This window comes from Ochlerotatus camptorhynchus, unplaced genomic scaffold, assembly GCF_037179485.1.
Source record: "Ochlerotatus camptorhynchus isolate MF236.1 unplaced genomic scaffold, CSIRO-AGI_Acam_v1.1 ptg000070l, whole genome shotgun sequence".
Lineage (NCBI taxonomy): Eukaryota > Metazoa > Arthropoda > Insecta > Diptera > Culicidae > Ochlerotatus > Ochlerotatus camptorhynchus.
The window spans coordinates 2,054,745-2,327,880 of record NW_027040560.1 but is presented as its reverse complement, the minus strand read 5'-3'; the positions used below and the strand labels follow the sequence as shown (position 1 = coordinate 2,327,880).

Below are 273,136 nucleotides of genomic sequence, written 5' to 3'. Positions count from 1 at the left end.
TTTCCATAAACAGAATTCCTAAAACTTTTGTGAATAGCATAAATCAGTACCTCTTAAGCATGACGAACTAAAGCGGGCGGAACTTGTTATTCCCCCTTATTCTGCGCCGCGAGTGAGGTGAGGTGACTCGCTGTCACTAGTGAGGTGACACAAGTCACCACGAGTGAGGTGACTCTCCATTTGATTTGTACGGAGAGTCACCTCACTCGCGGTGACTTGAGTCACCTCACCTCACTCGCGGCGCAGAATAAAGAGGATTATTTTTCAGTGAATGTTATTTACATTCACTGAAAAACAATGGAGGGTTCTGTTCGCTCTGATTCATTTTGCATAAGAGGTACAGATTTGGGCTATTTACAAAAGTTAACCTACACAAGCTTTATACATAATTTTACGGAATTCCGTTGATGGAAAAAAGTAAGAGGCAAATGAATGTAAATGAATGCACGAAATGAATGTAAACGATTTGTCTTGACTGTCTGCAGATAATTTCTGGACTCTGGAGAAATTTTCAGGAGTCTCCAAGAAAGAATCACATAGGTACTTATTTTAGATTATTCCTGACAAGAACTCTGTGAAGTGAAATGATTGTAAAGTAAATGCTTGAGAACATCCCAAAAAAATCTTGTTAAGAGTTTTGAGCGAATGTTCTAAGTATTTACAACATTGATAAACTTTGAAGCCTTCTAACGCAGAACCAAATTCAAGATTCAAGAAAAATACTACACTGAAACAAGGACCATAGTTAGGAATACTATTTTGCAGAAAACACTTATTATCAATATAACCACGCTTATTACCCAACTAACAATTTTAGCTGCAACTCAGCTTATACAGGCAAAAATTAGCTGCATAAGGCAAATTTTGGCAGTATAAGCTAATCTGCAGCTAAAATTGTTTGTTGGGTTACTGTTAAATCTACTATGAATTCAGTTTAGTTTACCATGAATGTTAACAAATTTACTATGATTCTAGCAAAACTACTATGCTTGCTCAAAATGCATAGTAATTTTAATAGAAATAATAATAAAATTAAATGAAATTGTTTTCTGCAAAAATCTATTGGTGAGGGTATTTAATTTAAACCAGCAATATAGTATTTTTGCCAATGGATTTTGTTTCAGAGTACTGTCTTAGTAGGGTAAGTGACCCAATAGTGGAGGTGTTATAACGTGTTATAGTAAGTAATCGATCAAAAATGCATGTTACTCCATTTATCCTGAGAATCTGCATTAATTATGGTACCGCATCTATAGGAGCGTTAACTCAATGACCCATTCAACCAGTTATCCCTTCGGCAATTAGACCTGTGCGCCGGTCATTTAATCGGTAGTGGCGGCGCCGTAGAAGCTGTTTTAGCCTCTGCGTTGACTTTGTTTTGTGGCGTCGGCGGCGTGCATCTGCGAATCAGTTTGGTCGTCGTAAAAATATCGCATTTTCAACTTGAATTCAAGTCAAATACAGGGTGCGTGACGAATTTTTGCAGTAAATGGCATATTTGAGAAAAAATACACCAGTTAGTTATTCTAGCAATGAATTTTGTGCGATTCATTTTCTTTCGCAACATATGGAAGTTGTAAGTAAATTTATTCAAAAAAATTACCTTCCCTTTCGACGACTGTAGTTAGACGCTTCCGGAAACTGCAGTATGCACGTTTTAAAATGTTTCGATCCATAGATGTCATCACTGCCTTGATTTTAGCTTTTAGCGACTTAAGTGTGGTGTGAGGGGTTCTATTGGTATCCCGTTGGACGACGCCCTATACAAAATAATCCAACGGATTGATATCGGGACTGCTTGGGGGCCAAATTTCTTCCTCCCAAATTTACGAAATATTTTCCGTAAGCCATCTTTACGTTTACTCAACATTGTTTGTTTAAATCTTACACCTAACAGTATAAGCTATCCAGTGCTGCCAAATATATCTAAATCATGATGCACAAGCATGAGAAATTACTATTTGAAATTTACTGCAAAAATTCGTCACGCACCCTGTACAAGTAAGGTAACACAAATGAAACTCAAATATTTTATTGGTGTTTATGAAATGTTATAGACAACATCATTTGACATTTGCTACCGAATATACTATCGTATCTTTTCGGAACTATAATATCTAAGATTGTTTAGATGAATGGATGAATGCTCGATCTTTGTAAGCGAGTAAACAATATGATCAACATTGATCTTAGTTTTGAATTTCTTTGTTATTTGATATTTCCCGGGTAATTTGGAACCCAGGGATGGCCAAACTGGCCCTGAACACTCGACATAACCAACTGCCATCGGTTGTTTTGTTATTCGAGCCTCATGTTATTTGCGGTGTTGCTAGATGTGTTATACCATTGACAGACATACAAAGTTGTGCCATAGAGGTAACTCTAAGTTGTATCAACTCGCTAGATTTAACGTTTCTCGGTGCGGTGGTTATCAACAATACAACCTGTTAGAACTCTGCATTGAACAAATTCAAGAAAATTGCATCGCTTAGCTGCAGCAATGCAAAGAGAAAATCGATGAAGAGAATCGATCATCGCGTATACGCCCTTATGCATGCTAACTGTCGATTTATTCAATGCAGCAACAATCAGGTTGTATTGGTTATCAAACGCAACAGCAAACGCACCGAGAAACGTTAAATCTAGCGAGTTGAGCTTATACCACAGACAGACATACAAATTAGTACCATTGTACTTGTTTAATCTAGTACCTAAAAAAGTACAATTTGTGGTACTAGCTTAAAGCAGTACAACCATAGAGGTAACTCTAAGACCACTGGGTCCCGAAGAATATCATTATTATTTTTGGCTCACTCAGTACCAGAACAACGGTCCCAAGCAGTCCCAAGCTATTTCACTCACCCCTGCATGTCCTGCATGAATCCACACACCCCTGATGTTATCTGTCAAACTTTCATAGCGAATCAAAACAAACATAGTGTAGTAATAGAATTTCAACTAGAATAGGGTACTTTAATCGTTTGCTTGGGACCAATAGGCTACTAAAGTGGTGAGCCAATTTAAAATCGTTAGTTTCGTATTGATTGTTGGTACAACGGTAGTACAACAGTGAACTTTGTATGTCTGTACAAGGTATTAACTAGCAAACGCTAGAGGTTAGCAAACGCACCGAGAAACGTTAATTCTAGCGAGTTTTAAAAAAAGAGAAAATCGATGAAGAGAATCGACCATCTCGGTTACGCTCTTATGTATGTTCACTGTCGAACTGATTGATTACAGTTTGAGACTCGAAAAGTCTACTGAATATTCTGAGGGAGGGATCGTTTGTGCTTACTGGGCAGAAAACGATGGGTTTAATCCCAAGCTCTCCGTCATGACTCTTAAAATGCATGATCACCAAATAATCACTAAACAAAATGAATATTTTCTTTCAATAGTACACGGCGAATGAGAACGACCCAAATTTGATTTTAGTTCACTCATAATCGCCAAAAGTGCAGGAACTCAGCGATGAGTAAAATTTGTCTCATGGTTTCCTGTGGAAAACCTAAAAAATCTGCCGGAAAATGAGAATTGACCAATATTTTATTCAGTCTCGGAGAAGTACCAATAGACTGAGTAAATCCAATCTTTACTTTTCTCAAATTTGGGAATTTTTCCCTGGAAAATACAGGAAAACCCTGGGAAAACATGAGGCAACTTTACTCATCGCTGAGTTCCTGCACTTTTCGCGATTATGAGTGAACTAAACTCAAATTTGGGTCGTTCTCATTCGCCGTGTAGAGTGCGCCATGCGAGTTCGAGAGGAAATCAAGCTGAACATTGCATTAGGTCCTAAGTAACATTGACGGATTCTCTTCGTCGACTTTCTCGTTGTATCCCCACGGCCATGTAAACACATTCCCAGGTATTTTCAGCACACAGATCGATAAAAGAAGCTTTTATCTAGCATCTAATATGACAAACACAGCAAGAAACGGTTATGTGCTCATGTTATTAAGGAAAGAGAAAGTCGACGAAGAGAATAGATCAATGTTACTTAGGACCTAATGCAATGTTCAGCTTGAAATGTCAACCAAACCGTTTGTTTACATCAGAATAAGGGTTTTTCACAGTGCAAATTCGACAGTGAGCATGCATAAGGGCGTATACGCGAAGATCGATTCTCTTCATCGTTTTTCTCTTTGCATTGCTACAGCTTAGCCTCGAGCTTAGCGAAACAATTTTGTAGAATTTGTTCAATGTAGAGTTGTAATAGCAACAATCAATACAAAACTAACGATTTTAAATTGGCTCACCACTTTAGTAGCCTATTGGTCCCAAGCAAACGATTAACGTACCCTATTCTAGTCGAAATTCTAGTACTACGCAATGTTTGTTTTGATTCGCTATGAAAGTTTGACAGATAAAATGAGGGGTTATTGGTTTTTCCTATGTTTCGAGGGGTGATTCGACAAGCTTGGGACCGAAGATAGTACCAGAGGTGAGCCAAAAAGTTGAGCACGTTTCTTCGGGACCTACTTGTCTTAGAGTTACCTCTATGGTAATAGGTTGTATTGGCTTTCAAAAGCAACAACAAACGCACCGACAAACGTTAAATCTAGCGAGTTATTAAGAAAAGAGAAAATCGATGAAGAGAATTGATCATCGCGTATACGCCCTTATGAATGCTCACTGTCGATTTAAAGCATTTCTCGATGAACATTTCAAATGGTCCTATCTGCTTTGATCGATTCTCTTCATCGACTTTCTCTTTCGTCAATAACTCAGCTGCAAAACCTTTCCCTGTTGTATTTGACGTTTTGGACACTAGATAAGAACCTCCTTTATCAAACTATGTGGTAGAATTAGCGCGAAATCTGTTTGCATAGCAGTGGTTATGAAAAGAGAAAGTCGATGAAGAGAATCGATCAAAGCAGATAGGACCATTTGAAATGTTCATCGAGATTTTTCATTGAACATCTTGCCACTTTCCATCAGTAATTGTCTTATTTTACGATTTTCCACAGATCTGAACTGATTTGTACTAACTATTTACGCACAAGAAATCGGGAAGATCATAACCACTAAGGAATTATTCTAATTTTCCATTTTTCTCAACAAAAATATTCCTGAACACCAGCAGGATCCTTGCCAAAACGATACAGAACATAATTTTTCAACTGTAGATCAAGTTTTGGAGCATCTCAGATGAATCAATTTATCAGGAATAGTGAAAAATTGTTCCGCTTCCAATGTCTCACGACAGAAATTTCTGCTCACAACACTCTTTTTGAAGTTCTCTTATTCACCACCAGAGGCTGAATCGATCACTTAGTTTGTATTAAAAATGCGTAGAGAGATGAAATGAGCAACACGTAAACAATATATCAAGAGCAAATTTTCATTACGTCGAATGTAACAAAGGTAAACAAAGTCGAGCTATCAGTGTCAATCGATTCTCCTGCTATTACACTATATGTTGTCCGAATATAGGATCAAATCACATTTTTAAATTTATTTGCCAGTCAAATTGCTTTTTGACGTAATCACCTTCCGATCAAAATAGTTTTCGATGTTACTCAAGTCACCCAATTTCCACAGACAAACAGACATAACACATTTAATATTTCTCAATGTAAAACATCGTCGCTAAAACATTACCGCCATCTGTTGAGTACACTGTGGTGGGTAGTACGCTGAAGAGATGGCGGTAGTGCGTAAACGTCAAACGCAAGGGAATTGACTATGCGCGCCACAGGTGGAGGTACTACCAACTGCCATACTTTTAAATTGACCATTAAATGCTTGTTCGATGATCAACTTGCGAGTGTTATGTCTGTTTGTCTGTGCAATTTCTATGGAGATGCCGTTTGACTTAAGTAACAGCGCTGAGAAATCCGTGAAAAGTGTACGTTCGTTGTTTCGTTTTCTCATTATTAAAGTGAATAAATCGAACTGTTTGTTGCTAAGATGATTTCGGTAGTCCTAAAATGATGAATGGGCTGCACGTAAGGAGACGTAATTGATAATTCTCCCGAATATCCTGGTAAATACACTTTGACTTAAGTAACAATAGGGGCCACCAAACGACGTATAATAACTTTTGACTCAAAAACCAGTATTTTTTAGCATGAAAGCTAGCGATTTGCATTTGTATGATTAAAACCCTGCTAAATATGTTAAACATTGCTATCACTATGAGATTATATGTGTTTACTTTGAAATAGGAATAACTTTTCGGTCATCAAAACAAAACTTTATTTTTCTCGGATTGGTGCGAATGTTACTTACGACATAATGAAAATTTGCTCTTGATATATAGGGTTAACTACCCCATTTCCGTCCTATTAAGCACAACCCGCACTTATTCTTTCTTAATCTAGCGCAGTTTAGCACCAAACGGAATGTTATTATTACTGATGGCTTCCAAATTTATTTACCTTTTCGTATGTACCTTAAGATTTGATAAAGAGAAACCAATCGTTGAGATATTGCCAAAAGTCTAACACTACTTCTTGACGCCAAACTCGGCCTAACGCATTGAAACGCCAATGAATTCACTTCGGCCTATCGGATGAAGATAAAAATAGATTCGGTCAGAGCGCTTCTTTTGTTTTTGGGAATTATCGGTGCAAACCTTCATATCACGCGTTCTCATTGACTTTGTTCCGTAGCTTATGAACTAAAGTATCGTACCAAACGCATAATTGACTTGTTAACTCTGAAATCGTGGATTTATTTGAAGTTTTCTGCTCGATAGACCCAAAATGGGCGATTAGGCCGAAGTAGTTCTCTACCCTACTACTGGCAAACAGACGTAGCTCTTCAATCTGGATCATCGTTCACGCATGTAACGATTGATTTGAATATTATCATGTGCGCGAACTGCGAAAAGCTCGAGAGATGTCGTAGCTAATATTCTATTTTTTTAGTTACGTCTGTTTGTGTATATACTTTTGGGATTCTGTGACACTACCCCGAATGTCACTACCCCGAACGCCATAACCCCGAACGCCATTACCCCGAATGCCACTACCCCGAATGTCCTACTACCCCGAATGGCCATTACCCCGAATGCCCTACTACCCCGAATGGCCATTACCCCGAAATTAAGACAAATGAAAGAACAGCAAGGGGTCAAAAGAAGGGTACATTTTTAGAAGGAAATTTCGTTTTGGAATTTATACTGAATACAAATGATAATTTTTTATTGGAATTTTGAAGCTTGCAAGCGAGCAAGCTTGTTTTACGCGAGAAGCCCGAGAGATGTCGTTACTGAGGCCCTATGTTTTGAGATACTATGTTTTCAAGAAAAACTTTTTCAAAGTGTTATGTCTGTTGTCTGTTGTTGTCTGATTAGTTTCACTTTACTAAATTGATGATACACTACGTTTACTTTTATGGAACTATGAATTTATCAATTCTAAACCATTTTAAAGCTCTTTAGAAAATGACAACCTTCAAGTTTTCGAGCACTTCGTTCACCATTTAAAAAGTCAAAGGGACTAATATGCAATCCAATTCAATATGCAATACCAGTCGGAAACTGTTAAACCTTATCAAAGAATTGTTCGACCTGAGTCTAGACCAGAGTTGAAGAATTTCTCGTTATGGATTGAAAAATCGGTGCATGGAACGTTGAACCACAAACGAAGTGACAGACGGAGCGGCTCGAAAACTTTGGTGACTAACCTGCTATTGCAATTTTTCAGTGTACCACATGGCAACACCACTACTACTGGATTGTACCACATGGCAATACTACTACTGGATTGAACTAGCATTTTCACCAAATGTACTAGAATGTTTTGGTTCTATCTCTTTCACTCTACTCAAAACTGAAATGCATTAAAAAATGATAAAATGATACGCACTCTTTGCACACTGTCAAAGAATCATTGTACACAAAATCAACTTTGTTCAAATCAAAACAAAAAAAACTAACCCATCTGGTGGATGATGGCACAAGCTTCCAAGAAAATTCTATTACAGTGAACCACATTATTTTAATGGATTTCTTCGCCAGTTAGTCGTCTGTCACTTCGTTTGTGGTTGAACTATCGATTACAAATTTATAACATTATTCCACACGTTATTATCCCAAATGGTCATTACCCCGAATCCCTTGCCAAAAGCTATTGATTACATATTTTCCTTATATATTAAAAGAAGGGAATATTCCCTTCCCTTCTTTATCATACATCCAAAGAATAAATTATTTTCTTTTTATATATTCAAAGAAAGGAATATTCCCTTCTTTATCGTTCATCCAATAATTAATTATTTCCTTTTGTTATATTTTCAAAGAAGGGAATATTCCCTTCTTTATCATATATTTAACGAATTGATTATTTTCTCTTTTATATATTAAAAGAAGGGAATATTCCCTTCTTTATCGTATATCCAAAGAATTAATTATTTCCTATTGTTATATTTTCAAATATGGGAAACCCCCTTGAGCCATTAAGGGGCTGTTCATTAACTACGTAGACAGTTTTTTTGGGATTCTTGACCCCCCCCTTCCCCTGCGTAGACAATTTTCCATACAAAATTTTTAAAATTTGTATGGACCGTGCACAATTGCTCAAATTTTTGGCTCATCTCTGGTACTCTCTTCGGTCCCAAGCTAATCGATGCACCCCTCGAAATATAGGAAAATCCACTAACCCCTAATTTTATCTGTCAAACTTTCATAGCGAATCAAAACAAACATTGTGTAGTACTAGAATTTTGATAAGAATGGGGTACGTTAAGCGTTTGCTTGGGACCAATAGGCTAGTCAAGTAGTGAGCCAATTTAAAATCGTTAGTTTCGTATTGATTGTTGATGAAAGTTTGACAGCTAAAATGAGGGGTTCGTGGATTTTCCTATGTTTCGAGGGGTGAATCGATTAGCTTAGGACCGAAGATAGTACCAGAGCTGAGCCTTGGGACAGTTAAGAATCTCCTTCCAACAACTTGATCAGTCAATTGGTTAGAAAACGAGCCATCCAATAGGAAGATGCCCCAATAAATGGGAAGAAGAGCCCGCGCTTTATCCACGAAATGTTAGCAACAGGGAGTTGACATTTTCACTCTCCCGATCCAAATCGCTTCCCTTCCCAGCATTTATTGGTTGATGTAGTTTTAAATTAATATTTTTACTAGCTGAGTGTTACCGGCCTTGCTCGGGATTCAATATTAGCTTGAGTTTATGCGCCAATTGAAAAAATGCTATATTGTACGTTGCACCTCCCCCCCTCCGTTATCTAAGGGGCTACCCCCTATGACCTCCACATGCCAAATTTGGTTCCATTTGCTTGATTAGTTCTCGAGTTATGCTTACAGAAGGGGAGGGGTTTCGAACCATCATAAGAACCTTTCCCTGCCCAAAAACCCCTGCATACAAATTTTCATTAGTTTCCGAGTCTATAAGCACCGACAAACCGACATGAATGACCATAGCAAAAACAATAATATTTCTGACCAAAGCACACTACTGACATCTTGCTCCGTGTTCGCGGGAAATATTTTGCTAAGCCATGCACCCACATGCAAAAGTTTTGAATTGGTTCGTGTCTGATCTACTCTGGACAAATTATTTTTATCTAGATCAAAAAATCCTATGGTTTTGACAGTTCGGATCACTGAACATTTAGATTGGTAGTTTACGATTTTCGGGCATAAGTCAGAATTAAGTGTCATGTCGGTTTGTCGGTGCTATAAGGGTCAGACAGACAGACAGAAATTCATTTAAATATACATATATATATGCAAATGCTATAATTTTTGGGAAAGTATATACGATTTTGTATGGGATTGTTATTCTATAACTTGATAATTCTATAACTCGATGGTCCCTTCAATATCGAGTTGTAGAGAGTTCACTGTAGATACATTTTTTAGAAAGCAACTTTTGTCATTTTTCTAGATTATAAACTTTGAACAAACTCTTTCTGAACTATGTATGAACTCAATGGAGATTTACGTAGATCCGCACTAAAACAATAGTATAGAAATTCTACAGATTTTTGGCAGCCAGATACACATTGAAGAGATTTTTTGGGATAAAATACAAATTGAAATTTGAAAAAATGTGGCAAGACTGCTTCTAAGTTACTTTCAAGATTCCCCTAAATAAAATTATGATTATCTCTAGAATCCCTAATAAAAATTACCATAAACGAATGATAGCCCAAATAATTGAACTATTCCACAAATTGTTAGGATGATATCCCGAACACGCCAGCAATTTAACCATAATATTTTTATCATGGATTCCCTTGAGATTTTTTGTTCATAACAGTCTTCGTATTTATCTGCATACTATTTTAGGATCGCACTCGAGGCAACCCTACAATTATCCTTAGTATTATCAATAATTCTCTTTAAAAGTTACCCTTTGAAAATTTACTCTTGGAATATTCATTCCTACACTGAGGAAATATTTCGTTCGAATTTCATACGAAATGCTTATGGATTTTAACCAAAAGAATTTGCTTTGAATTTTATACGATAGCATTATGAACGCACGCCTTCGTTATCGTTTATGATTTTCGCTATATATTGATATGAGTTTCATAAAGCTGTCGTATGAAAATAGTACGTTATGATTATGAAAACTATATTTCATTCATATGGATTTTGAATGAGTGGAATACGGAATACAATCGTATCAACTATGAAATCGTGAATATTTATGCTCCTTCAGATTTTGTTTTAATATTCATGTGAAATTAATTTAATTTAGTAGTAAAACAAACAATTAAGTAATTGGATTTGCATTGCTTATTTGATTTAACCTGCAGCTAAAATAAATCAATTGAAAAAATATATTAGTTTATATTAGCACGAGACAATGCCTGAAATATTTTTTGCTTGGTCCACGTTATTAAGGCTGCCGTATTTACACCACACTCTATAGTTTTAGTCGAAATTCATTGATTAAAGGAAGTGTGAAGAATATGCTAATTTGTACCGGGAACATCCTTTTACACTGAATTTAGCGTTTTTTACCTCTGAATACAGGCAAAGCTTCCACCGGACTTTGAGATCCGATAACAATCGCTGTTCGTACGCCATATGGTTTTGCTTTGAACAAACGTCATACGATCGTTTCATACGAACGACATATGGTTTTTTTCACACAAGGTAAACTAAGTCTCGTATGAACTTCAAACGCGTTTCGTATGAAAATCATAATTGAGACGTGCAATTTGTATAAGCCTGCTATGGAAAACATACCTGTCGTATGAAATAATTTTCACAGTTCAAAATGCTCGTTCATACGAAACGTATTATAAAAATCTTAATTTCTAGTTTTCTCAGTGTAGAATTCTCTGAAATCCAAATAGAATTATCATAGAATTCTCATCAGGAATTTTTCAGGAATAGTGGCTTTTAACATTTCAAAAGGTTCTTTTTTCCATGAGTTTCGGACAAAACATTATAAGAAATTTAGGTTTTTAACATTTATTAAAATTTTGACTTGAGCAAAAACAATAATATTTCTGACCAAAGCACACTACTGACATCTTGCTCCGTGTTCGCGGGAAATATTTTGCTAAGCCATGCACCCACATGCAAAAGTTTTGAATTGGTTCGTGTCTGATCTACTCTGGACAAATTATTTTTATCTAGATCAAAAAATCCTATGGTTTTGACAGTTCGGATCACTGAACATTTAGATTGGTAGTTTACGATTTTCGGGCATAAGTCAGAATTAAGTGTCATGTCGGTTTGTCGGTGTTGAAATTACTAAAAACTTTTTTTTGTAAATTTTTCCTAGAAAAACATTATTTTTGCTCTACAACTTTGTCTCAGACGTCATTTCGATCAGAAAGGCCGTTTCCGTGCTTAAATTTTTTGAAAAATTTCAAATATGCCATTTTGTAAAATATGATCAGCACGGAAAACAAGATCGACGGAAAAAACAAACCAAAGGAAAAAAAATAAAATTGTAAAATATGCCAAATGTAAATCATCATTGTCCACAACAAACAATTACGCAAAGTTTCATCCAAATCGGAGAACGACGATTCAAAAATTCATTTTTTTTTTGCTATTCTGCCTGAGAACTGATCAAAGACCTCTTTTTCCGAATGGTGATGGTTTCGGAAATGTCGATCTTTTGTCTTAATGTTATTCTAACAAAGACACCGTAAAGAGTAGTTAGACAGTGAGCGTAAGACTGATGCAAAATTTTAAATTTTTGCTCCACAGTGCTCTAACGGTTTCAAATCAGGTCCTGATAAGTCTCTCAAAATTTAAACTCATTTGGTAAGGGTAGAAGACAATGATTAAGAAGTTTGGTTTTCCCATAGTAATTCCCATATAAACTTGAAATGGTTTGTGTCAAGTCAGTTTCTTACTAAAGTAGTTCAAATTTTTGGAGGCTAAGCAGGACCCAATTTGGAACCGTTTAAGCACTGTGGAGTTAAAATTCAAATTTTGCATCAGTCTAGTGAGCGTTCATAAAGGTCTAATTGCAATTATCGAGTCTCTTCGCCGAATTTCTCTTTTGTTAATAACTCGCTTGGATTAACACTTTTCGGTGCGTTTTCTGTTGCTTTTGACAGCCAATACAACCGCTTACAGCACTACATTGAACAAATTCCAGAAAGTATGTAGTTGTTTCACTGTAGCAATTTAAAGAGAAAATCTATGAAAAGAATCGATCATTGCAAAGTAGGCCCTTATGAACGCTCACTGTCGAGTTAATTTCTGCAAGCACTAAATGTTCCTCCCTGATTGGTATCGATCGTACCCAAGCAACCACGAGCGGAGATACTGCAAATCAAGAGCCACATGTGAAAAGGGCATACAAGCTTTTTGTAATGTAGCAAAAAGAGAAAAAGAGAGACTAGCAGCTCCCATGACACAAAATTTTAATTAAAAAATGTAGGTATTGTAAACAACCAAATATTGCTAATTTTAAGTTAACCACGTACGTTCTAGTCACAATGCACAATTTATTTAACAATACATTCAAATGAACCTAACTATCCATGTGCCACATACTTTACACAACGCCGTCGATTCCCTCCACAAGCAAAACTACAGAATAAATATCAAATGAGTGTTAGTTTCTTTTGTGAATTTGAGCCATGATTGATAAATAAATATAACTACTAAACAACCAACCAACATTCGTTGTTTCCAATCATCCACACTCCGGTCAAACATTCAAACAAATGACACATGCTTTCAAATTGAATATTTACTCGCAGGAAAAAACAAACGCAGAAAGTCCGCTCAATTCACATCCACATCCACGTCCGGTCGAACTGGCCCTCGTAAACGTGAACCGTACGTCCTGCTGCTGCCAGAAGGAAAAATCGTCGGTGTCCGCACCGGAAGGACGGACAGTTTGGACAAGTACAACAATCCGTACAGCACCGTTTTCAACATCGAACACATCCTGCTCGATCGGGACCTGTACGAAAACAGGAACGGAACGCAGATTCTCCGCTACCTGAAGGAGGGCTCCAAGCTGACCGATTCGGAAAACAACGAAATGGTGCGAATCTGTTGCGAACATTTGCAACGCTGCGATGGGTGAGTGTTGCTTGTGGGGAAATATTATCGGTACAGTTGAAATAACCCACTAGCGACAGTCGATTTTACTCTCGTTCTGTACGTTAAACAGCACACTACCACTACTTCCGACGGTGTTCAGCGTACAGAATGTGGGTTATTCCGGGTTTCAACTGTACCGATAATACTCTAGATCGAATCACTTTGCTCACTAAATTACCGCTCCCCACAGCTCAATGTACCCGGACACGTCCAAAAAGGAAATTCTGGCAAAGTCAATTATAACGACGTTCCCGCAGCTGACCAGCGAGCATCATCCGGCGGAACCGCATGCCATCTACTTCCATCGCAAGCTAGAGCATGTGGGTGATGATCGACACTCGGGTAAGATTACTCATCGTTTCGATACGATTATCCGGAAGGCTAATGGCAAGCATCGATACAAGAAACCGAGTCACATTATTATGGGATGAAGAAGATGAATGTGGCTTCTAATTTAAAATACATATTGATTTTTTTGTATTTTCATTCAAAAGAGTTAGTTCATAATATCTGATTGTAGTAATCTTTGAATAAACGGTTATTAGTGTGAGAATGTTTGATATATACATAAATCCAAATCTTCAAATCAACATTAAGAAATAGCCAAGATTGGCCGAAGTCCGAAAGCATTTGGTTTGTTTTTAGATGTTGGGTAGCTTATATGTATGTACAGGATTCCCAAAGCAAACACTTTAAAATGCTAAAATTTTAATGGCTATTAGTGATGTTTTTGTTAGTTCAGGTTGTTTTCTAAAAATCAATCGAGCAAATAAATAGCACATTTTCCTTTCCTTCCCTTGATTGCTCAGATGATTCATACCTTATTTAGGCAATGAAATAGGCCTGTTTAGAGAATTCCCTCCTTGGTGGGGTTGGTTTGTTTGCAATCGGAAAAAAAGACAACTACAACTAACCTACAACTACTATATAGGTACAAATTGCTTATCAAAGCATGTTCTGATATATTACATTTATGTGCAAATTTAGTCTTAATTTCGTTTATTCTGGAATCTATTTTGGCAATGCCTGCCTGTTCGTGTAAATTTGTTATTCTAGTGTCGAAAGGACGATCGAGGATCATCCTAAGCACTCTGTTTTGTGTCACCTGGACTTTGTTTCTGTGATTTTGAGCGCTTGACTCCCACACCGGTGCAGCGTACAAAATTGCAGGTGCTATGATTTAATTGTAGACAGCCAGTTTGTTAACCCTAGAGAGGTGAGATCTGCGAGAAATCAGCGGATACAAACACCTAACTAAGCTTGAACACTTAACTAATGTCTTTTCTATATGCTAGCGGAACAGGAGCTTTTCATCGAATACCATTCCAAGGTACGTAACTTCAGCAGACCACTCAACCCTTTGCCATCCATGACTACTGTGCAAGAAGGTGTCGGTATCAGTTTGGGTGATTGCCTATGCAGGAACATGATAGTTTGGGTTTTGGAGGCATTGATTTTGATTTTCCAAGTTTTTGCATAGTCAGCAAAGGTGTCAAGGCATCGTTGTAATTTGTTTGTAATTTTGCGAGGCATTCTGCCCTTGACTGATATCGCGATATCGCGGAAGAACACGCAACCGTCTCCGAGGGGAGGAATGTCAGAAGTATACAAGCTGTAGAGCAAGAGGCCCAACAAGCTGCCTTGCGGAATGCCTGCCGGGATGGAAAATTTGTCTGAAAGACAACCATTCAACGATACCTTGAACGACCTTTGCTGAATGTAGTTACGGGTAATTTTGACCGAATACAACGGTAAATTGTAGTTACAAAGCTTGTATATAAGTCCGTCATGCCAGACATTGTCAAACGCTATTTCGACGTCTAGCAAGGCCATGGCTGTGGACTTGGATACAGCCTTGTTACTTCGGATGTTGTTCATCACTCGTACTAGCTGATGAGTGGTGGAGTGCCCCTTCCTAAACCCAAACTGTTCCGGTAGGAGAATATTGTTTTCCTCCACAAACTTGAGCAATCTATTGAGAATGAGTTTCTCGAATAATTTGCTCAGTGCTGAGAGGAGGCTGTTCTATCGTAATTCCTCCGGAGGCACGGCACAAGGGGATTAATCTACATTTTGGACGCATTGCGTCACCTGATTTTTTAGTGGACTTTGGATAGTATGATTGCCTATCGCATTTGCTTTCTCTTGTGGGGTAATGAGCCGATTGTCATCATTTCCGACTCTGAGAGATGGAACGAATTTGGGGTGAGTTTTAAGCACCTTGGCTACCGTTCAGGAAGCAATCTGCCTGTCCAGATCGACCATTGCACGTTTTTAAACAAGATCACCAGTCCTCTGCAACTGGTCTCTACACACATTTCTCAAGCGAATCGGTAATTGGGTGTGGGAATTAATACCCCTCACAGGAACTTGTCGCCGGCGCCGGTGGTGTAGTGGTAAGCGTGACTGCTTTCTCACCCCAACGGGTCTATGGGTTCAATCCCAGCCGAGGTCGGTGGGATTTTTCTGAGGCATAACAATCTCTGGTCACGTCTTCTTTCGGAAGGGAAGTAAAGCCGTTGGTCCCGGCCCATGTGTGTTTGAATGGGTGCGATATCCTACGCAGGTGTGGAAGCTGCTTTCCTGCACATTCAATTGCCGTTCATGGATAGCAATCGATGTCCGTCGGTGATTGGCACTAGATTACGGAACAGAGACCGACGTTAAATAAAGGAAAGAAGAACAGGAACTTGTCGAACACACGTCTCGTCAGCCACGGATGTGGCCTGGTGGAGTCCTTTCAGAGCCCGGTCGATGTCCTCTACGGTGTCAAGCGGTGGATTTTCAAGTGTTAGGAGGCCCAAGTCGATACTATGCTTGCGGAGGAACTCAGCATGCTCGAGCCTTTTTGCCTCGCTTTTTGCTAGGGGCAAGCAATAACATTTAACTCCAACGCAGGCAACGACTGTAATTAAATTAATTCCATACTGCTTTAACAGGGTGTCTACTACCTGGAAAAACCTGGAAAACCGGGAATTTACAGGGAATTTTATTTTTTCTGGAAAAACCTGGAATATTCAGGGAATTTTGGTTCCATTCAGGGAATTTTCCAATTATCATTTCATTCGTAATTCAAAAGAAGTTTTTCGTTCAGTTTCTCGAAACGTTTCTTAAGGACACTGAACTTGACAAGCATCTGACAGATAAGACAACATGTGCGAACGAGACAAGCTCATTCAGAGAGTCTTGTCACGCTCGCTCTTCGCTGATTTGTATGTGGAGGATCAAAATGGTCGTAAAAAGGAAACAGCCGAAAAAGAGAGACTGGCAACCGTCAAAAGAAAGCATACGAAGCATGTATTGTATAAGAATAAGCATGCCAGACAGCAGGTCTGAGAGCCTACATAGATTTTTTTTGAGCTTCAAAGAGGGTCGGAGATCTACTGAGAAATTTGTTGAGCTTTAGGGTAGTTCGTAGATCTTGAGAACAGAACTACAAACAAATTAAAAGTAATTAACAGGAATTCATAAAAACAAAATCACGAGAGAGGTTGTAGATCTTCAGATAAATGTTCAAAGAAATTTTCAAAACTTCAAGCAAGCAAAAATAATTTCAAATCAATTTGTAAAACTATAAGCGAAATTTTGCAAATCTTCAGAGAAATCCGCATAACTTCAGACAACTCCAAGAATCTACAGTGAAATATAAAGTATTTCACAGCAGTTTGGAGATCCTCGAAACATTATTCAACATCAGAAAAGTTCGTAGATCTTCAGAACAAAGCTACAGAACTTTGAAAAAAATTACAGGACTTCTGAAAAAATCACCACAAGAATCTCAGAAATGTTAATGGATCTTCAGTAAAAATTGCAGAACTTCAGGGAAGTTCGGCGATTTAAAAAAAAATTTTACACGATTTCAGGAAAATTTGTAGATTTTAAGAGAGACATTTAAAACTTCAAAGAAGCTCAAATATTTTCAGATAAATTTTGACAACTTTAGTTAATCTTCAAGGAAATTTTCAAATCTTCAGGGTAACCCGAGAGGAATTTACAAAACATCAGAGAAGTTTGCAGATCTACTGAGAAATTTATTGAGCCTCAAGTTTTTTTTTTGTAGTTCTTGGGAATAGAGCTACGGAGCTTAAGACAACTTTACAGAACTTTAAAGATATTTGCAGGAATTTGACAGAAAGTTTCACAGTTTCACACAAATGTGAGATCTTCAGAAAAATTCGTTAAATGTCAGAAAAGCACCTCAATTCAAAAACAAATCGCAGCGAAGTACAAAAGTACAATATTTTTGCAGAACTCCATGGAAGTCGGAAATAGATAGATCTAAAGAACTGCAGAGAAGTCCGTAGACCTTAAGAGAAGTCCGTAGACCTTAAAAGAAGTCTGTAGAACGTCAGAAAGTTCGTACGTTTTTAGAAAAATTTGCAAAACTTCAGCAAAACTCACAGATCTTCGGGAAAGTTCGCCGATCTTTAGATCAAGAATCCACAAAGAAATTTAAAAACATTTAGAAAAGTTCGGAGATCTACTGTGAAATTTATCAAACTGCAGGGCAGTTCGTAGATCTTTAGAGCAGAAATACAGTACTTCAGAAAACTTTACAGAATTTGTAATACATTTTAGGAACTTCAGAAAAGTTCAGAGGGTAGATCGTAAATCTACTCAAAAATTAGCAGATGTTTAAATAAATTTTCAGAATTTTACTGCGGCTCTTGGATTTTGAAAGACATTTACAGAACTTCAGGTAAGTTCGCTGATCTTTAGAGATATTCGCACAGCTTCAGAAAAATTAGATAAACTTCAAAATACTTCCTAAAACTTCCAAAAATTTCTAGATAATCTTTTAGTTCTTTAGAAAATTGTATAGATGTTCAGAGATATTTTCAGATATTCATTGAATCATGAAAATTGCAGAACTTTCGAGAAGTTTGTAGATTATTAGAAATTTTGTGAACATCAGAGATAATTGTTGAACTTCAAGGATCTTAAATCTTCAGGGATTCAGGAACTTTGTAGATTTTTAGGAAAAGTTGCAGAACTTCTGAAGAACACACAGAACTTCAAAGAGATCTGTAGAACTACCGAGACATTTGCAGATTGTCAGGAAAGATTGTTGATCTTTAAAGAAATTTTACCGGAGAACAGAAACAAAACTTCAGGGACGTCAGAAGGTTTGAAGACCTTGCAGAATTGAATTGTTAACAGAAACACAAGGAATCATGTATATCTAGTGAGAACTTTTCCCACTAGCTTGTCCAAAGTTGGTATCGACACCCTGGCGAAGTTTTGAAATCCATTTTCATCTTCATATCGCAACTCTTGATGGACAAGATGAGCCAGATCCCTGCCGGTACTCCTCCTGAGCAACCATTTCCTACTCCACAAAGTTCACCTTCTCTTTCTCATTTTATTTAAAATAATAAAAGCAAATACGTATGTCGAAACTAGAGCAATTTTCCGGTAATTAACCACTTCATTCGAGCAGTTAAAATGACGTTTACTACCACTCGAACTTTGAAATAAATCATTATTTTGAGATTTTTTCTTCTAGAACCGCGAGAAAAGTAGCCAAAATTTGTGCGTTTCATAAAAAAAAAATAGAAATTAGTTGGTCCAGTTTTGTGAAATCGCTGGTAGAAAGTCAAGCCAAAACTGCTTGACAAAGTGGTCAATTCATGATGGAAGTATTTACTTTTGATTCCTGATACAGTTTTGTTTTGAAATCTAAATTGACAGTTCTTTCGACATGTGCCAGCAGTGTGAACACCAGCAAACAGGGGGGTTCGACAAAGTGTATCGGAAGTAAATTCGAGCAGATTTTTCATTATGGTGGCGGTCAAAATCAGACCAAGAAATCAGATAGTCTAAACGGACCTTAAGAGATTTTAGACATGTGAAACCATGATTTATTCTGTATTGTAATATTGATTTACGTAATGCATGCTTCTGTATGAATAACTAATGTGATTGCAAAAACCAAATACAATATTACACCCATGGATATAATTTCTTTTCGCAAATTATGTGTAGGATAAATGCAGCAATAGTGAAGGTACTTTAGTGCAATGTGTTCCTATGGTGGTTCCTAACGTACCTCCATTGGTGCATTTAATAAACATAAATTGTACAAATTAATATTAAACAACCTATGTGCATCTGTTCTGCTGTAATTTTCAATAACTTTTTTGCTGTGCCGACTTATAAGTAGCAACGCCCAAGTTTAAACAATCGAAAATAACATAAATCAATAAGTACATAAAAGGGATTCCAGATGGATAAATAGATAAAATAATAATATGTATAATTTGTATGCACCTGGAATTTTTTTCATCCGACCTGGAAAAACCTGGAAAACTCAGGGAATTTGATTCCTTGGATTGAGTAGAAACCCTGTTTAATAACATTAATTACACAATGTAGAACATTAACTACTTTTTAACTCCATTAATTACAGTTAAAATTTCGTAATTAAAGTACATTAATTACATTTTCAATACTTTTAATTACATTAATCACGGATATATAATTTTAATTACCATCAGTACTACAAAACGCATTAATTACTTTTGATTGCATTTTAACTTCAACGCACTGGTTCTTTGTATTGCGTGCCCCTCGCCTTTTTGCTCTTACAAAGCAAGCGTTACATGTGACGACAGTTATCCGTTTAGACGGTTTAGACGCCATACTGAATAATAAACTTACCGAGCACTTGGATCTGTTCGGGCTTGCTGCGGTATTGACGTAGAGCGCTGGTCATGTCGACGAAAATCTTCATCAGCTTCATCAGTTTTGTGCTGATGGTTGTCTCCAGAATTCAGGGGGAACTTTGTCCAGCAGAAGCAGCAGACGTTTCTTGACGAGGGCACCCGTGGATTTGCTTGAACGTGTTGCGTAGCACGAAGAGGCGGTTTGGGGCACTGTTTGTCGGACCCTTGATGAGCGCCACCACAGTTGGTGCATTTGAACATATGACGTTCGATAGAATTATTTACATAATCGGTTTGAATGATTTGCGGTATAGAGTTCTCCAGATGCACAAAAGTGTGCGTAAGACCTTTTTAAGTAGTTGTGATATCGCGATACCTTTTTGGTTCTTCTTCTTCTTCATTTTTATATATGGATGTTGGATTTTAGCGTTCGTGAGATTGTGCTTGGAGATCTCTATAGAGATATATGGGGCTGAACAATAGAGCTAATAAACTATAGAGGAAGAATAGCGCTGCCGTCGCTGTCGAAACATCTTTTCCTTACATCTAATAGGTACACAACTGTGAAAGCGAGAAAAAAAAACTATGCAGTTTGACAGTTCTGTACCCGGTATTGTATTATTCAACATCAGAACAAAAGGAACACCAGCGCTATTCTTCCTCTATAGTATTTATATTAACTCTATTGGCTGAACCAATCCCGCATAAACGCGAACCATCCCATGACCTTACCGAAAATGGTTAAAAATTGTTTATAATCCCTGCTAAACTTTCGAGATGAAAGCACAAACGAAGTGAAAGACGACTAACTGGCGAAGAAATCAATTAAAATAATGTGGCTCGCTGGAAATGAATTTTCTTAGAAGCTTGTGCCATCATCCACCAGATGGAATAGTATTTTTGTTTTGGTTTTGCACAAAGCTAATTTTGTGTACAATGATTCTTTGACAGTGTACAAAGAGTGTATCATTTTGTCATTTTTTTATGCATTCCAGTTTTGAGTAGAGTGAAAGAGATAGAACCAAAACATTCTAGTACATTTGGTGAAAATGCTAGTTCAATCCAGTAGTAGCATAGAGGTAACTTGGTAGTAATGTTGTCATTTGGTACAATCATAGAGGTAACTCTAAGACTAGAAGGTCCCAAATTAACGTGCTCAACTTTTTGGCTCAGCTCTGGTACTCTCTTTGGTCCCAAGCTAATCGATTCACCCCTCGAAACATAGGAAAAACCAATAGCCCCTCATTTTATCTGTCAAACTTTCATAGCGAATCAAAACAAACATTGTGTAGTACTAGAATTTCGACTAGAATGGGATACGTTAATCGTTTGCTTGGGACCAATAGGCTAGTCAAGTAGTGAGCCAATTTAAAATCGTTACTTGTAACTTGAGTTTCTAGAAATCATCGAGAGAAGTTATTGTTTACAAAAGCTGCTACGCCCTAATTCCAACTCTATCTAGAGTTGATACCCTTTTTAAAATATTTCTAATTCAGAGAAAAATTAGTATTTGCCGACAGATTATCAGCTTTAATAGCATGCTGTGACTGTCAGTTGCGTCGAATTATTTTTCCTAAACGGCAATATTGAATAAGATTTTCATTTTGGATTATTAATCAATTTATCATTAGTACACCTCTTACTTCGAAAAGCCTTGCAAAAGATGACACAAGTTTAAAAAAAATAACGCTCGTAACGATTTCTCACGCTCACTTTCGTTCGGTGAGAAGAATTTTTCTTCATCTTCCACAACCCCAGCCCTGCCCATCCAAAAGTCAGTCTTTCATCGAGCTTCACAAAAGAGAGAGTGCAGAAAGTGTCCATCCATAATAATTAAATTTACTTTCATGAGAATACGCGTTTGTTAACCTGCTGAATTTGTATTTTATTTTGCGATCCAGCTTCAGATGCAGTGATTTTCCTGTGCCGCGATACAATATAGTAAGTGCTTTGTTCTTGTTCGCTATTCGAGGGAACCTCGGATCATCCTTTGTGAAAACACCAACGAATTCAGTGCTCCACCTCCCATTTTTCCCTCTTGATTGGAAACTTCCTCATACGAGAGAAGCCCGAAGCTGAAGACAATATCCAATTTTCGCCATCACAAAGATTATTAATAGTCACTGCAAATGCGACATAACTCATGTGTCTATCGTAGATTTATCCTGGTTCATTGCGAGTGACGGAACCAGAGGATCTAAGTGGCTTTGTAAAGGGGCGTCGTGATAGTGCACAGTGCCACAAGCAGAGGAAAAGAGAGTGCTTTCTGGAAGTTCTGTGTGTGACAGCAGCCAGTAGAGCTCGACGGATTGAGGAAAAAGAAGGAGAATACGACTAGCAATAAGACACCCGGAATAGTCACTAGCGATGATGGCTGAGTCAGACAACACGGCGGAAGCGACGAGACGGCTCAACGTAAAGAAACAAACGCTGGACGATGCGTATGCGATTCCGGCCAATTTCCTCGAAATTGACGTGGTAAACCCATTGACGACACTGACCGCCGGGAAGAAGCGCTACACCGATTACGAGGTCCGAATGAGGGTGAGTGTTAATCTTTTCTTTTTTTTTTTGTACTCATCAAAATGTGCATATGTACGTACATGTATATGGGGGGAAGTTTCGAGGGAAGTGATATGATATAGACTTTTCTTGATTTGGGTGCTGTGGCTGTGTTTGTGGCATCGGTGAATGTTTTGGTTTCCTTATGATAAGAATTAGGTACCCTACATACTGGGGTTTGCAGCTGGCATCAGCGCTGCCAGCATGCTCCGCTCTTGATACACGTTTAGTAAACAACCATGTTGATTTTCCGTGCTACACGCATGTCTCGCTTGTTTAGGGAATCTGGAAATAACATAATGACTCATGTGAAATTTAGGAGCAGTTCTAACCTACTAACTCGCTGTTCGAATCGCATGAAAAAGACCACCGAGGAAGGTATTGAAAAATTGCATTCATTTATCACGATATTGACAGTAATATTATGCAGCTTTCATCGCTATCACGAGTTTAAAATAATAAAAAATAATAAATCTTATCTAAGTATAAAGGGAATTAATCATTACAATTGAGGATTGCACGGCTGATTTCCATAATAATATTCTTATGTTTCGCACTGGCATTCTCTTAAAAACAGGTGCCCCATAGGTAAACATGGTTTCGGACGATACATTTGAAGACCCTCAGTTTGTTTTTCAATTGGAGCTTAGATCGACGGTTGATTAAGGCGTCTTAGTGGAATACCTGTATAAAGAGAGAGAGAGAGAGAAAGAATATTAATTTCCATTTAATTCCACTACCTTATTTGCTTATCCTTGACAGATACGCGTATTTCGTCTACAATGTGCAGACTTCTTCAGTGTCTTGTAGTCGAGTATTAGTACAAGACACTGAAGACGTGATACGCGTATCTGTCAAGGATAAGCAAATAAGGTAGTGGAACTAAATGGAAATTACTAATCCTTCCCTCTCTGTTGATGTATTTGTCGTACTTCAGTTTTGTGTTCAGCACAACACCAAGGTGCTTGACGTTGTCCACCCAAGGAGTTGTTTGACCATTTGTCATAATTTCTAGGCTAGGAAGATTCCGCAAAGCGCGCTTCTTGGAGAAGAAGATTCTAAGTTTTGTCTGTGTTGATTTGCATCATCCATTTTTCTGGTATTCCTCCAATGAATTCTGAGCACGCTGCAATTTATCGGTTACTATCTCAGGATCAGCGCCAGAGGCCAAGAATGCCGTGTCATCAGTGAAAAATGCGTAATAGACTCCATCGACCATGATGATGTCAGCAGTGAATACGTTGTACAGAGGAGTTGGGCTCAAAACTGAGTCTTGAGGGAGACCAAAGGGAATCCTATAGGTGTTAGAGCTACCAGCCGTGGACAGAGACTGCAAAGGAACGGTCCGAAAGGAAGGACTGAATAATTTTCGTCAGATACAAGAGACAGTTCGATGAATAAAGCTTGTAAACTACGGCCGCTTGCCATACTGTGTCGTAGGCTTTCTGTACATCAAGCAGAACCATCCCCGTTGATTTTCCCTTGGAAAATCCCTGCTTGACCGCCTGAGAAATTCGGACAAGTTCGGAGTGTCCTTTTTGAACCCGAATTGTAAATGCGGTATAACGCTACTGATTTCCAGGTGTCGGTTTAGTCTGACAAGAATAATGCCCTCCAGGATTTTGCTCAGACTGCTCAGTAGGCTGATTGGGATGTAGTTGGAAGGGGAAGTAACGCCCTTGTTAGCCGATGCATGCTTCCACTTCGAGGAGAAATAACTTAGCATGAGACACGCGTTCAGGATTTTTGTCAGTAAGACAATTTCTTTTCTGGGCGGATGTCACTTCTGATGCGGCTAAGGTCCACTCTTTTACTAGATCCAGGATAGTAAACCGCAGTTATGTTAAGTGGAACAGCACCTTCATATAACTTTACTCTGAGAGCTTCGATCACCTTTGTTGAGACGTCGGATTCGGAGCTGGAAATTCATTTTTTGATGAGAATTGCTACACCCCCACCCGACCTGCCTCCATACTTCGTCTGTCTGCACGAACTATTTTATAATTTTGATCATAGAGAGAATCGTTACTGCGTAACCACTCACCACGACGTCAATATCGTGGCTCTCCAAAAATAGGAGAAACTCCACTTGCTTGTTTTTTTTTTTTGCAATTCACTATCTTAATAGACGCTCTATTTTCCATTGTAGATGCACTTATGGCTACGTATGCCAATGACGAGAAGGATCGCGGTTCGAGGGAACGGATTACGAATATTATAAACGCGTTGGTTAACTTTCGATAAATGATTTTATTCTCCCGATTACACATGCGACATTCACATAAATTGCGCACTAACTAAAACCTCCTTCTCTAGATCAGTTTCCTCTTGTCAAGTGGCAGTGTTGCCACAGAGTCCCCTTCCAGTTACGCCAGGAATCGGACCCTGTGACCCGATGGCGTAACTTTTATTTTGCTGGAATCTTCACTGTCGTTTTCCAATCCCGAATTGTAAATATATGCAGGCTTGATACGGTCCAACGAGATCCTTTTCTTGTTCCCTTTGATGATCACCAGCATAGATTTGTCGCTTCGCTCAATGACCTCAAATGGGCCATCATACGGATGCTGCAGTGGGCGTTTGACTGTGTCCACTCGAACAAAAACATGTTTGCAGGTTTTCAAGTCGTCGGGTACGAAGACGTGCTGTCTGGCATGGTTGTTGGCCTTGATGGGCCCAATCTGTTGAATCATATCTCGCAACGATTTCACAAACTCGGTACGATCAATATCCCTGGAAGAGGCATCGTAAAATTCTCCAGGAATTCGAAGTTGTTGTCCGTAAATCATCTCTGCAATCGAACAGTTGATGTCGTCTCGTACGGCTGTTCGTAATCCAAGGAGGATTAACGGCAATCTATCACACCAGTGCTTAGGGTCTACACACATGATGGCTGCTTTAAGGGTTCGATGGAACCTTTCGACTAACCCGTTAGCTTGAGGGTGATAAGCTGTCGTTCGTAAGCGCTTTATTCCGAATAGTCGAGTCAATTCCAAAAATAGCTCCGATTCAAATTGCCGGCCTTGGTCGGTGCTAATAATCTCCGGTACACCAAAACGGGAAACCCAAACATTACAAAAAGCTTTTGCAACGGTTTCAGCTAGCATGTCTGGCAAAAGAAACTGCTTCTGGCCAGCGACTGTAGCGATCCACCATTGTCAACAGGTATCTGTTTCCTCCAGAACTGGGTAATGGACCGACAAGGTCAATGTGTACGTGTTTGAAGCGGCTGTTAGGAAGATTGAAATCCTTCAATGGTGTTACTGTATGCCGCTGAATCTTCGATCGTTGACAGTCAGTGCAAGACCTAACAAATTGGCCTACGTCTCGATTGATGGATGGCCAAACGAATCTTTCTGATACCATCCTTCTTGTACTTCGAACACCCGGATGCGATAGGCCGTGAATAATTTGCATAACATGCTCTCTATGTTGCTTTGGTACGAACGGTCTAACTCGATTGTTCGCTACATCGCAGTAGACGGGTAAATCCGAATGAACAGACTGCTTTAACTCGAGCTTCAGTGACGTTTGCTTTCTATTCAAAAGTTGCTTCAGCTCTTCGTCATCGTTTTGAGAAGCGGCAATTGCTGCAAAGTTTATTCCTGATGGTATTACTACTGCGTGTACTCTGGAAAGTGCGTCTGCTGCAAAGTTGTTTACGCCACTAATATGCCGGATGTCTTTGGTGAAACTGGATATGTACTCCAGGTAACGTTCCTCATGTGGCAGATGGTTCGACTTGGAGTTCAAAGCGTACGTCAAGGGGCGATGATCCGTGTAGATGATGAAGTTCCTACCCTCTACGAGATACCGGAAGTATTTCACGGCAAGTTTCATCGCCGTCAGCTCGCGACCAAATACAGAGTACTTCTTTTGCGAGGGCGAAAATTTTTGAGAAAAGAATCCAAGCGGCCTCCATGCACCATTTACGAGCTGCTGCAGAACTGCCCCTGTTGCGATATCCGATGCGTCGACCATCAAACCCAGCGTCTTCGAGGAATCTGGATACTGTAACAAAGCTGCGTTTGCCAAGCTGGTTTTACATTTGATAAAAGCTTGTTCGGCCGAAGAAGTCCAATTTAGTTTTCGGGTGTCATTTTTCCGATTCCCAGGTATCAATTCTTGCAAGTGTTTTTGCATTTCAGCTGCTCGGGATATGAAGCGCTTATATCCGTTCACCAAAGCCAGGAAGCGGCGTAGTTCCTTAACGGTCTCAGGCAACTTGTATTCGACTACGGCTTTAACACGTTCTGGTCCAGGTTTAATTCCTTCTTCACACACACGATAGCCGAGGAAATCCACTTCCTTTAGAGCGAATCTACACTTGGTTAAGTTGAGCACCAGTCCGTTCTGTTGAAGGCGTTCGAAAACCACCCGTATGTGATCACGGTGCTCCTCTTCCGAAATCGATGCAATACATATGTCGTCCACAAATACCACAACAAAGTCAAGATCCCCGAAAATGCGATTCATAAACCGTTGGAACGTTTGGCTCGCATTACATAGTCCAAACTGCATTCTCGTAAACTCGAACAATCCAAAAGGCGTTATTACAGCGGTTTTTGGAATATCAGAATCCTCTACCGGTACGTGATAATAAGCTCGCACCATGTCCAACGTCGTGAATATACGCTTTCCTAGAAAGTTGTTGAGAAGATCGTGAATGTGTGGAACGGGATAGCGGTCCGGAATTGTAACCCGATTTAGGCTTCGATAGTCTCCCACAAAGCGCCACTCACCGTTCTTCTTGGGAACACAATGTAGCGGGCTGGCCCAGCTGCTTTTGGACGGTCGACAAATGCCCAGTTCCATCATGGTTTCGAACTCCTTCTTAGCGGCCTTGAGCCTGTCGGGTGCCATTCGACGAGTTTTACAGGCGACAGGTGGACCTTTTGTTTGGGTTACGTCATGATGCACTGCTGTTCGCATCGTCGGAGGCATCGTGATTTCTCGAAATTCTGCAAGGAGATCATGGAACGGGTGATAATGATCAACGGTTGTAACGCTATGCACAACCACATCTGTAAACCCACCGATAGAGTGCAGTTTCGTACTTCCATCAATCAGTCGGTGATTTCCTAGGTCCACAACAACACCGAAATTCGCCAGGAAGTCGGCTCCTATGATTGCTGTTGTAACATCCGCAAGCAGGAAATTCCAAGAAAATCTGCGTCGCAATCCGAGATCCGTTGTGATGAATCGACTACCGTAGGTGCAGATTTGCGATCCGTTTGCTGCATGAAGTTGAAATGGCGATGGTCCGTTCAATTTGTCTTTCCGAGATGCTGGTATTATGGATACGTCGGATCCGGTGTCCACCAAGAACCGCATATGCGACGTCCGATCGTATATAAGAAGCCGACGACTTCGCTGACCTCCGCCCACCTCGTACGTTTCGGGTGGGCGGCTTATTAGTTTTTTTTTGTTGCTGGTACTTACATGGGCTGCGGCACCGTTCAGCACGTCCACCATACTTGCGGTGATACCAGCAAATGGAGCTTTCACCTTCATTCCGGCGACGAGATACAGAACGAGATCGAGTTCTTTCTGGTCCAGATTTCAGGCGACGTATTTCAGCTGTTAACGCAGCGATTTGATCCACAAGGTTTTCCTGGGAATACAAGTCTACAGATGCTGGAACTGGATCCGTTTTCACTGCAGCGACGTGTGGAACAAGGTCGATCATTTTGTCGCCCATTTCGGCGAGCTTTGACAAACTACCGTCATTGATGCTTAGAACAGTCCGGATGTTGGCAGGCAGCCTTTGGAGGAAAAGCATTTTCAGAAACTCGTTATCGACGTTCAGTCCAGATGACAGTTCCTGCATCTTGGCGAGCAGGTGGGTGGGCCGCAAATCACCCAGATCGCAAGTCCCCAGCAACTTTTCCAATTTGGACTGAGGTGTTAGCTCGAATCGTGAAATCAGACGTGTTTTGATCGCATTGTATTTTCCTTCTGCTGGTGGTTCCTTCACGAGATCCGCGACGTGACAGATCACCGATTGATCAATCTTGGCGACGATGTGATGGAATTTCGTCACATCTTGCGTTACACCACCCAAAGCAAACTGTGCCTCGGCTTGTGCGAACCACATGGTTGGGTCCGATTTCCAGAAATCGGGCAGCTTCACAGCTACGGCCGCTGCTGCGGCTGGCTCTGGGTTCGCCATTTTGATTTCTTTTCGCGTCGTAAATCGTAAATTTTTTCCCGAAAAACAACCGTCGGCGGTCACCAAATATGGCTACGTATGCCAATGACGAGAAGGATCGCGGTTCGAGGGAACGGATTACGAATATTATAAACGCGTTGGTTAACTTTCGATAAATGATTTTATTCTCCCGATTACACATGCGACATTCACATAAATTGCGCACTAACTAAAACCTCTTTCTCTAGATCAGTTTCCTCTTGTCCAGTGGCAGTGTTGCCACACACTTAACGGTAAGTTCGGACAAAGCGAGAAATTGCATTGCCTCTGACTGGCACTGAGACAGTCTAGAGAAAATTTCACGGCCTAAGTTCATGAACTCCTCTACGGAGAATAGATCACCGTTTTTGGTTGCATCTGCATACGACAGATAGTCAAGTGTTGTTGTTGGTGTTTTGTTAGGCGTAGGCGGCGTAGATGGTTTAGATTGCTGACGTTTCTTTTTGAGCTCCAATGATTCCAGGTACTACATTTCTAGGTCGTCAGTTTGCGGTATGATTTTGACTACAGTTCGCGCAACGGTTCATCTTGCTCGGAAGCTGGCATTTCTCCGTCCGATGCAGTTCATCACACTTCAAGCATTTCGCTTGCAAATTACAGTCTGGCATGCCGTGCATCGGATTTCTTCCTGGTGTATAACCACCACTGGACGATAATATTGAAGAGCGAGCAAACCTTCCTCAATTCTTGCAGTTTCACACTTCCCTTCGGGAATTGGAGCAAGCACAGGGCACTGTCTTTACTTTTAGATGCCACCATAAGTCTGACTTCAGACGGCGTAACCGAATTAGTGTTGAGTTCTATCTTCACTTCTTCGACACTGAACGCTGGTAGTCCAGCCAACACAAATTATACTGTGTTTATTTGTTTATTTGGTTCTACATCAACAGACTGGGTTTAGTCCTAATGATGGATTAAGCAATACTAGGAAATGCAATATAGTCAAGAAGTAACAAGCTACAAAGACCGTGAAGTCCAACTTAATTCCTAATTCTTAAAAATATATCACAAAATCTCTGACGCAGCGTCTCGCGTGCCAAGTGAAAATCAAATAAGGAAGCAACACGATTGAAAATCATTTGTAGTCCATTGATAGCACCATACGAACTATATAGTTTGTACGACGAAAAGATATCCTCAGCATTGCGTTGTTACGGAGTGCTCGTGGTTGAACGTTAACGTCGATTTGTTGTAGAATAGAAGGACAATCGATTCTGCCCTGTAGAATGTCTGCCACAAACAGGACCCTTGTCGTATCTCTTCGACTCCACAAAGGATCCAGGTGAATTAACTGGCACCGACTTTCGTAGCTTGGAAGGCGATGAGGATCCCTCCAAGCCAATCGTCGAAGGGCAAACCAGATGAATCGTCGTTGAATAGCTTCTACTCTTTGTACACTGTTTTGGTAATTGGGATTCCATACATGGCAGCAGTATTCTAACACCGACCGGACGAGGGAGCAGTAAAGCGACTTCAAACAGTAGATGTCCGTGAAACTTTTAGCTATCCTGAAAATGAAGCCGAGCGTTCTGGATGCCTTGTCGATCACGTACGAGATATGCTGGCTGTATGTGAGTTGACAATCTAAGATGACTCCCAGATCCTTAACGTAATTCACACGATGTACGTCAACGCCTTCTAGGATACAACTGAATGTAATTTGTTTTTTTTTTTTCTTCCGTGAGAACGTGATTACTGAACATTTTGTTGGATTTACAACCATGCGGTTCAGTTGGCACCAATTAGCAAAAGCATTGAGTTGGAGTTGGAGAAAGTGGCAGTCAGCGATGGCTCGGATTTTGAGATAGATTTTCATGTCGTCTGCGAACGACAGTCGTGGACCGTCTAGGACGAAATTGACGTCGTTGAAATACACAAGAAATATCAACGGGTCGAGGTGGCTACCTTGCGGAATACCCGAAGTGGCAGGGAACGAAGGAGATCGGCAGTCGTCGATTGCAACTTCCAACTGACGATCAGATAGATAGGATGCGAACCATCGTAGGAGACTGCCGTTTATACCGAGGCTATCCAGTTTGGCGATCGCTATATGATGGTTCAACTTGTCGAAGGCGGTTGATATGTCAGTGTAGATGACATCTGTTTGCATATGGTCTGTCATACTCTCCGTAATGTATACGAGGTGAGACCCATAAGGTTGGAAGTAGTCGACCGCCCTGCCATGAAACCATGCTGGTCTTCGCTCAAGTGCTGCTTGAAGTGAGAGTTGCTAGACTTCAGTTGCGAAGCCGCCCTAGTTATCATAGCGAGGTTGATGTTGATAGCTGCCAAAGATTGACAAGACATTGGAACATTACTGGCTGCTAGAGAAACGTGCTGGTCATGTAGGTTCTCATCCGAGAATACACTCGCAAATTTGGTTGAGAACAGACAGCAAATGTCCTGAGAGGATGAAGCTTCTTCGCCATTCAGTACCATAGTCGATGGAAGGCCAGACTCCTTTCGTTGCTCATTCACATAATTCCAAAATGTTTTCGGGTGAGATCGAAGCTTCCGTTGAACATCTCGTTGATAACGTCGATAACAATGGCGACTGGTTCGTTGATACGCATGATTGATCCTCGCATAATGGTCCTTGAGTTGTAGGGTGCGGCTCTTTTGGAAGACTTTAACATATGGAGTTCACTTGTTTGCCAAGGATGATGTGATTACCTTGTTTAGGAACTTTTTTCAGAACGTGTCGCTCAATGACGTAAGCCAAAATATGCGAGAGCTTTTGGGCAGTTGCATTGACATCGGCAGGGACGAGTATCCTGTGCCAGTCCAAATTCAAAAGAAGTTCCCCGATACTGTCGTAGTCAGCATTTCGGAAATCGTATTAGACCTCTGGGGGGGGTGGGGGGGGGGGTGGAATGACCTCAGGAATTTGGTTGCCTTCAAGTGCAATAACTAAAGGAGGATGGTGTGGAACAGTCTTTATCAACGGAGAAACAGCCATAGACTAATGCGGAGCAGTATCCTGAGCGGTGACGAAGCAAAGGTCTAAGCTACGATTGTTCTCATTAACCACGTGGTTGATTTGCTTCAGAGTGGCGATACTGTAATGATCCAAAAGGCTTCCAGCTCCAGTGTGAAATGTAGAACGGTCGTAGTCCGGATACAGGAATCCACCGTAAGATGATCGCCAAGAAATTGCCGGTAGAATGAAGTCGCCAATGATTATCATCTCGTCAGCAGCTGTAGCGATCTCCATTATAGCTCGAATAGACTGACTGTGGGATTCAATTAGCGTAGAGTCGCGAGTTCGATCCAGTATGAAAAATGCAACGTTATTTTCTTTAAGCACTTGCACTGTCGACCACTTATAAATAAAAAATACTAAGTATCCCGAAAATAGTGTGATATTGCGTTCATTTCTAATGAAAAACTAATGAAAACACGTCTACTCGGTAGCTAGTGCAGGAACAGAATTAAAGATTATTAAAATTAAATTCCATAAGTTACTATTCGAACATCCTCTCCTTAACAGGGATTTTTTTTTAAACCTAAGAGCTTCATTGCTTCACAAAATGTCGAAGCAGGAACAGACTTCGTAAGAACATCCGCCTTCTGTTGAACTGATCCAACGTGACTAAGTTGAATCGTCTTCAACTGAGGTTGTTCCCTTACGAAACGGTATCGTAAATCGATGTGCTGCTGTGCAAATAGCTCTCAACGCAGGGCTGGTAGCGATCAATGCTGTCTAAAATAGTGATTTTAGTGACCATGTTGAAGAAATAAGTGACCAAATAGTGATTTATAATTATAAAAAAGTGACTAAAAAGTGACCTAAGGGATTAGTCATTTTGATAGCTGACCAAATAAATGCTTGATGTTTTAGACTTATTCAATTAGATTCTCATAAACTACTTAAATATGTACGATAGGAACCTTTAAAGCGAAAGATTCAATAGAAAGTTTATAACTAAACCTCCAAGCTTCTACTACGTGGGAAAACATGAAAAGCCGGGAATTCTCAGGGAATTTTATTTCTCCTGAAAATACCTGGAAATATCAGGGAATCTTATCATTTCTCAGGAAATTTTATAATTTTCTGACTAAGAAGGCATTTTAAAATTAAAAAAACTTTTAGTATTCCTAGTTATTTTCATTCACACATTAAACTTTATAGATCCAGAAAAGATTAATCTTCAGTAAAAAATACATAAATTTATAAATTCTGAACTGAAAAACTATAATACTTCAAGAAATTTTCAAGAATCTGGAATCAAATTCTTAACATAGTTTTGAGGCTCATGGAATTTTATTATAATTTCTCAGGACCTCATTCCACGGGAGTTCTGGGAAAAAATCTATGAGAAAAATATCAACTGCAATCTGCTTTCATGGAACGTCTAAGGAATTTTATGATAGTAAACTCCATGCGAAATTTCATGGGAAATCTCCGTTGAATATGGAATGGATTAATCTGAGGTGTTCATAACTACTTGAAAGCTCCCAAAATATTCCTAGTTCTTTTGTAGTTTGAGAAACTAACCTGTTGCTCGCAATACTTCTCATCATTTCTTTTAACTTCTCTAAACTTGTTCGGACTTCCTAAAGTTTCCACAATTTTCCTAACGATCACTAATCTTCTCTAAAGTGTTAACAATTCACTGAGTTTCCCGAAACGTTTTTTAAAATTTATGCAATTTCCCTGCTCTGGAATATCTCTGCTCTGAGGATATTCGTTCTTCCTGGAAGTTTTTTTTTTGTTTAGGGCTTTATTAGCGAGATCAATATCTTTCTCGAAATTCTCGAAACTTCTCTAAAGTGTTTGCAGTTCTTATGAAGCTTGTTGTACCACCATGAATTTAATTGACCTGTTCTAAATAATTTTAAGCTTGCGTGAACTTCTGAATTTATGTGAAAACCCCAATAATTTTCTTAAAATCTCTAAAGTTCTCTGAAAATCTGGGAACTTCTTGAAATTTCCCGCTTATTTAGTGAAATTAATGGAACTGAACTCCCCTGAAATTCCCTTTGTTTTTGGACCTAAACTTATTTGAGATGCTCCCGAAATGTCCATAAAAGTTCCTGAAGTTTTCGAATCTTCCCAAGTTCCATAGACTTTTATGAAGTTCTCGAAATGTTTCTCCCGAGTAGCACACTTTCATCACAATAAGTTACAGCAACTTGTTTATGACTGAAATAAGTCGTATATAAGTTTCTACAATTGATTTGTGACAAGCGTGCTACTAGGGCTGAAGATTTCTGCACTTCTGTGAAGTTTTTGAAGTTATTTTGAAATTTCAGGAACTTCTTTAGGCTTTCGCAGTGAAATAATTAACATAGTTCTATTATTTTCACAGAAGTTATCAAGATTTGTCTGAAATTCAAATTATCGAAACTAGTTTATAATTTCTTTAATAGTCTAGAGTTTCCTGATGTTTTTTAAACTGCCCAAAATATTGCTCAATTTCCTTAAAATTCTCTAGACTGCCATGCCGTAGTATTGTTTTTAAAGAACCTACCATTTTACTGGAATTGATTTAATTACCTTTAAGTTCTACAATTTTCCTTAAGTTTAATAAAGTTTATCAACGCTCACGGAACTTTGCCGTAAATAACTTATTTTCCCTGGAAGAAGTTTTGTATGCTTACCTTTATTTATCTAAATTAATCAAATGTTCCGGTGAATTTTCTGATTTATATATATTTATAATTAACTAAAGCTTCTTAAGTTTCCGGATCATTCATATAGAATTATTGCGTTCCAGAATTTTTCTCTGAGCAAACCGAGCTTTCTGAAAATTCCGGTTTCTGCAATTTACTTGAAATTTTTAGAACTGCCCATTAATTCTCTTATCCATCTTGATGTTCTCGGAGCTTCCCTAAAATTATCAACTCTAATCTCGGTTCTACTTTAAAATAAATGGAATTATAGTAAACACCTTTAAACTTCCCTGGGATTCTCTGGATTTCTGTGAAGTTCTTGAAATATTTCTGAAGTTTTTATAAATTTTCTGAAATTCTCTGTACTGAATCTTTCGGAACATCTTATGGGTTTTCGATTTGATTCCAGCACCTCATGAAATTATACTGAATTTGTCTAAACTCACGCTTGTAGATTTTTAAACTAATTCAATAATGGAATTCCCCAAAGATCTCTAGATCTAGCTTTTCTGAGATCAATAGAACTTCATTAAAGTTTCCACATTTTTGATAGAACGAAACGTCAATACACTAAAAATGTTGTGATCTTAGAGTTACAAAAATGAAGTAAGTGTTTCACTTCAAAATGTTTCTTTAAATCTGATTTTTATGCTTTAAAAACGTTTGCGTTAAAAACATATTTTAACGCATTTCATAAATAGCATTCTTATTATAAACCTGGAAATTATCCGCTAAAATTATGGAAAGACCTGTAAAACTCAGGGAACTTTATTTAGCCAAATGAGTTGACACCCTGTAGATAGAGAAGAACGATTAAACTTGAAAAAAATCTCTATACAAGGTTCTTGATTGTTAGAAAGAACCGGAACAGCAAAGTTTAAAAGTAGAATGGATTTTATTTAACGACTAGCTTGAGTGGAGTCTTGAACAGGAATGAATAGTTTTTCACCGTTGTTTATTTAAGAAAACTTAGGTTGCTAGGGGTGACGTTCGGTCTCCAAGGAGGTGATCAGCACACTGCGTTACCGATTTACTCCAACACCCCCCCTGAATCGGTCAGTCCTATGAGGGTCCTCAGTTCGCGGAAACGTCCAGGTTCCAGGGGCTTGGTGAACGTGTCCGCTATTTGGTTTGCTGTATCAATTGCTTCGATTTGAAGTCTTCCTTGTGCCACATGGTCGCGCAAAAAATGGTGCTTTACATCGATGTGCTTGACACGCTTGCTTTCGGTGTTTGTGGCCATTGCAATGCACCCACGGTTGTCTTCGTACACCTTGAATGCCGTGTCCGGTCGAACTTGCTTCAGGTCTTCAAGGATTCCGTGCAGCCACAGCCCTTCGGAGGCCGCGGCACTTAAAGCTGCATACTCGGCTTCACACGACGACAGTGCAACGGTTTGTTGCTTGCGGCTTGCCCAAGACACGGTGTTCCCAAAGACCTTAAAGACGAAGCCACTAACGGATTTCCTATCCTCAGCATCCGATGCCCAGTCAGCGTCTGCGTACCCGACAAGTGCCTCGGCGTCGTCGTTTTGCTTGTACTGGAGCTTCAAGTTCTTCGTTCCCTTCACGTAACGGACCACTCTCTTCAGGGCTTGCCAGTGGGCCTCATCAGGTTGAACTTGGAAGCGCCCTAGGTATCCAACAGCGTAGCATATGTCCGGTCGAACACACAGCATCGTATACATCAGGCTGCCCAGCAATTGACGGTATGGATGCGACACAGGATTCGCAGCTTGTGGTGGCAGGAAACAGCCTTTCTCCATTGGGGTTTTGACATGGTTACAGTCTTGCATGCCGAACTTCGTCAGCACACGGTCCACAGCAGCTTCTTGCGCCAGGTACATGCATCCGGTGGCGTGGTCGTATCGGATCTTCATTCCAAGGAAATGATTAACCACGCCGCAATCCGTCATCTGGAGCTTCTTGGAAAGAGCACGCTTGATCTCCTTCACCAGGTCCAGTCGATCGCCAGCAATGAGCAAATCGTCCACGTAGATGATTATGTATACCCCCCCTCGATCGTCGATCCTGGTATATAGACAGTAATCATGCCGGGAACGGGTAAAGCCGAAATCCAGTAGAAGGTCGTTTAGCTTGTTGTTCCAACAGCGGGGGCTTTGCTTGAGTCCGTACAGCGATCGATCCAGCTTGCAAACGAAGTTCGGCGGTGCTGCAACTCCTTCGGGTATGGCCATGTAGACGTCTTCTTCAAGCTCACCGTAGAGGAATGCGGTCTTCACATCGAGTTGGTGAACGTGCATCCTTCGGTGGGTTGCTACAGCAAGAACGGTTCGTATCGTGGCTAACTTTGCTACGGGGGAATATGTTTCGTTGTAGTCGACTCCGGGCTTCTGTTGGAATCCCTTCGCCACCAAGCGCGCCTTGTAACGGATCGGTTCGCCATGCTCGTCCGGCTTGATTCGGAAGACCCATTTCGATTTGAGCGGAACCACACCAGCAGGGCATCTCACCAATCGCCAAGCATGGTTGTCCGCTAGCGACTGCAGTTCCTCACGGACCGCTTGCTGCCAAAGAGCTTCGTCGGCTCGTCCAGCGATCTCCTTGTACGCCTCCGGGACATCGAAGATCGAACGCTCGGCCTCATCTCGTCCAACGGAACCGTCAAATAGTACATCGGAAACGTTATGGGGAACATCGGGGAGTCTGCGCTCCCGTTCGCTGCGCCTCGGGGTTTCCATTTCGAGGTTTGAACCACGGTCTAGTTGCGAAGGGAGCGCTCCGGTTTCTTCAACACCGTCGTCTTCAACCTCGCCTTCTTCATCATCAGTCAGGATGTCGTCATGTTGAGCCACCAGCGGCTCATCGGGTTGAACGGACTGTTCAGGGGTTTGCACGTCTTCCTCATCTTGATCCTCGAACTCGTACGGAGCAACAACCAAAGGAGTTTCGTCACGGATCTGGGTGGCAAACGGAAAACTGTTTTCATCGAACTTGACATCTCTGGCTAGGAATAACTGCTTCTTCTCTTTGTTCCACAGGCGGTAGGCGTTCGGCGCATAGCCGATCATCACAGCAGGCTTGCTTTTCGGATCCAGTTTCTTCCTCTGTGCCGTGGACACCCAAGCAAATGCTTTACAGCCGAACACACGTAGTTTACTAACGTCCGGCTTGTGACCAGTCCACATTTCCGCAGGAGTCTTCCAATCAGATACCGCGGTGGTTGGACTTCTGTTCGTCAGGTATACCGCCGCTAGAACCGCTTCATTCCACAGATTCTTCGGAGTTTGGGCTTCAATCAGCATCGCACGCACCTTTTCGACGATTGTCCGATTGAACCGTTCGGACACTCCATTCTGCTGTGGTGTGTACGCTGCGGTTGGCTCGACTTGGATCCCCTTGGAAACGTACCAATCACGCTGGTCATTGGAGCAATACTCGCGCCCTTGGTCGACAGTCAGCTTCGAAATCGAATGTCCCAGAGCAGCACTCGCCATGGCCTCGTACTCTCGAAACTTCTGGAACACCTCGGACTTCTTCTTGATGGGATATACTACTGCAAAGTGCGTGTAATCATCAATAAAGGTGACGAAGTACCGAGAATCATCCCAAGCCGCTGGTGTAATTGGACCGCACACATCGGAGTGCACTCGTTCTAGAGGTCTTGTAGCACGGACTCTAGTACCCGTGAATGGTTCTCGGCACTGCTTTCCGAGAACACAAACATCACAAAAATCCAATTTATCTGGTTTCTCGGGAATACCTGTTACCATGCCATGCTTCGCGAGTGTCTGCAAACTCTTGCTCCCCAAATGAGCCAGTCGACGATGCCACAGGTTACCAGTCACAGCTCCACACATGTTGGCCGCCACCGTATCGACACGGAGATCGAGCTCGTAAAAATCGCCCCGCATGGGACATCTCGCAATCAGGTCACGACCTTGCTTCATGATCGCTTCCTTTTTCGTGAATGTGACATCAAGATCCGCTTTTGCCATCTTCTTCACAGATAGCAAGTTCGCTCGAAGATCTGGTACGAAGAGGACGTTCTTCAAGCTGATATAGTTACCTTCCTTGTTGACGCCGTTGATCGTGCCACTGTGCCGGGAAATCAGGGATTGATCATCCTTCGCCACGTTTATGACGCCAGGGTGCTTCAGCTTCGTGAGGTCGGCGAAACAGTGCTTCACATTCACAAGGTGGTCCGAGGCTCCGGAATCCAGCTTAAAGGAAACTGCTCCCTCGTCCTTTGTTTGGGAGCATCTCCCGGTCATAAAAGCCACCGCCTTACCTCCAGCAGCAGCGTTAGCTTCAGCGCGCCCATCTGTCTTCAACTTCACACGACAGTCCTTGGCCTTGTGCCCCTTCTTCTGGCAACGGTTACACTTTCCGGTGAACTTACCAGGCTTCTGCTTCGATCCTTGGAATGCTGCAGGTTTCTCTTGGCAGGAATCCGCTGCCCGGTCGGTTTTCTTGAGCTCCTCGGCAAGAAGGCGCTCGCGAACAACATTCAGTTTTAGGTTTTCCTCACCTAGATTTTCCAGTGCCGTAACCAACGGATCGAACGACTCGGGAAGGGTAGCAAACAGCTGGGACACAATATCGTTCTCTTCAAGCTTCGCTCCGGCCAGCTTCAGTTGTCGGATCAGCTCTTCGAAGGTTTTCAGGTGATCTTTCACAGACGAACCTTCCATCATTCGTAGCTTCGCAAGTTGCTTCCTGACGAATGTCTGCGACGAGACGGACTTCTTGGCGTAGGCGGATTCAAGGCTCATCCACATCTCCTTGGACGTCTCCTTGTCCCGCACCAAATGCAGCAAATCGTCATGAACAAATGACGTCAGCAGGAACGCCGCCTTACCGTCATCTTCCTGGAACTTCGTGAGCTCGGCCGCTTCCATCGGAGGTTCCTTCTTGATGATATCCAACAGCTTTACGGACTTCAAATACTTCTCCACTCGAAATTGCCAATTGTCGAAACCGGTGCCCGAGAACTGCGGGATCCCGTGGACCAAATCCTTGCGTGAGTCGCCCATAACCTCTTGATTGTTAGAAAGAACCGGAACAGCAAAGTTTAAAAGTAGAATGGATTTTATTTAACGACTAGCTTGAGTGGAGTCTTGAACAGGAATGAATAGTTTTTCACCGTTGTTTATTTAAGAAAACTTAGGTTGCTAGGGGTGACGTTCGGTCTCCAAGGAGGTGGTCAGCACACTGCGTTACCGATTTACTCCAACAAAGGTCTTCAACTTCGAATTGTATAAAAATAGAACAAAACGTAGGCCTATCCAGAAGAATGATCAATCTTAAAATAAAAATCACGTTAAAAAAAGTTAAAAAAAGTGCCTTATTACAAGAAAAAGTGACTTTAGTGACTTGGCCTTAAAAAAAGAGACTTTTTAGTGACTGGCTTGAAAAAAGTGACCAAGTCACTAAAAAGTGACTCGCTACCAGCCCTGTCTCAACGGAACCAACGTTACCACAACGCTTCTTGTGTTGCAGCGGAAAGGGCCATACACTTCGCTACTGTCGTAGAAAGTGCAAAAGTCGAATGCCCTACGATATCGATCCACCAGCATATTGAAAAACATAGCCAGTAATTGAATTGGTGAATCCCTCGAAAGCGCATCACCTTGTGTCCTGTAGCTGTAGACCACTGACCGATTTCGTTCTTTATTTTTTATCTAGTTCGTTTATGTGAGAGGCTGACTCGCGTTAGTTTTATGGAGCCGATAATTCATTGTTCATTATTTGTGACAACATTCACTTATTTCTATGTCTAGTAAAAGTTGTGTGTGTATGTGTGTATTAAATCTAACCCCCACTGGCCGGCAGTGCTATTATGGAAGAACTACAACTCTCTACAATGTCGTATTTATGGTCATTGTAGACAGCTTTAGTCCGGGAGTTAGAAGGTGATAGCTCTATTGCAGATCCAGCAACCCATTTCAGAATGTCTGGAGAGTCACGCCCATTCCGAGGTTACTTTCACTTACAATAAGCCCCGCATATATGTATTACCTCTATCACTTCCAGTTTCGAAATATTCTTTTGAATCCTGGCACGTATTTTGTTCATGTTTTTTTAATTATAAAAAGTATTTGGACTGGTCTCACCATGTTAATTTGATTCTGCAAATTCATGGGTTCCGTAGTTTTGTTTTTCTCTACGCTTTGCATCTCATTTCGTGATTCAGCTTTGTCGTAATACTTACTTCAACGAACACAAATTGTCTTGCATTGCCATGGTCATCTGGGAGGAGGTTCGCGCCTAGTGCTTTTCGCAGGAACCTTTCGCGGCCACCAGCTACCACCCGTCCAGTCTTGGGCGTATCCAGCGAGGTATCTTTCATATTGCTCACAATCTCCGACATCGACAGCGGAAAACTTGCTGATTCATGGCAACGTCGGCCACCGAATCACCACCAAAACTCGCGACGAACACTTTATCAACTCGTTCCCAGGCTAATTCACCAACCGGAACGGGTTCATACTCGCCCACGGTGACGAATCTCTCATAGAACAGAACTACACGTCGAAAATGTGGCATCCTAACTCGGAGAACCGGGCTCCCGGGAGGCATCTTTCGACACCGAACAATGAAACTTAACCTGCGTCGTAGATTTTGGGGTTAGATTCAAGGTCAACCGAGTAACTCAAGGCAAACAGAGGCAAAACACGATATATCACTAAATGATAACTTTACGAACATTTGAAACTAAATTTCAGCACACAAATTAACAAATTTAAAGCAAAAAATATTTGATCCGCCGACGAAAAATACGCAGCAAAAGAAAAACACGTCAGCTTTCAAGTGCGGCCTACTGCGATCATCTTCTATGTCTAGTAGAGAAGTTGGGCCCAAAACTCGTGGTTTACCCGAGGTTAGAGGGGTATTTTGTCGAAAGAAAGGATCAGAGGAGGAGCTTCGGAGTGGGGTTTCGTTGCCTCATCAGAGCGTTGTCGCCAGTATCAACGGTAGTGCGGTTCTAGATTCGTCTGGAATTTGACCATAGCCCAGTGGGCGACGATGAGACTCATCAAGACGGGCGGACAAGACAAACAAAAACTAATTAAATAAAGAGAAACAAAAGACAAAGGAATCAAATTCAGATACTAGACATTTGTAGAAACACATAAATCGACTGCATATAGCAGAGATCGTGGGTTCCCAACACGTCTCTGATAGGGATTTAGGGTTGTCTTTCATGGGCCTCGAGGGTATTGAAAAGTCGCTCTCTGGCGGAGTATAAACAATCGCTGTAGGTAACCTGAATGACACGACGAGAACGAGATGGTCAGCATCTAGACCGATCAGTGGCACGAACGGCAAAGAAGCAAAAGTGCCCGGTAATGCGGAATCATTTGCCAAGCGTCTATTTCGGTTCGGAAAAGTGTTAACTTGAGTAAACCCGCGAAATGTTGGTACCGAAAGTTCAGAATCGCAATCATACTCGCCTGGAGTGGCAGGCCGGAAGCCCCCGATTTTGGTTGTTGTTTAGCTTGGCAGCAACTTTTCGGCTTCGCGCCTCCATATGTTGCTGTGATACGAAAAGTGAGAAAACTAAAATGACAGTGATCTTGCTCACTGAGCAATGTGAGTTACTCAAGATTCCTTAAAAGTAACTCTGAAAGTGTTCATGATTAGGAGCTGTCTTGCCCCTTGGAATATTAAGTTTTTAGATTTGAACCGGGAAAAAAGCGGGAATTTCAAAATTCAAATTCACTGGTCACCCTGATTATTCCAAACGAGATAGACCCGTTTTAAGCTCCGGAGGACTTCAGGGAAGTTCAAATAAACTTCTGAGAAGTTCCGTTATGCACATAAAGTATATGGAGTCATTGAGAGATTGTATTTTGCATTTCTAATTGGACTCATCAAAAGTGAGGAATCGCTAATAAAAGTGCGCTTTTACGTTGTATCGTCGTGGCGTCTGCTGTGCATTTATTCCTTATGAACCCAAAGAATAAGTGCGCCGTAGACACCAAAACGATTTAACGCATTCTTTGTCGTTTAATGTAAAGCCCTACAGTTAGTTTAATGTGGAAAAATGGCCCACCCTGGTCTATGGGCTTCAATTCGCTTTATAAAAATATTCCTATTATAGAGGGATGATTAAAGCCAATCCAAAACACTAACAATCCAACAGAACACGAAAATACCATCAAAAAACATCTCAAGAACACACGAAATGCCATCTTGCCCCACAAATCCCTTTTTCTCTTCCAAGTTTCTTTATTTATTTATGTACAAAGTTTACCAAACTTTGTTTTTTTTTTGCTATTACCCAAGTGACATATTCATTGTAAGAAATATTTATTGACGTATACTTTATTCTTCAATTTTCAGACTAATCTGCCTGTGTTCAAAGTGAAGGAATCCAGCGTCCGAAGACGGTACAGTGACTTTGAATGGTTACGAAACGAACTTGAGCGTGATAGCAAGGTAAGAAAGTTCTCTGACTCATATATGTAATATTGCACAATCATATAGGCCTTCCTTCGTCATTGTCCCTTCTGTTATGAATTGTTTCACTTCTTAGCAGTTCTAACGTAACGTAAAGCTTATTAGTGCGGTCGCGTGGCAATCGATACGGCTTATTGCTCAGTGGTCGGTCATAACTAAACATATACCTATTCTCCACTTTTCTCGCCACGTCCACACAGATTGTTGTGCCTCCGCTACCGGGAAAGGCATGGAAGCGTCAGATGCCGTTCCGTGGCGATGACGGGATCTTCGACGAGAACTTCATCGAAGAGCGACGAAAGGGGTTGGAGCAGTTTGTGAACAAAATTGCCGGCCACCCATTAGCCCAGAACGAACGTTGTTTGCACATGTTCCTCCAGGAACCGACCATCGACAAGAACTACGTTCCGGGCAAGATTAGAAATACGTAAATTTGTTGATACATAAATGGGATGATGATTTGTTGATAGGAAAATTCGGACGAAAGCGAAGCAAAACGGAAAACAATATTCATGATCTTATTATTTAGGAGAGAACAGAGAAATTCAGGTTTCTTGCCGCGTTCAGCGGGAAGAGAGCACCCAAAACTGATTGTGCTAATACATAGATCCTTTTTCATTGTTGGTAGGAAAACAAATCATTCATCGAATTGCAGAACAAAACAACAGCAAGCAAATACCTATAATTTCAAGTGTTATTTAAGTCAAACAAAAAAAACATTAATCAGCAACACGCCTAAAACACCTATTTCCGATTATCAGTGTAACGCCCATGAATCACCCCTCGCCGTGCGCGTGCTGGTGTTACATATTTACGTACTCAGTGTTATTTTTAGCAACGAAGCAACAAGTCGTGAGACAAGGCTGGCTCTTCTTTATCGACATCGGTTTGATTTTCATTTTCTCGAACAAAACAAAAGGAAACTATCGCGGCACTCTTCCAGTAAGGTCATTTCGACAATTGTTGTCCAACCAAATTACAAACTTTTCCTTTCTTTTTTTTTCAAAACTACCTAGTGCTAAGCAACAAATTTGGAATTGATAAATTTGTATCGTTTTGATTTGTACAAACGTAATCACTTTATTGGCATGGAAAGCTCAATCATCAATCTTGACAACAATTGTAATTGTACTAATGTTTAATTATCTCTGATTATATATATATTTGAGCAAAATTGCATGAATGAAGGTAAATGAATAATATTAATTAATATCGGGGGTTCAGTTTTTCTAGCGTAGTCGGAGTATCACATCCTATAAGCGAATTGTTTTGTTTGTTCTGTCACTAACATAATTTCTCTACAAATCTCTTCCCAGCATCTACTCGGATTCAAGTGGTCGATCGCCGTCAGGCTAGGCTGTTCCATCAGGGCCATCACTACCACAAGAGTGGTCCCGTCCGGAAGGAAACCACCTACTATCGGTGTTCGCTGATGCGCCGTTTCAAGTGCAAAGCTTCTCTGACGATGAACGGCAGCACTGGGTCGATACGGGTCGGTTCGCAGCACCAGCATAATCACCCACCAACAGCAGCGGATTACCAAGAAGGGGGCCGATCCGTTGACCCGTTCCGTAAGAAGAAAATGCTGTACCAAGGATTTTGTTTTTATCGGAACGGCGCCTCCGAGCGCCGTCTTTATTGGCGATGCGCGAATGTGAACACACTTGGGTGTAACATGCGGTTGCATACCGACCGACAGGGCCAGATGGTGGAGATCAAGCATCGACATTTACCCCTTTGCGAAGCACTGATGCACAGGGACGGAGAAGAGGATTTCGGATGAATCACACACACACGCACACACGTGCGATCAGAAAATTGTATATTGGCTTGACGTAACTTAACACTAGTGCATAATTTATGCTTAGAAAACTTTGAACTTCACTATTGTTGTTTTGCAACTTAATTTGAGCTTAAGAACTAAATATTCGATAGCACACTGGATGCGAATACGAGGTACGACGAACCGAGGAACATTGCTAATGCCTCCCCCTGCCCTTTTTAGGTTGCGGTGCGACCTCTTCCTCATCTTCGTCTAAAAGTATATAGATTAAAAATAAAAAAAACGGTTGTCGTGTTTGCACAGTTGATTAATTCTAAATCGAGTAAAGTGGGAAAATATGGCAGCATAAGTATTGCAACATTCTAACTAGCAATTAAAAGCTTACTTAACCAACTAAATACATATTAAAACGAAGAAAAAGAAGACCTTCCAACGGACGAACAATAACAACAAAGTGCCATCGAGTGCGAATGATGTTTCACGCGGGCTTTGCGGTAGCTAAACGACGCACCAGTTCGCTTCCAGTTTTCACTCGATCCTTATGGGGTCGTTCGTTTAGAAAAGCAAAGGGGCGTGAAACTTTGTGCATTGAGAAAATCCACTGAATGTTACAATAGTAATCTAGGTAGTAAGTTAGCAGAAAGTATGGATCAGATGGTGAGTGTGTGGGTGTGTGTACATCCTAATTGAGCGCTTGAATGCGTTTCGTTTTACGCATAGGCATGGTCTCGGTGTCTGGAAAGACAACGGAATAATTATACAAAAGAAAGAACATAATATTAGCAACATAAAATAATAAAAAAAACATAACTCTTTTGTGAAGGCGATGTGATGTTAGGAAGATGAGTTAATTTGCGGGCCATGTGAGTGGATGTGTGGAAACGTTACAGAAGATACAAAGCCATCTGAATTATAAGATTAGAAATAATATCAAGCTGAACAATCCATTAGGTCCTAAGTAACATTGATCGATTGTCTACATCGAACCGTTTCTCGTCGTGTTTGTCGTATTAGAAGGTAGATAATAGCTTCTTCCATCGATCTGTGTGTTGAACATAGCTGGGAATGTCCTAATACGGCCGTGAGAGGATGCAAAGAGAAAGTCGAAGAAGAGAGTCGTTCAATCTTACTTAGGACCAGTGCTGCAAAAGTATCAATATCAATACCAACAAAATGCTGATTTTCACAAGCCGCCTGATGCCACTATCAATTAATATCGTATTGAGCTGCTAAACGGGTACTGATATTTTGCAAACTCATCGGTACTACTAAAATCGCCATACAAAATGATAAATATATTGTAATAAAAGTAAGATTTTCAACTGTTGTGATATTCATATGGATAGCTATGTCAAAGCCTGATATCAGTATCGGAAGTAAAATTCAGTGCTGGTGCAACATCTAATATCAATTGACATTGTTTACAGCACGCAGCACTGCTTAGGACCTAATGCATTGGCAATCGAGGCAGCTTAGAAACAAATCCATACCACAAACGAAAGTGTTTTATATTTTCGAATGTTATCGGATACAGTTGTCACCGGAGATCAAAAAAATATAGATAACTCAATGGCACGAAATTTACATTTATTCAGTTAGTAGCTACAATAAACATCCATGAGCAATAAACAAAGCTATAAAATTATACAGTATTTTCTAATTATCTTCCGAAAGCAAGCATAAAAAAATTAAAACAGTCATGCACCTTCTAAAATCTTCGACGCTACGTCAAAAGTTGGGTTTAGAGACAGAAAAAAAAAACGAATGATTGTGCACCAAAACAATCTACACCTACTCACACCACTTAAAGCAAACAATTACCTGAACTATCACTCTCGATAACCTTGGTGATTTTCTTGTTTTGTTTCGCCCGGGCCACTGCCCGTGCACTGGCAGCCGGTGGCAGATTTTCCTCCTCGCTGTCCGAATCACTTTCCGACGACGATGGTTTCTGCCGACCGCGGCCGCCGCCGCGTCTCGATGCTGCTGCCCTGCCTTTCGCCGCGGACTTTGGTGCGGTCTTACTGCCGGTGGCTTTTCCCCGGGCTCCTCCGCGACTGCCTCCGGCCACCAGCTGGGTATCCTTGGGAGATCCGGATTCATCACCGGCAGTGTCGCTGGCCATGCCGATAGCACCCTCCTCGCGGATGGCTAGGCATTCATCCAGTCGATTTTCGAATTCGGCAACTGCCGCCTGGGATGGGCGAGGGAGAGAAAGAAAAAAGGTTAAAAAATAATCTTGGCAGCGGTGGGATTCGAACCCACGCCTCCGAGGAGACTGGTGCCTTAAACCAGCGCCTTAGACCGCTCGGCCACGCTACCTTGCTAGGGGGCGGGGCTTGCAGTCCTTTCAGCCTGCTTCGATTTTCAGGGTTGTAGTCATGTGGCATGTGAAGATCATTGAAGCTACGAATTGGGACCGATTTATCTACCGCGGAGTTGACAATGTTTGATTGCTTCAATTTTGCCTGGCAACGTGATCACACTACCTGGACTGTCGAGAGTCAATGAGGCCTATTCTGCGCCGTGAGTAGGTGACAAAAGTCACCGCGATTGCACGGAGAGTCACCTCACTCGCGGTGCAGAATAAGGCGGAATGTTTTAGCAGTTCAAGACTAACAATTAAATGGCCTCAACTCCATTTTGAGCCAACCTAAACCTACATTCGCAAACCTAACACACAATCGGGTAGAGGAGAATTTCCCCTACCTGTTCATTTTGTTGGTTTGTGTTGGCGAACTTTGGTACGCGAGAAAATGGCCTTACAATGTTTGTTTACCAAATGGAGTTGAGTTATTTTCGTTGCAGATGTTATCGACGGTTATTGATTAACAACTCTGCTCATGACTGCTTTTCAACAATTATTCTTTTCATCAAGTTATTAAAGTTTGGGTTATTAATATATACGCTAGCCACTTTAGACATCGCCAAGGCATACAATCGGACATGGACGCCTGACATCCTTGTCCAACTTGCGGAATGGGGTCTGTCCGGCCACATTATCCATTGTCTGAAGAATTTTCTCCAACATCGTACTTTTCAAGTATGTATTGGCAACCATAGATCCAGAGGTTTCCCGGAGGAGATTGGCATCTGGCGTCCCACAAGATTCTGTGATCACGCTGTTTTTAATACGGATGAACGGAGCTTTCAACAATCTTCCCAAGGAAATATACATTTTGTGTATGCAGACGACATCGTCTTGGTAGTGGTAGGCACCACCGCAGAAAATTAAAAGCAGCCACAAACGCTGTCATACGCTGGACTAAATCCGTTGGATTCCACCTTTCGGTGGAGAAATGTGCTTTTACTCACATCTGTCCGATGAACCACCATGTACTCAGCTCTCCAATCAGCATTGATGAAAGAATCGTGCTCTTCAAGAGGTCTATCCGCATCCTCGGCCTACGATTCGATAGGCATCTAAACTTTGACGACCACTTTAATGAGGTGAAAAAGAGCTGCCAAACGAGGATTGATTTACTCCCTAAAATACACTTAATGAACAACCGTGCTATTCGTATACGTGTAGTAAAAGCTGAAGTTGATTCCAAACTGAGCTACGGTTTAGAATTGACTTGCCTGGCTGCTGATAGGTTAATTTCCAAACTGGCTCCAGTGTATTATCAGGCCATTAGGGTCACATCAGGGGCATGAAGTAGTTCGCCTTGTCGTGGTGTACCCTGGAAACGTTAATTATCGAATCCAAGGGAGAGATATTGCGGCTAAACGAACTACAGCAGAGTAAGGACGCTGGAGCCCCATCCAGCTCGTCCCAGGAGGTCGATAAGCCCTGCACAAACCCTCGTTGTGCAAAGGCAGGAGTGACACCGAGTTCTTAGAGTGTAGACGACTCTCACCAAGTCGCAGCACACGCAGCTGGTAAGCGGACACATCTGCCCTGTCCTGCCGTGGACAGTTGGCTGGCTATCACGTCTGCTCTAGAACTCAGGCGAACAATTAACAGCGAACAATAAGAGGAAGGCCCTGCACAGCTGCTCACTGTGCAGTAGCGAGTGTCACGTCTGTGACACACCACTAGTGTGATGCGCCATAGCGTAACCATCCCCATGACGTAATGCTTTCGGGCGGTTCCGGGGAGGGCAAGGGCCAAGAGCACAGGGTAAGGTTTAGTGGGTCGGGAGCGCTACTTCTCCCATCCCCACACCCTGAGTTATCTTCTCAGGTGTCTGGGAGCAGATTCCCTCCTGTATATAAAAAAAAGGTCACATCAGGTTTCCTCCCATCCACCCCCAGGTTGGCAGCCTGCGTGGAGAGTGGAAGGCTGCCTTTTGAAAAGTACATAGTTGCATCTGTTTGCAAGAAAGCGATTGGCTTTGCAGAAAAAACTACAGGGACAAGTGACGGAGTGTCCCTCCTCATGGAGGCAAACGATCTCCTGAATAATACCGCCAACCTGGAGCTCCCCCCTGTAGCCAGGGTCTACTGGTGTGGAGCCAGAGGTTGGAACTCACCCGGTCTGTCCATCGATCCGGCGATAAAGAACAGCTTCCGGGCGGGAACCAACTCCCCTGCACTAGTGAGAACAGTAGCCGAATTACATCGAACAAAATACAACAATCAGCAAGTACGATACATCGACGGATACCGAAGCGGCGGTAGAGTTGGTATTGGAATTTTCGATCCGGAGCTGTGCACCTTTTACCGACTACCCGACCCTTGCACCGTTTTCACTGCTGAAGCAGCCGTCATTCTCGTAGCTGCCACCCTATCCTCCAACAAACCGATCGTCATATTCTCCGATTCTGCCAGTGTTTTAGCAGCACTTCAGTCTGAAACAGCTAAACACCCCTGGATCCAGGGTATCCAGCAGTTCGCTCCTAAGGAAACAACCTTTGTCTGGGTCCTCGGACACAGTCCAACTTTTACACCAGAAAGGTCCCGGCCCAGGACATAAAGCGGTGGATCGCTATATGGAACTGCTGGACTAACGAATGGATGCGATCTCGAGACTTATTTATCCGGAAGGTAAGAGCGGATACCGGGAAATGGGAGGATCCACCTGAACACCGACTCTCCAAGTCATTATATCCCGGTTGAGATCCGGCCATACCTAAGTTTTCCACAACATGGGAGGCGGAGGCGGACTCAGACGACAGTGCGATATGTGCAATGTTCCACTTACAGTGGAGCATTTCTTATGCGAATGACCCCAGTACCATGGGCCCCGTTCCCTGTACGGGATCTCAGACAGCATCAGGGATACCCTGAGGGATGACCCATCCAGCATCGCTGCACTTTTCTGCTTCCTTCAGGAGGCAGGTCTGATTAATCAAGTTTTATCAAGCAACGACAACGGACAATCCGGACCAATATATGGACTCATGGACGGATGAACGAAGATATCGAACCAAGCAAAGCACGTACCTACAAAGACACGGAAATGGACGAATGACGGCACTAAAATTAAACACAGCGACTACAAAGGAACAGGACACGGAACTTGACCACATGACCACGATTATTCAAAAAGACAGTAACATCGGTAGCATTAAAGAAAAATTCCCTACTCTGAAATATTAAAACTCTGTTATTATGGGGACTCCCTTCTGGAGCCATTTAGCACATTGTATTGATAATTATTCTTGTTTTGACTTATGTTACCATTATAATCATTGAGTCTTGGAATGTGAACGGGATCATCTGGAGATTTCCAAAAAAATTTGTTATAACTGCTTTGGTTTTAACTGCTCACGTGGTATCTACGTGAACTACTAATTGGTCATGCCATTATTATTGAAAATCTCCACGATATGGAACGACACCGTCACCTCCCTTTAAAACTTGGAGATCAAGGGCCTTATTAGGGAAGTCGAAACGAAACGTTTTTCGTATGAACGCTTGTAAAGTCGTTTCGATTTGGTTCTATAATGTGGCCCCAGTTAACAGGTAGAAAGTGGGTTGCATCAGGGCTTCTGTCTGTCCTTTTTTTCATGCGCAGTCAACATAACCATTCATTCAATTTCATGTAGTCTTTTGTGTGCGGTACTTCGTATACCATCCGTTGCTCCACGCTACTTTTCGCATTCATACTTCCAAATGCACAGCTTTACGAATAGGTAGAAAAATCAGTTCTTGCTCCCTCTCGTAAAAAATCCTCTCTCGTTTAGTCACTCTGCTTCGTTTTGATTTTTTTTCACATTTTCATTTCGGTCAAGTTCCCTTTGTCGTTTGCTGTAGTGAATGACTGCAAAAAAAATCAGTTCTACGGCAGTCACCTCTAGCGCAGATAGTGTTATATGTTATATTTGCAAACTTAGCAGTGTTGTTTTTAATAAGAAACTGGTTGAAATTGGAAAGAAAAATCGCAGGCAAGAGGAAGTTTCGTGATTAGGCGAAGGATTTCGTAGTGCAAAATTACGTGGGTGTGTGGTGTAGGTTGAGTGGTGATGAAAGTTGTAAATATTTCCAGAAGAATTTTGATGCGGGAAATTTTGTGCGTAATTTTCGCAGTACACATTTTGCGTTGGCCAAGGAAAGGGTTTTTTTTAAGGAAGGTGAGGAAGTGGAAGCAAAATCGAAGAAAATGAAATAACGTCCGTGGCTATTGTCGATTCATTGAGGAATATGCCTTTGTCTTCGATTGACTGGCCCGAAATGCGTGCGATTCTTGACACGCTAGCTAGTGCGTTAGGTACCAGTTTTTCATCGGGGAAAACCAAGAAATACATTAACATCGATGCTGAGAAAATTCAGAAAAACATTCCACATGAGATGAGAGGACAATTAATTTCACTGAAGATCGACTCTGCATCGCGACATGGTCGTCATATTTTGGGGATTAACGTGCAATTTGAGAATGAAGACCAAACCGTCATAAGAACCCTTGGTAAGATATATATTTTTGTTCAACCGTAGTGCCTCAACAAATTGGATGGTGTTGTGCTACACAGAAAAAAATTCTGAATTTTAACTGTCGTGTAAAATTTTCCTTCGTTTAATTTTGAGCTATACTTGGCATAAACAGCGAAATCGATTACAAGCTTGCATACAATATTGCTAATTTATGCGATATTGCGTTTAAATTTACACGAAATATCGCGTAGATTTATGCCAAATCTAGCGTTAATTTTATGTGCGCTATATCTCGCAGAAATTTACATGAATTTTTCGAACGGTGTAGTGGTCACCACTATTTCATCGCTGTTTTTCAATTGATTGAAGGAAAGCGCAGAAAAAGCGGTGAGCAGATAGTATCACTCTTAATTTATTCATCATTTAAATCTAAGGTGCGGTTCCATTGCAGCATACCTCACTTCACTTCGGCAAACCCCCAAAAATCAGTCTTCCGACAGCGCCATACACACAGCTTTTTAATTAAACTTCTGAGCAAATCATTTCTTACATTTATATATTTTGGATATCGCTGTTTGTCTTCATTATTTTTGACGAGTATAACGGAAACTTTTACAATATTCCGAAGTAGTGCTTCACTCTACAACCTTGTTTCTAAGAGCATTCGTTCTTAAGCTATGTACTCTTATAGCAAGTGATGTTCTGAAAACCTCGAAAAGTTGAACTGAAATTCGCTGAGATAAACTCTAATTTTTCCTTCCATCTAATAATAATAAACTCTACCCAAGGGCAACATTTTATTGAATTTCGATACTCTGATACCCTTTAGCCCACTCGCAAAGAAAATAAACGTAACATTTCCCTAACCACCCTTTATTAGGACAAACCTGTAAGATAATAAAGAAATGACCCCAGTTCGAATGCTTTACCGTTTTTTCCCTCAAATTCGATACATTTTTTACGCTAGAGATTGCTAGGTTGCTAAAACAACAGGCTGAAAATGTTCATAAATTATCTTTAGCATATCCATGACTTACCTCTATACAAGGGTGTTTAAAAATATAGATTTTGCTCTACCCTGCTCAATCGATTATAATTTCTGACTATTCTCCAGAAATTTGAACCCATTTGGTTGCGATCTTATACTTCTCTTTGATTTTTATAAGGAAATTATTACGAGAAAATTTGAGAAAGTTCTTTCAAAAAGTGGTCTCCAAATTTTACATAAGAAAAGATAGTATGCATACCCGTATATCATTTTGGAAAAAGGCTAAAACGAAGAAAATAAAACAAAATATTTTTTTTCCCTTGTAATTGCCATTTAAACCTCGAAAGGCTATTGTGGTATGAAATAACAAGCAAATTACAACTCAAACGCAAAAGAATAATCTGGACGGACCTACTTTGGCGGAGGTGGAGCAAAATCTGAAAAATCATTGCAGGGGTTTCTTTCCAAACACTTCTATGGCCACTAGAGGCCCTACGGGAACCAACTCCGGGACAATCCATCGGATGATCACAAAATTATGATAAACAGTCTCCTGCTGTAAATTCATGAATTTTGATACCCATATTGTAGGGGTTTCTTCCAAAACTCTTCCATGGCCACTAGAGGCCCTACGGGAACCTGCGCCGGAATGGCCGTTCCGGGGAGAAACCTTAAACTGGTCCTCAAGTAAGCTGAAATTGTTTCTTGAAGGAGATTCTACTTTGATATCGATTCCTTCAATATTCTAGCGAGAGGCAAGAAAATGCTTAGTTATGGAACATTATACAAGAAATCCGGATTTCTGGGAACCAGACTATTCCGAATGGACATTGTTGGCAATGTCCAGAAAGAAGACAAGTTTCTGAATCCTATGGTGCCAAAAGATTCAAAATCGATCAAATTTGGCCGTAGTAGCAAGTATTTCAATTTGTGGAAGTACCTTGTCGAGCTCCTAAAGGTGTTTTTTTTTGTCGATCACATAACGGTTAATTACTTGGCTACAAAACCGTTGCTGATAATACCTTCTTTTATCAAACTGTGATTTGAAAATAGCTGGAAATTAATATTTATGGCCATGCAAAGATAAAATCGACAAAGAGAATCTGTCAATGTTACAAAGGATCTGATTCATTGTTCGGCTCGGTAGGAAGAAAGAAGTCGATTTCATTTTTGTACGTAAAAAGTATTAACCAGAGACTTTAAATATTAAAAATTAGATCGATTGGTTTGAAAACAGCCGAGTTATAGCGGTGAATATAACATATTTCCTACCGCGTTTATCGGGAGACTCGTACAGCATAGCTCACCATTGGAAAAGAGAAATGAAAACAAAATACGCAGAGTACTCCCGGTCATTCTGCAGCTTCAACTTTCAACATGCACGATAAGCGGGAGAATGAATGAATTGAAAAATCGGCTTCCACCGAGTTGCTGCGGCAAACACCACACAAGCAATCGACAAAAGGCAGAACGACTGCGCCATTTTGCCAGTCAAACCGCCGTGCTTGCTTCGCACATTGAATGCAGAAAACGTACGCGATCACGCAGTCACAGTCGATATGCGATCCCCTTTCAAGCTTGCATCACTCAGAGATGAACACCGTAGCAAAGATCTATTTTTTTTTATAAACGTGGTATAAATTGTAGCTTTCCTAGTGTTTCTGAATTCTCCTGGGTCATGAAGCCTTTATTCAACATAATAAATAATTAACTTGAAGGTCTTAAATAATCACGCTGAAAGAGATATCATGATGATTGAAAATGGCAATGCAATAAGGGGTAGGTCACTGTGCCGATTGGTCATAGAGCAAGCTGCGATTTTTTGTAAAATACGAATATTATGGTATATTTGGCAACCCGGTATTTCTGACAGCTTGAATATTTTGGTTTACAATCGAAAGAATAACATCGGTGTATTTATAACCAAGAAGGAATGCTGGCGAGATGGATCGTGAACACACAGAACGGCCCCGAAAATGTCGAATATCGTGCTCGATAAGGATTCCTTCTACCGACGTGGGATCTAGCAAAAGCATACAACCGTGCTTGGACACCCCGGGTCATCCAGCAGTTAGGTGATTGGGGGCTGGCTGGCCACATCCTACATTTCATTAGAAATTTTCTCTGCGGCCGGACTTTCCAGATCATAATCGGGAACCACATTTTCCATCTTGCTGGAAATTTGCGCACATGTTTCCCGTCGACAAAAAAGGAAGGAAACGAGTTATCCACAGAACTATCGAGGAATTACATCGTTAAGTGCCGTTTCGAAGCTATTCGAGCTAGTGATTATGTAACCGTTGCTGTCCCATTGCAAGCAGTATTTGAGTGCTGATCAACATGGGTTTACACTGTCGGCCGCTCTACAACTACCAATCTGCTGTGTCTCACATCGTATATAACCGAAAGCATGTCGGATCGGGTTCAAATGGACGTTATTTATTCAGACCTATCCGCAGCATTCGACAAGCTTAACCATGCTATTGCGATTGCTAAACTCGGCAGGCTCGGTGTATGCGGTAATCTTCTGAGTTGGTTTCGATCATATCTTACCGGTCGGCAACTAAAAGTTGCCATAGGAGATTGCAGATCAGCTAGCTTCTTCGCCACATCAGGTATACCTCAGGGAAGCCACATGGGACCGTTAATTTTTATACTGTACTTCAACGACGTGCATCTGGTCATCGAAGCTCCTCGGTTATCATATGCAGATGACCTCAAAATCTTCAACGTCAACTGAATGTATTCGCTAGTTGGTGCATGTTAAACAGAATGGTAGTGAACCCAGCCAAATGCTCCGCTATTACGTTCTCACGAAAACAACAACCGATAATATTAAGCTATGACCTGCTTGGCTCGACAATCGAACGCGTGAATCAGGTGAAAGACTTGGGTGTGATCTTGGATTCGCAGCTTTCATTCAAGCAACACATTGCATATGTTGTTGATAAGGCGCCAAGAACTTTAGGGTTCATTTTTAGGATAGCTAAAAACTTCACTGATATCTACTGTCTAAAATCTCTCTATTGTTCGCTTGTTCGATCGACGCTTGAGTATTGTTCAGCGGTTTGGAACCCAAACTACAACAACGGTGCCGAGAGAATTGGGTTCTTTAAGGGTATTGAGGTAAATGCATATTCGTAATCTGCATTAAAAATGGAACCCAAACCCAAAATTTCATTAATTTTGGTACACTGGATCTATTTTAAATAAGTACGATTACATTTGCAAAAATCACCTTATTAGCGCCCCTCGGTGTCACTTTGTATGGGAGCGAGCTGTCAGTTCGTTAATTTAGTGTCAAACAGTGAAGTTATTATTTTGCTTTAAATCTTGTTTTAAAAATCGAGATTCAAGTGTGTGGGTTCGAAAAAAATATCGCTGTGCTCCGAATACGAAGCTCTTTCAGATGATGTATAAAAAACGATACATTTTTCAAAATTAAAGAACCCAATTGAATCTGTTCAACGTCGCTTTCTTCGTTTTGCGTTGCGTAGATTGCCTTGGAACGATCCGTTTCGATTACCCAGTTACGAAAGCCTTTGTCAACTTATCGACCTAGAACTTCTCCGGACTAGAAGAGACACAAGCAGAGCCCTAACCGTGGCCGATATCCTGCAAGGAAGGACAGATTGCCAGGCTATCCTGAGGCAAATTGACCTGAATGTTCAACCCCGATCGCTTCGTAATAACCTTATGCTAAGACTACCTCTACGTCGCACAAATTATGGAGCATACGGTGCGATTGCGGACTGCAGAGAACATTCAACAGAGTTACATCTGTTTTCGACTTTCATCTCTCCCGTGATGCGCTTCGTCGAAAGTTTTCTTCCGTTTTTTTTATGTTATGACCATGCTTGAATGTATTAACAACAACAATAAACCACCACTCCTCAATTCGAGCGGAAGAGACAGGAGTCCCACAGGGTTCCGTCATTGCGGTCACTATTTTCCTGGTCGCAATAAACGGGATCTTTGAGGCTCCTTTTCCAAAGGAGATTTATATTTTCGTTTATGCAGACGACGTAACTCTCTTGGCAATTGGCCGTACCCTCAAAGCCCTTCATAGGAAACTTCAGGCAGCGGCATCGGCCACACAAAGATGGGCGTCCCAGGTGGGATTCGTGCTCTCAGCTGACAAAAGCGTAGTCTCTCACATCTGCCGATCCTCACACCGTCCATTAAAATCAGCCATTAAGTGTGATGGTACCACAATACCTTTCCGGAAGACGGTCACAATACTTGGGGTGCTCTTATTTTGATTTTGAGTTAGTTAACAGCTAGTGAGTGTTTAATTATCGAGTTTAAGGTTAACAAGAGACAGTGAGTGCATGTAGTGTTAAAGTAAAGGAAAATAAATTTATTTTTTATAATTAATCGAGTGTAACTCTCATATTTGGCTTCGCTCCTCATTTTAACCATGTACGGAACAGCTACCGCACAATACTTAGCTTGTTGCGGACACTTTCCAACCCTCATCGTAGTAACAACAGGAACATTATGCTTAGGGTAGCAAAAGCCATCATCAATAGTAAAATCTTCTACGGAATTGAGATTTTCTGTACGGCTAGTGACCTTTTCATTGCGCGACTAGGTCCCACTTATAATCAAGCCATCCGTATTGCAGCTGGGCTCCTACCGTCCACTCGGTGTCCTGCCTTTCCTGTTCCAAGTTGCCGAGACCCTGGTAAGCAGAACAATAAGCTATTTGGAGAAGACTCCTGGAAACGAAGAAGTCTGTCTCCTCAGAGAGGGGAACAGAGCTCTAAGGAACCTGGCCCATCAGGAGCTCCCCCCAAGTGTAGAGACTACATTGGACCGGAACCAGAGGATGGGCAGAACCAAGCCTTCCCGTTGACCTCTCGGTTGCTAGACGATTCCAGGCTGGTACCAACTCGCGAGAAATGCACGCATACGTGACTGAACTGCTTCGTACGAAATACTCCGACCACCACCACAGATATACGGATGGCTCTAAGACCTTGGGAGGAGTCGGCCTTGGAATTGCAGATCCCGCTGCTAGTCTTTTCTTTCGACTTCTGGACCAGTGCTCTATCGATCCCCGGGCATTGCGACATCCGGGGGAATCGTGAAGCAGACCATCTTGCGGCTATGGGCCGATCTGGAAGGCTCGCTTCGAAAACCGTTCCAGGACCTGATATCAAGACTTGGATGAAGATCGAAATGCTTGGGCCCACGAATGGGTCAGCAAAAGGGAACCGTTCCTCCGTAAAATCAAAGGGGAAACCACCAAGTGGCAAGATTCCCCAAACCGTCATGACCAATATTGATTCTTTCTCGTCTCCGCTCAGGACATACTCGGACGACCCACAATATGGGAAGTGCGACTTCGTTCCGAAAACACTGTGATATTTGCAACACAACGATGACGGTAGAGTACCTCTTAGTGAATTGCCCAGTGAATTAGGGATCTTTATGGGATCCCGACGAACATTAGAAACGCCTTAGCCAATGACCCGTCAACCGAAGCAGCTGTTATATGTTTTATCAAGGACGCGCCAACATGTATAAGAACATCTGACCTAACTCACTGACAAGAACCAACCATAACCGACCCACTGCATCGAACCAGGACCAACATCTATAACGGACTCTGAATACACCACCATAACAATTAGCCAACCAAATGCACCAAACCAGGAACATACTAACTACGACAGCCAACTCTGAGCTTGAGCTTGAGCTTGATTGACCGCCCACGGTTACTACTCTGTTACTGCCAGATCAGCTGTAATTACACAGAGAACCAATAGACGATGATTGGGACTAGCAATCATCCTCAATGTGTAAAAACTGGTGATCTTAAATTAGGCAATACCAGCGCCGGCCGCGCCCGAACACAGGTCAAGAATGGAATGGGAAGGATTGTGTTGACATGACACTCACTTTGATGGAAGCCGAGAACACCTCTGCACTTCCACGAGGAATTACTGGGAGGGTTGGGTTTGCAGCAGGGTTCGTTTTGGTAAACGATAAGCTGAATTGATGTCCTAACGATTATATAACGCGAAGGAGCTTGGGACTAAACCCACGGTCTTCTGCTCAGTAAGCAAAAACGTTTGCCACTAGGCAGACGAGCACCTTTTTAATCGCCGAGTTGCTGTTACTACCATGTAGTCATATTAACAAATAAAACGATTGACGAATCTTGAATGTGGATGGGCCTGAGATTAGACTCATGATGTTCTGCTCAGTAAGCAAAAACGGTTGCTCTAAGGCCACCGAGCCCCTCATATCACATAATACCGTTGCTCAAATTTGTGTATCCATTCAAACCCGGAACCAACGACAACAACGAGTTTCGCAAAATACACGATACACAAGCGATTTTACCTTAAAACTCTTTGATATGTAAGGACCTGGGACCGCGTTTTTCTGCTCAGTAAGCAGGCCACTGTAACCGACGATCTTTCAAATCCGAAAACTAAAAACTACTTAGGCCTTCATTAAGTTCCACTTTCACGCGACGTTCAATGACAGGGTCCTATCCAGGATTACATCTGAAAAATCCAAATCTGGCCAACGAACACCTAAACCTGTTCTAATCCAACTGAAATGACTAACGAATGGAAGACTTTGACTATCCAGTCATGCAATAGTCTAATTCCGTGCCTTATGGCAACTTGATGATTCTATTGCGCTCATCTTTTGGCACCACCCAGGGGAGACTTGGTCCTGTACCCAATGTTTAACTTATCTCCATTCCACCCAGCTACTCGCAATTTCTTGTGATATAGTGGGCGGAATATTATTATATGAGACAATTCAATGCAGACGTCTTTCCAAATTTTGGCAGATCGACAGGTAATCGGTGAGTTACCACGATAGTTGCTATTCAACAACTCGACAACGTCCTATCGTCAACGCCTGCTATGAGAATTTCCCATTGCAGACGCCAACGAAATGACGTCATCGAGCTATCGATAAACTACCCTGGTTATCGCCTGGTACCTTATAGCACGATGCTAGAAAGCGGACTGTCCACTCCTCTTCTCTTCTGGACTGTCCACTCCTCTTAATTAGTGGGTCCCTTCTGGGTCCCCACCGCTATTTCAAACTCTGTAACTAGGGGGGACCCCTTCTGGATTCCTCGATATTCGTCAAGAGATGAACCAGCCTCTGGCCGAAAGTCTCGCTAATAAAGTTAACCCAACCTAATCTACCGACGTATAAAATGCCTACTGAAAGTTTTCCATGATGATTCGCTGCAGAAGGTGGATTGCATTCTGACGGCGGTCGGCGTAGACAAGGAAACCATTTACAGCAAATCCACCTCGCTGCAGACCGGGCTACTGGGATACGAGCTGACCGATACGATTACGGTGCTGTGCAAAAAGTCCATCTTTTTCCTGACCAGCAAGAAGAAGATCGACTTCTTGAAGCAGATCGAGAAGGTCGGTGAGGAGGGCATTCCGTCGGTGAAGCTGTTGGTTCGGGACAGGGCTGGCAAATATCATTTTTAATGAAAGATCTCACGTGATATTTACAGAAATACTTGTGTCACTATCATCGAATGAGAAAACGATGATAGAGATTTTCTTAAAAATCTCATCGAATTTTTGTCATGACAGAACGTGAGAGTGTTGTGATCAACGTAATTACTAGTTCATTTATTGCTATTACAGTTACTTGTACCAATTAAATCTTAATAATTTATTCACTCTACCGATTACATACGGTTGCTTGCTTAAATTAATCTAAATCAGTTAGAAATGTTGATGTCAAAACCGCATAAGAATTATTCTCATGGGTGCTTGATCATTGGAAAATGACAAGAAAGCTAATGATAGGTAGTTTCGTCTCGTAATGGTGAGAGGACCTGTTTTCTCATTGTCACATGACGGCTGTGATATTTACCAGCTCCGGTTCGGGATAAGAACGACAAAGACAAGGCCAATTTTGAAAAGCTACTGGAGCTGATCAAGGGATTCAAGGATGACAATTTCCCGGGTGAAATCTTTGAATCGTGGCGAGCCTTCGTCAAGGACAAGACCTTCGACACGGTGGACATCAGCGTCCCAATTCCCAATCAGGTACATCATGTGCTCCAAGGAGGACTCCAAGATTATCACCATCGAGAAGGCCTGCCTGGTGACGGTAGACGTATTCAACAAGTACCTCAAGGATCACATCATGGAGATAAGAAAGTAAAACTCTTGACTTCTAAGCAGGACCCTGTGCTTCTGAAAAGACTCTGTTTTATAAATCTCGTGAATATCATTGACAACAACGAAAGCTTGTATGGAAATGTTCTATCAGGGGTTCTAGCACAATCATTATTTTTTCGTATTTTCAGTGCAAATAACGTTCAAAAATTAACTCACTCGACCATTGAAGCCTAAAAAATGTAAGGGAAAATGTACTCTCGATAAGATTTCGTTTGGTGGGTGTTTCTGTGATACTGATTTTTTTTTTATAATAATGCTATCCTACCAGAGACACCGTGCGTATGAATATCTATAAAGTCGCTTAAATAAAAAAAAATCTAATTTAGTTAAATACAAAATCCTGAATATCGTTTAAAAGTCTAAGTTTGTTTATTTTCAACAATGTTTGAAGAAGTTCTGTAAAGTTCTCTGAACTTATACAAAACTCTTTGAAGTTCTATGAAGTTCGAAGAGCTTTTACAACTTCTATAAAATGGGTTGCACTTCTAAAAAGTTTACACAGCTCAATGAATGTCTACGAAGTTTTCGAAAGTTCTACGATATTTCTTGAACATCTATGAAGTTTCTTGAAATTCTGCAGCATTTCTTTTATTTTCAAGAAGTTCTCTCAACGCTTACGAATGGCTCTTGACTTCTAAGCAGGGCCCTGTGCTTCTGGAAAGACTATGTTTTATAAATCTCGTGAATATCATTGACGATTTTTTTCTAAATGCACCTAGGGCTGAATAACTCACGCCGCTTTATGTCGAGGGGGCGACTCTAACTACTATGCAGGAAAAACGGTGTTATGCTGTGGTTAGCTGCGCGCACGCTGAGTAGATAGAAAGAAGATTGATGACGGTTTTGAAGATTTCTTGCAAAAAGATGATGTGCGATGCAAGTAGATGCAAGAAATGAAAGAAATTTTTTTCGCTAGTGTGAGATTTGGTGATCATCTAGACTTAAGACTCGCCCCTCGCTTTTGTTGACGTCATCATAACTTCACCTTGCTAATCATTTACCTTTGTTCCATCCCTTTGCCATGACTGGCAGCCCTGATGTCAGTCTCAAAACATGAGAAAAGAGAACCACAACCTGTAAAACTTGAGTCTAATAAAACCAAACGGGTCCTTATTTTAGGAAGTTAATTTGACTGTTTTTAAGTTGTAATTCCCCGGAATTTCCCCACCAATCTTACGTTAGCCATTAGGTTATGGGCCCAGTCACGGCTGGTGGTGGAAATTAGTGCGGTTCGCGAGTAAAATCGGAACGTTTTCGTCGAAAGTTTGCCGGCGCTGAAAATCGGTCGGAAGTTCGCGTGTGTCGTCGCGAAAACAAAATGGCGGAGAAGGTTGCGATCGAGAAGCTGGGGGATCATAACTGGCCCCTGTGGAAATTCAAGATCAACCTGATTCTCGGCGAAAAGAGCCTGTCCGATATTGTGAAAGGCGAGAAACCGGCCGAACCGACGAATGATTGGATTTCCAAAGACGGAGTTGCGCAGTCCATCATCGGACTAGCTTTGGAAGATACGCAACTATGCCACGTCATGGGGAAAGCCACCGCGAAAGAGATGTGGGATGCCCTACAAGCACACCACGAAAGGAAGTCTATGTGTGGAAAAGTTTTCTTGATGCGGAAGTTGATTTCGCTTCGGATGCCGGAGCGGGGCAGTATGACCGACCATCTTTCGGAGATAACCCTACTTCACAATCGTCTCGCTGGGATAGGAGAAACGATGACAGACCACTGGCTGGTGTCGATCATTCTCTCGAGCCTTCCAGAATCGTATAATTCCCTCATCATGTCGCTCGAGTCTCGTCCGGAAGAAGAACTTTCGTTGGATTTCGTACGAGGGCGACTCTTGGACGAGTGGAGGAGACGGTGCGGCGGTGAAACTCATAGCAGCAGCAGTGCAGAACAGCATCATCGTGCCTTGCAGACTGGCACAAAACCAAAACAAAAGTGCCATTACTGCGGCAAGGAGGGGCACTTCAAGCGAGATTGCCGCAAGTGGATCCAGGATCAGCAGCGAAAAGGCGACGGCCGCGATGGTGCCGGCCGTGGTTCGGGCAGCTCGAAGCAGAAAGTAAACAAAGTGCAAGAAGAAAATGAAGAAGTGTGTTTCAGTGTTCGGTCGAAGAAAGAAGATGAACATTGGTACCTAGATTCGGGGTGCACCTCCCATATGACTGGTGACGTTTCGAAGCTGATGTCAGTGAACGGTTCGCGGAAGCAAACAATTTGTTTGGCTGATGGGAACAAAGTACAATCAAAAGGCGTCGGTGACTGTCGTGTGGACGCGTGTGATGGTAGTGGTGACCCCGTGAATCTAAAACTGAAAAACGTTCTGCTCGTGCCGGATTTGAAGAACAATTTGCTTTCGGTGAGCAAAATCGCTGACGAGGGATACGATGTAACGTTCAGCGAAAGTGAGTGCCGTATCATGAAGAACGGAAGTGTTATCGTTGTCGGTGTCCGTGATCGAAATTTGTATCACTTGAACCGTGAAAATGAACAATCGTTGTTGGCGGAGACGAATCATCGGGCTGGATGTCAGCACATCTGGCATCGCCGGCTGGGGCATCGGCACCCGGAGGATGTAACCAAGATTGTTCGAGATGGACTCGGTACTGGACTGGACATGACCGACTGTGGAATCCGTTCGGTATGCGGCACCTGCTGCGAAGGTAAGCTTTCTCGTTTACCTTTCCCTAAATCAGACACGAAGCCGAAAGCGGTTCTTGATTTAATACATTCCGACTTGTGTGGTCAAATGGAAGTCGTCACTCCGAGCGGAAATCGCTATGTTTTGACGTTGATTGACGACTTCAGTAGATATTGCGTAATTTACCTTCTAGAGCGCAAATCGCAAGCCGAAGAGAAGATCCGAGAATTTGTCCAGTTGGCACAAACACAGTTCGGGAAAACGCCCAAAATCCTTCGGACCGATGGCGGCGGAGAGTATTCAAGCGAATCGTTCAAATCGTTTTTGCGGAAGGAGGGCATTTTGCTGCAGCAGACCGCGCCGTACAGCCCGCAGCAAAACGGCAAAGCTGAGCGAATGAACCGGTCGTTGATCGAAATGACCCGTTGTCTGCTACGTGACGCTGACATGGACAAGAGGTATTGGGGTGAGGCCATTAACACCGCCAACTACCTACTCAACCGGCTTCCTTGTTCCGCTACTGGTAAAACGCCGTTCGAGCTCTGGAGCGGAAAGCTGCCAGATTACAAACATTTGCGTATTTTCGGATCTGCTGCCTATGTCCACGTACCGAAAGAAAAGAGGAAGAAGCTTGACCAGAAGAGTATCCGGATGATTTTTGTTGGTTATGCGGACGGAAGAAAGGCGTACCGGTTCCTTGATCCGGACACGAATGCTGTGACAATAAGCAGAGATGCAAAGTTCGTCGAGGAGTTCTCGAAGGAGGAAGATATTCGTGAAGTTGTTCCAGTCTCGGTTGCAGTATCGCGACATCCGGAAACCAGTTCGGCGAAAGAAGGCTCCGGTGCATTTCCGGCGAAGAATTTGGTGGAGATAGATCGGTCTCCGATTCCGACGGTGGAGGACGAGGTTCCTGATGATGAATCAGTATCTACTATGGAAGATGAAGCGGATTCTTCTGACACCGAAGGGAACTTTGATACGGCGGATGAAACGGAGGAATCAGATTTCGAAGGCTTTCGGGACGAGGAGTTCCAGCGACGTTCGCAGCGAAGCACCAAGGGGAAAGCACCAGTTCGCCTGATCGAAGAAATTAACGCAGTGCGCATTCAGGAGGAGAACGAACCGAAGACCTATAAGGATGCGGTATCGTGTGCGCAGAAGGATCAATGGAGGACGGCGATGGAAGAAGAATTAGCATCGCATCGTGATTTGAAGACTTGGGAGATCGTCAAGCTACCGGAGGGGAAGAAAGTGGTTGGCAGCCGCTGGGTTTATAAAATCAAACGGAATGCCAGCGGTGAGCCGGTGAAGTATAAAGCACGATTAGTCGCGCAGGGGTGCAGTCAAAAACCAGGAGTCGACTTTGAGGAGGTTTATGCACCGGTCGTGACTCAAGCCACTTTCCGGACGCTACTGGCGGTGGCGAGCTACAAGAAGATGGTTCTGAAGCATGTAGATATAAAGACTGCCTACCTCAACGGGAGTCTCGGCGAAGAGGTCTACATGAGGCAGCCCCCGGGGTTTGCTGAACCGGGCAAAGAAGGATTCGTTTGTCGTCTGCTCAAAAGCATATATGGGCTGCGACAATCCGCACGCTGTTGGAACCAGCGAATGAACGAAGTCTTGAATGACATGGGGTTCACGGCTAGCTCGGCAGATCCATGCTTGTATGTTCGTGACGTCGAAGGTAAAAGTGTCTACATCGATGATGTTGTCATCGGATGCGACGATGAAGGGGAGATAGATCTAGTTCACGAAGAGATCAGCGAGCACTTTGAGACGACCGGATTAGGAGAGTTGAAGTACTTCCTCGGCCTGGAGATCGACCGTGTTGCCGGAAATTACGGAGTGTGTCTGTCGGGATACATTCAGCGCGTTGCTGAACAGTTCGGCTTGGGTGATGCCAAATCTTCTCGTACACCTATGGATGAAGCTTATGCTCGGGGCGACTTGGACAGTCAGCTACTCCCGGACAACGTGAACTACAGAAGTTTGGTGGGCGCCTTACTGTACATCTCCGTGAATGCGCGACCTGATATAGCTGTTGCTACTTCGATCCTTGCTCGGAAAGTTTCCCAACCGACGGAGGCCGACTGGACGGCCGCGAAACGTGTCGTCAGATATCTGCGTGGAACCCTTAACTGGAAATTGCAATTCACTGAATCTGCACCAACGCTGATGGGTTACTCCGACGCAGATTGGTCTGGGGACCACAAAACCAGGAAGTCAACATCTGGATTCGTATTCACCGTGGGCGGCACTGTGGTAGCCTGGAGAAGCAAGCAGCAGAGCATCGTGGCACTCTCATCAATGGAATCGGAATATGTCGCGCTTAGCGAAGCAACGCAGGAGGTGTTGTGGCTACAAAGACTACTTGCGGATCTAGGATTCGAGCAGAAGGAGCCAACGGTGTTGCACGAAGACAATCAATCGTGCATCGCCTTTGTACGATCGGAGCGGGTCGGTAAACGCTCAAAGCACATCGAGACGAAGGAGATGTTCGTGCGCAATCTTTGTGAGAAAGGAGAGATAACATTGCAATACCTTTGTTCGGAGGAGATGATCGCCGACGCTTTAACGAAGCCGCTGGGAACGATTAGAAACCGGAAGCTGTCGACGAAAATGGGATTGACCGAAGATGAATTTCGTGGAACGTCGGGTAAAGATTAAGGAGGAGTGTTGACGTCATCATAACTTCACCTTGCTAATCATTTACCTTTGTTCCATCCCTTTGCCATGACTGGCAGCCCTGATGTCAGTCTCAAAACATGAGAAAAGAGAACCACAACCTGTAAAACTTGAGTCTAATAAAACCAAACGGGTCCTTATTTTAGGAAGTTAATTTGACTGTTTTTAAGTTGTAATTCCCCGGAATTTCCCCACCAATCTTACGTTAGCCATTAGCTTTATGTCACTGTAAACCGGTATAGGGGAAAGAGGGGCAGAGTGAAAAGATGAGGCATAGTGAGTTTCCTGTACTTTGACTTTGGATTTCTAGTTGTTCGGAACAATTATGCTATTGAACCTACTACCAATTAATTTGTTTTGAGCGATTGGAAGTTTAAGCTGGTGCACGGGATGCTTATAATGCCCTGTTTACTATGCCCCCTCTTACCCCAAATAGTGAGAATTTGTTGTGATATATTTCTCTTTAAGACTCCCTATCCTTATGGAATGTGATGAGTACATCGTTCGCCAGCATCAGTTTTGCGAAAATACCGCACGGGTCGCGGTAGAAAGCGAAAAAAATCGACATATGGCCTACACCCTGTGTGTGTGTCATCCTCTATCCCTCACCCAGCCGGGGGCGTTGGACAAGTAGAACTGCGAATAATTTGATCAAATCTCATGCTCCGTAATGGTGCCCTTTATGTTGTGAAGACTAGTACTTCAAAAAGGGTAACTTTTGAGGCAAGACAGGGTGTCCTCAACAAGTTAAGGGAACATGATGCACTAGATGTCCACAACAGGTACAGCAAAACATCACATAGACGCCCTTATTCACACTAACTACTCAGGGGTAGAAGGTCAAGAAGAGCCACCGCCGCCAACTAAAGCTTGAACCGGGTACCTGGGACTCCCACGATATACCCGCGGCAAAGGTCAGCAGACGATGCCCTGTGCGTATTTCATGGCCAACAATTGAAACGGCCTCAACTCCTTTTTGTAAACAAACCATGTAAGGCCATTTTCTCGCGAACCGAAACCTGCATTCGTAAACCTAAAACACAATCTGGTAGAGGAGAATTCTCGCTACCTGTTCATTCGGTTGGTTTGCGTTGATGGACTTCGGTTCGCTACAAAATGGCCTTACAAGGTTTATTTACAAAATGAAGTTAAGGCCTTTTCAATTGTTGGTCTTGATTTAGTATGTAATATGTTTTATTTGGATACACAAAATGTTTGAAGCCATGCGTCATCTAAACCATAATTTGCATCACCACAAATACACTTGTCAACAATCTTCAACTGGAACGTACTGACCAAATCACTTCACCCGGTAGCGCATTCCCGATGCTTTCACGCATATTTTTCTCTCCACTCCAACCACACAACAACCAAACCTATCACTTTTCTTTTTCAAGACACTCCGTGCACAAAGCAATGCACATCGCAAAACCCTAACAATAGATCAGCGCCGTGCTCATCACCGCGTAAATAAACAGAAATTAAAATTTTCACTCCTCGACATATGGCCTACATCCTACTCAAAAATGACTCCAGATAAGTAATCTTCAAAAATCTTGGAACAGGTCTGCGGCTAAAAAATCCTGGCAGCGGTGGGATTCGAACCCACGCCTCCGAGGAGACTGGTGCCTTAAACCAGCGCCTTAGACCGCTCGGCCACGCTACCCTACATCTTCTTCTTGTGTTCAAAGCCGTACACAATCAAATCAACAGAATAATGAAAGCTCTCTTCATAGTGTCAATACATAACGCTTCTTTCTCACTCACACATTTCTCCGATCGGCACTTAACGTTATTTTTTTTCAGCTTGTGTAACGCACACATTTTCTCATGCACGTGAGAATCACGAATGATGAATGAGTCGGTTTTATTCTCAACCACAGTGTTGACAGTATTCCATATTTTATCTTGACTGGTTATTTTTATTTACCAGAGGCGTCATTAGGGAAATCGATCGATCCGAATTTTATGCACGCAAAATAAATGGCATGAACATCAAATGTGATTGTGAATTTATTATATCCTCTATACATACATGTTTCATATGAAAAATGTAATGGCAGTCCTTACAACGAGCTGTACGAACTCCGGATGAAACCTTCACAACACGGAGAAAAAATACTACCCAAAATTTGAGTTCTTTTTACTTAATTTTGCGTTGAGCCTCTCACTTGAACTCGTTATTGTTGTCAAAAAAGGGACGAAATATTCGACCCAATGATATAGTTCAGTCAAATGAGTTACTTTTGAGTAAATTGCATACTCTCACATTTACGTGAATTAAACTTAATTTAGTGTAGAATGTACTTAAGTAAGTATTTTTTGTTTGCTAGTGTTAAATGGAAACTACTATATGCGATTTACTCAAATTTGAATTATTGAGCTGAACCCGGGATTTGAGTTAAAGTACTTAATTTTGGGTAGTTTTTCGTCTCCGTGAAGATTATTTTCTACTCCCAGTAGTCCCAGTGTAGTGCAATGAGGAAACAAAATTTTGGAATGATTTTTTGATGATACCTCTTATCTTTTACTGGTTTTTACCGTTTTTTTTATATATGACCGAAAAACTAACGACCAGTAATAGAAAAGTTATGAAAATTATCGTTTTCAAGTTTGTTTTATAATTTTCTTCAATACTCAAAAACGGTAAGAGATACCACTCTGAAATTTGCACCAGTGAATGATATTATCCCGGAGTCAGATGAAAGACTCCAGGAATATATCGCTCTTTTGGGACTTTTTCATTACTTTTTAAAATACGTTAAATCCAATTGTGCTATTAATCTTCCTATCATAATTAGTAATTTCCGTACCGCAGAGTTCATATCAATTTCCTTCCGTACAGAGTCCGTCCGTCGTCGCCATAGCTATCCCTCCGGTTGTTCAATACTTAACTACAATCCCACTTACCTTCAGTTCCGGTTTCGCCGACTTGCTGGTGTTGCTGATGATGGTTTTGAACGACGCATGGATCTCATCGTACTGCACCTTGTCCTTGAAGCATCCGACGTTCTCCGACAGTTTCTTGATGGTCTTCTCGTTGTACGACAGCAGTGACAGGCAGAATGCAATGTCCCGCCACTGGCGCTGTTCGCTCGTTACCCGGAACCGCAGGCACAGCTTCTCGACCAATGATTCGATCTGTTTGTCCTTGTTGATAAGCCCGATTATGTACTGCATGATGATTTGGTACTTGGATTCTTCCAAATCGAGCGCCGGGTCGCTCAGCCGGGAAATGATATCCGGCAGGACGTTGTACAGAATGTTGGATTTGTTGGCAATTTCCTTGAAGAACTGCTCGGTGATGGTTCGGATTTCTTTCTCCACATCGACGATGCACATGGCCAGATCGGAGATTTGACCCTTGACGCGGATCATTTCGTGCAGGATGAGATTAGAGAGCATTTTGACGGCATTCAGGCGCAGTTCGACGTTCTTCTCGTGAAGCGTTGCGTACATGTGGCTGGTCCAGGGTTCGATCACATTCGGAAAGCGGAAGGTCAGATCGGACAGACCGATGACGATGTTGCATTTAATTTGGTTGTTTTTCGTGTGTTGAAGGATGTTCATCAGGAAGGGCATATTGTTTTCGCAAAAGGTGGACGAAACGGACATAAGGCGAATCAGGGTGAGGGTGCTGGATTTCTGCAGGAAATCGTCTTTGTGACGGTTCGGGTGCTTACAAATCTCTATTATTGTCGGTATGAATCGGGCCAGCATCGAATCCTTGTTATAGAGCATTTCCGTTTCGCAAATGTAGGTGATCTCTTCGGCGACGGTGTCCTCGGCCGTGGCACCACTCAGAAGTTCTTCCTCTTCGGGTTGTTCCTGCTCTTTGCCAGTCGTCCCGGAGAGACGTTTCAGTGCATTACTGGCCGATACATTCATCATGGCCTTTCGTTTGGGAGTCGTCTTGCTGACGGCTGCGTTCTTCTTTTTACGATTTCTGATCTCTTCCTTCAGCTCCTGCCGGTACTTTAGGTTACTGTAGACGTCGATGTCTAGGTAGATCATTTCCCGCATAGCAACATAGCCGATCATGAGGATGAAACGAGCAATCAGGAACGTTGGAAATGTGATAACGTTTTTGTGACCGCTCTGTGAACCCTGCGACTGACGATTAACTTCCTCCTGAGTGGCTCCAGGGATTTGCGATTGCAAGTCTTGAGAGAGGTGAAGGTTTTCCCGTTCACTAGGAAATTCATTTGCAATAACATGTAGCTTCTCGTAGATGGTGACCAGGATGTCCTGACTAATTATGTCCGGAGTGCTTACCATTTTGTAGATGAAATCAAACGTCTTGTTGCCGATGCTGTCGAAATTGGCAATTTTACTGTTGAAAAATAGTTTCACGAAAATGTCCGTCACTTTTCCCACTATCGACGAATCGGCTTCGTACCGTTTGTAGTATTTTAAACCGTCTTTCGGTTTTGCAACCGAGTTCATCAACAGCGATAAGGTGGCTGTGAAGATTCGGGGATCCTTTCGTCCCCGCTGCTCAAACCCAATGCTTTCAATCAGCGCCTGATTCGCCGTTACGACCGAGGGCTTTCCAGCCGATGCCATGATGAGCAATTGAAGTGCTTGCCGAGATTCGGAATCCGTTACATTTTCCAACTTTTTCGTGTAGATTTCAAACATGACCTGAATCATCTGAGCGTCCACATCCCCACTCTCGACCCATTCATTGACCAGCACTTCCATGGCCGTGTAGTGACCCATGGACAGCTTGACCATGAACTGGCACAAATTCTGCACCACCTTGACGTTCTTTGCTCTTCCCTCCAAGTCTACCTCCAGCAGCACTCTTTTGTAAGCGGCCGTCACGCTGTTGCGCTTGTCTGCATCCGAAGACCACACCAAGTACAACATTTGCTGCATGCCACACTCGGTTCCCTTAATTCCAAACAGATAGGCGGACGTAAAAAAGTCAATCGCTTCGTAGACATCCGTTTGGGATTTTGACATCAACATTTCCTGTAGCTTCGGCACCGCGTCGGAAACGATTTCCGAGAATCGAATAGAATCTTTCAGAAAATTTACTTCATTTTCGATTTTCTGAAACTCTTCGTTCAAGTTCGGACCGTGACGATTGTTGATGTAATAGTTCTTCAATACCGCCAGAAAGTAGATGCACTGCTGCTCCACGGTGAGTGTCTTTCTGGTTTCGGTGTTCCCAATGGCATAGTCCACCTTGCAAGCCAAGTGTACCAGCTCCTTGTACCTTTGGCCCTCTACGATGTCTCCAATGTCCTTGACCAGCGATTCGACATCGGCGTCGGTTCCGGTTAACTGTGTTGCTTCATCCGAAGAATTCTGCCGCGAGAGTTCTTCGGAGAATATTGGATACATCTGCACGGTTAGATCTTCCCAGTCTTCCTCGGTTTTCTTCAGGGCCGTATCCTGTTCGACCATCTTGTCGCGGATCTCCTGAAGTTTCTTATCAGCCTCTTCGTACTGGGTGCGTAGCTCGGCTAGCGATAGCTACGGATAAAGATGTTAATTAACCACGTGATCTGACGGGGGGAAACGAAATCTTTGACCTACCTTAGCAGAGAACGGATTATGCTCCAGGAATGCTTTAATCAGTGCGATGGCATTTTTCCGGACCAGCAGTGCCTTATCCTCCAACCGTTCGACGGCCCTCTCCAGAATTTGATGCCGCCAGCTCAACGGAACGGCATTGTTACGCTCAATGTGATGCCAAACTTGCAGCACCTTGGATCTTACGTGTGCCGCAACATCCATCATGTGGTTGAACAGATCCTGCAAGAATTCGTCTCGAGTTTCTTTCAACTCATCCGTAAGATCCTCTGATGTCAGTTCGGACACGATGGCTTCTCCCATGATCTGCAGGACACAATTCCGGACTACGTACGCATCCAGACCCAGCAACTCATCGCTCAGCATCGATAGATGCGGAATGATCAATTTTGGCGCCAGAGTTCCCAATTCCAGCAAAAACTGACTGAAATGACGAGCTGCTTGGGCATCCGCAACATCGGCCCCTAGTCTCTCAATCAACTCTTTAATCAGCACGGGATAGATGGTTGCTATTCCAAATTCCTCGTACAGCAGCATCACTCCTGAAGCGATCGGAGCAATAGAGGCTTCACACTGCTCCAGAATTTGCATCGTCCGCACAGGGAAGGACAAAGCATGATTGTACCGTTTGATCGCGGTGCCCAAAATCTGAAATACACTGTCCACCAGCTCACGATTCTTCACGTAAGACTGCTCCAACGTCCGATAACAAATGTCACAGACGACACTATCATTTGGAAAACAAAACGAAATTAGTGAGTACTTTAATCCATTACAAAACAATCCGACTTACTCAACAAACGATTCCTCGCACACCGGTGGATCCCACAGACGCTCCAGCGGGAGTTGAAACAAATTGTACAACTGAACCACGCATCGATACCGCTTTCTGTCCCAGTCCAGCGTTTCCAACTCTTCGTTGTCCTTCTTCTTCGCGCCTCCCTTCTTAAACAGTCCCATTCCTTCCCGTGCCGTGCTCACATGGGCATCGACCACTTTCACCAGTCCACCCATCAAATAGATTAACATTTTAACCGCATTCAACGCCGGCAATCGCTCTTCCCTCGGCAGATCTGCTGTCCCCAGATCATCGGCCAGCTTCTTGCCCAGCCGATCCACTGCAATGTACAGCAAATCGAACGCCCGCAGCAGACTCGTCCCCGAAAGCTGTTGTGCATTGTCGATCACCGAGAAGAACGTATCGAAGTGATCAAACACACTGAAGGGATCATTCATGGCCGACCGGGCATTCTTCAGAGCGTCCGGAATCTCCCGCGAGTCGAGAACGCGTCCAACGCAGTAGTTGTTTTTATCCGAGTTTAGCAGCTCCGAATGCCGCCGCGGTATCACAAACTGCCATTCCATTCTTTCGATTCCACTTGAACACTGAAAACTTCAACACGATTTCACTCCCGGATACATCCGCGACCGGTGCCGAAGGAAAAAATATATCAAATTTTACGTAAATTAGCGGAAAATTGATGAAATAAACAGACAAAACCGGAAAACTTGAGAAACGAAACAAAAAAACAGCCGTTTTTTGGCTTGGGCACGAAAGACGTTACTCGGCGTTACGAATTCGCAATCACCGAATGAGCGTTCGTGAGCGGAAGTGTTGCCAGCTTTGGGGAATAATAGTTGCAAATAAAAATAGGGTTATCAGTCGGTGTTCGATTTGGTAAATAATTATTTTCGTAATTATTGTCGGTCAAGTTGGACACCGGGAAACCACCGATAAGAGCAACCGTACCAGTCGTTGCCATTTGCGGCACTATTTTACTTACGCACAGCGTTTCCATTTTGGCACACACTCCACACCGGTCGTTGCTATCAGAGTCATAATTTAAGTTACCGTTTTCCACACCGGCAAAACAAACTTTTGGCGTTTATTCAAAATAGCAACCGTACGGTTGCTCTAAACCGACATGACACTTAAACTTAACTCTGATCGAGAATCCATAACGGCGGATTCAAATGTGCAAACCAATGCAAACCATAGAAATGTTTTTTCTAGATACAAATAATTTGTCCGAAATAGATTAGACACGAACTAACTCATAAATTGTGTACGCGTGTTTGTGGCTAGGATAAAAAATTTCCACGAACACGGCGGTAGATGTCAGTTTTGTGCTTTGATCAGAAACTTCTTTGTATTGCGCGTTTCACACCAAATTAAACTAATAAGCGCGTTTTCACTTATTAAAAAGTGTGATAAAACTGCAAGTTTACACACTTAAATATTTTCGCCGAGATTCCAACAGCCGAGTAATTCTGCAATTTATTTTACTGAGATTCAGTAAAACAATTGCCGAGACTCAGCTAACAAATAATATTTTGCTGAGATGTCAGCTAACAACCAGATATTTTTCAGAGATATCAGCAAAAGTAAATGCCGAGGTAATCGGATTTTGTAGGTTTTACCGAGCTAGATTAAGTGTGTACGTCTAATCGTATTGGTGTCTTCGGTGCACTTATTCCTTCTCTGCCTTCCACTTGCGAGGCTATTCAATCTCTCGGCACAGCAATGTGAGTTCCCCTGCCGCTTATCTGTTGCCAGTGCACAAAAAAGGAGATAAACGGAATGTCATAAATTATCGTGGAATCACCTCCCTGTGTGCCTGCTCAAAACTGTTCAAGATTATCATAAATGGTGCTCTGTTCGCACGCTGCAAAAAATATATCGATACAGAACAACACGGTTTCTACCCGAAGCGCTCCGTGTCCACGAACCTGGTGCAGTTCTCTTCTAACTGTCTGCGATGCATGGATTCAGGATGGCAAGTCGATACTGCGTATATGGATCTAAAAGCTGCATTTGACACGGTGGACCATAATATCTTGCTGGCCAAGCTGGAGATACTTGGCATCTCGTCAACTGCTGTGGATTGGTTCAGATCTTACTTGGTGAATCGCTATGTACATGTCAAGATTGGCGCGTCGGAATCGGATGTTTTCTCAAACAACTCGGGAGTCCCGCAAGGCAGTAACCTAGGACCGCTACTATTTTCGATCTTTTTAAACGACGTCGCTTTGCTGATACCATCAGGATGCCGCGTTTTCTATGCAGACGATACGAAAATCTACAAAATTATCAAAAGCCTGTCAGACTGCTGGGATCTCCAAAATATGTTAGGTATTTTTGCTGACTGGTGCTCAAGAAATTTGATGAGTGTTGGTTGTTGTGTCCACGGTATGGGACAAAAAAGAGAGAGTGAGTCAACTTGACTCAGACTGTGTTCCATTTGGTGAATTTTCACTTGAATTTGACAGATGGAAAATTTTCAAATAAACCTACCAGACTTAATTCTGACAGACTAGGAATCAATTTTGACAAACACCTTCTAGAAGAGCAACAACTAAGGCTCTGAACCATTTGGTGGATTATTTTAACTTTTGGTTAAAATTTGACAGATGGAAAGTTATCGATTAACCCTGCTATCCGAGCGTGGTTACTTCTGACAGATAAGAAGTTAAATTTTGACAACCTTGGCTAAGTTCTTCTCGAAAACCGATCGATCGACAGCACAGGGATTTTCGAACATAGAAAATAACTTTCAAAATTTCACTTTTAACCACGAGTTAAATTTAAATTGGCAAATGGTTCACAGCCTAAGAGAAGAGGTGACAATACAGGGGCAAAAATGAACCACTTTGAATGTTAAATGTGAACCATTTCGTGATTGGCTGATTTGATGTCCTTAAGATAGAGATAGACATAGATAAAGATAGCGATAGAAATTATAGTCAATTGTCACCTCTTCCTCTTAGAGCAACAACAAAGGGATTTTCGAACATTATAATTTATTTTCGAAGCGTCAAATTTAAGTGAAAATTCACCAATAAATGCATAAATGCGAACCATTACTTGACCTTACCAAAAATGGTATAAAATTGTTTATAATCCATTCTAAACTTTATCTGAAATGGTTATGGAACTTTACGTGAAAGTTTGTGTGATAAAATTTTAACCTTATGTATTATGGTTTTTTGGAAGTGAACCTTACAAATAATGGGTTGTTAAGAACCATCACCATTCAAAATTCTTGTTTTCTCCATATATTTTCGGAAAAGGAATTATATAAGAACCAGGGGGTAAGCAGGGGTAAGGCACTCTGGCACATTGTGCTAACACCAGGCCAGGGCGGCAATCAATTTGTGGGGCCGTGAACCTAAATAGAATTGACAATCAGTAACTGTTCCGTTGCGGATGTCTTGGTTTTTTGCACGACATCTTTACATTTTTTAGCAACTGTTCCTCCTGATTAGCTATGGGCAATCCGCTCCCGAGCTGTTCTATAGACCCGATTCTCTCAAGTGAGCTGATGAGCCGCGGTTCATTTTTTAGGAACCGCGGCTCATCAGCTCACTGATATCCCAAGTCTAAACCATTCAATCCATCACTCATAGCGGAGATTTTCAGAAAAGGACTGCGTAAACCAAGACGCGCGCACAATATTTTTCCTGCGTCCCAGATCATGAATTTCTTTGTTAGTCTTAATTTACTTGGAACTCTTCACAGGATATCTTCGCCTTTTTTTAGTTCAATTTGAATCATCCTAGAATTCCATCATAATTCTTTTCTATATTCCCTTAAAATATTCTTGAAAATATCTAAACTTTTCCAGTAACATTCTAAGAGTTCTTAGCATTACCTCTTGTAATCTCTTATAAATCACTCTCTAATTCCACAACTCCCTCAAACTGGCAAGAATTGGCTCAATTTTGTGTCCATTTTTCTCTAAGAAATTCTTAAAATCAAGAGCAAATTTTCATTATGTCGTAAGTAACATTCGCACCGATCCGAGAAAAATAAAGTTTTGTTTTGATGACCGAAAAGTTATTCCTATTTCCAATTAAACACATATAATCTCATAGTGATAGCAATGTTTAACATATTAAGCCGGGTTTTAATCATACAAATGCAAATCGCTAGCTTTCATGCTAAAAAATACTGGTTTTTGAGTCAAAATATATTATACGTCGTTTGGTGGCCCCTATTGTTACTTAAGTCAAAGTGTATTTACCAGGATATTCGGGAGAATTATCAATTACGTCTCCTTACGTGCAGCCCATTCATCATTTTAGGACCACCGAAATCATCTAAGCAACAAACAGTTCTATTTATTCACTTTAATACTGAGAAATCGAAACGACGAACGTACACTTTTCACTGGTTTCTCTGTGCTGTTACTTAAGGCAAACGGCATCTCCATAGAAATCGGGTGACTTAAGTAACATCGAAAACTATTTTGATCGGAAGGTGATTACGTCAAAAAGCAATTCGACTGGTAAATAATTTTAAAAATGGGATGTGATCCTATATTCAGACAGTATATTAGTGTAATAGCAGGAGCATCGATTGACACTGATAGCTCGACTTTGTTTACCTTTGTTACATTCGACGTAATGAAAATTTGCTCTTGAAATATTCTTAACAAATGCCTTTGTACACTCTTCAGAATGACCGTCACACTCTTCTCAGACTTAACCGATAATTCCCTTTGAACTGCTTTGTAGGTAAGGTCAGAATTGTTTTGAAATCCTTTTCAGTATTACCTAAGTACTCAAGTATTTTGCCAAAATGGTTTTGAAAGTCTCTCAGAAATTGCGCTTAAAATTTTATTAAAATTAATCTCCATAGAAACATTGGACAAAATTCCTTTGAAATTATTCTCACGATTGGTATTAACATACTCCTTAAGTTTCATCATAAGAATTTTCTATGATTTCTCTTCCAGATTATATTTCCTTTATTGACAAAATCTCCATTCAATTGTCATCAGAGTTAACAAGACAATTGACACCGTCTTCAACCAGAGGTTGCACAGACTGAATATTTAACACTAGACAACGAACACCACACCCATTAGACCAGTAGGGAAATTTTCAGGAAACCAAAATTTGCACCGGCTGGAGCGGGAATCGAACCCTCACTTCATAGCACTCACAATACGCCTAAATGATGGGTGACGCCGCACGACCCCGAAGCCCACAAAGATGGATGTAATTCTACTCAGAAGTAGCTTGAAATTCTCCTTTGATTTCACAAAGAATTCGCCTCACACTTAACTGTGAACTATTTTCAGAATTACCTTAAAATTCCAATAATGTCCAACGTTGATGGCCTTTAATAATTAAAGTAGCAAGTTTCGCATTTTTATTTTTTTTATTAGAGTTTAAATCAATTGCAGTGATATTTTAAAAGCAAAATGTTTAAAAAATCTGGGAAAATCTGGAACATATTTAAAAAATCTGGAAATATACGTGGTCTGTCTGTGACGACTAAAAATCTGGAAAATCCAGATAAATCTGGAATACTGGCAACGCTGTTCCTACCAGCATATGTGCTCTCACCTCTTCTCCCATCATTCTCTGGGAGAGCGGAAGATTCGCACAAAAGCAAATAACCGAAAATCGAAATGCAGCTCTACAGCTTATCAGCTCAGCTCCGGATCCGAATCATTGACTCGAATGATCGACTGGGAGCTGTGTAGGATGACAACTCTCGGACCCGTCCAGCTCTTCGGATCTTTTTTACTCTTTCTCGATTCTTCACGATTCATCTCCGGATCCGGTTCTGAGCTGATAATCTGGAGCTGAAGCCAAGAATAGTGAGAGCAATTTTTCTGAAGAATTAAAATCAGAAATACGCGATGCTTGATCAGTTGTTGCGTTAGTGGCGTTTTCCATTGAAAAGTAGAGCAATGTTGTAAGGTACGGGTTTATTGATTTTATGCAGTTTTAAGCACTAAAACCACTAATTAATTTTCCGGTTTTGAGTGTGTGTCATAATTTCTATAATTTCAATGTGAGCTGAAGAGTTGTTCAAAATAATCGACTCCCTTTAGTGAGCTGGATTGGTTTGATCCACTCAGCCAGATGAGCTGTTTTGCTCACCTCTACTCCTGAAACTGCTGCTTTCGTGGATCCTAACCGGGTTCGTATTAACTTTTCTTCGGATGGGAGGTTTTCAAATCAAACCAAGAATGTTTCTCTTTCCCGGCAGGATGGTACGACAGTTTTCTTCTTTTTTTTTTTCAAAACAAAATAACAATCGAATGTAAACATTATTTGCAGTGGTGCCGGAAGATTAAAACATTTGCTTATCATGGGCGTTTGAAGTGTGTTTCTGTGGGTGTTAGCACAATGTGGCAGAGTGCCTTACCCCCTGCCCCCTGCTCAAAATGCTTGTCATCTGGGAGCCGAGTCAAACTGTCAAACGGGAGCCAAACATTCAAAAGAGCTCAAAAGTCACGTAGGTAGTTACTGTTTGAACCACAAGTAAAATTGTTGCCACATACTGAAAACAAATTAAAAATTATAATTATGAAACTTACGAAACATCAACCTTAGTAGGCGGATAATGTAAATCATCGAGCGTGATGCTCGAAAAACTGTTTTTATTTGATATTAATAATGCCAAAACTGGGTTGCTGAAACAAGAATGTAATCAAACTTTATAAGAGTCATGCGAGCTTTGTGGGCAGGTGCACTACCATCACCATGTATACGTTATTTCTGGAGCCGAGGAGGAGGAGCCAAGAGTTCATTTGACAGCATGTATATACAATTTTGTGAGCTGTTTCAGCAAAAAAATTGAAACTTCGGAAGATTTTCAAGATGTTTTCTAGCTCACTTGAAAAATAAAATCGGCTGAGTTCGCAGTACTCAGATGAATATGAGAAAAGTAAAGATTGGGTTCACTCAGTCTATTGGTACTACTCCTAGACTGAATAAACTTTTTGTCAATTCCCTCATGTTCCGGCAGATGTTTGAGATTTTCAACAGGAAACCATGAGGCAAATTTACTCACCGCTGAGCTCCTGCATTTTTGGAGATTATGAGTGAACTAAACTCAAATTTGAGTTCAGTTTACTCATAAATCGCAAAAAGTGCAGTATTTTTTCCCTTAATTTGTTTTCCGCCCGGAAAAAAATAACCATACAATTACCATAAAATAAAATACAATTACATCCAAATCTATTGCCAACACTCGATCTTAATGTGCGTATATTGGACAAGAAATTTTAACATATTGTATTACATTAGATGTACAATACGTCCCATATAGTATGAATTTTCAACAATAGAAAAACAATAAAATGAATGGTAAATGGCTTGAGTTTGTTCGGGAAAAAGTGATTTTTTGTACGGTTAAGATACATAATAACCCCCTTGTTCTATTGTTCTATTTCCCCATTTACCATAGATTATATTGTGCAAACAATAAATTCTATGGTTATGTTATAGTTGTGGACGATAAAATTTATTTTAAGTACAATAAATTCTATTGTATTGTTACAATACATTTCATTGTATCTATATCGTTCTTTTTTTTACGGGCGTCGATCTTGGTTTCGTGTTGAGCACCATTCTCGATGAGCATTTCAAATGGTCCTATCTGCTTTGATCGATTCTCTTCATCGACTTTCTCTTTTCATAACCACTGATATGCAAACAGATTTCGCGCTAATTCTACCACATAGTTTGATAAAGGAGGTTCTTATATAGCGTCCAAAATGTCAAATACAACAGGGAAAGATTTTGCAGCTGAGTTATTAACGAAAGAGAAAGTCGATGAAGAGAATCGATCAAAGCAGATAGGACCATTTGAAATGTTCATCGAGCATTGCTACCGACGCCAGGGAGGCAGCTCCCACACCTGGACCCTACCTATCGACCCATCAACTCATGAACTGGGGACCAACGGCTTTACTTCCCTTCCGAAGAAAGGCGTGATCAGAGATGTTATGCCTCAGAACATCCCGGCGGCGCCAACTGGGTGGGATTGAACCAAGGCCTGCTGGGGTGAGAGGTAATCACCCTTAACACTACACCACCGGTGCTGCTCTCAGCGATGAGTAAATTTGCCTCATGTTTTCCAGGTTAATCCAGGAAAAAAATACCCCAACATAAGAAAAGTAAAGATTCGATTGCTGGTACCGAGATTGGTACTACTCCTAGACTGAGTAAAATTTTGCGTCAATTTTTCTCATTATCCGACAGATTTTTGAGGTTTTCCACAGGAAAACATGAGGCAAATTTACTCATCGCCGAGTTCCTGTACTTTTTGCGATTATGAGTAAGCTGAACTCAAATTTGGGTTGGTCTCATTGGCCGTGTAGCATCTCTGACCACGACCACCACCCAACTGACCTTGATTTTCCATTCTCCTCCCCACCTCGCACGTCATTTCGCATCAAACAATTTTTTGTTTGTTATGTTTTGATTGCGCCAGTCAGCACCAACTGCACCAAATTTCATTCATCTCACTGGCTTTGGCGACGAGTGGTCTGCTCTGGCATGCTGCTGAAGGAAAACGTAAAACAATCATTTAATCTGAAGTGAAAAATGGGATCAAGTCCATAAAGAATTCTTGTCCACTGAGGATGTGTTTAAAGCTGGGTCGTGCCCCCAAGATGAGTTCTACGGAGGACGAGGACGAAGAAGACCGTCAAGCTACGACGGACGATGAATTGAACGAAAATCTACGCAGTGACAAATTGCCTATCGTGTATCGACCGGAATATGGGGTGAGATTCTGTGGGCTGCAGAGACTACACCCGTTCGACGCTGCCAAGGGGGGTAATATCTATCGACTGCTGAAGGCAGGTAATCTGATTGGCAGCGATGCTGACGTCCACAAACCCCGGGAGATCAGCATCGATGAACTGTTGGATGTTCACACCAAACGGTATATTGAAAGTTTGAAGGTAATGTGTGGGATTTTTGCTGGGGGAAAATAATGATTTGGTTCCATTTCAGTGGAGTGTCAATGTGGCCAAAATAGCGGAGATTCCACCGTTGGTGTTTGTGCCAAATTATTTCGTTCAACGGAACTATCTACGTCCGATGCGATACCAAACGTTCGGGTCGATATTGGCGGCTAAGTGTGCCCTGGCTGGTTCTTCCGGGACGGGATGGGCCATTAATCTGGGCGGTGGATTCCACCACTGTAGCGCTGATAGTGGCGGTGGTTTTTGTCCCTACGCCGACATTACATTGACCGTCAGAATGTTGCAGGCAAGCGGCAGAGGAATCGAGCGGATTATGATTGTCGACTTGGATGCACACCAGGGCAATGGCTATGCTAGGGACTTGATGAACGACAGTGGAGTGTTTATAATGGACATGTACAACTACCGGATTTACCCGAGAGATCATGAAGCTAAGCTGGCCATCAAGAGAGCCGTGGAACTCAAGCCGCACGTTGGAGACAAAGAATACCTGGAGAAGTTGAGGAGCAATCTGACTCGGTCGTTCGATGAATTCCGACCAAATTTCCTCATCTACAATGCAGGGACTGACGTGCTGAAGGGAGATCCGCTGGGAATTTTGGACATCACTTCCGAGGGAGTGATCGAACGGGATGAGATCGTTTTTGAAATGGCACGCGAGAGGGCAGTTCCACTGGTGATGCTTCTCAGTGGAGGCTATCTTAGAAGTTCGGCCCGGGTAATTGCCGATTCGATTCTCAATTTGAACGCCAAAGGACTGCTGCCGGTGGTTAAGTAATCAAGTGCAGCGACACGGGGAGAGAGATTTAACAAGAGTGAGTTAAATGGAATATATATTCTAGTCTGAAGGGAACGATATGTGATGTGCTTGTTGTCCTCGCTGGACAGCTTTTAAATGTGTGGGTGGGCACACTTTCCAGATTTGTACTTTCCTAAATGTACCGACAACTATTAATGTACCTATCTATAGTAAATCCTGTTAAGTACTTGGTAGCTTTGCTTCATATTCATTGGTGATTAATAAAAAGGATGTGACTTTCACTGCTACGTAGGACTGATGCGTTTTCATCAATATTTTTCGTATATTTTCCCTGCTAACATTTCATACTAACCTTATCAATTACTGGCAGCGGCCGGTTGTTTTTCGTCTTCTCCATCGGATTCTTCGGCTGCTTCTTCCTCAGCGGCTTTACTGCCCTTCTTGGCAGCAGCTTTGCCCTCCGCCGGTACATACAGGAACGGATCAATCTTGAGCGCTTCTCCCGACGGAGGACTTTTCAGCAGTACCCTGGTAATGAATTGTCCCTCCCGCTTGGGTCTCATCGCGTTCACATCCTTCAGCAATGTAGCCAAGTTCTCTTCCAGTTTTTTCGGATCCATCTGCAGCGAACCAACGCAGGCAACGATCTGACCGAAATCCTTTTGATTTTCATCCTTCTCAGCCGAGTACTGAATTCCATGCAAGTACTTTTTGACCATTTCTGCCAGCTCGTCTCCCAACGTTCCGTGTCGCGGGTTGGGGAACTTGTTCTTCTTGAGTAGTCCTCGGATCACAACCAAATCCGGGAGGATGTTTGGGTGAGCGAGAACGAAGGGATACTCGGCTATCTGGAGATCACCGTTCTGGATTTCCTTGATCAACTCAACACCTCCAACAAGGGTAGCTCCTGCATCGGTCGCTTCCTTCAGATTCTGCTGACCCTTGGCAAAGACGATAATGTTTCGGTTTTCACCATGCTCGAACTTGTGCGGAATTGCAACCATCCGTTGGAAGTTCTCGACAAAGCGTGTGATTTTCTCCCCCTGCATGTTGAGCTCAACGTGAGCGTGCAGAGGCGCATTTGGTAGATTGATCATAGTCGGGTGATGGGTTTCCCGGTGGCACTGGATTGCCTCCTCCACCGTGTACACCCTCCATTTGTAGTACTTACTGACCCAGCAGTTATCGGTGGGATCCTGCTTCCAGCTGTCGTCAATGTGCTTGTTGGTTTGATTCAGATTGAGCCTGCAAGCAAGAGTGGTGAAGAATGATATAGAGCAGTTGGTAGAATTGTAAGTTCAGTCCTTGCTACTTACTTCCCCTTGTTTCTCATGTCGTGCCGAATGAATCCGACTTTTTCCACCACTTTCTTGACTTTGGCCTTGCGTGCCTTCTCACGGGTGCCCTTTCGGGCGGCCAAATCGACGACGGAAGTTTGCAGCAGCCGCGCGTTTCCCAGCAGCACGGAAGGCATCCCTAGCCGCGTCAGCATCACGTTACTGAGGGTGAACATTTTGCTTGTTTCCAATAGCGGAACCGAGCCGGGAAAAATGCAATTTTCTTCACTGTTTAGGTAACAATAATTCGGATGCCGCAAGCATGCGAATCGGATTTTTTTTTATGTTTTGACGTCGAGAAATGTCACTCGACGTCAAGTGGGATTCAGCTGGGTTAACACTTTTTCCTTCGCTGAAGCCAAAAACGGATAGCTTTTCTTTCAGTGTCCCACATCGTCTCGCTCGAATCCAAAACATTTCAAAATCATCTGAGTCTCTTCGAAGATTGCTGGAGGTGCGCGAATATCGGAGCTCCATTTTCGACTACATTTAATAATTTTGATCATTTCTGGCTCATCAAATTACAGCACGATTGTTCTGCAAAAGAAATGCTTCCGAATTGACTGGTGGAAAAAGGGTGTGAGCTACAATATGGACGGTGAAATGCAGATCGAGGAGCTGGAAAGCGACATCCGAACGTTGCGAAAGCAGCTCAAAGCGAAGGTTCAACAGCTGAAGACCTTGAAAAAACATTTTCAGAAAGTAAGTAGCCAATCACATACAGATGCAAGCGGGCACCACCACCAGCTGGAAACGGTTGTCTGAGGCCTGCGGTAGTGAGTTGCAAAATCAGTTTCGCAAGCGCATTCAACTCTCTGTGGCGCTGTCGTCTGTGGTGTGCGCGGGCCAAGGTCAAATGGAGATGTGTTCTGTAATCCTAAATCGAGGTGTCGAAATCGCAAATGCCTGCTCAGTTTCTGTAACAGCTGATGGTAAAAATACAGAACATTGCATAGAGGTACTACATGGTGACCAACAAATCCCGATTAGCAATTTCAAGGTTTTTTCCCTGGATTTTAACCCTCATAAAACCCATCGCTTGGTAAAACTTCCTAATGCATTGGGGTAATTTTTGACCTGGAAACACTGTGTAAATTTAAAAATGCATTAGGAAGGTTAAATGAATCATTACTAAGAAAGCAGATTTTCTCCTGGATCTTTAATTTGGTTCTGCGTTCAAAGTCTTCTAAATTGTCTATGAAAATTCGCTAAAATCTTGACTCTGTTCTTTTAAAATCATTTCCCTTCACCGGATTCTTTTCAGAATTTTTCTTTGAGATTCACTCTGGTGATTTTTTTTATTACAGTCCAGCAATTTTCTGCAGAACACTCAAATCTTCAAATTTTATTTTTTTTTTCTAAGATTTCACTTAAGCTTCATAGTTTTTTTTTTAGATTCGCAATGTCTTCTTAGAATTTCCATGCAATTTTTCTACGAATTATCTTCTTAAAATTCGCTTGGATGTCTCCTCTAAATTACTCTGTAAATTCACATGTTGATGTCCTTAAAATGAACAATTCCAATTTTCATTCCGAGAAACTCTTGAAATTATCCTCGCAATTTCCATAAAACTCTTTACTAAATGCTATGGAATTGTACCCTCAACATTCTAATCCGCTGGAATTTTTCGCGGATCCTGGAATTCTCTTCAGAATCACCATGAAATTTAACACGGATCTACTTAGAACAATACTATGAACTCACGCAAATGACTCTCTTTGAGTTCATCCCAAAACTCCCTGGGACTTCTCTGAAATACCTTTATGTTATTTCTGGAATTCATTCAAAAATCTGCTCGAAATTGATTTGTATTTTTTTAATTTTCTTAATAGTCCTTCAGAGTGACTGTATGCTAAAAATCTAGTCCAGTTCAAGGGTCTTGAAATTTTTGTAAGGTCTAAAATATTTTTATTTTAATAGAGGATGAAGTATATTGTTTCCGATTTGTCATAGAGATTCACGGATTTTTCTCGATTTTCCGGTTCACTGATCATCCTGCCTATATCTTCTTGACCTAATAAAAGGAACAACCAGCAGGGTATCGTAAACTAAATAAATTACAATTACAATATAAATGCCCTACTCAACGAATCGAATTTCCACCTTTCCAGAACTGCATCAACAAGCTGAACAACAATGAAATCGCCCGCTACAGCCGTCAGATCATTCTGTCCGAAATCGGCGTCCAGGGTCAGCTGAAGCTGAAGAGAGCATCCGTGTTGGTGGTCGGTGCCGGTGGGTTGGGATGTCCATCGTCTCTCTACCTAGCCGGGGCGGGAATCGGTCGGATAGGAATCCTGGACTACGATGCCGTCGAGCTGACCAACCTTCACCGGCAGCTGTTGCACACGGAATCGACCGTGGGGCTGACGAAAGTGGACTCGGTGCAGGCCTACCTGGAAGAACTGAACTCGCAGATCGAGGTCACTACACATCACACTCAGCTGATGAGCGACAATGCTCTGGAGATCATCGGTGCGTACGACATCGTCGTTGATGCCACCGATAATGTGGCCACCAGATATCTGCTGAACGATGCTTGCGTCCTTCTAAAGAAACCCCTGGTTTCTGGCAGTGCCTTACAGCTGGAAGGACAGCTGACGGTTTACAACTTCAACAGTGGTCCCTGTTATCGTTGTCTATTTCCAAATCCACCGCCACCGGAAACGGTTACCAACTGCGGCGATGGCGGAGTCCTTGGCGCAATCACCGGAGTCATCGGAGCCCTGCAAGCTTTAGAAACCATCAAAATCATTCTCGGCAACACGGGAGTACTTTCCGGGCGCCTGTTACTCTTCGATGGTCATCAGAGCACGTTCCGAAATTTAAAGCTTCGATCGAAAAAAGCAGACTGTGTCGTATGCTCGGATAATGCCTCGCTCACCAAATTGATCGATTACGAACAGTTTTGCAGCATGAAGGCCACCGATAAGGACTCGCATTTGAAATTGCTGGCACCACATGAACGCATTTCGGTGCAAGAGTACAAAGAGCTGGCGGATAACAACGTGCGCCACCTGCTGATAGACGTTCGCGGTGCGAATCAGTTCGAAATTTGCCAGCTTCCGACGTCGATCAACATTCCCATCGATGACATTCTAAAGGACCGACGAACCTCGGAGTTGGCTCAGATGGCGGCTTCCGGTAGCGTGCCCGTTTTTGTGGTGTGTCGTCGGGGTAACGATTCGCAGCTAGCGGTGCGTCATTTGGTGCCACTGTTTCAGGATCAGGGCTTGGAACCACCGCGGGACATTTCCGGTGGATTGCACGCATGGACACACCATATCGATTCGGAGTTTCCGATCTATTGATTCAATAGACATTGTACAGCGATAAATAAGATTGTTGCGTTATTCATTGAGAAATCCGTCCCGAAATTTAATTATTCGCTGAAGATGTGCTAGAAGCTAGCAGTGCCTTAATATTTAAAAAAAAAACCCTAGGACAACAGTTGCACAACATCGTAACTGTTGTTCCTCACTACATCCGTTGCTGTTAGATAGTAATTTCGGACAAATCACGACCTCTTGGAAAAATCTGCTTCCAATACGTCAAGTCCTCTCATTCATTAATATTGTAATTGTAATTTGTAATTTATCAGCACACACCCTGGTCAACCACTGTAAACCAATCTGCCGTTAAGCGAATGTGCACCTACTGAAACCTGGCCGTAGGCCTATGCTAGACCGTATAGCATAACGACCTTCTTCGACCGTATAGCATAACGACCTAGTTTCCGATACATTTATAGGGGATAGTAGGAGATTAAAAGAATGGAGAAGAGTTATAGAGATTTTTTGTTGTTGTTTTGCTGAAAAGAGAGAAACAGAACTAAACGAAATTACACCTGCTGAAAAAGATAAGTCTATTATTTTGGTTAGTGATCGTTTGGATTTGGGTCACCCCACGTTGTGTTTAAGTTAGTATAAATAAATAATACTATATAGTCATATTAATCACCACAGCTAAATATAAATATATAATAAAGTATATAATTAATAATAAGTAGTGTGAGTATTATTGTACAAATTACAATACAGTGTAGTAGTTACCTCATTATCTTCGGCGCCATCGGTTTTTGTTTCTGGATCTTTAGTTGCCTCTGTGATATACTTACTTGCGGCATACTATTTTGGGAGTGTATATGAGCGAGTACCATGTACGGTCGCTCATCTCTCATCGTGATGGTGGGACATAGTAGACAAATTAGAGAGAAAACAAGGAGGTATTAGTATTAGTTATATGTAAACAAACAAAAGAAGAGAAGAGGAAAGAAGAGCAGAAAATAAAAAAGGTGATAAAGTAGATAACAAAGAAAAGAAACGTAGGCAGATTATTAGAAAAGGCATTATCCGAGACTCAGCAATCAAATGTCACTCCCGCCGAGATATCAGCGAAACCCTCCCCGCCGAGACCCGCACAACCGAGCTCGGTAGAAAAAAACTAAGTGTGTAGATAGATTAGTAGGAAAATAAATAAAACTACTTTATGACTCAAAGTGCAATGCATGAGCGTTAGTTTCGGGATCATTTCAGTGTTAGAGTTATGTTAGTTTTGATCCGTAATCAGCCCTGCCGGCCCCTCCAACATTAGTTGCAGGCAGTGGTTGTTAGATCATGCGGCACTGTAACTACTACTATTTTAGAGTTATGATTCGTCATGTTTAACTCAATGTTTCAATTGAGGCAAACTATCTATCTTACAATTACAAAAGCAAACCTAAACTTACAATTATATGCAAATGCAAAATGAAACTTGACAAATCATCGTCAATCCCCTTATTCCAGGGCAGGGCCTGACGATTTGAATCTAATTTTGATCAGTGAACGGGCACCATATGGTACATTTTTTCACCATGAACCTATCATTTCCAGCCTATTTGAACTATTTAATAAATGGAAACCATAACATAGGTTACGCTCCCCCTAAGCGGGCCCTCTGCATCCTATCTCTGTCTTATCTCAAATACAAAATGCCAATGGTATGAATGTATCTATATATAACTTGAAAATGACGTACAATCAAATAAACCCGTAACCTACTCACTTGGCCAGGCTTCAGAATCGTCCAGTGGGCAGTGCGCTCTACACTGCAAGTTCCCTTTTTTTCAAATTTCTCGAAATTTACCGCAAATTTGATATTTTATTAATTGATTAATCACAATGAAACATTGTGACAGAGGTTGAGGTTACTAGTGTATTAAATAGTCTAGGTCCTATTTAGGATTATATCCGCCAACGCCTACCCTAAACCTAAACCTGTTCTAATCCACCTGAAATGAGTAACGAATGGAGGACTTTGACTAGCCAGCAATGCAATAGTCTCATTCCGTGCCTTATGGCAACTTGATGATTCTATTGCGCTCATCTTCTGGCACCACCCAGGGGAGACTTGGTCCTGTACCCAATGCTTAACTTATCTCCATTCCACTCAGCTACTCGCAATTTCTTGTGATATAGTGGGCGGAATATTATTATATGAGACAATTCAATGCAGACGTCTTTCCAAATTTGGCAGATCGACAGGTAATCGGTGAGTTACCACGATAGTTGCTATTCAACAACTCGACAACGTCCCATCGTCAACGCCTGCTATGAGAATTGTTGCAGAATTGCTTCGCTGTCGATTCTTCCTTGCAGAGTATCGGCGTGAAACTTCAAAGGCACAAATGTCAGCTTCTACAAAATATACAATTAAGAAATTGGTACTCTCTGTTTGTAGTAGCACAGCAAACAAGAAGTAGCAATTTCAAATTTGTATGTTTTGTGGAAGCTGACATTTGTGCCTTTGAAGTTTCACGCTAAGGCTTCCTTAGAGTATCACCTTAAGGCTCTGAAAACATCTCTTCGGATACGTAAGGGCTCGACATTGAGCAATAAGCCTCTATTCTCGTAGCTTGTAAGACGAAGTGGGGATCTCCAAAACAGCTTACGGAACGCGAAGCGAAGAAAACATCGTATATTGTAGTTCGGGCTCCAGACTGCAGAACAGTATTCCAACGTAGATCGTACGAGAGAGCAATAGAGCGATTTCAAGCAGTAAATGTATGTGAAGGTCTTAGTAATCTTGAAGACAAAGCCAAGAGTTCTGGATGCTTTGTCGACGACATACGATATATGGTGTGAGTATGTCAGCTTTGAGTCTAGAAAAAAACGCCTAAGTCTCTCACGCAATGCACCCGTTCGATAGTCGTGCCTAGTAGTTTGTAGTTGAAAATAATCGGTTGTTTCTTGCGTGAGAAAGTAATGATTGTACACTTAGCTGGGTTGACCACCAGTCGGCTTAGACTACACCAGTCAGCAAAGATGTCAATCTGATTTTGGAGAGAGTCAGTCGGCGAGTGAGCGGATGCGCAAAAAACTTTCAGGTCGTCTACAAACGGTAATCGTGGCCCTGTGATAACATGGTGAACGTCGTCGAAGTAAAGAAGAAATACCAATGGTCCCAGATGGCTACCCTGAGGTATACTGGACTTTGCAAGTCTTTTGACAGCTTTTGTTTTGGATGCACGCGCAATGACCTATACGGTCGACCGAACATTCGTTATCAGCGTTAAAGCTGTACCGAGAAAGCTCAAATACGCCGAAATATCTACCTTCATCGTCCAAAAATTGAACTTTGCACTGACCCAGATCAAACATCTGCAAATCACCAACGGGCGCGTCTACGTGGGAACCGAATCACCAGAAATAGCACAAAACATGGTCCAACAAAACTACAACATGAAGCACCAGCTGGAACACGACGGAAAGCTCTATACCATTCCACTATCCATGGAGGACGGTACTATTGAGGTTAGGATCCATGACCTCCGACCAAGAATCACTAAGCAACAACTGGTGCAAAGGATGAAAGAGTTCGGACAAATCTGTTCGGTCCGCGAAGAAGTCTGGAAGGACTTTTTCCCCGGCGTTCCAAATGGCGTCCGTATACTCCGGATGAAACTCATCAAACCGATCCCATCGTACATAACTGTCGATGCTGTGATGACTCTCGTCACCTACCGGGGTAGACACTGCAATCGTAACGTGCACCACACCCCAACCTGCTCGGAATATTCCAAATCTCTAAATGCAAAGAGAAGGTAGTAATCAAACGTTGACAACCGGTATCTAGATCCTAGATACGCATTTGCATGCTGCTGGACATTATTTGATGGACGATGAGGATGAACGGATTAAAAGTAAATAGTTGAGAGCCATGAGAATGAAGAAGAGCAGCACTATTTATTTTTGTGTTGTTATTGAACAATCTCAGTGATTTCCAGGAGGATCTGCTGTTTATTTATTAGGCTGTTCAAAAGTTCAAAACCATGGATGCAGTCGATTGACTCTCCCAAACATGTTTAGCAAACATAGATGAATTCAGTACCCAAAAGTTAAGGCTAACACTAGGAAGTAACTGAAGGTCTATTGCTGCTTCTACTATCGCCAGTGGGAATTTTAGGTCGAATCCTTCTTGATTTCTAGGTTGTAGCATTGTCCGGGTAGACACGGTAAAGAATTTCTTGTCCTGGATGGACAGCTTCTGCCATCACTCTCCCTTCTCTTTCTCGTGAGGGAGTTGAACTTAATGGTTGGCAACGGTCAGCGTATACTGGCTAACAGTTCCAGCAGCGGCCGACGATCTCGCGCTTACCAATTTTATCATCGTTAAAGCAAGAGGAATGAATGTTGTACTTTTATAACTTTTATACCGAAGGAGAGGGAAGATATGAGATGGACAATAACTAGGTAGGTCATGATCTTTCATACACATTTCCTGACAGTTGGCGAAAGGTCATTTGGATTCAAGCTGCTGCACGGGTAAGTTGGACATTGGTAAGCTGCGTCGTGGGTGATTTGCCCATAATTAATATCGGCGGATTTTCACACTTCGGTCGAAGACTTGATCCTGACCTGACTTCTTCAACACCGGTCGAGCAGAGTCTAGCAGATTTCACTACCCCAGTATCACTACAGTGTTCCTGAAAACTCTCATGGAAACCTCCAGCGATAACTCTCCTCCTTTTCTTGGCTTCACCAGCGGAGACATAACAAGCAGCAAACGAAAACAACACAACACACAACCAACAACATCAAACACCCTGACTGCTAAAAACTGCGCCACGCAACTACGAATCCTGACAATGGTTGGAGCAAAGTTACCTCGAGGAGCACGTCGTTCACTGCTACATGTAGGATCTGCGATCATTACGTCACGCCTCCTCTACGGAATGGGTCTTGTTAACGACGCGATCGATTTACACGTGCGAAGGAACGCTATCGCTGCTAACAATTTATTTTATTTGTCGGGCGAAGGAGTACTCGACCAACTGCAAGTTGGAAACCTTGCTATTTTCAATTTTATTGAAATTCCCGCAGGACTCAAAGCTAGTTGCTCTAACCAGGGTGAGAGCCTATACTTATTGAGTGGAGAGAGTCTCAATCAATTGAAAATATAGTTTTTAGCTAAGAAATGCCTTTGAGATTTTATGCCCAAGAGCCAGTACTCTAATGATTGTGAGAGCCTATTCTACTTTGGGAATCAGTTTTTCTTGAACTAGAAACTTACCAAGGAGTTTTCGGATGAAAACAACGATACAGCCGCATTGAGTATCACTTATGAACTAACTTTATTCTACAATTCTTTTCCCTTATATAACGAAATTCTATTCTAAAAATGATCCTCGAGTAGAAAAATTCCCTAATCTAATGTGTAGGTGAAAATGGGACAACATTAAAAAGAAAACTAGATTCCTTCCTACATTTATCACCTTCATTCTCTCCTAATTTACGTAACAAACTTCCACCTCGCAACGCTTTCAAATTCAGGTTAAAAAATATAAATTTGAACGTGTTCCTATACGCCCTTCTGGCATGCGCTTATCTATCGTGCAGTGCATATCCTACAACTCTATTCTAAGCTATACCTGAGCGCGGCAGACATAGACCTAAATAAAACAACTAGTCTTGTAATATTTCGTTCCACTTTCTTTGCAAAACGTTATCCTTATACCTGTTTTTACTTTACGAGGAAACATGGTTTGTCTGAAATACAATTATTTTCATACTCTGATCTTTCCTTGATAGTTAATGATGTTGCTTGATTAGCAAATGTCGCGTTCGCAACAGGTCTAGTCAGCAGAGGAGGATACATGGTTAAAATACTATCCTCAACCTACAACCGGATGGTCAGACTCGCATCCGGAGTTTTCGTCACCAGCCCCACGCTCGCTATCATGGCCGAGGCTGGCGTGTTACCGTTCGACTTTCTATTCGCCTTCTGGAGAAAACTAGCGATGCTTCCGAGCTTCCAGTCGTACAAAGAACAGCAGAGCTTTTCACCGAAGAAACCAATGCAACTATCCCCCAAATCTGCCAACGTCATAGGAAAACAGACCGCGAATGGAATGTTCCAAAACCAACGATCATCTGGGATGTCAAAAAGTTTACTAGGCCTGGGGACCCCCCCGAAAAAGTCCGTCCTATAGTACAAAAGGTAATCGAGCGACTACAGTCGGCGCAGGCTGGTTCGGAATAGGCGTCACCAAATCCGACGTCCTGCCAAGATGTTGCAGTGTCTTCTCAGCAGAAGGCTACGCCCTCAACCTAGCACTCAACACTTCACGCAAGACACAAATAACCATTCTAACGGTCTCTGTCAGCTGTTTATCTGCGCTGGAGACGGGTAGATCCAAACACCCATGGATCCAAAGTATCGAGGCGGCAATCCAATCCAAAAACGTCCGATTCTGCTGGATCCCCGGCCATTCAGGTATCCAGCGAAATATTATAGCAGACCGTCTTGCTGGTGAAGCTAGAAACAACGTTCCACTTGATATCCAAATACCAGCCATGGACGCGATAAGGGAAGTCAAACGTGCTCAGTGTTGGAAAAATATCAAAAAATTAAATCTCACCAACTCCCAAGATCACGCTTGATTTTCGTGGACAAAAATCAACAAGCAAACAACTGCGGTTGATTTTGCAAGCTGTGGTATCACAGCTCGAAATATCAAGCTAACAAAACTCGCCAGCTGCAAATCTCAGCAAACTGTGGTGAGATTGAGTTTCATAAATTTTGCTTTACACCCGAATCGGTGAAGAATGAAAAGAGATAGCATACTGTACTTTCTCTTTCTAAGTAAACGATGTGCAACGGAATCATTTTTGTGTCGAGTCAACTCTCAGCTTGATTTTTGCACGTTGTGAATAGTCTCGCAATATCAAAGGAGCTTGTTAAATCAATATCAAGCATGATATTTTGTTCCAATATCACGCGTGATATTGCGAGCTCATGAGAGCGGAAAAATATCAATTGATTTCTGATTTTGCCAACACTGAACGTGCTATACGACGACGATGGGACCATCTTTGGCATACATCACGGGATGTTAAGCTCCGTGAGATAAAACTAATCCATGGAATGACACCAACAATCCAGTAGACCAACGGATCTTAACCCGGTTAAGGATCGGACATACCGGACTTACCCACGAGTGCCTGATCAAAAGAACAGACCCACCCGTATGTGAATGCTGCGGCACCGTCATCAACGTTCGTCATATTTTTCTGGACTGCAGGAAATATCATGATGCTCATGCAAAATACAACATTGACCGTTCTTGTCTGCAAACAGTACTTCGTAACGAGGAGGAGCGACTGAAGCTGCGTTGCCGGATGAGGGAGGGCTCACCGAAGCCCCTCTTGAGGACTGCTGGAGCAACGTTCGTGATGCGGAATCGACGGAACGATTGGTTCGACGAAGAGTGTCAGACGGTTTTGGACGAGAAGAACGCAGCGCGGGCAGCAAGGAACCCGTCATAATGTGGAGCGATATAAACAGAAGCGAAGACAGCAAACCCATCTTTTCCGGGATAAGAAGCGCCACCTGGAAGAGCTGGAGTGCGAAGAAATGGAGCAGCTGTATCGTTCTCAAGAAACACGCAAGTTCTACAAGAAACTCAACGCATCCCGCCAAGGTTTTGTGCCGCGAGCCGAAATGTGTCGGAATAAGGAAGGGGATATCTTAACGGACGAACGTGAGGTGATTGAAAGGTGGAAGCAGCACTACGATGAACATCTGAACGGCGCAGAGGCGGAGGACCTAGGCGGCAGGAGAAATGGCTTCGTCGGTACAGAGGATGAGAGGGACATGCCAGCTACCACGATAGGTGAAGTTAAGGATGCTATCCGACAGCTTAAGAACAACAAAGCAGCTGGGAAAGATGGTATCGGAGCGGAACAAAATGGGCCCGGATAAGTTGGCCACTTGTCTGCACCGACTGATAGTCAGGATCTGGGATACAGAACAGCTACCGGAGGAGTGGAAAGAGGGAGTAACTTGCCCAGTATATAAAAAAGGCGCCAAACTAGAATATGAGAACTATCGAGCGATCACTGTTCTTCACGCGACCTACAAAGTGCTTTCCCAGATCATCTTTCGCCGTTTATCGCCGCTAGCAAGCAGATTTGTGGGAAGTTATCAAGCCGGGTTTGTTGACGGGCGATCGACAATGGACCAAATCTTTACATTGCGGCAGATCCTCCAAAAGTGTCGTGAATATCAAGTCCCTACGCACCACGTATTCATCGATTTCAAGGTCGCTTATGATACTATTGACCGTGAAGAGCTATGGAAGATTATGGACGAGAACGGTTTTTCCGGGAAGCTGACCAGACTGATCAGGGCTACGATGGATGGTGTACAGTGCTGCGTGAAGATATCGGGTGCGTTATCGAACTCGTTTGAAACTCGCAAAGGACTTCGACAAGGCGATGGTCTTTCCTGCCTCCTGTTCAACATTGCGCTAGAAGGTGTTATGAAACGTGTGGGCTTTAACATGCGGGGCACGATCTTCAATAACTGGACATTGTCGGAAGAACGTTTCAGGCCGTGGCGGAGCAGTACACCAGCCTGAAACGTGAAGCAGAGAAGGTTGGATTAAAGGTGAATACGTCGAAGACAAAGTATTTGTTAGCTGGAGGAACCGAGCGGGATAGGGCTCGCATAGACAGAAGCGAGCCCTATCCCGCTAGATGAGTTCGAGGTGGTGGATGAATTTGTGTACCTCGGATCATTGGTAACGTCGGATAACAACTGCAGCAGAGAAATTCGTCAGCGTATTATTGCCGGAAGTCGTGCTTACTACGGACTCCACAAGATCCTGAGTTCGGGTAAACTTCACCTCCGTACTAAATGTACTATGTACAAGACGCTGATAAGACCGGTAGTTCTCTACAGACACGAGACGTGGACGATGCTCGAGGAGGACCTGCAAGCACTGGGTGTTTTCGAACGACGAGTGCTTAGGACCATCTTTGGCGGGGTATGTGAGAACGGTGTATGGAGGCGAGCTGGCGCAACTCTATGGCGAACTCTGTATCCGGACAACAATCCCGCAAAAATGATGTTTGCCTCGATTCCGGCCGGTACGAGACGAAGAGGAGCACAACGAGCAAGGTGGTTAGGCCAAGTGGAGCAGGATCTTGGAAGTGTGTGACGGTCAAGAAATTGGACAAGACAAGCAGCCACATTGTGATGCTGGTACAATCCTGAGGGATGTCGGACCAGGATAAGTAAGTAAGTAAAGATACAAATTTGTACAATACATTGTAATTACTTATTTCGAGACATGAATGCACCATTAGATGTAAAGTGTCTATAATTAAAATTAAAAAAAAAATACCGGTCTTTGCGCAGAAACTTGCTGGGCGACAAGTACCCAAAGTTACTGTCAGTTGGCGCTCCGTAAGGTATGAACGAAACCATCTCAAAAGATTTCCACCAATCCCTAGCCTATCAAGCTTAGCGATCGCAATTTCGTGATTCAGCTTATCGAAGGCTGCCGTAAGATCTGTGTAAATAACGTTCGTTTGGGTCCGAGCAATCAAACTGACTGTGATTTAAGACGTTAAGCCCAGCAGGTCCATAGTTGTGGAACGCCCAGTTATGAATCCGTGTTGGTCTATACTTAGATATTGCTTGCAATGCCCATTTAGGGACTCTATGACAACCAATTCAAAAAGTTTCGATACAGCACTCAGCGACGTGATTCCCCGGTAGTCGTTTACGTCGCGTTTGCTTCCCTTTTTATGAACAGGAAACATATCCGCAGTCTTTGGGTTAGGTAAAGGAGTGTCCATTTGACTAGTACTGTCGCATTAATGGCCCTTCGCTCAATTTAAACTTCTATTCAATTTTCACACTGCCGTATTGTAGCGGAACTATCAGGCTATCCTATTCAGAATTCTCTCTTGTTAATAAATCATCTCACTAAAGCTTCATGTTGATATTAGTGCAGCATGTCCAACCTACTCTGAACAACTCGTAAACTTTCATATGAAGTAACAAAACACACTTTGAATGCAATAATTATTTCCAAATAAATTATAATTAATATTTATTATGGGAAATGGCTCTAATGTTGGCCTATGAATCTAAGATTGGGCCTGTTCCGTGCGAAAGAAGCTATAGTAGCTTCCAAAACACAACGCAAACGATCGTCATTCAAACCACCCATCGTGGCAACAACGCACTCCAGGTAGAATTTTAAGGACACCGAACGAGAAGGGAGAAGCACTATATACTTCTCTTCAACATGCTGCTGCCTGCTGCTCGCCGTAGCGCACGACAGGCAAGTATATAGGACCAAAAGTAGCAAAATACGATAGGACGACTGCTATAAAAGCGACACAGCCAGCCAGCGTTTTTTTGAGTATTATTCCGACCACCATCCAAGTTACATCCAGTGAAGTAAGAAAGCAATCTGTAGAGAAATAGTGAACTAGTTAGAATAAAAGTAGTGTTAAGGTGATAATTTGATTAGTGTGTTGAATCTTTCAATCCGAACGAAATACAGTCCAATTCCAACCCACCGGAGTTGGCCACGGTAAACGCGCCAACATAGTGGTCCTTCGAGCCGGATCCAGCGCCGCCCGTAGGAAAGGATTCAACACCATCGCCACTCGACCGAGTGTATTCCGACACGCTTCCGTGGTGTGCCAACCACAACGTGTACCGCCAGGAGAGGAATCAATTATTGATCACCGCCGCTTGCGAATCCGATTCGCAAGTTTCAACCCGCCCGCCGAAGGATTTTTCTACAGAACCGCTATTCCGAAACCATACGTGCTCGTGCTGTGTGTAACGTACGACGTGACAACGAGTTCATTATGCCAGTGGATCGAACCCCGAAAGGTAAGCCTGCTGCTAAGGAAGCAGTTGAGGGCACAGGCAAGGAGAAGCAGCACGACGAGTCAGCAATATTCGAAGGATTTGCAGAATGGGAAATCAGTGCTGATTCCGAAACCGTGAAGGAAATAACGTCGCTTTCCCGCCAGCGAGACCAGGTCACCATGAAAGTAGTGCGTGTGCAAAGGGCGCTTGTTGCCGCTCGAAACTTGGTGAGCATCTCACAACTCAGGACGTACATGAAGAATATCGATGTGGCCTACAACGAATACAGCGCAGTGCATAGCAAACTGGTTGCTATCATTCCCCAAGAAAGTTTTCAACAGCAGGAGGAAGTTTATGTCGCATTTGAAGACCGATACAACTTCGTCCGCACGACCATCGATGAGCTAATCATGGCACACGAAAATGCCAGTGTTCGTTCTCAAGCCCCGCAACAACAAATCATCGTCCAACAGCAACCGTTGAAGGCTCCAATTCCAACCTTCGATGGTGATTATGCCAACTGGCCGAAGTTCAAGGCCATATTCCAAGACTTGATGGCCAACTCAGGAGACTCGAACGCGATCAAGCTGTATCATCTGGACAAGGCTCTGGTTGGTGCAGCAACAGGTGCTCTGGATGCCAAAGTAATCAGCGAAGGTAATTACCAGCAAGCGTGGACCATTCTTACCGATCGCTATGAAAACAAAAGGATCATAGTCGAGACGCACGTTCGTGGTCTGTTCAACTTGCAAGGAATGTCATCCGGATCCCACAAGGAGGTGCGACGTCTGCTCGATGAGTGCACCCGCCACGTCGAGAGCCTGAAGTATCTTGAACAGGAATTCCTCGGTATTTCCGATTTGTTTCTGGTTCATATGCTGACGACCGCCATGGACAACACGACCAGGATGGCATGGGAAGGCACACAGAAGAAGGGCGTGCTACCCAAGTATGCGCAAACCATTACGTTCCTGCAATCGAGATGTGAAATATTGGAGAACTGCGAAACAGCTTTCCAGAAGGTTAATGCGCAGCCCGCTTCCAAATCGACCCCGAAGGTACAAGCATTCCAACCGAAAGCAAGCAACCCGAAGGTCCATGCCGCCGCAACCACACCAATCAGCAAGGAGGTTTGTGATTTCTGCCAAGGTGCACATCGCAACTACCAATGCAATGCGCTTGGTAACATGTCCTTTGACAAACGTATGGAGAAGGTACGCACAACTGGTGTGTGTTTCAACTGTCTGCGCAAGGGGCACAGCTCCAAGGAGTGTTCATCACCGAGGTGCTGCCAAAAGTGTCAGAAACGGCATCATACACAACTCCACAACGACGAGGTAAACCGAGAACCGAAAGCCAACGTGTCCGTTTCGAAAGAAGAGTCCCGCACAGTTCAACCGAACAGCACGGTAGCAAACCCGCCATCCGGAAGAGATATACCGAGCACATCCTGCTCGTGTAACTACGCCGATTCCACGAAAACTGTGTTCCTGCTGACAGCGGTTGTCAACGTGCTGGACGAAAACAATCAACTGCATTCATGCCGAGTACTGCTAGATAGCGGCTCTCAGGTAAATTTCGTAACAAACAATTTTGCAAATCTTTTAAGAATTCAGAAGCATCGTGTCAACGTTCCAATCTGTGGCATCAACGACGTCAGGACTGTAGCCCACGACAAGGTAATGGTCAACATCCGATCTCGACTCACCGACTTCCAAGCACACGTGGAGTGTTTGGTTACGCCCAATGTGACAGGTGTCATCCCGCCAACAAGAATCGACGTGTCATCTTGGAACATTCCCTTCGGCGTCCAACTAGCCGATCCGGAATTCTACAAACCGGACAAGATCGATATGCTTCTTGGTGCAGAGTTATTCTTCAAGTTGATGCGACCAGGACATATCAAACTCGACGACAGCCTTCCCGATCTCCGTGAAACCTGCCTTGGATGGGTTTTAGGCGGTGTATTCACTAACACGATCCACGCCAATCAACCACAACATTCGCTCATCGTATCGTTGGATGACATCGAGGAATCCATTCAACGATTTTGGAGGCTCGAAGAGGTGCCAGATTCGAGTCCTCTGACGAAGGAAGAACAGGAGTGTGAAGCCCATTTCGTCGCCACCCACCAGCGTGATGAAAATGGACGATACCAAGTGAGGCTACCGTTCAAGGATAACGTGCACGAGCTTAGTGACTGCCGAGCGGTTGCTTTGAAGCGATTCCAGATGCTGCAGAGGAGGCTGCAGCGGAACCCCGATTTGAAAGAGGAGTATGTTCAGTTCATGCGTGAGTATGAAGAGCTGGGACACTGCCACGAAGTACGAGAAGAAGACGATCCACCGCACCAGCAAAACTACTACCTGCCGCACCATGCGGTACTTCGCCCATCAAGTTCGACCACCAAGTGCAGGGTGGTATTTGATGCCAGCGCCAAACCAACAGTGAACAACCGTTCACTCAATGAGGTTCTACAAGTCGGTGCAGTGGTACAGAACGTGCCGAAGATGTATCGACAAATCAAGATGCATCCAAGGGACACACACTATCTCCGTGTTTTTTGGTGTGAGCAGCCGTCAGAGCCACTCCGAGTCTTGGAGCTCACGACGGTTACATATGGAACAGCATCGGCTCCGTTCCAAGCTACCAGGTGCTTGCAGCAGCTCGCCGATGATGAATCAACCGATTTTCCGATCGGTGCGCAAATCGCCAAGGAGGATTTTTACGTCGACGATGCACTTTCCGGTGCAAATTCACTTCCGGAGGCCCTAGAAGCAGCAAGGCAGCTGGAAGGCTTACTGAAGAGAGGAGGGTTTTCGCTGCACAAGTGGTGTTCCAACTCAAAAGAGTTTTTGGACCACATTCCAAACGATCGACTGGAACAGCCCGTTCCATTGGGAGAATACGGACCGAATGGAGTCATCAAAGTGCTAGGCTTGCTTTGGGATCCAAAAGCCGATCATTTCCTCATCGCAAGGCCGCCACAATGTGATTTGAATCAACGATCAACGAAGCGTATCATCTACTCCGAGGTGGCCAAGCTCTTTGACCCGTTAGGACTTGTGTCACCAGTGATTGTCGTCGCCAAGCTACTAGTGCAACAGCTGTGGAAGCACAAGATTGGCTGGGATGAGCCCGTCAACGACTCGATACAGGAGCGATGGGTTGAATTTGCAAATACCTTGCCAGCACTCGACAAAATCGCCATACCAAGAAGAGTTACGTTCCACGACGCCGTGTCCTACGAAATCCACGGTTTTGCCGACGCATCATCATTGGCGTATGGTGCATGTGTTTATGTTCGAAGCCTGTTCTCCAACGGTTCCGCCAAGATGAAGTTGCTGAGTAGCAAGTCCAAGGTTGCTCTGCTACATGACCTTTCAACGCCTCGAAAGGAATTGTGTGCCGCATTGCTACTAACTCGACTCATTCAGAGGATTATCCCAGCCATGCAAATGGAATTCCGTGACGTGGTCCTCTGGTCGGACAGTCAAATCGTTCTGGCGTGGATGAAACGATCAGCCGATCGCCTCAAGATTTTTGTCCGAAACCGAATTCACGAAATCAATACCTCCACTGCAGGATATCGCTGGTGCTACATCCGATCTGGTGATAATCCAGCAGACATCGTGTCCAGAGGTCAGCTACCAAACGATTTGCGCAGAAACAATCTTTGGTGGACCGGACCAAGTTTCCTCACGAAACTCGAGTACGACCAAGAGGAGTTAGTCGATATCCCCGACCAACAGCTTCCCGAAATGACAAGCACCGAAATTGTCACTTCGGCTGTGGTGGAACAGTTTCCACTGTTTTCCCGCTTCAGTGACTTCAGGAAGATCGAACGCATCATGGCATTGGTACTTCGATTCATCGCCAACATCCGCACCAAGAACAGGTCACAACGTATCTTCAACCGGTACGTTACTATTTCCGAACTCCGTCGATCGAATTTCACCATTATGAGGATGGTTCAACAGTCAGAGCTAGCTGACGAAATACGTCGTGTCCAAACCAACAAACCGTGCCGCAAGCTAGGAGGCTTGAATCCAGTGTTCGTCGATGGATTGCTTCGAGTTGGTGGTCGCCTGCAACATTCGAATCTACGAGCCGAGACGAAGAATCCGATTATCCTTCCGAACAGACATCCACTTACGAAGCAGCTAATCCGCACAATGCACATCGAGCATTTGCACCTTGGGCAAAATGGCCTGATTGCTGCTATGCGCCAGAGGTATTGGTTGCTGAGCGCCCGTTCAACCATCCGGCAAGTGACCCGCAATTGTGTAAGATGTTTCCGCACAAATCCAAATATGTCAACGCAGCTGATGGGCAATCTTCCTCAACCGAGGATAAATCCAGCACCTCCGTTTGCAGTGACTGGTGTCGACTACGCCGGCCCATTTTGGATCAAGATGGGAAATTACCGATCCAGGCTCATCAAGGCTTACGTGGCAGTATTTGTTTGCATGGTAACAAAAGCAGTGCATCTCGAGGTCGTGTCTGATCTCACATCCGACGCCTTCTTAGCTGCGCTACAACGGTTCATCAGCCGAAGAGGAATGGTGCAACAGTTGCATTCTGACAATGCCACCAACTTCCGAGGAGCACAACACGAGTTGCACCAGCTATATCAACAGTTCCAGGATCAGCAGTTCACAGGACGTATCCAGTCCTTCTGTCAGCCAAAAGAGATCGAGTGGCATTTCATACCGCCGAACGCACCCGAGTTCGGTGGCTTGTGGGAGGCCGCTGTAAAATCGACAAAGAGACATTTGGTCAGAGTGGTTGGCTATTCCAAATTGTCATTTGAAGAGCTAACAACCATACTCACCGAAATCGAAGCAGTTCTCAACTCTAGGCCACTGTTTTCGATTTCCTCCGATCCAGCCGACATAGAGGTAATTACGCCAGCTCATTACTTGATTGGTAGACCACTTACAGCCGTTCCGGAACCATCCCTTGAAGACATCCAAATTAATCGTCTGAAAAGATGGCAACATCTACAGAAGATGCGTGAGGATTTTTGGAAATCTTGGTCCAGAGATTATTTGTGCAGCCTTCAACCGAGGTCAAAGAATACCAAGACGACATCCAACCTTCGCCCAGGAATGGTAGTTCTACTGGAGGACAAAAATCAACCACCGCTTAACTGGAAGCTAGGCCGCATCATGCAGGTATTCCCAGGGCCAGATGGATTGGTCCGAGCCATCGATGTGTCGTCTAACGGAGCTACCTACCGACGACCGATCAACCGGATCGCAGTTTTGCCGATTGAGGACAACGAGCCACCAACCCTGAGTGATGTTGAATCTACGAGTCAACCGGGCGGAGTATGTTCCGTGCGAAACAAGCTATAGTAGCTTCCAAAACACAACGCAAACGATCGTCATTCAAACCACCCATCGTGGCAACAACGCACTCCAGGTAGAATTTTAAGGACACCGAACGAGAAGGGAGAAGCACTATATACTTCTCTTCAACATGCTGCTGCCTGCTGCTCGCCGTAGCGCACGGCAGGCAAGTATATAGGACCAAAAGTAGCAAAATACGATAGGACGACTGCTATAAAAGCGACACAGCCAGCCACCGTTTTTTAGCAACAGATGCTTGGAGCTGCACTACTTTCCAAGCATCTGGAAGGTGGCAAAAATCATCCCGATCCGCAAACCTGGGAAAGACCCTTCACTACCGTCAAGCTACAGACCGATTAGCCTGCTCTCAGCGCTGAGCAAGCTGTTCGAAAAATTGATCCTCAGCCGACTAAACAAGTTTGTGGAGGAACATGACATTCTTCTTCCGGAACAGTTCGGGTTCCGCAAGGGGCATTCCACCAATCATCAGCTAGTGCGGGTGATGAATAACATCCGAAGTAACAAAGCTGTATCCAAGTCCACAGCCATGGCCTTGTTAGACGTCGAAAAGGCGTTTGACAATGTCTGGCACGACGGACTTATATACAAGCTTTGTAACTCCAACTTTCCACCATACCTTGTGAAAATCACCCGTAACTATCTCCAGCAAAGGTCGTTCAGGGTGTCGTTGAATAGTTCCCTTTCGGGACAATTTCCGATCCCAGCAGGTGTTCCGCAAGGGAGTCTGCTGGGACCACTGCTTTACAGCATCTACACGTCGGACATCCCTCCTCTAGGAGACGGTTGCGTGTTCTTTCTGTTCGCAGATGACACCGCGATAGCCGTCAAGGGTAGGATGCCTCGTGAAATTACGAACAAGCTGCAACGATGCCTTGACACCTTTACTGATTATGCCACCTCGTGGAAAATCAAAATCAACGCCTCGAAAACCCAAGCGATCATGTTCCTTCACAGACAATCACCAAAACTTAAACCGTCTCCCTCCTGTACCGTAATAATGGATGGTACAAGGGTCGAGTGGTCCACTGATGTTACTTATCTCGGGATGTTGTTCGATGAGAAGCTCCTGTTCCGCTCGCACATAGAGAAAACCCTAGTTAAGTGCTCCGCCTTGGTTAGGTGTTTGTATCCGCTCATTTGCCGCAGATCCCGCCTCTCAAGGCAAAACAAACTGGCTGTTTACAAACAGATCATAGCCCCCGCGATCTTATATGCCGCCCCGGTGTGGGAATCGTGCGCTCAGACCCACAGGAACAAAATCCAGGTTGCACAGAATAGAGTGTTGAGGATGATCCTAGATCGTCCATTCGACACAAGAATAGCAGACCTCCATCAAGAGGCAGAAATTCCCAAAGTAGATTCCAAAATTGATGATATGACAACTAAATTTATTCAAAAATGCAATCTTTCTGAACATGCTTTAATAAGCAATTTGTACATAGTAGGTTAAGTGTATATAGTAGAGTAAGTTAGTTTTAAGCTGTAAATAGTAGTATTAAGTAGTTTCTCTTCAAATTCTAAAAACAAAACAAACCAATCCCACCAAGGTGGTCGACCGTGTACTAAGTCTAGGACTAATCCTGTAAAAAAAATTTTAAATTTTGCCCATACCTAAAGATGAAGAAAGCAATTAAATCACTTAGTAAAAATTTATATGGTAATCGTCCAAGTTAAACTAAAATAAAGATCATTTAAACTAAAAATAAACTAACACCGTTTTTTAGTATTATTCCGACCACCATCCAAGTTACATCCAGTGAAGTAAGAAAGCAATCTGTAGAGAAATAGTGAACTAGTTAGAATAAAAGTAGTGTTAAGGTGATAATTTGATTAGTGTGTTGAATCTTTCAATCCGAACGAAATACAGTCCAATTCCAACCCACCGGAGTTGGCCACGGTAAACGCGCCAACAGGGCCCATCGCTAAAAATCTGCTATTTATCAATTTTATCTAGATGAACGCGTCATTGAGACGGTACTAATGGATATTTTTAGTCGCCATTGAAAATTTAGTCGATGTATAGGCATTTATTTATTTATTCTATATAATTCCATCTGACTTCAAGTCTCAATGAAATATGGGATGGCATGAGATAGCACATTTGACTCAAAAAGGCGTAAAAACCCCATATCTTTTCACAAAACAGTACACATTAACGTTTTCAAGGCATTATTTGGTATACAGATTATAAATAAAACATAAATAAGTTCTTAAAAAGAATCAATAAATAAAACAATTTTTAGTTGGCAAATGCAAACAGGTCACTCGTCAGATGGCAGGAACCAATGTCGTGTAGATGATGGCGAATCATGAAACAAAAAAAAACAGGTAGCACTTTCATTTTCCTAGTTAATTATTGGACAGATACTCACCAATTGCATTATTGTTCGATTCAATATCGTTGATTATTATTAAGTTAGTGTTGCAGAGTGGTGGCAGAACTATTGAAGTCAAATCCGTCAAACGAGTGTGACGGTTAGCTAAATGCAAGAAATTACGTAGTCTCAAAGATCTTTCTGGAACATATATATTCAATTCAGCGAGAATATCTGGGGCGTAAATATCGTTGGTCAACACCTTAGCCCCGAATACAGCTTGCATAGTCGATCTTCTTGGTTCCATGGTATCAATTCCCAACAGCATACAGCGATGTTCATATGCAGGAAGATTCAGTGCGTCGTGCCAGGGTAAGTGTCGGAGGGCTAAGCGCACAAACTTTCTCTGTACAGCCTCAAAGCAATCGATCCATTTTCTATTGTATGGACACCATACTACTTCGGCAGATTCCAAAATTGAGCGTACTAGGGCACAGTAGAGGGACTTCAGGCAGAGGATCGCGAAATCCATCAGTAAGCTTAAAGATGAACCCGAGCTGCTTATTGGTTTTTGCTAACACATCTTCACAATGCGGTCGGAAAGTGAGTTCCCGGTCCAATATCACACCAAGCTCCCTCACCTGATCCCTCGCCTGATCAATGCGTTCGGTGTTCAGATAGCTTGTAGTTGAAATATAACGGTTGACGCTTTCTACAAAATGAGATCGTGTTGCATTTGGCTATACACAAATCAAGATGATTACGCTTGCTCCAGTCCTCAAACAAATCCAATAACCGTTGCAGCTCCAAGCTGTCTTCAATACAAGTGATTACCATAAATATCTTAACGTCATCTGCATAGAATATTTGCTGTCCGCGTGGCAGAACAAATGAAACATCATTTATGAATAACGAGAACAGAAGCGGGCCTAGATTACTTCCTTGCGGTACGCCATCTGAATATGAAGAGCCGATCCTTACTTTCACAGACCTTCCAATCAGGTACGATCTAAACCAGTTTACTAGGTCGGAGGAAAGTCGAAGTTTCTCAAGTTTTCCAAGTAGGATATCATAGTTCACTCGGTCGAATGCAGCTTTGAAATGTGTGTACACGGCATCTACGTGCGTAATACCCCGTTCACATTACAACCTATATCACGTAATATAGGCTGTCTTGCAATGAGCACTCATACATAGGATTTCCAGTGAAAACTAGATGTATAAGTGCTCATTGCAAGACAGTGTATATCACGTGATATACGCTGTAATGTGAACGGGTTATAACAGCGTCCATCGAGCGTATGCAGAGTGAAGTAAACTGTGTGTGATTTGTAGTGACGGATCGTTTCGGGAAGAATCCATGCTGAGAACAGGATATGTAGTTCTTGCTAGCCTCAAAGAGAATATATTTAACGATAATCTCAAAAAGTTTAGAGCAGGCACTCAACGAAGTAATTCCCCGGTAGTTGGCAACATTACATTTGTCCCCCTTTTTGTGAGGTAGGCCGATATGACATCCATTTCCCCTATAACAAATTTTCGAATATTTATTAAAACGGGACTTTTTTTTAAAATTATTGTCCACAAGAAAATCGGGGAAAAACCAGAAATTTTAAAATGTTCAGTTGCCATTCTGCGGATTTTTCTTTCTAAACCCCCAGTGGATGGGCACCCTGCTTTATGGAATTTTTCAAACGGGCAATATCGCACCGCGTGCTATTCCCGCGCACTTAATGCCATGCGCGAAACGAGCCTCCCGCGAATGAAACCCAGCAACGTGGATCGACCTCCGATGGGTACATAAATTTGGTTGCCATGGCAAGGTGGCGTCGTTTATGCGTAGGGTTATTTTCGGTCATTACGACAGGACGGTTGGTGGTTGAATAGTTTGAAGATTTTTCCACACGATTTTGCACTGCGGCACTGGGGACCACTACGTCACAGAATGTTAAATTCGCTTTACATCAAACACCAGGACTTGAAGGAGGCGGCCGCTATCGAACGCCGACGCCAGTACGAGGAATCCCGCAGGCAGCGAATTTTTAACGCACGCCGTCGGGTTATCGGGGTGAGTATCGATTCGCCCCAGCACGATGTGACTATGAATGTACCGACATTTCTAGATTGACACTGCAGCATTGGATCATCAGTTGAAGGAAAAGCACGAGATAGAACAGGAGGAGCTTGAACGCAAGCGAAAGTTCGAAGAGGAGCAACGTCGCCAGAATCAGCTCGTTCAGCAGAAGAACCGAGAGCAGCAACTGCTCCGTCACCAGCTGGAAAATGATGTCAATCACTTTCGATCGCTGCACCAACGGCCGGAGCAATCCCGGGACTTTGACTTGTTCGACCCAAATGGGCTGAAAAAGACCCTTCCCGCGAGGCTTGGAGACGATGATCCACGTTTGACCGTGTCCGGTGCACAAAAGTTCGATGGCGAAGATTTGACGGAGAAGGATCGTAAAAGAATCCAGATGCAGCAGCAACGTTCCTGGCTCGAGCAGCAGATCCGAGACAAGCGTCAGGCCGAGATGGACCGCGTGGCTGCGGAGAAATTTCTGGAGGAAACACTGGAGGCTCGAGAACAGAGGGTCCGCCAGTTGGCTGCTGAGGAACGCACCACACGGCATAGGATCCAGGGGAATGTCGACCAGTTCAATCGACATCTCATGCAACAGCAAGAATACGACCGGCAGCAGAAGAAACGCGAGGAAGAAGAAGACAATCTGGCTGAGATCTACAACCACCTGACAAGCGATATTCTCACGGAAAATCCGGAGGTTGCAGCGAGCAGCTTGGGCCCTAACAGAATTATACCATACGCATACAAGGGAATGGGTCCGGAAGAACTGGAGCAAATTAGAGTCGGACAGCTTCAGCAAAAGGAAGAGCTGGAACGTCGTCGGCAGGCAGAGCAAAACCACAAGGAAGCATGGGACCAACTGGCAAATGATTTCGACAACACGGTTGTACTAAAGGATCGGGAACTGAATCGACGGCGCCAGAAGCTGGCTGAACAGATCCGGCGGGAGAATTCGCAGCTTTCGGACGAACAGCAACGCAAGCTGGCCTTTTTGGATCGAGAAGTCTATCAGAATCGACCAACTATGGCATACTTCGAGCAGTTTAATACTACTAGCCGATAAAGGGGCTTTCTTTTTTCGATTCTACAATGAGCACGTGTGCAGTGTGATTTGGTCAATAATTTATCTCTCACTTTTAAATCTTACACACTATCCATGATTTGATGTTTGGAATAAAAATTAGTAAGCAGTAAAATGTATAATGTTAAGCAATGCTTCAGGGTGAGATATCCAATTTGAATGAGTATGTAGAATGTAGGCCTGAGATGATGGGACGGTTTAAGGGGTGAGTGGGTAAAGTGAACGGGGAATTGATGAAGCGACAATCTCAGACATCAGTCGGCAAACTATTGCTTTATAGCAATTAGCACTGTGTTGGTGGCGTTATTCTGGAACCAGTAAGAAATTGAGGACACAGGTAATACGGTTAAATTAGTTACGGTACTTACGGTATGGTCGACGAACTCTGGTTGAACAAAACGTCTGATCGACTGTTGATGAGAAACACCAGTACGAACGAGATAACCATTACGACGAACCCAATGGAGAGGGTTAGCGTTTCGTGCGATGCCGAGGGTCGCAGGAAGATGCGGGCTGACATCTCTCGCCAGGTGGATTCCGTCCACGTTGAGTAACGGTGCGATTTGAAATCGTAATCATCGTCCAGGAATGCCGGCGAAAGGGCATGGGTGAAATTCTGTGTAGTCCAACGGCACTCTCCTAGGCCCGAATAGCCCGCATACCAGTTGTATGGGAAGTGCAGAGCCTGGCATTCGGCTTTGGTGTTCTTGTCCACTTTCTGGCCGACCAGCAGGCCCAACAGACGATGGGTCCAACCGGATGCCTCAGAAGGGAGAGTAGAGTGAACACTGATGTAGCGTACCGGAGGCACGGGATATGCTTTTGGGAAGTCGGGCTTAATGGCGGCTTGGAACAATGGGCAATCGGCAGACAGCAGGAAGCAGTACAGAAATTCATCAATCAGCACGCTATTGGTCCCGAAGCGAGGAGCGTACGGCGAACCCGTAATCAGCTCATAAATGACCATTCCCAGAAGGGAAGAAACATTTCGCAGCCTTAACTGGATAGAGTCCTGGCCAAATAGAACATTTTCTTCGGACAGATCTTCCAGTTGGGTGAAATCGTTTTCCTTCGAATGATTGCCATAAATGTACTTGAGATTTTCCGTATCATCGTAGATTGAATGATAGAATCGATTTTCTGGTGCCGATGTGAGCACTATCGACGGGAATGAAGCATTCTCCCGCAGAAATGAGTGCGATGACACCGGAGGTAAGTTTTTCGTCAAAATAGGACCTTCCGCTTGGATGTTGAATCGGAATGAAAGATTGATTCGTTTAATCATCTGTGCTATTTCAGACACTGCTGATATATCGGACGCGTTATAGATCCGAAGCTTATTGAGGTCATCCATCGTGCCAAGATCGATCATCAGGTCAATATTTTCCATCGATATAGGATTCGTAAGGCTACCCTTGGTAGGGAAAGCTCCTTTCTGTAAATCGTACACGAATCGTTGCGATCCGATGTAATCGTACGATTCCCCATTGAAGAACATGAACAGTACATTGGGGTCGGAGGATTTCACTCTCTCCGGCAGGACCTTTGCCAAGAAATGTGCAACGGAAACCAGAACTGTAAACGGCAACAGGGAATCCATAGCCCCCAGACCGATCCCATCGAACATCGTCGTCGTATCCATCCGGGTTGACACCAGGATTATTCTCTCGCTTGGATCCACTTTTCGCTCCTCGGGCTTGACGAGAACACGGGGAAACAGCGTAGCAAATACGTTCTTGCCCTGCAGCGGATCACAAAACTTGACCGGCGTCAGCGAATTGAAAAGTGTCGACCTAGACAAGCAAACCCTCGTATCTACTGCCGCAGACATGAAAGCGTTCACCTCAATGCTGCACAGACTCCTCTTGTGCTGATTCTCCAAATCGTAGTTGTTGAACTTCTCAAAGCAATCGTACAACTTATCGATCTCATCCGGATCGGCCACGTAGTAAATGGGAAATGGGAAGTCTTCCAACAGCAATCCCGTTCCCCATGGATTCCAGGTGCCTTCCTCGCGTTCTGTGCTGCAAGTATCTTGCCCTTCACCACTGATTAGCCCACTGAACTGATTGGGGCACCGTGACTCCTGACTGAACTGTTGCAACACGGTTGCATTGTTTATCAGCACCAATGCAGACACGTGCCGTCCACCCTGGTCTCGTAGCCGTAGAATATTTTCCCTCGTGAACAGATGCGGCGTAATGACCGGTGCATAAGGTGGGGCAGGATGCTGTCGCACCACGAAATCGATATCCGCCTCCGATCGGATGAAGTGCAATACGCCCACTGATCCGCCCAGCTTAGAGCTACAACCGGTGACGTGTGTCCCGTTTAACCGCCGGAAGCAGTGCGCCCCGCTGATCGGGGTGTACATATTGTCCTTAATTCTTTGGCAATGGGCTGGAAGTACGCATTGGTGCATTATTCACAAATGGCACAGCAGGAATATTAAAGCGAAAGTGACTCACCATTGTCTAATCCTAACAGCACTACCAAAACAAGGAAACTGTGAATTGCTTCCAGCGATTTCATTCTCACAAACCCACACGCTCTGGAGACACGATTGTAAAATTGAACTATATGCTAGAACAGCCTTAATCCTACGGTTTTGGCACGCTTTAGAGCGTGATTTGCTAAGAAAATTACTAAAAATTTAGGAAAAATCCGTCTTGTTTACCACCAAGTCTCCATTTTTACACCGAGATTGAACTAGTCTTGAAAAGCTGTCAAAAAGATTAGTGGTCAGTGGTCAGCAGCGGGTACACTACAGGGTGTAGGAAAATTATTTTAACTGCAGGATCATCAGAGTGCACAGCAAAAATCAATAATTTAATAAACAAAAGAGCAGGCCCTAATTAAAAATATCATACTCGAACGATCTAACCCAAATGCTACTGTGTCACCTGATTTATAAAGAATATACGTTGTATACGAGTACCCCGAATACAACGTATAGTTCGTCTAATTTTACATTGCAAATGCTATGCAAAATTAGACGAGTCATACGTTGTATTCGGGGTACTCGTATACAACGTATATTCGTTATAGGTCAGGTAAAGGTCCACAAATGAGTTGGATGACACACGTCGTTAAGCAAAATAATCATAAAAATGTTATCAGGCGGGCCTCATTTTGCAAGTCGAAATGACATACTTTTTCGTACAAGCACAATATGCTTCGTTTCGTCTTCCGCAATGAGGCCCCTGCTCGGGCCCAGTTCACGCCAACTGATGAATTGATGTTATTTTTCCCATTTTTCCCTCTCCAAATTTCATGAAACTTCCAAACAATAAGGCTGTCCACGAGACAGTTGCGATCAGCTGACTTTTTTGTTTAACAAGAACTTTTGACAGATCACAGTAGAACTGACAGTTCATCCTAATATGAATTTCTGCTTTGTTTATGTTTACATTCAGCACCATTAACACCAGATAAGTCACACACTCTTGATTTCTAGCTGTCAGTTCCACCAACAATCAATACGAAACTAACGATTTTAAATTGGCTCACCACTTTAGTAGCCTATTGGTCCCAAGCAAACGATTAACGTACCCTATTCTAGTTGAAATTCTATTACTACACTATGTTTGTTTTGATTCGCTATGAAAGTTTGACAGATAACATCAGGGGTGTATGGATTCATGCAGAACATGCAGGGGTGAGTGAAATAGCTTGGGACTGCTTGGGACCGTTGTTCTGGTACTGAGTGAGCCAAAAATAATAATGATTTTCTTCGGGACCCAGTGGTCTTAGAGTTACCTCTATGGTTCCACTGCGAAACGTCTATTGGATCACCTTATTGTTCACAGTTGTTCACGGGGCAATGAACCAAGTTTGTGCCGGGATTCAGCAATTTTAACTCGCACCTAATTTTTAAAATGGTGTATTCGATATTTTCAATAAATCATAGAAAGAAAATGACTCATCTAATCGAAATAATGCCCGAGACAAAGTTGTAAGAAACTGGATTGGCTTTTTAAAACTAAATACAATCCGAAAACATTATTTTTTTTATTTTTTTCAAAAATGTTAAAAACTTCAATAACAAAACATTTTTAAGATTTTTAAACTTATGTTTTTGAAAGCTTATAGAAATGCTAATTTTTCATAAATGACTACAAAACCGTAGAACATCAACTGCACACAAAGAAAAAAAAATGCCTTAACAGTTGGGTTCTTTAAGGGCATTGAGGTAAATGCATATTCGTAATCTGCATTAAAAATTGATCCCAAACCCAAAATTTCATCCATTTTGGTACACTGGAACTATTTTAAATAAGTACGATTAAATTTGCAAAAACCACCTGATTCTGAAAATATTTTGAATTATTAAAATCGAGGTAGTTTTTTCTCTAGGGGCAGATTATAACAAAAAATAAATAAATGCATTTTGACCAGAAACAAAAAAATTAAATGTATTTTCTCTGTGCATTTTTTGTAGCGTGATGCTTTAAGTGACAGTTCCTACCAAAACATGTTGTTGTTCACATCGGTTCGCTCAAATCCACACTCCTGACTCGAGACATTTTTTTTCCTGAAGCTCCTCGACCGAGAATGTGGAAAAAATCCGTCGAAATTCCCTGTAACCGATGGGAGCATCGGACGCAATAAACTCTGATGAAACCCACTGGAACCTCCGTTGGCAGCACCGAAAATCTCCATCGAAATCGCCCGGAACTCTATCCGACGTGAACATTTGAAAACACTGTCGAATCTCCCCGAATCATCCGTAACATACAAAATATCCACCGAAATCATGCTATGGTATTCTCTCTGCCGTGAACACGCATAAACTTACTAGAAACTCCCTGCAACCTCCTCCGGTAGCAACGGAAATCTCAAACGAAATCGTGCAGAAGCTGCCTCCGGAACTTCCAGTGTCAACCGAGGGGAACGACTCTTCCAGATAATCTCAAGATATCTAAAATTTGAACCTTAATAAATAGAATTCACATCCTAAAACTTTATTGAGAATTATCTCTTTCAATTAGAAGAACTGAATGAAATCTGAAATATCCGATAATATCGATAAAATCTGTTATATGTACGTTGACATCTCTTTGATATCGAATAATATCGGTTCACATCACTAAAAACTCAACTGTCAGATTTGTTCGATTTTTTTTTGTCGACCAATTCAGCAGTTTTCGGAGAGCAAAACATCAGCTGTTTGGCAGGAAAAGCAACAATAATTGTTATACAGCTTTTAAAGTGGTGAAACCGGCTGGATTCCGAGGATTTGGACAACTAAAGGCACGACTTCTCTTTTCGTTTAGGCAAGTACCTGTGCATCTACGACGGAAGATTTTTTTTTAGCCAGGCCGGATATATGGAGCCAGATAAAGCAGTCAGACTGGGACGAAACATTTTTTAATCTCCGTGAAAAATGCTTTTTCTCGAGGTGCCTCGCAAGTAGTCTTGTTATAAGGGGATAGTCGTTGTTCTAAAGACGATTAGTGATTTGATCCATCTTTACCATCAGGCGTTGCAAAATAGCTGAATAACAACAATACAAAAGCTGCGTTGGAACGGAAAGACAATTCGCGAAAAGAAGAACACGCAGAGGACAGCAAGACAAAAAAAGTGTCGAAGTAACAAAGCTACTCACGAGATAAGAAAATGGATCAATAAAAACAATGTCCTTCCATTTTTTAGGAGCATTTGGATGGATCCTAGCATTGTAATCCGTGTCAATCTAGTGGATGTGTGACGCTTGTCTGGATGATTGGATATGAATAGAGGTAAAAAGATAAAAATGAAATCGGTGAAGCCCCACCTGCTGCAGTGGGCTTTGAATGAATACAGCGGATTAACGTCAGGTATTATGTAAGTACGTGGGCTGGGCTTGGTTGGGAGATCGTAAAGTTTTTCAATGTTGCTTTTATCATTTCCCAGATTCATCCGGCTTGACGCGTGAAACCCTACATACCATAAGAGATTCGTTTTGCTTAGGGGCTGCCTTTGAGAGTCTCTGCGCTGGGGTGCTGTCCTATTTTACCCTAACATTCGCTACACCATGTCACCATATAAAAATCAATAATAATTGAGCAAGACAATGAAACTACATAGGTTTTTTGTTCTCTTTCTCCCTCCCTCTCTCTTTCTTTATTTATCACAGAGTTCACAGCAGATTAGTTTAAGTATGATTTTATGTACTCTACCGATTCCTCGTCGAACAGCATCAAACCTGCATTTAGCGAAGGTTTTTTAAGATGCGTTTTGTAATGTTCGATGGCTATACAGATAGTATCACTATCTTCCAATAATTCAACAATGTAGTCTTCATCGAAAGGAATTAGTTAAAAAAATGTTCCTTTAACGCCAATTCCTCTTGCTTCAACACCATCTGGTACATGAATGGGAGCAGTGTTTCGTGAATAAGATGTTCTTTTTCCACTCAAATATGTGAAATTATAAACTTTGCACACCAGGAATCCACTGCTAGTTGCAATTAGAATCCACTCGCCGATTGTAATTTCACTTAAGATTGTGTTTTTGAACGTTAGATGAAAGGACTCACTTGTAGTTGAATCATGAAATCTGTGTAACCTATCCGGTGAAACTTTTTCAGCTTCAGATTGCAGCATCCATATAAAAGTAGATTTTTTTACGTGTACGACATTACCATTTTTATTGCGGATTTTAAAAGTATTCCGTTGACAGAATCCAGAAGCGGTTTTGACTTGTAATCGTAGCCCTGTGTCTGAGAACAAATCTTCACAATCATATAATCCACCTTCATCAACGGGATCTTCGTTTAACTCCATCGAGACTGGAACGAATTCAAAATTTCCGGTTTGATCATCGCACTTGTTTTTAGGATTTCGTATGTATATGCACTCTTCAAATGAATCACCGGATAGTGCTATCCCTAAGGATTTCAACAAGTTCTGTGCTTCGATCTTAGCTCTGCAGTTGGCTGACTTTTATTTTGAAAGCAAAACGCTTTCTACCAAAAAGAACCAACGCAAACTTTTAATTCTACCAATGGTTTTTTTTTATTTTAGCAACGATTTTTCTTTGTGTGTACGAAAGTAGAAGCGACTTCTCAATGATTTTTTTCCTTCCTCTGTTGCTTCCAACAACGACTGTAAGACTTTTGGCGAAAATGCGGGGCTTGCTTCTACAGATTGATGTTCCGATTCATCTATTGAACTATTTACTTCTGATACAGTTGTCTGTACAGTTGCTGGTGCTGAGATTAGCCAATGCATGATGTGAAATCCGGAGCCTCACATAATTCTTCTTTCACTCTTCGACCTGAATTATCAATAGCTGGCGTACTTGGATGATCGTCGTGTTCCTCAGAAGTGTCTACGATGTGAGCCGATTGTCTTTCTTCTAGCTCTGTTGACTCAAGTGGCTCTGGTTTTGTCTGAAATGCTCTTACCACAAACAATCTCTAAATTATTAAATTATGTTAAAATATGTATTTAAATACAAATATATTAAAAAACTTACATTGCGTTTCCGCCATGGTTAAATAGCGTCGAAGAAAACTTCGTATTTCCACTGGACTTTTTTTTTTTAAATTCTTTATTTAAGAGATTTTTAGCCTTAGGCTAGTTCATCTCTAAAATTTCCACTGGACTGACGTTGATTTCAATCTGTTTTTGAAACCCTCAAACGAACACGATACCAATACAAACAGAGTAATTCCATATTCTAGAAATATAACAAATGTAAAATTACCCGCCAATAAATTAGAAAATACACCTGCGATTAAATAACTGCAGTAAATCGTCAGGATATCCGAGATCAGCGAATAAAGTTTGCTTGCTAGCCGCCATCTTGAAAACACTATGTTTTTTCACATTAGAAAATCACGTACATTCTATCTGATTTTGCACATCCTTCATGATAGCTGTAAATCATATGAAATTTAATGGCAACTCATATAGTTCTTATGGGGTATCACATTATCTCTATTAGAGCATCATATAGTGATTATAAGATTCATATAGAACTTATTAAAATTGAATCTTAGCGTATGCATCTGATTTTTCTATTGATAATAATCGGAATACTTCGTTCAGTGTACCTTATCAATTGTTGGTCTACAATAAACTGAATTGATTCCACTTTTTGATAGATCGAAATTATATCCGCCAGACTATAGATTAAAATAGTGACTATAATTGGGCACGCAGCACTGCTAAAACATTCAGCTCCCTGTACACAATGCAAGCACAAAATTTGTTATTTTCCCATTGTTGCATAAACGTCAGGCCAGGCAGGCAAAACAAAGACGGAAAAAGCAACAGCAAAAACAACAACGTATCGGGGAGGAGAACGAAAAAAGTGATCTTTGCAATCTGCAAGAGTGTCGACATTCCAAAACAGAGTTTTTATTTTCGTTTTGTAGATCCCTGGGTCAGCAGAATTTGTTGAGCTCATTCAAGAGTCGGTTTCGTGCTGCTGGGTGTTCGAATTAGTGTCCGTCTGTGGATGTCCGGAAATGCTTGCTGGTTGTATTGAGTGATTTTTTTGTTTCACTCCTCTGGGTTCTGTGGTGTGGTGGAAGGGATTTTTAGCTTCAGAAGCTGCCGAACAACATTAGGTGGCTTGCATAACCGAGTGTGTCAACATACTTATAAGAGTGGATTAATCAAGGACGATGCCGCTGGATGGTAGTGTGGCAGGGGGTGGACCCGACAGAGGGAAGCAAATTTCCGCCACGGGCTGTGTTTGCGGGGTGGGTTCGGTTGGCGGTGCAACCGGTGTGGGTGTGGGTGGCCCGGGAGGTAAGCAGTTGTCGGCGAAGAAATCCCTGAAACTGTCCAGCTTGGCGGACGATATGATTGGGCCGCCTTCGGCGACTGGAAGTCACCACGAAGAACCGTTCCGAGCGCGGCTGCATCATCTGTTTGCGCAGATCGAGAGGGAATTTGAGCTGCTACATGCGGAAAATTTGAGCTGTAAGGTTTTGAGACCTGAAATAGAGGGTTTGAATGATGAAAGTTTTGTTTTGTTTTGTAGTGCAAGAGAAGTTGGAGGCCGTTGCTGGAACGCCCCGGGATCCGATGGTTGGCGAGCGCTTGTTGCCATTGCAGGATTCGTACGAAGTGGATGGAACAGTGAACAAAAGCTTCAAGTCCAAATTGGGTAGCGCTGGAAGTAAGGTCAAAGCTAGTCACAAAATCCGGGCGCAAACAAGCAGGATTGTTTCCAGCTTCAAGGCTCAATCTGTGGTGAGTTCGTTGGTGCGGGAGTTTTGTGGTCACAAGGATGGCGTTTGGCAGGTCAGTACTAAAACGGGTCAACCGATCATTGGTACAGCTTCGGCAGATCATAGTGCATGTATCTGGGGAATTGACACTGGTCGATGCCTGCTGCAATATACGGGCCACAGCGGCTCAGTCAATTCGATCAAGTTTCATCATAGTCGAGATTTGGTACTTACGGGTAGTGGGGATGCAACGGCACATATCTGGCAAGCAGCTGTGAATTGGGAGATTCCAGCGAGAAAGGGACACTCCTCCGAAGAAGAACTGGACGATGAGGATGAACCGTACGAGGAGAAGGAGCGAATCGATGTCCTAAGGACTCCGATTTGCGAGTTTTCCGGTCCCGGAGGGCATACTTCTGTGGTTGTTGCGGCTGATTGGCTTCCCGGAGGAGATCAGGTCATCACCGCAAGTTGGGATCGCACGGCTATTCTGTGGGATGTGGAAACTAGGGAACCACTGCAGCCCCTATGTGGACATGATCATGAGCTGACACATGCGTCGGCCCATCAAAGTCAACGGTTGGTGGTCACGGCCTCGCGGGATTCGACCTTCCGATTGTGGGATTTTCGAGATCCGATACCGGCAGTCTCGGTGTTTCAAGGCCATACAGAGTAAGGGAGCTGCAAATCGTTCGGTTTGGTGTTCTAATTTAGGATTGTTTTCGTTTTTAGGAGTGTTACATCCACTGTATTCACCCGGGATGACAAGGTGGTTTCCGGTTCGGATGATCGCTCGGTCAAGGTATGGGAACTGCGGAACATGCGCTCGGCACTGACTACGATCCGTACGGACTCGGCGGTGAATCGATTGGCCGTATCGGCAGGGGGAGTCATTGCCATACCGCATGATAATCGCCACATAAGGTTGTTCGATTTGAATGGGCAACGGATCGCACGTTTGCCCCGTACCAGCCGCCAGGGTCACCGGCGGATGGTCTCGTCGGTGGCCTGGACCGAAGATATCAGTTCAACGGTTTGTAATCTGTTTTCGTCGGGATTCGACCGTCGGGTCCTGGGCTGGGCCGTCTGCTTGCCGCCCAAGGATAATTAAACTATCGTGTATGGTGTATTCTCAAGATTAACTCGTAAGATTTAGTGTGGCTGTTTGATTCCGGCATATTGTACACAAACTAACTCACAAGATATCAGCAGATATATATTATATATGTGTATAGACGTTCAGATTGTGAATCGTTGTTATTTCGTTGTCCAAATAGGTATGTAGAGCTCTTGATTGATTAATATTATTTGCTCGGTTGTTTGTTCTTGTCGATATGTATTATTAAAACATAATATCTTTAAGTCGTAGTGGGTAAGGAAGATCCAGCACTTGTTTATCTTCATCGGAAATGGAAGAGGTTTAGGATTTTGACTGTTATTTTTCTTCTCTTCTCTATAAAAGGGGTTTGTTTTAGAGCATTATTTTAGTTGAGGGGTTCAGACTAATACACGAGTGAACAAGCTAGGAAAACAAACGGAATCTCAATATGTTTCGAACGACTCATTGTTATCAATGGCACACACACACACACACTATTACAACTCACAGCAATCTGAAGTACGTTGCGACAGCTGTACAACAATCAGGACTCTTAAAATGCCTTCACGACACATTTGAAGCAGCAAGTAGAATTTTACACCCTTCACCGAAAAACAACCATTTTGAGACAATTGTGCTGCATTACCCCGAATGTCACTTCCCCGAACTGCGATTCTGTGTAATGGCGTTCGGGGTTGATGTAGCACAACCTTTGAGACACATCAGTAGTGAAGCAATCATATAATATGCTGTGAGAGTAGATATTTCCAAACTATAATCAATGTTTTTAACCGAACGAGATCGTACGGATCTGTGTGGAGCTAATCTCAAGGAACTTGGTTGCCATATAGAATGGAATTTTTAGAAAAAGATGACAATAGCTACTATCGACTCACGCAATTATGACCTATATGGATAGTCATTTGCCACACGCTATAGGGCACATCATCGGAATGTACTAATTTGCATATCTTCGTATACGTGGAAGGCCGGTTTTATCGACAGCAAAAATTGTCCAGCAGATTTGCCGAGCAGATTTGACGCAGAATATATTTTAATCTATGTACGTACAACGATAGAATAGGCTGTTTGTTTTCAAAGACAACATTTAGGTTTACTGTTTATTTTTCTGTTTCTCAACCTCCTAGAAGGTGCTGTTTTACACTCTATCGGTTTTAGTTGCTACTATCGTGATCCGGAAATGTTTGGGGAAATGTTTGTTCTACAAAAAAAAAAAATCAAAAAATCAATTATTACAAATAGTCAAAGCGAGGGTGACTTGAAAACCTTTGAAAACGTGCATATGTAATCGATTTTTCATCATACCAAATATAAACACATACAAATTAATAAAACTTCAAAGGCAATTGGAAATCACACCTGAAAACAAAAAGGACAACATCCTAATGTGTGTTTTTTTTATTTCAGGAAATAAGTACAGAAAGTCCTTAGGTTGTCATTACACTCGCAGTTAGAAAGCATCTCATCCAAAATTGTAACTGTACCAAATTAGATTCATAGTTAACAAGTTGCAGGGCTGATAGCGGATCATTTTTTACTGACTGAGTCACTTGTTTGTAGGTGGTCACTTTTTTCGACAACTATTGAAGCTTGAATTGCAATGATAAATTCGTTCACAATAATAAAAGTTCTTACTGTGATACTGTATGTTTACTCCCTATTTTGGAAGTTCGTAAAATTAACTATACAGCCATTCCATAACAAAACGATATACACCCTAACATGGAAATGGTCACCCTAGTGACAAATTTCAAAAATAAATGGGTCTAGTATTTTGCGATAAGGGACAAAACTACCAATTTTTCCGACATTCTGAGAACCACTATAAGGATATCAAAAGCATCGAAATAAGTATAATAAGGTTTCTATCGATGTACTTTCAAGGTTCTTGTTCGGAGTAGGCTCTGCCTTTGAACAAGTTTGACGTGCATTTTCTTTGCTGTGATTTTTTTTCGGAGAGACGATTTCGGCATATTTTTAAAACAGGATAAAAAAAAAACCAATCTGATAGTGATTTCTAAAGTTATTCAAGTTTAGGGCTGTCATTGCGTGACTCTCAACAAAACCCGTGTCAAGTTTTTCAAAGCTTCAGAGGGCAGCAGCTCCGAAAACAAACTCCTCCAGTGAACCCCCGACGTTATTTCGTTTGCGACGACGTCCCGGACAAGTGAACCTCAAGGGCTGATCCTGGGGACTCTTTTAGTGATATTTCATATTAGCTGAATCTGATCTGGACGATCAAAATGTGAAAATTACAAAAAGATAACAGATACAGGACTACAGGAAATTATCCCTGAAGAAAAGGAATCACTAGAAATCAGGATGTATTCAAGAAGAGGCAACATGTTAAATTCTGTTGAATAGTACCAGGTGGATATCATCCTGATTCAAGCAAGAAAGGTGGACCATGAAAGTACCAGTAGCGCCACGCAATTTTATTCTGTTGACATTGCTCATGGATTCATTTGGTGACTTCGTTCCTAAGTATTAACACTTGTGATTATGATGGTCAACAGTGTTGAATGGTCACAAAAAACTGCAGAATCTGGTGAGAGCTTGCCATTTATTTAATTTAAATATTTGTACAGAAGTCGTTTGATTTAGGCACGGTTCGATTTTAGCAATAACATCACAGGACAACAACAACAACAACAACAACTTTTAATAAAAGATTTATTATTAGTAACGTCTATGTCATGGCGATGCCTCGCAGTGGTCCAAAGTCAACCAAATCATATATTGAATTTCAAAATAAGACCGTTCGATTTTAGCAACACTAAATTTTCGGGCTTGCTGCCAAAATTGAACGGGTACAATTTAACTGCAAAGGAATAGGTGGATTAAAAGTTTGTTAATAAACTTTTTAAATCTTGTACGTGAAAACCCAACTCTCTTACCCAACATCCCAGTGATTCCTCGAGGAAGTGCAGAGGATTTCACGGCTTCCATCAAAGCGAGTGTCACGTCAACACATTTCTACCCATTCTTTTCTTGACCTGCGTTAGGGCGCGACCGGCGCTGGTATTGCCTAGAGTCGGTGTATAATGAGTCACGCCAAGAGTGAAGCCAAGTCTACCTATTGAACTGTCAAATCGGCTACCTATCGTGCAAAGTAAATAAACATTACGATGCTATGAAAGGTCCACGAAAGGTATTGCAATGAAATATAAAATAAAATTGAAGAAATCATCATAAACACGCAGCGAGCATTAAATGGTCATGGGATACGTTTGGTTTTGATCAGTAATGAGAATTTCTACTATTTTTTGATAAGATAAATTGACAAAATCACTGATATTATGATTCACTACAGCCGTTATTTTTGGTTTTTGCTAGAAGTCATTTAAAGTTGATGTAGAAGTCCTGTGTTGCCAAGTGAAAAGAAAGGGAATCCTTCGGAAACCGTGATGCGAGTTCAACTGTTTTTCTCTTGGCGTGACTCATTATACACCGACTCTAGTATTGCCTAATTTAAGATCACCAGTTTTACACATTGAGGATGATTGCTAGTCCCAAGCATCAGGATTTTTCAGTAATCACATTTTAGCCCTTGTTACTTTTTATGACTTGATAATAGTGACAAGACTCGCGTAGTGACCACCGCACCGTTCTGCATTTCTATATTGTACAGTCAGGAATCCTTATTGCCGGGGTAACGGGGGCGTGAATAAGGAACCGCGAATAAGGATACCCACAGCTTATGGGATTTTCACTAATGGGGGCTGTAGTGGATCATCTCATTTATTTCAATACATAAAGCTATACTGTCTTCGACAAAGTTGCTGTACTGGGTTAGACCAACAAGCCTGTGCCATTGGATTCAGGTTAAATTGGGAACTACGCCGCTAGAGGCGCTTCACTTTTATGTTACTTATGACGGGCGCTATAATATATGGATCATATTTCCAACATAGAATATTTCGTAATTCTGACCATATAGAAAGTTACTGTCTTGAGCAAAGTTGTTCAGGTGACCAAGTCCTTTCGGATGGTGGCCATATTAGTTCAGAACTCTCTCACTCTCATGTGCAATTCCTGTATAAACTGTATCTCGAGAGCCTGGCCATATAGAAAGTTGCTGTTTTCAGCAAAGTTGTGCAGGTGAGCAAGTCCTTTCGGATGATGTTCATATTAGTTCAGAACACGCTCACTACGCGGCGCTAGTGTGCAAGTGAATTTTCTGTATAAGCTGTATCTCGAGAACCTGGCCATATAGAAGGTTACTGTCTTGAGAAAAGTTGTTCAGGTCACTAAGTCCTTTCGGATGATGGTCATATTATTTCAGAACCCTCACACTACGCGGCGCTAGTGTGCACATGAACTTCCTTAATATGTTATGACTCCAAAGCTTGTCCATATAAGATGTTGCTGTGCAATGTGAGATCAGGAACCGGAAAAAGGATGACGTGTATGTCGTGAACTCAGATCGAGGTTGCAAGCCTCGATCTTTTGTCACTGGAACGACGCCAGCCAAACCATCCCGCGTTGATCAGCTACGTCCATCCGCTTTGAAATTTGACACAAGAATGCGAGACGAGCAACTAGCCAGCCTGAACCAGCTCGATGAATCAGTCATCCATCCTTTTGCACTCTTCTATCCCAGAGCATCATAACAATCATTTGTTCTATCTCCCTCGTCTGATGTCTGATGTAGTCTCGAAGCCGATCTTCGTTTTCCATGACACGAATCACATTTGTGTATTCGGAGCTTTCCGAAGCTCATACTCAACTGCTCTCGGCGCGTATGAATCGTCCAGTTATGTCATGTGTGTCGACTCCCAGTGTTGCCAAATGCACTTTGACGACTTCACACGAAATTAAAGTAAATTACTTTTTATTTTACATCAACCATATCACATACACTACAGTGTAGAGGCCGGAAATCGTTGCCAGACGTCATTTTGGAATCCAATATGGCGGCCATCGGGTCAAGAAAAACTGCCAAATACCCTATAATACGGGTATTTCCGGAAAGGGAACGACGTGTAGAGGCCGGAAATCGATGCCAGACGCCATTTTGGAATCCAAGATGGGGACCATCGGGTCAAGAAAAACTGTCAAATACCCTACAATATGGGTATTTCCGGATAGGGAACGACGTGTAGAGGCCGGAAATCGATGTCAGACGCCATTTTGGAATCCAAGATGGTTGCCATCGGTTCAAGAAAAACTGTCAAATACCCTACAACATGGCTATTTTCGGATAGAAGATGACATGTAGAGACCGGAAATCGATTTCAGATGCCATTTTGTAATCCAAGATGGCGGCCATCGGGTCAAGAAAAATTGTCAAATACTATACAATATGAGTATTTCCGGAAAGAAAACGACGTGTAGAGGCCGAAAATCGATGCCAGATGCCATTTTGAAATTCAAGATGACGGCCATTGGTTCAATAAAAACTGTCAAATAACTTACAATATGGGTATTTCCGGACGTGTAGAGGCCGGAACCCGTTGCCAGACGCCATTTTAAAAACCAAGATGGCGGCCATCGGTTTTAAGAAAAACTGTCAAATATCCTACAATGTAGGAATTTTCGAAAAGGGACGACGTGTAAAGGTTAGATATACATTCCAGTCGCTATTTTGGAATCCAATATGGCGGCAACATGTTTTCCATAAATAAGGCTTACCAAGTATATTGCGTATAATTTATTGTGTATAGCGTATCATTGAGCAAGATCGCAACGTAACGTGGAAATTCCTCAAAACAATAAAATGCTTTGATTTGTTATGTTTTTTCCTATCGTAAGCTACAGATTTATTCCACTTTTTATTTTCTCTTTCGATAACAAAGAACCAACCAGCGCTGTCATGTTTTATGCATTCTAGTCACTCTCGTTCTTCCACACCGTGAGATGGGTGTCGACTTCCCTTATCAAATCTTGCATTTTTGCACTCCGTTCAACATTGCTGTCCAATGTGCAGAAACTTAAGACCTCGGAGAAATGATTTAGTTTTAACTCGATTTCTGCCGCACCAGGTGGTGGATGAAAATATTAACCATATTCACTGTAGAGGGGTCCAGGAATAAATCTGTAGTTTACGATAGAAAAAAATAAAACAAAACAATTAAAAGCGTTTTATTGTTTTGAGGAATTTGCCACGTTATGTTGCGATCTTGCTCAGTGATACGCTATACACAATAAATTATACGCAATATTCTTGGTAAGCCTTATACATGGAAAACATGTTTTTTTTTAACTAGTTCGTTTATTTGGAAGGCTCAATCACGTTAGCTTTACGGAGCTGATAGTTCATTGTTCTTTGTTTGTAACAATATTCACTTAATTCTATGTCTAGTAGGAGTTGGGCCGAATACTCGCGGCTTACTCGAGGTAAGAGAGGTACATTGTCGGAGGATAGGATCAGCGGAGGAGCTTGGGGGTAAGGTTTCGTTGTCTTATCAGAGCGTTGTCACCAGTATGAACGGTAGTGCTGTTCTAGTTTCGTCTGTAGTTCGATCGGCTATGGTGACCATGGAAAACATGTTGCCGCCATATTGGATTCCAAAATGGCATCTTCCATCGATTTCCGGCCTCTACACGTGGTTTCCTTTCCAGAAATACTCATATTGTAGAGTATTTGACAGTTTTTCTTGACCCGATGGCCACCATCTTGGATTACAAAATGGCATCTGAAATCGATTTCGACGTGTGTTATGCACCGTTGAGAGTTTTTAGCGCATGCATACTGCAACTAGGTAGTGGTCCGAATATATGTTCGCACTGCGGTACGTGCGGACGTTGATAATGTCGGAGAAGAATTTCCCGTCGATTAGAACGTGATCGATTTGGTTTTCTGTGTGTTGGTAAGGTGATCTTCAGGTGGCTTTGTGGATATCCTTGTGGGGGAAAAAGGTACTTCGGACTACCATACCCCGAGAGGCTGCAAAGTTCACGCATCGTTGGCCGTTGTCGTTCGATACGGCATGCAGGCTGTTTGGCCAGATTGCCGGTCTATACATTGCCTCCCGTCCTACCTGAGCGTTCATGTCGCCGATGACGATTTTGACGTCCCGTTGCGAACAGCCGTCGTACACCTGGTCCAGCTGCGCATAGAACGCTTTCTCGTCGTCGGGTCTCCCTTCGTGTGGGCAGTGCACGTTGATGAAACTGTAGTAGAAGAAACGGCCCTTAATCCTCAACTTGCACATCCTCGCGTTGATCGGCTGCCAACCAATCACGCGTGTGCGCATCTTACTCAGCACTACAAGGCCGGTTCCCAGCTCGTTGGTGGGGCCACAGCTCTGGTAGAAAGTAGCCTCTCGATGCCCGCTTTTCCATACCTTTTGTCCCGTCCAGCAAAGTTCCTGCAGTGCTACGACTTCGAAGTTGCGTGGTTGAGGTTCGTCATAGCCTGGGAAGCCGAGCGATTTGCAGTTCCATGTTCCGAGTTTCCAATCGTAATCCTTATTTCGTCGCGTAGGTCTGTGCCAATTGTTCCGATCCGTATTTCTTTCTTCAGTATTTGCAACTTTGTTTTTTTCCAGGGTTGGGCCTGCCCCTACCCCCTGTCTCGCCGGGGGACCATCGTGCACAGCTCTGTTTAGAGTCCCACTCTGGCACTAGGACGGTGATCAGCCGCTCCTAACATGGAGAACAGACGCCGTTTTGAGCCGCACCTCCATGGTGAGCAGACGCTCAGGTTTGGTGAAGCATTTCCTCTATCACCGTACTATGGTTACCGCGCCAGTGTTCGCGTCGCACCTCTTCACTTTGCTATTACCGGACTGGCAACATTGCCCAGGCTACGCCACCCAGCCGTGTGCATGTTTCAGCTGGAAGTCTTTGGTTATCATATGACTCGAGGAGGCGTGAAGTAGGAACTTGTGAGGACCAGGGCTAGGTATTCCGCTCCTTCCAGGTTGTCAACTCACCATTTTGTAGCCCAGCTTCCAACGACCAACCAATCATATAATTACCAAAATCGGAACGTACGGTAAGAGATGTCCACGTTTCATTCATTTATTGGATTCTGAAGCATCGGGTCTTCGATTTAAACAGGCCCGATGTTTTCTGAATCATCTTGCCCCTTAAATGCTGTTCCGAATGTTCCGAAATTCGTCAACCTCCAGTCACGACTTTCGGAACAAGTAAATTTTTCGTTTACGAAAGTACACCATGAATAAAAATCATGAAATCGTGAACGTTGTTCCACAAAATAAACGTAACGCAAAGGCAACAAAATCGCAAGGCAAAGAATCGTGAATTCTGTTCAGAAAATAAATGCAGTGAGAAAGTAGAATGAAAACAACGGAAGCCTTGATGCAAATTTTACCCGCATCCCAAACTGGCAGCAGGTATCTGTCCAGCAGATGGAATGAACATACTTTCAGCCGAGTTTTCAGCTCAACAAATCAACACCACCTTCGACTTCCATCGGAGCGGAGAGTATGGTGACATGTACCAGCCACTGACTGCCATTGTGCCGGACCACCATTCTGATGATACGGCTCAGCTCACTCAATAATAATCGAGACACTATTCTCGACGGATCCGAGCACTCTATAAGGATAAAATCAACAACAACTGAAAACGGCAGCTGCAGCATTACATGTGATCCAAGTTCACGATTTCAGGAACGAAAATCACACTTATGGATCACGAAATCATGATTTTATTTTGTGTTTTCTGTAGCGTTCTGTAATCGATGGTCGCGCTGAACAGGCGTGACTTAAGTTCATGGATTTGGGATTCATTTCATGAAAATGTTATTTACTCGATCACGTTTACGGGAACTAAGTCATGAATTCAAACGAACTAGCAGTTCATGCTTTCGTGATTTGTTGTTCACGAATACCGGAATGGTTTTTTTTTGCGTGGCCGTTTTGATATATTTATGTGACGCATCTTCGATGTGAAACATATATCAAATAGACAAGAAAAATGATGTAGGTATATATATAATTTTCCAGGATGCTTTCAAGAACTGGCTGTGTTGGTGTTAGATTAGATTAGATTAGCTTAGATTATATTAGATTAGATGTACTTTCAAGGTTCTTGTTCGAATTTGTTCCATAGTAACCACATGAAACGAACATCTTAGAAGCCTTTGAATAATTAAGCTGTTTGACAGAACTATTTTTTGATTTTAATTAATGTTCTGATCTCCGAAGTATATAGACCTAGTTAGGCCATAGAGGTAACTCTAGGACTAGAAGGTCTCGAAATAACGTGCTCAACTTTTTGGCTCAGCTCTGGTACTCTCTTCGGTCCCAAGCTAATCGATTCACCCCTCGAAACATAGGAAAAACCAATAACCCCTCATTTTATCTGTCAAACTTTCATAGCGAATCAAAACAAACATTGCGTAGTACTCGACATTGTGTAGTACTAGAATTTTGACTAGAATGGGGTACGTTAATCGTTTGCTTGGGACCAATAGGCTAGTCAAGTAGTGAACCAATTTAAAATCGTTAATTTCGTATTGATTGTTGGTTAGGCTGTGAACCATTTGCTGAGTTAAATTTAACTCGTGGTTAAAAGTGACATTTCTAAAGTTATTTTCTATGTTCGAAAATCCCCGTGCTGTCGATCGACCGGTTTTCGAGCCACGGTTGTCAAAATTTAATTTCTTGTCTGTCAGAAATAACCATACTCGGATAGCAGGGTTAATCGATAACTTTCCATATGTCAAATTTTAACCAAAAGTTAAAATAATCCACCAAATGGTTCAGAGCTTTAACGAACAACCAGGACGAGGACAAGTTCGAGTCACTTCAAGTCGATCCAGATAAAGTCATTTGCTCACCGAGCTGGTAGCCAGTCAACAAGAACAGATCCAACGCATCAACCGGGCCGGTCAACGCAACCAACCGGGAAGCGAGAAGATCATCGAATCGTTGGTCACTGGAATTGAAGACTTCTACTACGATCCTGATGGAGTTGGGAGAAATACCGGCAGCCAGCCAGGTCAGCAAAAATATCATCTGGATGTGGAAGTGGGTGAGCATCCGATTCCAGCGCATTTTTCATTCCCGTAGAATAGTGGCCACCAATTCGAACAGAAACTTTGTCGGATTTCCGGAACACAACTATCGGAGTTCTGCAGGACAGAACCTTCCAGGTGACCGTCGGGAACCACCGCTCCAGCACCAGACGGGAAGAGACCGGGGTTCCCCAGAGTTCCGTAATTGCAGTGACCATCTTCCTGGTGGCAATGAACGGAATCGTTATGGGGCTCCCCAAGGAGATTTACATTCTCGTCTATGCGGACGACATTTTGCTACTGATCATAGGGAAGACCCTGAAGGCCATGAGGATAAAGCTCCAAGCTGCGGTCTCCGCTGTTGGCCGATGGGTCGCTAGGACCAGCTTTGAGATATCTGCTGAAAAGAGCTCAATCTCCCACGTCTGCCGCCTTGGCCACCGACCACTTCCGACACCAATCAAAATTAACAGCCACACTATCCCTAGAAAGAAGACCATATCCATCCTCGGGGTCACGATTGACCGGAACTTTCGGTTCGGCACCCACCTTAAAGATGTAAGGACTAATTGTCGAACACGATTGAACATCCTCCGCTCCCTCTCCGGGCAGCATAAAACGAGCAACAGGACCATCGTACACCTGACCTACGGAATTGAGCTCCTCTGTGCGTCCAGCGATTCGGTCGTCACCCGACTAGCACCGATATATAACCAGGCAACACGAATTGCGGCTGGACTTCTGCCCTCAACACCAGCCGATACCGCCTGTATTGAAATCGGAGGCTCCCTTTCCGATATTACATTGCGAAAACAATCTGTACCGGAGCCGTGGGCCTCGACGACAGATTAAGCGGAGACGGAGAATTCTATCTCCTCACAGAAGGGAAACGAATCCTTCAGGAAATCGCTCACCAGGAACTCCCCCCGGGTGGCCCAGCTCCACTGGAACGGAGCCAGAGAGTGGGATTCTTCCCCCATCCGAGTGGACAAATCCATGGCCAAGCAGTTCCGAGCAGGAGAAAACTCTACGGCAATGAGATCCTGCCTCACTGAATTATTACAAACACGGTACCACAACTACGAACTCCGTTTCACCGACGGCTCCAAGGCAGGAGGCAGGGTCGGCTTTGGAGTAACTGATGGACAGACCACCCACTTCTGGAGACTCCCCGATCAATGCTCGGTCTTCTCGGCCGAGACTGCAGCCCTCCATCACGCAGCTTCCCTACCATCCTCCTCTCCGCTATGTGTACTAACCGACTCTGCTAGCGCCCTCGCGGCACTGGAATCCGCCACCGCCCGCCACCCCTGGATTCAGGTCATACAAAAACACCCCCCCCCCTGGCACCACTTTCATGTGGATACTGGGACACTGCGGAATTGCCGGAAACACAGAAGCAGACCACCTCGCAGCCATTGGACGAAATGGCCGACTCGCCAACACTTCGGTCCCCAGACAGGACCTGAAAATTTGAATCAAGTTAACCCTCAGGACGACATGGGACCGCGAATGGTTCGCCGGGCAACATCCGAGACGCCCTTCAGAACGACCCGGTAGCAGAGGCACAACTGATATGTTTCGCGAAAGAGGCCGGAATCTACAAGAGGGTTTAACCCATATATGTTATTACAGTAGACCCGGCATTCCCTGCCGGTAGCGGGTGCCAGGGTTCTCGTGGCAGCTGCTACCGGTGGGGCTCTGCTGGGGTCCTCAAAACAAAAGAGAAAACACAAAAGATGACAGCAACATAGGACAGTAAGGCAAAATAAGTTCCCCTCTGGAACCGCAACCACCATTCAACTCCGCAAAATAAAAACTCTGTACCTTCTCTCCCTTTGGGATACCCCCTTCTGGGGTGTTCGGAGACGAACCAGCCCAGGGCTGAAAGTCTCCTTAATAAAGATATAAAAAAAAATCTATCGGAGTTGCCCAGTCAGAAAACTTCACTGGCGAAATGATTCCGTTTTCTTGCAGTCGTTGAAGTTCGGCATCGACCTTTGGAAGTGCTGCATAAGTCACCGGTCTTTTTGGACAGTACACGGGACGGACGTCCGGCTTCAAATAGAGTTTTACCATTAGCATTAGCATTATTGACCGCCCACGGTTGCTACTCTGTTATTGCCAAATCAGCTGCAATTACACAGAGAACCAACAGATGATGTTTGGGACTAACATTCATCCTCAATGTGTAAAAACTGAAGATCTAATATTAAGCAATACCAGCGCCGGCCGTGTCCGAATGCAGGTCCAATAGGGAATGTGTTGACGTGATACTCGCTGTGAAGGAAACCGAGAAATCCTCTGCGCTTCCACGAGAAATCACTGGGATGTTGGATGAGGGGAAAGGTTTGCAGCAGCAGGGATCGGTTTTGGTAAACTAATGCTGATTGTAGTGATTTATGATAGGTCCACAAACACAAAAAAACACACACGCACACACACGCACTCGTGAGTATAAACAGAATATAAAATGATATTTAACTGAACTTTAACTTAACTTTAATTTTAACTTAACTTTAACTTAACTTTAACTTACCTTTAACTTAACTTTAACTTAACTTTAACTTAACTTTAACTTAACTTTAACTTAACTTTAACTAAACTTTAACTTAACTTTAACTAAACTTTAACTTTACTTTACTTAACTTTAACTTAACTTTAACTTAACTTTAACTTAACTTTAACATAACTTTAACTTAACTTTAACTTAACTTTAACATAACTTTAACTTAACTTTAACTTAACTTTAACTTAACTTTAACTTAACTTTAACTTAACTTTAACTAAACTTTAACTTAACTTTAACTTAACTTTAACTTAACTTTAACTTAACTTTAACTAAACTTTAACTTTACTTTACTTAACTTTAACTTAACTTTAACTTAACTTTAACTTAACTTTAACTTAACTTTAACTTAACTTTAACTTAACTTTAACTTAACTTTAACTTAACTTTAACTTAAATTTAACTTAACGTTAACTTAACTTTAACTTAACTTTAACTTAACTTTAACTTAACTTTAACTTGGCTTTAACTTAACTTTAACTTAACTTTAACTTAACTTTAACTTAACTTTAACTTAACTTTAACTTAACTTTAACATAACTTTAACTTAACTTTAACTTAACTTTAACATAACTTTAACTTAACTTTAACTTAACTTTAACTTAACTTTACCTGAACTTTAACTTAACTTTAACTTAACTTTAACTTAACTTTAACTTAACTTTAACTTAACTTTAACTTAAATTTAACTTAACGTTAACTTAACTTTAACTTAAATTTAACTTAACGTTAACTTAACTTTAACTTAACTTTAACTTAACTTTAACTTAACTTTAACTTAACTTTAACTAAACTTTAACTTAACTTTAACTTAACTTTAACTTAACTTTAACTTAACTTTAACTAAACTTTAACTTTACTTTACTTAACTTTAACTTAACTTTAACTTAACTTTAACTTAACTTTAACTTAACTTTAACTTAACTTTAACTTAACTTTAACTTAACTTTAACTTAACTTTAACTTAAATTTAACTTAACGTTAACTTAACTTTAACTTAACTTTAACTTAACTTTAACTTAACTTTAACATAACTTTAACTTAACTTTAACTTAACTTTAACTTAACTTTAACTTAACTTTAACTTAACTTTAACTTAACTTTAACATAACTTTAACTTAACTTTAACTTAACTTTAACATAACTTTAACTTAACTTTAACTTAACTTTAACTTAACTTTACCTGAACTTTAACTTAACTTTAACTTAACTTTAACTTAACTTTAACTTAACTTTAACTTAACTTTAACTTAACTTTAACTTAACTTTAACTTAACTTTAACTTAACTTTAACTTAACTTTAACTTAACTTTAACTTAACTTTAACTTAACTTTAACTTAACTTTAACTTAACTTTAACTTAACTTTAACTTAACTTTAACTTAACTTTAACTTAACTTTAACTTAACTTTAACTTAACTTTAACTTAACTTTAACTTAACTTTAACTTAACTTTAACTTAACTTTAACTTAACTTTAACTTAACTTTAACTTAACTTTAACTTAACTTTAACTTAACTTTAACTTAACTTTAACTTAACTTTAACTTAACTTTAACTTAACTTTAACTTAACTTTAACTTAACTTTAACTTAACTTTAACTTAACTTTAACTTAACTTTAACTTAACTTTAACTTAACTTTAACTTAACTTTAACTTAACTTTAACTTAACTTTATCTTAACTTTAACTTAACTTTAACTTAACTTTAACTTAACTTTAACTTAACTTTAACTTAACTTTAACTTAACTTTAACTTAACTTTAACTTAACTTTAACTTAACTTTAACTTAACTTTAACTTAACTTTAACTTAACTTTAACTTAACTTTAACTTAACTTTAACTTAACTTTAACTTAACTTTAACTTAACTTTAACTTAACTTTAACTTAACTTTAACTTAACTTTAACTTAACTTTAACTTAACTTTAACTTAACTTTAACTTAACTTTAACTTAACTTTAACTTAACTTTAACTTAACTTTAACTTAACTTTAACTTAACTTTAACTTAACTTTAACTTAACTTTAACTTAACTTTAACTTAACTTTAACTTAACTTTAACTTAACTTTAACTTAACTTTAACTTAACTTTAACTTAACTTTAACTTAACTTTAACTTAACTTTAACTTAACTTTAACTTAACTTTAACTTAACTTTAACTTAACTTTAACTTAACTTTAACTTAACTTTAACTTAACTTTAACTTAACTTTAACTTAACTTTAACTTAACTTTAACTTAACTTTAACTTAACTTTAACTTAACTTTAACTTAACTTTAACTTAACTTTAACTTAACTTTAACTTAACTTTAACTTAACTTTAACTTAACTTTAACTTAACTTTAACTTAACTTTAACTTAACTTTAACTTAACTTTAACTTAACTTTAACTTAACTTTAACTTAACTTTAACTTAACTTTAACTTTACATTAACTCGTCCGGCTTCGAATAGAGTTTTACCTTCGCTTTAGTGCTCTTGAACCGAGTCACGAAACTTCGAGCCTAATTTTTCGACAGTGTCTTCCGGTTTCTGGAGAGCGGTGGCGTTGACCAGCGAGTTGAAAGAAATCGACCGCAGATCAAATAACTCTATTGTTTCAATTCCCAGGACATTCAAATCAGGGTTTGATGACACCTAGATAACTCCTGTATTCCTCACACCTCGGATGGTTAATTCTGCTGAGAACTCACCAACAATGCTGATCTTGTCTCCAGAAGCGCTGATTGCCGTTATCTCAGTTTCCTTGATGCTTGGTCTTCCGATTGCTTCGCACGTTTTTGTTGATATGATTGTGACATCGGAAGCGCCTCAGATAGCCTAGTCGGTAAAGGCACGGTATTACCAAGCCGGAGGCGGCGGGTTCGATTCCCGGTCCGGTCGAGGGAATCTTTCGGGTTGGAAATTTTCTCGACTTCCCTGGGCATAGTGTATCATTGTACTTGTCACACAATATACAAATTCATGCATTGGTACTGACATCGGAAGCTCTCAATTAATAACTGTGGAAGTGCATCTAGAACACTAAGTTGACAGCACGCAATAAGCTAATATGCGAAAAGCAATAAGCTTGAAATGCGAAGAAGAAGAAGAAAGATCGGAAGCGCAGTCCAGCTGAAGAGTTGCATCGTTGCAGACGATCGATACGGTTGATGGAAATTCCTTTGGACTTGATGAACTCAGGCTTAGGGACTTCGCCTTCTTATTCTTGAGAGGCTTAATTGAAACGGCATTAACGACGGATTTCTCCGGAACGCGTTTCTCTATCATTTTGCTATCCAGCTTCAAGTTGTTGAACCGATGGCACTCTTCGAGACTTTCCAAGGTGAGCTTCGAACTTTCCGCCGGCAGAGCATTCTTTTCAGCTTCCAACTTACCGATTAATTTGGTGGAAGTTTGCATCTTGTGGAGATTGTAGACCACAAACAAAACGTAGTGCCTTGAACTGGTCGTCGGATAACTTGGAGAGCTGGAATGCTGGGCTCTCACATTGATGCTGTACAACTTTGACATCCAGTTTATGCCGACTGAGGAATTTGGGCACGCTGACCTTCTTTCACGACTGCTGAAATTCCATGTAAGAACCGATGAGGAATATGTGATTGTTTCTGTGCAAATGGAAGCTGATACCAAAGCCGTTCGAAACTTCGAGATCCCGCTCTCCAATCGGTGGTGTCCCACATTAATAAAGGATGGCCCAATTATTGCAAGGCGATCGATGATCCAGTTGTTCAACAATTCTTCAATCGCCGAGGCAGTCTTCAAGTTGTGCAGAATTGCATCATGTTCGGCGATAGAGTCGTAGTTCCGGAGCGTTTTGGAAGACGCATTCTCCAGCAATTACATCGAGGTCACCCGGGAATGGGCCGAATGAAGTCTCTCTCACGAAGGTTCGTCTATTGGCCTAACCAGAGCTCTGGTAAATATCACGGCCGTCATGTGACAATGAGAAAACAGGTCCTTTCATTATCACGAGACGAAACGACCGATCATTAGCTTTCTTGTCATTTTCCAATAATCAAGCACTCATGAGAATAATTCTTATGCAGTTTTGACATCAACATTTCTAACTGATTTAGACGAACTTAAGCAAGTAACCATATGTAATTAGTAGAGTGAATATATTTTTAAGATTTCCTTGGTACAAGTAACTTTAATAGCAATACATGAGCTAGTAATCACGATGATCACAGCACTGTCACGTTCTGTCATGACAAAAAAATCGATGTGATCGTTTTCTCATCCGAACAGAATTATCTGTAAATATCGCGTGAGCTATTTCATTGAAAATGACATTTGCCAGCCCTGGGCCTAGCATTGATAGCAACGTTGAAGGTTTTGAACGGTACTGTAAGCAGGCTTGATGGAGCCTCACTCGCGAGTTTGAAATGAGCCGAGCGTACACTGAACCAATATGACATATTCCTGTTATGTGGAAGTCTAATGAATTTGCGCTATAAGATAATCCAATGAAAATGATATGATTGAAAATGTGTCAGGTCAATTCTATATGAATATCTAATTCATTTACAATGCTGATAATTTGGTAACTTTTATATGATCGTCATATGATAAATGAAAATCGGTCAAATTATAATAATTAACTGAAATGGATTTGAAACCTATAAGCATAAGCTTTACTTTTCACCACAATATAATATATGTGTCATAAATCAATCGAAGTAAATTTTATGTGAAAATCACATGAAATTTACTTCTTCTTTTGACACATATATTTAATCGATTTCTAAAAATAAATCGAAAAATAAACATCAGGCAGTGGGAGCTTTCACAGTTGTGTCTTTTTTTTATTGTAGCTGATTTGGGATTCGATCAAGAACTGTTGAGGTGTGATGCTTTCGGTGTCTGCGCTCGATTCCACTGGGCCACGGCTGACTTCAAGATTAGAGTGAAGTAAGAACAGCTCTCCCGACATGGAATGAAGTGCAACGTTATGCTCGTTTTGCTGGAGTGAACAAATTTATGCTCCGTTTCGGTGGTGTCGTGTATTCAAATCTTTCTTAATGCTCCTGTGTGCAATAAAACAACGACTACATTATATGAGTTCATGGAAGTTCGAGTACTAGTGCTGGAATCTGAATTAGCCGTGCACACTAAGATTTTGTTTCCATGTTCGGTAAATTTTACAACAACTGAACATTCGTTAAAACTTTGACCTTCATTTTAAAGGCAATTGAATTTGATTGAATTAGTTTCAAAACATGTTCAACCTTATTTAAATGATCAAATCTTGTCATTTAGTAGAGATTTAGTTTCAAAGTAGCTTTTACCAAACAGTTCAGCTGTTCAGATTTCGGTAAAAATTACCGAAGACGGCGATAATTTCTAAGTGTGTGTAGAAGGATTACAATTAGAATCTTAGCAAAGTAAATATTGTAGTAGAATCATTTTTTTTTTCAATCTCAATACATTCTTTTCCGGAACCCCTTATCTTATGGAACAATAACAAACAAGGATTATTCAATACAGTATCATTGTTGTTAGCTATATTTAGTTCGACTAAGCATTTTAATGAGTGTACGATAACATCGTTGAAAATTGTTTCAATAATTTATGAAGAACAATCATGTAAGAAGTATTTTATTGAGATCGATATTCATCTCAGAAAACCACGTCAAAACAAATGTATGCTATTGGATTTCTTAAAAGGCAAATCTATATGATTATATAATGATTGATATAGATCTGTTTACAATCTTTAAACGTCAAAAATCAAAGGAAGCTATTACAATAAGATATACATGTTTTCCTATACTGCAAAGTTAAATGACTGTCCAATAGTTTCTACATGTCTGTTTACACGTGACATATCAACAAACGTCAAAAATCGTTAAAAGCATCTCCAATAAAATAAACATGATTATCTTATAAGATGTATCTTTTAGTGAGCAATATTCACCATGAAAACAGGTATATTTAACTGAATTGTCTCATAGTGCAAACTTATGTGATTTTCCATTAGTTTCTAGATGTCTGTTCCCACCTATGACATATCAACAGTTTTTCACGATGAAATATATTAGACAATATTCAAATACGTCTTACCTATCGCTAACCACGTTCGAAGCAAAGTTTTATCGAGTACTAAGTATGTGAAATTACGATAGAAATCATTCCATATCGCAGTCATAGTTTTTAAGTAATAATCCAATGTAATTTATCAATCATCACATAGAATGAATAAATCTGCTGACATTACACAGCAAAAAAATAATTTTGATATCACGTCAAAGTGTATGCACTACAATCATGTCGAAAATATGGTGTAATATTACTTGCTAAAAAGGACAAAAATATCATTAATACAATGCATGAACTGACATTACGCTGCTTTTACTGCGTTTGTTTATTTATGTGGTCATAAAAATTACATGAAATTTTCGACATGATTGTAGTGCATCCACTTTGATGTGATATCAAAATTATTTTTTTGCTGTGTACTATGTTATAAGATGGATCCAATAAACGGTACATGTTGATTTGTTTCAGTGTAGCATTGTTCTGAGGAGTAGAATGTCTTCTGCCAAATCATTCCACTGAGCTTGTGAGCGAAGGGGGATACAATGAGAGTGAGGTTTGCTGCCATTCATGTTCATGTTTTCTATCACACGCTCCTAAGGGCCACCCACATTAGATCCGTTTATGTTGCGTTGACGTAAATTTGACAATAAGACAATAGATTTAGCTTTCACTTTGGGTGAACTAAATCACCACGCAAAACCGACCTGGAATCGTGGTCCATTACATCAAAGCCATGGGATAGAGTCCACATAGCTTATCCTGGTCCGATTGAAGGTTTCTACTACTTCCTGATGATCGAAGCGTTTTGAAAATGGCCACATCACACTAATGACTATCACATCGGTGACATTGAAGATGCTGTATGCTCCCAAAATCTTCGTGTCGGACAATGGAACGCAATTTTTTAGCACTCGCTTCAAGTAATTTTTTGATGAAAATGGAATCAGGCACCTAACAATTGCTCCATACCATCCTCAGTCCAATGGACAGGCTGAGCGTTTTGTAGACACACTGAAACGAGGACTAAATAAGTTACGAGAAGGAGGAAACACGGCAACTTTTCAACATCTTCAAACATTTCTTTCCGTATACTGGTCGACGTCCAACCAAAGTGCACCTGATGGCAAATCACCTGCGGAGCTGTTCCTAGGTAGGCCTAGCACTACAACCCTAGATTTGCTCAAGCCTTGTGAATCAACGACACCAGTTGTAAATAGCAAGCAGAACAAGCAATTCAACCGACGCCATGGCACCGTCAAGAGATAATTTTTCGCTGATGATTTGGTGTATGCAGAGATTCATCATCATAACGAAACATCCTGGCTTTCTGGAAAGGTAATCGAGAGAAAAGGTTCCGTCAATTACATTGTCCTTCTGGAGAACGGTCGTCTTATCCGCTCTCACACTAACCAACTAAGGCATTGTTATCTGGAAGACGCTGACAAAGCTACTGCGCCAAGTGATCATCTACCATGGACCGTGCGGTTTGAAGAGTTCAACATGCAACCTGATGATATTACCGATCCTGGAGAAGTACAACAAGGTGGTCCCACCTGAAGACGATGAGATACCAGCACCTGAGGACCTTGTTGAAGACATTGTGCCAGTACCTACTCATCATCGTATTCGGAACCGAAGGCTTCCATCATGGCTATTACCTTACGAGATGTTCCATAGTAACCACATGAAATATCTTAGAAGCCTATGAATCATCAAGCTGTTTGACACAACTATTCTCTACATTGATTAATGTTCATACCTCCGAAGTATATAGACCTAGTTAACCAATAACCAGTCTGTTATTGGAGCCTGTAACAGTATTAATACAACTTGATTGACTTTATGTTACGTAATGTGCATTCTGAACAATACGTCACATATTACACAGCTTTGCATTGTAGATCTTGTTAGAAAAACTCAAATCTTAAATCTCATGTCTGAGTTTATTCGTCTATGAGTTTTGCCTTTCAAAATTGAACTGGGCAAAAATCACCGATGAGTTTTCAGGATCAAAAATTCAGTGCTTTATATTTTAACGTTATTTATTGTTATAAGGGTTGTTTTTACATCAGTGGATGAAAAACTAACACAACATGCATAAGCATGCTATCAATTGGCGTTACAGCGGATTTTCAAGCTAGAATGATTTTTCGACGTTGTGAGTGTGAGTGCGTATTTATAAAAAGCATGAGAATTCTTCGTTGCATACAGTGTGAATATTTACGATTTTTTGACAAAACTCTGGTAATCATGACAGATCCTGACACAGTAGGCCTATTTTCTTCATCCGCGTTGTTTTCAAGGATCAAAACGTTTTGATTACATGAGATTTGTTTGCTAGATTCGACCGCGAGTTTGTCCTCCTTTGATTTTCCAAACACTGTTTGCTAAGTAGTAACGATTCATGTATGTCAAAATATGTCAAATGTTGTATGACAACGCATAGCTTACTTATGATTTCAAAGCTATATTATGAGCAAGTAATATTCAAAACTTTTTAATGTGTGATCTTTGGCTTCTTTTGGAATCTTCTTTAGAAGCATTATCACAATGCATCCAGTAATACCATTTTACAAGGTGTATTGAATATCAAAACATTCAATATGTTTATGTGGTAATTGGACGATCAACTTCACCCAACAATCCAACCCCTGCTCACCAACACATAACTAATTTCCCATGCAGACGCATGGTCCCCTACAAGCTAAATTCCATCTTCTTCCCCCCCCCCTCCCAAAAGCGACTTACCTGTCAACTCTGCACGAACTTTACCTTCGCTGAAATCTCATCTGTCTCACTTAGGACCAACCATCATCACGGTTCACACTGATCCGCACGATCGTGCCTAATGAAACTGTTTGCCCTGGTCGGTCGCTTTTCACACGGTTTTCCCGATGTCAGTCAGTCGATCGAGAATGGTGGCGATGTGCAGACGTGTTTTTGAATCCCGAAAAAAAGTGGTCTCCCGTGGCTACCACCTGCACGTGTCCTGCCCCCGCATTTACACTGCAACATAGTGTGTGTGTGTTTGTGTGCAAAACTCGCGCGCGATCAAGGCAGGCGCTCTAGGAAAAAAAAGTCACCACACCACGTGCCGCGTTCGATCCACACACAACGGTTGGCAAGGAAAATCTAGTGCGTTCCCCGTGATCGTATGTAGTCGTGAGGGTTGGTGATCATTTTCTCATTTTCATCGGGAGTGAGTGCGAGCGCTATCACACGATCACACCGTCCGTGGCTGCTGTTGGGGTGTGGGTAATTTTTCCTTTCATCGGAAAACCAAATATGAGTGCAGTTCAGTGTTGGACCGAGGGTGCGTAGCCAGTTTCCACCGAGCCGCGGTCGCGATTGCTTAGAATCTTTCAGTTTTCGGTTTCTGTCCGAGTTTTAATTTTCCGCTGCGAAATTAGCATAACCGGTTCAATTCTCTCTCACAGCAGCAGTACGGCGGGGCGACTTGATTGCATTTAATATTTTTATGGCATATCATCATCGACAGTGTAAATACAGTGATTCGAAATGATACTAGAAGAAGCGTTGATGTTGCTGATGATCGACAAGCTTTTTCTCTGCGAAAAACTTTAATTTTTACGCTTTTCCTAACAGAAATGAACTCCTCGATTGAACGAACAAACGCAAGACCCCGATCGGAGTAAGTGTGCAAAGTGAAACCGATACTTAAGTGTGCAAGATATTCAAGAAAATATCAGCAACGGAGTGAAAACTTCGGGTAAGAATTGCAGAAATCCTACCGAAGAAGACCTTTGGGAAGAGGAACGAGAAGAAGAAGAAGAAGAAGAAGAATAAGGAACGAAAACAGTGTTGTTGCGCGAGAACGGGAATAGGTAAAGTGGTCCCGTGTGCATTTTTTATTTTCAATCGTAGTAGACCGTGCCGCCGTTGAGAAGCGGTGTGTGAGGACAAAGTGTCTGGCCTACTGCTGGCACGGTGAGCACGTTGATGACGGGTGAGAAAAACAGACGACGATCGCAGCAGCCAGTGTCACCGAATGGAATCGAGTGTGTTTTTACTGTTGTTGTTGTTGTTGTTGTATGTAGGTAATCGAGGTTTTCCTCTGCACGAAAAATATTCGACTGTGTTGTGTTTATTTTGTCCATTGCGTTTGTTTTTGTCTCCGATACTTTTGCGTGGTGACAATTTACGTTTTTCTCGTGTTATGATGGATTGAAGTTTGGAAGATAAAAAATGCTTGATTTTGGTCGACTCAAAACACTTACGATCAATACGGTGAGCAGTGATAACGTGGCAATAGTTTGCTCAAACCTATTAATTTTAAGTAATTTTCAACTCAGCTGATGAAACCATGTATTTCTCGAAGCAATCGAAGATGATTTCAGTATGCAAAAAGGGCAATTTTTGCACCCCAAAATGCAGTTAGAATTAATTGCTGCTTATGTTGCCATTCCCATAACAAATATCCAGTGGCTGCCAGAATTATAGTGTCGAATTTTGAAAAGAAACATGAACATCAAGAAATTGTGAGTAGATTTTAAGGGAGTTCCGTGATTTTCATGATAGTTTCTAGAACTTGGAAAATAGCAGGAACCTCAGCGAAGGTCAGTTAGTAAACTTCTGAAACGCTTGGACATTTTATAGAAGTTTCATTATATTCAGGGAAGTTCCAAGTAATTCAAGGACGATCAGAAATCTCCAGAGCAGTTCCATTAATTTAAGGAAAATTACAGGAAGTTTAATGGGGTTCTTAGGAATTATGAGATATTCCTAGAATTCAGGAAACTCCATGGATGTCCAGAGAAGCTCAGGAAAAAATAGATTTTTTTTGGCGAAGATCAGTGAGCTTTTAAGAAGTTTCAAAAATGACGGAAACTTCAAGGAATATCAAGCAAACTTGACTTTTAAAATCTACCGATTCTTGTCAGGGAAGGGGAAGTCTAGAGAATTTAAGAGACATTCAGAAATTTGTCTGTTAGTCCCAATAACATAAGAAAAGTACATTTAACTTCAGGAAAGACACTATTGGGGAAACTCTAAAATGATGATGAATTTGTTTCCATAATTTTATGGCGGTTTCATGAGCTTCAAGAAAATTTGGAGAAATCGAGTTCCGTATGCTTTCGAGCTGTTTCGAGAATTGAAATGAACGTCACGGAAGATCATTGCAAAGCTATTAATTCATCTATCTATTAATTCATCTATCTCTTAATAGCGGAAAATTTTAGGAAGTTCCCAGATTTTCAAGAAATCCAGAGAACTTCAGAGATGTTTAAAAAACATCAGAATTTTGGCTTTTGGGAACTTCATCGAAGTCCAGAAATTTTAAAAGAATCTTGGAGAGAATTTCAAGAATCTTGGAGAAGTTCCGAGAACTTCAGGGAAGATCAGAGAACCTTACTATGGTTCGATTAATTTTAGGGAAATTACAAAAAAAAATAAAGAAGTTTGAAAAACTTGGAAATTTTTAGGAATTCAGAACGTTTCTAGAATTCCAGAAACATTGCGGGCAGCTTCAGAGATGATCGTTAGGGAAATTGAGGGAACTTTAAGAAAGTCCAGATAAGTTCAGGGAAATTTAAAGATTTCAAAGGAAGTACTTTGAGCATCGAAAACTTCGGAATAATTTCAAGGCAGTCCCATTCAGTGCTGTAAATTATCAAAATCAATTGAAACTTTTTGATGAAAATGAGAAAAGCAGCTATCCGCTGCCAAAGGGACTTCCTTCGAATAGGTGATATCAGTTTGCTTAGTTATTTGATGAAGGCATTGAACATTCTCATTTGAGGAACGAGTGTAACCAACACACAAACGGAGCTCTGGTCAACATTCCGGCGAAAAAGCTAAGCCATCCTGATATTGTGTTGACATTGACATTACATTTGCCTTACATTGATGCGACATCGGGTCGCCTTGTCTGTTTGGGACCATTTTGCTGGGTTTCTGCCTTACTCCACTGTCGCAATCAAATCCTAAGAGGAAGAAGAGACAATAGGGGGACTTAAATGAACTAATTTTCTGTCAAACGTGAACTAGCGCCTGATTGGTCGGGCGAACGTATAGAAACGTGAGAATTTTTACAACAGGGAATCTATTTTCTTGTATTTTGACAGTCGACTGCGTCGCCCATAATAAAATAGTTTTTGCACGGTCGTTTCCGCATTACGTCGAAAATAACAAAGGTAAACAAAGTCGAGCTATCAGTGTCAATCGATACTCCTGCTATTACCCTATATACTGTCCGAATATAGGATCACATCCCATTTTTGACGTAATCACCCTCCGATCAAAAGATTTTTCGATGATACTTAAGTCACCTGATTTCTATGGAGATGTCGTTTGTCTTAAGTAACAGCGCAGAGAAACCCGTGAAAAGTGTACGTTCGTCGTTTCGCTTTCTCATTATTAAAGTGAATAAATCGAACTGTTTGTTGCTAAGATGATTTCGGTGGTCCTAAAATGATGAATGGGCTGCACATAAGCATACGTGATTGATAATTCTCCCGAATATCCTGATAAATACCTGATCGCGCACGGGCGCACAGTGGTTGAAATCGGCATTTTTGTGGGCTTAGTTAATAGCTCCTTTATCATGAAATTAAGAGATATGGTGTCTTCAGAGAAGTGTTTCAATATGTTACTGCGCTTCTTTTGATTTTTTTAGTTAAAAGATTAATCCCCCTAAAAGTGAGATCGAAAATTTATTTTTTCAACTATTCAAGATACAGTGTTGGTGGCTTCAACAAAGTTGTAGAAAATTTCTTTTGAAAGAACTTTGCTGAATATGTTTAATTAATATATGTTTTACTTTTCAAGATATGTGACGTTTATTGCCGACAGTCCCTCAAAAATGGTTTTCTCATCATAACTTTTTGGTCTACATTTTTACGGCTTTGCTATGTTCTAGTAAGTTGTAGATAATAACAAAATACACAATATTGTACATTACCGCATTGCAGTATTTGAAGAAGCGCAGTAACATACTGAAACACTTCTCTGAAGACACCATATCTCTTAATTTCTTGATAAAGGAGCTATTAATTAAGCGCACGAAAATGCCGATTTCAACCACTGTGGGGCGGGATCCCTACGTTGTGTTTTTGTGATACGGATTGATTAATTATAAACAACACCGATTGCTTTGCCGTCCTGCCATGGCGGAGGCATACGAGATACTGTTGTATTGTTTATTTGTTTTGTATATTGTAGTGGAACAGTGGGTAGGGCAGTTGCACATATAGATGACTTTACACAAACAATACCATTTAAATTAGGGAACTTGAGGGGGCCACCAAACGACGTATAATAACTTATGACTCAAAAACCAGTATTTTTTTAAATTAAAGCTGGCGATCTGCTTTGTATGATTAAAACCCTGCTCAATATGTTAAACATTGCTACCACTATGAGATTATATGTGTTCAATTGGAAATAGGAATAACTTTTCGGTCATCAATACAAAACTTTATTTTTCTCGGATCGGTGCGAATGTAACTTTCGACATAATGAAAATTTGCTCTCAAATGATAGTGAGTCACTCATTTACTGTGACGATGAGGTTCAATTGAGAAAAGGGCTCTTCAAATGATCGGCATGAGAGAATTTGTTTTCATACAATTTATTGGATGGTTGTATTGGCTAATCTTCAATTGAATGATATGAAAATTAACAGCACTTCCCATTAACTTCAGGAAATTGTATAGCTTCTATGAAGTTTGAAGGCCTTCCAGTGAACGTCAAGAAAGTCCAGATAATGTAAGAGAATCTAGAGAATTTCACAATTGTTTACATAATGTTAGGGCAGTTACGTGAACTTCAGCACAGTTCCGAGAACTACGTCCCAGATAGTTTTATGGCTAGCTGAATGCAGGCATGTTTTAGTCATATGTGAGTGTCAGTTTGGTAGAACTGAATTGTATGTACATGCAGGTATAAATAAGTTCTTATATTATAATTAAGGGCGCTCCTGAATGGGGACGCATGGCTTTGGGGTGGCCAGGGCGTGCGCATATAACAAATCAGTGTGTAACCAGCTCTAAATTTACCACCAGGACAGTAACTAATATCATAATTGGATTCTCCCGGTATTCTCCCCGGAAATAGCTTGAATTTTCTTGAAAACTCCTTTGGTGTTGTCCTCAAAATTCCCAGATTCCCTTCAGAATTTTCTTGGAGTTCTCCTCTGCATTACCTTGGAATTGTAGTCTGAGCTTCTTTGGATTTCTCTTCAGATTGTATACATGTATGTGGGAAGATCGAGTAGCCCCTCGGTGTAACTTGCGAAAAATTCAGTTCTCACCCAACCGTTACACAAAGTGTCTCGCGTGTGCGCGTTGTATTAATTAATTTGATAATAAAGTTACTTTTTCCGATATTCTCTCAACTCTAAACCCTTCCGTCTTACATGGGGGCTCGTCCGGGAAGGAGAGTTGTTGAGACAGTGAACGCGATGTGATTTAATTTCGCTTAAATTAATCACAAGAAGTACGACGCAAATCGCATTCAAGATGGCGGAACAAATAGACCTATTATGTGAGACGTTCACGAAGGTCGGAATCATGCGAGAGTGCGAAAAACGAGGATTGCCGAGCACCGGCAATAAAAAGGCTATGGCGAAGCGGATCATCGATCATGACGCGACGATGACTGCTATCGAGGAAGAAAAGGCAGACGATGATGGTGTTCGTGTCACCAAAGGCGAGGTGAAGGACAACAGCCAACATGACGATGATTCCGAAGGAGAAAACGACGACGAGAGCCGAAATACTGCCGACGAAGAGGACGCACTCACCGACGACGACGGTGACAGTGACGACGCGGAATTCTTTACACCAAAAACGAAGACGGCGAGAACGACGTCAACACCGAAGCCAGCCAGACGCCCATCCCCGGAGCAACGACCGTACTCGTTTCGGGATGTTGAAGACAGTATTGAGGCTTTCGGAGCCGACGAGGGACAGGATGTGAAGATGTGGATGAACCAGTTTGAGGCTATGTCGAAAACGGCTTGCTGGAACGCCGACCAGAAGCTGATTATGTGCCGAAAGAAGTTGGTTGGCACAGCACGACGATTTGTGTTTTCCCAACGCGATATGACGACGTTCCGAAAGGTGAAAGATGCCCTGATTCGTGAGTTTTCTCCATTCGTACGAGCGAGCGACGTACACCGTACGTTGGCTGGACGCAAGAAGAAGCCTACGGAATCAACACGCGATTACATTTATGAAATGCAACGGATTGCCCTGCCGATCGACCTCGACGAAGCTAGTGTGTGTGAATACATCGTCGATGGCATAACGAACGACGAGTTTCATCGATCCCTGCTGTACGGAGCACACACCGTCCGAGAGCTGAAGGCGAAGTTGCTGAATTTCGAGAAGGCGCAGAAAAAAGCCGAACCGAAGCCGAAGTTTGACGACGCCGCCGGCAGGAAGAAAGAACGTCAAAAGCAGGACTCGACGAAACAAAGCAGCAAATCTGAAGCGAAGAGGCGTTGCTTCAATTGCGGTGATGCTTCCCACGTTGCGAACGAGTGCCCTCAGAAGAGTGACGGACCGAAGTGCTTCGGGTGTAATTCTTTCGGTCATCTGTCAAAGGACTGCAGCGCGAAGAAGAAAGACGGTGATAAAAAAGCAGCTTCGAAAGTAAACGTGCTGCAAAACGTAAACATTGGCAAACCACGTGTGATGATCAAGTTGTTCGGTCGCGAAATTTCTGCGATTATCGATACCGGGAGTGAACTATCGTTGATCCGTAAAGATTTGTGGAAGGAGCTGTCGAAAACCGGTGCACGTATGGAAAAGTCGACAATGAAAGTGCGCGGGTACGGCGGGGAAGTGAGCGTTGTTTGCGGAGAGGCAAATCTCAATGCCGTCATTGAAGATGATGATTATGTGATTCGTTTCTACGTTGTGCCGGTTGACGCGATTGACATGCAGCTTCTGATTGGAATGGATTTCCTTAATGGTGTTGATTATTCGATCACACCTGACGGTGCGCGAGTGAAGAAGTATCCACCGATAACCGAAGAATCGGAACAGTGCGAAGCCAAGTGGATTCGTCGCGTTGAAGAGTTCGTAGGGGAAAATGAAATAACGGTCCCGTATCAGTATCGCGACGAAGTTGTGGAAATAGTTGAGAACTATAAGCCGAAGGATTCAGTGGTTGCAGCAAACAAATTGACGATTAACTTGAAGGATAATGATGTCGTTTGTGAAAATCCACGGCGCTTGGCCCAGCTGGAAAAAGATGTGGTGAAGAAGCAGGTTGGTGAATGGATTGAAAATGGAATAATCCAGCCATCCGAAAGTGAGTACGCGAGTCCAGTTGTGGTCGTTCCGAAGAAGGACGGGTCATATCGTGTATGTGTCGACTACCGCGAGATAAACAAGAAGGTTGTGCGTGACAAATTCCCGATGCCGAACGTAGAGGAACAAATCGATCGGCTGTCGGATGCCCGTGTTTATACCACGCTCGATTTGAAGAATTCGTACTTTCATGTGCCGGTAGATGAAAATAGCCGGAAATACACCGCGTTCGTAACTAGTGACGGACAATACGAGTTCCTTCGCGCTCCTTTCGGATTGTGTACCAGTGGTAACGCGTTCGGTCGGTTCATCGCGACGGTGTTCAAGGATTTGATTAACGATGGAACGGTTATGGCGTTTGTGGACGATGTAATAATCCCGTCCGAAAATGAAGAAGAAGGACTAAAAGTGTTGAAGCGAGTGTTGGAAGTAGCAGCGAATGCCGGGCTGCAGTTTAACTGGAAGAAGTGTGTATTCCTTCAGCGTCGTGTCGAGTATCTCGGCTACACCATTCACGATGGCCAGGTGCAGCCAGCTCCTGCGAAGGTTGAAAAGCTTTTGCAGTTCCCGCAGCCGTCAACAGTAAAGCAGCTGCAACGTTTTTACGGATTAGCCAGCTACTTCAGGAAGTTTGTTCCGGCGTTTGCAAGTATCGCTCGTCCGTTGTCAGGTATGTTGAAAAAGGGAAATTCTTTTCATTTTGACGATGTAGCGGTGAAAGCCTTCAACCGTATCAAGGAGATCCTTGCAAGCTTCCCGGTGTTGCGCATTTTTCACCCTGACGGCGAGATTGAAGTTCATACCGATGCCAGCAAGGAAGCGTTGGCAGGTATCCTGATGCAACGAGCGAAGGATGATGGGAAGTTCCACCCCTGCTATTTCTACAGCCGTTTGACCAGCGGCTCCGAGAAGAATTATCATTCATTCGAGCTGGAGACGTTAGCTGTTGTGGAATCCGTGAAGAAATTTCGGTGTTACCTGCTAGGTCATCGGTTCAAGATCGTTACGGATTGCATGGCCTTTAAGGATTCCATGTCCAAGAAGAAGTTGAATGCTCGAATTGCACGGTGGGTAGTAGACTTAGCCGAATTCGACTTCGAAGTGGAACATCGTCGAGGAGAGAAGCTGCCTCACGTGGATGCGCTCTCGCGAGCAAGTGTAATGGTCGTGTCTGCACCGATTGTCGCAAAGGTGCGTGCGGCACAGAACAACGACGACGAAGCGAAGGCGATTTCAGCTGCGCTGGAACAAGGTGATAAATCCAGCAACTGCAGTGTCTACAATGGTGTCCTGTACGAAGGTGATGGCGAGTCCAGGCGGTTGTACGTACCGGAATCTATGGCGGCCGAGATCATCCAATCGGCTCATGAACAGGGTCATTTTGGAGTTAAGAAGACGAAGGAGCGGATCAGTGCCGATTACTTCATATCAGGAATCGAAGAAAAGGTCAAGCGTTGCATTGCAACATGCGTCGCTTGCATCGTAGGTGAAAAGAAAAGAGGGAAGCCTGAGGGAGAGTTACATCCGATCCCAAAGGGCGACGTTCCGTTGGATACCTTTCATGTCGACCATCTGGGACCGATGCCGTCAACCAGGAAGGCGTACAACTATATCCTGACGGTCATCGACGGCTTTACCAAGTTCGTATGGCTATTCCCGACGAAGTCAACGACCGCTGAAGAAGCCATCCGGAAGCTACGAATCATCACCGATACCTTCGGTAACCCGAGAAGGATTATATGCGATCGAGGAGCAGCTTTCACATCGGGGCTGTTCACAAGATTCTGTGAGGATGAGAACATCGAGCTTCATAAGATTGCCACTGGCGTTCCCCGAGGCAATGGGCAAGTGGAACGAGTTCATAGAATCATTATTCCGATGATCGCCAAGATGTCCGTCGATAGACCTGAAGAGTGGTTCAAGCAAGTTACTGCCGTTCAGAAATGCTTGAATAGTAGTTGGCAGAGAGCGATTGAAATGACACCCTTCCAATTATTGACCGGCGTAAAGATGCGCACCAAAGAGGACCAAATTCTTCATGAACTACTGCAGAAGGAGTTACAAAGTACCTTCGAGGAGGAAAGGAGTGAGCTGAGGAAGATTGCACAGGAGGGTATCCAGAAGATGCAAGAGGAAAATCGTAAACATTACAATCTACGCAGGAAGCCGGCTGAGAAGTATCAAGTTGGAGATCTAGTGGCGATACCGAAAACCCAATTTGGTATTGGTCAGAAGGTGAAGCCAAAGTTCTTTGGACCGTACGAGATCACCGCTGTACTCCCCAACGATCGTTACGAAGTACGGAAGATAGACGACGAGACCGAAGGACCGAAGAAGACATCATCTGCTGGCGACTGTATCAAGCCGTGGGCACTTCCGGGTCGGAAGTAGTGTCAGGAGAGGCCGTGTGGAAAGATCGAGTAGCCCCTCGGTGTAACTTGCGAAAAATTCAGTTCTCACCCAACCGTTACACAAAGTGTCTCGCGTGTGCGCGTTGTATTAATTAATTTGATAATAAAGTTACTTTTTCCGATATTCTCTCAACTCTAAACCCTTCCGTCTTACATGTATTTACAATATAGCTCCTACGGTTTGGCAGTGGCATTATGGATAAAATCTCCCTGCAATCATGTCTCAGGGGAAGACAGGCTAAGACCGCTACCCGCAATAAATTTAGCAGCTCAAAATGAGCAAGAAATTTCCAGGGGGAACGACACTTCAAGATTATCACATTTTTACCCAAATCTATCATAAAATTTTCAACGTGCACAAAATTTCAATCCATCAAATCTATTCTTTCTATTCCCAACTTATCCCTTCTGCATGCACACAAATTATCAAGCAAGCCGTGCAGCTTCTCGCAGTTTTTAGGTCGACCGCGAAGCACTCTGTCATAATCGCTGTCAGTTTTCAACGATCTCATTAAAATAAACGATGGACCACTCGTTCATAATCGGTCACGGGGACAAAAGCATCATGAAGGAGACGGTAACGCACATCCACTTTCCGGGCTTAAAACGATTGAATCCGACGGAGACGAGCAACCAGGTGTCGGTGTAAAGTAGCTTGGAAGGTGCCAAACTGCTGATCCTAGCCCCGGGAAAAGCCTCCCCGGACAATGGAACCGAACTCGTCCCAAGTTGTACTCTTGGGTTATGAGTTTGGAGAAGGAAGCCGCCCGCTGGCTGATGGAATTTCTGTGCGTGAATTTTGCGAATCGAATTCCCGTCCAAATAGAACTGGAATATTAACCGGAACCTAGTGATCCATCGCCACCAGCCGTACCTTCTTACTTTAAGGAGAATATTTAATGAAACACTTGTTTTTCTTCCGCTGCGCCTATATAGAAACGGGCAAGTCTGACAGCCACCAAATCTGAGAATAAATCATTTGTTATTTAATACAATCATGGAAAACACATTTTGTTGCTGGACACATCGACTTACATTTGAAAATGGTCTAAAATGTTGATTTTTCATAATTAATATTTTGTGATTCGCATTAACTTAAGAACGTCTGGACTGAGGAAAAAAGTTCATCTAACCAAATTTAACAGAAATTATGCGAAAATCTAAATAAATTATTATTTTACTAAAAAAAATGTGCAATTTCGTTATATTTTAAAAATCAATAAAAACTTTAAAAATACAGGAGCTACCAGCTCCCACTTTTCATCAAATTTTACAGTATTACCTCAGTTTTTTTTACAGAAGAAATATAAAAATTAAAGTGGGGTGTTTTGAGAAATTCAACGTTTTGTGTGTTTTTTTACCATGAATTTACATATTTTTTTTCCTTGATTTGTTTTCCGTCGATCTAATTTTTCGTGCTGAAACAGAACGGGTCCAAATTTTGATTTTAGGAAAAGTAAGCAAAGTAGTTTCTGGCAGCATTAAAACGTCAATTTGTTTACGTTTATCACATACGGCCGATTCAAAACGCACTCCAGACTTATCCTCTTTGCGTTCAGACTCGTATCCCTCTGAAATTTTTTTACACCGCTCACATCCATTCCATCCCATGATCCATTCCAATTTATTTTTTTCTATCCTTGCTCTATTTTCGTCAAGACGACAGTCAATTATGTTTTCCCCGAAAATCCCAAATAATGATTAAAGTGAAAAATGCATCCAAATGAGTGTCGTTCCCCCTGGAAATTTCACATTTTGCTATGCTACATATGAATCATTTATCTATGGACAAAAATTGTAAAATTTTCTGCTTCATCACATGATTTATGCTTGTTCATCAATTTTTGGAACGATCAAAAAATACTCGTTCTTTTACAAGTGGGGTAAGTCGGACCATGACGGATTTTACGATCAAAGCAGCCATATCATGGAGCATGTCAAATAATGTTAAACTGACAATAAGGTCTCTGAAATCAATTTATGATATATACCATGACATCTGGCCGTATTGGTATCGGTTCCTGGGGTCCCGGAATCTGTTCCTTTAGGCCATAGTATAATGTAGACTATTTGAGGTGATTCTTTTGACATATAGCCACATTGGTATCAGTTCCAGGGCTCCGGAATTCGATTCCGCGAATCTCGGAATACACTACACGGTTGGGATAGTTATTGTTTAGAATTTAATATCATACATCAAATCATAATAAAATGTGAGTATAAGGCCATATAAAACAGATCCAAATGTATTCAATGACATATGACCACATGTGGTCCCGGAACTATGTACAATACGTGATAAGAATATTCAAGGCAAACGAATTAGGCTCCATGCTAAATAGCAATACCACGATAAGATGAGGTCAATGAAATTTATTAGAGATAATTATTTCGACATTTGGTCACTTTGGAACCGGTGGAAATGGTATATACCATAAATTGATTTCAGTGACCCCATTGTCAGTTTGACATGATTTGGCATGCTCCATGATATGACTGCTTTGATCGTAATAATGTTATAACAAACCCTATATTGGAATTCACGGAACCGAATTCCAGAACCCCGGTACCGATGTTAACTGGCCAATTGTCACCGGATACACCTTAAATGATCTTCATTTGTTTGATTATACCTATTTGGCATGATTTGAAATGATGCATGAGACGGCTTTCAGAAATATTACTATGTTTTATAGATCCTGGCTCCATAACTCCCGGACTCGATGATAACGTTGCCAGACATCGTAGAAACATCTAAATTCATTCGTACATTGGTATTATTCAATGCACCAGATAACCAATTCGTCAGACAAAAAATAGCATTTGTTCATACTTGTGGAAAAAAAAACCGGAAAAAACAGACAAATTTGCATCTCTCAAATACGGGGAGGGGTCTAGCGGGGCGTTACCTATGTCAAAAGCTAGAATTATTATTTTCATTTCAGTTTCACTCCAAGTCATTTCGCAATTAAGAACTTTTAGACTTTTACCATAAAGGTAACTTTAAGACTAGTAGGTCCCGAAGAAACGTGCTCAACTTTTTGGCTCAACTCTGGTATTATCTTCGGTCCCAAGCTAATCGATGCACCCATCGAAACATAGGAAAAGCCACGAATCCCTCATTCTATCAGTCAAGCTTTCATAGCAAATCGAAACAAACATAGTGTAGTTCTAGAATTTTGACTAGAATGGGCTACGTTGAACGATTTGCTTGGGACCAATAGGCTAGTCAAGTAGTGAGCCAATTTAAAATCGTTAGTTTTCACCGGTTGGTACAGCCCCGGGACGGGACTTGACAATCGAGTTTCTCACTCTTCTTAAAGTTTTTGAAGAAGAGTTTCTACCGCAGTTTAGCAGCTTGTACATCATTTTTGCTCAACACATTAAAAACAACCATAAACAAACCACAATGTCCATCGCTTTACACACGCAGTGCACTAAATTTTTCAACTTTCCTTTCGCAAATATAAACAATTAACACTGCCAGCCAGATTGATGCGATCCCTCTGTCCTTTTTATTCCACGATTGTTACTGTCAAATCGACCAATCAGAAACTGGCTCTGATTTGACAGCAAATTGGCTCGAAATCGCTATTCGATTGTCAAGTATCGTCCCAGGTACAGTCTATTGAAGGAAACAGGTACCAACAAACGTCAGAAAACATTGTTTGTTCATCAAAAAGTTTTATATTTTTTGCTTTCAAAACTAGATCTTGAAAGCCCCACCGAACGAGAATTTTGCTTTAATTTATTTATTGTTTTGAAGCTTCATAAGTTCGGGGCTACAAGGTGTTTCAGAGTGATAAAAACATAGTTGAAGATGCTAAGCGTCAAATAACTATGTAAATCCAAGGGGTAGGTCACTCCGCACACCAACCTTGGGTCATCTTTTTTGTCAGTGTGCCGCAAGTGTGCCGATTGTGGCGATAATAGAACAAGCTCCTATTGTTTGTAAAAAACCCAACCCGGAAACCCGGTATTTCTGACACCTTGAATGTTTTGGTTTGAAATCGCAAGGATAAATCGGAGATAAATCGGTAGATGATGCTCAAATTCCGAGTATTCGTTCGCCAAACGATTGACGATGACGCGGGAAGTGGCGGGTGTGTGAAATTTTTCTTGTGTTCATAGGATAATAAAAATCCTCAAAGGCAGACCAGAAACCTAGCCTTTCGTGACGATCAACTGCCTCTTTCTTTCGAGCCCACGCTAGAACCTACATTTCGGATTTATATCTGTGAACCGAGAAGTGAACTGCTGGTCTGAGTTCCTCTGGTACACGGATAGAAATCTCCTTATACCCTTTGGCAAATTTCTATTGCTGATTATTGATAAAATGTATAAGTCAACTAATAAGCAGACGCCTTGCAAAAAGTTAATGAAGATCATGTGTCAAATGAAATGCATAAGCGGTCACACATACCTTTTATGCATTCTTATATGACCTATTTGGTTTGTCTTATGGAATGTATAAGACTGATGTTTTGGCAAAAATGTATAAGTGAAACACATGAATAAAATAATTGATTTTCGTTTCGTGTATATTCAATTAGGCATGTTCCTGAATATACAGTCAAACAGCACGTAATGTTGTGAACAGCTACAATCACAGCTGTCCAGAGTGCTCCCATTCGATTTTCAATAATCCAATTCCTCCGAGATTATACGGAAGGAGTGCCGATGGATGCGCCCAAGCTGTGCCGAATCTAATTTCGGCACAATGTGCTGAGTGACTTACCCCTTGATGTAAATCGTTAACTTCACGCAGAAGTAATAGAAACAAAATAGTTAAAGATAAAAACATGTTGTTAATCTTTTCTGTATTGATTATTGGTAAGAATCTTGTGGATTTCATATAGAACTGGCTGTGGTCCCTCTTACCCCGCCGGGCGTTTTTACCCCGTCTTCCCCTATGACTAGAAGAAGCTTGAATCCGGGAGTTAAAGGTGATAGCTCTACCGCAGATCCAATAGTCCGTTTCAAGAACGCTAGCTATTTTCACACACGGTAAGTTCATGCTAATAAACCACTGATAATGTATTGAAGCTTTCAACCTAGCAGAAGTGCAATTTCCTTGATCGACGCGTATTTAATGAGCATTAGTTATTTTTTTCAATATAACTTACTGCGGAACAAACTGCTGTCTTCCGGAAATCCACTACTCGCCAGCAACTGAAAGAAGGGGGACTCTATTTGGTCACCGTCGCGGAATCTACTTATAAAACCCCTTTCCGTTCGAACCGTATTTTCCATACAAAAACAGGTATTTTTTTGCATGGGAAATACGGTTCGAATGAAAACAAGAATATGGGTGATAATTTCGCTACACAATTTTTACAATTCCGCTTCACATTATTGCCAATTCAGAGATGCATTTAGCGTCAGATTATCAGCTTTAATAGCATGCTGTGGATGTCAGTTACGTCGAATTATTTTTCCTGAAACAGCAATATAAATTATTTCAAACTTGAATTCAATTTTACACGACCAAAATCACGCAGCAAAACAAAAATACGTCAGTTTAGTATCGTGGCACGCGGTCTACTTCGATCTCTTCTTTGGATGTCTCTTCAAATTTCCCTAAAACTATCCTCTGAATAAACCTGATCTTCGTTGAAGGTCATTTCACCGCCTCGGCCAATCAATCGACAATTTCGGCGATTATTATACTGACAACACTTTTTACAAGTAGGGTACTACAACAGTCACGCATCTAACCCTAAGTCGCTGACTGAATCGTGTAAAGAAATTATCTCAATAGACGCCCAGCGACGATTTCCAACACTAATAGCACCTCATTAGAGTACTAATTTGACTTACCAAATCGAGTACATCGCCTTTCTCTCGAAATTTCGATTTCCGATCGATTCGGCACCAGCAGCGGAAAACTCGCCGCCCAAAGCAAGAGGTTAAGTGCACTTAATTGGGTGTCACGGCTGACTGTCACGAGACTTTTTGGTTATCGTCACAAAATTATATCCGATCCCACCGACCGACCAGTCCCAAAACATCGAAAATTTGCTATGATCAGCATCGCGCGAAGAGTGTAACGTCGACTTTCAGCCTACTTCGTTCGATCCCGTGATGGAATGTCGGTTTTCCACCAAACTACTCGACGTGGACGACGACATTGGTTAGATCATAAAGTTAATTAAATATTCCCCTATATTAACCGAGTGACATATTTTACGTTTTTCAAATGCCAATGGGTGAGTATACCCTTCTCGCTTTCAGCACCCATAAGTGTTCTTATTTTTGTGCCGTTCGCCCATGGAAAAGAGGAGAAAAATAGAAACCCATATATCTAAATCGGGCGAAAATCACACATTTTCCGATGGCGATTTTTCATCTGCTGACTCCAGAAAGCAAAAAAAAAAAAACAGTTGGAAAATTCCGGCAGATGGTCCCAAATATCCGCTACCAGACGGGCGGGCGAATGGATCGACGGTTTTCGTATCGTATGTATTGTCTGGCTGAGTCACTCTTCCTCTTTTTGCCAGACTTTTGCCAATAAATATGCGACGCCCGTTGAACCGTGGCGATACCGCGGTCGAACGTCCTTGAAAAATTGCCATAAATTTGTTTTTGACTTTGTGTGGTGGCGGCTTCTTTTGGATGATGATGATGATTCTCTTACATTTGTTTTCGCTTTTCTGGGGGAGAAAAGAAACAGCACACCGCGGTTGATGACGACGGCGGATCAAGCGTCTCCATTGGAAAATGGCTGATGAAGATGCTTCGCGTCGTGATCCAACTCAACTGTTGATGGTTTCCTTTTTTTTGAGAAAGTCAAAGCGACTGGATCTAAACAATTTGGCCGTTTAAAAAGGCGTACTAGATTAAATGTTACAACTGATTTTCGACAGTCGGTAGATGTAAACAAATTCCGTGATACAGTCATCATTCGCTGGTTGGGACGCAACCTCATCCCATCTATCGAATGCTATTCACTAGTTAGGATTACTCTCAAGTAACACCCAATTAGTGAACTGTACTGTACTGTAGTTGCAGTCTGTTATAAATGAACACAAAGCGCGTGCAAATCACTGTCCCGCCGTTTTGCATATATGCAAGTTATATAAATTGAGGAGGCGAGAGCAAAAAAAAACACATGACACATGCACATTTTTACTCGATATCAGCACGGCGGTGGTCGTCGTCTGCTCACTTGGTCATCGTCGTTAGCCGGCTTGTTGAGAGGTAGTCAACACAAAACCGGTCGTCGTAGGAGCCATGTGCTCCAGTGATCGCTTCATTATTTACTACTATTGTTGTTATTACATCAAGAGAGTGCAACAGACCGGTCAAGAATGCGTGTTATAGCATATGTTTCTATTTATCTGGAATCACAGCACTATCAGCAGGTCAGTGATGTAGTGGAGGCAGCTATCCAGGGCAGCTAAAAAATGTGATCGTGAGTGTAGTGTTTTGGGTGGAAGAAAAATCGATCGAAAATCAAAACCCAGTGCCTACTGCGAGCATTCTCTATTTCTACGTCAAGTGAAACAACCGGTGATAAGTGCTTTCCGTAACCATGGAGAAGGTGAAAGCTCACCGAAAACGATCTTCCGAGAGTAAACGGGAGAATCTCCCGACGCCACCACCAGATCCGACGTTGGGACTCAGTTCCGGTACTGCAATGCCTTCCCCTACTAGTGCGGAAAGTTCACAAGAACCATTCGCGTACAGTAGCTTAGAGAGCGATCCCTTCAAGCGCCTTTTTACGTACAATGAGCGCGAAAGCCATTTTCTGAAGCTCCTATGTGATAGTGAAACTAATTCTAGTCTAAACAGGATACTGCATTCTCCGGTTGGTAGTGGCGGGGAAGGAGATTCCAATGCGGGACCACCACCAACACCACCACCACCACTACCACCACAGCCACCACTCAAGATCGAAGGGACCGAAACGGCTTTCGATTCACCAAATGATTTCCTCATGCTACTGAGCCGTACGGGACCTTCCGTAGCAGCGGCACTTTCCACCAAAGGAGCCCTCGATCAACTCGATCGGCTACACGATCTCATCAAGCAACTACTGATGCTACAGGAGCAGAACATGCGAATGCACTGGCAACTGAAGAATGTCGAAACGCTGCGAAAGCTGAAGCTGATGCAAAATTCGGTAAGCTTGTATGCAGGGTTGCACGCAAAACGTTGTTTTCTCTTAAACGGTAAACTTTAAATTTCAGATGAACAAAGACCCAGAAGCATTTTTGGTTACTGCACAACAGGATGACAATTCTGATACTGACCTGCTGGATAACGAAATCGAACAAAACCTGGCTTTGTTGGAGACGATTCTGGCGGCTGGGAACACTGCCAGCAGTAAACGCAGTAGTTCGAAAAGGTAAATCATGTGATATTTCTAACTCTTTCCGAGCCACTTTTTCATGCATCAAAATTTTCGAAGAATGAACTGATATTATTATTATTATACATAGGCATTTATTAATTTCAATTAAGTTAGGACACCCCGTCAGATTCCAATGAAACTTTGTGGGTTCAAAGACTTTGTCCACTTAAAGGGTGAATCGAGCTAAAAGTAGTCAATTCAAATATAGTACATTTCTGTTTAGCGTGCATTTGAAAAACAAAAGTTGATTTACGAAGGTCTGTGTCTACGAAATCTCATGTAATTTTTGGTTTTGGAATTGTGCATTCAGTTTTTAAGATGGCTATCAAACAAGAGAACCAATTAAAATCTTTGTTTGTGAAGGCTGCTCGGAAAAAAAATCCGTTCCCATATTCGTGAACGGCAGCTGTGAACCATAGTTTGCGCGTAAAAGAAAATGTAACTCGTGAACTATAGAGCCGTGATTCTGGTTTACGAATATGGACACGGATTTTTTTTGCGAATGATTTTCAACAGCTGTATTGGCCTGATCTCGTGTCTTGTCATTGCGGTAAAATTACGTGAAAATTGTATGAAATCAAAAACGTTGTTGGTGTAGCCAAAGTTCATTATACACTGTTAAAATTTAAAAGATTGTTTTTATGTGTCCCAATCATGAATTTTTGCAATGTGATAAACAAATGATATATATGTGTCGGACACCTAAAAGCCATATGTGTATGCGTACATATGTGTACACATAAAAGCCATGTGTAAGCACACATACTATTCATTTGACTCATAAATTTCATGTGTACTTCAGGGTGGATTCTGTTTATGTGTGGTTACATGAAAATCATGTGGAATTTTACATGGAAATTCGTCAATAAAAATGTGTGGAATTCTATTAGTGTACTTCGGCCATTTAAAAAAATATTGAACAATCATCAAGATATAGCTCAAGAACGGTCCAGAAAAAGTTGATAATATGAAAAATGATGTCAAATTACTTAATTTAACAATAAAATAAGGTTGTGCCAAACTTAATAGAAGGGGTCAACCGTTAAGTCCGTGGGTTATTAATCAACGACTGAATCAGTATGTATTGATCATTTGGATTCTGGCTCAGGTTCTGGCAAAGAATAGAGTGAACTTAACATTAGGCTTAATGGAAGAGTAAGCTGCCAGCATAGCATAAAGCAGATGATTATTGTATTAACATTATTTTTCTACACTTAATTTTGTGTGACTACTTTTTACTCGTTCCACCCTTTAAGCAACTTTGCATATTTGATTTTCTAGGATAAAATCTATAGACTACCACTTGAAAAAAGGTGAATTATATTTATAAAAATACAGTCAATCAGTGTCTGTTTGTATCATTTACAATCCCACGCAAGGAGTAGTGCTTCAACCCAGTGTTCATTATACATCAGTGATAACGTGTTGATATAATGTTGATAAACCAAAATTGTCAAAATCAGAAGCGATCCTCAAAAGCAAAATATTCAAATTCATTTTGGGCTAATCTTACATCGATCTGTATGTAAAAACCAACACAACACGTTCTACGGTGCTATATTTGTGTAGAATGAAAATAATCATTTTGCAATTGATCCTCAAAATCATCCCCACCAAGAGGAAGACGAATATTAACATTAACAACAACACAGGCGATCATGAAGATCCGGCCACAAATAGACAAACACAAATGTTGATATCGATACTCAGAGGTTGCCTTGATCAAAAGAATGTTGATATGTGTAGAAACGTCTGGTTCGGTCCGAGGTACAACTGATAATAAATATTTATTCTCATGCTTTAAGGTTGTTACAAAACCAATGGTTGCTTAGATCCTACATTCCCTCCTTAAGTTTAATATTTTAAAAATTTAATATATTCAAAGTTTGTAATCTGCTAAGTATTTAGGTACATGTTTCGAGCGCTTGCTGGTAGCTCGGCTAGTCTCAAAAGGGCGTTTTCGACCATCGCATCGTGAGACCATCTGAGGTTCCGTAGTAGTTTGGCTGGTAGAGGGTTGTTCCGTTGGATTCGTAGTACGTTCAGCAGCAGTTGGAATGGCTGGTCCCATGTCATCTTCTTCTTGTGTGCCCTCAGAGGTTTTATGATTATCTGCGTCATTCTCCTGTTTCATCATGGGATTCGCATTTAGGATTCGTTTGGTGTGGTTCACGTGTCGATTGGAGATCACACTGCTTTGTATCACAAGATGAGGTTCGGGGTTGAAAGTGGTTGTTAGCTTATTTTTCTTGACAAAATTTTTCACAATCACATAATCTCCAACATCGATATTGCATTGCTTAGCTCCCTTTTTGAATCCGCATACATTCTTCCTTTTTCTTTCGCCTTCCTATCGTTTTCTCTTGCTTCAGTTTCATTTACTGGTCTTGAGTTTCCTGGTATTTTTATCCCGAATGTTCCACCCAAACATCAATTCCGACGGTGAAAACTTTGTTATGCTGTGAGGTGTTGCTCGGTAAGAGTGAAGAAAATCTTGTAGATCATACCGCCAATTACGTCCCATAGTACAGCTTATTTTCAAGGGCTTTAATAAAGTTCTTTTTTGCCTCTCGACCAATCCATTTTGAAAAGCTGCATAAGGAACTGTATGCTTGATTGAGATTGCATTTGTCTGACAAAAGTTCAAGAATTCTGCTGAAGAAAATGGCTGACCATTATCGCAAACAACTTCAATAGGATAGCCGAACCTTGCAAAAATTTCCCTCATTTTAGTGACTGTTACTTTTGCTGTCATTGAAGTAAGTATAGCAACTTCAACGTACCGGGAGTAGTAGTCTGTCGCTACAAGCAAATGGTAACCGCCAGGAATTTCCATGAAATCCACATCTATTTTCTTCCACGGTCCGTTAGGCACCTCGGTTCTTGTTATAGGAAGTGTATCAGGTTCTGATACAAGCGTACATCCTGTGCATTATTGCTTACCATCCATATGTGGGAACGATTCATCATTCACTGCTTGCAAAAATTTCACCAATCCAAGTTTGACTGCTGTTTCACCTGAGAGAAGCGAGCATTTCCCATTCTGGATCACGTAGAACGTAGTGTCGGTACTCCGACCGTCGATCATAGCTTCTGCGTCGACTTCACCAAGCACTTTCAACGGTGTATTTATCCCATAAGCATTGAATACTTTGCTGCTTCCTCTCCTGATAGAGTATGCTTCAAACCCAACGCGTTTCAACGTAGCCCAATCCGCTTCGCTTAAAACGTCTTCGTCTGCTCCTGTGTCAATCACGAACTTCAAACAAACTCCTCCAACAGATACTGGAACCAGCTTTTTTCCTGCTCCTAGATGGAAAAGATCAACTACATCTGAGTTGCGCTCGGTTCCATCTACAGATACTTCTCGTACGAATCGCTTTTGTTTACGGGAAGCTCCGAAACGATTGTACTGGGACGGTTGTCCGTTGGTCTTCTTCCTTTTTAGAAAACAGCAGCGGGAAAAGTGTCCCACTTGACCACAACTTCTGCATTCGAGTGATTTGGCTGGACACGATGGATCTTTCGAATCATGTCTGCCATTGCATCGGAAACATCTGAACCGCCTTGGTCCTCCGAGTTTGGAGCGTACCTTCAAAATTGACTCTTCATTGGCCTCCGTTTCGACAGCGCTGACTTTTTGTAAGTTTCCGTTCCGATTGTCCAAATCGCTCATCTGTATTTGAACAGACTCGTGGGTACGACCGATCGCTACGATCTCCTTGAAGTTAAAGTCTTTTTCCAGGCACTTCCTCTTCAGACTCACATCCGTTGTAGTTGTAATAATTTGGTCAGCTACCATGCTTTCCAGCTGATCTCCAAAATCACAGTAGGCTGCCTGCTTTTTCAGTCTTATGACAAAAGTGTCAAACTTTTCACCTACAGCTGGTTTCATCTCGCGGAACTTCTGACGTTCGAACGTTTTCGAGAGTCTCGGTACAAAGTAATCGTCCAACATTGACATGGCAATGTGGTACCGGTTCTCCATAGCGTGTGATTCGTCAACATGAACTTGCTTGACCACTTTCCGGATGTCTGGTCCACCGAACATCATCAGGGATTTGAATTTTTCCTCCTGATTGTCAACGTCCTTCCATGCTAGGTATGCTTCAAAATGTTCACGCCACTTTTCCCAGCGGGCAGACACTGGTCCGTCGGCATCTTCGGCAAACGGAGGGATCAACTGGTTTACCTAGAAAACACGCATTTTAAGGTACTTTACGAGCTACACTACGTCTGTGACGTATTTTTATCAAAATTCATGTGATCTGCGTACTACACAAAACTCAGGTTCCGCACTGAAATACATATACACAGTATCACTCTGCGTACTTCATCCCAAATGTTGGGTTCCGCATTTAACATTTTCTAAGTTCAGATTTACTGCGTACTACATCCTTAAACGTCGGATTCCGCTTAAAATATCTCATATTTTCCTGCGTACTTCATTCCAAACGAAAGGTTCCGCTTTCTTTCACATTAGGAATTTCTGCGTACTGCATCCCATGAAACATTGGGTTCCACATAATGATACTTTTTACATATTTCACTGCGTACTTCATCCCGTTGCTATGGGTTCCGCGTATTTTGTTTAGAATTTTCCAGAATCATCGGGTATCACGTCATCAACAAAATTGTTTTAGTGAGAATCATCCCTAAGCGATTAGGATTTTCATTCCGAAAAAAAAAAATACCCTGAACTGCCTCTATTTCTTAGGATGTTAAATTCCGGGTTTACGGGAGAAATTGAAATTCAATTTTCTCAGGTAAAATCATCCCTAAGAATTTTCTATCCACGGAAATGATTTCAGGTTTGGTACATTAGAATTTTCCACTGCAAACTCTCTCGAAAATCTGCTTTATCACAAGTACTCACCATAGGCCAAGCCATCTCACGGGGGTCCGAGTAAAATTTTCTGGGGTGGAGTGTCCAAATCCGTGGGTAGCTTTTATCGCTCGTCGCCAAAATGTAGAAACGTCTGGTTCGTTCCGAGGTACAACTGATAATAAATATTTATTCTCATGCTTTAAGGTTGTTACAAAACCAATGGTTGCTTAGATCCTACAATATGTCAGCTTAAAAATTCAAAAAAATTGGTCTATCTGTTAAGATTGTTTTCATTTACAGCTAAAGGTCCGTTTAGACTATCTGGTTTGTATGTCTGACTTTTTGTGCTGCCATAATGAAAAATCTGTTCGATTTCACTTCCGACAAATCATGTAGAATTCCTTTATCTGACCGTGTTTACACTGTTCGCACAAGTCGAAAAGTTAACATGTCAAACGATTTGGATTTGAAAATTTAAAACGAAATCAAAGTAGGCAATAAATATTGTTCATTTTTAAGTCTCCGATACCCCGCTGGATGAGCAAGAATTCTCGATTACCTTTTCAAAGGGACGTATCAGCTTTTGTAAACAATGCATGTGATCGTCGATTTGGCGTAACTGGTAGCTCTCACATTCTTACTAACACCACTAGCAGGTAGGGTAAAATTTCCCTTATCTGATGGTAGTGTTAGCATGCGTAGGCGAGCTACCAGTTACGCCAAATCGACGATCAAATGCATTGTTTACAAAAGCTGATACGTCCCTTTGGAGAAGTTATCGAGAATTATCGAAATTTAGCACTTGCTTGAGTCGGCAGTGACTACTGAGACGAAATACCGGTACGAGGACATAAAAGGCTTCCAAAACTTGATAATGTCAGGATGTCAGCTCCATCGTTTGAAAAACTACTGGGAAAAAATCGCTCGTTACACTATCAGCAAAATAGATGCATATTTAGATTCTGCCTTTCCGTTCTCAGCAACCAGAAAGAAGGTGACTGATAGGCCAGACCTCACTGATGTGGCGATGGTGGGGCATAACCTCACACGTTTAACAATTTCTTCGATATCATGATGTCATGAAACTGGTGTATGTTGAGTGATGCCACACCACAACCACATCACTAAGCACCTAGACTCAGGTACGATCTCAGTACTTCGTTTGTTCGTTGATAATAAAGTGAAGTGACGACGAGTCATCCTCGATTAAATGATACTCCATTTGCATGGTGAATCACTCAACCCATAATTAAGGCCTTCTTCTTGATGAATTCGTCTTCTTCGGCTAGTGCAGATGCGGTTGATTTGTATTTCACGAAACTCACGTGCTTCCAAATATATCATATTAACAATATGATCCATTCATGCCTTTTCCAAATGTTGCAATGGTGACCTGCAAAATATTACTTCACGCACCATCTAGCGTTGAAAAAGGTCAGCAACAATCATTCAATTACAATCGAGGGGTGCGAATAAAGCACTTATTACAAAAGTAAGAGTCAAATTATTTTCATTCATTACATTGTGTATATTACTTTGAAATTTGTTTGACATGTCACTGTTGTCATCAAATAAATTAAAATGCTGAAAAACATTCATTTGAAACATAAAACAAATTTTCATTTGGTTTACCCCTCGTGACGATAAACAATTACATTGGTAGCCTTTTTGGCCACAGAGGTGAATTCATCGCTAAAAATTCGGTTCGCCAGCTTAGCGAAAGAGTTGATCATATTCTTAATATAATATATTTGGTGCTTCTCTTACTGCCCGATTAGGGAGGGGTGAACCCCTAATCACCATATCTCGCATAACATTTGAAAAGGGCCTATCGATTATCTTCATCGACTTTCTCTTTGGTTTACCACGGCAACATAAACGAATTTCTCGCTAAGCTCGCAGCACAGTTCGACAGAAGATGATATTAGCTTGCGCCTGAAACAACACACATAATGGGAAATTCATTTGCAGTCGGGTTATTCGCGAAAGAGAAAATCTATGAAGAGAATCGATCAAACAATGATAGGCCCTTGTCTCGTGTTGCGCGAGGTATAGTTATTTTCATAAGACTGTAAACAGTTCACGTTTTCTATCATTTCTTCGTGACCATGCCTTCCCATAGACCTTTTTATCAGAGGCAACCTTCGTATTGAAGTCGACAGGGTTGATCTTAATGTCACTATTTGAAACCTAACATCATAAAGGTAACTCTAAGACCAGAAGGTCCCGAAGAAACGTGCTCAACTTTTTGGCTCAGCTCTGGTACTCTCTTCGGTCCCAAGCTAATCGATGCACCCCTCGAAATATAGGAAAATCCATGAACCTCTCATTTCATCTGTCAAACTTTAATAGCGAATTAAAACAAACATAGTGTAGTACTAGAATTTGGACTAGAATGGAGTACGCTTATAGATTTACTTGGGACCAATAGGCTAGTCAAGTAGTGAGCCAATTTAAAATCGTTTGTTTCCATCGGTTGCTAACACCCTTATTCCTATTTTCGACCTATTTGTAGAAATTCTTGGAAATTCGTAGAGCTTCTGGAAAAATCGTAGAACTTCTGCAGAATTAGAAAGTTCTTAAAACTTATGGGACATTCGTAGAACTTTTGGAAATTCTTAGAACTTTTGGAAATTTTAAGTACTACTGGGAAGTTTGTGGTGCTTATAGGAAATTCGTTGAACTTCAAGAGTAGACTTGTGCGTGTGTTCGAACCTGACGTTTGTTTTTTTCCGTGGTGTTTTTTTTTATATCTATAATCGGTTGCTGATCTGGCCATAACCAGGCCCAGGAGACAATTTCTATGTCCCTATTATTTGCCTCTGAGGAGCTGTTCCGAAGCTAAGTAACCTCCACGAGGCGTTCAATCATTCGTCCCATCATTAGTTCCATCATTCGTTGAGTCGCAGCGTCGTATTGGCCACGAAAAGGCTTGCCAACGCACATCCAAAATCGACTATTTATATCCGAACATTTGTTTATCTCAAATCGAAGGAAGACATTTCGCGCAACTACCATAAACTGGACTAGTTTATGTTGATCTTCGTCAAGCTTCGTCTACAATTTGGACTTTTACATCAACACATGTCAGGCAGCCTTCAGGTTCAATTGGCTAAACTTGGTGAGTTCGTTACATTTTGTTAATTTTTATCTTTTCAAACCAGTAACGTTGGGAGTTCACCTTTTTGTGGTGCGTTACTGGTATAAGATCTACCACCGAACCCTAATCGTGACAACTTCAAACTAGGGAGTCAGGATTTTTCAGTAATCAAAGGATCACATTTTAGTCCTTGTTACTTTTCATGACTTGATAATAGTGACAAGACTCGGGTTCTGCATTTCTATATTGTATATTTCAATAAAAAATATTGTTTATGTTCATAGATTTCACATAATCCTTTTCCCTTTGTCCTTCTCCTTTTCCTTTCCCTCTTATCTTTTCAGAAAGCGAGTAATGACGCTATAGCCATAAGTCATAAAAGGCTAGGACAAGAGTTAGTGCTCATGCCCCAACCGTCAGAAGAAAATGGAGCATCACACCTTTCTAGCGACTAACCAATCATATAATTACCAAAATCGGAACGTACGGTACGAGATGTCCACGTTTCATCCATTTATTGGATTCTGAAGCATCGTGTTTAAATCTTCAATTTAAACAGGCCCGATGTTTTCTGAATCATCTTGCCCCTTAAATGCTGCACAATAGGCCTGGCCGTTTTGATATGTGTGACGCATATTCGATGTGAAACAGATATCAAATAGACAAGAAAAATGATGTAGGTATATATATCATTTTCCAGGATGCTTTCAAGAACTGGCTGTGTTGGCGTTAGATTAGATTAGATAGGAGATTCGTAGAACTTCTGATAAACTCGTAGAACTTCAAGGAAATTCGTAGACATTCTGGGAAATTCATAGAACTTCTGGGGAAATTTAGAACTGTTGGAAAGTTTGTTGAAATTCTTATAAGTTCGGAGAACTTCTGAGAAATTTGTAAAACTTCTGGAAAATTCATTGTAAGTACTTCTGGAATATTTTATAACTGCTGGGAAGTTTGTGATGCTTTTAGGAAATCCTTAGATTTTATGGTAAATTTGTAGAACTTTAGGGTAGTTGGAAAATCTTTAGGAAAGTTTGTAAAACATTTTGGAAGTTCGTAGAGCTTCTGGAAAAATAAAAAAAATCTTCTGAGAAATTCTTAAAACTCCTAGGAAATTCGTTGAATTTCAGGGAAATTCAATGAACTTCTATGGAACTCTTAGAACTTCAGGGATTTTTTTAGAGCTTCTGTGAAATTCGAACAACTTCTGGAAAATTTATTGAACTTCTTGAAAATTTGTAGAACTCCTGGGGAATTCATAGAACTTCTGATAAATTCTTAGAACTTATGGTAAATTTGTAGAGCTTCAGAGTAGTTGGTAGATTATTAGGAAAGTTCATAGATCTTATAAAATATTCGTAGAACTTCTGGGAAAATGTTAAAACTACTGGAAAGTTTGTAGAAATACTTGGAAGTTCATAGAGCTTCTGGAAAAGTCGTACAACTTCTGATCCACACCGCGATCAGCTTCATCACAGCTTCTTTTGGCCAGTCACACTAAAGTATTGGAATATAAAAAGTAGAACCCAAAGAGTAATTAATCAAAAATTTACCTTGCTAATGGACGCCGTTCCAATCTTGTTATCTTTCTCCATTCCTTGTAATATTTATCTAAAAATCTCTTCACACCAAAAACAATTATAAAAACGGCCTCAACAAGTCGAACGAAAATATTAAAAACAATCCTATCCCGTTCGACAAATCAAACGTCAAGTCTAATCGTCATATCGAAAAAGTGTAAACACAACCCAACATTGGATACGACATAATTTTGGAGCAGTCAGCTCGAATCAGATCAACAAATCAGATAGTCTAAATGGACCTTAACTTGAGTGTAGAAGAAATCAAGCTGAACCATTATCTCAACTTGCCATCGAGTCCACCGAAGATGAAAACTGTTTTCACGACGTGGGATTACTTATTCAGTCAGCTAAGGAGTTAGAAGCACATCGAATGTTAACGGATGCCGGCACGTCTGACCTACCTTCATATCCGTCCAAAGATGACGCCTGCCGTGACGACGTGGGATTATATTTTCTGTCAGGTAATTAAATAACGGGTATATGTCCACCCGAAGTGACCGTAGATACTACACAAAGTCACGTTACTGATGCTATCACGTCTGACCTGCGCGCGGATCCGACGAACGATGGTCTCACCGTCCAGAGAGAAGATATGGTTCTGCTTCACACCGAAACTCAACGAATGACCTCACGACCCCTTACAAGCTACCTTCAAATAGGAGCAATGATTCGTCCATGGATTTAAATTGTACTGTTGAAACAATCCGGTCAGCTACGGTTAGTGACAATTTGCAGATATATTACCAGAACGTACGAGGTTTACGGACGAAAATCGACGACGTCTTTCTCGCTGTTACGGAATCGCGTTATGATATCATCGTGTTTACCGAAACGTGGCTAAATGAGCAAATCTTCTCGTCACAGCTATTTGGAAAATCATACACCGTTTTCAGAAACGACCGCAGTCAAATGAATAGTCGAAAATCTTGTGGCAGTGGGATACTGATCGCTCTTTCATCTGATCTGAATTGTTGTCTTGACCGTACTCCTGTCGATGCGTCGGTTGAACAGCTTTGGGTAAAGCTTAAATTACCTAACTGTTCCGTTAGCATTGAAGTCATTTACCTACCACCGGATCGTAAGGCTGATTTGAGCAGCATAACGAATCATGTCGAATCCATTGGAGCTGTACTTGCACGTGTTGGTGCAAACGACCACGCACTTCTACTAGGAAATTACAATCAATCTGGTTTAGTTTGGGACTCTTCAAGAAACGGTCAACCAACAGTAGATGTTTTGCAATCCAACATCTCTGTCGCTTGTGCTGCATTACTCGACGGATGCATGCCCTAACACAAATCAATACAATCGACAACCGAAATGGTCGTCTCTTGGATCTGATGAATGATACGACACTTGAAAGATGCTCGATATCAGCGTCTACGAAACCTTTATCTATTCTCGATGGTCACCCTCCGTTAACAGTCGAAGTCAACGTTTCTAGAGGTTTCGATTTTGAGGACTTTCCCGAAGATCCAGGTTATGATTTTTGCAGGGCAGATTTCGAAGGAATCGTGGATGCACTTTACCATACGGGCACATTTGGACACTTCCGGAGATGTGGACGATGTTGTTGATCGCTTCACTCGGATTATGCATAACATCATTACTGATCATGTTCCTTTGCTAGGGGAAATGCACATCTGTGACATTTGAAGCAGCTGAGATCGAGAGCACTTCGGAAATTCTGCAGATCTCGTTGTCCATTCGCTAAGCAGGTATTCAATCGAGCTAGTAACAGATATCGGACATACAATTGCTTCTTGTACAAACGCTACACTCTACGTATGCAAGACAATCTTAGGAGAAACCCAAGGAATTTTTGGAAATTCGTCAACTCCAAGCGGAAGGATAATGGATTACCTGTTGAAATGTTTTTGGGCAATCATTTCACCAGTACCTCATCTGATAAGTGCGAGCAATTCGCTAATCACTTCAAGGGTGTCTTCAATGGTTCTACGTCATCTCCAGCTCAAGGCGAAAATGCTTGCAGAGACACGTCACGCAACGTCTGTTCATTGGGAAATTCCGGAGAACTTTGAGATTTGGGCGTAATTGCTTTTGAAAACAAACACGTCAATCGCCGATTGCTTGCGAATAAAAGCTCAATCTTGCAAACAAAATATACCAAATGAGAGTCATTCCTCTACATGTTTGTGTTGTTAGTTTTCGAGATTGAGCTTTAATTAGCGAGAAATCGATGATTGACATGTTTGTTTACAAAAGCAATTACGCCCTAATCTCGAAGTTCTCCGGAATTTTCAGATTTCTCTCCAACAGGTTAAATCTGCCATCGATAAATTGAAATACTCCACATCACCTAGCCATGATGGTATTCCGTCATGTATCTTGAAGAGATGTTGTGATGCTATCATTAACCCTCTGACTCAACTGTTCAACATTTCCTTGCGTGAGCTGGAAAACTTCCATTATGTGTCCAGTTCACAAAAAGGGCGATTAGCGTAACATTGAGAACTATCGTGGAATAACTTCACTGTGCGTCCGCTCGACGATTTTTGAGATCATAATCAACGACATGCTGTTCAACTCCTGCAGGAATTATATTTCTTCAGATCAACACGGATTCTATCCAAAGAGATCGGCATCTACGAACCTCGTCCAGTTCACTTCATTTTGATTGCGTAAAATGGATCTTGGCACACAAGTTGATGTAGTGTACACCGACCTAAAATCTGCTTTTGACCGAGTTGATCATGAGATTTTGCTTGAACGACTGGAAAGACTTGGTGTTTCTTCAAACTTGACCTGCTGGTTTAGATCATATCTTACGGACCGGAGACTCATTGTGAAGATTGGACGTGAATGTTCTGCACCGTTCACCAACATATCAGGTGTGCCACAGATGAGCAACCTGGGTCCTCTGCTGTTCTCAATTTTCATAAATGCCGGTTATTCTATGCTGATGACGTTAAAATTAACATGGTGGTGAAATGTCTTCAGGACTGTGTCGCATTACAGCAATAATAGACCGTTTCGCTGAGTGGTGCTCCAGAAATAGCATTCACAAATGCAACGTTATCTCGTTCCACAGAAAACAGAAGCCAATCATACATGACTACAACATCGCCCAGCAGCCTCTTGAGCGTGTTTATCAAGTACGGGATTTAGGAGTTATCCTTGCTTCTGCGTTAACCTTCCGTTTACATTACAACGATATTATCTCCAGAGCTAACCGACAGCTTGGATTCATCTTCAAGATAGCCAACGAATTCCGTGACCCTCTCTGCCTTTGTTCGTTATATTGTGCTCTGGTACGGTTGATACTGGAATCAAATGCTGTAGTTTGGTGCCCGTATCAATCAACGTGGATTACTAGGATCGAAGCGATCCAAAGGAAATTAGTAAGGTACGCCCTTCGTGATCTTCCATGGCAAGATCCGCTCAATCTCTCACAGTACGAGGACCGCTGTAGACTGCGGGGTATTGAAACTCTAGAAAAAAGACGATCCACTGCACAAGCGGTATTTGTGGTTAAAATCCTTTTAGGAGACACGGATTCACCTGATATCCTGGCCCAGTTGAATATTTACGCTCCAGAACGATTCCTACGCCAACGTGATTTTTTGAGGCTCGAGTCCCGCAATGCTTTATATGGTCAGCATGATCCCATCTGTTTCATGTCAGCTAGCTTCAACCAGATGTATTTACTGTTCGACTTCAATGCTTCTGCCGCTACATTTAAGCGCCGACTCTCGGATAGACGGTAGAATAACAAGTACACTCAACAATTTCATTATCCAATGATCGTTCGATTTGGGGAATTGGTGAGTAACTGTCCAATTTCATTAGACTGATAGAGTTGTGCTACTTGATATTTTTTTTGTTCCCGGTTTGTATCATCTTCTCGACGAGCACTTCACCGAGCTTCCGACAACTCCATGAACAAGGATGATTACTTTTTATGCCACTGACTACTTATTGTACTTTTATGCTCATTTTTGTTCTGTTGTTTTATTTGTACGCGAGATGAAAAGATATGGGGTTTTTGCGCCTGCATGAGATCGGCTAATTTTTTCTAGCCGAGTCATTCAGACTTTTCCCCACCAAACTTTATTAAGACTAAGAGATGAACTAGCCTCAGGCTAAAAATCTCTAAAATAAAGATTAAAAAAAAAAAAATATTAAGACTGTTAGTCAGATGAAGAAGATTAAGAGATGAACTAGCCTATAGCTAAAAATCTCTTTAAAAAGATGAAGAAGAATAATAATAAACAACAACAACATTGCATTAGGTCCTAAGTAACATTGATCGATTCTCTTCGTTGACTTTCTCTTTCGTTAATAACTTGAGCACATAACCGTTTCTTGTTGTGTTTGTCGTATTAGATGCTAGCTAAAAGCTTCTTTTAGCAATATCTGGGAATGTAATTACATGGCCGTGGAGATACAAAGAGAAAGTCGACGAAGAGAATCTGTCTAGCGGCGCCGGTGGTTTAGTGGTAAGCGTAATTACCTCTCACCCCAACAGGCCTGGGTTCAATCCCAGTCGGCGCCACCGGGATGTTCTGAGGCATAAAATCTCTGATCACGGGGAGGGGAAGTAAAGCCGTTGGTCCCCGGTTCATGAGTTGATGGGTCGATAGGTAGGGCCCTGGCGTCGGTAGCATTGGTGCTCAGCACGGAAAACTAGATTGACGGAAAATAAATCAAGAAAAAAAAGTTGGAAGTGTTGTATACTAGATACGACCGCAGGGTTGGCGTTGGATAACGTCTGTTATGTGTTGTATTTAATTGTGTATATTATATTTTAGGAATATTCCTTAATAACCTTTTTTGCGAAAGTTTGGTGGCCCTGAAAAGGGCCGTTTTGTTGGGCTGATGTTGTTGGGTTTGTCGCCCTGGAGGAGCTTTGGAATGATGTTGGTAGTTCGAAGACAGACAGCATCTCCCCTTCCAGCGTTCCCACACCCCAGTATAGTCCCCAAATTTAAGTGTAACTGTGATATTCTGGATAGAAATTGTCTTCAAAACTAACTCTTTGTTGAATTATTGGTGGCCCTGAAAAGGGCCGTTTTGGTTGTGGTTTTGGAATGATAGACTGAATAAATGATTATGTTTGAAAAATTTCAGTTTTTGCTCCGATCAACAACCATACGGGGCAATATGAGCACCCTAGAGTCGGTGTATAATGAGTCACGCCAAGAGTGAAGCCAAGTCTACCTATTGAACTGTCAAACCGGCTACCTATCGCGAGTTAACGACCCCGCTACCTGGACTTGTACAAATTTCATCGACGGTGTCAGCAACTTCTATCAACACGGCAACAGCAGCATGGCATCGATCAGCAGAATTCGTCAACCCAGCAGCAGCGGCATCGAGGGCGATCGTTGGACTTAGTACTCATCGCGCGAGTTAGAAAACCACCGACCTGGGTTTCTTTTTAAAAAATATAAAAGACAACTTAACCGCTACACTACTGAACTAAGACTGATTTATTATAATCGAATTATGCTACAGTTCACCTTCTCTGCACACTCAGCACCTCGCGCGATGAGTACTAAGTCCAACGATCGCCCTCGATGCCGCTGCTGCTGGGTTGACGAATTCTGCTGATCGATGCCATGCTGCTGTTGCCGTGTTGATAGAAGTTGCTGACACCGTCGATGAAATTTGTACAAGTCCAGGTAGCGGGGTCGTTAACTCGCCCCTCCTTAGTGATGAACCTCCAGGGGCATAATATCCGCTATTGTAAGTTTTTTGAAGTTATGAGTGATCTCCTTGGCCTCCGTTTTTCCATGATGATCCTTAACGTTTGGAATGGTTTCGGGAATGGTGGTATGTAGCTTGACCTTGGTTGTTCTGTGGGAGAAAATACTGAGAATAGCTAAACCGATTACGATAGGAATAATGGTTATTCCTCCAAAAATTGACCAATGTGGAAAACGCAAGCTATTGCTGTTTAAACGAAGTAAATCCAAATCTTTCCGTGCCTCTATTTGAAGCTTGTGAAGGTGTTCCATACTAAGGTTCAGTATGTCACCGTGTTTGCTGATAGGTATTCCGTCCAAAGGGAGGTGAATGGGTTTTCCAATAATATTTCGGGTTTTACTTGTATACGAAACGTTATCGATTCGTGCCGTGCAGTTTTCGTATTGGATCAAATATGATCCGGAAAGAGTTCTCTCGGTAGTACCACAATCGGATGATAGGGTAAAGTTGCTTGCTGAGTTGATAAGTATGTGTTGCATGTCGATTGGCATGACTTCCTTCTCTATGGGGTTTGACGTGTAGTTACATATAGCTGCTTTTCCATCTAACAGATTCGGTATGCATGTACTATCGGCTACTTCAGTATCTTCAATATTGTAGATAGTTGATTCTAACGTTTTAACGGTAAATTTTGCAGTTCGATGAATCAGGAAAAACTTCTTGGTTGCATGGATTTGTCGTTGACTATGGAATGTTGGATATATATGAACTTTGCGGAAAATTCTGAAATCTAGTTTTGGCATTTTGATGAATAGTAGCATCTCTCGTTGATTGGTGACTATGGATGTTTTGGCGTACGTGACGACTTCCGATGATGAATGAACTGTAACATTCTCTCTCTCTAAATCCTTCCTTAACATTTCTAATTCAGTTTTGGTTAAAATTTTTTCATTTAAAATCCCTAGTTTAGCTAACATTATAGTTTCGATTATGTTTTCTACTTTGTAGTTTAAATCTTTAAGATTGAAGAGAATGTTTATGGAATGCAATTCTGAGGATTTTGATCTGAATAGCTGAATGGCTTGTTTTGTTTTGAATACTGTTTCCTTAAGTTGTAAAGTCATTTCTCGATTAATTTTTACTTGTTTGTTATTGCTATATACCAGATTATTGATACTAGAATTAATTAATTTCAAATCATTTGCATCGGGAGATCCTGCTATAAATTTCCAAACGGTGCCTACGGCATCCCATCGTTTTTGCCTTTTAGAATGGATAACCTTTCCTAATGAGTCATTGATATCATCAAATTTTTGTATTATAATTTCGGAAAATTGATTCCTCTCTATCTCTTCAAATTTATTTCTCAAATCAACAATATGGAGTCTTAGAGCTTCTATATTAAAATGGTGTATATAGTAGTAGTATTGATATTGAATTCGGCCAATGCCATGGTCGTAAATGAAGATTGGTCCGTCGATTTTCTGTATAGTCAAAGTCCAAATCTGCGGCAATAGTGCCAAGAGTCTGTAAATAATGATAAATTTTGCGTCAGTCAAATCTGTCTTATCTTTATGTCATTTTTATGTATTTTCCTGCCATCGTCAGTCGTTACAGTACTTCTATTAACATTACTTATTTTAACTTTCTTATACCTATTTTTGTGCTTTAGTCTTTGTCTGGTCTTCTCGAAAGCTTCTATGTTACTCTTTATGTTTGCATATTTTTTGTTTTTATTGATATATGTCAAGTCCTTTTTTTGTTTGGTCTTTAAATTTTGATAAACAGTCTCAACTATAGTCGAGGATTTGCTGGAAGGGATGATAATTTCGTAAGGGGTATATCCGGTACTGGAATGAATCGTGGAATTGTACTTGTGCATAGAAATATTCACAAGGTCGATCACTGATCTTCCTGGGTTTTCTGTTTTCGTAATTCGATAAATTTCCAACAATGTAGAATGTAGTCTTTCAACGGCTCCATTCATTTCACTGCGTCCTGTTGCTGTAATGTATGTTTCAATATTATATGTATTGTAAAAGTTTACTAGTTCTCCCGTCATGAATGATCTCTCACCATCCATAACTAGAACTCCTGGTGTTTTATATTTTAGAAGAATATCTTTAATAGCAGGAACCAAATCAATTGCAGCTCTAGATTCGGTCATTTTAATTTGTGCAAATTTTGAAAATTTATCGATATACGTTAAAAAGTGGAGATTTTCTAGGAAGAGGATATCTATGTGGGCTATTTGGAAAGGACCGGTAGGGATAGGAGTTTTTTGCACGGGAAAATTTATAGGGCTTCTGTCGTATTTGCATTCGTGGCAAATGCGACAGTTTGTAATGAAATCTTTTACTTTCTGTTGGATTTTCGGAAAGTAAAATTTTCTTAGAATTTGTCGTTTGTTTTCCTCAGCACCCCTGTGTGCTCTGAGGTGTGTATCCCGAACAATATTCCACTGCTCATCGTCCTGGCAGATATCTTCCAATAACCTCTGTGTGAAACGGATTTTTAACGATTTCTTTTGTCCAAAATGTTCTTTATAGACTTCTTGTACCCTACCCATAATTTCCTCTTCTGTTAATAATCCGTTTACTTTACCTGGGTCAAAATGTGTTTTCAATACCTGTAGGAGAGAAGCGTTGTTAATTTCATTCATATAAATAGTTATTCTTTTGAAATTTGTGAATGGGGTTTCGATCTTAACATTATTTATACCTTTTTTAATAATTACCTGATGCTTGAACGCATTCAATGGTGCTTCGGTAGAAATAATATAAAAATCATCGCTATTTTCGGCTGAGTGTTGTGTACCCGTTAAAGAGCATACTATCCGACTTAAAGCGTCGGCGACTACATTAGTCTTTCCGGGTTTGTATTCAATTTGATAGTCGTGCTCTTCGAGATACGACTTCCACCTTTTTAACTTCGCGTTTGTGTTTTTTGGTGATAATGAAAATGTTAACGGTTGGTGATCCGTTAAGATTTTGAACTGTGTTCCATATAAGTAATTTCTAAAGGTTTGTAAAGCCCAGAAGATTGCGAGCATCTCTTTCTCTGGTACTGAATACTTTTCCTCAGATTTTGACAATGTCCTAGACGCAAAATGAATAGGTTTGTCTTTTCCAACTTCTCCTTGAGACAATACTGCTCCAATGGCAAAATCAGAAGCATCAGTAGTTAGGAGAAATGGTTTGCTGTAATCTGGGTAAATTAATATATCCGATGACGTTAAAATATTTTTCATCCTTTCAAAACACGTTTTTTGGTCAGAGGAAAGAGAAATTTTTTTGTTCGAATGAACTCCCTCCCCTCTTAGAAGGTTAGTGAGGGGTTTTGCGATTTTCGCAAAGTCCTTCACGAATCTTCTATACACACTTAGAAATTATTACCGTATTCGGTAATTTATTACCGAACTTTCAACAGCTGAACGTTCGGTAATCAGTTCGGTAATCTAAACGATTACCGAACGATCGGTAAACAGATTTTTTGATGAGCTGTCAAAATTACCGAACAATTCGGTAATTATTTACCGAACTATTCAGTAATTTTTTACTGAACTGTCCCGTAAATAAAAATTTATTGATCTTGTGTATTTTTTGTTTTTTTTTCCGGTAAATTAAAATTTAAAGCTATTTTTGCATTATTACTAAAGAGATTTTATTCAAAAGTAAACATCTAGGTAACAATATATTTTAAAATAACATATATTGCTCGCTGGAGTATTCTTTTCGCAGGTGGCTACCATGGGGATGCCAGTCCAGAAACATTGACTGAAACCTGATCCCGAAAGCACAGAATTCCTGGCTGTGTCTGAAGAGCAATCATAAAAATGAAAGAAATACATGTAATTAGCAATCTCATTAAGAATATTTAATAGATGCATTATTCATCTGTATTTGCGAACATACTTACATTGTTTTCACTGGATTTTCCGATCACTTGTTTTAAAACTTGAAACAATAATGACCGTCTTTCGATTGACAGTCTGGAATTATTTACAGAAGTTCGGTAAACGTTTCTGTAATTTGCAGTTTGTTCGGTATTTTTTAACCGAATTCGGCGTTTGCTTTGTTTTACAGTTCTTACTGTACTCTTTTTAACGAAGTTCGTCAATATAAAAGACAGATTACCGTCACTTCGGTAAAACATTACCGAACGTTGGTAAAATTATTTTTGTTTACCGAAAAATCTGTAACATTCTTCATTTACCGATTTTTTTCGGTAAAAAATTACCGAACAAGGAAAACGTTGCTGAGTGTGTAGTAACCCATCATACCAAGGAATGATCGTACATCCTTGATTGATTTAGGTTCAGGAAATGCTCTAATTGTTTCAATCTTTTTTTCATTGGGTTTGACTCCATCTGAACTAATAATATACCCTAGAAATTCTACTTGGGTATGCAGAAATTCAGACTTGTCCATCTGTATTTTTAACCCTGCGTCATTTAAAGTTTTTAATATTTTTGAAAGATTCTCCAAATGTTCGTCGAGCGATCGACCGAACACTATCACATCGTCGATGTACACATAGCAAATTTTCCCTATGTGCTCTCTAAGGATGTCATCGATGGCTCGTTGGAATGTCGCGGGCGCATTTTTCAACCCGAACGGCATTCTAGTGAACTCGTACTTTCCATTGTTGATGGAAAATGCGGTTTTTTCTATATCGCTCTCTTTCATTCGGATTTGATGAAATCCGGAGGCTAAATCGAGAGTCGTGAAATATTGCTGTCCTTTAAGTTGTCCGATGACATATCCAATTTCAGGCATTGAATACCTATCAGATATGGTTTTTTCATTGATTTTTCGGTAATCAATCACCATTCTAAATTTTTTTATGCCCGAAGCATCAGCTTTCTTCGGTACAATCCACACTGGAGACGTCCAGGGGGATCTCGATGGTCTGATAATACCGTCTGACAGTAATTTTTCTATTTGTTTGTTCACTTCATCGGTATAGGCGGCGGGATAAGGGTAAACCCTTTGATGCACTGGTATGTCATCAGTAGTATTAATCGAACACTCTATTCTAGTTGCACATGTCAACTTGGAATCTGGTTCGTGAAATACTTCTTTGTTAGTATTCAGAATTGATTCTAACTTGTCTCTTACCGATCGACTAAGATGGTCAGTTCTAAAAGTGAGATTAGAAGATGATTCTACTGTTCCAGGACAGTATTGCAAAATTGGAATAACTAGCCGTTCATTACCTTTTTGTAGGGAAAGAGTTCCCCTCGAAAAATCAATCGCGGCGTTGAGTGCTTTTAAAATACTAGTTCCAATTATTCCCTGGAAAAATGGGTGGAACTTGTGTAACAAAAATTGAGCTTGAAAGTTAATTTTTGGTTCGAAAAAATTTATATTTATTGCCGATGTTGCATTGAAACATCCATTAGCACTGGTTATGTTCTTCGCATTGAAATCGTATGGTTTCGTTTTACCATAAGCATAAGCCAATTTCGGTGAAATCAAGTTAACGTTTGCTCCCGTGTCAACCAAAAATGGGAAACTGCCTATAGTAGTTTGTAAATTAATATATGGTAGAGTTGGTTTTACCAACTCGTTTTCCACTCTAAAAAATTAGCGGTGTTTTCGTCATTTTTAAGCACATTACTCTCCGAGCTCTGTTGACTCGAAGTTGATGGCTGTGGATCATCTTCATGGTATGTCGGCATTTCAAACTGTTCAGAAAAATCGGAATGATCATAATAATCAATTTCTTCCTCCTGATAGTAATGATCGGGGTAATAGTTGTAGTACTCGTAGGGATCTGCCTCATACTCTACCGGATGAGCAACTCTCTTAAAGTTTTGGAATTGTTGAGACGGTGGATGTGGTCTCTTAAAATTGAATTGTGGCCGGTTTCCATAATTAATGTTCCTTGACCGAACGCTGGGATCTACATCCATCGGTTCTGGTTTCGGTTGATTAATTTGACCAAATTGGTTTGCTCGCTGTGGGTTTGTTGGCATAAATGGCCTACTAAACCCTTGATGTTGCATCGGACGTTGTGGAAATGGGGCAAATAATCTCCTAGGTGGTGGCTGTGGAGCCAATGCCATAGGAGGCTTTACTAGCAATCTTGGTGGTGGCCGTGGTGGAAGCCTGGGCACCTCCAATTCTCTAGGTTTTGGTAGTGAAACGTTTGACGTTTCATTTCTTAGTGGACCAGATCTAATGTCCATATTATGATAATCGAGGCAAAATTGGTACGCACTACTTAATGTTTTAGGTTTTGCTGTCTTCAGCAAGAGGCTAAGATTCCTCTCATGGCCCCGTATAAAGGAGTCAAGGGCTTTTTCTCTGAAGTAGTCTATATAGACCGCTGCATTGTCCCTATATTTTTCATCGGTTTGGACTTGGGCTATAATGGCTGACAACAATTCATTCACCCTGCTGTAATAGCAGGATAAGGACTCTGTCTGCCCTTTCTTAATCGTCGTCAACTCGAAGTCGAGTGTCTTTAATTCACGTTTGTCGCTATAGTATAGCAACAGTGTGGACTTAATTTCAGTCCAATTTGACGCGACGTTATTGGCGTTCAGCACATCAGCTGCTTCGCCCGTTATACGTCGTCTTATACTTTTTTCAATTAGGTCATATTGCAATGATTCGACAGGAATGTGGCGGTACATATTAAAGATACCTTCCACATCCAGGATCCAGTTCATTAGTTCTGTAGGATTTCCATTGAAAGATCTAAGATCTTTTAAAAAATCAGGAATCCTACCAATCTCAATGAAATTTTCGGTTGGTCGTACCGGCTCTGGTACTGGTCGTGGCCCAAGGCCAGGCGCTGGTGAAAATCTAACCTGCACCTTTTCTTAATTTTGGGAGCTTTAATGTAAACTTTATACTCACAAATTTAAATCTACTGTACTGTTTCTTAGTTTTGGAAAATTTTAATGTAAAACTGTTCACTCGCGACTTTAAAATCACTGTTCGCACAAAAATTATAATACTAAAATTGGTATAACTTTAAATTTACTTGTTCACACAAAAATTATAATAGTAGAATTGCTACTTACAGTACTGCTAGCATGGTCGGCTGCTAGACTTTTGGGTTGTCCGCTGGTCTTCGCTCGTTGGGGGAAACGGAGGCAGGTGGGCCGGAGTAATCCTGTTTGCTGTCTGCTACTGAGGCTCCTATCACCGATCGGGAGTTTTCCACTGTGTCCTCACGTTCCGCTTCGTTGACTGTAGGCTGGCTCTTTGAACCAGTTTAACACTCTCACTACACTAACAGTTCGGCTCTTTGAACCGGAAATGTGAACTTTTTTAGATTATCACTTTTAAGATTTCAACTGTGAGCCAGAAAGCTTTTTCTTCAACACTTTTAAGATTTTTCACTACCGTTCAACTTATACTATTCCCACTCGCGAAGGTCCCTATTCGGGCGCCAGTTAGAAAACCACCGACCTGGGTTTCTTTTTAAAAAATATAAAAGACAACTTAACCGCTACACTACTGAACTAAGACTGATTTATTATAATCGAATTATGCTACAGTTCACCTTCTCTGCACACTCAGCACCTCGCGAGTTAACGACCCCGCTACCTGGACTTGTACAAATTTCATCGACGGTGTCAGCAACTTCTATCAACACGGCAACAGCAGCATGGCATCGATCAGCAGAATTCGTCAACCCAGCAGCAGCGGCATCGAGGGCGATCGTTGGACTTAGTACTCATCGCGCGAGGTGCTGAGTGTGCAGAGAAGGTGAACTGTAGCATAATTCGATTATAATAAATCAGTCTTAGTTCAGTAGTGTAGCGGTTAAGTTGTCTTTTATATTTTTTAAAAAGAAACCCAGGTCGGTGGTTTTCTAACTCGCGTAAAGTACACAAACATTACGATGCTATGAAAGATCCACGAAAGGTATTGCAATAAAATATAAAAAATATAATCGAAGAAATGATCATAAACACGCAGTGAGCAATAAATTGTCATGGGATACGTTTGGTAATGATCACTTATGAGAATTTCTACTATTTTTGGTTAAGATAATTTGACTAAATCACTGTTATAATGATTTACTAAAGCCGCTATATTTTTTTCTCGCTGGAAGTCATTTGAAGTTGATGTAGAACCCTAATAAAAATTGTATGGTTAATTTGCTTAACGACGTGTTCTGGGTATCATCCAAACCATTTGTGGAATAGTTCAATGATTTGGGTTATCGTTCGTTTATGGTTATTTTTTATTAGGGAAGTCCTCTGTTGCAAAGTGAAAAGAAAGGGAATCTTTCGAAAACCGTGATGCGAGTTCAACTGTTTTTCTCTTGGCGTGACTCATTATACACCGACTCTAGAGCACCCTAGTAAAAGTTAAGGTTTTGACAGGTTTTCACTAGAAAATAACATGCAGGAATCAAGTGAAATAGAAACATAAGTTCTTTTAGCAACAGTTACGTGTATTGCTCTCTGTAGAACCAGCGGATCAGTAAAATGTAATATAGTGAATGCGATGCTTGTTTTCTTGACTGCATATCTTATAATATTCTAGAGATTTTGAGCTAATGTTACATTTCCATTATCATCTTAGACATGTAATTGAATTTTGATACGGTTTTCATGGAGATGCATATTAGAAGCATTTTCAACAAGTTTGTAAAAAAAAATAGATTGAGTTAATAGGTATTATGCCCAAACGAACGGTGGCCCATCTCGCCCCGTATGGTCTTCTTGCCCCCATCGCCTCTATTGGACTGAATTCGGAAACGCTCATGTCCAACCGGTTTTCGTTTTGGGCTGGAAATTCTCTAAAGCAACATATTTAAAAAATCTGGGAAAATCCGGAACATAATTAAAAATTCTTGAAATAAACGTAATAACATATAAGTGAATTATATCTGGGTAAGTATCTGGCAAGACGATTGAAAATCTGGAAAATCAATTAACTCAGGAATACTGGCAACGCTGTCTCGTTTCATGCCCGTAGAGACAACCGACACTCATCCCATTTTCAGTATTTTGCTACCCACAGTATTTATTGTACCGTCCCTGTATTCATAATATGCTACTCGACGCAGGTATAAAACCACCCTCGACGGTCGAAATGTCATCATTACAGTTTCAGCATCGAACTGTTCGTGTCGTTCGTTGCATTATGTCTGGACGTGGAAAAGGAGGCAAAGTCAAGGGAAAGGCAAAGTCCCGTTCGAGCCGCGCTGGATTGCAGTTTCCAGTCGGTCGTATTCACCGTCTACTCCGAAAGGGCAACTATGCCGAGCGTGTTGGAGCCGGTGCTCCCGTCTACCTGGCTGCCGTGATGGAGTATCTGGCCGCTGAAGTTCTCGAGTTGGCAGGAAATGCCGCTCGTGACAACAAGAAAACCCGAATTATCCCACGTCACCTGCAGTTGGCCATCCGCAACGACGAAGAGCTGAACAAACTTCTTTCCGGAGTGACCATCGCTCAGGGTGGTGTCCTGCCAAACATCCAGGCCGTCCTGTTGCCCAAGAAGACCGAAAAGAAGGCCTAAATTCGATCCAAGTTCCCACCCTTTAACAAAATCCGTCCTTTTCAGGACGACCAATTTGATTTGGTAAAGAGTTTCGTTTTCAAAACAGTTTATTTCGTGGTGCGCAAGGAGTGATAAAATGAATCTATTAAAAACATGGTTGAATCTTTCTGTCATGCTCTCCCTAGTTAATTGATATCCTCATCGAGTAGGTTCGATGATGGTTTATTAGTGTAGGCGTGTCTTGAATTCCAAGAAATTAACCAGTGCAGTGTTATCATTCCATCCAATCAATCGACTAAATTTTCAATAGCGCCCTAAAATATCCATCAGTACCGTCCCAACGACGCGTTCATATAGATAAGATAGGTAAATAGCAGATTTTTAGCGATGGGCCCAATCTTAGATCCATTTCCCCTACCTTGCAGAGCTGCGGTGGCCTTGGACTTATGGCCTACATTGATGCAGCGGAATGAAATTCATTAGCAAATTACCGTTGAGATTTCAGAAATGATCGTGGTGTGCGTCCAATTTGAAGTGTGGTGTGATTTCTGATAAGATATTAGTACCTCTGGAAGTGAATTAACTACCTACGTGACATCGGTTAGTTTAATTTAAATGATCTTTATTTTAGTTTAACTTGGACGATTACCATATAAATTTTTACTAAGTGATTTAATTGCTTTCTTCATCTTTAGGTATGGGCAAAATTTAAAATTTGTTTTACAGGATTAGTCCTAGACTTAGTACACGGTCGACCACCTTGGTGGGATTGGTTTGTTTTGTTTTTAGAATTTGAAGAGAAACTACTTAATACTACTATTTACAGCTTAAAACTAACCTACTCTACTATATACACTTAACCTACTATGTACAAATTGCTTATTAAAGCATGTTCAGAAAGATTGCATTTTTGAATAAATTTAGTTGTCATATCATCAATTTTGGAATCTACTTTGGGAATTTCTGCCTCTTGATGGAGGTCTGCTATTCTTGTGTCGAATGGACGATCTAGGATCATCCTCAACACTCTATTCTGTGCAACCTGGATTTTGTTCCTGTGGGTCTGAGCGCACGATTCCCACACCGGGGCGGCATATAAGATCGCGGGGGCTATGATCTGTTTGTAAACAGCCAGTTTGTTTTGCCTTGAGAGGCGGGATCTGCGGCAAATGAGCGGATACAAACACCTAACCAAGACGGAGCACTTAACTAGGGTTTTCTCTATGTGCGAGCGGAACAGGAGCTTCTCATCGAACAACATCCCGAGATAAGTAACATCAGTGGACCACTCGACCCTTGTACCATCCATTATTACGGTACAGGAGGGAGACGGTTTAAGTTTTGGTGATTGTCTGTGAAGGAACATGATCGCTTGGGTTTTCGAGGCGTTGATTTTGATTTTCCACGAGGTGGCATAATCAGTAAAGGTGTCAAGGCATCGTTGCAGCTTGTTCGTAATTTCACGAGGCATCCTACCCTTGACGGCTATCGCGGTGTCATCTGCGAACAGAAAGAACACGCAACCGTCTCCTAGAGGAGGGATGTCCGACGTGTAGATGCTGTAAAGCAGTGGTCCCAGCAGACTCCCTTGCGGAACACCTGCTGGGATCGGAAATTGTCCCGAAAGGGAACTATTCAACGACACCCTGAACGACCTTTGCTGGAGATAGTTACGGTTGATTTTCAAGGTATGGTGGAAAGTTGGAGTTACAAAGCTTGTATATAAGTCCGTCGTGCCAGACATTGTCAAACGCCTTTTCGACGTCTAACAAGGCCATGGCTGTGGACTTGGATACAGCTTTGTTACTTCGGATGTTATTCATCACCCGCACTAGCTGATGATTGGTGGAATGCCCCTTGCGGAACCCGAACTGTTCCGGAAGAAGAATGTCATGTTCCTCCACAAACTTGTTTAGTCGGCTGAGGATCAATTTTTCGAACAGCTTGCTCAGCGCTGAGAGCAGGCTAATCGGTCTGTAGCTTGACGGTAGTGAAGGGTCTTTCCCAGGTTTGCGGATCGGGATGATTTTTGCCACCTTCCAGATGCTTGGAAAGTAGTGCAGCTCCAAGCATCTGTTGAGGATGGCAGCCAGCAGCGAGTGGACCCTCGGGCTGAGATTTTTCAACGCTAGGTTGAATATTCCGTCAAACCCGGGAGCCTTCATGTTTTTACTATATTTCAGCGCTGAGCAAATTTGTTCCTCTGTAATCCGTCCTTCTGGAGGGACGGCACAAGGGGAGGTATCTAACGTCTGGACGCACTGCACAACCTGGTTCTCGAGTGGACTTGGGATTGTAGAGCCAAGCAAATGCGATTGGGCAATGTGCTCCCCAATTGCATTGGCCTTCTCTTCGTTGGTGATAAGCCGTTCGTCATTGACTCTAAGTGGTGGAATGGGCTTGGGGTGAGACTTCAGCACCTTGGCAACCTTCCAGAATGGTCTGGAACGGTCGTCCAGGTTCTGAACGAGCCGCCCGAAACTCTCGTTCCGGATTGAGACCATTCTGGAAGCGATCTGCCGATTCAGATCGACCATTTCGTATTTACGCTGCAGATCCCCAGTCCGCTGAAACTGGCGTCTACGAACATTTCTGAGCCGAATCAAGAGTTTGGTGTGGGAATCAATTGCTTGAAACTTACCCCTCACAGGAACTCGTCGAACGCACTCTTCGTCAGCCACGGATATGGCTTGATGGAGACCCTCCAGAGCCCGGTCGATGTCCTCCACTGTGTCGAGTGGTGGGTTGTCGTCGATGTGGCGGTCGACCACGCGTCGAAACTGGACCCAGTTGACTCGATGGTAGTCCTTCCGCTGGCACGGTGCAGGGGCCACGTTGTAGCCCAGCTCGGTCAGCACCGGTTGGTGGTCCGAACTCAGGTCGTTGACGGCAACCGGCTTGGCTAATCTGGTGTTTGCCAAGAACAGGTCCAGCGTCGATGGGTTGCCCGCCGGTGATGTGAAGGTTGGTTCGTCCGGAAACCAGACGGAATAGAGACCATGCTGGGAATGGTCGAATAGCAGGCGGCCGTTTTGGTTCTGCTGGTAGTTCCGCCAGGCCTCGTGCCGGGCGTTCAGGTCCCCTCCGATTACGAAGCGGGCATTGGTGCGGGTTATGATGGCAAGGTCGTTCTTGAACTGCTGTGCTGTACCATTGCTAACGGTACATTGCCGGGGGCAGTAGACAACGATGAACCGGACGTTTCCGGTCGATGTTTCCACCTCAACGCCGACGGCCTCGATGATGGAAGTGCGGTAGTGGGGTAGGGTGCAGTACTTGATGCCTTTCTTGATGATGACCGCGACACCGCCCCCCCTGGAGCTGGTGCGATCAAGCCGGACAATGCTGTGGTCGGGCAGCCAGAAGCTGTCACCGGTCTTGAGGTGGGTCTCGGTGAGAAGGCCCACGTCGATGTCGTGCTTGCGGAGGAAGTCTGCAAGCTCAATGTTTTTCGCCCCTACGGAGCGAGCGTTCCAGTTGGCGATCTTTATGGGTTCACGGTCCATAATTAGCGACGAAGGAGATGATAGCTTGGAGCTGTTGTGTTCTTGTTGCGCAGGTGCGCTTGATGATGATGGCCTGGGCCAACAGTGTGACGATCTCATCCGTTGACAGCGGAGAATCGTCTGTAGCTTCGCCGGTTGTACCGGCCAATCCCGGAGCAGGGGGATCCGTCGATGGCCCGGAGGCTTGACCGGGTACTGCAGCGGCAGCCAACTGTTGGTTGAGCGGGAGCGGCGGCAACACTGGAATTGGCCGTGATTGGACCGGTGATAACGGAGGAAAGTTCTGCGCGTTGTTTTCTGGAACCTTCTTGCGACCGGGCTGGTTGTTGGACGAGGCCTTCTTCCGGATCTCGGCGTATTCGGCCCGCTTCGGACAGGCCTTACTCGTGGCCTTGTGGGCGGCACCGCAGTTGGCGCATGTGGGAGTGGCTTCCTCGATGCTGTCGCAGTTGTCGATCTTGTGGTTTTTGCCGCATTTGATGCAGCGGCTGGCCATGCGGCAATTCCTGGTGCCGTGCCCGAACAATAGGCAGTTCGAGCACTGAGTGACGCCACGGTGGGTGGGCTTATACCGCTCCCACTTCACTACGATGTGGAACAGTGTGCGTGTCGTCTGGAGATCCTTCACGGTTGTGGAGTTCTTCTCCAGGTGGACCAGGTAGAGCTGGTCACGATACTTGATGGCCTTGCTGCGGGTCATCTTGTGGACTTCGACCGGCTTGAGGCCGTTCGCCTTAATCTCGTCCATTAAGGTGGTGGTGTCCATGTCGTGGAGCCCGCGCAGCACCACTTTCAGCGGCTTGGTGGCCTCGATGTCGTGGGAGAAGTACTCCAGCTTCATCCTGTCCAAGAGGGCCTGAACTGCGTTGAAGTGTTTTTCGGCCGGGACCATCAGTTTGTAGCCTTCCGTGCACCGTTGAATGGTGCAGCGAAGGCCCTGCTTAATGTAGAAATCCAGCTGCTCCCATAGCCCGGGAGGGAAGCCCTTCACATAGAAGGGTGGCAACTTAACTTTTTTCGGCACCGTCTCAGGGTCCGACTGCGGCTGGGCTCCGTTCTGCAGGGCCGAGAACGGATTGTTGCTCAGCAGCTTTTTTGCTGCTGATGCGGTGGCGCTGCTGTCTTCAGGTCTGGGTCGTTTAGTTCCGGGAGGCCCCGGCTGCGGGTCCGCAACGCCTGTCGGGATGGGCAATGGGGTTTTCTTCTGCTTCTTCTGGGCTGGCTCGGTGGTCGCGCTGTCTCCTGGGAGAGTCTGTTTTCCCGGTAAACCGGCACTCGCGTTACCGCGCGATTTCTTACCCATGGCTGGGTCAGCGAGAGCGTCACTACACAACGCGGAGCTAATTTGACTTGCGAACGAACGAACGAAACTAGAGAGAATTCAAATCGACTGAACTGCTCAACAGTCTGGCAGCGAATGTGACATCGGTTTACTGGTTCCCGGTAAATGTACCTTACTCTCCGCTTTGGACGTGAACTGCTTGCCTTCAATAAATTGAGTGATTTGACTAGTAACTTCAAAAGAGGTTTTCCTCGGACCCCTGATTCTGAACTGTATTGTTCCTTCATTGCTCAACATTTACCGTTACCGTTGGGACTTCCGGTCTTCTTTGCTTAGCCAACCGGTTAATCGTATTGAAGCGATACTTCTAGATTATTATTACGCCTATACTGTGGGCTCATAGAACAATAAAACCGAGCCTGGTTAGTAGGTGAACACAAAATACTAAAGTAGAACATTCTACCAACATATAGAGTCCAAGAGATTCCTTCAAAAAGGCACAATATATGCGACCGAAACTTCGGTTGAAATCCAAACAGATATTTTGAGAGGAACCAGTCGATCACAATCCTCTTATTGAGTTTAACCGGTATTAACAGAGAAATAAGACGCGTTAACCACGAATCCTTGGGAATGATCGTGACACGCTTCATATGGATGACGAATCGTCCTCATCTCATCCTCAGAAAATGGTACCCATTATTTTAATCGGCATCCTTTTGAAAAATTCGCCTCACAAAAAGGCTTTTCATGTACTGCCAGAGGGTAGGGGGAGAGGGGCAATTTAATTATTACTAAAATGAACGAAATTTACGATGTGCGCTTCCATCGTGCAAACTTTATTTTGATTGCCGAAGCATACACTCAAAAAATTTACAACATAGGTATCTAATGGATGAAAACCATGTGAATTTCACATAGCTAAAAATCCCACCACAAAATCACATGAATATCAAGAGGACGATGAAAGTCATGAAAAAAGTGTCGGAAAGGCATTAGAAAATTAATCGTTAAACTCTTTCTTGATAATGTTGTGGCCCTGAAAAGGGCCATTTTTCCAACGCGCTCGGCGTAGTTGCCCTTGCGGAGCATACGGTGAATACGACCGACTGAGAACTGCAGCAGCTGGGCATTCCATGACGGCGGCCCAGTATACCGGAGCACTGGCACCAACGCACTCGGCATAGTTGCCCTTTCGCCCCCAGGCTCTGCTGCCGCTGCTCTGCTGCCGTTGCTCTGCTTCCACTGCTCTGGTACTGCTGCTCTGCTGCTCTGCTGCTGGGTCGACGATCGGATAGACAATGATGGAACGGGCGACCTTGTTGGACGCTTAGATAGTAGAACAGAAAATATCAGAGATGTCAGATACTCGCATCTGATGTCTCGGTTGGAGAAAGTATAAGAATATAAAAAAATCAATCGATTTTCACCATCTTTAGACAATGGTTTACTTTTAACCATTTTTCAATAGTTTACAGAACGAAATCAATAATTTTGAAACATTCAACAAATTGCTAGAAATATTTCCAATCGATTGATGCCATTATCTCGTAAATCTATCGAGAGACGGTTGAGTTATTATCGTTCAAAATCTTTTAATTTTTCGTAACTCATCCAAAATGACTGTTTTCAATTTTGTACCCCCGTATGTTGCCGAAAGACGTTATCCAACGTCAAAATAAACAGGTAGCGCAATCCTTCACGTGTTCATTAGATGGACAGCTACTCACCTTCTCAGAAGTCTGCGTTGAATACGGTGACGAAAGGTTTCCGCTGCACAGTTGAAGTCGAAAAACTCGTAAAACTCGTTGAAACGCCCAGACATGAACCGTATTGGGTCATGCAAGCTGTAGTTCGCAGCACGAGGTCCAAGATGTAGGAAACTCCTCGACCGAAGAACTCGTTCGGGTGCGTAGATTTCGAATTCAGCCAAGATTCCTGGAGAGTCGATATCACCAATAAGTATTTTCGCTGCGAACACGGCCTGACTAATCGTCCGCCTATGTTCTAGTGTTTCAAGACCCAGGAGTTGACAACGATCTTCGTACGGCGGAAGGTTCACAGGGTCATTCCAAGGAAGGTGACGAAAGGCATACCGAACAAATTTCCTTTGAACAGATTCAATCCTCGCTATACAAACTGCTTGATATGGGCACCATACTACCGAGCTGAATTCCAATTCATTCTCCTTTCGCAAACGGAGCGCTCGATGGACCAGTGACTTTGGACGTGAGCCTCGTTCCAGAACACCATGGCAATTCAATAACATATGGTGGACATCAAACCGACCAAAAAAGGCGGAATCATATTAGAACCAACCAACCAAGGACGGTCTACGGAAGGAAATTGCCGGTGAAGCACGGAATGAAATACGAAGTGTTAGAGAAAAAGTCCAAGGGATTCCAAAAGAAGCAAATAACGACGGCGGAAGAGCAAAATATGGTGAGAGCTTTCCATTTATTAAAAAAAAAAAAAAATATCAAAATTACACTAAATACATGCCAGGGTTGAAAAGAATATTTTCGAACCTGGAAGTGTGTATGTATCACCAATATCCATTTGATAACGGTGATGCATACATGCGGGGCTTATTGTGAGTGAAAGTAACCTCGGAATGGGCGTGACTCTCCAGACATTCTGAAATGGGTTGCTGGATCTGCAATAGAGCTATCACCTTCTAACTCCCGGACTAAAGCTGTCTACAATGACCATAAATGCGACATTGTAGAGAGAGTTCTTCCATAATAACACTGCCGGCCAGTGGGGGTTAGAGGGAATACACACACACACATACTACCGAGCTGAATTCCAAGATCGATCGCACTAGAGAGCAGTATAGAGCGCAGTATAGACAGGCAGGATCGCGAAACACGTCAGCGATCTTGAAAATGAACCCGAGTTGCCTGTTAGCTTTCGCAACGATGCCCGAATAATGAAGCTTGAATGTTAAGTCGCAGTCCAGCGTGATTCCTAGGTCACGAACATTGTCCACACGTTGCAGAAGTTGGTGATTTATCGTATAGTTGAATGCCACTGGTTTCAGCTTGCGATGAAATGAGATAATATTACATTTTTGTACATTCAACGTGAGATAGTTTCTTGAGCACCACTCTTCGAAAGTATCGATTACGTGCTGAAGCCGCAAGCAATCGGCGAAGCTACGAACAATCACATAGATCTTCACATCATCCGCGTAGAACGATCGGCAACCAGTTGGGAGGATCAGTCCGGCCTCATTCACAAAAATCGAGAATAGCAATGGTCCCAAGTTGCTACCTTGAGGAACACCGGAGCTGTTTGTAAAATAGTGTGATTGCTCTGATCCGATTCTAATACAAAGTTCCCGATTGGTCAGATATGACTTGAACCAACGAGTTAAACCCGAGGATACACCGAGTTTTTCAAGTTTAGCTAGCAGTATGGAGTGGTCAACCCGGTCGAATGCAGCCTTAAGATCTGTATATACAACGTCCACCTGCGCTCCAGCTTCCATACTCCGAAGACATAAAGAAATGAACGGAGCTAGATTTGTTGAAACTGATCTCTTGGGATATAAAACCGTGTTGGTCAGGAGAAATGTAATTTCTGCAGCTAGAGAATAATGCGTCGTTGATGATGATTTCAAAAACTTTAGAGCAGACACTGAGTGATGTGATCCCTCGGTAATTTTCGACGTTTCTCTTGTCTCCTTTCTTGTAGATCGGGAACATGAATGACGATTTCCAACGCGTAGGGAACTCCCCCTTCTGTAATGAAATATTGAACAGCTTCAAAAGCGGTGTTGTAAGCTCTGAACAGCATCGCTTCAGGATGCTTGAGGGGATCCCGTCAGGGCCAGCAGCATTAGAAAATTTCAGCTTCTTGATGGCGGATTCGACGTGGGAGTGTCCCTCACCGCTTCAGGAACTTGGGACAACGAAGCCGTAGTGTCATTGAAAATGCTTTTGAAATTTTCTGCCAGAAGATTACATTTCTCAAGGGAATTGCTGGCAATTCTATCACCCAGGTGAATTTCGACTGGTAGCCCCTCCTCGTTTCGTTTGGTATTCACGAATGACCAGAACTGCTTTGGACTAAGCCGTAAATTAGCCTGCACACGCCTTGTGTAGCTCTTGTAAAGAATGCGGTTATATGTGCGATATTCGTTGCTCGCTGTTGAGAATAATCGTTTGGTGAATGGGTTACAAGTACGACAGTATTTACGGTGGGCCTTCGATCTCAGACGCTTCAAATTCCGTAGTCGAGCATTGGACCATGTGGGTTTGGGAGAAGGTCTCCTCCATGGGACAGAATTAGTTATTGCCCGGCCAACGACCTCAGCGAAGTAGTTGACGGCTTCATCAATAGATGAACACGTGTCAAGGAACTGCCAATCTGCCTGGGCATGCGAGTGACTCAACAGGGGGGTTATCGTAGCGAACAGGAACAGATAGGTTGATGGAAACTTCCAACGCAGGATGATTGGTGTCGATGCCAATCAAAGGTTCTGGGGCTTCTAGGATAGAACATTCCAGTCCTGCAGCTTCGTTCGTCAGAACGAGATCAAGCAGCCGAGAGTTGCTATTGAGTATCGAGTTGATTTGCGTTAAGCCATGCAGGTTGAAACCATCAAGGAGAGCACAGCAGGATGCGGGCATGTTCGAGCGAGAACATCAATGCTAGGAAGATCGTTTGCATGAACGTTCCATGAGAGCCCACACTGATTGTAGTCACCAAATACCAGAGCTAGGTCGTTTTGTTCTAGTCGAGAGAATACGGTACCAATCGAACTGATGTGGTTTGCAATGCTGCTCGAATCATATTTCCGGTCTGGAGGTAGATACATAGCGCCAATACTTATGGATCTACGAGGCGTCGTTATTTTGACCCACAGCTGCTCTAGAGAAGTGCAAACTGGAGCAGGATCGATGCAGAAGCTTAGGCGTTTGGATACCGCAATCAAGACGCCACCCCCACGCGATTTGGTACTATTCTGGTGGTTGCGGTCGTTGAATATACTGCCAAATAATTGAGATGAATTAATGCGGTCATCGAGCCAGGTTTCCGTAAGAACTATGACATCGTAGTCAGAGTCAACGGCAGTCAGGAAAGGGACCATCGAGTTGTAGAATTATCGATTTATAGAACTCATCACAACACAAACCTGTCAATTTAGCAGCGCAGCCTACTTTGATTTCTCATATTTTACGCACAGTCTGACATTTGTTTATGAATTTTACCATAGTAGTAAACAGCTACAGAGTTGCCGTCAACGCCAATAGTAAATCATTTAATAACTGAACCCAAACAGTACAGCTAGAAACGAACTTCTTCTCTTATTCTTCGCATTTCAAGCATATTGCTTATCACATATTAGCTTATTGCGTACGCTCAACTTAGTATTCTAAATGCACTTCCACAGTTACTAATTGAAAGCTTTTTTGAAGCCGGCGTCGGTGGTGTAGTGGTAAGCGTGACTGCTTTCTCACCCCAATGGGTCTGGGTTCAATCCCAGCCGAGGTCGGTGGGATTTTTCTGAGCATAAACATCTCTGGTCACGTCTTCCTTCGGAAGGGAAGCAAAGCTCATGTGTGTTGAATGGGTGCGATATCCTACGCAGGTGTGGAAGCTGCCTTTCTGCATATTCGATTGCCGTCAATGGATGGCAATCGATGTCCGTTGGTGATTGGAACTAGATTGCGGAACAGAGACTGACGTTAAATAAAGGAAAGAACTAATTGAGAGCTTTCTATGTCTATACCATTTTTGCATTAGTATCATTCTAGATAGAGATGAAATTACGTTGTAACAGCCTTTGTAAACAATGACTTCGCTCGATGATTTCTAGGAACTCAAGGCAAACGCAAACTAACATAACTGTCGGCTAGGGGAAGCCTTGCCCTACCCGATGGTGATATTGATTTTCGTTGGCGAGCCTTAACTTTCTAGAAATCATCGAACCAAGTCATTGTTTACAAAAGCTGTTACGCACTAATTCCAGCTCTAGAATTGTGTGGGCAAGTACAATCATACTCTATGTCCAGGAAAGTCGAGAAATGTTCCAACTCGAAAAATTCCTAGACCTAACCGGGAATCGAACCCAGCCACCTCCTCAGCCTGGTCTTGCTTTGTAGCTGCACCTTTACCGACTGAGATAAGGGAGGTTCCTTAGAAACGAACTGTTACAAATCATGAATAGATGTGACGTAACAGCATAGTTATATGGATAATTGTTTAGCTTAGACTTTCCACACTATTCATTAGTTCACTAAAGTTCTCGGAAAGGGTTCATCCCGTTAAAAAAGTTGAAAAAAACTCAGATGTTTGATGTTTGCTCCACAGAGAACGCAGCAAATCCGTCATCAACGAAGAGATCTCGGGCTTCTACCAAAGCAGCATGAGCAGCAACCAAAGTGGCCGAAATTATCCACTGCGACGGCAGAGCGCCATTTCCGACTTCAAGCCGAAGGTTTCCAAGTGGACCAAAGTGAAGGCGGCCTTCAAGTGGGAGAAGACCAGTGCGCTGCCCGCGAATGAGATCAAAACCTCCGAGGCGACGATGGTTCCGGTGAACAACGAAGTGGCACGGTAAGATTTGATATTCGTATACATATTTTGCGGACTTTAGATGTTTAAATTTAACGAAGTTGCAGCTACCTTCGGGTACCGTCAGTTCCGTGTGTGGGCAGTTCTGGCGATTCGGTGTTTAGTTCGTCGTCGGGGATCGTCGTCAGCGGTGGTTCCGCACCGGGAACCCCCGGGGAAAACAGTTTAGCCAGTTCCGCCGAGGACCTCGCCGATATGATGGACGAAGCTCGAAGTGAGTACTTTCTTAGTTTAGATGTTTACTGGATTGTGCGGATGGGAATTTGCGTTCTGGAATGTTTTCACCACGGAATGAAAGTACCGATCTGGTCAGTGTGTTTGGACAGTAAATCATATTTTCCAAGTATTTCAATCGAGTGAGCTCGTAAAAGTGTTTGTTATTTCAACGTCGCATCTGCACTCTGTTGGTCGGATTTCGCTGGAAAAAATGTGCCAGGCACATTAGGCATAGGAATTCCCGGACACGAATCAGAAGAGATGTTCCAACTTTCCAAACAATGAGATTCCAGGGTGCACTTAAAATAGAAGCCCCTTGATGGGCGCGGCATGAGCAATTGGAACCGCTTGCGTTTTGGCAGATGTGTGCTGTTTTTTTGAGCAATTGCAAGCAGACCGAAGGAGTTTCATCAATAAACAGAAGCTGTTGTGTGATTTTTTTTTTCGGTGGAATGGGAATTTTGTTTTATCAAAAAAGGCATATATTTTAATTTCGCAAAATGCCACTGGATATGATGGGATATTTGTACAGCAAAAGATAGCTCTTTTAATTCCTCAGGATTTTTCATATATTTTAATGTGTATACTGGAAATGGTACTGCTTAATTCCAAGAATGGATTTAAGGAACGATATTAGCTTTCAAATGAAGATGGTTTTGTAAAAATCGATTAACATTTCACATATTCACGACCATGCCATAATTCTTTGGATTGAAAAATAGGGTAAAATGCTTATTTAAACTACCCGAAAATAATTCGTACCGTGAGCAACACCCTAGGCATTCGAGTTCTTATCAAAAAAACTGTCTTTTGATGTATAAATATCCCATCATATCCTGCGAAATTTTGAGATATTGAACTAAATGCTTTTTGTGGAAAAAAATTCCATTGTGCCAATTGGTTTGCGATCAAAAGAGACATCCGTGGGGAATTTGGTGCTCGAAATTCTCGGCGTTAACCTTTAAATGCAATTTTGTCTCGACGACACCCGGGACGAAAGGTTCTTATCAACGTCATCACTCGCTGCGTTGCGTAAAATGCGGAACGCATTTCAACGAGTAGGAGATTGCCTTTTCACCCGGTAATAGAGTTGTATACCTTAAAGTTTTTACTAGCTCACTTTGATCGTGGTGAGTGGAATATCACACCTTGTCGGTTGTAATCATTGACCTAGAATGATGGTTTTTTTTTCGCATGCTGACGTACGTCCATCATATGTTTAGTCTCGAAAAGTTTCCCTCCTCGCGTCTTTGCACTATATCGCCGGCTATCCCACGTCCGTCCGTGGAATGTAACCGAATCAGATGATGCGTCTTGCAACGGTGTTATTTTTAGTCATAGACACACGAGCAAACGAAAGGAAGATCAGCGCGGTGTCGTTGGCCAACAAACCCACCAAAGTTCGCATCTTCACACTTGCATAATTTATGCTGAATCACCAGCAACGCACGCACCAATCCAACATCAACCGGGAGAAACGCTATCCAGAGATGTGATGTGCAATCTCTCTCTATCTCTCTTTCTCTAAACAGCAGGCTAGAAATTTTATGTTCGAAATTTAAGACCCATGGCATACTTATGCTGTGTGTGTGTGTGTGTGCAACATCTTCTGCGCTTACTAGATCAACCGGTTAATGGTACCGAATGCCAAAATGCAGCTTAAATCTTTCAAATGGTGCATTCCAAGCTGTCACTGCCTCCCTTCTGGATTCGATCGAGGCGAAAAAGACAGATGGACGTTTCCGGCTGCACTAATTGGCGCAAATTTGATTGAAGGTACGAGGCGCCAGGTAGATTGTTTGTGCTTTTCGCTTTTCACACATCATTTCCAGCGCTGCTCCCGCCCTAGTCCCCAATAATTCTCGCCTCCCTCCCCCTGTAAAATAAATTTCAAGCGAGCGTGCAAGGCAACCAATATGGATCGACAATAAATGTCTGGATAATTTTACCACCTCAAACGATTGGGATTACAAAGGCTAAAATCGCGCAGAAAACCCGATGAGGATCGGTGTTTACTAAATAATATCGCGTTTTATAAATTGCACTCTGTGGTTTCTCGAGGTTAGATTTCGCACGTTTCCGAAATATGTGGGGTGCTTTGCGTAATCGATGGATGTGTTCATCTAAATTTAATTAACTTTGCTTCAGATTTCGAACTTTTGCTCTATCAATGTGATGATATTGAAGCAATCTCAGGAGCCGTTCGCATGAAAAGCATGTAACGGAATTTTTATAGTCTACTACGATGACAAATGGTGGTACGTTCGTTCCAATTTAACGGTACTTGAAAATGAACACCCCAACCCATTCTCCTGGCTTCCACAGAGAATGCCGAGTACTTAAACAAATTTTAGCCTTACCCTGCCGCTCTTGTCGTAGTTTCCCGCGCGGAAATCAACCTTTACTCCACACCCCACACCGCCGGCACCGAGACGCGTCTACGGGAATATCGAGTGTGTGAAAATATGTTATGACATAATCGCTTTATTTTTAAATCAACTTCTTTTCGTTGCTCGCACTCTCTTTCTCTCTTTTGGTCTCTTTCGCACACTCTGTTGTGTGCCCCTTCCCATAGGTTAGTAAGGGAAAAGGAGGGGTCGGGTGGGGGGTGGGTACCCCCACTCGGTCGCTGGGGGCAGAAGCAGGCGACGACACGATGGATGGGAGCAGCGAGAGTTTTCTCCCGACGCAGAGCAATAACATTTTGCCGCATTGCATATACATACCTAGGTCTACTAGATTGCGCACCGACCGGTCTCAGTGGAATGATACATCACCATGACTGGATCGAAGACACCGATGGATGATTGATTTGGGACAATGGGTGTTTGGGGTGTTTCGAGACGGCCGTGTTAGCTTGGGAAAACACGTTTTTTTTTTTATGTAATTCAAAATTCGGTTCACAATTTTTTGACGACTTAACTCCTCGGTACATCCTCTATAAAACCGGGTTTTTGTTGGCCATGTATAACTTTTTTTTAAAACAAAAATAGTTGCTGAGAATTCAACTCAGTGTAGCCAGATATACCGATTTATCGGTATTTATACCGAATTTTAAGATCGATACCGATATACCGATAAAGTTCCTCAGAATAACAATTTTTAAAAAGATTGGATTCACTCAGTATATTGATTTTTTACTTTTTCCCCAGGAAAACATGAGGCACATTTACTCATTGCTGAGTTCCTGCACTTTCTGCGATTACGAGTAAACTTTACTCAAATTTGGATCGTTCTCATTCGCCGTGTAGACTGCTATACACTGTTCAAAGAAAATAAAATCCCTCTCTTCGGTAGTTCGCTAAACTTCTCTTCGGAGGTTTTCTGAACTTCTCGTCGGTGGTGTGGTACTCTTTCGTCAGAAGTTCTCTAAACATCTCGTCGGAACTTCTCTAATCTTCTCTTCAAAAATTTGTTGAACTCGTTTTTTTTTTATTTTTTTGTCAAAAGTCTCAAAATTTCTCCTGAGAAGTTCTCTGAACTTCCTCGGAAGTTCTCTTAACCTATCCTCACAAGTGCTCTGAAATTCCTCAAATTTCTAGTTGGAAGCTTTTTGAATTTCTCATCGGAAAATCTCTGAACCTAAGAGATGAACTAGCCAATGGCTAAAAATCTCTATAATAAAGGAAAAAAAAAATCTCTGAACCTATCTATCTCCAAAAGATCTCTGAAGTTCTTGTCGAAAGTTCGCTGAACTTCTATCCGTAAGTTCTATGAATTTATAGTGCGATGTTCTCTGAATTCTTGTTGGAAGTTCTCAGAACTTCAGGAGTTCACGGAATCTTCTGATAAGTTCAGAGAACTTCCGACGAAAAGTTCAAAGAATTTCCAAGAAGTTTCAGAGAATTTCCGACTAGATGTTCAGAAACCTTCTTTGAGATTCTCTGCGGAAGTTCTCTGAACTTCCTCTCGGAAGTTTTCTGAACTTCTTCTCGGAAAATCTCTGAACTTCTCGTCAGAATTTCTCTGAACCTCTCCTTGGAAATTCTTTGAAATTTTCGTCGGAAGTTCTTAGAATTTCTCGCCAGAAGCTCTCTGAACTGAAGTTTTTAGAACTTCTCCCCGGAATTTATCTGAACTTCTCTTCGGAAGTTGCTCGGAAGTTCTATAAACTTCTTGTCAGATATTCTCTGAACATGTCATCGGAAGTTTTCTGAACTTTTCGTCAATAGTTTTATGAACACTTCTCAGAACTTCTTATTAGAAGTTTTCTGAATTTCACGTCGAAAGTTCTCTGAATCCTTGTCGGCTGTTCTCATTGGAAGATTCCTGAATATCTCGTCGGAAGTTCTTTGAAGTTGTCCTCGGAATTCCTTCGAGCTTCTCGTTAGAAGTTCTCTAAGTTATCGGATGTTCTCTGAACTTCTCCTCTTCCGAGAATTTCACGGAATTTCCAACAAGTTCATTGATTTTCTGATAAGTTCTCGGAACTTCCGACAAGCAAAATAATCTTCAGAGCAGTTCATGAAAGTTCACAAAACTTGAGAGAAGCTCAAGGAACTTCAAAGACGCTCACAGATCTCCAAAGAAGCTCACGGTTTTTCAGAGACGATAATGAAATTTCAGTGAAGCTCAGGTATTTTCAGATAAGTTCACAGAACTTTAGAGATTTTCAAGGGACTTCAGAGAATCTCGAGACAGATCTGTCTAGACGATCACGAATTTCCCGGAAGAGCATGGAACTTTCGCCAAATTTTGTTCGAGAACCCCAAAACATTTTTTTTAAAGTTTCAAGTGAACATCTGGGAACTTGAAAAGGAACTTGTGGGCAGTACCAAGGAAATTTCTTTGAAGTTCCTCGTTAATTTCTGGGAAGCTTTCACCAGTTTTCTCAGAAATTGTTGAAATTTTTCTGCAGTTCGCTGAAGATCTCTCGAAACTTCACTGAAGTATCCTCGCAACGCCTCTGAATTCCTCTCGGATTTCTATTCAGTTCCCTTACAATTTTCCTAAAGCTGTAAGAGAAATTGCTTCCGGAACTTATATTTAGTCCACCCGGAGCGTTCCTAAATCTTCATTGGAACTTTCCTGAAGTTCATCAAGAACTGCTAAGAAGTCCACCCGAAATATCTCTCTGAATTTCTCTCATATTTTAATCATGTTGAATCTAGGGTCAGTGTACCTAAAGTTTCCTCTAAAGCCATCTCGTGAAACACGTTTTGCAACGTTCTAGCTTCATCGAAATGATTCATAATTCACCCCTGCATCGCTGGAGCTGAAACTGTTTGTGGACATCACCTATACGTCGTCCTGCGAGGGCTCCTTGAACATCCATAGCACCAAACCTGCACCACGCCTAGTTACCCGGACAGATGTTCAATAAATTCACAAGATTGATTCTGAGGCGTCTACTCAAACCAACACCTTCATCGGATTAAGGAAAGTTTCCTCTATCCGATGATGCTGTTCATTTGCGTTCGTTTGACGAGAAAAGAACTATCACCTACCTTTTCAATTGCTGGTCTACAATATATTGAATTGACTCCAATTCGCTTGATAGATCGAAATTCTATCCACCAGACTATAAATATAGCGGTACTCGTCAGCTTCTGTCACACCTGGATAATTGAAGTTGCCTTTTGCAACCGATTGGTTTCCTTGATCCGCTTCTTGGCCTGTGTTTTTTTTTATCGTTGGCGGAATAGCGTCATGTCGGTTTCGTTTTTGCGGTGTAGCTACATCGGTGTTACACAGCTGTACACCGAAAAAAATCAGGGTTTAGCTATCGGTTTCACCTTTGTTTACAAACTATTGAAGACGAGCTGTCAATGACTCGCGCTTATTGCTGCTTAAACTACACCGGTGTAGTGTAGCAAAAACGAAAACGACATCAGTCGAATCTGTTATCAAGAGCAAATTTTCATTATGTCGTAAGTAACATCCGCACCAATCCGAGAAAAATAAAGTTTTGTTTTGATGACCGAAAAGTTATTCCTATTTTCAAGTAAACACATATAATCTCATAGTGATAGCAATGTTTAACATATTTAGCAGGGTTTTAATCATACAAATGCAAATCGCTAGCTTTCATGCTAAAAAATACTGGTTTTTGAGTCAAAAGTTATTATACATCGTTTGGTGGCCCCTATTGTTACTTAAGTCAAAGTGTATTTACCAGGATATTTGGGAGAATTATCAATTACGTCTCCTTACGTGCAGCCCATTCATCATTTTAGGACCACCGAAATCATCTTAGCAACAAGCAGTTCGATTTATTCACTTTAATAATGGGGAAGCGAAACGACGAACGCACACTTTTCACGGATTTCTCAGCGCTGTTACTTAAGTCAAACGGCATCTCCATAGAAATTGGGTGACTTAAGTAACATCGAAAACTATTTTGATCAGAAGGTGATTACGTCAAAAAGCAATTCGACTGGTAAATAAATTTAAAAATGGGATGTGATCCTATATTCGGACAGTATATAGTGTAATAGCAGGAGCATCGATTGACACTGATAGCTCGACTTTGTTTACCTTTGTTCACTAGCGTGCACAGGAATCTTGTTAAGGAGGGGCAATTTTTTTTCTGTGGTGCATTTAATCTGGGGATGGAAAGTACTCCAAATTGCGTGGTGGATGGTGCTGTCCATCCACCACTGTTTCCCTACTGTTCAATTTAGCTAATTTTATTAATTTTTTGCTCCGGTGGTGGTTCATCTTCTGCAATGCAAACTGCTTTCAGACAGCCAGTGGAATTGGTAATTTAATGTTGATGATGATCGGTTCGTCAAATGGTTGCAATAATAACCGAAATGATACATTTGCTGCAATGTTGTTGCCTGGGTGGTTGGATTCAGCTGAAGTCATGTCAGATGGTGGTGATAGCACCGACAAATCGACATGAATGACCAATAAGAATCGCATTCTCCTTTCGCATGCACACTTCGTCGACAAGTACAAGGTTCAAACAGCATAGCAGTGAACAAACAGTATATTGCCTTTGATCAATCCAATCTTGATCAGTATTGCTGAGTACTTGGCATTGATGAAGTCTGCAAGTAGTAGACTAAATACGCGTATCTGTCAAAAGATAAGCAATTATAACGGAATTAATAGGAAATAAACCAACACACTCAAAGCTCTTCATAAAAGTATATTGCTGTTTTTGTCCTTGCACTTGGCTTGTACTCCAGCAGTGCTGCCAGCCATTGTGCTAGCACTGTCAAAACATACTGTCATCAACTGCTCCCAAGAAATCTGCATCGCTGTCAGGACCTCAGAAATGCTATTGACCTAAATACCAAGGCTAATAGGATCATTAAAAAGGTTTAAAAAATATGTAACGATTGCAACAAACTATTTTTACAAGCGAGTAAGACAACAATAGACCAAGCTTTCAATTAGAGAATCCAAAAGCTGTTTTTAAACTTTGTACAGTTGTAAAAAAGTCCATCCTCAGAATTCCTTGAGGTTCTTTTTGAAATTTTTGAGCTCTTTTGAAATACTTCTCAGAAGTCCTCACAACACCTTGGAACTAGAGTTTCAGAAGAATTTTCTCAGTACTATCCAGAAATTATTACCGGAATGAGCTAATTGGTATTCCCTTGAAATTTTCCCCAAAAACCCTTTGGAATTTCACTCAAAATTTAATTTTCTCTGTATTATTTTCGGAATTATCTTAGAACTATCTGCAGGATTCACTAGAAATTCACCCCTATTCTGTATTTCGTTTCGAACGAAATTCTCATACAAAAAAATATTTTTTTGTACGAGAATTTCGTTCGAAACGAAATACAGAATAGGGGTGATTATTCGCAGAATTTTCTTGGAATACTCCCCAGAAATCCTTTGGAACTGTCCACAAAGTTCAATATCCTTGAGGTTCTTCTCGGATTTTTTTAGAACTCTTCTAAGAACTGTTTTTAAAATTCTTCTCAGAAGTCCACTGGAATTATACTTAGAACTCTTCATGATTTTTTTGGAGGCGAACCAGCCCAAGGCTGAAAGGCTCATTAATAAAGTTAAATAATAATAATTCATGATTTTTTCTCAGAACACCTTGAAACTGAAATTCCTTTAGATTTTTAGAAATTTTTCCCAAAATGATCTAGAAATTATCCTTGGTATTTGCTTGAAATTTTGCTTAAAATCCTTTTGGAATTTCGCTCAAAAATTGATTTTCTCGGTATTCTATTCAAAAATATTTTGGAACTATCTGCAGGATGCACTAGAAATCATCCACAGAACTTTCTTTGAATTCTCCTCAGAAATATTTTGGAACTGCCATAAAAAATCAATATCGTTGAGGTTCTTTTCGAAATATTTTTGAACATCTTTTTTTTTCTCAGAACACCTTGGAACTTAAATTTCCCCAAAGTTTCAGAAGAATTTCCTCTGTATTATCCAGAAATTCTTCCCAGAATGAACTTGAAATTACTCTCGGAATTCCTTTAAAATTTTTCTCAACATCCTTTTAGAATTTCAATTAAAATTTGATTCCCTCGGTATTCTTTTCAAAATTATTATGGAACTATCTGCAGGATGCTCTAGAAATTATCCGCAGAATTTTCGTGAAATCATCCCCAGAAATCTTTTCTTTTGGAACTGTCCTCAGAATTCAATACCCTTGAGGTTCTTCTCGGAAGTCATGTTAAGTCATTTACCAAAACGTTGTAGTTTTTCTACCAGAAATGTTCAATAAAGCTTGCCCCTCCATTCACCAGAACTGTGCAATTTTTACATAAGGAATTTTCAATTCAAACTTGCCCCCAGGTAATATTAAACCAGAAAATTTCAATTGACCTGAACGATGCAAATTTTCCACCGTTAATGCTTCTTCAATCTTCTGATTGGTGCAGAAAATTAAGACCAAAATTTTTCCAAAAACCTTACCCATCCGTTCACCAGAACGGTGCAGATTTTCCACCAGAAATTTTCAGTATAGCTTAATTTTAAATAAAGCTTGTGCCTTCATTTACCATAACAGTGCCAGATTTCCACCAGAAATATTCTGATCATTTCATTTATCAGAGCGATGCCAATTTTACACCAGAAATTTTCAATAATGCTCCTCCATTCACCAGAACGGTGCACCAAAAATTATCAGTGAAGTTTGTTTCACCATGCACCTTTGTGGTGCAATTTTCAGGCTTTGTCTCTTCATGCACCAAAATGGTGCAAATTTTCCACTATAAATTTTCAATGAAGCTTGCATTCATCAGAACGATGCAAATTATGTACCAGAAAAATGAATAAACCTTGCTTCTACATTCACCACAGTTATGCAAACTTTCCACCAGAAATGTTCAGTTAAATGTGCACCTCAAAATTGTTGGCATGATTCAATTTTTTCACCAGAGTTATTCATTTTGATTGGTCCCTCCATGCACCACCTTGATGATATTTTTACACCAGAAATATTCAATAGAAAGCTTTTTCTTCGATTTGCCACCACGAAGGTGAATTTTTTTAATTTTAAATTTACCCTCTTCTTTTAACTCTCCCTGAAACACATTGAAAAAATAATTACACCAGAAATTTTTTGTATGCGCCACTGTGGTGCAATTTTTTAACCAAAAAATGTCATCGAAGTTTCTCCTTCATGCACCTTTGTGGTGCAAATTTCAGGCACCATCTCAAAGGAATTGACGCAATAAAAGGTTTCCAGTGCCCTTATATTATGAAATGAAATTATTTTACTTTCAAATCAAGTTATTTTATATGATAATTTTGTAAACGTGGAAATAATCATATTTATAAAAGTTGGGGCAATTGCCCCACCTTGCCCCACCCTGTGCACGCCAGTGCCTTTGTTACATTCGACGTAATGAAAATTTGCTCTTGGTTTCAGCTTTCAGTAACTGCTTGCACGGTAACCAGCGTAAACACATTAATGTGTAAAATTTCACACATTCGTGAAAAAAGGGGTCTACTCATAAAATGTGTAAACTGAGTTTACACATTTATGTGTAAACCCAGCAAACGTCAATAGAAGTGTATTTTTTACACATTTTTCAAGAACGGTTTTTACAGCAAAATGTGTAAAAAGTAATCATTTCTAGGACTTAAATATAATGGGGGCGCATGGTTTTTTATTAACTTCGGAATTTTCTTGTTTGTGTTAATGATAAAATAAAGATTGCTCGAAAACAATAATATTTTATTTAAAAAAGGAATGCCATAAAAAAAACAGTACCGGTGCCGGTGTTGTAGTGATAAGCGTGATTGCCTCTTACCCCAGCAGGTCTGATTTCAATCCCAGTCGGCACCGCTGGGATGTTCTGAGGCATAACATCTCTGATCACGCCGAGAATCACGCCTTCCTTCAGAAGAGAAGTAAATCCATTGGTTCCCGGTTCATGAGTTGATGGATCGATAGGCAGGATGGGAGCTGCCTTCCTGGCGTCAGTAGCATTGGTGCTCAGCACGGAAAACAAATCAAGGAAAAAACAAAAATCAGTATGAAGCAAGCAAGCGAGACACCGGACATTGATTATGATTTTTTTGTTTTTCGAAAACTTAACTATGGAAATAGTATAAATCACCTACCTTATAGTATGTCCATCGTCGTACTGTCCAGCTTGGACCGTAGTTCCTTTATTTTCCTGTTGCACTTCATTGAAATATATACAAATTACGTGCGTAAACAAGGCAGGCTACAGCAAAGTTTGAAGTTTTTTTTACCCATTAATGAGTATAAAAATACAAATTTTTTAACTGGTACTACATTCTTAAAATGTGTATTTTTTTACACATTTTAAGATCTCCAAATTTACACATTTTTTGACAGCTGCATATAAATATAAAAAATGTGTCTTTTTTTACTCATTAATGTGTTTACGCTGGTTACCGTGTGAATGCTGCGCTGCAGAATAAATAATATAAACATGATATCGACAGTGAGCATGCATAAGGGCCTATACGCGATGATCGATTCTCTTCGTCGATTTTCTCTTTGCATTGCTACAGCTAAGCGAAACAATTTTGTAGAATTTATTCAATGTAGAGTTGTAACAGGTTGCATTGGCTATCAAAAGCAACAGCAAACGCACCGACAAACGTTAAATCTAGCGAGTTATTAACAAAAGAGAAAATCGATTAAGAGAATCGATCCTCGTGTATACGCCCTTATGAATGCTCACTGTCGATATGTTGCTTAGGCAACTGTGTGTGTGAGAGCAGTTTTTTTTTGGGCTGTGTGCTTTTCGAAAATATCGAATTTTCCCTAATACTTCGAAATCGGGTTATTAAAGTTAAATCCAGGATTAAAATTGGAGATAATACGGCATGGTGCTTAGCGAAATCTAGGATAATTATAGATTGACCTATTATCTTCGATTGAGCTTACTGTCATCATTGGTGAAAAAATGACAGCACAGTGATGATGATGATGATGATGATGATGATATGGATCTAGTATTCACTGTAGCAAGACAACTGTCGGTAGACTGTGGACTATCGTCGCTGTTCGACTTGATCAAGTTTAATAACCTCTAATTGTACTCAACCTGCCATTGTATGAAGGGTCAATCCGTGGGCAGCATCGCCCCCGTGCATCCACGGGATAAATGAAAATCTCCTTCCAACAACAGGATTATAAAACCGATTTAAAACAGACCATCCAACAGGAGGATGTTTCATAAGGTTTGACACCGCCAGGGTTAACCTCAATCGGATGACAGCTCAGTGATACTGTTTATGTGAACTGAAATTTTTCATCGGTATATTTTCTCGATAATTTTCTAGATTGTTTAAGTCCCAGCATCTTTCCTTCAAGAAAATTTTCCTCGTTCCAGAATAATGAGATTTTTGTCTTGGACTGCTATCTAGAAAAGTTGTTTAGGTCCCAGAGTTATGAAAATTTGAGGTGTTTCTGTCTATATCCCAGGTCTTTAAAATTGATTGTCAACATTTGTCTAAATTCAAGACTTGGATGATGTTTCTCTGTGCCTTAATTTTTCGTTCTAATCACCAATTTGCGATCTGTCCGTAAAATCTCTTGAAAATTCTCATAATATTTAGTTCATCAAAGTGACTGTATCCTGAAAACCTTGTCCAGTCCAGAAGTCTTGAAATTGTTAAAGGTCCAGAATATTATTTTCCCTGATTTGTTATCGAAGTTCACGGGCTTTTCCCGGTGATTTCGAATTCACGGATTTTTCTTGGTTTTGCTGATTTTCTGGTTCCCTGCATAATTAACCAAATAATATTTTGTCGAGGTCGAATTTATGGGATAGTTAAACCATTATTTGTTTTATTTTAAAGCAGCATGAAATTTTTTCATGATTAGTGAAAGAGCGCTTGACCTTGATAGTTTCATCTTTCATGAAACACATCAACAGAGGCTTGATGACGTATATGACGTAAAATTAAAATATATATTTAAAGCATTTCTCACGTGAAAAAAATTGAAGATTACACGTAATATGTTCCATCCAAATAGTTATCTAAAATAAAAGTAACGTAAACGAGGCATAACGCATATTAAACAAATTAAAAGAGCGGTGATAGAGTATCGGTGATCGGATTGTGAAACCATAATGAAGTTTCGTTTCAACTCGATAATTGGCGTTACTTTCATAGAAAGTGATGAGCAAAGCAACGGCGAGCAAATCTACAGCCAGCCTTCATCCTAAGCGAGCTTCTTTTTCATTTTCGTATCGTCCGAAGTCAAGATGAAAGAGGCAAAACTCGAGTTTATTTAGAGCTTCGAAAATGTAGAGCCCTGGTCGCAGTCAACGAAATATTGGAACCATTTTTTTCGGTCAATAAATGTCACTATTAGTAACTTTTTGATTGCTTTAAAGTTACTATTTGGTAACTATTTTTTTTGTACATACCCACTACCAGCCCTGCAGTGGAGATTTCAGATGTTGCTAACGAAAGTTCTAGACGATTTCGACGAAGTTTGCTGATGTTCCCAACAGAAGAGGTTCCAGGAATAAAGAACGAGTTAATTCAGTTCCTTAATAAAAATAACCATAAACATCTGCTTAATACTCTGTTATATACTATGTGATATAGCCTCCCTAATAAATAAATACCATAAACGAACTGTATCTCGGATGGGTAAACTATCCCTCAAATGGTTTGGATGATACCCCGAACACGTCGTTAAGCTCTCTTTTGTGGTTATTTTTATTAGGGCTATCTTGATCTGATCTATACATCAAGTTTTTAATGGAATATAACGGATATAACGTGCTATAACTAAGTATTTCTACCATTTGGGTAATCGTTTGTTTATGGTATCTGCAAATCTATGATGATTTTTTACAAAACGACGAACGAAAATTCAAAGAGTCGAACGTCAATTTGTCGAAACTGTTAGCTCACCCTCGCAAATTCACACCACTATCAGAAGGGTTAATCTTTTCCCAACAATATAGCGGTGTTTGTTTGTGGAAGAGGACAAACGAGCCTATGACATAGATAAATACAAAAAAGGCTGAATAGATGATGGATTCTTGCATAATCAATCAACAATATTACAAAATAAACGAAATATATATATAAAAAAATCCGAGTTATGATTTGTTGAAAAATTTCGCTCTGCTAAGTACTGATTTCTGAGGTCCGTGTAAGGGAAGTCACTATTTTTCCACTACAGAAACCACCCGTTTTCTTATGCAAAATGATGAATGCACAAAGCACGCGAAATCTTATTAAAAAAGCAATAGTTAGTCGATTTGATTTGCTCAATCGGTAGGTAAAAGACGTACCTAGGTCAATTTATTTATTTTTTCTTTATTTAAGAGATTTTTAACCATACACACTTATCCAGTCAATAACTTTTACCGAGTTTTTGAATTGCGGAAATGTTCGGTAAAATTTAAAAAAATCTGTGGAAAATTCAAAGTTGAGAAAATGTTTTACGAAGATTTACAGACTTACTTCTGTTAACCCCGTTTAACGATAAAAAATAAAATTTGTCGATTTTATCGAATCTTTACGAATAACGGTCATTTGAATTTTAACCGAGTTTTTCAGTAATTCAAAAACCCAGTAAAAAAATACTGACTCCTGTAAAAAAATCTAAGTGTGTAGGCTAGTTCATCTCTTTGTCATGGGAGGTAAATTTAAGGGATTTCTCGCTAAAATGTTCTGATCGCGAGATGTTCCCGATTAATTGCAACATTTCCCAAAGAAATAGTTGCAGAATTGTGCACCCTATTTTTTCTAGCATCCTGAGCCCTACCTTAAATCGGACATTCCGGGCTTTTTTCAGACTGTTTTAGACAATTATGAAAGGGGCGTCATTTGGAAATTAAGAATCTGATTCACAAAGTACCACAATTCGCAAAACAGTGGCAACTTGAACCATTCCGTAGGGGAGTGCGCAGTAGGCTCTGCCCGCAAACGGTCGGTTTTAATTTCGCTGTCACAAATTCCGTATTTTCCGCGTGCTTTTTGGCTTGTACTAAGGCAAAAAGTAATTCATTTTTATTATTATCATGTGTATATAGATTCATTATGATTAATTTATCAGTGTTTTAATATTGTGAATTATTGTGAAAATTCCCGGGCTAGAATTTTGTTTGAATAGTTGTGTTGCTGTAGCGTCGTGCTAGTGTGTTCCGGTGCTACGCCTCCACTTCCGGAAGCATTGGCGTTCTGCCCCTGGACAAAAACCGGGAAAGATGAATTTGCAGATCAGACTACGATGCTTCCACGTCGAGGACACAATACATAAGCGGTGAGATCTAACTGATTACAACTAGATATAAAAATATGAAATGCATCCTACTAAATACGTGCCATCTACAAAGCAGGAATTGCTTTGATGATGGAAGTGTACACGCAGTACCAATATACATTTTATATCGGTACTACGTGTATGCAGGGCTTGTTGTAAGTGAAAGTAACCTCGGAATGGACGTGAGTGACCAGACATTCTGAAATGGGTTACTGAATCTCAACAGAGCTATCACCTTTCAACTTCCTGGCTAAAATTTTTTGCAATGAGATCAGTATAATAATGATAGATTATATTGCAAACATTTTTCTTCCATAAAAACACTGCCGGACAGTGGAAGTTGGATTGTATATACATACATACAAAAAAACTTGAACCATTCCGTAGGGAATTGTAGTTGATTTTTACACCCAGCAAAATAACATTTCACACTAGTTCTAGTGAGTTGCTGTCTCGGGAAATGTTGTTCAGTGTGTCAAGGACTGACATTTTGCATTAGCAGATTAGTGCCGGATCGTGCTGCGGAGATGGCTTTGTAGTCTATCTTTGCTAAATTAAGCTATAGAGAGCCGCCATCTTGGGCAAAGTTGAACAGTATGTCTTTTTATGTAAATAGTTTAGTTTCGGATCGTGCTGTGGAGATGGCACTGTAGTCTATCTTTGCTAAATTATGCTATAGAGGTTCACCGTCTTGGGCAAAGTTGAACAGTATGTCAAGGACTTTCATTTGAGAGTAGCAGATTAGTTTCAGATAGAATTCAGAATCGAATTCTGAAGAATGTTAAAACGGAATTTTAAAGAGAATTCCTCGATAATTCTAAGAAGCACTGGCGGCACGGGTACTGGAGTTTACAAAAAAAATGTCTTCCTAAACATTTAATTCTTTTCGCAACGACCATAGTAAAGACACACACAAAAAAGTTGGAGGGTGGTGTACAAGACACGACCGCATTGTTGACGTAGGACTACGAAATTTTTGTTAGATTTTCTAGTTTGTTGTTTCGGATATTATTTTGGAATTAAGTGAATATCATAACTCAACTCTTTTGTAGAAAGTTGTGGTGGCCCTGAACTGTGATGGTTTCTTTATGGCAAGCTTTGCTATAATCACTGGACCTCGTGTTTATTCGCGTTTATACATATCACTTGCGCAGGCAATCAGTTTGGCACGGCATTTGTGACCAGCATACCTTCCGGTAGCATGAAACAGGTCCGGGAACATTAACGCCAAAGAACTCACCAACACACTTTTTGTTACATGCCTCATGCATCTAACAAATGAAATTTTGATTACCTTTCTTTTTGAACACGCCGGTAAAGTACACAGACTCCTCCCATGATGAGTAGTTTGCTGTCAAGTAGCGACAGTGGCTCCTCTCCTTTTGTACTCTCTGTACTTTAAGTCTATACTCTCTGTACTCTGTATTATTTAACGGTTCGGACGATTTCGAAAATGTCGCACAGCAGGAGAATGCATACGATGAGGGTTTCTCAGTTTGTGAAAGTGAAACGGAATAAATTTAACCCTTATTATTTCCCTAACAAATTATTTGATTTTTTGAATCATTTTGATGTATTTAGTGACAAATTGAATGGGTGAATCATGGGTTACTCTGTATAAATTCTATTCTAACTCTTTTCTGAAATGAACTTGGTGGTCCTGAAAAGGGCCGTTTTGTTACGTTGGTGATAAGTTTTAACCTCCAAAACCGTACAGAGTGCGTCCCTGTCGCTTCAGAGAGTAGACGACATCCATGGCCGTGACGGTTTTGCGCTTGGCGTGTTCAGTGTAGGTGACGGCAACACGGAATTGTCTAGGAACACCTTCAGCACACCTCGGGTTTCTTCGTAGATCAGACCGGAAATACGCTTGACACCACCACATCGAGCCAGACGACGGATGGCAGGTTTGGTAATACCCTGGATGTTATCACGCAGAACCTTCCGATGACGCTTGGCGCCTTCTTTTCCAAGACTTTTGCCTCTCTTGCCACGACCAGTCATTGTTGCTTGATGTTTGTCGTTGAATGGGTGAATCGAAACTAAGCCAAAAGCGTAGTTAGCAACCTGTTATATAGACAACCAGCTCTGCCGGTAACATATTTTCTCGCTTCCCAATAGCTACATACAGTCATGATGATGTAGCTTTGTCGATATTGGGAAATTCTGCGTGATAACATCCAAGGCCTGCCATCCCTCGTCTGGCTCGACGTGGTGGTGTCAAGCGTATCTCCGGTCTGATCTACGAGGAAACCCGAGGTTTGCTGAAGGTATTTCCAGAAATTATGATCCGTGATGCAGTCACCTATACTGAACACGCCAAGCGCAAACCGTCACGGCCATGGATGTCGTCTACTCTCTGAAGCGACAGGGACGCACTCTGTACGGTTTTGGAGGTTAAAACTTATCACCAACGTAACATTGGTGGCCCTGAAAAGTTAGAAGTCATTTCGGAAAAGAGTTAGAATAGAATTTATATAGAATATCCCCTGCTTCCAAGTTTGGTTACAGGATTACAACTCTGGAGAGCAGCGGCGCCGTTGGTGTAGTGGTGAGCGTGATTACCTCTTACTCAGGTAAGCGTAATTACCTGGGTTACATCCCAGTCGGTGCCACCGGGACTTTCTGAGGCATAACATCTCTGATCATGCCTTCCTTCGGAAGTAAAGCCGTTGGTCCCCTGTTCATGACTTGATGGGTCGATAGGTTGGGCCCAGGTGTGGGTAGCATTGGTGCTCAGCGCGGAAAACAAGATTGACGGAAAACAAATCCAAGGAAAAAAAAAAACGGAGAGCATTTTGTGTGGTCGTTGAGGGCGTGTGGTTCTGAATTGGCAGCAAATGTTCCGTAATTGCATCCTCCCTATTCGTACACGCCCGAAGATCGGAGACGAATATCACTTCTACTTGTTTCATCTAGGAACCATTCTCTGATGACTGTGTTGGGGAAGCAGCATATGCATGTACGTACGCTTGAAGTTTACCACTTTTTCAATAGTTTCAATTTGAAAATCAACAGTCAAAAGTATTGTTGTCGATGCGTAGAAATGTTTCTGATCGATCGTTGATAATTTTTTTGAAATTGTTCCAGGGGCAGCTAAGTTCTTAACGTTCAAAATCTTTCATAATTTCATTTTTCGGTTTTCATAAAGTTTCCCGAAAGACGTAGTCCTACGTCAAAACTTGCAAGCTGCAAAAATGTCATGGCATTTCTCAACTGCGTGGCATAAATTTAGGTCATGTAGAGTTTTGTTGATTTCTGTCTAATTACTGCATTTATTTGATGTTCATTGCATGGCATTAAAAGATAAGAATGAATACTAACCACTTATAAGCATAGATGTTAAAATTATTCGTAAATAAGGAAGTTGATGATTTACTGTCACACGCAAGCTTCCCAAGTAACAATTCAGTAACCATTTGCCATCCTCTCTGATTTATGATGGTTTTATAACGGCAATGAACAATCCATTTAGTTTAAATACAGCATTTCAAAGTGTAAACCACTCCTACTTAATAATTCAGCTTTTTGCTGTTTTAAAAACCTTTTATAGGCTGGCAAGACAGTCAAAAAATGTCTTGTTTTAAAATAAATTTAGATCAGTTCTCAATCCCTCCTTAAAACTGTTCTCTAATTCAAGCACAAATGTCATTAGCAATTGTTTATTAATGTCTTGATAAAATACTTTATAAATGTGTTCTATCATTATAAAAGCACTGTGAAGAAAATTTCAAGGAAGGTCTGATTAGAGCTCTCTTAAGAGAGCTGCAGGTCAATAGTGAAGATAATTTCATATTGGTGAATTACGCGAGCGTTTTAAGTAGAAGTGAAACCGAACTCTGAGGAGAACGTCAAGGAATTTTTGAACGCATTCCAAGGGAAATTCCAACGAACTTCTTAGGTGTGATTAGTTCTAATGTGGATTACAAGGTACAGTCACAGCAATCATGTCACTCGTAAGGCATATTCGAACATCATACAAATTTCGTCTGAAATCAACCGCAAGATTGTTCTTAGCAATGGGTTGCAACATTGATTAAAGCTGAATATACTTTCTACTATGACGGTGCATTTTATTTTCGGGAATCCGAAGGAAACCGATACAAAAGCAATGTGAGTGCAAATCTATAAGACTTGCCCGTAACGCTGGCTGTCCCCGTTTCACTCAGTGTAAGGTAGATATGCATACCACTAGCACAGCCTGCTTCGATTTTTTTTTTGTGTTGTTGTCAAATCATTCCGCGCAACATGACGTTTTCTTGAGATAAATGGGTGGGAACATAAATGACGTTTCTAATGAACAGGTGATTTCATTTTCGATTGACATGTTACGCGTTGTATTTGCCGAAGAAATAGGTCAACCACATGACCAGGCAGGCAGGCCCTGGCGGGCCTACCGTGAAAGATGACGAACACTGTCGAGTTGCGAAAGTGAGATTCTTCTCTAATGGCACACTTCGGGGCGAGCATCATTCTGTTTATAGTTGAGTTCGCACTTCTGGGGCTGACTCAGGAAAGCCAATTTCGATTTCATAAACAAACTCTAAATAAGTGATCGCGAAAATCGTCTCTGGAAAATCTCAATTCACACTCTGCTCTCGCAAGTTAGCTCAAACAAAACCCGAGGTTTGTCTTCCTCTGTGCATGCGGCGGCGGTCGGTCGGTCGGTGTTGATTAGAGAAATGTTCCATCCTTTCTGCAGTTGGAAGATTGTATTGCCGCATAAAGGTTATAGTAAATAAAAGTTATTTTTAGGAAATAGGAGGCACACTGTGTTCCATTTCGCGCGCGATGCTGCACTGTGCATGTTTTTTAGGACCGACCGGCTTGGCTTCGTCGACGGAGTAGGCGTAGGAATAGCGAAAGAAAACGTGGAATCTTTTGTTCTTTGAGTTAGAACTGGAGTGGCAGTTTGTGAAACGAAACATCTGGATGACCGAACAAAGATGCTGCCGCGTTATTATTTGTTATAGTTCATACCTAAGAGCGATAACATTTGTCATTAGATGAATTCCAAATGTCCACGGGAAAATATTTATTTGCCCAATGATCGTTTATAACTTTCTCTAAGCCTACTACTCTGGCAGTCGGAGGAATGCAAATTGAACAAAGTGCATACTCCTCGAGGAGAGCATGTTGAAAAACCTTGCCCCGTGGGTTTGTTTTTGTTTTCTTGGCCATGCTTCAAATTTCTCAATTTTAATGTGCCAGAACACAGCGCGAACGTCGCGAATTCGCGGTTTCCTTCGTGTTTGTTTGCCGTCGGATTGATGCGGTTGCGGGTGATCAAGAAAAGGAAAGCAAAAGTGAAACTGTGCTGTGCAATCTGCGTCACTATCATCAGCCGTCATCAAGTGGTTGTAGAAGTGGTCGTCTGCACAGTTTTCAAATTTTGGGACAAACTTTGTGGTAATTCAATAAAGCTTCATGCGAATTTTCACAACTAGGTATTAAGGTAAAGTTATTAGAGAATTTACGGATTCCCAATCCGCGGTGCAACGCCAACATGATTGACATGGGCGGGAGCGCGAAACTATTCGTGGTTGCACCGCTAAAATTTGCACAGCCTCCTTGCCCCTGCAGAATCGTGACGTGCACTTAGCGTGAAAGCACGGGACGCAGAAAACAATTAGTTTTATTGTTATTGAAACATTCAAGTTGAGCCAATGTTTATTTACACATATTTCACACGGTGTGCTACAACACACCGCACGGAGTGGCGATTTAGATTTCTCGATAGATGTGTAGCGTGCCTTGCGTGCTGCAGAAAGGGAAGCGGGTCGGTTGGTCGGTGCATGACCTAATGGCCGCACCGCAAACGCTTTGGCAAACTCCCGCGAGGTGATTTCCTACGTCAGAGCTGATCTAGATGGTCGCTGCTGTGCTGGCATTATTCGCGGATAGAAGAGTGAGTGAGAATTAATTTTAGATAAATCAGATTTATTATAGCGCGTCTCGAGAGCGTATACTCATGTCTCTAGTATTGACGCGGCCGCCTACCCCAAAATTTGAATCGAAATCGTGAACGATGGATGCTCGGTTTCCGAGGCGAACTGATGCCTGCCTGTCTCGAGGGTCTCGAGATTGAGTGGCACGTGCTGGTAGGATAAGGGGTAGCATGCGGGCTCATTGAAGTATGCTCCGATGAAGGAGGCGCATCGTACTTTACTGCGTGCGCATCAGTAGGAGGCCTTGAAAAGTGGGGTTGTTTCTGCTAGTGTCAAAGATCCCCGTGAATATCAAAACAAGCAATTTCCTTTTTGATCAGCAGTAACATCAACAATAACGTTGATCCCTCCCGACCGTCTGTCTGTTGCGGATAGAAGTTCTCAAAAAAAAAACACGAAACAACACTCCACCTACTCTGAATCCATACAGGGAAGCGACGATTTTCCCCACGGACACATGCAAAGCTAGAAATATCGCATTTTTCAGCGAGAAAATCGTCACCAAAAATATGAAATAGGGATGTGTCGTCTTTTAACTGGCAATATTTATTTGTTCGTGAGTAGCCTTTTCACCTTGACTTTTCCGCATCACATCGCTTACGCTACTTCACTTCCACTTACTTACCTACTACCATGCTGTTTGTAGTAGTGGAATGGTGGAGCTTAGGGTTCGCGATATAAAATTTTCAAATTATCGATACGAAACTGAAGCTTTGCACATACTGCGGAGTTATAGGTAACATGCTATCATAATAATCGACAAAATGTCATCAAGCCTCACACGGCCAATTAGAACGAACCAAATTTGAGTTTTGTTTTCTCATAAATCACATAAAGTTCAGGAACTTAGCGATGAGTAAATTTGCCTCATGATTTTCAGGAAAAAAAATCCAGAATATGAGGTTTTCCACAGGAAAACATGAGACAAAATTACTCATCACTGAGTTCCTGCACTTTTCGTGATTATGAGTAAACTAAACTCATTTTTTTTGTCGTTCTCATTTGCCGTGTACAGCATGGTATAATATAATTCTCTGGTCTGAACATAACATAACTGATTTTTTTTTCATCAAACATAGGGTAGAGCGCTACTTCATCGTCATCGTCCATTTCCGTTCTATCAAGCAGAAAAAATCAGTATAATCAATGATTTCACCGTGCACTAATCAGTAATACGTTTGTACTGATGCGTAAGTTCACAAGCTACAACACAAAGCCTATTAGAGCGTATTGTGTGAATATTTACACTCATTGTTCTCAAAACAAAAGAAGCGCTCCTATCAAACTCGCATTTTCTACCTTCATCCGTAGGACGAAGAAAATCCAATGGCGTTTCAATGCGTTTGGACGGAATTGAAACTCGTACGACGAATTTGGAATCAAGAAGCAGTGTTAGATTTTTAACAATATCTCAATGGCTCTTTATCAAATTCAATGGTACTTATGGAAAGGAGAATAAATTTAGAAGTCATCTTTGATAGAAACATTTCATTTATTGTTAAAACCCGTTCAAGAAAGAGAGGTAAAGCGTGGGTTGTGCTTCGTAGGATGGAAATTAGATCAAAAACTCTATAACGCGCAACTAGTGATCTGAGTAGCTTGAGTATCTTGGTATCAAATATCATACATGTTATTTCCAGTGAAAACTAGATGTATGGATGATGATATCAACACAGTCAATATTAGAGAGGTTCTAGTATAAGAGAGGAGCGGATTAAAAGTAAACTGCCTTGGCAACCTATGCATAGGTCATTCCTAGCAACACTGCCAATGCAATCAAGCTAGGCGCTGCTCGATTGGCTTCGACAGTTCGTTTGGCTCAAAACCAGCTAGTCCACTCATCTCTTATACTAGACCCTCTCTAGCTAATATCACTTACCGTAGTCAAACTAACGCGTACTTATTTCAGATTAAAAAATGTAACAACAAAGAGGGGAGGTCCTTGAACTAGTTGAAAAAATCTTTAGAGTTTCGTGAACTAGTAATTAGTAAAAAACGCAAAACAATCCATGATCCAATCCAATCCAAAGATCCAAGAATTAGCCAGAACTTCCGTTGGATTTTTTGGACTTTCCATGTACTTTTTATCTAGTTCATTTAGGCTCAATCGCGTTAGCTTCTTACCTTACCTTACCAATCAGGCTAAGGCCTTGTTGTCCTCTGCTGTCCGAAGAAGTCGTCTCCACTCTACTCGATTCATGGCCACATTTCGCCAGCCTCGTAGTCTGCGAAGGGTCCGCAGGTCGCCTTCTACTTGGTCGATCCAGCTTGCCCGCTGCGCAAGCTGCTGTTTGTAACAAAATTCACTTATTTCGATGTCTAGTAGGAGTTGGGCAAAATACTCGTGGCTTACCCGAGGTTAGAGGGGTGCATTGTCAAAGGGTACGATCAGGGGAGGAGCTTGAGGGTGGGAATTCGTTGTCTCAGCAGGTTCGTAAAATCCGTTAACGTGTCTATCCGACATGTCCGTAGACTTTCCAAAAAGTCCGTAGAATTTCCGCGAAGTCCGTAGATCTTCCGAAAAGTTCGTAGATCTTGCAAGAAGTCCGGATAACTACCTAAGTCCGTAAAACTTCTGAGAAGTCAGTAGAATTCCCGAAATGTTCGTACAATATCTGAGACGTCCGTATAACATCCTGAGAGTCCGTGAAACTTCCAAGAATTTCAAAGAAATCTGTAGGGCTTCCGAAAAGACCGTAGAACTTCCGAGAATTCTGTTGAGCTTTTGAGAAGTCTGCTGAACTTTTGAGAAGGAACCGTAGATCTTCCGAAAAGTCCATAGTATATCCGAGGAGTCCGTAGAACATCAGAGCAGACCGTAGAACATCCGAAAAGTCCGTAAAACTTCCAAGAAGTCTATACTGCCGTTATACGCATAACTGTCCCATGTTCTATGCAATCCTTATGTAGCGTGGGACTCTTATGCGTATAACGGCAGTATAGAACTTTCAAGAAGTCTGTGGGGCTTCCGAAAAGATCGTCTTCCCTCAAGTTTCCGGGACTTCTATAGAGTTCTTTAAATTCTCCTAAAGCTCTTATAACTGCCCTTAACTTAATAGAACAGTTCTAAGAACCCCTAGGCTTCATAGATAACTACTGAATTTCGGTGGAGCCAAGGGGCACAACCATCGGCATACCTTCGGTACAATCTCGTAGGCATTGGATTGTTGTAAATAAAATGGGAGCACTGCTGGACAACTGTCATTGAAGTTGTTCACAACATTACGTGCTGTTTGACTGACTGAGGAACTCAGATCAGCAGTTCACTTATAGATCTAAATACGAAATGTGTCTTATGTGTCTAGAGCAGGCTCAAGAGAAAGAGGCAGTTCATTAGGCCCCATTAGTACCCTTAATTCCAATAATGCTGCAACTCACACAAAACAAACTACAGAAGTCGTCTATTCATCATCTTCTATAGTCGGTCTCCAACCATTCCGATTCCAACTCTTTCCGATCGCTAATAGACCGTTGCTTTTCACATCACGAAAGACTAGGTTTCTGGTCTGTCTTTGAGGGCATTATAAAACCCTAAAACACAGGACTTCTATTATCCTATGAACACAAAAAATGAAAATTTCGCACACCCGCCACTTCCCGCGGCATCCTTAATCCGATTTATCCTTGCGATTTCAAACCAAAACCTTCAAGATGTCGGAAATACCGGGTTGCCGGGAAGGGTATTTTACAAACAATCACAGCTTGCTCTATGACCGGCACAATCGGCACACCTGCGGCACACTTGCGGAACACTGACAAAAAAGATGACCAAAGACTGATGTGCGGAGTGACCTACCCCTTGGGTGGAGCACTAAAAACACGCTTGCAAATGCTCATTACAGCTAAAATTCTACTATTTGAAATTATGCAACTATGAGATATTATAATATTTTTTTTATGTTACAAGTAAGAAGAGGAGGTAAAGTTTGTGTATGACCTGTAAATTTACTTTCAGAGAGTCACAATTGCCGATTTTTCGCAAGGTCCTGATGTTTATTAAACATTCTTGTAGTTCTTAAGGTTTCCTTAATCTCGGATCTTCCTTAAAATTTTCTAGATTTCTGTGAAGTTCTCAACGTGTCAATCCCAGTCGGCGCTGCCGGTATTTCCTGAGGCATAGAATCTCTGATCACGCCTTCTTTCGGAAGGGAAGTGAAGTCGTTGGTCTCCGGTTCATGAGTGGATAGGTCGATAGGTAGGGTCCAGGTGTGGGAGCTGCCTTCCTGGTGTCGGTAGCATTGGTACTTAGGACAGAAAACAAGATCAATGGAAAACAATTCAAAGAAAAAAAAAATATATATAATGTGTATAGCAAATATTAACTACACGGCCAACCAGAACAATTCAGCTACTGACTTAGCTATGAGTAACTGCAGATTTTTTTCCAAATTGCATTCAGTCGATGAGTTGTTCTGGTTGGCTGTGTAGGCGCTCTGGACCCTACCTATCGACCCATCAACTCATGAACCGGAGACCAACGACTTTACTTCCCTTCCGAAAGAAGGCGTGATTAGAGATTTTATGCCTCAGAAAATCCCGGCGGCACCGACTTGGATTGAACCCAGGCTTTTTGGAGTGAGAGGCAATCGCGTTACACATTATATTATTTAGCAGCTAAAGCCAGAAATAGGTCACTTTGTGTGTGTGTGTGTGTGTGTGTGTGTGTGTGTGTGTGTGTGTGTGTGTGCAATCTAACACCCACTGTCCGGCAGTGTTATTATGGAAGAAAACTGCTTTTTATTACCCTTAAATTAAAGCAGGTTTAGTCCGGGAGTTCGAAGGTGTTAGCTCTATTGCAGCTCCAGTGACCCATTTCAGAATGCCTGGTAATTCACGACCACTCCGAGGTCACTTTTACTTACAATAAGCCCCGCATGTTCACTCTACCTTTATCAAATGGATAATGGTATCATAAACACACTTCCAGATTCAAAAAATATTATTTCCAAATCTGGCACGTAAATAGTTTTGAAATTTGTTCAACTGTATTAAATCGATTTGAATTGACATTTCTTATCAATTTTGTTTCGAATACCTCTTGATTCATCTGCTGGCAGCACTTACTGGCCCTTACCGGCGACCAACTCATCTGCCCGCAAATGCAACAACGCCTAAATCTCAAAGCTCTCCGAACGTCCCCTCGAAAATGCAATCGAGATATGTATAACAACAATCTCCAACTGGAACGTACTCATCAAATCAATACATCCGGGAGAAAATTTCCGATGCTTATTTTTCTCTCGCAAACCAGTCGTCGTCGAACGGCAAAAAAAGGAAACTCGGTTAGCAATTCTGTGACACGGAATTTTCACTGAACATAAACCGCGAATTCACGAATTTCACCACAACCAACTGCGAAACACGTTCAAAAGCACTTTTGGTACAATTTCGATCAATTTCTTTCGAAAACACAACAAAAAAAAGTTACAAGCGAGCCAACACCAACACCGATTGTGCCGAGCTCTTTCACGCACCTTGCAGCGCGTAAATAAACTGAAATTAAAAATTATCACTCCCGATGCCACTAATTTCTGGTCCGGGAGAAAATCAAACAACGCAGATCGCGACATCTCTTCTGATGCTTGCAGACATGTTGAATCACGTTTTCTTTCTCTATTCTAAAACTTCCCGGAAAGCGAGAAAACTACCTATCACACACGTATAAACGTCCGGGAGGCAGAGCGCGAGCGATAATCCGGCAATTGCAGCCGAAAACTATGAGAGCGAACGCACGCACAAAACAGAGAACAAACTTAAAACACAACCGTATCCAAAGGCGTTCGAAACTGCACCCGCACTTTAGGTGAATCATCCTGTCGCAAAAAAAGCCATGCAGGAGACGGATTCTTCATCGCCTTTAACTGGTTTAGCGCATTGGTCACAGGCGGAAGTCATGCTGACTCAGTTTCCAAAAGTGATTTAGAAACAGCGGTGGTGATGCTCTAATACGCAAAGAGGAATTGGATTATCAAGATCGCCCAATGCTAGACAGTATACACTACAATATGTCTGATTGGATAACTTTTTCACTGTTTTCACAACACAAAATATGCTCTAATTAGACGATTATCGCAACGAACTGCACTTTCTACTAACAACCAGTACAATATTACAGGTATACCGGACGGAAAAAAACAAGTAACGATAGATCAGTGCACGGTCCCTAACCTCACTTTTTGCTCCCTATCATTTTGCTTCTGAGTAAAAGAGATAGCAACGAATGGGAGCCAAAACAAACCACCCAAAACTGTCGAAACTTACGGGTGAGAGAAGAGTGCGGCAAATCTTCGTGAACTGATCAATAGCCCGTGTGATAAAAAATCGACAAATTTAGCAGCGCACAATCACGACGATGTGAATAACAACAACTGTCAAATGTTCCATAGGTAACTTTTCTGGGTGTACCCGGAAAATGCCGGATGTGAAAAATGTGCTCCTGGACACCTAAATCTTATCTGATTTAACGTGTCGTGTCACTTAGGGCAAGTCAGCTTTTGATCATGAGTAAAATCTGAGTTTATTTTGAGTAACTCTGAGTAACTCGCGTTGCTCAACATCGAATACCCATAGCAACTGATACTGCTTTAAACGGTGCGCTTGCAATGCTTATCCGGGAAGATATTTGATTATGATTATTAATATTTATTAATGATGTTGAGTTTCCTTATTTCTGACATGTAATGCAACAAGATGAGAAACCTTTTTGACCGATTTTGTGAGATTGAGTATTAATTTTCTGAAAACATTTGGCCAAATTCCAACTTCCTTGGTCGTGAAATCACATCACCTAGCGTTCCTCTTACCCGGGAAACTAGTTTGAGTTGCCGGAAAACAGTTTTATTAATAATTCTGGAGAAAATTTGACGAATCCTTAATGCGAAGTCGGGAAAGCTTCCAGGCAAAGAATCTGCCATGCGACACCGGAAGACGCTTCTAAAATAATTTTTGAGAAATTCCCGTGTGAAGTTGGAAATTCTTCCTGGAAAACTTGAAAAAAGGTCAGTGCAAATTTAGGCAGCCCGGGTGAAACATTCAGAATAATTCAGAATTTTTTTTCCATGGGAAGTCCGGATGAAATGGAAAATAATTTCCACTGCCAGCGGTAGCCAGTAGGACTTCTGAGGGTAATCTGAAAATACTGTTGAAACGGAAAGTTGATGAAACTTCCGTTCAACAATGGGAGAAATTCGCGGGAGAAGGTGGAAGATTCTTCCAGGACAAGTTTTAAAAACACGAGATGTTGAAAGAAACCTCCATGCAAACTCGGTCGAAACCTCCTTAAGAAATCATAAGAATCCATCCGAAGATGCCGGTCAAAATCTTCAAGAAACTGTCAGAAAATGTCGGAAAATTTTCCGGGGGAAATCCTGGCAAAGTTCAAATTTTAATAAATAGCTAACGAAAATTATATCACTGGATAAAACCATTTCCCGACTCCCGGGAAGAGTCTTCAGTTATTTTCTGATTCCAGGGTAGCCATAAATAGCCGGAAAATGGAACCACTAACACCACCACATCACCAAAAGCTTCGAAGACATTACACTTCACAGCCATCGAGAGCTCTAGCATCCCCTGGCCTGGACAAGAGCCATCTAACTTGGATCTTTTAATGAATGCAAACTAAATCTTAAAATCAAAACATACTGTCAGACCGAGGGGGGCGGCACATCTAAATCTCAAGTTTAGATGCTCAAAAAATCTCACACTAGCGAATCAATCTTCGAAACATTTTCTTTCATTTGTCGCATCTACTTGCATCGCTCATCATCTTTTTGCAGGAAATCTTCAGAATCATCATCAATCTTCTTTCTATCTACTCAGCGTGCGCGCAGCTAGCCACAGCAAAACACAATCTGTTTTGCATCGTAGATAGAGTCGTCCCCCTCGTGTCAGACGACGATTGGTTGAACATCATTTGATGGAAAATATTAGACTTCTTTGTTTATTTTTGAGTAAATATGAGTAACTCAAATTTACTCACTGAAAATATATTAACTCTGAGTACAGTTGTCTTGTCCCTTGGTGTCGCATGATGACGTGATAGAATTTAGAGCCATTTTGTGATACCAACCGAGCGCATCAGTCGAGATAGCAAAATGGTGTCTTGAGCAAAGTTTTAGACAAGATTAAAACAAACATTTTTGCTCAAGACGTCAACCCTCTATCTCTTATGTTTACAGGGATATATCATTTTTTGGTAAGAGCCTTCAGAAAATCATTTTTTTGCAAATAACTTTTCAGGAACTAATTTTTTGACATTAGTATGTTCTACACAAATGTTTGTTTTTTAAAATACGCCATTTTGTCTCGGGAAGCAAGTCTTTATCTTCAATATTTCTTAAGATATTCAAGGTTTTGATCCAAAGCTAGCACTATTTCCAAGGTCAATAGCTCGAAGTTGGGCAAAATTGGGCAAACCAGGTTGATTACATTTGAAAGTATACTTAAAATGCTGCCCAATGCATACCAAATCATTAGTCTTATTTAGTATTCTCTGCTGATCTGCTTATTACCAAACTATAGGGACACGACTTCCCGTATAATTGTGTTTCTGTTGTTTTTTTATGAACATTAAAAACAACATTACTACCTCAAATGATAACTACCTATATCTTATATTTCATCAACCGTTTCATACAATATCAAAGAAAAAAATTATTCATCGCTACTTATTTCCTCGTCACTTTCAGAATGTTCGCTTACTTCTGTTTCACCATCGGTTCATGCATCGGTAGATGGAACTAGAAGAGTATAAGCATCTTCGGACAAAAGCAGTTTTGCTTGTTTTGAAGGGGTCTTATTGTTGAAATTAACGGGTCAGATGATTCAATGATCATGATCAATATTCGTTCAGTTAACCGGTTACAACAACAAACACCGAGAATCACATTCCGGGAAGAACAAGGAACGATCACTGATCGTTCAATTAATCGGTCACTACTACTGACACTGAGAATCACCTGCCGGGGGGAACAGAGGCCAAGTTCAGTCATTTTTTAACACTACAATAGACACCGGGACTCACCTGTCACGAGATACAAGAACCACTGATTATTCAGTCAACCAATCACTACACGGCGATTGAGAACAACCCAAATTTGAGTTTAGTTCACTCATAATCGCCAAAAGTGCAGGAACTCAGCGATGAGTAAAATTTGTTTCATGGTTTCCTGTGGAAAACCTAAAAAATCTGCCGGAAAATGCAAGGGGTGGTCACTCTACACACTTATTTTGTGCCAACATTTTTCTCAGTGTACCTCAGTGTGCCGCAGCTGTACAGGCAGTGCCAAGAAGTCATTGAACTGGCTTTTGTTTGCATGTGAATAATGCCTTGTTTGGCAACCCGGCAGCTCTTGTTTTTGTTTTGTTTTTCAATGTTATCAAAAACAACACGGACTACAGTTGAGACTACACACTGGATGCATCCGTCTCCAAGGATGCCTGCAACGGACGAGCTCCGTTGCTACACGATCCTTCCATCTTCGGCGGAAGGCCGACCCCGCACAACGAACGTCAATCATTAGCCAACCAGCCCTTCTGGGAGCCGGCGGAGGAAACGGATTTGCACCGATTTTTTTACCGCCCGAGTATCATCTGTAGGAAAACTGGAAACCAACACCGGCCGGACCACACGTCGGACTGATGAAGGGCCCGACCCGATAACCCGAAACAGCCAACTTCATTCAACCGGCACAGCACCAGGGCGCAGTGATGATCGTCTACGGACTCGGTACCGCCATGGTCCAGATGAAAGACGCCATCGCAGTTGAACCAGTCGAACGCAGCATCCAGCACTTGAACAACATTGAATTAATGGAAATGATGGTAGCAAAATTGAAATTGCATTTTCCAAGCAGAACTACTTGTCAGAGTCCACCAACCCGTATACTCTAAAGCCCTACAGTAAAAGTATGGACGACTATCACCACAAAACTGAAAAAAGCTGTTCCAATCGAGCAAAGCGGTGCATTTTGACGGTTTGATTGGAACAACTTTTGTCAGACGTCCATACTTTTACTGTAGGACTTTAGTATAGTCTGCCGGAGGATCTGCTTCTGACTGCATTCACCACCAAGGACTGCCACCCGTCGCAAGTGCGAATGTTCCCGCTGAAATCGGAACGTTCCTCCTTCGGATCGATCGAGTTCCCGAGTGAAGCCCTGGCGGTGTACGCCATCATGAAGTGCCACCACAGCGCGATCGATCACAAAGGCACAAAATTCCCGTTCATTATGAAGCTGTGCTTTTCCTCCTCCAAGTCTATAAACGGTGTGTGGATCAACGAGAACATCGAAAACACGTAAGCTTGGAAAGTTCTCATTCGCCGTGTACAATAGACACTACGAATCACCTTCTTGTCCAGTCAACCGGTCACTACAATTTAGAATTTGAAATCAAAATCTTTACCATACGCGGCTTTGCAACGCCTACTCTGTTTTTGCATGCCTACTTCGATTTAACCGAATTCGAATTTTCTTCCTTCAACACCAAGAGTAAGTGACGTATGAAGGAGCCTCTATGTAACGGGTGGCAACTAAAATTTTGGAATTTCATTCTCAAGCTGTCAAAAAAAGACAAACATACTTGAAGAAGATCTGATTTATTGAAATTAAAGATAAATTGTCCATTGTTGAAAAAAAAATTAGTGAACATTTGAAAACGGTCCGTAATTTGATGTTCGGCGAAGCTTCCGTTTGATGTCGGAACAGGAGCGTTGTACGGCCTTCATGTCAACTTTGCGAATGCATCTCTTGATTCTACCAATCAACTGTTTGCAATTCGTGGCTCTTCAGTTATTTTTGTACACCAAGGAGCTCAAAACCCCGAAGAAATCTTCGATTGGGCGACACTGAGGCAGATTTGTCGGGTTGTGGTTTTTGGGTACAAATGGGATCGAATGGGTATTCAGGAACGATTGTGTTTTTTTGGCGTAATGCGATGACGCTTTATCCGGCCAAAAAACGTATTGTCCATCAGCATGATGTTTTTGTAGAAACGGGATCAAAATTTTCTTCAAACATTCGTTCTGGTACACATATTGATTGATTGCCAAACCAGAGGGCTTGAACCACGAGGCACGAGAAAGAGAACGAAGTCCTTTTGCGTCCATAATTTTGGCTGGTCTTCCACTACCTTGCTTGCGAGCAGTTGTTGGGGATCTTAGGATATGGTAAACAGTCGAAGCCGCAACATTTTCGCTTTTAAAATGTTGTACCGTATACTTTTTGCCGAGATTTCTGTGCAGTTCGTAGAACTGTACAACGCGCTCGCGAAATACTTCTTGTTTCGACGGCATTTTGAGCACAACTGAGCAAGCATAAACAAAACAGAAAATACTAGCAGAAAGAGGAGAGAGAGCTAACATATACACACTCTTATTTCTCTCTGAGCTCGTTTGTTGTTGAGCATAGAGGCCTCGAAAAAATTCCAAAATTTTAGTTGCCACCCGTTACAAATGCAAGAAAACGATTATCTGTACACGGTTTAAGCAATAAGGTAATAAGCAGATCAGCGGAGAATACTAAAGAAGACTAATGATTTGGTATGCATTATGCAGCATTTTAAGTATACTTTCAAATGGAATCATCCTGGTTTGCCCAATTTTGCCCAACTTCGAGCTATTGACCTTGGAAATAGTGCTAATTTTGGATCAAAACCTTGAATATTTTAAGAAATATTGAAGATAGAGACTTGCTTCCCAAGACAAAATAGCGTATTAAAAAAAAACCAAAAAATTACATATCTCTGTGAAAACGAGAGATAGAGGGTTGACGTCTTCAGCAAAATATTTGTTTTAATATTGTCTAAAACTTTGCTCAAGACATCATTTTAAAGACTGGACTCGGAAAAAATGAGACACACAAAAATGATCACCAAAAATTCATTTTAAATCGGATACTTCTCAAATTTTCAGGGATTAAATAACTATATATTAGTTATGTTTTGGCATAATTTATTTATTGAATTTCCTCCCCCAAGCTGAATGCTCTTACATTTCTCTTAACACTGCTCATGAGATCTTGGGCGAGGCATTGCCCATTAGACTGATGCAAATTTTGACATTTTCGCTCCACAGTGCTCAAACGGTTCCAAATCGAGTTCTGATTAGTCTCCCAAAATTTGAACTCATTCGATAAGAAACTGACTTGGCACAAACCATTTGAAGTTTATATGGAAATTACTATAGGAAAACCAAATGTTTTGTTCATATCCATCTAACAATTTACCATATTGCTCTGCTTTAAAAAATAATAACTGAGCTCGTAGAAAATTTTCTCAGCTACAACTTTGTCTTAAACCAGATTTCAATATAATGTAAGCATCAAAAGTTATCAATAATTCAAGCCACTAATGTCTTACGATTATGCTCAATCAACTGTTCAGCAGGCAACATTGGTGTTTCTGGCGCTTGGAATAGGAGCACATAAATCATGGCTACTATGCCACACTGCAAGATACAGTGTTGCTCACAAAACAGCTGCTTGATCATGCCATAAGATTATCAATCTCTTAAACAATTAATAACTATTTTATTTGACGTTTAACTCAACAACTATATTCTGCTAAGTTGAAGCTGAGAAAATTTTCCATAAGCATAGCTTTTGAATGTTTGAACAGTGCAATATGGAAAAAGGTAAGAAGACAATGAACAAAAAGTTTGGATTTCCCATAGTAATTTCCATATAAACTTCAAATGGTTTGTGCCAAGTCAGTTTCTTTTCAAATGAGTTCAAATTTCGGGAGACTAATCAGGACCCGATTAGGAACCGTTTGAGCACTGTGGAGCGAAAATGTTAAAATTTGCATCAGTCTATTGCCCATCTTCGTTACACAATTTCTCCCAGTTTTTCTTCAAAGCTTCATCGTTTTTTAATGTTTTTCCGCTTTTCTTCAACTTCTTCTTCATTATCGCCCAAAAACTTTTCGATCGGACGAAGTGCTGGTGTATTTGGCGGGTTCGCCTCCTTCGGGACCACATTAACGCCCTTCGCTCCGTACCAATCCATTACAGGCTTGGCGTAATGGCACGAAGCGAGATCCGGCCAGAACAGCGTGGGACCACGGTGAGAGCGAAGGAAGGGCAGCAAGCGCTTCTGCAAGCATTTTTCTCGATAAATCTGCCCGTTTATGGTGCCGGTTGTAACGAACGGCTTGCTGTACCGTCCGCACTCGCAGATCGCCTGCCACAACAGGTACTTCTTCGCGAATTTGTCCATCTTTCTCTTCCGGAACTTTTCCGGAACCTCCATTCGCCTTGATGTATGTCTTGTCGTCCATGACAAGACAGCCTGGCTTGACCAGCCACTCACGGTACAGCTTCCGCGCACGCAATTTGGCCACCCTGTTTTGCTTGTCAGTCCGGTTTGGCGCCTTCCTGACCTTAAAAACACGTAGCCCAGCCCGCTTCATGGTCTGCTGGACGAACCACTTCGATGAATTGACCTTTTTGGCCACGTCTCGGGTGGAAAGGTTCGGATTATTCTTAAAGTACTGCCTTATCTTCCGCGCCTTCTCTGAGTATTCCGTTTTCGGTTTTCGGCCGCTTCCAGCGCGCCGCTCGATGGTCTTCGTCTCCTGGAACATCTTCACAACACGGGACACGGTGGAATGGTGGATTCCAAGCCTTTTGCCGATCCATCTGTGCGACTGACCAGGATTATCGATCACCGCGCCCAAGATTTGCTGGCGTAGCTCTTCTTGTTTCGAATGCATCTTGAAAACTACTTGACAGATCGCGATACTCTAAACTAGTATTACCCAAAATTTCATTAATTTTTACCCACGCGATAAAAAGTTACACCCAAAACAAAGTGTCGCATTTTTTCCGAGTCCAGTCTTTACTACCTCGACAAACAAACAAAGTAAATATGTCATCTCCCTGCTAGGTGGATTAATCATGAAATAGCTAAGCTCAAAAGAAGGCGCTTTTAAGTGCACAAACTTCTCCGAAGACACTATATGGTTTAAATGGACCGTTTTCGCATAAACTAAAAAACGCACGTTTTGGCACTTTTAGACCACTGTGCATTGTGGACTGCAAGAAGCTTGAATCCGGGAATTAGATAGTGACAGCTCTACCGCAGATCCAATAGCCTATTTCAAGAACGCAAGCATTCCGAAGCGATTTCCACACACGATAAGCCCCGCATCAATAAATTATCGATGCTAATAATCCACTGATAAAATGTATTGAAACTTTCAATCAAGCAGAAGTAGAATTCTTGATTGACGCGTATTTCGAGCATCAGTTCTTTTATTTAATATAACTTAGCTGTGTGTTAGCGTCGGCTGGAAAAAAAACTGCTGCCTCCATTGGGTCACCGTTACGCAATCCACTTTTAATGTAACTGCACAATTTTTAAAAGTCCGCTTCCGAATTTAATTTGACACGAAAAAATCACGCAGCAAAACAAAAAGACGTCAATTTAGCAGCGTAGCCTACTTCGATCTTTGGACGCAGAATAAGAGCTTATCCAGGCAAAATTATGCTTCTTCTGCCAAAAAATTGCTTCTTGAGAATTTAATCAGCAGAATTTTTTTGATGTGAATATATCTTTAATATGACACTAAAATTGTCCAAATTGATGCATACATGATTGCGATTTGTTAAGTTGAAACTTGTGCTTTCAATTTATTTTATACCTTTCTATAGTGGAAAAGAGAACAACAGATAATTTTAATTTTTTGACATTGAAATATTTCCAAACCTTCTGCATCTTGTTTCTACTCAATTCAATTGCCTAACATTCGACGAGATGAATTCCGAGCTTCATACCAGACAAAAGTTCGACATCATTCGTGTTTCATAACGCTTGCAGTTTCCGTACCGAAGTGAAACTCGATGTATCCGCATACCCTTACTAGGTGGGGCAAAAATGGAAGCACTAATAATTTTCACCACAGACAACAAGACGAATTAACAGCGAATAATTTTCGCAGCGCCGACCTCCCGCCCGTCTGCTTCGTTTGTTTGATTTTGTTCAGCTTTCTGTTGCGCTCTCTTCTGTTCAGTTGGCAATGCGATTTATGAGGTGTGCAAAAGATATTCCCTACTAGTGTTTTTCCTTTTCTAGTCGGATTGGGGAAAATTTGTAGGATAACACCCGCTCTCATCTGTCTCGCCGTCGCGAAAGTGTGGGAAGAGGACACATTTTCTCCAGCTGAGCTGAAATCTGACACTGCGTGGTAAGCTGATCATCAAAGGAGGCTTGTGGTGGTGATTTGTGAGAGCGCTAAATTGCTTCCACAAGCAGCAGTTCCTCTTCCATCGTGGGATGGGCCAATGACCTTTCGAAATGGAAAGGGTTGCTGCGTTCCGTGGTGGAGCAACAGAAAATGTGTTTCATCTGGCATTTAAAAGATGTGAGGGATATTCTAGTCCAGCAAAAAAAAAAAGTAAGATGAAAAAGAGCTGCAAATAAATACACATTAGACAAACATCCTAAGTGTAAACGGGTAAACAAATCATAAAGATCGGTAGATATCTTAGGCCAAGGAAAAACGCTGTTCGAGCTGACGTCCAGAATTTTTCCACGTTGGGAATATTTGTGGTCCAGATGGAACAACTCTTCCGCAGTCTTTGTTTGATGATGGAAAATGATTTCCCGACTGAGTGCCAGTCAATAGGTAAAGTTTCCAATCCTAATTGCAATGGGTTTAATTTCGGTTGCCCGTGACGTCACAGTGTTCTAAATTTAGCACGATGAAGACAAATCGTTAAAGAGGAAATAAATAAAATCACACGTCAGTCACGATCCGTATGCTTCGTGGGCGGTAAATAGAGAGCTAAGCAAGAAGAGAGTGTGCCGTTCCACCACGTGAAAGCAAGTTGCGTGAGTGCAGAGTGTTGTGTGGAGCGAAGAGTGTGTGAGAGAGAGATACCACGCGAGAGGTGTGTTGTGAGAAATTTATTGAAAAATATCACGATTAACGTGTGGTAAAAATAGCATCAAGTGCGTTTTCCACTTTAAAAAGTACTGGTCTGATTGCTGTTTTTGGCTCAATAATTGGGGAAAAGTAGGCGCTGCAAATCCATTGATTTTTTCTCAGCCTACCGCGATCAGATAATTATTGTGTTGAGGAGCCATTGGTTAATTGTAATTGATGATTGTTTTCTGTCGTATTCAATATTTTTAGCAACGAAACGTGACTCGGTGAAGAGCACCGAACGTCCACGAACCTACGAAGAGGAAGCTCGGCGAAGCAAATCATTGGACGGAGATGCAATTCTGGATCCCATTCGGCAGATGGACAAGGTAACCCATACCGTTTCAAGCAACTTGGACTGATTGTTAAATCATCATATCTCATTCTTGCAGAACAAAAACAAATCAGCCTGGAGTAAGGTGAAGGGGATCGTCAAGAACCATCGGGGATCTCTCAAGTCAAATGACTCCCAACGACGGAGTACCAAATCGTCCAACAGCGTCGGCTGTAGCCGCGAAGCCAGCCCGTGCGAATCGATGGATGCCTGTGAACTTCAACGGGACCGTTCGGATTCGTTCTCGTCGAACCAAACGTCCCCTAGCCATAGGAACACTACTCCCACCTTCCTGGCACTGCCTTCCGGAGATAACAACAGTTGCCCGAACTCACCCTGCGGGTCACTACCGGCCACATTTTCCAGTGATGATAACGAATGGAAGCCTGAGTGCAAGCTGGGCCGAAGTGGTAGTGGCGATCGTGGAGTTCCACCACTCAAGGACACCGGCGGAAGTCGGGGCTCTCGGAAAAGCAAACATATACCTGAGATTGAATCCGTACCTGAAGGAGTCCCGATTGATCCGAAGCACACCGTCAGAACCCGGAAATCTCCTCCGAAGCCGTTGAGTCTGCGGCAGGAATCGTTGGATGTTGAAGCATCCGCAGACCTGTCACTGTCTTCACCGGGATCTCAAAAAGACAGTTCCAAATACTCACCAAAGCGAAAGAGCTACGGTGGTGACGAGACTTCGGCTCCTGAAAGTCCCTGCAAGCCGTACGAATTCTTCGAAGGTGAACTGGAGGATTTTTCAAGCGAAGAAATCTCCGACCAAAACACACCTCACCGACGGGCGTCACCGAAAACCAAGAACCTTCTTCGGCAGAGAGAAGAGATCGAGCGACGCTACATGGACCTGCAGAAGAAACTTCAACGGGAGTTCGATGCCAAACAGCAGGAATGGGAACGACTACGACCTGCGACCCTGTTGCTTACCAACAGTCCAAGTAAGTTCCTATGCACAGATGAACATAAAATTTATTATATTTTTAAGTTTTCCTTCTAGTAAATCAGTTTTTTAAAGACGATGCTCCGGCCAGTCCAAAGCGAGAACAGCCGTCCCAGACAGTGGTAGAGGAAAACCTTTCGCCGGACTTTAAGAAAAAGTTGGATGAGTGGCGAATCAAGGTAAGACTAGAGCTAGTCCCTTCAGCGTTTCAAAACATTCAAGGGATCTTTCAACAGCACCAGCCGCCATCGAAGAAAGAACCCCAACCAAGTACGTCGAAAGATTCTCCTACGGACCCCAAGAAGAAACCGGTAACGGATTGGCAGCTATGGAAAACGGGACAGGTCAAGCTGGAAGGACAAGGCTTAACGCAGCTGCCGAATGCAAAGGACTTGCCAGAGGACTTCCAGAAAAAGCTCTGTATGATTTGTACGATTGAAGTCTAAGGTTGCAGGTGTTAATTAAGTATCTTGTTTGTCCCCACAGCTGAATGGAAGCAGATGAAGGCAGCGAATAAGGTTCCTTCCTACACTACCCCGTGTTCAACGGCAAGCGAGCTGTCAGTGAAGCGGCAGCAAAGCAAGCATATGACCGGAGCGACGGCCAAGAAACCGAGAGCCACCGAATGCGATCACAAGGGTGAACACAAGGGCGAAGGGCTGTCCAAGCTAAAGGCTCTGGTCAGTACAGATCCTCCGAAGAAAGAACTGGTCGTCCAGACGACGAAGGGATTCATCAAGTTCGAAGGTATTTCGAGGAAGTTCACCCGGCGGTTGTTCGAGTGGGAAAAGGCGAAGGGAATCGGCCCGGAGGCATCGACGATTGCTCTGCTCCATCCCGGTTACGCCCCGGTAGTCGTCGAGAATGCTGGCGATGTTTTCGAAGTGAAACGTAAGTTGCTGTTGAGCGCTCAAAATCGAGCGGCCGAAAGTGACACTTCAGGCGGCTCGTTTATGAGCTATATTTCCAGCTGTTTTAGGATAATCACAAACCACTGCTCGGCTCAAACTTTTGTCTCTTTAAATTTCTTTTGATTATGTATATCGATCCATTTCAACCTTTAATCAATTCGATCTTTAAACCTTTCGACCTATTGCCCATTCGACCTTTCTTCCATTCGATTTTATTTCCATTTTGATCTTTGGTAGTTGATTCGAAATACAAAAGGTCCAAGGACAAAAGGTCGATGGAACAAAAGGTCGATGGGACAAAAGGTCGATGGGACAAAAGGTCGAAAGGACAAACAGTTGAAAACCTAATATACTGAGCCGAATAAAGCAAGCAGGCAAACCAAACTAAGATGCAATATGAGCAATTTAACTGAAATGTTCAGATAATTTACCTCCTTTAAAGTTGACTCCATCTCCAAGGGGGGGATACACTGTGAGTCTTTCGTGACCCAAAATTGCTCGAATTCGTAACCTCAATGTCAACTAATGATTAAATTTTCTTCGCAGGAGAAAAATCACCCGGTCTCGGTCGATCCCTGTCGATGGATAGCATTTCGCCAAACCCCTCGGCACCGTCGATCTCGCATCAACCGTCCAGCTTGTCGTTGAACGATGCCGACGAACTGAAGGAGAGTCAGGAGAAGGATGCGGCCTCCAATCGACGGGTTTCCTCCAATCCAGAGCTGGAGCTGTCCGTTGATCGGGAGGAGCCCCGTGCCGTTTTGGTTGAAGTCGAGGAGGACATTCACGAAGTGGCCGATCCACTAGCGGTAGGTCCGAAGGTAGACTCAGCCGGCAGTCAGAGTAAAACAGAGTACGTATTCCATCATTTCGGATAAGATTCAATTTTAAAATTTCACACTCTTCCAGGCCTGACCGCACTTCGCGACCATCGAGCAACAGCAGCACACTTCTGAAAGACTCTACCAAGTTACTGATCCGGCTACGCGAACAAGACTCCGTCGATCGGGACGAGGTACGTCGATTAAAGATCGTCCTCCGTGCGCTGATAGCTACCCTTCCGGAATTTGTGGAAACCGGTTCCCGTGATAGTATTGCATTTTTCGCGTGCATGAAGGATCTTGCCCAGGAAACGCTACAATATCTGTATCGCTTCGAGGATGGTTCCCTGAAGTCCGCTCCGGAAATTCTGGAAAATGTTCAATCGATAAATTCTCATGTTGGCGATCTGAAAAAATCCCTGCATTCCTACATGAAGTATGCTTCGGCAGCGGTACGAAATGAAGAGGACATCCCGAAGATCAGTATTACACCGGCCATCGGAGCACAGGCCACCAGTTCTATACAGAAATCAAACGACAGTCTTCGAAACATGGCCACCATCAACGTAACGCCAACGTTCGTGTGTAGCGCTGTCCGGGTTAACAAAATCGACACCAACAGAACACAAACCAGACACTTTCCCATAAGTTCAGAATCGGATCCAGTCCCACCGACGTCGTCGCATTCACCGGGCTCCTCCACGCAGATCGAAGGAAGTCTTGCCGAAGACCGAGCGCAAGATCGGGACAACAGGAAGGTCGCTCGCAATTTGAGTAACGGTTCCCGGAAGAAAACCCGAATCAAGCGAATGGGTTCCAGACAGAACAGCAAAACAGAAAGCGACAGCGATGATAGTCCACCGAACTACGTCCTGGAGGTACCCCGTAAGACAAAACGCAAAACAAGCAGAGCTAAGAAGCCTTCCGATTCGATGGAAAAACTGCCGGCGGTTCATCCGCAAGTGGAAGACGTGGTTTTCGTTTTGAAAATCAAACCGGGGCAGAAGGCAGAACAACAGGAGAAACCCCCCGTAGCAGCATCGACATCCGTCAGCGTCACCGAAGAGGTTCTGATATCTCCCACCGAGACTTGCGTGGAACTGCTCGAGAACCAAGGCAGTTCAAGTTCGATCAACAACTGCACAGCGAACGTTCTGGTCAAAACGAAGCGAAGGATCTTCACCACCGTGGAAGGTGAGTCGTCAACCAAAAACACAGCTTCCGTAGTTGTAAGTCGCGACGTGGAATCGTCCAGCACTTCGGATCGAAATGACCCATCGGAACTAGCAAAAGTCGATCAGAAGATCATCACGAATCTACCACCACTTCCACAGTCTCCAAGCACCCAGCGGCGGATGGACAAGAGCGCTCCGACGAAGGAACTTTCACCCAATATTCGATTGATGATTGCCAAGTACAACCAGCGTCTGTCGTCGGAACGTAGTGCAAATTCGCCGCTCAGTTCCGGTTCCTGTTCACCGGTAGCGTGGAGGTCTCCGGTGTTGGACCGCCGAGTACGAAAACAAACGGAAAAGTACCAGGAGAGTATCCAGCTGTCTAAATCGGCCAGCGCAGGAAGTTTACGCAAGTCGTTGAGGCAGCTGGAGGCAGCTCAGAAAGCGCATCATGGACCGGAAGGAGACGAGGAGGAAGAGAGTGGAGCGATTGCTTCTGTAAAAGTTGTAAAGTCGTCCAGCACGGGAATGATCGACAGCGGTCGCAAAGGGGGCAATACGGGCAAGGCAGAAGATGAAGGAGCTGATCATAGTGATTCGCCAAAAATGTCCTTTTTGGCTTACGATAGCCTGAAGCGAAAGGATACGTTGTCACGTATCGAAAGAAGGGAAGCGGAGGATTCCGGGTCGGGTGGCGGTCGAACGGACACGCTAAGGAAAGAACGGTTGTATAAAAAGCGAACAGAGTCACCACAGGGAGCTGGAAAAGCAGGCGCTAGGAAGGTCCCTAGGGAGAAGTACACGAGGTGTCGATCGGTACCGGGAGAGGAGATGGTAAGCGATCGTTGCCAAGAGGAGAAAAGCTTGAGGAGAGTTGATGGTAAACCGCCGAGTCCTCGGTTGACAGTGCGGCGGAAATTTACAGATCAGGACTCTCCGCGATCGGCGCCGACAACGCCGATGGAAGAGGACAAGGGAATGGTGCAAATGAGCCAGCGAGCGTTGAAGCTGAAGAAAGCCAAAGAGGAGTTTTTACAGAGTTCATCAGCAGCGGCCCGGGTAGACCAACGGCAACAGGTATGGAACAATCGAATCAGTCAAATTAGTATGACAAGTGCAAACAGTGCAGACGACAACGCACTGCTAATGAAAAGTGCCAGTGCCGGGGTAATCAACAGTAGAACGGCGGATGGAGAAGACAGCCAACAGGAGAGTCTGTACGAATCACTGCCAAGAAGTGTGCTGAGCGCATCGGGGGTTGTAGCCGACGATGAAACATCGTCAAGGAACACAAGTGTTCAAAGCAGTCGATTCGGGTTGTCCAATTTGGCTTCGAAATTGAGAAAGGTTAAGCTGAGGAGGAGCAGCAAGGATCTCAGCAAAAAGCCGGCCATTTCACGACTGTGTCGACAGAGCCTGATGGTCGATATCAGCGGAGAAGCGGTCAAGATGGGGAGCGCGCAGAATCTCGGACAGACCTCCAGTGATGGTGGCGGCGGAGGTGGTGGAGAGTCCCTAAAGAAGTCAGGCAGTGTGCAAGCGATCTGCAATCGGTTTCGTAAGAGCAACGAACGAAGTGATGAACTCAAAAAGAGTAGAAGTTTAGGATTCTTGGAACCGGATCGAAAAGGATCCCAGTGAAGGCTTTTCTGTAAGTGTTTAAACCATGTTTACAATATAGTATTACAACAGCGACGGAGCAATCTCAAACCTATTGATAAGCGATTTTCGATGTAAATGTACCAAGTACAACAAGAGGATGTAGGAAAAGTGTAATTTTCATGAGCAATTCAATCGCACACTGATGCAAAGTGCCGTGCCAAAGATTCGTAAGATGCTGTACACATCTGCTGTCGTAGATTTATAGAACTGAATAAAGTCAGAGAATTCGATAAAATGTCCGCAATTTACTGCAGAGAAAAACGTCCTCGAGTTACCTTACTCATCGAAACGTGGCCACACGGCTGTTTCGTAAACCGATTCCCTTATCGACTCTTCAAACAAACGGTCGTCGTCGAATCAACCTGCAATCGAGTCTACGACTTCTCGTGATTACCTGTTTACATTTACCGTTCCGAGTAGTCACCGACATTAGCGGTGACGACAACGACGACGACATCTTCGTTATCGAGACGTTCCATTTCACCACAGCGATCAATACATCAGCGGACTTCAGAGTACCTATGTATCGAAGAATAAATAGTGTCGAAAATTCTTGATTCACACTGTGCGTTTATGGCCATCGTCGTTCGGTGGTAAAAACCGAACCACTACGTTATCTTCACTCTACTGCGGAGTTTCAGTCAATATTTACTGAGAAAGCAATGTTCGTCACCTCATTTGTCGAACAGGAAGGAATAAAAAAAAAGCGATAGTTTTGCGAAATCGGGTCAGAGAGTCTCTCCTCACGCCGAGAAAAGCATAATCCTCGACGAAAAATTCAATTTTGTAGTTCGCCGCGGTTACACGGTAGCAAGTAAAATCATGCGAGCATAAAGCTACAGATCGAAGCGAATTGATTTTTCCTAGCTCCGCCTCATCGCAGTAGGCTTGCTCGAGCTTCAAACTTTGAGCAAATAACGAAAAATAACGCGTTACTGTTGTTGTTGTTGTTGTTGTTGCTTCTGCTACCCGTAGATAAGATAGTGAAGTTTCCACTTCTTTGCCTTCACCTTCGGGTGTTCTAATCAACTCTCTGATACCTTCGTCGTCGTCATGTCGTGTTGATGGAAAAAAAAAGTTAGGGGACTGGTCGGAGGAATTTTCAATTGAAATCGTTCTCATTGAGGATGCTAGATATAGAGGGAGGCTAAAAGGTGCGACCAAACGACGTTGGTAACGCGAATTACATCGATTGCTTTGTTTTTTTTCGTCAGCTCCTGTTGTCCCATAATAATCAGCTTAGGTGCAACCTTGTTTGTTATCAGTTCTTCTTTTTTTTTTAGATACTGCTTTGAGCTTGATGGATTATGAAGGATTTATGAACTGAGCGTGGGGTTAGATTTGTGCCGCTGAGGTAATTTTCTGGTGAACAGAGGCTATTGATTTGGATGTTAGTGACGGTTGATTTCAATTAGCAACAATGTGATTACTTGACGTATTATCGACCTTTGATCTTATGTGGAGTCCCAAAGTCAAGCTTATAGAAAGTTATCCTTATTTTTCTCTATGTCAGCGAAATAGCAATGAACGGAGCAAATGGAGAAAAAATCATAGAGAATGCTGAAGCTTAGCTCAAACATGCTTTCTGATGTGTTTTCATATATTTAATAAAGCTATGATGGCCTCAGAAGATCATCAGAAAAGAGAGATCTCTCGGAGATAGCCATATCTCAATATCTCAAAACGCCGCTGGATAAATGGGATATTTATACATCAAAATTTAGCTTTTTTTTTGTCTAGAAATCGAATGCCTAGGTGGTTGTGCACGGCACGAATCATTTTCGGGTAGTTTGAGGCAAAAAAGGAATGTTACCCTATTTTGTAGTGCCTAAAATTGCGTTATAGTCCAGGGGCAAGCCTGTACTGTACTCAGAGGTAATATTTTTGCAGTGAGTAAATATGAGTAACTCATAATTACTCAAAATTTATCCAAGCAGTCGCACATTCATCAACAAACAATATTGTCAGTTCAGAGAAAAATTAATATTTGGCGTCAGATTTGACAACCGAAATTGACAATCGTCACTGACAGCTGCTTTTGGGATTTTCGAACACTGAACCAAAATCGTTCCTTGAAGACCGAGTTGTAGACCCTGTTCGCATGACAATACATAAAATATGAAAGGAAACATTCAAAACAACAATTCAGGTGGAAGTTTGCAAGATAAATTAAAGAAATCTTGATACATTTGAATAGAAAAATAAATTAAAACTGCTTTTCAGCGCATTAGCAAAAGATGGTCCTCCAACCAACCCATGGACTACTACACTATTTCATTTCATGAGGACACCACCGACAAACCGACATGAAACTTAATCTTTACTCTTGATCGAGAATCCATAACGGCGAATTAAAATGTGCAGCGATCCCATCTGTCAAAACCATAGAAATTTTTTATCTAGATAAAAATAATCAGACCGGAACAGATTAAACACGAACCAACTCATACATTTTGCATGCGTGTTCGTGGCTAGGATACACATTTTTCGCGAACTGCCGCCGTGATGTCAGGTTTGTGCTTTGATCAGAAATTTGATGGTACTTTGTACGGTCATTCATGTCGGTTTGTGGGTGAGGACACCGTCTCCACAATTATTTAGTAGATTCTAGGGTTATATATGGTATCAGTATAGCCTTATTGATACAATTGATAATCCAGTGGATCTGGTCGATTGCATCAAGGGGGATCGATCTGTCTTCAACCGAGGCTTCGAAGAATGATAGAATGACGAATTATTATCCGGTTGTGTTTATGTTTGACAGCTGCGGATGCAATGCATTTCATCGTCGATTTGGCGTAACTGGTAGTTCGCTCACGCATGCTAACACTACCATCAGATAGGGGAAATTTTCCCCTACCTGGTAGTGGTGTTAGTAAGCGTGTTTGAGCTACCAGTTACGCCAAATAGACGATCAAATGCATTGTTTACGAAAGCTGATACGTCGAATACTTCATTTACAGCACATTACCCTGATTATCTTGAAAATATGTTATAAGCAGGTTGTGTGATTTCACGATTGTCCAAGCCAAATCGATACATCCTCAAACATAATTTTTCTATCGCTACGCATCCGTGTCAAGTTTTGTAAAATCGGGTGAGGGTCGTTACGGTATATTTTAGCTTGGATTGGTTGATTAATTTGGATAATCGTATAGTCAACCGGAAGTCTTTGGGTATGAGTGATCAATAAGGTATATATAGCACGAAAACAGATTCGGAGGAGATGCCATTCACAGTGAAATCGTTGTGGAAACATCCATTATGATGGAACGCTTTCCGTTTCAAGCAAATTAGAGGTCTATTATTGTAACTGGAAATTTCAGCAATTCAAATTGCAAATAAAGAATTTATGACAAAGGAAATTCAAGAAGGTTACGTACTTTATTTGTTTTGACATAAAGAGCATGTGACTAGACGATGAAAAACTTTTTTACCAAACTTACTAGAAAATGGAAATTATTTTAATCAATATTCCAGAAAACCGTGTGAATCAGGCGTTCCTAAATTAATACAAAGGTTATTTTCTTTGTACCACTAAGCTGTAGTGGTGATGGTGCCACTTGGGGGCCGATTATTTGCGGCTTGCTCGAGGTTACGAGTAACAATTGATAAACAGGAGGATGGAGGGCTATGAACTGGGAACACAAGGTTTGGGGATGCACTATGGTGCTTCCATCTATTAACGTCTTTTTAAACAAACCAACTTGAAGAGGTGGATATAGTTCATTCAAGATGGCCAAATCGCAACCAGCACCAAGCCGATTAGCATCCCCGGTAGCGATAATCACGGGCTACTTAGAGTTGGCTATAACCTTTTTGCTCTGTCATCGTCATCACTGACACTAGCGAAAACAATACAATAACAATAGTGCATTAGTGACGCCGATATGATCCCCCGTTTTTGTTCGCATGACTGACGGCAAATATCACCGCCAGCAATCCCACCGGGCACCACGTGGAGGTAAGAATCGGAGTTCAGATGCACAGAGGTCGCAAATTGACTGATCAGCTGGCAGAACCCGACAACCATTCATAGGCATTTTTATGCACCTGCTTTACCCGGCTGCACTATAGTGGTGTTTGAGTTTCAGGAAGCGGACGGATGAAAAAATTACCGAAACACAAAATACGGACTATGGTGTACCACCGAAGGGGAGCTGACGCTTCAACTTTGAGGAACAGGAGAAGACAAGATACTACTTAAGATACCTCAAATTATACTACGGGTTGTCAACCACAATTTTACATCGATTTCCAGTCACTGAACCTATGTTTTCATAACCAGGACCCTTACCTAGAATATAACAAAGATTATTTGATATTACTCCATTAAAGATGTTATGGGAATTTAAATGGCTCTTCTCAGAGACGCTAAAAAAATGGATTTTTTACGAATGCATTCTTCTCCGTGTTGATGGTCAACAGTGAATTGTCTGTATTCAATTCAGTTGACAACTGCTTAGTAACGTGCAGAAAAAGTTCGAAGAAAATGGGATTTGAGGATACTGATTCGTGCGTCGTTGGATGATAGTGGGTTGAAAACTTCTTGAATGTTTGTTTCGTCAAACATCTGACCTTGACATTTGGAAAAAAAAAGTAGAAGGGTCTGTGCCTAGGGACACAAACGGAAGCTTGACGTAGGACCGCTAGTGGACGGAATAAATGTGAAGAGCATTAAGTTCTTTTAATTGATCAAATCAGGCATAACATTTGATAACGGCACAAAAGCATTTGTAAACAAACATTCTAAGGCCCTTTACACGCGAACTAAAATACGCTTACGCAAACCAATACCACTTTCGGAAAGGTGATAGTTGCCCCTATGCGATGATGTTGTTGGTTTGCGTGGGCGTACTTTGGTTCGCGTGTAAAGGGCCTTAGAAGGTTTGTTTACAAATGCTTTTGTGCCGTAATCAAATGTTATGCCTGAAATATCTATTATCACAACTCTTTCCGTTTTTGAATTGTAGGCGATCCAAATTTGTAGTAATCTTTTTCAAAAAGAAAGTTGATTACGAGAATCAGTCAAAATCACTTGCACCCCTGCTTCCAAGTTTGTGTGGTCGTTGGGGGCTTGTGGTTCTGAATATGGACAAACAAGCACAGATAAATTCTAATCCAACTCTTTACTGGTGTAAGCTTGATGGCCCTGAAAAGGGCCGTTTTATTGAAGAGGACATCCATGGCCACTTACGTTTGGCGTGTTTAGAGTAGGTGACAGCATCACGGACCTAATTTTCCACGAACACCTTCAGCACACCTCGTAGATCAGACCGGAGATACGTCAGACACTGCCACGGCGAGCCAGACGACGGATGGTGGTTACCTCGAAGAATTTGCGATGACGATTGGCACCTCCTTTGCCACGACCAGCCACGACCTACTGCTGCTATTGCTGACCACGCCGTCCGAAGGGAAAATGAGCTGATACCAGACAGCAGCGCTGCTTTATATTTTTTAGGTTAAAGCAGAATGATGTGCAACCAAGTGGTATAAAAGCTACAAAGACTCCTCCAATTATGAGTAGTTTGCTATCAAGTAGCGACACTGGCTATTTTCTTTTTGCGTACACGGCGAATGAGAACGACCCAAATTTGAGTTTAGTTCACTCATAATCGCCTAAAGTGTAGGAACTCAGCGATGAGTAAATTTGTCTCATGATTTCGTGTGGAAAACCTAAAAAATCTGCCGGAAAATGAGGAGATTGACGAAAATTTTATTCAGTCTCGGAGTAGTGCCAATAGACTGAGTGAATCCAATCTTCACTTTTCGCAAATTCGGGAATTTTTCCCTGGAAAATCCTGGAAAAACCTGAGAAAACATGAGGCAAATTTACTCATCGCTGAGTTCCTACACTTTATTTCTTATTTCTGAGATAACTAAACTCAAATTTGGGTCGTTCTCATTCGCCGTGATAGATATCGGCGTCTGTGGTTAGCGTGATTACCTCTCACCCCAGCAGGCCTGGGTCCAATCTCAGTCGGCGCCATCGGCATGTTCTAAGGCATACCATCTCTGGGAGCTGCCTCCCTGGCGTCGGTAGCATTGGAGCTCAGTACGGAAAACAAATCTCGCGTCACTTTTCAATAGGTCCTATCTACATTGATCGATTCTCTTCATCGACACTCTCTTTCGTAAATAACTCGGCTTCACAAATCTGGATCAACAATAGAAAAGAGCCCATCAGCATTTGTAAACAAACCGTTCCAAAGCCCTTTACTCACAAAGCGAAGGCCACCCACACAAACCAACACCATCATCGGATAGGGGAACTTCTACCTACAAGATGTTGGTGTTGGTTTGTGTGAGCGGCCTTCGATTTGTGAGGCTTTGGAACGGTTTGTTTACAAATGCTGATGAGCCCTATTCTATTGTTGATCCAGAAATGTTTCCTGACGTCATCGTCGAATTAGATGCTAGATTGTTGCTTCTTCCATCGAAAATATCCGGCCGTGGCGATTCAAAGTTGATCAAGGTTGATCAAAATAATTTGTACTCCTGCTTCTAGTTTGATTACATGAGCATTTTGTGTGGTCGGTGGTTCTGAATATGGACAAACAGGCAGATGAATTCTATTCCTACTCTTTTCTGTAATAAGCTTGGTGGTCCTGAAAAGAGCCGTTTTGTTTCCAATGTTGGTGATGATTTAACCTCCGAAACCAAACAGAGTGCGTCTCTGTCACTTCAAAAACGTAGATGACATCCATGGCCGCTTACGCTTGGCGTGTTTAGTGTAGGTGACAGCATCACGGATCTCATTTTTCAGGAACACCTTCAGCACACCTCGTAAATCAAACCGGAGATACGTCAGACACCGCCACGGCGAGCCAGACGACGGATGGTGGTTATCTCGAAGAATTTGCGTTTGGTTCTGAACATGGCGATGAGTGTGTAAAGTATCACGCAATTCCATCCTCCCTATTCGTACGCGCCCGAGGATCGGAGGCAAATGCCACTTCGACTTTTTTCGTCTACTTACTACTCTCTGACGACTATGCTGGGGAAGCAGCATATGCATGTAGGTAATTGGTGGATTTGTTAGTTAATTCGACGCTCTTGGACAATGCTGAACATTTGCCAGTTTTTCAATAGTTTCTTGTTGAAAATCGACATTTGGAAGCATTTTTATCAATGCGTAGCCATATTTCTGATCGATTGGTGATAAAATTATTGAAATTGTTCCAGGGGCAGCTGAGTTATTAACGTTCAAAATCTTTCTTAATTTGTTACATGTTCCATTTTCGGTTTTCACAAAGTGTACCCCCATATAGAAATCAAAGACGTAGTCCTACGTCAAAAAACGCACAGAAACAAGTTGCTGTTCTACCGTACATTCGATAATGAGCAACTCGAGCTACTCAGAGTAACTCAAAATTAACTCCAATATTACTCACGATCAAAAGCTGTCTTACCCCTTGTTTTTGTTGGGGGGAGTTGAACCACTGCGTCCATTATTTGAACTGTCTTACCCCTAGGTTATAGTCAAGGGGCAAGACAGCTTTCGATCATGAGTAACATCGGAGTTAATGTTGAGTAACTCTGAGCCATTCAGAGTAGCTCGCGTTGATCAACATCAACTACACATAGCAACCTGATTTTTGTGTTGCAATATCTCATCATCGGTGGGCTGAAACCGGTTGACATATTTTTCTGCAATAATTTCGCATGCAACTGAAAACTGGTGCTGAAGTTCTTGCGGATGAGATACTAGTGATGCTGGACGGCCACCAGGTTTGAGTTAACGGATACCATCACCGATCGGATGGATATATTTGCAGAAAAAATTGTAGCTGTTTTGAGATTGCGGCTTGTGGCGCCGTTTGTTTCTCCTTCTCCCAGTATTTAGCATTTTGCTGAAATTCCGTGAGTAGCATGATGGCATCCACCAACAAAGCTGTCCTGCTATTGAAAATGAAATTGCCTGAAACTATTGTTCAAGCTAAAAGGGAAAGTTTAACACTGAGCTCTCCGGAATTCCTTTTGGAATTCACTGCGTTTAAGCTCAAGAGCGGATAGTGTCCTTGCCAACATCGTCATTACTCCGTCATCGCCTATAAAAAAATGCGATTTACGATATCTTGACGACTAATGTGGATTGATGTCACATAGCACCGATCAATATGTTATCAGATATGATCTCATACAATTTTATCGGTTAGTAAATTTAACAAATGCATGATTTCAACTCAAATAAATAAAATCTCGAGCAGGTAGATGACGTCTGTTTCGACTTTTCATTGAAGGTTTGTATATGCTTAACAAAGCGAGACTACTTTGATCAGTTTTGAGTAATTATGAGTTGCTCAAATCTACTCGCTGCGAAACTATTTGCTCTGAGTACAGCTGACTTACCCCTAGGTTATAGTCAATTACTAAGTGAAATGTAAATCTATTTTAATAAGTTTCATTTTAAAGCTAAGATTGTCCTTCATAATCGTATGTATCTAATTTAAAATAGGATTTAAAATTCTTAAGGTTCAGCCGTACCATTTTCAGTCAAAACAATTAAAATATGCAACGGTGAAGAGTGACATGGTGACACGCCCTAACTGTCAACCATTTCTGCTAATATATGAAGATATGGCTAATATGCCAAAACTAAAATTCTGAGTAAAAAAGGGTTTAAATGTTTTAAGCGATTAATCAATTGCATCTTGAAAATATCGTACATAAAGCGATGATAATCGCAATGCAATGCCGTTGTGATAATGAAAAAAAAAAATCAAAATGTCTGCTCCCAAAAAGTGTTTTACCAATCTTTTACAACATGGCCATGAATACAAATAATACCTAGGGTAAATGTTGGCTTCGGCACTATTTTAAATTTGACTATTTTCGGCAACCAAAATTTAAACGCTAATTTCACTGTATTTTCCCACCAAACACTTCTCTGAATGTATTCAAATGATTCCTTAGTCTTTCAGCTTCAATATGATTACATTTGTACGACTGAGCAATCCTGTTATGTCAGATTTTTCTTTAAATGAAATACAAAATGCTGATTTTGCTGATTAACAAGCAGTTCTGATGGAAAGGATGCCGAAGAAAAAGGGGCAGCCGACAACGATCACACTCACCTGAGTAGTTTGGAGCGTTGTAAAAACGCTTTCGAACAGTTTTGAACAATTCTGTCGATTGGAATGGATAGAGAAGCAAGCTAAATGTAAACAAACAAACACGTCATATGTGTGCGTGACGCTCAGAAAATGCTAATAGAAGTGCGGACGCTGCTTAGATTGACGAGAATACATACGTAAATTTCCCTACCACGTGGTGCTGTTTTTGTCGATTTGACATGGGTGGCATAATAGCCGTTTATTCGTTTATGGCACAGAGAACAGACGTTGAAGCTCAGTCAGAAACTTGTGTAAAATAAGTGGGAACGTCGCCGTTACGTGGTGTTAGCATCTCCTGATTTTCTCTCTAAATTTTCCACTTTCGACCAATTTGGCGCTAGTATCGATAAATTTTCTGTTGAAAATTGCCACTTGGCGCTACTAGCACTTAGTATCTAGTGTAATTTGTGCAACGCCAGCGCCATCATGTTGTCAAAGAGGGTTTTTAAGTGGGGAAGTCGCCGTTAGTGGTGCTTAAGTCGAATAGGAATCTTTACACAAGTTTTCAGAGAAATTTTGTTCGAGCCTCCATGTCTGTTCTCTGTGTTTATGGGCAGATTAGTGTCCACTCCAGGCACAGACAAACAGACATAACTCTCGGTACACTGAAGCGTTAAGCATGCCACTACTATGAGATGGATAATAACTAGGTAGGTCATGACTTTTCATACACATTTCCTGACAGTTGGTGAAAGGTCATTTGGATTCAAGCTGCTGCACGGGTAAGTTGAATATTTATTAGCAGCGTCGTGGGTGATTTGCCCATAATTAATATCGGCGGATTTTCACATTTCTGGCGATCCTGCCAGGAGATGAATCTGGAATCTTGGAGATAGGTAATAAAGGGCAAATCACCCACTTGCAAGGAATATTGGAAATATGAACGCGACCGGGACGGCCGTTCTGAGAAACGAGTGATGACGGATTTTCAAAAAAAAAAAAATCGTCTCTTCGTGGTGGCACGGCCACATGACGAGAATGCGACCGGGACGGCCGTTCTGAATGCGAGTGACGACGGATTTGCAAAAATCGTCTCCTCGCCGTGGCAAAGCCACAGGATAAGAACGCGACCGGGACGGCCGTTCTAAGAAAACGGGTCAAGACGGATTTGAAAAAAATCGTCTCCTCGCAGTGGCAAGGCCACAGAAATAGAACGTGACCATCCGTAGGTGGCCCGCTATGGCACCACGTTCAGTGCCGTAAGATGAAATACGTACACAGCAAAAAAAAAAGTAATATGCATCAACGTAATTCACATGATGTACAACAAAACGGATGTAATCAAGAAAAGTAGATGTATAATAACCCATTTGGATGTCATAATACATCGCTCTTTAAATTACACCGAAACAAAATTACCATTGTCCATTACGTTGCATCTGTGTAATATTCACATATCAATAACATAATTATTACACAGAATCAGATGCAACCAAGTCATTCCAAAATAGTTGTGTAATATTACACAAAATTTGTGTAATATCATATAATGTTGATGCTGTATTAAATCTCGCAACACTGTAAGACTTCGTTCTAGATGATCGGGAGTGAATGTACTCCACGCATTGCCAGAGGAAGCAGCAACCTGTAAGTTGAAATAATTTTTACAAATTTTAGTTGATTTATTGACGATTTCGCTTTTATCTTTGCAGAACATCCGCGACGAGATTTTTTCATTGCCTTCAACCAGACGGTTAGCTAAGCAGAGACGCCATACTTTCTGGGAACCCTCAATGCCGACCAATACTGTTAGTGCTTCACGCAGTGCCGAAGGAAGTCCATCCAGCTAGCTGTACCTTCTACTTGACCCGAATTCAGTAGGAATGCTGATTGTCCATGGCCCATGGCTCCTACCACCCGGTGGTCAGCCCTTCAACACGGCGGAGACTAGTCGTTATGCTTTTTGGAAGTCTTTCATGCCGATCAACATTGCGCAGTACTCCACGCAGTACCAGAGGAAGCCGTAATCTGTAACTGAGTAACTGCAGTTTTTACAACTGATTAAAATCTATGTGAGAAAAAAGATAGCAAAGCAATTTAATCAACCACGTATACGTATATACATCGTTTTTTCCTCGGTTTTTTCTTTACATCGCATCATTATTACATCGCTTCGTTTACTTACATCGCTTCGTTTACTTATATCGCATCTGTGTACATCACATATATTACGTCAGAAAAATTACATCGGTTTTGTGTGTCACATCATTTGATTCTGTGTACATCGTACAATGTGATATTACACAACCGATGGATTGACCTGGTTGCAGCAGTTTCGATGTAATATTCAACAACTTTTTTTGCTGTGTAGTACATTGCTCGAGCCATGCCGGACAGACGAGTGAGGACTACCTTACCCCGACCCAGCGGGCTCAGCGCCAGATCAGACGACTGAAGGAGCTGCTCTCGCAGGCTCGCATAGACCTGGAGCAGCGTGATACTGAAATTCTAAGACTTACCAAAGAGGTTGTTGAGCTGCGGTTCTTCAAGGCATCGCTCAGTTCCCCGGAGGAACGTTCAAACTCCAGTGACGCCGTAACGGTGCGAGAGAACACCACCAACGATGCAAACACGCCCAGGGCATTTCATCGATTGTGGATCAAACGGACGAATGTAGCAAAGCCAGTCCCCGGCATCATCTGCACAATCATGACATCCACCAGGTGTAGTTCATGGACAAGATGTCCACCTCGGAGATGCAGAGCTCGTTTGCCGATTCGGGACATTTCGAGGACATTACGACCTCGTCGATCCATTCCAAGGATTCGTACGTACACACGCAGGATCGTGCTTGCGGAAGCGACGATGACATTGGGAAGCAGCGGCTTGTCGAGATGTACGAAGCTCGCATTGAGGAGCTAGTTAAACAGCAACAGGCAGACGAACAGCAGAATCGAATGTCCAACAATGATCGCGTTGAGGCTTTGCTGCAGAAATTGTCCGAGTCGAACAGCAGATACTGTGATCTGGTTCCAGACTACTGTGAAAATCACCAACCGGTTAACATTGTCAAAATGAGTTTTAATTCTAGACGCAGTCGATGCCGCCGATGTATCTAGAAAAAGATACGGCGATTTGTTTTTGCTTATATAAAAAAAATGGGAAATACTGGTTTTAATGTAAAAATGGACACTGATGGTTCAGAATTTTTTTGCGGAACACAACTACATAATATTTTTTTCCCTGATCACGCTAAAAAAAAAGTGGAAATAAAATCTACTCTCATTTTTTTATAATCATAATGCCAATAGAAAGGTGGGTGGCGCCATGATGTTAGTAAAATTAAAACTGACAAGGTCATTTGAATTAAAGCTTGTACTCAAAAAAAGTGCACCATTTTTATCCGTGTGTCACTTTTTTATCCGTTGGTAAAAATTGATGAAAATCTGGGTAGAACTAGTTTGGAGTGAATTGTTTACATGTTTACAAATTTCATAACAATCGGTTCAGTGGTTATTGAGATGTCATCGAAACAAGAAGAAAATCACCGGAGAATTTTGCGCGCTGTCATGGAAAATCTGACTGCGACCATGAGATGGATCGTAAGACAACTGCACGGTTAGAAAAAAGTACCCAAAATTAAGTTCTTTTCACTCATCTCGGCACTATAGTGCAGGAACCCAAAAGTAGGTAAAGTGGGTCAAAGTAATTTTCATTTACTTGTGAGCAGTTCGTATGGAATTTTCCACTGGCTTTTTAACCAAAAGTAAGTTAGTTGTACCCAACGGTAGGTAAATATGAATATACTCAACGTTGGGTTCCCACACTTTACTACCCCTGTTGGGTGGTTTTGCTCCTTCTTTTTTGACAACATTAGAAGGAGAAACGGAGACCAACTAGTCAAAAGTAGGTAAAAGTGAACTGGCCGTTGGGTACTTTTTTCTAACCGTGTGGGAATCACCCGATGTCAATCATACAAGGTCTGGAACAACAGGCAGCTTGCTATAAAGCCCTACAGTAAAAGTATGGACGACTGTCACCACAAAACTGAAAAAAGCTGTTGCAATCGAGCAAAGTGGTGCATTTTGACGGTTCGATTGGAACAACTTATGACAGACGTCCATACTTTTACTGTAGGGCTTTAGCTTGCTAGTGTTAGCAGCAAAAATATTGTAAACATTGCTGAGCAAACGAATGCCGACGTCACGACAGCACAACATTCCATACTGCGATTAGCAGACGTGTCGTCACAGAAAACAGCTGTTTCGTGTAAAAAGATAAACATTGCGATGAAATACGACCACTACTAGAAATTTTCACATTTCACTTATACCAATAAGCCGGTTGGGCCAGACCTTGTATAATTGACATCGGGAATCACCCATACAACTGTGTCTCGGGTGGTAAAATCGTTTAAGGAGTCCCAGACGAAAGAGCGGAGGGCTGGAAGTGGAAGAAAATCGAAGACAGCTGACCCTGTGAAGGCCCGGAAGGTGTTGGATTATTTCAAGCTTAATCCGAACCTTTAGATTCTCGACGCGGCTCTGAAGGCAAAGTGTTCCGCCTGGTTCGTTCAGCAAATCATGAAACGAGCTGGGTTTCGTGTATTCAAGGTCCGGAAGGCACCGAACCGGCGTGATCAACAAAACCCGGCGGCCAAATCCCACGCAAGGAAGCTGTATCGATAGTGGTTAACGAAACCGATGTGTACATCACAATGGGTACCATCAACAGCGAAATTTACCGCACCGAGTGCCTCCAGAAGCGTCTGTTGCCCTTCCTGCGGTCCCACGGAGGCGAGACATTATTTTGGCCGGACCTGGCATCATGCCATTACGCGCGATCGACGTTGGATTGGTACAGAGACAATAACGTTGTTTTTGTACCATAATGAAGGCCAAAGTTCGAAAATCGTCCAAGGTGTTTAAGAACGAGCTGGAGTTGAAGAAAGAATGGATGAAAGTGACCAAAAAGGTCGGCTCCACCATTGCACAAAATGTAATGAGGGGTCTTAAGGGAAAGGTGCGGGCTTTCAGCGATGGAAAGGAAATTGAATAAAGTAATTATGCCAAAACATAATCCATATGTATTAGTTCATTCCCTGAAAGTTTCAAGAAAATCCGACTTAAAATAAATTTTTGGCGAACACTTTTGTCTGGTGCATTTTTTTTTTCGAGTACAGGCCTTAAGCTGCTGCACGGGTAAGTTGAATATTTATTAGCAGCATCGTGGATGATTTGCCCATAATTAATACCGGCGGATTTTCACAACTACATTTCGAACTAATCAGTGGTGCCAGTTCTTTTTCAGATCAAATTAGTAGATGTTAGCTCTTGAGAATGATAAGGGGACCAAGGCATCCCACTGGAGACATATACAGCACTGACCCAATTTTGTCAGCCCCCTTTATGGAAATCTTTTCTTACGTTCTACGAAGCCCATGCGCTTTTTCAGTGGTCTTATTGCACCAAAGTGTACCTTAAACACCCCTCTTGAAGATGCATAATAATGATTTGGAATTACGATTTTAAGAAATTTTTCAATGGCAAAGGTCTGATACGCGAAGGGGCTGACAAAATCGGGCCATTACTGTACCACATACTAATCTGACGAATACAGAATAAAAAAACGTTGTTGAATATTATTGATTGAACATTCCGCTATGCAATATTATGCTGTACGATTTACACAGAATTTGTTAACAAATCATTTTAATGAGTGTAATATTATATCCACTTTTAGTAACTGGTGTTCAGTACATCACGAATTACATTGATTGATACATACCTATGTACCACCACTGTTTTTCAGTGAATGTATTTTACATTCACTGAAAAACAGTAACAGTAAGTTCTGCCCGCTCTAGTTCGTGATGCATAAGAGATACAGATTTGAGTTATCAGCAAAAGTTGTAGTTAATAACAAAACCTACAAAATCTCTATACATCATTTTGCGGAATGCTGTTGATGAAAAAAGTTAGAGGCAAATGAATGTAAATGAATGTATGAAATGAATGCAAATGATTTTCCATGCCTGGCCGCAAGAACACCAGCCACAGCCATTGGAGCTGCATCGTGTAGCCGTGGCCGGGAGTCTGTGTAATGATTTTGATAACGAAGGTGGAGGATATCATGATCCCGGGAGGGATGAGGACTTTGGGAAATAAAGATAGCATAGCATAGTACAAGCTGCACAAATTCCTAGGTGGTTCGAGTTCCAAACTACTGTTAAGTAGAAGACCCACCTCCATCCGATACTGGTAGATAGTAATTTGGGATTAATCACTAACTCTTAGATAAAGGATGTTTCTCCTTCCAGCAGCCCAGAGCTGTCCTGGTCACGTCCTTGGGGATGGGGAAGAAATGTTAGTCCGACATTTACTTAAGAGGTATGCAGATAACTCACGACCCTCAATAAATCAAGCTGAACATTGCATTAGGTCCGAAGTAACATTGACAGATTCTCTTCGTCGACTTTCTCTTTATATCTCCACGGTCATGTAAAGACATTGCCAGGTATTTTCAGCACACAAATCTGTAAAAGAAGCTTTTATCTAGCATCTAATACGACAAACACAACAAGAAACGGGTTTGTGCTCAAGTTATTAACGAAAGAGAAAGTCAACGAAGAGAATCGATCAATGTTACTTGGGACCTAATGAATGTTCAGCTTGAAGTATCACAGGAATTTAGGATTTTTTTAGTTTAAAGGTAGGCCATAGGATACATCCAGTCGGCGTTGCTGGCAATCATTATGTTTTAAAATAAATCATTAATAAAGCTCAAGAACAGGTTCATCCTTTGCTGCTGCCTTCTACCAACGCAAGAATAGATTAATAATTATGCTGCTGAAAAGCAAAATAAATGGATTAAATAATTGGATCAATACCTATAACATCTGCATGAAGATAATTTATTAATAGTCCGAAACTAAGCTGCAAAAAGGAAATCATGATAATATAGATCTGTTGAGGTTTTAACTACGAGCTGAACATAAAGTATGTTGTAATTGACGGGGTTAGAAGGAAAGGGTGTAAGTGACTTTGATCGATTCTCTTCATCGACTTTCTCTTTTGATAGCCACAGCTTTATAAACAGATTTTGTGTTATTTCTGCCACATAGTTTGATAATCGAATCGAGGAATATGTGTTTTCAGCTGAATTATTAACGAAAGAGAAAGTCGATGAAGAGAATCGATCAAAGTCACTTACACTCCTTTCTTTCTTACCACCTCAATTGTAATTGTAATTGTTCAGTGTATAGGCTGTGCCAACTGCTAAGTTGGCTTATCTAGGATCTAACCCCCTAGTCCCGTTGCACTCGTCAGCTCGTGCGATACTCTAGGCACACATGGGTGGTCGTATCCGGGTCCTCCCCTGGGTAGGCTCGTGTCCGTCCAGGTTCTGGTACATTAACTTATCTCTATCCATGGTAATTATACTTTACAACTTACCTTTTGATTATACTAATATCGATAGTAAAACTATATGAAGGTTAGTGATCATTATTAGCTGTGTGCTGATATGGAGTAGTACCAACAATCAATACGAAACTAACGATTTTAAATTGGCTCACCACTTTAGTAGCCTATTGGTCCCAAGCAAACGATTAACGTACCCTATTCTGGTTGAAATTCTATTACTACACTATGTTTGTTTTGATTCGCTATGAAAGTTTGACAGATAACATCAGGGGTGTGTGGATTCATGCAGAACATGCAGGGGTGAGTGAAATAGCTTGGGACTGCTTGGGACCGTTGTTCTGGTACTGAGTGAGCCAAAAATAATAATGATTTTCTTCGGGACCCAGTGGTCTTAGAGTTACCTCTATGGTAGTACCATAGAGGTAACTCTTAGACCAGAAGGTCCCGAAGAAACGAGCTCAACTTTTTGGCTCAGCTCTGGTACTATCTTCGGTTCCAAGCTAATTGATGCACCCCTCGAAACATAGGAAAATCCACGAACCCCTTATTTTATCTGTCAAACTTTCATAGCGAATCGAAACAAACATAGTGTAGTACTGGAATTTATACTAGAATGGGGTACGTTAATCGATTTGCTTGGGACCAATACTGCCGTTATACGCATAAGAGTCCCACGGTACATAAGGATTGCATAGAACATGGGACAGTTATGCGTATAATGCCAGAATAGGCTAGTCAAGTAGTGAGCCAATTTAAAATCGTTAGTTTTGTATTGATTGTTGGTAGTACCTAATTGAAGGGAATGAGGTTCTGATGTAGCTTATAGGTAATTCTTAAATAGGTACATCATGCAACCACACACCTTTTAAATTCTTATCCTAAATTAGCTGTCTCCTTTCTGACTGCTTACTCTTTCCTATGCATGTCTTATTTAATTCTTCTTTTCTTGCTCATGCTTTCTCGCTATTTTTCCTCATATTGAACATCTGGCCGTGTTCCCATTTGTTCTCAGGCAGGTAATATTGGTATATGAGAGGAAGAAAGAAATGGAACAAGTTAAGTGTGAGCCGTTGCGTTGTTTAGTCGTTTGGATCATGGTGTTGTGTTCCCTATATTTTATTTGCCTCTATTCGCAACATTTGACTCGCTCCCCTCCCCCCGAAACTATTGTGGATGAAAACGAGAACTCATTTTGGCAATGCAAAAGATATTAATAACAAACTAATCTAGAACTGGGCTTAACATATAACATTTTCTAAGACTGATCATGATTAATATAGTATGAATAATGAGAAATGTATGAAGAAAAGACGATCCCGAAAGAACGTTCCCTAGCAAAAAAACTATACTCTATGCTAATCTGAACTATTTCAAAATAGGAATTCACAAACAACATGCTCAGAAACAGAAGGGGCTTCATAGCCTAGTCAGTAAAGGCACGGTATTACCAAGCCGGAGGCGGTGGGTTCGATTCCCGGTCCTGTCATTGTCTTCAGAGTTGTTGTTTCTTCAATAGAAATAGTACAAAATTTCTTCGAAAAGTTGGAGTAAATTTTCCGGCTGAGACGAGATTTTGCAACAGGACACGGCCTCCTTTTGAATATTTGACAACTGCGCGTGACATCTGTATTTCAGAATAGTGTCTCTATCTTGAACACCGGAAATCACTGGTGGTGCTGTTTTTACGTCACTCATTAACGGAATCTTGGAACGGATTAATCTGTTTTGCAGTAACACGGAGGGTGCTTTAACTGTGACACTATGCGGAGTTGTGGGGGGGGGGGGGGGATTTAGTCAAAAAATAGATGCGAAGTCATGTTTGAGCAAAAAAGACCTGCTTTTAACGAACCTATGTTGGGAATGCATCCATTTACGCCGTATACGTTGAAAGCAAATAATAAAAAGATAAATTACGATTACACGACCAATGAGGTCGACTCAAAGTTGAGATTAGTTCACTCATATTCTTAAAAACGTAGTTAACCTCAAAACTTTCCGAGAATTAATCATTTTGTCAAGCTTCTGCATTCATGTTCCATCAGATGTCACTGCTGTTGTTTGCGGTGACATCTATCGGACACTACACACAATCTGTTTTCCTGTAATTGTTCACAGAGGACACTGCAGTGCAAAACATGTCTGGTACCTCTATATATGCATTTAGATTATTATTCGAAGTCCCTCCTTTTTTACACATTCTGCACACAAAATAGCTCACCCCTCACAGAATTTCCCGCCAAATTTTATGTATGGGGCGGGGCATAAAGTATCTTTTGCGCAGAATATGTAAAAAAGAAGGGACTTCAAATGTTAAAGCAAATGCATATATAGAGGTACCAGACATGTTTTGTAGTGTCAGGTACTCTATTTTGTAATCTGTGAAAGGGAAATCACAAATCGAGTGTCAACAAAATACATGGCATGTTGAGAGATTGAGATCGTGAGAGCAAATTTTCTCTCTCGAATTTGAATTTTTTGGCTCTCTGGGAGCTGGTAGTAAATCAGGTAAAACAGTATGGGGAAAAATCATTTTTATTTAATTGTAGCTTGTTTAACAATTATTTCCGGGAAAAAACTGAACTAAAAAGTCCCTGATTAATTTCTATAGGTTGTCGTTCACTTTTTTTTACCTGAATATGCACCGAAAGTGAATTATTCCCACTTCTCTCAATTTCTATATGGGGATTTTTATTACTTCCTACCAGCGGAACAGCGCCATCTCTGTGGAAAATGGTCGAACAAAATGATTAATTAACATGAATTTGTTTTCTAATATGAGCAACATGATGTACATGTACATATGAAATTAGTACACCAAAAAAATATTTCATGTAGTTTCCATTGGAAATAACATTTTTCCATTTACAAAACCAATGATATCTATCGGAATTTCACGTGATCACTTGAGTTATATATGATTAATCACTTAAATTTCATTGGACACATAAGGTTCATGTGATTTTGTGGTGCAATTCCCAATTATGATATCACATGAAAGTTATGTGAAATTCTAATGAATATGAGAAGATTTTTCGGCCTTATGTGCCATGTAGTTGTGAAAATCCGTTAGGTACTTAGTACTGGTCCTTTTGCACGCCAGCAGCGGGGGAACGAGCACATCTTAGAGAGAGATTCAACTTTTCACCACCTAAATATGGAGAAATCGACAATGAAAAGAGCAATTTATAAGCTTATTAATACGATTCTAAACACTTCGTGCTCGAAAAGTGTTGATGAATCAGGATCAGGGTTGCTGAAACGATTCAGATAGGAAGGAATATCGAAATAAAGATCATCGAGAAATGGAGAGTACTGTACAACGAAGCCACGTACGATGAATTAATTATATGATGTGAGTAGTAGCTGTACTGAAGATCCGAGAGATGTCGCCCCTTCAGTGGTAGGAAAATTATTTTTGCAGTATGGAGAATATCAGAAAATCCACGATTTGTGACTAAACATGCTTTCACAGAAGGAAACAAATAAACGAGTGTTTACCTTATCACCATTGTAATGTACTCGTGCAATTTTTGTGCACCTTAAACTGCTCATAAAGACAATAATGAATTGATGAATCTACGTTACGGTCGGCCAATGATGTGAAAATGATAATGACGTTTTGCTAGCTGTCAAATCGTATGGAATATTTTTTAGTACATCATCACTTTTGTGGTTTTGGATTTCAAACCTAGGAGTCGCATGCACTGGTGCAGTTTCGCGTAGATTCATCAATAAAAACTGAAAATTTTCATGCATTTCCAAATGGTTTCCTACCATTCCCATACATTCGAAGTGACTGGCCCTCTGGATGTGGATGATGTCAAAAACAAGAAAACATGATTAATTGGCGCTAAACACTAACATTGTTGTAACGATTTTACAAATACAGTTTGAAATAAGATATATCAAGCAACATATTCATTACATTTTGCAAAATAATTACACAGCTGGAGGAGAAAAACTTGGCTAAATATAACCAATTTGCTGATACCAACCTTTTTTGGCTTTCTCGTACATCAAGGTGTACCGAAAGGCTATGATATCACTTAAAAACACAATTCCGGAGAACTTTGAGATTTGGGCGTAATTGCTTTTGTAAACAAACACGTCAATCGCCGATTGCTTGCGACTAAAAGCTCAATCTCGCAGACAAACTATACCAAATGATAGAGGAGTCATTCCTTTACCTGTTTGTGTTGTTAGTTTTAAAGATTGAGCTTCAATTCGCAAGAAATCGGTGATTGACGCGTTTGTTTACAAAAGCAATTACGCCCTAGCCTCGAAGTTCTCCGGAATTCCGTTTCAAGACCCGGAGAGACGAATGGCATATACCAATGGACTCATCTCAACGGGATCGGAAAATGTTTCTGTATGTGTGTATATATTTTTTTTTGTTTATTAATTTATTTGGTAAGGCTCAACCGAATTAACTTTACAGAGCCGAGGATTCTTGGTCACTATACAATACATCTTAAAAATATAGTCAAAAGGTACAGCACAATAAACACTTTATCTTCCGCTATCCAAAAAGCCTCCTCCATCAGAACTGGAGCCGCTTCCAGTAGTTTCATTGTATGGCAAATTGTTGTACGCCAACGAGGGTCAGAGCGCGTCCATTGCAGCAATGGACGCAAAACGTGGTCAGCACTCACACACTCATCACGAAACGGTTGCTTTCCAAAGTCGACGACGCATCGACCGAAAGAACTGCTGATGAAGAACAATGAGGAGGACCACACAATGGTTGCTGCCGAGAAAACAGACGATCGCGTAGCACACATCGAAGAGTGGTCTGCTTTTGTCGACAGCCGAGTGAACACTCATGTGTGTATATATGTATATAAGGCTTTTCCACGAAAAAAATGCACCATTTTTAGACGTGTGTAACTTTTTTATCCATGCGTAAAAATTGATGAAAATCTGGGTATAACTAGTTTGGAGTGAATTGTTTACATGTGCAAAATTTCATAACAATCAATTCAGTGGTTATTGAGATGTCATCAAAACAAGAAGAAAATCACCGGAGAATTTCGCACGCCGTCATGGAAAATCCGACTGCGACCATGAGATGGATCGGAAGACAACTGGGAATCACCCATACAACTGTGTCTTGGGTGGTAAAATCGTTTAAAGAGTCCCAGACGACCGAGCGGCGGGCTGGAAGTGGAAGAAAATCGAAGACAGCTGATCATGTGAAGGCCCGGAAGGTGTTGGATTATTTCAAGCGTAATCCGAACCTTTCGATTCACGACGCGGCTCTGAAGGCAAAGTGTTCCGCCTGGTTCGTTCAGCAAACCATGAAACGAGCTGGGCTTCGTGTATTCAAGGTCCGGAAGGCACCGAACCGGCGTGATCAACAAAACACGGCGGCCAAATCCCGCGCAAGGAAGTTGTATCGAGAGTGGTTAACGAAACCGATGTGTGTGGTTATGGATGACGAAACCTACATCAAGGTAGACGCAAAGTAGGTACCGGGGCTGGAGTTCTACGTTGCCAATTCACGGTTTGATGTTCCGGAAGACATAAGGAAGAAGAAGGTGGACAAATTCGCCAAAAAATACTTGCTCTGGCAAGCCATATGCCAATGCGGTAAACTGAGTAAACTGAGCCTCCAGAAGCGTCTGTTGCCCTTCCTGCGGTCCCACGGAGGCGAGACATTATTTTGGCTGGACCTGGCATCATGCCATTACGCGCGATCGACGTTGGATTGGTACAGAGACAATAACGTTGTTTTTGTACCAAAAACCGCCAACCCTCCAAATTCACCAGAGATTCGTCCGGTGGAAAGATTTTGGGCCATAATGAAGGCCAAAGTTCGAAAATCGTCCAAGGTGTTTAAGAAAGAATGGATGAAAGTGACCAAAAAGGTCGGCTCCACCATTGCACAAAATGTATTGAGGGGTCTTAAGGGAAAGGTGTGGGCTTTCAGCGATGGAAAGGAAATTAAATGAAGTAATTATGCCGAAACATAATCCATATGTATTAGTTCATTCCCTAAAAGTTTCAAGAAAATCCGACTTAAAATAAATTTTTGGCGAACACTTTTGTCTGGTGCATTTTTTTCGAGTACAGGCCTTATGTATGTTTGCATATATGTAAGTTTGTTTGAGTGTTACTCACTCAATTTTCGCAGAGATGGCTGGACCAATTTGAGTGGAACGAGTTCCAGAAGATGTGTTTCAGATCCCCATAAATCGCTTTTGATTTTTTCCCCGTTCGGAATTATGGTTTCGAAGATATGAACAAAAATATGAATTCCAGATTCCACTGGGGAATTCGCAAAAGATTGATTTATCAAAAACTCATCATGCGACACCTCAAATCACATTAGAATTTTACTTTAAGATCAATGGTGGACATATTAAGACCCCATGATCACAATGGCCTCTTTCAGATGTACCGGGTACCTCCGGGAAGTGGACAGATTCTGACATTCGCCGAATTTCATCGTGCGATACACAACATAATGATTAGTGCAAGTTTTTATATTGATTTTCCCTAACTTATAGATTACCTGATCATATGAAAAAGTTCGTTATCGGGTTTCCTCTCGGGTTCCCTTTGATTTTTCTCGATTTTTTTCCACATTTTTACGACTCTTATACAGGTACAAAACGACGAAAATGGCTGCTTCGTTCAGCACTAAACTGCATCCGATTTATCCTTGCGATTTCAAACCAAAACATTCAAGGTGTCAGAAATACCGGGTTGCCGGGATGCATATTTTACAAACAATCGCAGCTTGCCCTATGACTGGCACAATCAGCACACACTGACAAAAAAGATAACCCAAGACTGGTGTGGTCCAATTTGGCGTCAATGCACTACTCGAAAGACAAGGTAGTTTGGTACGTGCCAAAATAGATGAATCTTCCGAATTGTCCGGAGGCCCGGCCAATCGAAACTTTTTGAGCCCTTTCCAAGGGATATCTGCTGAAGCACTTTAAGGCAACAATTCAATCGAAGAATTTTAAAAGGGCTGGACAAAAGTGGCCAAAATTATCAGCAAGAAATTTGATCTCATGGGCAACGACAGATCAAAAGTTTGCTCCTTGGCATACGATTAAAGGAACTGCAGATTATTTTCATCCAATTGAAAGAGAATACTATAGAGAACATATATATGAAATATAAAATTGAGTTCATTAACATAACGTTGTTTTAATCCAATAATAAACTGTGTTTATACTTTCTGGGACGCCATATATTATAGCCTTTCGGCATACCCAGGTAATTTTTTTGGTTTATAAGTGTTCTATCTAGTTCAGCAAATTCACAAAACATCCAATAATCCGGATAATCTGATTAAACCCGGATATAGTGTGGTGTTTTCCATTTCACAACACTGCATAACGTTTTGCAGTCGATGATTAAGCAGTTGCAGAAGCTATTTATATATGGAAAAAAAATCCCACAATTCGTAAGCCACCCAAATCACCTGCGCACCGTTGCCACTTGATAACACGAAAATGTCATATCTTCAAGTCGACGTGTTCGTCAAGTCGCTCCATCCCAATAATTGTGTAACCGAACGACTTTGTTCTCCCTCTCGACCACGCGAAACCTAATCCAGCAGTCTTATTTTTGAAACATTTCCAAGGAGTGGCTTAGTTTATTCCTCGAAACCTCCCAAAACCCCGGGTCTAGAAGACTTAAATCTAAACTTAAAAAATAGCCACCCTTCCCCTGGCCGATATGAAGCAACCAGCGCGGCGGGATTAGCGATCACAAGCAAGCGCGCTAGCAAACCCCAATTTCCACCGTGGCACCGATGCGATAAGCCTTCTTTCGCAATCTCACCCCACAGCCCCGATTCGGCTAAACCGACCCGTAATGTCACTCACCCTAGTCTCCATCCGCCAGCAGCGTCCCGTCCTATATCATTGATGGCTTATCGAAATTCTTCGAATGTGGTTGCATGGATTTCCGTTATCAGCGCGCTGCGGCGATGTGGTTGTGCGTGTATTGTGTGCACAGTCTGCGCCGTCGTCCCGCATGTATAAATATCGAACAGCGGCATGCTTATCTATATCAGTTCGAAAAATCGGTTCACCTTTGACTATAGGTGCGCGTCCGTTTGTTGTATTGGTGCCGGATCGAACGAAACGAAGATTGATAAGACTGCGGCGTTGAACTCCTCGCTTGTACTTTGCCTATTTGGGGAACGTTCTCATCGAAAGGCGGCTGTGATTGTGTGGTCTTCGTATAAAAAGCAGTGACAAATTTAAACTTTCTTTATTAATTAGTATCGATCGGAACGTGGCGGAAGGTGTCTTGCTGGGAAGGAGTTAAACGAAGAATATAGTTGAAATATTTGCTCCAACAAGTTGCAGAACGGTAGTTTGTGTCAACGTGGCTCAAGGATTACTTCGATCAGGATTTGTGCTTTGAAATTAGGCGTAATGGCGGCGCATTTAGGGACATCTAATCTAAGAAGGCATGTTTTTTGGTCGGATAGGAAAAAAGTGACTTGTAGATTTTTTTTATCGCATTATTTATGACACATGTGCTCCAAATGACTATCACCTGATACGACGTGGTGGTACGATGAGTGATGATAGGTTGTGAAATAGCTTCTCTTCTTCGGTCGACAAGTGTAGAGCAAACAGGAAATGGGTACTTGTTTCGCAGCAGCGAGTTTCAACGGAATCGCACAGCACCGGGAAGTCAGTCAGCTCCAGTTCTGGGTATTTTAGATCATAGGCATAGTTTAGCGATAGAACGCGATGTTCCCCTGAGGTTTTGTCAGTGCTGAACACGCGTCGATCTGTCAGATCTAACTAATACCCATAAGTTGTGGCTTGACTAGAACATCGAAAAGGCGAAAAAGCTGCTATCCAAGTGTCCAATTTTATCCAAGTGCAATATCGAATAACGATATGAAATAAGTGGAGTAGTGGTCTCATCGCTTAGTATTAGAAAAGTGAGATTCTACTTCTCCGACTTAATTCATATCTAGCTAGAAACAACGTGGGATTCAATGGCGTGGAAGGCGTGGTCAGCCGCGAAAGCTGATCGAAGCGAAGAACGAGGTGTGGCAACACTGACATCGCGGTGGCGATGATTCGCCAAAATGTAGGCAACGTGCAAGCAGCATGATGCGTTGAGTTTCGATATTAAAATCTTCGAGAAGTTTTGCTCCTCAGTAGGCCGCCTTTGGTTTGTTAGAATCCGAAACCGAAAGAAAAGGGAAAGCACGCCGCAATTAATCAAATCACATGGGTCCAAGGGAACAAGCAAGGCGACAAGGACGTTTTTCATGTGTCCTGATAAGCATCGAGGAGAGTAGGCGAATGGGAGCCCATTGATCAATTTTATCGATTTATAATTTGTTCGGTGGCTTGCAAACATAAATAAACAATAAACACACAAAGGGGTGGGTTGATGTCCGCTGAGCTGCTCCTTTGTGCCTGCGATCCCTGGACCAAGAGTGAATTATTACATCTTCTTTTGGCTCGATGACAGTTTTGGGCGCCAGTTGGGAAGATTAATGACCTGATCGTTCGTTCATTCGTTCTCACTGATGCTTCAGAAGTTGTAAGAAATTTGCGTTACTCTGTGAATTTGGCAATTAAACTCTTTGGATTTTTTAAAAAAAGCAAATCACAAATAAATCAAAACTTGTATGCACTGTAATTCCATTTATCCAGCTTTCCATGCTCGGTAATGGCGGCCTGTTTGTATGAATAAATGTATCCTTCACTGTGCTTTTTGACACTAACTGGAGGGCGTATGTTGTTCCATTTTCTACTGTTCCTGGGAGAGGTAAAGGGAAGGGGTTGAAATTCGAACATGCAGATAGTGTCAAAAAGCACAGTGAAGGATACATTTATTCATACAAACAGGCCGCCATTACCGAGCATGGAAAGCTGGATATGTTTTCAGGGTGGCAACTAGGGCCTAACTCAAATTTGAGATAATTTGTCATGCACACTTAGATTTTTTTGTCGAGATGGGAACCACCGAGTAGCGCGGCCTTTTATTTTGCTGGATCTCAGTGAAAAACTTGCCGTGATTCAGCTAACAAACGGGAAATTTGGTCACTGAAATCCAGCAAAATAAAAGGCCGAGCTACTCGTTGGTGCCTATCTCGGCAAAAAAAAAAATCTAAGTGTGCAGAATTATCAGGGAATTGTGCCATCAATCAGGATTTTTTTCGTCAAGTAGGTTCATTGTCGTTGTTGAATCTGTTTATTTATTTTTGTTTGTGAATTGACACTAAGTTGTTCTTTTAATTAAATCATAAATCTTTAGAAAAAAATCCCAGGATTTTCAAAACTACACACTTAATCTAGTTCGGTAAAATCTCCAACAGCCAATTACCTCGGCAATTACTTTTGTTAACTGATATCTCAGCAAAGTGTTAGTTATTGGTTGTTGTGTCTCGGCAATTGTTTTACTGAATCTCAGCAAAATAAATTGCAGAACTACTGGGCTGTTGGAATCCCGGCGAAAACATTTAAGAGTGTATTCTATGTCCGCGATGATCTCGATGTTTTTTCCAAGTCTCTGAATCATGAAAATGCAGGTGTATTAAAATCCTAGATCTTGAAACTTATTCACAGGCGTGGAATTTTATTTTATTTTTACAGTGCCAAGGATTTCGTCAATTTTTGAATTCCCATTATCTTGGAAATATGTTGATGAAAGTTTTGAAACAAAGTCCCACAATTATGTTTTTGTTTTGAATTTCAATTCTCTTGGTTGGACATTTCGGTCCTGGAGTGAGAGCGTCGAAGTGACTGAATCGAAGTTCGTTTTGGTACTTTAGAAGACTGTTGAGAATTAACCTGAAAATTACTAAACTTATCGACTCAGTTGAGTGCTATAGACATTTTATTAAAAAAAAAATAAGTTCCGTAATCCGGAGAGAAATTGATCAAAATGACTTGCATTTTTAACTGCCTCTTATAAAACTTTCGGTATAAGATACAGTCAACTTTCGCTCGTTGGGCTAAACCTAAATTGCAGCAAGGGGCTTCGAAAGGGGGGGGGGGGGGGGGGGTCGTGAATTTTTTTACCCAAAATTGAACTGCTTGCTACTGCGGCCAATTTTGACCGATTCTGAATCTTTTGGTACCATTGGATTCAGAAACTTTTTCTCTTTCTGGAAATTGCCAACAATGTCCATCCGGAATAGTCTGGTTCCCGATTATCCGGATTTCCTGTATAATGTTCCAGAATTAAGCATTTTCTTGCCATATTCGCTAGGATTTCGAAGGCATCGATATCAAAGTATCAGAATCTCCTTCAAGAAACAATTTCAGCTTACTTTAGGACCAGTTTAAGGTTTCTCCCCGGAACGACCATTCTGGCGCAGGTTCCCGTAGGGCCTCTAGTGGCCATAGAAGTGTTTGGGAAGAAACCCCTACAATATGGGTATCAAAATTCATGATTTTACAGCAGGAGACTTTTTATCATAATTTCGTAGTCATCCGATGGATTGTCCTAGAAACGACCATTCCGGAGTAGGGTCCCATAGGGCCTCTAGTGGCCATAGAAGTGTTTGGGAAGAAACCACTGAAAAACGGGTATCAAAATTCATGAATTTACAGCAGGAGACTGTTTATCACAATTTTGTGATCATCCGATGGATTGTCCCGGGATGGCCATTCCGGAGAAGGTTTCCGTAGGGCCTCTAGTGGCCATAGAAGTGTTTGGGAAGAAACCCCTATAATATGGGTATCAAAATTCATGCATTTACAGCAGCAGACTGTTTATCATAATTTTGTGATCATCCGATGGATTTTCCCCTGGACGGTTATTCCATAGTAGATTCCCGTAGAGCCTCTAATGGCCATAGAACTGTTTGGGAAGAAACCCCTGCAATATGGGTATCAAAATTAATGAATTTACAACAGGAAACTATGCCCCATGCCAGGGGGTGAGTCACTCTGCCACCTTGTGCCTATGTTTTTGGGTGTCAGAAGGTGTTTTTGGGTGTTACTGCATGTCGACCTAGCTGTCAAAACGTTGAGCGAAAAATAATGCTTACTGGCAACCATCCCATCCTTTTTTTGTGTATAAACAGAAGTTTTTTTCTTGCCAAAAAATTACCAATTTAATAATGCACAGTGAAAGCATGGAATCCTAGAAAAAAGTCTACGTACACAACTTACAAGAATTCGAATGCTCATCCCTGATCGTCATCCGCAGCATCTATCTAAAAGAGTGTACTGTATATGTCTGGCTGGAGCTCCACTCTGATCTCAAAAAGTACTCCCTCAATCGTCGCATTTTCATGTCATGATGCTTGACATCCTGGCTCAAACCAGTAAAGTCCTCTAGTCCAGATAACCCAACCGAGCACGCCACTTTCTAAGCAATCTCTGGATCTAAATTTTTGCAAAGAAAACGAACTTATTTGTAGCCGGCAGCTAGTAGGATGGATCTCTCTGATTTTGGTATTGTGTATATGGAATCCACGACGAAAGGGCATCAAACAAAAACAGAACTGTGCTGTGGTTACCACAGTGTTTTACATTTGCTCGTCCATATACAGTAGCGCCAAAAGCATGCTGTGGTGGGTTCAAAACTTTACCATCTGAATTGATCAATTGCGGGGGTGAGGGTTACTTCCGTGTCCCGATCAGTTTTTCTGTGGAATCCTACCGATTGCTGGAGCTCCCTTCTTCAGAAAAAAAAAAATCAACAAAATCAAAAAAGGGTATCAAACGAATTTAAACATTCTTGGATCTAGGGAGTGCTGCCAGAAAAGAATGAAAAATTGGTTCTCATGGTGGTTGAAGGCAGAGACGTTGAATAGAGACACGCATAGACTGAAGCAAGAAAAACCAAACGAACCGTCAAACGCTGAACCAAACGAGCAAAGTAAATAAACATTACTGTTCGCTCAATTCACCAGAAAGGAGTTGTGTTCTCAATGATGAAAAAGTGTTTAATTATTTTCACGAAATATTTTATATCTGTTATTTATTTACTTATTGATGATTCAATAAAATACAACATTTATTATTGATAAAAAAACAAATTCGAATCGGAACGTTTTATTTAGTTTTATGATAATAAAACTGATTGCGCTGCAAGCAATACAGTAAAATATGACAAAAATTATACTGTCATGGAGCGACTGTCATACTTATTTGATCGAACTTTGTACGGTTCGTGGATTCTCAGCCTAAAGGTAACGAAACGCTCAATAATTTTTCTCCTGATATCATGACAGTCTTCAAAAATATTTGTGCTCAGTGTTTTCATAAGATCATCCAATTTGGCAGCAACGTTATCATTGGATGTGATGGTAAGTGATATATTGTCGCGGAATATTCTTTCCAAAGTAACGAAGAAAACGTAGAAATGCTCGGTGATATACAGCAATGCTTCGCCAGTATAATCCTTCAGTATAGTAAACTTCGAGTATGATTTTAAGATAGCACTGCTTGATATACATGGCGAAAAACAAGCTTCACAAACGGTGTAGTTCATGGCAACGCTCCGTAGAATATATCCACCGATATGATAAATTTGATTTCTTTCAGAGTTATCAAAAAATGCATCGTCGAAAACATCCTCCGGGTATTCCACAGTGATTTGTTGGTCATCATGATAGTTACTACTTTGTATGGTTGAGGCGTGTAAGAGGTGCTTTACCTACCTTGCCATTCAGGGTCGTATATACAATTGATCTCCAGGAGAAATTGCAATGGGGCAGACTTTCATCCCAATATTGGTGGAAAGGCGGAATTTACAAAGAAGATGGCGGAAAACAAGATTTTCTTTACAAACAAAAATTAGAACATATATAATCAGTTGAGGTTTAGAAGGCCAAACATTTTAATAAATTTTTTAAAGAGAAATTATCGAGTTTTTTTTTGCAGGTTAACCTTTTATTTAAAACCATGCTGTGAGCTCACCGTTGCGGCCGATTGTTGATCTGCTCTGGAACATCTGGAAGTGGCTGGGACTTCGCTGATCTCCGGAACGCTTCTTCACGAAATCATCATCATCTTCTTCTTCTTCTTCTTCTTCTTCTTCTTCTTCTTCGTCTTCGGGGTACTTCTGAGCTTCACTGTTCCCACTCTTAACAAGGGAATCACTAGCGTGACGGTAAGGCTCTCATAATGTGGGCCAGAGTTTCGTGTCCGGGGAGTGGTACAGTTCGTTTTATTTTATTTTGTTTTTTTTTTTATATATTGTCGTCAGTCACAATCACTCACAACTTGCTTTTGAAAATCGTTACTTATTGAAGCCGTCTCCTGGCGTATGTATGCTGTAAAGTCCGTCAGCCATAGTCTATCATCGTATTCATACGATGTGTTTGGAATTTCTGACATGAATTGGGAAACTGATAGCAGTTTTAAGTTATCCTTGAACTGCAGAGCTGTTGGTGTTTTTTACTTAAACCTAAGCAAAGAAAATATATTTTCTACACAATCTTGTGTGAACCTGGCTGTGAAGACGAACTGGTAGTGTCTAATAGATAGAAAGTACTGCTGCAAACGTAGAATAGAATTGGTACATAAAATAGTTGCCGCCTGCCATGGTTTCCATCTTCTAGTAACTCCAACTTGAGACTCGAAGATCAGTTTCCTGTAGGAGTAAAGGAAAGCGATTGTTTCCTTATAGATGTCCATGTTTCGATAACTAAGTGCAAGTTGGCCAGTACGAGATGTCATCAGTTTAAACCAACGCCATACCATTTCTATGAAGAAGGCTGTGGTTAACAATTCTGGTCGATGCAGTTCTGCACTCATAAAACGCAATGCAGCTGCCACATCATGATTGACCAACTTATACGAACTGGATACTTTCATAGCATCTAAGCGTGAAACACTGAGGAAATCCACTTCTTTAGATGTTAACCGGGATGCCATTTTCAGTTTTTTACCTTTTTCGAACTCAAAAAGCTCCTTAAGATGCAGTATGTCGACGATGTTGCTGCTCAAACCATTCTCGCTAACAGTTCTTGCAGGAAGATAAATGTTCCGATTTTTAACCCACCCTTGAACACAACTTTTGAATACATGAGTAGCATCTGGCAATATTTCCATTGCCTCGTGGGTTCTTACGGGATGCTCCACCGAATGACTGTCAAGAACATTGTCTTTTCCATGTTTCAAACCATAATCGTTCCACATGCGTACATTGTTAGGTCCACAATCTGATGTTACGAAATGGACTTTCAAACCAAGAGCATCTGCTCTTTTGACGATATCGTTAATCGTTGCTTTCAAAAAGCTCTCAGGAATGGCATTCCCGGTAAAATAGTATGCAATTATTTGCTTCCAGCGACTGTGAATACCGACCAACATAAAAACAAGACCATGAGTTGCTCTTTCAGACTCTCCAGGAATCGTGATATTGCCGAAATATTTTTTGTTGTTGCAACAATACGACAAGCTTTGATCGATCGACATCTCATCCAAAACCAACCCACAATCTCTAGCAGCTTCTGCCATACATTTTATTTTCCGTTCCAGCAGATTAAACACATCCGTTAATATGCCACTGTCAAAGTGTAGTCCTTGTAGATAGTACTGTTGAGTCCGAATAGAGGGATACGGGTATTTTTTATTTTGCCGTAGAAAGTTATACCCCTTTGTTCCACAAGCGAAACGAATTTCTAAACTTTCGGTTATTGTCTTGTCGGACCACTTGTGAACTCGGGTGATGTCACCCTTAAGAAGTTTCACTTGTTCCTGATTAAAAATTTTGGATTCAAAGTCGCTGCCGTGGGTGTGCCGCTCCCGTCTCAGGTTTTGACGAAGCGTTTTTATGGTACTTGCTTGCTTTCTAGATCGATGTCGCAACCGCTGAATTGTTCGGATAAGTCTAAGAAACAAGAAAAAAAAAAAAAACCAGAAAAACAAAGCAACATAAAAAAATTTCTCAATACGGGAAAATTTAAATTCTACCTTGATTTTCCGGACGAAAATAGTCTCTTGAACCTATTTGATGATTCCGCTAGTCCATTAGAACTTGCTGTGATGGTTGTTCCTAGCGTGTCCTGGGAACTGGTTGAAGGCAACAATTCGCAATCGTCTTGGCGGCGTTCATCGAATGTATTTTCGGTAGCAATGGTCTGGAAGATAAATTAAGGTAGAAGGTAAACAAGAAAACTCTATCCAATTCTGCCTCAGAGCTGCTTCTTTTGGAAATTGGAAGAAATAACATTTTTCGCCGTCTTCGTTTTATTGTTGCAAAATGTTGCCGCGCACTTCATTTTTATTCACTACCGGTCGAATGTTAAAATTTTCTCAACAGAATTGCGGCACTGTATGAAAGTCATTTGAAGCCAATCGAAGAAACATGGTTGCTAGTCAATGACGTTTATATAAGGTCTGGGCCAAAGGGCTTATTGGTGTTAGTGAAATGTGCAAATGGTTAGTGGTGTTCGTATTATATGGCAATGTTTATCTTTTTACACGAAACAGCTGTTGGCAGTGACGTATTTCTATCTGTTCTCAGTATGTTGGCAGTGACGTATATCTATCTGTTCGCAGATGTTCAGCAATGTTTACAACATTTTTGCTTCTAACACCAGCAAGCTGCCTGTTGGCCCAGACCTTATATAAATGTCATTGGTTGCTAGTGACATTGAAAAAAGATTCCTCAAAAACCGTGCTGCTGTTTTGACAGAAATTTTCTTTGCGCGTCTCTATCAACGTCTCTGGTTGAAGGTAAAGCCCTACAGTAAAAGTATGGACGACTGTCACCACAAAACTGAAAAAAAGCTGTTCCAATCGAGCAAAGCGGTGCATTTTGAAGGTTCGATTGGAACAACTTTTGACAGACGTCCATACTTTTACTGTAGGGCTTTAGTTGAAGGGTGTTTGAGTATGTCGAAGATTTTTTGATATGTTCAACACAAGGTGGTAGAGTGACTAACCCCCTGCCCCATGCCATTCTTTCGTCATCTGAATATCAGAGGAAGCTTCCTATAGATATTAGTGACGTTTAAAGCACGCACACTAGCGGATACAATCACCGCGTGAAGTTGCTCAATGTTTTCCTATAACTAACCTCAAAATGTATGGATTCTTCCCGCTAAAATGAGTCTGACAGCGGTTTGCTACTATTTTCCATGGATTTTCACTAATACTTTCTCACAAAGCGCACTAAATTGGTGTATACGTATACGCGTAGGCCCACCAGTGCAATAAGCGTCAGCGATCTCAATGGAATGTGAAGGTTTCTTTACGAAAAGCTTGTAGGCCCTTTCACATGTTGTTCTTGAATTTTTTTTTATTTTTCACCTTTAGCCCGCGTGACGGAATCCATCTTTGACATAATCCTGTAAGACGTAAACAAATATTTCATGTAAAATTGAGTGCTCCCAGACTGAAAAGATCCTTAGTCGACGAAAAGTACGTTTGATTGAGTTGAATTTCGCGTCTGTTATGGCTGAATTCTATGTCAAAATTGACGCTCGTATATGTCAGTCTCAGAGCACTTAAATTTACATGATTTTTTCGAAGCGTGCAGGTAGGTGTTTTTTTGTCGATCACATAACGGTTAATGTCTTGATAAAATACTTTATAAACATGTTCTATCGTTATAAAAACAACCAGAGCTTTTATTGTTGTTTTTAAGGCTTTTTAAAATGCATCATATACTCCCCAATTACTCTGTTTACAAATTGAGCTTTAAAGATGGTTCCTCATAGTTAATAAAAGCCTAATTTATGACAAGGTAATCTCAAAGAATAGACGAAGTGGGATGAAAAATTCAAGTCGATTTCAGCAAAATTTACTTCTTTAGAAGAACCTGCACACCATCAACGACTGACCATCTGGCGAAGAAGAGTAAAGTGAGCGTGGCCCTCGAATTCATAAAAAAATTGTCGAAAGTTTAAATCATACCAGCCTTCTCCAGACCTTTCGAATAGATGAGAATCGAAATAACAACCGTCAGAAAACCACTGAAACTGTTAGTTAGCGGAGATTAGCTGGTTTCCGATCCATTAGATTAGGCCGTGGTAATACAAACAATCAAAGCGCTTACCTCGCACGTCCCAGTCTTCCCTTAAATCCTCGTTCTTGTCAGACCTCGTGAATTTGAAATTGAGCCATCCTACAAACATTCCGGCTATCGTTGTTTTCGAAACCTGTTGAAAAATACAACGGTCTATTAGGTTAGGTCATCTCAAAACCTCATCTATAATGCCTACACTTGCCATTCCACGAAATGTCGAAGCATTGAAGTAATGGGTGATGGATCGTCCAAGGGGATTCCATAGACGGTTTTCTTGACCAAAATTTCGAAACTCATTTGGAAGATTTGACACTAGAATAAATCGAATCAATAATCGACCAACAGTCAGCGACTACTCAGGTGCAGCAAACACAGCCAACTGATGTCATGTGCACATGACCAAGCAGCAATTGTTTGACATTGCACCGGTATGCTCCTGCAAGTGCAATCCATTGTCCTGTCTTCGAACTCGACTTGACTCGAAAATATCGCGAGCTTTAAATGCCGCCCGGATCAGATGGTGGGGGAATGCTATGCGCCAAACAAGCGGAATGGTCATAACCTCAAATCGAGCCACGTGGATCTCCGAGCAGCTGAGGGTGACGTTTCTGCTGCAGGTGCCGCCTCACTTCTCATTCTTTCACTGCTTCTGTTGGATAAGTTTTGCGCACTGAAAAGGGACAAGATTGTATCTCCTACCGAAGCGTCGTCGGTTCTGGAACATTTTTTTTTTACCAGGGGTGACAGAATCGCTGTTCTAATTTATTGGACCCCCGGCGTTATGTTATCCACTGGATTCCGGTGCAATTCTTTGAATGAAACTAGACCCTCCCTACTGCCCTGTCTACTGTGATTCGAAGCATTATTAAATTTTCATGAGAAATCATTTGAATCGTAAGAACCATTTAGCAAACATGTAAACCAGCCGAAAAGGTACTTCCATGCCGACACCGATTGTCAATGTTTGCTTTGCAGTAGAAAACGTGATCCCCAGCGGCGTTTCTCGCGAGGATTATCACTGAAAGCGCCAGGTTCCGCACCCAATTTGTGACATGAAAGGCACCACCATCATCAGTCAAAGCATGCCTATAGGTAGGTTTGCGTGATTGGTCGACGCATGCTTCGTTTGCGTCAGGAGTGACACCATTTAAATCACTTTGCGCAGCCACTCTTGGATAGCTTGTTAAAATCATCAAGAATGTTGCTGCTCGTTGACCAGTCGCCCCTGGTCAGAGACACATTTATTTAGCAGCAATTTTGCGCATTCAATTCGATTTTGTTTGTTTTGAAGAATAATCATTTGCGCTCGTTTTGGACTGGCTGTTGGCAGTTCGTTGGAAAAAAAACTGACACAATGTCCTGTGCGGACCTCCCGGGTTAGAAATAATGATGTCGAAAATGTTAAGGGTGATTTGGATTAGAACTTTGAAAATTGGGCAGGAATTCCGACAAACGCATGTCGAAAGCGGTAATTACAGGGCTGCGAAGCCAGATCTTCACACACTGACTGGCGCGGCATGGTGGCGGAGCTATTATCAAACTTTGGGAAAAAAGGATTCGTTTTGGAAAACAATCATAATCGCGTCGGCGGTTTCAATCGAACGATTATAATAAGTCAATTTTATAGTCAGCTATCGAATGTGTGGTCGAGGGTGAAAGGGTGAGATGTAATTTAGGGGTTGAAAAATTCTTCCCTCTTTCCTTTGTTTTAAGCCGATAAAATTTAACTGCTCTTGGTTTAATTT

At 41.7% G+C, this 273,136-nt stretch overlaps 13 protein-coding genes, 1 long non-coding RNA gene and 2 other non-coding genes across 28 annotated transcripts; 10 read left to right on the top strand and 6 right to left on the bottom strand.

Annotated features, from left to right (window-relative positions):
* Positions 1-3,752: 3,752 nt before the first annotated feature.
* Positions 3,753-14,008, top strand: LOC135697340 (uncharacterized). Its single transcript, XM_065216957.1, has 3 exons — positions 3,753-3,792; positions 13,151-13,478; positions 13,690-14,008. Exons 1-3 carry the CDS (start codon positions 3,753-3,755, stop codon positions 13,928-13,930), a joined length of 609 nt encoding a protein of 202 aa, XP_065073029.1. The 3' UTR covers positions 13,931-14,008.
* Positions 14,009-21,938: 7,930 nt separating this feature from the next.
* On the top strand, positions 21,939-43,655 carry Snx3 (sorting nexin 3). Of its 2 annotated transcripts, XM_065217249.1 has the most exons (4): positions 21,939-22,105; positions 22,323-22,708; positions 42,863-42,958; positions 43,180-43,655. In XM_065217249.1, the coding sequence occupies exons 2-4, from the start codon at positions 22,532-22,534 to the stop codon at positions 43,408-43,410; spliced, it is 504 nt and encodes a 167-aa protein (XP_065073321.1). In that variant the 5' UTR covers positions 21,939-22,105; positions 22,323-22,531; the 3' UTR covers positions 43,411-43,655. The 2 variants fall into 2 exon arrangements, with proteins under 2 accessions (XP_065073321.1, XP_065073322.1); XM_065217250.1 differs by having other exon boundaries at positions 21,939-22,708.
* A 99-nt stretch (positions 43,656-43,754) lies between these two features.
* Positions 43,755-73,142, bottom strand: Cap-D2 (CAP-D2 condensin subunit). 2 transcript variants are annotated; one of them, XM_065217068.1, is made up of 5 exons: positions 72,431-73,142; positions 71,641-72,364; positions 69,004-71,577; positions 46,584-46,956; positions 43,755-45,014 (listed from the first exon to the last, which is right to left on the bottom strand). In XM_065217068.1, the coding sequence occupies exons 1-5, from the start codon at positions 73,000-73,002 to the stop codon at positions 44,959-44,961; spliced, it is 4,299 nt and encodes a 1,432-aa protein (XP_065073140.1). In that variant the 5' UTR covers positions 73,003-73,142; the 3' UTR covers positions 43,755-44,958. The 2 variants fall into 2 exon arrangements, with proteins under 2 accessions (XP_065073140.1, XP_065073141.1); XM_065217069.1 differs by lacking the exon at positions 43,755-45,014 and adding an exon at positions 45,039-45,497.
* TRNAL-AAG (transfer RNA leucine (anticodon AAG)) lies at positions 47,003-47,084 on the bottom strand. The gene has a single exon. It is a non-coding gene; the product is annotated as a tRNA-Leu (tRNA).
* TRNAL-AAG (transfer RNA leucine (anticodon AAG)) lies at positions 67,678-67,759 on the bottom strand. The gene has a single exon. It is a non-coding gene; the product is annotated as a tRNA-Leu (tRNA).
* A 7,792-nt stretch (positions 73,143-80,934) lies between the features above and the next one.
* On the top strand, positions 80,935-82,376 carry HDAC11 (Histone deacetylase 11). The gene is made up of 2 exons (XM_065216889.1): positions 80,935-81,350; positions 81,403-82,376. The coding sequence occupies exons 1-2, from the start codon at positions 81,027-81,029 to the stop codon at positions 82,150-82,152; spliced, it is 1,074 nt and encodes a 357-aa protein (XP_065072961.1). The 5' UTR covers positions 80,935-81,026; the 3' UTR covers positions 82,153-82,376.
* Positions 82,377-82,435: 59 nt separating this feature from the next.
* Positions 82,436-83,737, bottom strand: mRpL1 (mitochondrial ribosomal protein L1). Its single transcript, XM_065216888.1, has 2 exons — positions 83,451-83,737; positions 82,436-83,379 (listed from the first exon to the last, which is right to left on the bottom strand). Exons 1-2 carry the CDS (start codon positions 83,645-83,647, stop codon positions 82,491-82,493), a joined length of 1,086 nt encoding a protein of 361 aa, XP_065072960.1. The 5' UTR covers positions 83,648-83,737; the 3' UTR covers positions 82,436-82,490.
* Positions 83,738-83,872: 135 nt separating this feature from the next.
* On the top strand, positions 83,873-86,808 carry Uba4 (Ubiquitin-like activating enzyme 4). Its single transcript, XM_065216887.1, has 3 exons — positions 83,873-83,925; positions 83,999-84,173; positions 85,584-86,808. The coding sequence occupies exons 2-3, from the start codon at positions 84,063-84,065 to the stop codon at positions 86,781-86,783; spliced, it is 1,311 nt and encodes a 436-aa protein (XP_065072959.1). The 5' UTR covers positions 83,873-83,925; positions 83,999-84,062; the 3' UTR covers positions 86,784-86,808.
* Positions 86,809-94,455: 7,647 nt separating this feature from the next.
* On the top strand, positions 94,456-102,992 carry LOC135697339 (uncharacterized). Its single transcript, XM_065216956.1, has 3 exons — positions 94,456-94,684; positions 97,316-97,431; positions 97,563-102,992. Exons 1-3 carry the CDS (start codon positions 94,456-94,458, stop codon positions 102,990-102,992), a joined length of 5,775 nt encoding a protein of 1,924 aa, XP_065073028.1.
* Positions 102,993-107,159: 4,167 nt separating this feature from the next.
* Positions 107,160-108,468, top strand: LOC135697382 (RIB43A-like with coiled-coils protein 2). Its single transcript, XM_065216996.1, has 2 exons — positions 107,160-107,390; positions 107,446-108,468. The coding sequence occupies exons 1-2, from the start codon at positions 107,268-107,270 to the stop codon at positions 108,466-108,468; spliced, it is 1,146 nt and encodes a 381-aa protein (XP_065073068.1). The 5' UTR covers positions 107,160-107,267.
* A 46-nt stretch (positions 108,469-108,514) lies between these two features.
* Nct (Nicastrin) lies at positions 108,515-111,170 on the bottom strand. Its single transcript, XM_065216995.1, has 3 exons — positions 110,955-111,170; positions 108,855-110,886; positions 108,515-108,794 (listed from the first exon to the last, which is right to left on the bottom strand). The coding sequence occupies exons 1-3, from the start codon at positions 111,016-111,018 to the stop codon at positions 108,770-108,772; spliced, it is 2,121 nt and encodes a 706-aa protein (XP_065073067.1). The 5' UTR covers positions 111,019-111,170; the 3' UTR covers positions 108,515-108,769.
* Positions 111,171-113,976: 2,806 nt separating this feature from the next.
* LOC135697263 (uncharacterized) lies at positions 113,977-114,472 on the top strand. The gene is made up of 3 exons (XR_010517418.1): positions 113,977-114,077; positions 114,142-114,312; positions 114,382-114,472. It is a non-coding gene; the product is annotated as an uncharacterized LOC135697263 (long non-coding RNA).
* Positions 114,473-116,789: 2,317 nt separating this feature from the next.
* Positions 116,790-120,147, top strand: Wdr37 (WD repeat domain 37). Its single transcript, XM_065216886.1, has 3 exons — positions 116,790-117,404; positions 117,466-118,327; positions 118,388-120,147. The coding sequence occupies exons 1-3, from the start codon at positions 117,104-117,106 to the stop codon at positions 118,764-118,766; spliced, it is 1,542 nt and encodes a 513-aa protein (XP_065072958.1). The 5' UTR covers positions 116,790-117,103; the 3' UTR covers positions 118,767-120,147.
* Positions 120,148-140,405: 20,258 nt separating this feature from the next.
* On the top strand, positions 140,406-237,209 carry LOC135697409 (uncharacterized). Of its 11 annotated transcripts, none has more exons than XM_065217055.1 (12): positions 140,406-140,570; positions 140,926-141,164; positions 157,363-158,135; positions 158,203-158,360; positions 194,130-194,375; positions 194,441-194,607; positions 231,333-231,451; positions 231,515-232,403; positions 232,451-232,825; positions 232,892-233,296; positions 233,863-234,169; positions 234,226-237,209. In XM_065217055.1, the coding sequence occupies exons 3-12, from the start codon at positions 157,545-157,547 to the stop codon at positions 236,951-236,953; spliced, it is 5,985 nt and encodes a 1,994-aa protein (XP_065073127.1). In that variant the 5' UTR covers positions 140,406-140,570; positions 140,926-141,164; positions 157,363-157,544; the 3' UTR covers positions 236,954-237,209. The 11 variants fall into 11 exon arrangements, with proteins under 11 accessions (XP_065073127.1, XP_065073133.1, XP_065073129.1 ...); XM_065217057.1 differs by having other exon boundaries at positions 140,439-140,454; XM_065217056.1 differs by lacking the exon at positions 140,406-140,570 and adding an exon at positions 140,586-140,819.
* LOC135697317 (uncharacterized) lies at positions 161,299-163,254 on the bottom strand. Its single transcript, XM_065216940.1, has 2 exons — positions 163,243-163,254; positions 161,299-162,558 (listed from the first exon to the last, which is right to left on the bottom strand). The coding sequence occupies exons 1-2, from the start codon at positions 163,243-163,245 to the stop codon at positions 161,299-161,301; spliced, it is 1,263 nt and encodes a 420-aa protein (XP_065073012.1). The 5' UTR covers positions 163,246-163,254.
* A 3,677-nt stretch (positions 237,210-240,886) lies between the features above and the next one.
* LOC135697338 (protein quick-to-court-like) lies at positions 240,887-249,152 on the top strand. The gene is made up of 3 exons (XM_065216955.1): positions 240,887-240,938; positions 248,405-248,706; positions 248,763-249,152. The coding sequence occupies exons 1-3, from the start codon at positions 240,887-240,889 to the stop codon at positions 249,150-249,152; spliced, it is 744 nt and encodes a 247-aa protein (XP_065073027.1).
* The last annotated feature ends 23,984 nt before the right edge of the window (positions 249,153-273,136 follow it).

Bases quoted from the DNA above. Each gene is read 5' to 3' on its own strand.
- LOC135697340 (XM_065216957.1), top strand. From the start codon at position 3,753: ATGCGAGTTCGAGAGGAAATCAAGCTGAACATTGCATTAG. The intron at 3,793-13,150 runs GTCCTAAGTAAC...ATTTACTCGCAG, and splicing joins CAAGCTGAACATTGCATTAG to GAAAAAACAAACGCAGAAAG. The intron at 13,479-13,689 runs GTGAGTGTTGCT...CGCTCCCCACAG, and splicing joins CATTTGCAACGCTGCGATGG to CTCAATGTACCCGGACACGT.
- Snx3 (XM_065217249.1), top strand. From the start codon at position 22,532: ATGATGGCTGAGTCAGACAACACGGCGGAAGCGACGAGACGGCTCAAC. The intron at 22,709-42,862 runs GTGAGTGTTAAT...TTCAATTTTCAG, and splicing joins ATTACGAGGTCCGAATGAGG to ACTAATCTGCCTGTGTTCAA. The intron at 42,959-43,179 runs GTAAGAAAGTTC...ACGTCCACACAG, and splicing joins AACTTGAGCGTGATAGCAAG to ATTGTTGTGCCTCCGCTACC.
- Cap-D2 (XM_065217068.1), bottom strand. From the start codon at position 73,002: ATGGAATGGCAGTTTGTGATACCGCGGCGGCATTCGGAGCTGCTAAAC. The intron at 72,365-72,430 runs GTAAGTCGGATT...TCCAAATGATAG, and splicing joins TGCGAGGAATCGTTTGTTGA to TGTCGTCTGTGACATTTGTT. The intron at 46,957-69,003 runs GTAAGTGGGATT...CGCCCATCCCAG, and splicing joins CGGCGAAACCGGAACTGAAG to GCGGCAGTTGCCGAATTCGA.
- HDAC11 (XM_065216889.1), top strand. From the start codon at position 81,027: ATGTGTTTAAAGCTGGGTCGTGCCCCCAAGATGAGTTCTACGGAGGAC. The intron at 81,351-81,402 runs GTAATGTGTGGG...GTTCCATTTCAG, and splicing joins GGTATATTGAAAGTTTGAAG to TGGAGTGTCAATGTGGCCAA.
- mRpL1 (XM_065216888.1), bottom strand. From the start codon at position 83,647: ATGTTCACCCTCAGTAACGTGATGCTGACGCGGCTAGGGATGCCTTCC. The intron at 83,380-83,450 runs GTAAGTAGCAAG...TCTTGCTTGCAG, and splicing joins GACATGAGAAACAAGGGGAA to GCTCAATCTGAATCAAACCA.
- Uba4 (XM_065216887.1), top strand. From the start codon at position 84,063: ATGGACGGTGAAATGCAGATCGAGGAGCTGGAAAGCGACATCCGAACG. The intron at 84,174-85,583 runs GTAAGTAGCCAA...CCACCTTTCCAG, and splicing joins TGAAAAAACATTTTCAGAAA to AACTGCATCAACAAGCTGAA.
- LOC135697339 (XM_065216956.1), top strand. From the start codon at position 94,456: ATGTGTCGGAATAAGGAAGGGGATATCTTAACGGACGAACGTGAGGTG. The intron at 94,685-97,315 runs GTATCGGAGCGG...AACGAAATACAG, and splicing joins CAAAGCAGCTGGGAAAGATG to TCCAATTCCAACCCACCGGA. The intron at 97,432-97,562 runs GTATTCCGACAC...ATTTTTCTACAG, and splicing joins CCATCGCCACTCGACCGAGT to AACCGCTATTCCGAAACCAT.
- LOC135697382 (XM_065216996.1), top strand. From the start codon at position 107,268: ATGTTAAATTCGCTTTACATCAAACACCAGGACTTGAAGGAGGCGGCC. The intron at 107,391-107,445 runs GTGAGTATCGAT...CGACATTTCTAG, and splicing joins CACGCCGTCGGGTTATCGGG to ATTGACACTGCAGCATTGGA.
- Nct (XM_065216995.1), bottom strand. From the start codon at position 111,018: ATGAAATCGCTGGAAGCAATTCACAGTTTCCTTGTTTTGGTAGTGCTG. The intron at 110,887-110,954 runs GTGAGTCACTTT...GCGTACTTCCAG, and splicing joins GCTGTTAGGATTAGACAATG to CCCATTGCCAAAGAATTAAG. The intron at 108,795-108,854 runs GTAAGTACCGTA...TACTGGTTCCAG, and splicing joins CAGAGTTCGTCGACCATACC to AATAACGCCACCAACACAGT.
- Wdr37 (XM_065216886.1), top strand. From the start codon at position 117,104: ATGCCGCTGGATGGTAGTGTGGCAGGGGGTGGACCCGACAGAGGGAAG. The intron at 117,405-117,465 runs GTAAGGTTTTGA...TTTGTTTTGTAG, and splicing joins ACATGCGGAAAATTTGAGCT to TGCAAGAGAAGTTGGAGGCC. The intron at 118,328-118,387 runs GTAAGGGAGCTG...TTTCGTTTTTAG, and splicing joins GTGTTTCAAGGCCATACAGA to GAGTGTTACATCCACTGTAT.
- LOC135697409 (XM_065217061.1), top strand. From the start codon at position 157,545: ATGGAGAAGGTGAAAGCTCACCGAAAACGATCTTCCGAGAGTAAACGG. The intron at 158,361-194,129 runs GTAAATCATGTG...TTTGCTCCACAG, and splicing joins AAACGCAGTAGTTCGAAAAG to AGAACGCAGCAAATCCGTCA. The intron at 231,452-231,514 runs GTAACCCATACC...TCATTCTTGCAG, and splicing joins CCATTCGGCAGATGGACAAG to AACAAAAACAAATCAGCCTG.
- LOC135697338 (XM_065216955.1), top strand. From the start codon at position 240,887: ATGACTGACGGCAAATATCACCGCCAGCAATCCCACCGGGCACCACGT. The intron at 240,939-248,404 runs GTAAGAATCGGA...TTTGCTGTGTAG, and splicing joins CCACCGGGCACCACGTGGAG to TACATTGCTCGAGCCATGCC. The intron at 248,707-248,762 runs GTAGCAAAGCCA...CACCAGGTGTAG, and splicing joins TGTGGATCAAACGGACGAAT to TTCATGGACAAGATGTCCAC.